The following is a 288,358-nucleotide window of genomic DNA, read 5'->3' as shown; positions in this document are numbered from 1 at the left end:
GAGATAAGGCTCTGTCAATGTGTCTGTCAACAGTCAGTTTTCTTTATGAGAGATCGACGTGGGCCTTTTTTGGCGCGTTTTCTCTCTAGTGCAGGGGTGGTCATGTGACTGGGTGTGGCCTCTTTAACTTCCTCTTTCTTGACCGGCTGTTGTAGGAGACGAAGCGGTTTCTCTGTGGTCCGGGTCATAGGAGGTGGTGAGTGCCCCGGCCATTGATGTATAAAGGTGCCAGTTTAATTTCTATCTAGTCCGAAATAAAGGTGCAAGCTATGGAGGACTCTGAGATGTTGGAGGGTACTCTCTCTTTAATAAAACCTAATAACTGTGTCTACTGTGAGGAGGTTCCGGTTGATCCGCCTGCTCAACTCTGTTCCACATGCTTTGATAAAATTGCAATATCTAAAAAGAATAAGATATTTAGTACAACTGAGCTGTCCACCTCTGAGGGTTCTCTGTCCCGCGAGGTGCGTTCCCTACATTCATCTCCAATTGCACATGCAGCTCCCCAGGGTACTATTTTGCTGATCAGTTACAAACGGCAGTTTCTGCGGCCTTCAGTGCCTTGCCACGACCTGCTAAGCGCAAGCGAAAGGTGAAACATAGCTATCCGTCCCTGGGGTCGTCTACTCCGTTGGATGTCTCTGACATATTATCCGCTGATGAGGGCGACTCCAACTCTTGGGAGGACGCTTTTTCTGGGTCGGAATCCGCGACATCTAGACCTCTGACTGCGGAGGAGCCAGACTTTAAATTTAAGATGGAGCATTTGCGCTTTCTGCTAAAAGAGGTGCTTGCTACGTTAGAGGTTCCTGAACCGGAACTACCGGAGGAACCTTCGATCCCTAAGCTAGATAGGGTATACGAGGACAGGGGGGTGCCTCAGACCTTCCCGGTACCCGTTAAGATGGCTAATATAATTAAGAACGAATGGGAGAAACTTGGCTTATACTTTTCCCCTTTTACTTCTTTTAAAAAAACTGTTCCCCATTCCGGAGCTTGAGCTGTGGGGGGCCATTCCTAAGGTGGATGGTGCTATCTCCACGCTCGCTAAGCGAACAACTATCCCGCTCGAGGATAGCTCTTTGTTCAAGGAGCCCATGGATAAAAAATTGGAGTCCATGTTGAGAAAGATGTTTCAGCTTACGGGGTTCATTTTTCAACCGGCAGCGGCAGTCGCTGCGGTGACTGGAGCTGCTACCTACTGGTGTGATGCTCTGTCAGCTATTGTCGAGGAGGAGACTCCTCTCGAGGAAATACAGGATCGAATTAAGGCCTTAAGGATAGCTAATTCATTCATCTGTGATGCAAATATGCAGAATATTCACCTGAATGCCAAGACATCATTTTTTTCTGTTCTAGCCCGTAGCGCTCTGTGGTTAAAGTCGTGGTCTGCTGACATGACTTCCAAGTCTAGATTGCTATCCCTCCCGTTTCAAGGGAAGGTTCTTTTTGTTCCAGGCCTAGACTCTATCATATCCACGGTCACAGGGGGCAAGGGTGCTTTCCTACCACAGGATAAGAAGAATAAGCCTAAGGGGTCTACTTTTCATCCCTTTCGTTCAGACAACTTCCAACGTCAGCAGCCTGCCGCAAAAACAGAGCAGTCCAAGGGATCTTGGAAGCCAGGCAAATCTTGGAACAAGGCCAAGCAGAGCAAGAAGCCCACCGAGACAGAATCGGCATGAAGGGTGGCCCCAGATCCGTCTCTGGATCTTTTCGCGGAGGCTTGGATAAGAGACGTTCAGGACCCTTGGGTTCTGGTGGTCATTGCCCAGGGTTACAGGATAGGATTCAAGTATCATCCGCCCAGAGGCAGATTCCTCCTGTCAAACCTATCATCAAGACCAGAGAAGAGAGACGCCTTTCTAAAGTCTGTGAGGGATCTCTCCTCTCTCTGAGCAATCGTTCCAGTCCCTCTAGCAGAACGAGGTCTGGAGTATTATTCAAACCTTTTCGTGGTTCCAAAGAAGGAGTGCACGTTTCGCCCGATTCTAGACCTAAAGTGCCTAAACAAGTTTCTGTCAGTCCCATTGTTCAAGATGGAGACGATCAGCTCGATTCTGCCCCTAGTTCAAGAGGGACAGTTTATGACTACAATATATTTGATGGATGCTTACCTTCACGTTCCAATCCACAAGGATCACTTCAGTTTCCTAAGTTTTGCATTTCTGGACCAACACTTCCAGTTTGTGGCCCTACCATTCAGTCTGGCGACTGCCCTAAGCGTCTTTATGAAGGTTCTAAGAGCAGTTCTCGCGGTGACGAGAGCCAGAAGTGTTGCAGTGGCTCCTTATCTGTATGACATCCTGGTCCAGGCTCCGTCCTGCAGTTTTGCGGACGACTATTTGAGGGCTCTTCTTCTCCTTTGATCTTATGGATGGAAGATAAACGAAGGAAAGATTTCTCTGGTTCCCAGCAACAGAGTGGAATTCCTGGGTACGATAATAGATTCCATATCCATGAAGATATTCCTGACAGATCAGAGACGTTGCAAGATTGCGTCCAGCTAACTTGCCCTTCAGACCTCCTCAAGGCCCTCTGTGGCCAGGTGAATGGAGGTGATTGGGCTCTTGGTATCCAGCATAGATGTCATTCTATACGCCAGGTTGCATCTCGGACCTCTTCAGTTGTGCATGTTGAGTCAATGGAACGGCAATCATTTGGATCTCTCTGGGCATCCGAGTGATGGAATCCCTCTCTTGGTGGATCCGTCCGGGACAACTGTCCCAGGGGACATCCTTCTTGAGACCATTCTGGGAGATTGTGACCACGGATGCAAGTCAGGATGGGAAGCTGTTTGGGGTGCCAGGAAGGCACAGGGAAGGTGGACTTGAGAGGAGTCGATTCTACCGATCATTATTCTTGAACTTCAAGCGATATTCAACACTCTGAGGGCTTGCCCCCCCTGGGATCGTCCAGATTCATCAGATTCCAGTCGGACAACATTACCTCGGTGGCTTACATCAACCATCAGGAGGGAACGAGAAGCTCCCTAGCCATGAGGGAAGTAGCTTGGATTCTGGAATGGGCGGAGACCCACAACTGTTCGCTATCAGCGATCCACATTCTGGGTGTGGACAACTGGGAAGCAGATTTTCTCAGCAGACAATCGTTTCATCCAGGGGAATGGTTTCTCCATCCCGAGGTGTTCGCGGAGATCTGCAACAGATGGGGGACACCGGAGATAGATCTCATGACGTCCAGACAGATACGGGTCGTGGTCCAGGGTTCCCCAGGCAGAGCTGATAGATGCCTTAGCGGTGCCTTGGGAGTTCAACCTGATTTACATTTTTCCACCATTGCCACTTCTACCTTGAGTAGTGGCCCACATCAAGCAGAAGCAAGCTTCGGCTATTCTGATTGCTCCGTTGTTGCCGCAGAGGACGGATGTCATAGTCTCCTCCATGTAGGTTACCCTGTCGCAGAGATCTGCTGGTTCAGGGTCCCTTTCTACACCAAAATCTCGGTGCTCTGAGGCTGACTGCCTGGAGATTGAACGCCTAGTCCTAGCCAAGAGAGGATTTTCTGAGAGAGTGATTGATACTCTCATTAAAGCCATGAAACCGGTCACTCGTCGTATCTATCATAAGGTGTGTAGGACCTACTTGTCCTGGTGTGAGGAACGTGGATATCCCTGGCATAAGGTAAGGGTATCCAGGATTCTGTCCTTTCTCCAGGATGGGTTGGATAAGGGTCTTGTCGCCAGTTCCTTAAAGGGACAGATTTCGGCTTTATCTGTACTGTTACACAAGGAGCTTGCAGAGCTTCCTGATATTCAGTCCTTTGTTCAGGCTCTGTCTAGGATCAGGCCTGTCTTTAGAAATTCTGCTCCACCTTGGAGCTTAAACTTGGTACTTAAGATTTTGCAGAGGGCTTCTTATGAGCCTATACATTCGCTTGACATTAAAATTCTTTCCTGGATGGTTCTATTCCTTCTGCCTCCTTCCTGGTTTTTCACACCGATAAGGCTGTTCTTCGCACTGGATTGTGATTTCTTCCTAAGGTTGTGTCGAATCGTAACATCAATCAGGAAATAGTAGTACCTTCCTTGTGTCCTTCTTCTTCAAAGGAAAGGTTGCTTCATAATTTGGATGTGTTTCGGGCATTTGAAGTTTTATCTTCAGGCCACGAAAGAATTCAGTTAGGTTTTGTCTGTATTTGTTGTGTATTCAGGGAAGCGGAGGGACAGAGGGCCTCTTCCACTTCTCATCTTTTTGGTTGAGAAGGATTATCCAATTGGCCTATGAGACAGCGGGACATAAGCCTCCTCAGAGGGTTACGGCTCACTCAACTAGGGCTGTGGCATCTTCTTGGGCCTTTAAGAATGAGGCTTTTATGGAGCAGATTTGTAAGGCGGCTACTTGGTCTTCCTTACATACTTTTGCAAAATTTTACAAATTTGATGTTTTTGCTTCGGCAGAAGCAGCTTTGGGAGAAAGGCTTTGCAGGCTGTGGTGCCCTCAGTTTAGGGTTCGCCTTCGTTTACCCTCCCGTTTTTTTCATTCAGTGTCCTCTAGAGCTTGGGTATTTGTTTCCCACAAGTAACGAATGAAGCCGTGGACTCTCCTCCCATTAAGATGGAAAACATAAATGATGCTTACCTGATAATTTTATTTCTTTCATGTAATTGGCAAGAGTCCATGAGCTAGTGACGTATGGGATATACAATCCTACCAGGAGGGGCAAAGTTTCTCAGAATGCCTGTAAATACACCCCTCACCACACCCACAATTCGGTTTTACAAACTTTGCCTCCTATGAAGGTGGTGAAGTAAGTTTGTGCTTGATTTTTATGATTTCTTCTGTGATAAGTGCTTCTAAGCATTCTGAAGCCCAATTCCTCTCAGAGTACAGTGTTTGTCAGAGGGATGTGAAGAGAGTATTGCCTATTTGATTTTATGGTTTCCCTCGCGGGAAACCTTTTCAGATCGACGATATACTCTTATATACCATTACCTCTGCTGATAGCTTTCAGTACTGGTTTGGCTATCTGCTATATGTGGATGGGTGTCTTTCGGTAAGTATGTATCATTATTTAAGACACTCTCAGATATGGTTTGGCGCTTTATAAAGTTTTAAATATATCTATTTTACCCATATTTGCCATGAGTCAGGTCTATGTGTATTTCCCTTTGCAGTCTGGCAGTTTCGTTATGGGAATCATGTTTTAGGAAGTTTGTCTTACCTGGGGTATAGTCTTTTTTTCAATTTGACTTGTTTTTACTTTGAAAAACTTGCGGGCAAATTAGGCTTGCGAGGGCGCAAAATGCTGTTATTTATTATGTCATTCTTGGCACGATAATTTTTTTGCCGCGAATATGCGTCTGTAATGATGCAAGTTCGTCATTTCCTGCGTCTTAGTTGACGCTAGGTTGTTTGGTGCAAAATTATGTTTGTTATGATTTCTCAATTTCCTTTTGCGTTGTGCGTCATTCTTGGAGCCAAAAAAATTAGTTTTATTTTACCTCACTTCCTATATGCTCCTTGCCTTCTTTATGCTCAGAGGGCTATGCTATTTGATTTTTTTTGCCAATTTTAGCATTTGCATTTTTCCCCATTCCTGAAACTGCTATATGTGGAAATAAGATATTTCTGTTTAAATGTTATTTTTTCTTTTTTACATTTTACAAGCTGTCTCAATCTGATCCTGTTTTAAAAGCTGTTGTAGGAGCCATGCTGCCTGAACACAGTTATACCAAAGCTAAGTGTATCTGTTGTAAGCTAGTGGAGATTATATCTCCAGCTGTAGTGTATAACAATTGTCATGATAAGATTTGCATGCAGAAAATGTTTCTATTAGTGCTAGTACAGTATCTGTTGTTCCTTCAACATCTAAAGTACATGATATCCTTGTTGATATGAAAAATTATATTGCTGATATGATACAGAAGGCTATGGCTGCTATACCGCCTTCAAATAAACGTAATAGGTCTTTTATCATAATATTGATGAAATTTGTAATGACCAACAACATACTGATATATCCACCTCTGATGAGGATCTCTCTGTCTCAGAAGATCCTACTTCAGACATTGACACTGATAAATTATCTTATCTATTTAAGATTGAGTATATTCGTTCTTTGTTAAAAGTGTTGATAACTTTGGATATTGAGGAGTCTGGTCCTCTTGATAATAAATCCAGTAAACATTTAAATTCTGTCTATAAACCTCCTGTGACTACTCCTGAGGTTTTTCCTGTTCCTGATGCTATTTCTGATGCGATTGCTAAAGAATGGTCTAAGCCTGGTACTTCTTTTGTTCCTTCTTCAAGGTTTGTATCCTTTGCCAGTGGCTAAATTAGAGTTTTGGGAAAAAGTCCCTAAGGTTGATGGGGCTATTTCTACTCTTGCTAAACATACTACTATTCATATGGAAGATAGTACTTCTTTTAAGGATCCTTTAGATAGGAAGACTGAATCTTATCTAAGGAAAGCTTATTTGCATTCCGGCTATATTCTCAGACCTGCCATTTCTATGGTTGATGTTGCGGCTGCATCAACTTTTTGGTTGGATAGCTTAGCACAACGGGATAAAGACTCTGATTTGCATAGCATTGTTCGTTTGCTTCAACATGCTAATCATTTTATCTGTGATGCTATTTTAGATATCATCAAGATTAATATTAAATCTATGTCTTTGGCTATTTTAGCTAGAAGAGCTTTATGGCTCAAATCATGGAATGCTGACATGGTATCTAAATCTAGGTTACTATCTCTATCATTTCAGGGTAATAATTTGTTGGGTTCCCAGTTGGATTCTATTATTTCCACTATTTCTGGGGGGAAGGGAGTTTTTTTGCCTCAAGATAAAAAGTCTAAGAGCAAATCTAAAGCATCTAATCAGTTTTGTTCCTTTCGTCAGAATAGAGAAAAGAAAACCACTCCTTCCCCTAAAGACTCTGGCTCCAATTGGAAGCCTTCTTCGAGTTGGAATAAATCCAAGCCTTATAAGAAACCAAAGCCAGCCCCCAAGACTGCATGAAGGTGCGGCCCTCGATCCAGTTCTGCTGGTGGGGGGCAAATTGAAATTATTTCAAGACGTTTAGGCAGGTTCTATTCAGAATTAATGGATTCAGAATATTGTCTCTAAGGGATATCGAATAGGTTTCAGAATAAGACCTCCTGTGAGAAGATTTTTTCTCTCTCACGTTCCAACAAATCCTGTGAAAGCTCAGGTTTTTCTGAGGTGTGTTTCAGATTTAGAGCTTTCAGGAGTAATTGTACCAGTTCCAATTCTGGAACAGGGTCTGGGTTTTTATTTAGATCTATTCATTGTCCAGAAGAAAGAAAATTCTTTCAGACCAGTTCTGGATGTGAAGTTTTTGAACCAATTTGTAAGGGTCCCAACTTTCAAGATGGTGACTATAAGGACTATTCTGCCTTTTGTTCAGCAAGGTCATTACATGTCCTCAATAGACTTACAGGATGCGTATCTTCACATTCAGATTCATCCAGACCATCCAGATATACTTAAATCCCAACATTCAACTCTCTCTGTCCTGGTGGTTGGCCTCTTTTGTTCATCCTGCCTGGACTGTGATTTCCACAGATGCAAGTCTCAAAGGTTGAGGAGCTGTTTGGGGGTCTCTGACAGCACAAGGAGTTTGGAATCCTCAAGAGGCAAGGTTACCAATCAATATTTTAGAACTCTGTGCTATTTTCAGGGCTCTTCAGGCTTGGCCTCTATTAAAGAGAGAATCATTCATTCATTTTCAGACAGAGAATATCACAACTGTGGCATATGTTAATCATCAAGGGGGGACTCGTATTCCTTTAGCGATGAAAGCAGTATCTCGGATACTTTCTTGGGCGGAATCCAACTCCTGTCTAATTTCTGCGATACATATCCCAGGTGTAGACAACTGGGAAGCGGATTATCTCAGTCGTCAGTCTTTACATCCAGGGGAGTGGTCTCTCCATCCAGATGTATTTTGTCAGATTGTACAGATGTGGGGGTCTCCCCGAAATAGATCTGATGGCTTCCCATCTAAACAAGAAGCTTCCCAGGTACCTTTCCAGGTCCAGGGATCCTCAGGCAGAGATGGTGGATGCATTAACAGTTCCTTGGTTTTACCAACCTGCTTACATTTTTCCGTCTCTAGTTCTACTTCCAAGGGAGATCTCCAAGATCATATTGGAACAATCGCATGTATTTCTGATAGCACCAGCATGGCCTCACAGGTTTTGGTATGCGGATCTTGTCCGGATGTCCAGTTGCCAACCTTGGCCACTTCCTTTAAGACAAGACCTTCTGTTTCCAGGGCTGTTTTTCCATCAGGATCTTAAATCGCTAAATTTGAAGGTATGGAAATTGAACGCTTAGTGCTTAGTTATAGAGGTTTCTCTGACTCAATGATTAATACTATGCTACATGCTCGTAAGTCTGTTTCAAGGAAGATTTATTATCGGGTTTGGAAAACCTATATTTCATGGTGTTTTTCTCATAAATTCTCTTGGCATTCTTTTAGGATTCCTAAAATGTTGCAGTTTCTTCAGGATGGTTTGGATAAAGGTTTGTCTGCAAGTACATTGAAGGGACAAATCTCTGCTCTTTCTGTTTTATTTCATAGAAAGATTGCTAAACTTCCTGATATTCACTCTTTTGTTCAGGCTTTGGTTAGTATCAAGCCTGTTGTTAAATCAATCTCTCCTCCTTGGAGTCTTAATTTGGTTTTGAAGACTTTGCAGGCTTCTCCTTTTGAGCCTATGCATTCTTTGGATATTAAACTACTTTCTTGGAAAGTGTTGTTTATTTTGGCCATCTCTTCAGCTAGAAGCGTTTCTGAATTGTCTGCTCTCTTTTGCGGACTTCGTTTAAATTTCTTCCTAAGGTTGTGAATTCTAACAACATTAGTAGGAAAATTGTTGTTCCTTCCTTGTGTCCTAATCCCAAGAATACTCTTGAAAGATCTTTACATTCTTTGGATGTTGTAAGAGCTTTGAAATATTATGTCGAAGCTGCTAAAGATATCAGGAAGACTTCTGGTCTATTTGTTGTTTTTTTCTGGTCCTAGGAAAGGTCAAAAAGCCTCTGCCATTTCTTTGGCATCTTGGTTAAAGCTTTTGATTCACAAGGCTTATTTGGAGGCGGGTCAGTCTCCGCCTCAGAGAATTACAGCTCATTCTACTAGATCAGTCGCCACTTCTTGGGCTTTTAAGAATGAAGCTTCGGTTGATCTTATTTGCAAAGCAGCAACTTGGTCTTCTTTGCATACATTTACTATGTTTTACCATTTTGATGTATTTGCTTCTTCCGAAGCAGTCTTTGGTAGAAAGGTTCTTCAGACAGCTGTCTCAGTTTGATTCTTCTGCTTATGATTTAATTTTTTTTCTTGAAATTTATGAGAGAGACTTATTTTTTTGTGGATTTCATTTTTCAGCTAAAATAGCTGTTTTTATTTAATCCCTTCCTTTCTAGTGACTCTTCTGTGGTCTCCCACATCTTGGGTATTTCTATCCCATACATCACTAGCTCATGGACTCTTGCCAATTACATGAAAGAAAACATAATTTATGTAAGAACTTACCTGATAAATTCATTTCTTTCATATTGGCAAGAGTCCATGAGGCCCACCATTTTTATGGTGGTTATGATTTTTGTATAAAAAGCACAATTTTATTTCCAGTTCCTCTTTTTGTATGCTTTTTTACTCCTTATTTTTTCACCCCACTACTTGGCTATTCATTAAACTGAATTGTGGGTGTGGTGAGGGGTGTATTTATAGGCATTTTGAGGTTTGTGAAACTTTGCCCCTCCTGGTAGGATTGTATATCCCATACGTCACTAGCTCATGGACTCTTGCCAATATGAAAGAAATGAATTTATCTGGTTAGTTCTTACATAAATTATGTTTTCCATCTGTGGAAGGAGAATCCACTGCTCCCGCCCGTTTCTCCGGTGGGCGGACCTAAATGTATTTTTATTCTTCTGGCACCTTTTATACCCTGATATTCCTCCTACTGTTTCTTGTTCCCTTGGAAGAATGACTGGGGGATGAGGCGAGTGGGGAAGGTATTTAAGCCTTTAGCTGGAGTGTCTTTGCCTCCTCCTGGTGGCCATGTTCTAAATTCCCACAAGTAATGAATGAAGCCGTGGACTCTTCTCCCACAGATGGAAATGAAATTATCAGGTAAGCATAATTTATGTTTTTCTGCAGTGTAGGATCCCCACTTACCACCCAACCTCCCTGAGCCCCCCCAAACAGCTCTCTAACCCTCCCCCCTCACTATTTGCTAAAATTTTTGGTACTGGCAGCTGTCTGCCAGTACCCACTTTTCAATAAAATTTGCGAAGTGTAATTTATATAAAAAAAGGCAAATTTTTATATAAATTACACTTTTTCTGTAGTGTAGCTGCCCCCCCTCAGTACCCTACCCCCTCCCAGATCCATTCCCTATATTATTCCCCCCACCCTCTCCTTCCTCTCCCACTACTTCTTCTTAAGTGGTCGCACGCGCACATATGCGCTCCCGCAAGTAAAATCCACCAACGGCCAGAAGTTCCCAGTGATGGGCCGCCCACTCACTTCCTTGCAATAGCCTCCCACAGAGTGGCTCTCTCTGCATCAGATGCTTAAGAAAGGGTATTGCAGGATGCCTCAGTATCGAGGCCTCACTGCAATACCCTAAAAACGTCTGGAAGCGATCACGATCGCTTCCACCGCTTGAAACCCCTGAGGACGTACAGGGTACATTCTTGGTCATTAACTGACACTTTTTGTAGGACATACCATGTACACCCTTGGTCCTTAAGGGGTTAAGTGTTTCTTATAGGCTGTTTGTAGTATTTTACGTAAATACACTGATTATTTAAAACTTTGGAATATATATTTATTTCCAAATACTTGCAATTTTGTTATTATTTTGAGTCATGTCTGTACCCCCACCTGACCCATTAGAAGAGACCACTAGAATAGGCTTTACTGTTGGTTTGTTTTTGTTTTTGTTTTTGGTAGTGGGTTTTTTTGTTTTTTTTTGGTGGTGTGTATTTTTATTTTTTGTAACTTAGGGGGTGATAGGTTAGGGTTTTTTGGGGGTTAGCTGTTAGGGAGTTAAGTGGTTTAGGATTAGTTTGCGATGGGGAGTTATGGCAGTTTAGGGGGTTTATAGCAATGGGGGGTTGTTAATAGGTTAGGGGGGATTAAGTTAATAGGTTATGGCAGATTAGGACTTAATGGTGTAGCGGCATTTTAATATTCATTTTCTAAATATAATTATGTTATCAAAGTCAGTAGCCACAACTTTTACATTTTTACATAACGGCATTTGTTAAACTTTGCAAAGTTAAAGATTATGCAGTTATGTAACACTATAATGCTGAGGATACTGTTTTATAATATAATTATATTTATAAAAATAAATATTTCTTTCCAATGGCCTGGAGAGTCTACGATTCCATTCAATTACTGTTGGGAATTCAACTCCTGGCCACCAGGAGGAGGCAGACACCCCAGCAAAAGCTTACAAAGAGAGCTCCATACTGCACACAAAAGCAGCATTGTTTTGACGTGCTCGTGCACGCTTTCCCAAATAGACATCAATGGGGAGAACTGGCAAAAAAAAGTCAAACACCTGCGATTGCGGAAAGAAAAGCTCTGTAACGCAGCCCCATCGAAGTCTATGGGGAAAAAGAAACTACCGTTTAAACCTAACATAAATCCCACGTCTAAACACCCCTAATCTGCTGCCCCCGACATCGGCGACGGCTGCCTACAGTTATTAACCACTAATCTGCCGCTCCTGATATCGCTGCCACCTAAATAAAGGTTTTAACACCTAATCTGCCGCTCCCGATATCGCCGCCACTTTACTAAAGTTATTAACCCCTATTCTGCCGCTCCCCAACATCGCCACAACTAAATAAAGTTATTAACCCCTAAAACCTCTGGCCTCCCACATCACTACCACTAAATAAACCTATTAACCCCTAAACCGCCAGCCCCCCACATCGCAACAACCTAAGTTAAACTATTAACCCCTAACCCTACCCCTAAACCTTACCCTAACACCCTTTAACTTTAACATAATTAAAATAGATCTAAATTAAATTTACAATTAATAACTAAATAATTCCTATTTAAAACTAAATACTTACCTGTGAAATAAAACCTAAGGTAGCTACAATATACTAATACTAATAGTTACATTGTAGCTAGCTTAGGTTTTATTTTTATTTCACAGGTAAATTTTTATTTATTTTAACTAGGTAGACTATTTAGTAAATAGTTATTAACTATTTACTAACTACCTAGTTAAAATAAATACAAACTTACCTGTCAAATAAATCCTAACCTGCCTTACATTAAAACCTACCATTACAAAAAACTAAATTATCCAAAAAAATAAACATTATTCTTATTCTAATACTTTTTTTAAAAAAAAACACCCCAAAATAAAAAAGCCTAATCTAGAATAAACTACCATGGAGGGCCCTTTTGTAGGGCATTGTCCTGAGATAAACAGCTCTTTTGCTCCAAAAAAAGAATACAAACCCCCCTAACACTATACAAACCCCCACCCCCCAAACTACCAAGGGCCCTTAAAAGGGCCTTTTGGGGGTTCCTTAATATGGCCTTTTGTAGGGCATTACCCTAAGTTAAACAGCTCTTTTGCTAAAAAGAAAAACACCCCCTAAAAATATACATTACACAAAATAACAAACAAATGATCAAAAATAAAAAAAAATATTCCTATTCTAATACCCATAAAAAAAAAAAACACCCCAAAATAAAAAACCTAATCTAGAATAAAATACCAATGGCCCTTAAAAGGGCCTTTTGTAGGGCATTGCCCTAAAGATATCAGCTCTTTTAGTGAAAAAAAATTACAAAGACCCACTAACATTACAAACCCCCACCCCAAACCCACAAAATAAAAAAACTATCTAAAAAACCTAAGCTATTTATTGCCATGAAAAGGGCATGCCCTTAAAAGGGTGTTTAGCTCTTTTACTGCCCAGACCCTAAACTAAACAAAAACCCACCCAAATAAACCCTTTAAAAAGACTAACACTAACCCCAAGACGCGATCCAAGATGGCGTCCCTTGCATTCCTATTGGCTGATTAAAAATTTTCAGCCAATAGGAATGCAAGGGACACCATCTTGGATCATTCCCTTGCATTGAAGATTCAGTGTACGGCGTCGACCGTATGAAGAGGATGCTCCGCGCCGGATGTCTTCAGGATGGACCCGCTCCGCGCCTCCGAGATCAAGATAGAAGATGCTGCCTGGATGAAGATTTAAGAGGCCGCCTGGATGACGACTTCTCGTCTCTTGGATCAGGACTTTGCTGCCAGGATGAAGATTGAAAAGGCCGCCTGGATGAAGACTTCTCGCCTCCTGGATCAGCACTTCAACTCTGGGATGAAGATCGTTCAAGCGGGACTTAAAAAACTGTAAGTGGACCGTCTTGGGGGTCCTTTTAAGGGCAATGCCCATACAAATGCCCTTTTCAGGGCAATGGGTAGCTTAGGTTTTTTTATTTTGGGGGGTTGGTTGGGTGGTGGATTTTACTGTTGGGGGGTCTTTGTGTTTTTTTTTACAGGTAAAAGAGCTGATATCTTTGGGGCAATGCCCCACAAAGGCCCTTTTAAGGGCCATTTGTAGTTTAATGTAAGCTAGGTTTTTTTTATTTTGGGTCGGCTTTTTTATTTTGATAGGGCTATTAGATTAGGTGTAATTCTTTTTTTATTTTGGATAATTTTGTTTGTTATTTTCCATAATTTAGTGTTTGTTATTTTTTGTAACTTAGTATTTTTTTATTTTTTTATTTAGATACTTTTTCATTTTTAGAGTAGTGTTAGGATTTTTTTTAATGTGTAGTTTAATTTAATTTAATTGGTAGTTAGTTTAATTTTAGTTGAATAATTATATCAGTTTAATTTGACAGGCAAGTTTTAATTTAAGCTAGGTAAATTGTAATTTTAATATAAAGTTAGGGGGTTGTTAGGTTTAGGGGTAAATAGTTTAATTTAGTTTATTTCAATGTGGGGGGCTTTCGGTTTAGGGGGGGCTTTCGGTTTAGGGGTTAATAGTTTAGTTTAGTATATTTCGTTGTGGGGGGGGTTGCAGTTTAGGGGTTAATAGGTTTAGTATAGTGGCGGCGGTGTAGGGCTTAATAACTTTAGTATAGTGGGGGTGATGTAGGCAAACGGCAGATTAGGGGTTAATAATATTTAAATAGTGTTTGCGATGCGGGAGAGTGGCGGTTTAGGGTTTAATACGTTTATTATAGTCGTGAGGATGTCAGGGAGCGGCGAAATAGTGGTTAATATTTTTTTAAAGTGGTGGCGATACCGGGAGCGGCAGATTAGGGGTTAATACATTTAATATAGTGTTTGCGTTAATAGATAGTTTATGGGTGTTAGGGTACTTTTTAACACTTTAGTTATGAGTTTTATGCTACTGCTTTGTAGCGTAAAAATCATAACTACTGACTTTAGATGGCGATACAGATCTTGTCATTTTAGGCTGTAACACTCGCTTTTTAAAGTCTCCCTATGGGTGATGGGGGAAACCAGACGTGGACTCCTTGCCCAGTGTGCTTAGAGGAATGTGGCTGCACCTCACTGACGAGGCCCATAGGAGGCCGAAACGATCGTCTGGGGTTGTCATGTTCCTTGTTCAGAGGAGAATTGCCTGGTATTTCGGGGCTGGACTGACCTTACTTGGCGGGATCAGACTGATATACTTCAGGAAAGTTTTCTTCTGTGAAAAGCACACTGGTCTAAAAGAGGCTGCTTCCGGGTGGTAAATCGCCATAGAACAAGCCACTGAGCTGTTGTTCGTTCCTGGTAGAGCGCTTCTCTCTTTGTATGCAAATTATTATGACCCTGGGGAAGTCTCCCTATGGGTGATGGGGGAAACCAGACGTGGACTCCTTGCCCAGTGTGCTTAGAGGAATGTGGCTGCACCTCACTGACGAGGCCCATAGGAGGCCGAAACGATCGTCTGGGGTTGTCATGTTCCTTGTTCAGAGGAGAATTGCCTGGTATTTCGGGGCTGGACTGACCTTACTTGGCGGGATCAGACTGATATACTTCAGGAAAGTTTTCTTCTGTGAAAAGCACACTGGTCTAAAAGAGGCTGCTTCCGGGTGGTAAATCGCCATAGAACAAGCTACTGAGCTGTTGTTCGTTCCTGGTAGAGCGCTTCTCTCTTTGTATGCAAATTATTATGACACTCGCTTTTTAGCCAGAATGCAAAACTCGTAATATAGGCACTATGGGAATACCATTAAAAAACGTAATTTTTAGGAGTGCTGTTCTGACAGGCTAAAATGATGCGTTATGGGCCACAACGCTGCTATTTGACTCATAACGCAAAACTCATAATCTAGGAGATTTACAGCTGTTTTATTTGTATTATGTTATGTAGTATACATATTTATTTTAGTGATTCTGGGATCACTAATATGATTCAATTCATACTTATATTTTCCACGCTGACTGTTGGAACATCTATTTTTAATATGTTAAATACATACACCTAGATTTAGAGTTTTGCGGCCAAAGGGGTGCGTTAGCTACGTGTCTTTTTTTTTTCTAGCGCTGCTTCTAAACAACGCTGGTATTGAGAGTTCTCTGAAGGGCTGCGTTAGGCTCCAAAAAGGGAGCGTTGAGACGAATTTACCGCCACTTCAACCCTCAATACCAGCATTGCTTACGGTAGCGGCTAGCTGGAAAAACTTGCTCGTGCACGATTCCCCCATAGGAAACAATGGGGCAGTTTGGGCTGAAAAAAAACCTAACACCTGCAAAAAAGCAGCGTTCAGCTCCTAACGCAGCCCCATTGTTACCTATGGGGAAACACTTTCTAAGTCTGCACCTAACACCCTAACATGAACCCCGAGTCTAAACACCCCTAACCTTACACTTATTAACCCCTAATCTGCCGCCCCCGCTATCGCTGACACCTGCATTACACAATTAACCCCTAATCTGCTGCTCTGTACACCGCCGCAGCCTACATTATACCTATGTACCCCTAATCTGCTGCCCCTAACATCGCCGACACCTATATTATATTAACCCCTAATCTGCCCCCCCCCAACGTCGCCGCTACTTTACCTACACTTATTAACCCCTAATCTGCTGACCGGACCTCGCCGCTACTATAATAAATGTATTAACCCCTAAAGCTAAGTCTAACCCTAACACCCCCCTAAATTAAATATAATTTTAATCTAACGAAATAAATTAACTCTTATTAACTAAAGTCTTCCTATTTAAAACTAAATACTTACTTGTAAAATAAACCCTAACATAGGTACAATATAACGAATAATTATATTGTATCTATTTTAGGATTTATATTTATTTTACAGGCAATTTTGTATTTATTTTAACTAGGTACAATAGCTATTAAATAGTTATTAACTATTTAATAGCTACCTAGTTAAAATAATAACCAAATTACCTGTAAAATAAATCCTAACCTAAGTTACAATTAAACACTACACTATCAATAAATTAATTAACTACAAGTACCTACAATTACCTACAATTAAATAAACTAAACTAAATTACAAAAAAAACAAACACTAAATTACAAAATATAAAAAAAGATTACAAGAATTTTAAGCTAATTACACCTACTCTAAGCCCCCTAATAAAATAACAAAGCCTCCCAAAATAAAAAAATTTCCCTACCCTAATCTAAATTAAAAAAGTTAACAGCTCTATTACCAGCCCTTAAAAGGGCTTTTTATGCCCCAAAGAAATCAGCTCTTTTGGCTGTAAAAAAACACAATACCACCCCCCAACATTACAACTCACCACCCACATACCCCTACTCTAACCCAAACCCCCCTTAAATAAACCTAACACTACCCCCCTGAAGATCTCCCTACCTTGAGTCGTGTTCACCCAGCCGGGCACCGATGGACCAAAAGAGGACATCCGGAGCGGCAGAAGTCTTCATCCTATCCAGGCAGAAGAGGACATCCGGACCGGCAGACATCTTCATCCAAGCGGCATCTTCTATCTTCATCCATCCGGAGCGGAGCCATCTTCTTCCAGCCGACGCGGATCCATCCTACTCGCCGAATGAAGGTTCCTTTAAATTACGTCATCCAAGATGGCGTCCCTCGAATTCCGATTGGCTGATAGGATTCTCTCAGCCAATCGGAATTAAGGTAGCAAAAATCTGATTGGCTGATTGAATCAGCCAATCAGATTCAAGTTCAATCGGATTGGCTGATCCAATCAGCCAATCAGATTCAGCTCGCATTCTATTGGCTGATCGGAACAGCCAATTACCTACAATTAAATAAACGCTACGTAAAAATAGGTACAATAATATAATTCTTCTCATTGTGAGGAGATTGCCTACTCATGACTGTTGCAACTTATGTTGTCCTGTGTAGAATACAAATTTTTCTTGGTATTTCTAAGGACCCTAATTATTTTGTTTAGACACAGACAGAGCAAACTGGTCTCTGAACCTGGAGTCCCAGGTTCAATACCAGACAGGGCCCAGCCAGGTGGGGTCACCAGCGGCGTCCATGCCGTGTGGTTTGCATTTTAGCTGTGAACTTTATTTTCACTGGCTTTTAGTTCAGGTTTGTTTTCCTGTTCTTTATGTGTTATTACTGACTTATGGGGGGATATTTATCAAAGCCTCAACCGCAAATATGCCGGAATTCCGCAGCGTAATTGTTGAAAAGCCTACAGACCGGTAAATGTTGATAATTTGTGACGTAACATACAATTGGCCAGTCTCAATCCGACGCAGATCGATGCTTACATCATTACAGATGTTCCAAATACACATTTGGCTCTATTTGACACTTTTTCCCAGTTATCAAACTTTTAACAGGTACACTCGCGGCTATTCCGGCCCAGCGTACCTGGTTTTCAATCCGCCATCCTGGAGGCTGCGGATGTAATAGAAATCAATGGGAGTCTGAAAGCTTATGTTCGATGCTGCCAGATATCCCATTGATTTCTATGGTTGAAAACAAGTTATGTGTACACCTAACACCCTAACATAAACCGAGTCTAAAAACCCCTAATCTGCCGCCTCAACATCGCTGCAACCTAAATAAAGTTATTAACACCTATTCAGTAGCTCCCTGACACCGCCGACACTAAATAAACGTATTAACCCCTAAACATCTGGCCTCCCACATCACTACCACTAACTAAACTTATTAACCCCTAAACCGTCAGCCCCCCACATTGCCAAAAAATAAATTAAGCTATTAACCCCTAAACCTAACAACCCGCTAACTTTAAATTAAAATTACAACATCCCTATCTTCAAATAAATTTAAACTTACCTGTAGAATTAAAATAATCTATATTAAACTATTAATTAACCTACCCTAACTATTATCCTACAATTAAATTAAACTACCAATTAAAATTACATATTATAAAACCTAACCCTACTCAAATTAATAAAATATAATATTAAACATTATTAAAAGTACTAAATTACAGAAAAAAACAAACACTAAGTTACAAAAACAAACAAACACTAAATTACGACAAATAAAAAACCACATTATCAAAAATAAAAAAGAATTACATCTAATCTAATCCCCCTATCAAAATAAAAAAGCCCCCCCAAAATAAAAAAAAACCCTAGCCTACAATAAACTACCAATGGCCCTTAAAGGGGCCTTTTGTGTGGCATTGCCCTAAAGAAATCAGCTCTTTTACTTGTAAAAAAAAAATACAATCACCCCCCAACAGTAAAACCCACCACCCATACAACCAAACCCCCCAAATTAAAACCCTATCTAAAATAACCTAAGCTCCCCATTGCCCTGAAAAGGGCATTTGTATGGGCATTGCCCTTAAAAGGGCATTTAGCTCTTTTACTTCCCAGACCCTACTCTTAAAATAAAACCCGCCCAAAAAAACCTTAAATAAACCTAACACTAACCCCCGACAAACCACTTACAGTTATTGAAGTCCCGCTTGAAGGATCCATCCAGCCGGCAAGAAGTCTTCATCCAGGCGGCCTCTTCGATCTTCATCCAGCCGGCGAAGTCCTCAACCAGGCGGCAAGAAGTCTTCATTCAGACGGCATCTTCTATCTTCATCCATCCATTTCAATCAGCCAACAGGATTTGAGCATCTCTCATTCTATTGGCTGTTCCAATCAGCCAATAGGATGAGAGCTCAATCCTATTGGCTGTCGGCATTTACCCATGCTCAAGCAGTTCTGGTTCTGCTTCTTAACTCCTGTTTCCGGCAAACAAGGACATTCAGGGCCATTCAGCCCTTAATAAATCGGCCCCAATGTATGTGCTGTGTAAGAACACGTCATATACAGCCCCCCTCCGCTGATATCGCAGACAAGTGGACTGACTTTTGCTAAAGTTGCAATCCATATCCACTTGTCGGCACTGCATGGGTCAGCCCCCTTTTTTATCGTCAGAACGACGGACTGCAAGAATGGCAAACCCAAGCAGGCATTTTCTCGACGGTCTGTCAATGTTTTCAATATCGGGGCCTCAGACAGTTTGCTATTTGTCTTTCTCCCTCCACTACTCTATCATCATCAGTCTTTAGTCCTCCTATCCCTCCCCCTAGTTTTTCTCTTTTCACTGATATATCCAAAGAAGGTTTTGTCTCCATTTTTACGGATTGTGCTGTTCTCTCTTCTATATCCTTTCTGATTAACTGCTTTGTCATTTTTTGTTGGGTTCTCCATTTTCTCTATACTCTTCTGAGCCAGTGTGTTTGAATTCTGTATAGACTTTTTTTGTCTTAACTGCATGTGCTACTTTTCTTGAAAACCATATTGGTTATTCTCATGAAGACCTCCTGATTTCAGGCGCAAAAGGTTAATATTTTATATAGGATCATTTAGGTATTTGTCCATGTAAGATAAATTAGCCGTTCTAAAGCCTCAAACTTTTGTTTTATTATTTCTGCACAGTACCTGCCTGAATATTAAACGATACAGAATGATGATCACTAGAGCCTGAGGGGCCGATTTATCAAGGGCCAAATGGTCCCTGATGCCCCTAAGGCTCGCCGGAAACAGCAGTTAAGAAGCAGCGGTCTTCAGACCGCTGCTCCTTAACTCGTCCGCCTGCTCTGAGGCTGTGGACATCAATCCGCCCGATCGCATATGATATGGTTAATTGACACCCCCTACTAGCGGCTGATTATCTGCAGGGGGCAGCATTGCACAAGCAGTTCACCAGGACTGCTTGTACAATGTTAAATGCCGACAGCTTATGCTGTCTGCATTCAGCGATGTCTGTCGGACATGATCCGCTGAGCGGATCATGTCGGAAAGGCAGCTGATAAATTGGCCCCTAAGTTCTCACCCACAGACACTTCAGATACTATATCACTGTTTGTAAGTACTAAATCTAATATAGTTCCTTTACATGTTGCTTCTTTTACCAGTTGTTCAGGAGATTCCCCTTGTAAAGAGTCCAGAATATACTTACTTCTAGTTGATTTAGCAACTGGTACCTCCCAGTCTACATCAGTTATATTAAAGGGACAGTAAAGTCATAATTAGACAGTCATGATTTAGGCAGAACATACAATTTTAAACAACTTTCCAATTTAATTTAGTATTATTTAATTTGCTTACTTCTTTTGTTATCCTATGCTGAAAGGTTTATCTTGGATAGCTCAGGAGCAGCAAATAACCTAGGTTCTAGCTGCTGATTGGTGGCTGCATATACAGTATATACCAATTGTCATTAGCTCAGTTAGAAATCAGTAGTGCATTGCTGCTCCTTTAACAAATGATACTAAGAGAATGAAGCAAATTCATTATAGAAGTAAACTGGAAAGTTGAATAAAATGGTATGTTCTACCTAAATCATGAAAGAAAAATTGTGGTTTTCATGTCCCTTTAAGTCCCCCACTACTATAACTTTACCATTCAATGTAATTTTGGCAATTTAATCAGTTAATAGTTGATCCAATATTTCATCCTGTAATGGAGACCCCATTCTAAAAAGCTGGTTCCCTCCAGTTTCTATAGTTGCCCAAACACTTTCTACATTGACATTGGGTTCTACAATTTCGGTTACTTAAATATTTTCTTTCACATACAGTTTTCCTACTCTACCAAATCTAACTTGATCATTAAAGGCACAAGTTTATTGTTTAAAAAGATAGATAATCCCTTTATTACCCATTCCACAATTTTGCATAACCACCACGGTTATAATTAATATACTTTTTACCTCTGTGATTACTTTGTATCCAAGTCTCTGCAGACTGCCCCTTTATCGCAGTACTTTTGACAGACTTGCATTTTAGCCAATCAGTGCTGACGCTTAAATAACGCTACGGGAGTGAGCACAATGTTATCTATATGACACATAACCTATCAGTGTCTAACTGTCAAAAACTGTCAAAATGTACTGAGGTAAGATGCGGTTCAACGGCTTAGAAATCATTTCTCCAACATTGGTGTGTCCGGTCCACGGCGTCATCCTTACTTGTGGGATATTCTCTTCCCCAACAGGAAATGGCAAAGAGTCCCAGCAAAGCTGGCCATATAGTCCCTCCTAGGCTCCACCCACCCCAGTCATTCTCTTTGCCGTTGCACAGGCAACATCTCCACGGAGATGGTTAAGAGTTTTTGGTGTTTTAATGTAGTTTTTATTCTTCTATCAAGTGTTTGTTATTTTAAAATAGTGCTGGTATGTACTATTTACTCTGAAACAGAAAAGGATGAAGATTTCTGTTTGTAAGAGGAAGATGATTTTAGCAGACAGTAACTAAAATCGATTGCTGTTTCCACACAGGACTGTTGAGATGAAGTAACTTCAGTTGGGGGAAACAGTTAGCAGACTTTTCTGCTTAAGGTATGACTAGCCATATTTCTAACAAGACTGAGTAATGCTGGAAGGCTGTCATTTCCCCTCATGGGGACCGGTAAGCCATTTTCTTAGTCAAACATAAAAGAATAAAGGGCTTAAAAAGGGCTAAAAAACTGGTAGACATTTTTATGGGCTAATTCGATTGCTTTATTGGGGCATATTATTCAGATTCTAGCTAACAATTGGCATTATAATCTTGGGGAACGTTTAAAAAACGGCAGGCACTGTGTTGGACACCTTTTTTAGTCAGGGGGCCTTTCTAGTTATAGACTGAGCCTCATTTTCGCGCCATTACTGCGCAGTTGTTTTTGGAGAGCAGGGCATGCAGATGCATGTGTGAGGATCTAAGAATCACTAAAAAAGCTTCTAGAAGGCGTCATTTGGTATCGTATTCCCCTCTGGGCTTGGTTGGGTCTCAGCAAAGACTATAGCTGGGACTGTATAGGGGTTAAATTTAAAAACGGCTCCGGTTCCGTTATTTTAAGGGTTAAAGCTCTGAAATTTGGTGTGCAATAGTTTTAATGCTTTAAGACACTGTGGTGAAATTTTGGTAATTCTTGAACAATTCCTTCATACTTTTTCACATATTCAGTAATAAAGTGTTTTCAGTTTGAAATTTAAAGAGACAGTAACGGTTTTATTTTAAAACGTTTTTTGTGCTTTGTTGACAAGTTTAAGCCTGTTTAACATGTCTGTACCTTCAGATAAGCTATGTTCTATATGTATGAAAGCCAATGTGTCTCCCCATTTAAATTTATGTGATAATTGTGCCATAGCGTCCAAACAAAGTAAGGACAGTAATGCCACAGATAATGATATTGCCCAAGATGATTCCTCAAATGAGGGGAGTAAACATGATACTACATCATCCCCTACTGTGTCTACACCAGTTTTGCCCATACAGGAGGCCCCTAGTACATCTAGTGCGCCAATACTTATTACCATGCAACAATTAACGGCTGTAATGGATAACTCCATAGCAAATCTTTTATCCAAAATGCCTACTTATCAGAGAAAGCGCGATTGCTCTGTTCTACAATTTCGGTTACTTAAATATTTTCTTTCACATACAGTTTTCCTACTCTACCAAATCTAACTTGATCATTAAAGGCACAAGTTTATTGTTTAAAAAGATAGATAATCCCTTTATTACCCATTCCACAATTTTGCATAACCACCACGGTTATAATTAATATACTTTTTACCTCTGTGATTACTTTGTATCCAAGTCTCTGCAGACTGCCCCTTTATCGCAGTACTTTTGACAGACTTGCATTTTAGCCAATCAGTGCTGACGCTTAAATAACGCTACGGGAGTGAGCACAATGTTATCTATATGACACATAACCTATCAGTGTCTAACTGTCAAAAACTGTCAAAATGTACTGAGGTAAGATGCGGTTCAACGGCTTAGAAATCATTTCTCCAACATTGGTGTGTCCGGTCCACGGCGTCATCCTTACTTGTGGGATATTCTCTTCCCCAACAGGAAATGGCAAAGAGTCCCAGCAAAGCTGGCCATATAGTCCCTCCTAGGCTCCACCCACCCCAGTCATTCTCTTTGCCGTTGCACAGGCAACATCTCCACGGAGATGGTTAAGAGTTTTTGGTGTTTTAATGTAGTTTTTATTCTTCTATCAAGTGTTTGTTATTTTAAAATAGTGCTGGTATGTACTATTTACTCTGAAACAGAAAAGGATGAAGATTTCTGTTTGTAAGAGGAAGATGATTTTAGCAGACAGTAACTAAAATCGATTGCTGTTTCCACACAGGACTGTTGAGATGAAGTAACTTCAGTTGGGGGAAACAGTTAGCAGACTTTTCTGCTTAAGGTATGACTAGCCATATTTCTAACAAGACTGAGTAATGCTGGAAGGCTGTCATTTCCCCTCATGGGGACCGGTAAGCCATTTTCTTAGTCAAACATAAAAGAATAAAGGGCTTAAAAAGGGCTAAAAAACTGGTAGACATTTCTCCAACATAGGTGTGTCCGGTCCACGGCGTCATCCTTACTTGTGGGATATTCTCTTCCCCAACAGGAAATGGCAAAGAGCCCAGCAAAGCTGGTCACATGATCCCTCCTAGGCTCCGCCTACCCCAGTCATTCTCTTTGCCGTTGTACAGGCAACATCTCCACGGAGATGGCTTAGAGTTTTTTAGTGTTTAACTGTAGTTTTTATTATTCAATCAAGAGTTTGTTATTTTAAAATAGTGCTGGTATGTACTATTTACTCTGAAACAGAAAAGAGATGAAGATTTCTGTTTGTAAGAGGAAAATGATTTTAGCAACCGTTACTAAAATCCATGGCTGTTCCACACAGGACTGTTGAGAGGAATTAACTTCAGTTGGGGGAACAGTGAGCAGTCTTTTGCTGCTTGAGGTATGACACATTCTAACAAGACGATGTAATGCTGGAAGCTGTCATTTTCCCTATGGGATCCGGTAAGCCATGTTTATTAAGATAGTAAATAAGGGCTTCACAAGGGCTTATTAAGACTGTAGACTTTTTCTGGGCTAAATCGATTCATATATTATACATATTTAGCCTTGAGGAATCATTTAATCTGGGTATTTTGGTAAAATTATATCGGCAGGCACTGTTTTAGACACCTTATTCTTTAGGGGCTTTCCCTAATCATAGGCAGAGCCTCATTTTCGCGCCGGTATTGCGCACTTGTTTTTGAGAGGCATGACATGCAGTCGCATGTGTGAGGAGCTCTGATACATAGAAAAGACTTTCTGAAGGCTTCATTTGGTATCGTATTCCCCTTTGGGCTTGGTTGGGTCTCAGCAAAGCAGATACCAGGGACTGTAAAGGGGTTAAAGTTAAAAACGGCTCCGGTTCCGTTATTTTAAGGGTTAAAGCTTCCAAATTTGGTGTGCAATACTTTTAAGGCTTTAAGACACTGTGGTGAAATTTTGGTGAATTTTGAACAATTCCTTCATACTTTTTCGCAATTGCAGTAATAAAGTGTGTTCAGTTTAAAATTTAAAGTGACAGTAACGGTTTTATTTTAAAACGTTTTTTGTACTTTGTTATCAAGTTTATGCCTGTTTAACATGTCTGAACTACCAGATAGACTGTGTTCTGAATGTGGGGAAGCCAGGGTTCCTTCTCATTTAAATAAATGTGATTTATGTGACAATGAAAATGATGCCCAAGATGATTCCTCAAGTGAGGGGAGTAAGCATGGTACTGCATCATTCCCTCCTTCGTCTACACGAGTCTTGCCCACTCAGGAGGCCCCTAGTACATCTAGCGCGCCAATACTCCTTACTATGCAACAATTAACGGCTGTAATGGATAATTCTATCAAAAACATTTTAGCCAAAATGCCCACTTATCAGCGTAAGCGCGACTGCTCTGTTTTAGATACTGAAGAGCATGATGACGCTGATGATAATGGTTCTGAAATGCCCCTACACCAGTCTGATGGGGCCAGGGAGGTTTTGTCTGAGGGAGAAATTTCAGATTCAGGGAAAATTTCTCAACAAGCTGAACCCGATGTGATTACATTTAAATTTAAGTTGGAACATCTCCGCGCTCTGCTTAAGGAGGTATTATCCACTCTGGATGATTGTGAGAATTTGATCATCCCAGAGAAACTATGTAAAATGGACAAGTTCCTAGAGGTTCCGGGGCTCCCAGAAGCTTTTCCTATACCCAAGCGGGTGGCGGACATTGTAAATAAAGAATGGGAAAGGCCCGGTATACCTTTCGTCCCTCCCCCCATATTTAAAAAATTGTTTCCTATGGTCGACCCCAGAAAGGACTTATGGCAGACAGTCCCCAAGGTCGAGGGAGCGGTTTCTACTTTAAACAAACGCACCACTATACCCATAGAAGATAGTTGTGCTTTCAAAGATCCTATGGATAAAAAATTAGAAGGTTTACTTAAAAAGATGTTTGTTCAGCAGGGTTACCTTCTACAACCAATTTCATGCATTGTCCCTGTCACTACAGCCGCGTGTTTCTGGTTCGATGAGCTAGTAAAGGCGGTCGATAGTGATTCTCCTCCTTATGAGGAGATTATGGACAGAATCCGTGCTCTCAAATTGGCTAATTCTTTCACCCTAGACGCCACTTTGCAATTGGCTAGGTTAGCGGCTAAGAATTCTGGGTTTGCTATTGTGGCGCGCAGAGCGCTTTGGTTGAAATCTTGGTCAGCTGATGCGTCTTCCAAGAACAAACTACTTAACATTCCTTTCAAGGGGAAAACGCTGTTTGGCCCTGACTTGAAAGAGATTATCTCTGATATCACTGGGGGTAAGGGCCACGCCCTTCCTCAGGATCGGTCTTTCAAGGCCAAAAATAAACCTAATTTTCGTCCCTTTCGTAGAAACGGACCAGCCCAAAGTGCTACGTCCTCTAAGCAAGAGGGTAATACTTCTCAAGCCAAGCCAGCCTGGAGACCAATGCAAGGCTGGAACAAGGGAAAGCAGGCCAAGAAACCTGCCACTGCTACCAAGACAGCATGAAATGTTGGCCCCCGATCCGGGACCGGATCTGGTGGGGGGCAGACTCTCTCTCTTCGCTCAGGCTTGGGCAAGAGATGTTCTGGATCCTTGGGCACTAGAAATAGTCTCCCAAGGTTATCTTCTGGAATTCAAGGGGCTTCCCCCAAGGGGGAGGTTCCACAGGTCTCAGTTGTCTTCAGACCACATAAAAAGACAGGCATTCTTACATTGTGTAGAAGACCTGTTAAAAATGGGAGTGATTCATCCTGTTCCATTAGGAGAACAAGGGATGGGGTTCTACTCCAATCTGTTCATAGTTCCCAAAAAAGAGGGAACGTTCAGACCAATCTTAGATCTCAAGATCTTAAACAAGTTTCTCAAGGTTCCATCGTTCAAAATGGAAACCATTCGAACAATTCTTCCTTCCATCCAGGAAGGTCAATTCATGACCACGGTGGATTTAAAGGATGCGTATCTACATATTCCTATCCACAAGGAACATCATCGGTTCCTAAGGTTCGCATTCCTGGACAAGCATTACCAGTTCGTGGCGCTTCCTTTCGGATTAGCCACTGCTCCAAGGATTTTCACAAAGGTACTAGGGTCCCTTCTAGCGGTGCTAAGACCAAGGGGCATTGCAGTAGTACCTTACTTGGACGACATTCTGATTCAAGCGTCGTCCCTTCCTCTAGCAAAGGCTCACACGGACATAGTCCTGGCCTTTCTCAGATCTCACGGATGGAAAGTGAACGTGGAAAAGAGTTCTCTATCTCCGTCGACAAGGGTTCCCTTCTTGGGAACAATAATAGACTCCTTAGAAATGAGGATTTTTCTGACAGAGGCCAGAAAAACAAAACTTCTAAACTCTTGTCGGATACTTCATTCCGTTCCTCTTCCTTCCATAGCGCAGTGCATGGAAGTGATAGGTTTGATGGTAGCGGCAATGGACATAGTTCCTTTTGCGCGCATTCATCTAAGACCATTACAACTGTGTATGCTCAGTCAGTGGAATGGGGACTATACAGACTTGTCTCCGAAGATACAAGTAAATCAGAGGACCAGAGACTCACTCCGTTGGTGGCTGTCCCTGGACAACCTGTCACAAGGGATGACCTTCCGCAGACCAGAGTGGGTCATTGTCACGACCGACGCCAGTCTGATGGGCTGGGGCGCGGTCTGGGGATCCCTGAAAGCTCAGGGTCTTTGGTCTCGGGAAGAATCTCTTCTACCGATAAATATTCTGGAACTGAGAGCGATATTCAATGCTCTCAAGGCTTGGCCTCAGCTAGCGAGGGCCAAGTTCATACGGTTTCAATCAGACAACATGACGACTGTTGCGTACATCAACCATCAGGGGGGAACAAGGAGTTCCCTGGCGATGGAAGAAGTGACCAAAATCATTCAATGGGCGGAGACTCACTCCTGCCACCTGTCTGCAATCCACATCCCAGGAGTAGAAAATTGGGAAGCGGATTTTCTGAGTCGTCAGACATTGCATCCGGGGGAGTGGGAACTCCATCCGGAAATCTTTGCCCAAATCACTCAACTGTGGGGCATTCCAGACATGGATCTGATGGCCTCTCGTCAGAACTTCAAGGTTCCTTGCTACGGGTCCAGATCCAGGGATCCCAAGGCGACTCTAGTAGATGCACTAGTAGCACCTTGGACCTTCAAACTAGCTTATGTATTCCCGCCGTTTCCTCTCATCCCCAGGCTGGTAGCCAGGATCAATCAGGAGAGGGCGTCGGTGATCTTGATAGCTCCTGCGTGGCCACGCAGGACTTGGTATGCAGATCTGGTGAATATGTCATCGGCTCCACCATGGAAGCTACCTTTGAGACGAGACCTTTTTGTTCAAGGTCCGTTCGAACATCCGAATCTGGTCTCACTCCAGCTGACTGCTTGGAGATTGAACGCTTGATCTTATCAAAGCGAGGGTTCTCAGATTCTGTTATTGATACTCTTGTTCAGGCCAGAAAGCCTGTAACTAGAAAAATTTACCACAAAATTTGGAAAAAATATATCTGTTGGTGTGAATCTAAAGGATTCCCTTGGGACAAGGTTAAGATTCCTAAGATTCTATCCTTCCTTCAAGAAGGATTGGAAAAAGGATTATCTGCAAGTTCCTTGAAGGGACAGATTTCTGCCTTGTCTGTGTTACTTCACAAAAAGCTGGCAGCTGTGCCAGATGTTCAAGCCTTTGTTCAGGCTCTGGTTAGAATCAAGCCTGTTTACAAACCTTTGACTCCTCCTTGGAGTCTCAACTTAGTTCTTTCAGTTCTTCAGGGGGTTCCGTTTGAACCCTTACATTCCGTTGATATTAAGTTATTATCTTGGAAAGTTTTGTTTTTGGTTGCAATTTCTTCTGCTAGAAGAGTTTCAGAATTATCTGCTCTGCAGTGTTCTCCTCCTTATCCGGTGTTCCATGCAGATAAGGTGGTTTTATGTACTAAACCTGGTTTTCTTCCAAAAGTTGTTTCTAACAAAAACATTAACCAGGAGATAGTCGTGCCTTCTCTGTGTCCGAAACCAGTTTCGAAGAAGGAACGTTTGTTGCACAATTTGGATGTTGTTCGCGCTCTAAAATTCTATTTAGATGCTACAAAGGATTTTAGACAAACATCTTCCTTGTTTGTTGTTTATTCTGGTAAAAGGAGAGGTCAAAAAGCAACTTCTACCTCTCTCTCTTTTTGGATTAAAAGCATCATCAGATTGGCTTACGAGACTGCCGGACGGCAGCCTCCTGAAAGAATCACAGCTCATTCCACTAGGGCTGTGGCTTCCACATGGGCCTTCAAGAACGAGGCTTCTGTTGATCAGATATGTAGGGCAGCGACTTGGTCTTCACTGCACACTTTTACCAAATTTTACAAGTTTGATACTTTTGCTTCTTCTGAGGCTGTTTTTGGGAGAAAGGTTTTGCAAGCCGTGGTGCCTTCCATTTAGGTGACCTGATTTGCTCCCTCCCTTCATCCGTGTCCTAAAGCTTTGGTATTGGTTCCCACAAGTAAGGATGACGCCGTGGACCGGACACACCTATGTTGGAGAAAACAGAATTTATGTTTACCTGATAAATTACTTTCTCCAACGGTGTGTCCGGTCCACGGCCCGCCCTGGTTTTTTAATCAGGTCTGATAATTTATTTTCTTTAACTACAGTCACCACGGTATCATATGGTTTCTCCTATGCAAATATTCCTCCTTAACGTCGGTCGAATGACTGGGGTAGGCGGAGCCTAGGAGGGATCATGTGACCAGCTTTGCTGGGCTCTTTGCCATTTCCTGTTGGGGAAGAGAATATCCCACAAGTAAGGATGACGCCGTGGACCGGACACACCGTTGGAGAAAGTAATTTATCAGGTAAACATAAATTCTGTTTTTTATGGGCTAATTCGATTGCTTTATTGGGGCATATTATTCAGATTCTAGCTAACAATTGGCATTATAATCTTGGGGAACGTTTAAAAAACGGCAGGCACTGTGTTGGACACCTTTTTTAGTCAGGGGGCCTTTCTAGTTATAGACTGAGCCTCATTTTCGCGCCATTACTGCGCAGTTGTTTTTGGAGAGCAGGGCATGCAGATGCATGTGTGAGGATCTAAGAATCACTAAAAAAGCTTCTAGAAGGCGTCATTTGGTATCGTATTCCCCTCTGGGCTTGGTTGGGTCTCAGCAAAGACTATAGCTGGGACTGTATAGGGGTTAAATTTAAAAACGGCTCCGGTTCCGTTATTTTAAGGGTTAAAGCTCTGAAATTTGGTGTGCAATAGTTTTAATGCTTTAAGACACTGTGGTGAAATTTTGGTAATTTTTGAACAATTCCTTCATACTTTTTCACATATTCAGTAATAAAGTGTTTTCAGTTTGAAATTTAAAGAGACAGTAACGGTTTTATTTTAAAACGTTTTTTGTGCTTTGTTGACAAGTTTAAGCCTGTTTAACATGTCTGTACCTTCAGATAAGCTATGTTCTATATGTATGAAAGCCAATGTGTCTCCCCATTTAAATTTATGTGATAATTGTGCCATAGCGTCCAAACAAAGTAAGGACAGTAATGCCACAGATAATGATATTGCCCAAGATGATTCCTCAAATGAGGGGAGTAAACATGATACTACATCATCCCCTACTGTGTCTACACCAGTTTTGCCCATACAGGAGGCCCCTAGTACATCTAGTGCGCCAATACTTATTACCATGCAACAATTAACGGCTGTAATGGATAACTCCATAGCAAATCTTTTATCCAAAATGCCTACTTATCAGAGAAAGCGCGATTGCTCTGTTTTAAACACTGAAGAGCAAGAGGGCGCTGATGATAATAGTTCTGACATACCCTCACACCAATCTCAAGGGGCCATGAGGGAGGTTTTGTCTGATGGAGAAATCTCAGATTCAGGAAAAATTTCTCATCAAGCTGAACCTGATGTTGTGACTTTTAAATTTAAATTAGAACATCTCCGCGCACTGCTTAAGGAGGTGTTATCTACTCTGGATGATTGTGACAATTTGGTCATTCCAGAGAAATTATGTAAGATGGACAAGTTCCTAGAGGTTCCGGTGCCCCCCAACGCTTTTCCTATACCCAAGCGGGTGGCGGACATAGCAAATAAAGAGTGGGAAAAGCCCGGCATACCTTTTGTCCCCCCCCCTATATTTAAGAAATTATTTCCTATAGTCGACCCCAGAAAGGACTTATGGCAGACAGTCCCCAAGGTCGAGGGGGCGGTTTCTACTCTAAACAAACGCACTACTATTCCTATCGAAGATAGTTGTGCTTTTAAAGATCCTATGGATAAAAAATTAGAAGGTTTGCTTAAAAAGATTTTTGTACAGCAAGGTTACCTTCTATAACCAATTTCATGCATTGTTCCTGTCACTACGGCAGCGTGTTTCTGGTTCGAGGAACTAGAAAAGTCGCTCAGTAGAGAAACTCCATATGAGGAGGTTATGGACAGAGTTCACGCACTTAAATTGGCTAACTCTTTTGTTTTAGATGCCGCTTTGCAATTAGCTAGATTAGCGGCGAAAAATTCAGGGTTTGCTATCGTGGCGCGCATAGCGCTTTGGCTAAAGTCTTGGTCAGCGGATGTGTCTTCCAAGACAAAATTGCTTAACATCCCTTTCAAAGGTAAAACATTATTTGGACCAGAATTGAAAGAGATTATTTCAGACATCACTGGGGGAAAGGGCCACGCCCTCCCACAGGATAGGTCTTTTAAGGCTAAAAATAAGCCTAATTTTCGTCCCTTTCGCAGAAACGGACCAGCCTCTAATTCTGCATCCTCTAAGCAAGAGGGTAATGCCTCACAGCCCAAACCAGCCTGGAAACCAATGCAAGGCTGGAACAAGGGTAAGCAGGCCAAGAAGCCTACCACTGCTACCAAAACAGCATGAAGGGATAGCCCCCGATCCGGGACCGGATCTAGTGGGGGGCAGACTCTCTCTCTTTGCTCAGGCTTGGGGAAGAGATGTTCAGGATCCTTGGGCGCTAGAAATAGTCTCTCAAGGTTATCTCCTGGAATTCAAGGAACTACCCCCAAGGGGAAGGTTCCACAGGTCTCACTTATCCTCAAACCAAATAAAGAGACAGGCATTCTTACATTGTGTAGAAGACCTGTTAAAGATGGGAGTGATACATCCAGTTCCAATAAGAGAACAAGGAATGGGATTTTATTCCAATCTGTTTGTAGTTCCCAAAAAAGAGGGAACATTCAGACCAATTTTGGATTTGAAGATCTTAAACAAATTTTTCAGGGTACCATCGTTCAAAATGGAAACTATTGGAACGATCCTACCCACCATCCAGGAAAGTCAATTTATGACTACCGTGGATTTAAAGGATGCGTACCTACATATTCCTATCCACAAGGAACATCATCAGTTCCTAAGGTTCGCTTTTCTGGACAAGCATTACCAGTTTGTGGCACTTCCATTCGGATTAGCCACTGCTCCAAGGATTTTCACAAAGGTACTAGGGTCCCTTCTAGCGGTTCTAAGACCAAGGGGCATTGCAGTAGTACCTTACTTGGACGACATCCTAATACAAGCGTCGTCCCTGTCAAAAGCAAAGGCTCATACGGACATCGTCCTAGCCTTTCTCAGATCTCACGGATGGAAGGTGAACAAAGAAAAAAGTTCTCTGTCCCCGTCGACAAGAGTTCCCTTCTTGGGAACAATAATAGATTCCTTAGAAATGAGGATTTTTCTGACAGAGGTCAGAAAATCAAAACTTCTAAGCTCTTGTCAAGTACTTCATTCTGTTCCTCGTCCTTCCATAGCGCAGTGCATGGAAGTAATAGGATTGATGGTTGCAACAATGGACATAGTTCCTTTTGCACGAATTCATCTAAGACCATTACAACTGTGCATGCTCAAACAGTGGAATGGGGATTATACAGACTTGTCTCCGATGATTCAAGTAGATCAAAAGACCAGAGATTCACTCCGTTGGTGGCTGACCCTGGACAATCTGTCCCAGGGAATGAGCTTCCGCAGACCAGAGTGGGTCATTGTCACGACCGACGCCAGTCTAGTGGGCTGGGGCGCGGTCTGGGAATCCCTGAAAGCTCAGGGTCTATGGTCTCGGGAAGAGTCTCTTCTCCCGATAAACATTCTGGAACTGAGAGCGATATTCAATGCTCTCAGAGCTTGGCCTCAACTAGCAAAGGCCAAATTCATAAGGTTCCAATCAGACAACATGACGACCGTTGCATATATCAATCATCAGGGGGGAACAAGGAGTTCCCTGGCGATGAAAGAAGTGACCAAAATAATTCAATGGGCGGAGGATCATTCCTGCCACTTGTCTGCGATCCACATCCCAGGAGTGGAAAATTGGGAAGCGGATTTTCTGAGTCGTCAGACATTCCATCCAGGGGAGTGGGAACTCCATCCGGAAATCTTTGCCCAAATAACTCAATTATGGGGCATTCCAGACATGGATCTGATGGCGTCTCGTCAGAACTTCAAGGTTCCTTGCTACGGGTCCAGATCCAGGGATCCCAAGGCGACCCTAGTAGATGCACTAGTAGCACCTTGGACCTTCAACCTAGCTTATGTATTCCCACCGTTTCCTCTCATTCCCAGGCTGGTAGCCAGGATCAATCAGGAGAGGGCCTCTGTGATCTTGATAGCTCCTGCGTGGCCACGCAGGACTTGGTATGCAGACCTGGTGAATATGTCATCGGCTCCACCATGGAAGCTACCTTTGAGACAGGACCTTCTTGTTCAGGGTCCATTCGAACATCCGAATCTGGTTTCCCTCCAACTGACGGCTTGGAGATTGAACGCTTGATTTTATCAAAGCGTGGGTTTTCAGATTCTGTAATAGATACTCTGATTCAGGCTAGAAAGCCTGTAACTAGAAAAATTTACCATAAAATATGGAAAAAATATATCTGTTGGTGTGAATCCAAAGGATTTCCATGGAACAAGATAAAAATTCGTAAGATTCTATCCTTTCTACAAGAAGGTTTGGAGAAAGGATTATCTGCAAGTTCTCTAAAGGGACAGATCCCTGCTTTATCTGTTTTACTGCACAAAAGACTGGCAGCTGTGCCAGATGTTCAAGCATTTGTTCAGGCTCTGGTTAGGATCAAGCCTGTTTACAGACCTCTGACTCCTCCCTGGAGTCTAAATCTAGTTCTTTCAGTTCTTCAAGGGGTTCCGTTTGAACCTTTACATTCCATAGATATTAAGTTACTATCTTGGAAAGTTTTGTTTTTGGTTGCTATTTCTTCTGCTAGAAGAGTTTCAGAGTTATCTGCTCTGCAGTGTTCTCCGCCCTATCTGGTGTTCCATGCAGATAAGGTGGTTTTGCGTACTAAGCCTGGTTTTCTTCCTAAAGTTGTTTCTAACAAAAATATTAACCAGGAGATAGTTGTACCTTCTTTGTGTCCGAATCCAGTTTCAAAGAAGGAACGTTTGTTACACAATTTGGACGTAGTCCGTGCTCTAAAATTCTATTTAGAGGCTACTAAAGATTTCAGACAAACATCTTCCTTGTTTGTTGTTTATTCTGGTAAAAGGAGAGGTCAAAAAGCGACTTCTACCTCTCTTTCCTTTTGGATTAAAAGCATCATCCGATTGGCTTATGAGACTGCCGGACGGCAGCCTCCTGAAAGAATCACAGCTCACTCCACTAGGGCTGTGGCTTCCACATGGGCCTTCAAGAACGAGGCTTCTGTTGACCAGATATGTAAGGCAGCGACTTGGTCTTCACTGCACACTTTTGCCAAATTTTACAAATTTGATACTTTTGCTTCTTCGGAGGCTATTTTTGGGAGAAAGGTTTTGCAAGCCGTGGTGCCTTCCGTTTAGGTAACCTGATTTGCTCCCTCCCTTCATCCGTGTCCTAAAGCTTTGGTATTGGTTCCCACAAGTAAGGATGACGCCGTGGACCGGACACACCAATGTTGGAGAAAACAGAATTTATGCTTACCTGATAAATTACTTTCTCCAACGGTGTGTCCGGTCCACGGCCCGCCCTGGTTTTTTAATCAGGTCTGATGAATTATTTTCTCTAACTACAGTCACCACGGTACCATATGGTTTCTCCTATATATATTTCCTCCTGTCCGTCGGTCGAATGACTAAGGTGGGCGGAGCCTAGGAGGGACTATATGGCCAGCTTTGCTGGGACTCTTTGCCATTTCCTGTTGGGGAAGAGAATATCCTACAAGTAAGGATGACGCCGTGGACCGGACACACCGTTGGAGAAAGTAATTTATCAGGTAAGCATAAATTCTGTTTTTACGTGCCTACCTAGGTTTAGCTTTTTTAACAAGGAATACCAAGAGAACAAAGCAAATTTGATGATAAAAAGTAAATTGGAAAGTTGTTTAAAATCACATGCCCTATCTGAATCATGAAAGTTTAATTTTGACTGTCCCTTTAAATACACTAGAATGTAAACTTTGGTTAAAGGGACGAAAAACCAAAACATTTTCTTTCATGATTCAGACAGAGCGGCAATTTTAAGCAACTTCTAATTTACTCCTATTGTACATTTTTCTTCGTTCTCTTTCTATCTTTATTTAAAAAGCAATAATGTAAAGCTTAGGGGCCGGACAATTTTTGGTTCAGGACCTGGGTAGCTCTTGCTGATTGGTGGCTACATTTAGCTACCAATCAGCAGGTGCTACCCAGGTGCTGAACAAAAAATGGGCCGGCTCCTATGCTTACATTCCTGCTTTTTCAATTAAAGATAGCAAGAGAACAAAGAAAAATTGATAATAGAAGTCAATTAGACAGTTGCCTAAAGAAAACAGTGGGGTTTAGTATCCCTTTAAAATTGCATGCTCTATCCTAATCATAAAATAAAAAAATGGGTTTTGTGTCCCTTTAACAGTTTTGTCATTTTCTGAGAGACAGTTGGGTTTACTAACACTGCCCCCCTAATCAAGATTAAATTGCCACTAAGGACGTCTTTAAAGGGACAGTCAAGCCAAAAAACTTTTTTTTTAAATAGGGAATATAATTTTAAACAACTTCCCAATTTACTTTTATCACCAATTTTGCTTTGTTCTCTTGGTATTCTTAGTTGAAAGCTAAACCTAGGAGGTTTATATGCTAATTTATTAGACCTTGAAGACAGCCTATAATCTGAATGAATTTTGACCACTAGAGGGCATCAGTTCATGTGTTTCATATAGATAACATTGAGCTCATGCACGTGAAGTGACTTAGGAGTGAGAACTGAAATAAAGGGGCAGTCTGCAGAGGCTTAGATACAAGGTAATCACAGAGGTAAAAAGTGTATTAATATAATTGTGTTGGTTATGCAAAACTGGGGAATGGGTAATAAAGGGTTTATCTTTTAAACAACAAAACTTCTGGTGTTGACTGTCCCTTTAAATTAATGACTCATATGTTCCTGCTCTTATTCTTCTAAACACAATTTTATATTAGAGATGTTTATGTGAATTTAATCCTCAACACTTATATAAAGGTAAGATCTTTGAATAATAAAAAAAAAAATTTTGTTTGATTAGATCATTAAAGGGACACTGAACCCAAATATTTTCTTTCATGATTCAGATAGAGCAGGAATTTTAAGCAACTTTTTAATGTACTCCTATAATCTATTTTTCTTCATTATCGTGCTATCTTTATTTGAAAAACAAGAATGTAAGTTTAGAAGACGGCCCATTTTTGGTTCACAACCCGGGTTGTGCTTGCTGATTGGTGGCTAAATGCACCCACCAATAAACAATTGCTGTCCAGGGTTCTGAACCAAACATTGGCTGGTTCCTTAGCTTAGATGCCTTCTTTCTTCTGTTAAGTGTGATCAGTCCACGGGTCATCATTACTTCTGGGATATTACTCCTCCCCAACAGGAAGTGCAAGAGGATTCACCCAGCAGAGCTGCATATAGCTCCTCCCCTCTACGTCACTCCCAGTCATTCTCTTGCACCCAACGACTAGATAGGATGTGTGAGAGGACTATGGTGATTATACTTAGTTTTATATCTTCAATCAAAAGTTTGTTATTTTAAAATAGCACCGGAGTGTGTTATTATCTCTCTGGCAGAGTTTGAAGAAGAATCTACCAGAGTTTTTGTTATGATTTTAGCCGGAGTAGTTAAGATCATATTGCTGTTTCTCGGCCATCTGAGGAGAGGTAAACTTCAGATCAGGGGACAGCGGGCAGATGAATCTGCATAGAGGTATGTAGCAGTTTTTATTTTCTGACAATGGAATTGATGAGAAAATCCTGCCATACCGATATAATGTCATGTATGTATACTTTACACTTCAGTATTCTGGGGAATGGTACTTCACTAGAATTACACTGTAAGAAATACATAAAGCTGTTTAATAACTAGAGATTATGTTTAACGTTTTTGCTGGAATGTAAAATCGTTTTCATTTACTGAGGTACTGAGTGAATAAATGTTTGGGCACTATTTTTCCACTTGGCAGTTGCTTAATCTGTTTTTCTGACAGTTTCTGTTCTCCCTCACTGCTGTGTGTGAGGGGGAGGGGCCGTTTTTTTGGCGCTTTTACTGCATCAAATATTTCAGTCAGCAACTCATTGTATTCCCTGCATGATCCGGTTCATCTCTACAGAGCTCAGGGGTCTTCAAAACTTATTTTGAGGGAGGTAATTTCTCTCAGCAGAGCTGTGAGAATTATAGTTTGACTGAGATAAAAAAAAAAAAAAAAAAAAAAAAAAACGTTTATTCTGTAATTTGTTTCCTGCTTTCAGAATTTGTTATCTTTGCTAATGGGATTAAACCTTTGCTAAAGTTGTGTTGTTTACAAGGATTGAGGCTATAACTGTTTCAATTTATTAATTTTCAACTGTCATAGATCTTCTGTGCTTCTTAAAGGCACAGTACGTTTTAATATTATTCTAATTGAATTGTATTTCCAAGTTGCAAGTTTATTTGCTAGTGTGTTAAACATGTCTGATTCAGAGGATGATACCTGTGTCATTTGTTGCAATGCCAAAGTGGAGCCCAATAGAAATTTATGTACTAACTGTATTGATGCTACTTTAAATAAAAGTCAATCTGTACAAATTGAACAAATTTCACCAAACAACGAGGGGAGAGTTATGCCGACTAACTCGCCTCACGTGTCAGTACCTACATCTCCCGCTCAGAGGGAGGTGCGTGATATTGTAGCGCCGAGTACATCTGGGCGGCCATTACAAATCACATTACAGGATATGGCTACTGTTATGACTGAGGTTTTGGCTAAATTACCAGAACTAAGAGGTAAGCGTGATCACTCTGGGGTGAGAACAGAGTGCGCTGATAATATTAGGGCCATGTCAGACACTGCGTCACAGGTGGCAGAACATGAGGACGGAGAACTTCATTCTGTGGGTGACGGTTCTGATCCAAACAGACTGGATTCAGATATTTCAAATTTTAAATTTAAACTGGAAAACCTCCGTGTATTACTAGGGGAGGTGTTAGCGGCTCTGAATGATTGTAACACAGTTGCAATACCAGAGAAAATGTGTAGGTTGGATAAATATTTTGCGGTACCGACGAGTACTGAGGTTTTTCCTATACCTAAGAGACTTACTGAAATTGTTACTAAGGAGTGGGATAGACCCGGTGTGCCGTTCTCACCCCCTCCGATATTTAGAAAAATGTTTCCAATAGACGCCACCACAAGGGACTTATGGCAAACGGTCCCTAAGGTGGAGGGAGCAGTTTCTACCTTAGCTAAGCGTACCACTATCCCGGTGGAGGATAGCTGTGCTTTTTCAGATCCAATGGATAAAAAGTTAGAGGGTTACCTTAAGAAAATGTTTGTTCAACAAGGTTTTATATTGCAACCCCTTGCATGCATTGCGCCGATCACGGCTGCAGCGGCATTCTGGATTGAGTCTCTGGAAGAGAACATTGGTTCAGCTACTCTGGACGACATTACGGACAGGCTTAGAGTCCTTAAACTAGCTAATTCATTCATTTCGGAGGCCGTAGTACATCTTACTAAACTTACGGCGAAGAATTCAGGATTCGCCATTCAGGCACGCAGGGCGCTGTGGCTAAAATCCTGGTCAGCTGAGGTTACTTCTAAGTCTAAATTGCTTAATATACCTTTCAAAGGGCAGACCTTATTCGGGCCCGGGTTGAAAGAGATTATCGCTGACATTACAGGAGGTAAAGGCCATGCCCTGCCTCAGGACAAAGCCAAGACTAGACAGTCTAATTTTCGTTCCTTTCGTAATTTCAAAGCTGGAGCAGCATCAACTTCCTCTGCACCAAAACAGGAAGGAGCTGTTGCTCGCTACAGACAAGGCTGGAAACCTAACCAGTCCTGGAACAAGGGCAAGCAGACTAGGAAACCTGCTGCTGCCCCTAAGACAGCATGAATTGAGGGCCCCCAATCCGGGATCGGATCTAGTGGGGGGCAGACTTTCTCTCTTCGCCCAGGCTTGGGCAAGAGATGTTCAGGATCCCTGGGCGCTAGAGATAATATCTCAGGGATACCTTCTGGACTTCAAATACTCTCCTCCAAGAGAGAGATTTCATCTGTCAAGATTGTCAACAATCCAGACAAAGAAAGAGGCGTTTCTACGCTGCGTACAAGAGCTCTTGTTAATGGGAGTAATCCATCCAGTTCGACGATCGGAACAGGGACAGGGGTTTTACTCAAATCTGTTTGTGGTTCCCAAAAAAGAGGGAACTTTCAGACCAATCCTGGACTTAAAGATCCTAAACAAATTCCTAAGAGTTCCATCGTTCAAGATGGAGACTATTCGGACAATTTTACCTATGATCCAAGAGGGTCAGTACATGACCACTGTAGATTTAAAAGATACTTACCTTCACATACCGATTCACAAAGATCATTATCGGTACCTAAGGTTTGCCTTCCTAGACAGGCATTACCAGTTTGTGGCTCTTCCATTCGGATTGGCTACAGCTCCAAGAATCTTCACAAAGGTTCTGGGTGCTCTTCTGGCGGTACTAAGACCGCAGGGAATCTCGGTAGCTCCATACCTAGACGACATTCTGATACAAGCTTCAAGCTTTCAAACTGCCAAGTCTCATACAGAGTTAGTGCTGGCATTTCTAAGTTCACATGGATGGAAGGTGAACGAAAAGAAAAGTTCACTCGTTCCACTCACAAGAGTTCCCTTCCTGGGGACTCTTATAGATTCTGTAGAAATGAAGATTTACCTGACAGAGGACAGGCTAACAAGAGTTCAAAGTGCTTGCCGCACCCTTCATTCCATTCAACACCCGTCAGTGGCTCAATGCATGGAGGGAATCGGCTTAATGGTAGCGGCAATGGACATAGTACCCTTTGCACGCTTACACCTCAGACCACTGCAACTGTGCATGCTCAGTCAGTGGAATGGGGATTACTCAGACTTATCCCCTTCTCTGAATCTGGATCAAGAGACCAGAAATTCTCTTCTATGGTGGCTTTCTCGGCCACATCTGTCCAGGGGGATGCCATTCAGCAGACCAGACTGGACAATTGTAACAACAGACGCCAGCCTTCTAGGTTGGGGTGCCGTCTGGAATTCTCTGAAGGCTCAGGGACAATGGAGTCAGGAGGAGAGTCTCCTGCCAATAAACATTCTGGAATTGAGAGCAGTTCTCAATGCCCTCCTGGCTTGGCCCCAGTTGACAACTCGGGGGTTCATCAGGTTTCAGTCGGACAACATCACGACTGTAGCTTACATCAACCATCAGGGAGGGACAAGAAGCTCCCTAGCTATGATGGAAGTATCAAGATAATTCTCTGGGCAGAGTCTCACTCTTGCCACCTGTCAGCAATCCACATCCCGGGAGTGGAGAACTGGGAGGCGGATTTCTTAAGTCGTCAGACTTTTCATCCGGGGGAGTGGGAACTTCATCCGGAGGTCTTTGCCCAAATACTTCGACGTTGGGGCAAACCAGAGATAGATCTCATGGCGTCTCGACAGAACGCCAAGCTTCCTCGTTACGGGTCCAGATCCAGGGATCCAGGAGCAGTCCTGATAGATGCTCTGACAGCACCTTGGGACTTCAGGATGGCTTACGTGTTTCCACCCTTCCCGTTGCTTCCGCGATTGATTGCCAGAATCAAACAAGAGAGAGCATCAGTGATTCTAATAGCACCTGCGTGGCCACGCAGGACTTGGTATGCAGACCTGGTGGACATGTCATCCTGTCCACCTTGGTCTCTACCTCTGAAACAGGACCTTCTGATACAGGGTCCCTTCAAACATCAAAATCTAACTTCTCTGAAGCTGACTGCTTGGAAATTGAACGCTTGATTTTATCAAGACGTGGGTTTTCTGAGTCAGTTATTGATACCTTAATACAGGCTAGGAAACCTGTTACCAGAAAGATTTACCATAAGATATGGCGTAAATACCTATATTGGTGTGAATCCAAAGGTTACTCTTGGAGTAAGGTTAGGATTCCTAGGATATTGTCTTTTCTACAAGAAGGTTTAGAAAAGGGTTTATCTGCTAGTTCATTAAAGGGACAGATCTCAGCTCTGTCCATTCTGTTACACAAACGTCTGTCAGAAGTTCCTGACGTCCAGGCTTTTTGTCAGGCTTTGACCAGGATTAAGCCTGTGTTTAAAACTGTTGCTCCACCATGGAGTTTAAACCTTGTTCTTAATGTTTTTCAGGGCATTCCGTTTGAACCCCTTCATTCCATTGATATAAAGTTGTTATCTTGGAAAGTTCTATTTTTAATGGCTATTTCCTCGGCTCGAAGAGTCTCTGAATTATCAGCCTTACATTGTGATTCTCCTTATTTGATTTTTCATTCGGATAAGGTAGTCCTGCGTACTAAACCTGGGTTCTTACCTAAGGTAGTTACTAACAGGAATATCAATCAAGAGATTGTTGTTCCTTCTTTATGCCCAAATCATTCTTCAAAGAAGGAACGTCTACTGCACAACCTGGATGTAGTCCGTGCTCTAAAATTTTACTTACAGGCAACTAAGGAATTTCGACAAACGTCTTCTCTGTTTGTCATTTACTCTGGGCAGAGGAGAGGTCAAAAAGCTTCTGCTACCTCTCTTTCTTTTTGGCTTCGTAGCATAATTCGTTTAGCTTATGAGACTGCTGGACAGCAGCCTCCTGAAAGAATTACAGCTCATTCTACTAGAGCTGTGGCTTCCACTTGGGCCTTCAAGAATGAGGCCTCTGTTGAACAGATTTGCAAGGCTGCAACTTGGTCTTCGCTTCATACTTTTTCCAAATTTTACAAATTTGACACTTTTGCTTCATCGGAGGCTATTTTTGGGAGAAAGGTTCTTCAGGCAGTGGTTCCTTCTGTATAAAGAGCCTGCCTATCCCTCCCGTCATCCGTGTACTTTTGCTTTGGTATTGGTATCCCAGAAGTAATGATGACCCGTGGACTGATCACACTTAACAGAAGAAAACATAATTTATGCTTACCTGATAAATTCCTTTCTTCTGTAGTGTGATCAGTCCACGGCCCGCCCTGTTTTTAAGGCAGGTAAATATTTTTTAATTTATACTCCAGTCACCACTTCACCCTTGGCTTTTCCTTTCTCGTTGGTCCTTGGTCGAATGACTGGGAGTGACGTAGAGGGGAGGAGCTATATGCAGCTCTGCTGGGTGAATCCTCTTGCACTTCCTGTTGGGGAGGAGTAATATCCCAGAAGTAATGATGACCCGTGGACTGATCACACTACAGAAGAAAGGAATTTATCAGGTAAGCATAAATTATGTTTTTTAAAATAAAGATAGCAAGTGAATGAAATTTGGGTTTAGTTTACTTTTTATACTTTTTACTATCACCATTATTAATACAGATTGATGTTTCAGGTGATATCTGAGTAGCATTATCAGTAACTGTACCATGATTACATAATTTGATTGCACAAAAACCACAAAAATCTCACTATTTATAGCTAGCCTGTGTATTTGTGATTTGCCATTTTTATATAAATAAGTATAGTAAAATATTCTGTTCCTAGATATCTAAAAATAAATATCCAAACCATTGACATATTGAGTTCGAATTATTAATGTGCGGGCGGACATGATCTGCTGTAGCGATCATGTCCGCGGCACATCGATAAATGCCGACAGCGTACACTGTCGGCATTTATCATTGCACAAGCATTTTGCTAGAAATTCGCAGCCAATCGGCCGCTAGCAGGGGGTGTCAATCAACCCAATAGTATTCGATCGGGTTGATTTCTGTCCGTGGCCTCAGAGCAGGCAGACAAGTTATGGAGCAGCGGTTTTATGACTGCTGCTTCTTAATTCATGTTTCCGAAATTAAGAGATGCATTGGCTCCGATTGACACTTTGATAAATCGGCCCCCTTGTGCAGTTTTACTGGTACCTAATAGGACTGGTGGTGATGATGATTTCATCAGTCTGGGGAAGGGGGTATGGGGACAGTCCACTGGGGGACTCTGCCTTAACATATTAGATTATTTTCTTTTTGAACTTTTAGGACCCTTTAATATCATTGTATGACGTGCAAATAATCAGTGCAAATCATTTTGAGTAATATTATAACAATGAAAAAAAGCATTAGGAACAGAAGATATGCCACTTAAAGGGACAGTCGAGTCCAGAAAAAACTTTCATGTTTCAAATAGGGCATGTAATTTTAAACAACTTTCCAATTTACTTTTATCACCAATTTTGCTTTGTTCTCTTGGTATTCTTAGCTGAAAGCTAAACCTAGGAGGTTCATATGCTAATTTCTTAGACTTTGAAGGCCGCCTCTAATCTAAATGCATTTTGATAGTTTTTCACCACTGGAGGGTATTAGTTCACGTGTTTCATATAGATAACATTGAGCTCATGCACATGAATTTACCATGGAGACAGCTCTGATTGGCTTGTGTTTACTGTCCCTTTAAAACTCATGTTAAAGATTAGTGTAATATAAAATGTTAAAAAAATATTTTGAGATCTGCTATAAAATAGTTTCCTGATGAATTGGAGTACCCATGTTAATTTTTCCCCATTTAAAGAGGCAATATTATTATGCTACAAATGCACTTGGAACTCTTTTAATTAATGGGTTATTGCGCAGATTTCAAAATTGAATTCTTTTGAATTTGAAAAGCCTAAGAAGCACCAGAATCTGAAAGAACTTGTTAGGTCTTGGTTTTCATCTCTTTACCCTCTCAGTGGTTATCACTTCCGTCCAAAGCCTTTGCTTCATTTATCCTATCACTATCTCCTTCCCCTATGCAAATGCTTTTTCATAATATTTGATATAAATACACTATACTGTACAATGCAGTTCTTTAAAAAATAGACAAACGTCCTTTCAACCCCAACATCTCTGGGGTGCTCTTCCTGAATTTAGCCGTTTCTAGTTCCTGTGAAATAATTACATTTACATTAGTAAGTGGGAAGCTGTTTAGCTTTGAAAACTTCCAAGACTCATAGACATAAAATACATTTTATTTCTTTCATAAAATGATGACAGTCCACATGACTCCATAACATATGGGATATATTCCCCGCCACTAGGAGGAGATCAAGAACCCATATCAGAGCTAAAAAAAAATCCTCCCACCTCCAATCTCTCTCTTAGTTTTGTTCTTGGCCTCGTTGGAGATGGTTGAGAATAGAGGTTGTTCCAGGTACTTACTTATGGATTATAAATTGGGAGCTCAAACCTATGTGAGACCCAGAGTCCCTAGGGAGTATCATTTGCAAAGAAAATAGAAGATAAACTTCACGGAACCTGAATGATATAGGGACACAGGAATACCCTGTTATGTGCACATCATTTCCCTAACGGACTTCAGCCATAACTACCCTCAGGGGTCGCGGGGACTCGTCCCTAGCCTACTCAATACCTGCATTGGATGGGCTCTCTAGTGGATACTGCTGCAGCTGCATTGAAATGCCTGGTAATGCAGTGGAGGGGTGCGGCATAAAGTAAGTGACTTTACACAGCACACATACAGCCCAGAAGCTATTTGTAGCTACTCTGACACATGTACAGCATAGCCAGGGGACTTAACCTGCTCTCCTCATGACACAATTATTTCTCCCTATCAGGTCCTTAAAGGTTCTATCATCATTGGTAACTCTAGCAGGGAAGCCTCTGCCCCTTTACTGCACTCTGCCAGCTCCTAGGACAATTTTGGGGGCACTTTTAAAATGTAGGTGTATGGCCCTTTAAGAATAGCATTTGCTTAGAGAAATATTCAGTTTGATAGAGTAGGCTCCGGTCAGGCTCGGGAACAGTGTTTTATAGTTTTTATGGGGTTTTATACTTGGTGCTGTATCTTTTTTTTTAAAACAGGACCAAAAGTGTTTTACCTTTTTAACATGGCCACCAGCTTTGCTCCCGGTTGTAGCTCGTTCCAGGGGCTATATTATATATATATATATATATATATATATATATATATATATATATATATATATATATATATATATATATATATATATATATATATATATATATAGGGGCTGTAGTAGTTTCTACACTGAGAGATAATTAAAGTGTCAGAGAGAGTGTAAAAATAATGTAGAAGGCTCTCTACCAGGTATTGGGGCCTATTTATTATGGTGCGAGCAGACATGATCCGATATAGCGGATCATGTCCGCTGCACATCTTGTGAACTGCTGGTGCAATGCCGCCCCCTTTAGATTTGCGGCCGCTAGAAGGGGGTGTCAATCAACCTGATCGTATTTGATTGGGTTAAATTCTGTAGATTTCTGCCCGCCGCCTCAGAGCAGGCGGAGAGGTTATGAAGCAGCGGTCTTTAGACTTCTGCCCCATTGTTTCTACTGATACTTATATATCGTGTATTTGCATACTTTATTATAAGTAAAATCTGGAACAAAATGCCTCTGTCCCCACAGATATCTCTGAGGAATCCGTTTTCTGATATCCCTCTATCTTCATATATATGTTTATTTTACAAATATGTTCCAGTATACCAGGTCACTCAAATCCTATACCTCTGTATACCTCATATTTTGCATTCATATCAGCCACAACAGTCCCTTTTCCTGAAGGAATTTGCCCTGTACTTGTCACTCAGGAAGAAACTACTGTTTTTTACTCCTGAAGCTAAAAATAATATATACAAAATAGTGACAGTTTATTTAGCGGCTGTCTCCAAAATAAGTACGCGTAAGCATAAATCTTGGGAGTTAACTTAGTTTCCTGAGGTAAATGTGTGAAATATTTCTTATTCTGATAACCTATAGGTTCAGATTTGATCACATCCTATATGTAGGTCTATTTTGCAAGGACCTTAGGCAGCTGTACACCACAGCACATTCTTATGTGATCTACAGTGTACCAAACTTACTATAACTTGAGCAATTTTATATTGTACTGAACATAATGACATGTGGTGCTACTACCATTTATTATAACTATTTGTGCTATTAATAAGTAAATTAAGTGCTGTACTCTTACTATTGCCAGGGGATGTAAACAGAGTTTTATTTATGGCAGTGTGCATTTTATATACTGTTCTGCATTTTATATACTTTTGTATATGCTTTGGAATATTATTTGCAGTATGTACATTATGCAAGTTTTTTGTACACTATTGGGATATACAGATTGCTATTGTCATATTCCTTCCGCTTCCACCACCTCTGCTCCTAAGACCGTTGCCATGGCTGCCTAGGGTTTTTGGCGAGCGGTGGTGACGTCATTACCGCAAGTGCCACTCTGAATTCACCTGTGCATCATCCTTGGTGCAAATCTGGGCCTATGTAAGTACATCCTTTCATTTCTTTTGTGCCCAAGTAAAGGTTGTGCTTTGTGTAATACTGGGTGCTCTATTTTCTATTATAACAAAGATTGTCTGCCTGCTGTTGAACCCTGCTCTGCCTAGTGACTACTCTATTGCGTAACCCATTGCTCCTCTGAAAGATTAGACTGACTACCTGTTGCTAACCGTGCTCTGCCTAAGCGTCCAACTACACCCTGTTCCAAATTATTATGCAAATTCTATTTCAGTGTCACAAAGATTAAATACATTTTTTTTTCAGTTTAACTCATGGATGGCATTGTGTCTCAGGGCTCTTTTGATCACTGAAAAAAAAATCAGACACCTGTGATAATTAGATTGCCAGGTGAGCCCAATTAAAGGAAAAACTACTAAAGGAGGGTGTTCCACATTATTAAGCAGAGCACCATTTTCAAGCAATATTGGGAAGAAAAAGGATCTCTCTGCTGCCGAAAAGAGTGAAATAGTTCAATGCCTTGGACGAGGTATGAAAACATGAGATATTTCACGAAAACTTAAGCGTGATCATCGCACTATTAAGAGATTTGTGGCTGATTCAGAGCACAGACGGGTTCGTGCAGATAAAGGCACATTGAGGAAGATTTCTGATAGATCCATGCATCGGATCAAGAGAGCAGCTGCTAAAATACCACTACATAGCAGCAAACAGATATTTGAAGCTGCTGGTGCCTCTGGAGTCCTCCAGAGTCTTGCAACTGTGCATAAACCTTCCATTCGGCCACCACTAACCAATGCTCACAAGCAGAAACGGCTGCATTGGGCAGAAAAATACATGAAGACTAATTTTCAAACAGTCCTGTTCACTGATGAGTGCCATGCAACCCTGGATGGTCCAGATGGATGGAGTAGTGGATGGTTGGTGGATGGCCACCCTGTTCCAACATGGCTGCGACGGCAGCAAGGCGGTGGTGGAGTCATGTTTTGGGCTGGAATCATGTGAAGAGAGCTGGTCGGCCCCTTTAGGGGCCCCTAAAGTGTAAAGATGACCTCTGCAAAGTATGTGGAGTTCCTGACTGACCAATTCCTTCCCTGGTACAGAATAAAATCATCTTCATGCATGACAATGCACCATCTTATGCTGCAAAGAATACCTCAGCATCAATGGCTGCTATGGGGATAAAAGGAGAGAAAGTCATGGTGTGGCCTCCATCCTCCCCTGACCTCAATCCTATTGAGATCCTTTGGAGCATCCTCAAGCAAAAGATCTATGAGGGTGGGAGGCAGTTTACATCCAAACAGCAGCTCTGGGATGCTATTCTGACATCTTGCAAACAAATTCAAGCAGAAACTGTCCAAAAACTCACAAGTTCAATGGATGCAAGACTTGTGAAGCTGCAATCAAATAAGGGGTCCTATGTTAAAATGTAACGTGACCTGTTAACATGTTTAAAAAGTTAAAATGTTGTTCAAAGTTTGATTGAAATAGCTTTTGATTTCAGTTAATATGCTGCAAACATAACAAATGACAATTTTCAGTTCTTTACAACCTATAAAGTGTTTTGAAACTTACTGTGCGTAATAATTTGGAACAGTGCATTGTAAGTTTTTTATTTTGAAAAAAAAATACTGTTATCATTAGGAGGTTTGTTCAATAAAATTTGAATTGTACTCTTAATAGTTGATAACATGAGAATTATGCTGACTGTTGTTTACATCAATTATTTAGGTAAATGAGAAAGATATCATTGGCATAATAATTTGGAACAGGGTGTATATTGCTTTTTACGTTGGTATTGTCTTCTTGTTGATGTATCCTCCTTGCCCTGTATCCTATTATTTATCCTTTGGTATATACAGTGATTGGAATTCCTGCCTGATACAGTCTCCTGCTTAGCCATGTGGTCTACACGCCACATAGTTCTCAGAAGTCTAGGTTACCTACTTGCTGCTGTACCTGTTCTACCTCATTCCTGCTAACTGTTAAATTTAGTTCTGGGATTTTTCCCTATCTTTCTACTTGACATCGGGATAAGAAGACTACTGGCCAGGATTGTTCTGATTGAGAAATATCCCACGAACATTACAACTATGAGCTGTCTACATGCATTGCACGTCCAGGAGCACAAATACATTTCTCCAACATTGGTGTGTCCGGTCCACGGCGTCATCCATAACTTGTGGGAATATTCTCCTCCCCAACAGGAAATGGCAAAGAGCACAGCAAAAGCTGTCCATATAGTCCCTCCCAGGCTCCGCCCCCCCAGTCATTCTCTTTGCCGCTCTGAACAAGTATCAGCTCCACGGAGATGGTGAAGAGTTTGTGGTGTTTAGTTGTAGTTTTTATTCTACTATCAAGAGTTTGTTATTTTAAAATAGTGCTGGTATGTACTATTTACTCTGAAACAGAAAGAGATGAAGAGTTCTGTTTATGAGAGGAGTATGATTTTAGCAGTAGTAACTAAAATCGATTGCTGTTCCCACACAGGACTGTTGAGCTGAGAGAACTTCAGTTGGGGGGAACAGTTTGCAGACTTTTCTGCTTAAGGTATGACTAGCCATTTTTCTAACAAGACTGTGTAATGCTGGAAGGCTGTCATTTTTCCCCTCATGGGGATCGGTAAGCCATTTTCTTAGTCTCAAACAGAATAAAGGGCTTAATATGGGCTATAAACTGGTAGACACTTTTATGGGCTAAATCAATTTATTTATTTAGGTATTTTATACAGTTTGAAGTTGAATTTCACACTTTTATAACTTTCAGGAACGTTTTTTACGTCAGGCACTTGTTTAGACACCTTCCCAGTCAGGAAGGGCCTTTCTCTGTAGTAGACAGAGCCTCATTTTCGCGCCATTACTGCGCAGTTACTTTTGAGATCAGTACATGCAGCTGCATGTGTGTGGGTCTGGAATTCATTGAAAAGGTTCCTAGAAGGCTTCATTTGGTATCGTATACCCCCCTGGGTTTGGTGAAGTCGCAGCAAAGGCTGGGACTGGGACTGTAAGGGGGTTAAAATTGTAAACGTCTCCGGTTTCCACATTTTAAGGGTTAACAGCCTGAAATTTGGGGTGCAATGCTTTGAATGCTTTAAGACACTGTGGTGAATAATTCCTTCATAGTTTTTCACATATTCAGTAATAAAGTGTGCCCTGTTTAAAATTTAAAGAGACAGTAACAGTTTTGTTTTAAAACGTTTTTTGTACTTTATTAACAAGTTTAAGCCTGTTTAACATGTCTGTGTCTTCAGATAGATCATGTTCTGTATGTATGGAAGCCAATGTGTCTCCCCCTTCTAAAATGTGTGATAATTATGCCATAGCGTCCAAACAAAGTAAGGACAGTACTGTCACAGATAGTAAAGTTGCCCAAGATGATTCCTCAGATGAAGGGAGTAGACATAGTTCTACATCATCTCCTTCTGTGTCTACACCAGTTTTGCCCACGCAGGAGACCCCTAGTACTTCTAGCGCGCCAATGCTTGTTACTATGCAACAATTGACGGCAGTAATGGATAACTCCATAGCAAATATTTTATCCAAAATGCCTGCATTTCAGAGAAAGTGCGATTGCTCTGTTTTAAACACTGTAGAGCAGGAAGGCGCTGATGAAAATTTTTCTGTCATACCCTCACACCAATCTGAAGTGGCAATGAGGGAGGTTTTGTCAGATGGGGAAATTTCTGATTCGGGAAGAATTTCTCAGCAGGCAAAACCTGATGTTGTGACATTTAAATTTAAATTAGAGCATCTCCGCGCACTGCTTAAGGAGGTGCTATCTACTCTGTATGATTGTGACAATCTGGTCATCCCAGAAAAATTGTGCAAGATGGACAAGTTCCTAGAGGTCCCGGTGCACCCTGACGCTTTTCCAATACCCAAGCGGGTGGCGGACATAGTGAATAAGGAGTGGGAGAAGCCAGGCATACCTTTTGTCCCTCCTCCTATATTTAAGAAATTATTTCCCATGGTCGACCCCAGAAAGGACTTATGGCAAACAGTTCCTAAGGTCGAGGGGGCGGTTTCTACACTAGCCAAACGTACGACCATTCCTATTGAGGACAATTGTGCTTTCAAAGATCCTATGGATAAAAAATTGGAGGGTTTGCTTAAAAAGATTTTTGTACAGCAAGGTTACCTCCTTCAACCTATTTCGTGTATTATTCCTGTCACTACAGCAGCGTGGTTCTGGTTCGAAGAACTAGAAAAATCGCTCAGTAGAGAGACTCCGTATGAGGAAGTTATGGACAGAATTCACGCACTTAAGTTAGCTAATTCCTTTATTTTAGATGCCGCTTTGCAGTTAGCGAGATTAGCGGCGAAAAATTCAGGGTTTGCAATTGTGGCGCGCAGAGCGCTCTGGCTAAAGTCTTGGTCGGCGGATGTATCTTCCAAGACAAAATTGCTTAATATCCCTTTCAAAGGTAAGACCCTCTTTGGACCAGAATTGAAAGAAATTATTTCAGACATCACTGGGGGTAAGGGCCATGCCCTCCCACAAGATAGGCCTTTCAAGGCTAAGAATAAGTCCAATTTTCGTTCCTTTCGCAATTTCAGGAACGGACCGGTCTCCAACTCTGCAGCCTCTAGACAAGAGGGTAATGCTTCCCAGACTAAACCAGCTTGGAAACCGATGCAAGGCTGGAACAAGGGTAAGCAGGCCAAGAAACCTGCTGCTTCTACCAAAACAGCATGAAGGGGTAGCCCCCGATCCGGGACCGGATCTAGTAGGGGGCAGACTCTCTCTCTTTGCTCAGGCTTGGGCAAGAGATGTTCAGGATCCCTGGGCACTAGAAATAGTCTCTCAGGGTTATCTTCTAGAATTCAAGGAACTACCCCCAAGGGGAAGGTTCCACATGTCTCGCTTATCTTCAAACCAAATAAAGAGACAGGCATTCTTACATTGTGTAGAAAACCTGTTAAAAATGGGAGTGATACACCCAGTTCCAACTGTGGAACAAGGTCTGGGGTTTTACTCAAATCTGTTTGTAGTTCCCAAAAAAGAGGGAACTTTCAGACCAATTCTGGATTTAAAAATTCTAAACAAATTTCTCAGAGTGCCATCGTTCAAAATGGAAACTATTCGAACGATTTTACCTACAATCCAGGAGGGTCAATTTATGACTACCGTGGATCTAAAGGATGCGTATCTACATATTCCTATCCACAAAGATCATCATCAGTTCCTAAGGTTCGCCTTTCTGGACAAACATTACCAGTTCGTGGCTCTCCCATTCGGACTAGCCACTGCTCCAAGGATTTTCACAAAGGTGCTCGGGTCCCTTCTAGCGGTTCTAAGACCAAGGGGCATTGCAGTGGCACCTTACTTGGACGACATCCTAATTCAAGCGTCGTCTCTTTCAAAAGCAAAGGCTCACACAGACATTGTTCTAGCCTTTCTCAGATCTCACGGGTGGAAGGTGAACATAGAAAAAAGTTCCCTGTCTCCGTCGACAAGAGTCCCTTTCTTGGGGACAATAATAGATTCTTTAGAAATGAAGATTTTCCTGACAGATGTCAGAAAGTCAAAGCTTCTAAACGCTTGTCAAGTTCTTCACTCTGTTCTACGACCTTCCATAGCTCAGTGCATGGAAGTAGTAGGGTTGATGGTTGCAGCAATAGACATAGTTCCTTTTGCGCGAATTCATCTAAGACCATTACAACTGTGCATGCTCAAACAGTGGAATGGGGACTATACAAACTTGTCTCCAATGATTCAAGTAGATCAGAAGACCAGAGACTCACTCCGTTGGTGGCTGACCCAGGATCACCTGTCCCAGGGAATGAGCTTCCGCAGACCAGAGTGGGTCATCATCACGACCGACGCCAGTCTATTAGGCTGGGGCGCGGTCTGGGATTCCCTGAAAGCTCAGGGTCTATGGTCCCGGGAAGAGTCTCTTCTCCCGATAAACATTCTGGAACTGAGAGCGATATTCAATGCGCTCCGGGCTTGGCCTCAACTAGCAAAGGCCAGATTCATAAGATTCCAATCGGACAACATGACGACTGTTGCTTACATCAACCATCAGGGGGGGAACAAGGAGTTCTCTGGCGATGAGAGAGGTGACCAAAATCATCAAATGGGCGGAGAATCACTCCTGCCACCTATCTGCGATCCACATCCCAGGAGTAGACAACTGGGAGGCGGATTATCTGAGTCGTCAGACTTTCCATCCGGGGGAGTGGGAACTCCACCCGGAGGTATTTGCCCAGTTGACCCAATTATGGGGCATTCCAGACATGGATCTGATGGCGTCTCGTCAGAACTTCAAGGTTCCTTGCTACGGGTCCAGATCCAGGGATCCCAAGGCGACTCTAGTGGATGCATTGGTGGCGCCTTGGGCCTTCAACCTAGCTTATGCGTTTCCACCGTTCCCTCTCATTCCCAGGGTGGTAGCCAGGATCAAACAGGAGAAGGCCTCAGTGATTTTGATAGCTCCTGCGTGGCCACGCAGGACTTGGTATGCAGACCTGGTGAATATGTCATCGGCTCCACCATGGAAGCTACCTTTGAGACAGGATCTTCTAGTACAAGGTCCATTCGAACATCCAAATCTAGTTTCTCTCCAGCTGACTGCTTGGAAATTGAACGCTTGATTTTATCTAAGCGTGGGTTTTCGGATTCTGTGATAGATACTCTGGTACAAGCCAGAAAACCTGTGACTAGAAAGATTTACCATAAAATATGGAAAAGATATATCTGTTGGTGTGAATCCAAGGGATTCTCATGGAGTAAGATTAAAATTCCTAGGATCCTTTCCTTTCTCCAAGAAGGTTTGGATAAGGGATTGTCAGCGAGTTCTCTAAAAGGACAGATTTCTGCTTTATCTGTCTTATTACACAAACGACTGGCAGCTGTGCCAGATGTTCAAGCTTTTGTTCAGGCTTTGGTCAGGATCAAGCCTGTTTACAGACCTTTGACTCCTCCCTGGAGTCTAAATTTAGTTCTTTCAGTTCTTCAAGGGGTTCCGTTTGAACCCTTACATTCCATAGATATCAAGTTGCTATCTTGGAAAGTTCTGTTTTTGGTTGCTATTTCTTCTGCTAGAAGAGTTTCTGAATTATCTGCTCTGCAGTGTAATCCGCCCTATCTGGTGTTCCATTCAGATAAGGTTGTTTTGCGTACTAAACCTGGTTTCCTTCCAAAAGTTGTTTCCAACAAGAATATTAACCAGGAAATAGTTGTGCCTTCTTTGTGCCCGAATCCAGTTTCAAAAAAGGAACGTTTGTTACACAATTTAGATGTAGTCCGTGCTTTAAAGTTCTATTTAGAAGCAACAAAGGATTTCAGACAAACGTCTTCTCTGTTTGTCGTTTATTCTGGCAAGAGGAGAGGTCAAAAAGCTACTGCTACCTCTCTTTCCTTTTGGCTGAAAAGCATCATCCGATTGGCTTACGAGACTGCCGGACGGCAGCCTCCCGAACGAATTACAGCTCACTCTACTAGGGCTGTGGCTTCCACTTGGGCCTTCAAGAACGAGGCTTCTGTTGATCAGATATGTAAGGCAGCGACTTGGTCTTCTCTGCACACTTTTGCCAAATTCTACAAATTTGATACTTTTGCTTCTTCAGAGGCTATTTTTGGGAGAAAGGTTTTGCAAGCCGTGGTGCCTTCTGTTTAGGTAACCTGATTTGCTCCCTCCCTTCATCCGTGTCCTAAAGCTTTGGTATTGGTTCCCACAAGTTATGGATGACGCTGTGGACAGGACACACCAATGTTGGAGAAAACAGAATTTATGCTTACCTGATAAATTACTTTCTCCAACGGTGTGTCTGGTCCACGGCCCGCCCTGGTTTTTTAATCAGGTTTGATAAATTTCTTTCTTTAACTACAGTCACCACTGCACCCTATAGTTTCTCCTTTTTTTCTCCTGTTCGTCGGTCGAATGACTGGGGGGCGGAGCCTGGGAGGGACTATATGGACAGCTTTTGCTGTGCTCTTTGCCATTTCCTGTTGGGGAGGAGAATATTCCCACAAGTTATGGATGACGCCGTGGACCGGACACACCGTTGGAGAAAGTAATTTATCAGGTAAGCATAAATTCTGTTTTTCATAGAACTCTTGTCTCTGTAGATATGCAAGGCATTACATATCTTATACTATTAGTGTACTTAATTATATAGTATATACCCTTTATGGATATACCTTCCATGCATTGTACTGTGCAGATTTATTTCTTATTGCAGTATTGCAGGAGATGGAGATCCTTTGGAGATAAGATCTACTGGTACCTTATTTCTATCTATATTGTGTGTCATTTATATCTATGCACAAAGGTTCTATCATGCAGATATTGAACATTGATCATGAATATTTTCATTTATAGTGGAGATCCTTTAGAGATAATGTCTATTGGTATCTCTTTTATACCTATGGTATGGGTAATGTATATGTATGCACATTTGTATATCATGCAGACACTGAGCATTGATCATGAATATTTTCATGGATCTCAGTGGTCTATCGGTCTATTCAAGAGAGTGGTCTCTCCATTAGGACATTTTCACTCAGAGATCACAATGGGCTTACAGGACATAGCTCTGATGACCTTTCATTTAAATCACACACTTCCAAGCTATTGTGTGAGATCAAAAGATCTAAAGGCTCTCCTAATAGAAGCCCCATGGGACCTTCATCTAGCATTCCCGTTTCCAAGAATCATACTTGAACCAAGACCGCTGCTACTTAACTCATTTGCTTGCTCTGAGGTGGCGGACAGCAATCCGCCCGATCACATACGTTTGGGTTGATTGACACCCCCTGCTAGCTGCCGATTGGCCGCGAATCTGCAGGGGGCGGCATTGCACAAGCAGTTCACCAGAACTGCTTGTGCAATGATAAATGCCAACAATGTATGCTGTCGGCATTTATCGATGTGCGGCAAACATGATTGATACAGCGGGTCATGTCCGTCCACACTTTCATAAATCGGCCCCATAGAGTTTTCTCAGATTCCGTTATTCAATCTTTGATGCAGGCCAGAAAGCCTGTAACACAAATAATTTATTACTAAATTTGGAAGGCATTTTTAAATAATGATCTTCCAGAAGGTTTTCTGAATATTCCCTTAGGACTTCTAGACTCCTTTAATTTTTCTCAGGATGGCTTTGACAAGGTTTTATCCGCTATTCTCTAAAAGATAACATTTCTGCTTTATCTGTCTTTTTCGTAGCAAGTTGGGCTAAACATCCTGAGGATCAGACTTTTGTCCAGGTGTTCGTTAGAATTAGGGCAATTGTGATTCCTATTTCTCCACCCTGGAATCTGAATCTTCTTTTCTCTGCATGACAATGTTTTTGTTTGATCCTAAGCATTCATTGATAGCTACTTTTACATTGGAAAGTACTTTTACTATTAGCAATCTCTTTAGCAAGGAGAGTTTCTGAGTTGTTAACCCCTTAATGACCACAATGTACCCTGTATGTCACTGGTCGTTAAGGTTTTTTTCAGGACATAATAGCACAAATCTAGCAAGAACACGCTATTAATGCGCTCCCTCCAGCAGGCTTTGTGGAATAGAGCAGTCTCAACGCTGGTGGCAAGACCGCGCTATAAAACAATCAAGTCCCAAAAAAAGGCCAGTGACATACAGGGTACGTCGCTGGTCCTTAAGGGGTTAACCTTCTCTTGTGATCTCCATTTCTAATTATTCACTAGGAGAAGTCTATACTTTGTACTAAATATGATTTTCCTCCTAAGGTAGTTTCAAAAGAAAACACAATGCAAGAAATGGTTGTTCCTTCATTGTGTTCAGGTTCTGCTAACTCTGAGTAGCGGCTCTTACATAATCTTGAGGTAGCCCACGCTTTGAAGTTCTATCTCCAAGCTAATTAAGATTTCAGACAAACTGCTGGTTTGTTTTTTACTACTCTGGAACTTGTAAGGAGCAGAATGCTACTAAGGTAGCATTGGCTTCTTGGCTCGAATAAGTGATTCAGAAAGCTTACTTGAAGGCAGGAAAGTCGCCTCCTAGTGTATATTTAGCTCTTCTACAAAAGCAGTTGCAACATCGTGGGTTTTTAAAAATTTCCATTTCAATGTTTGGGCGACCGTTCTAATGACACCTCTACAGACCCTGCTTTGTCTTTCCTACCTATATGTTTCCTATTCTCTACACGGTTATACGTTAAACTATGGAGAGATGGGTGGTGGGAGGAATTTTAAGCTCTGATATGGGTTCTTGACCTCCTCCTAGTGGCAGGAAATATATCCTATATGTTATGGAGGCCTGTGGACCATCATCATTCCGAAAGAAAATAATTTATCAGGTAAGCATACATTTTGTTTTTATCCCAGTTGAAGCTCTCTGCTAATCTAGTTGTTCATAACAGGCACAAATCCTATCCCACACCATGAAAACATACAAAGAGAACATACATATAAGAACATACAAAACCTATGTGTCAGAAAAGTCTTTACTGGTTGTAAAATAGTCACAAAATACAAACAAATAAAAAAACATAGCATGTACATATATAAAAAAGAGCCATAGTTTATCAGGAGTAATTTCTTTCAATATAAATTGTACGTACAGTGGTGTCTCTTTTATCTTACAAATTACAGGTTAAATATGAAAGACATTTTTTAATTTCCGACCACATATCTTCATAGGGATATCCATCCCATTAGGATGGGTCATAGACATCTCAGGCAGGTAAGTGGTAGGACAATATATGAAAATGAGTGTCCTCCGTGTATCGAGACAAGTTGGAACATTATGTGTCCAAATGCCGTTTCATGTAAGGCACTAGACTCCTGGCTTGGCCAATAAAATACACACATATATATGGTACTGTGAGCACAAATACATTAATAATATACAGTAGTTGCAGCTAAAAAAAATAAATGTCTTTTTATTCCAACCCATTGCAGGTCTCCTCTGATCAATGCTTTGTTTTGTTGATCCCAAGGAAATTAAATTCTTAATACTGGATATCCTGATGGGAATATAAAATGTCCATGATAGTATTATTTGGTGTATAGAAATAATGACTACATAACTCTTTCACTTCATTAAAAATAGTATCTATCCCACTAAAGATTGGCCAATGAACACATCCATGACCTTCCTTCTCCAGAAAGAGCTTCCCATTGTCTGTCCCTTGACAGGTCCACAGGGGTTGGTGTAAGCTCCTCACATTTTTATGTACCATACTTTATATCACTAAACTAGCAGGGTTTAAATAGGTGTATGGATAAGAAGAGAGCTAGATCCTTGCAGGGATCCCACAGCAGATGATTTATAGGTTTGGGAGGTTTGGAAATCTTGGTAGATATCTAGATAAATGCTACAGGGACATTCACTCTCGTCTTTGAACTGCAAATCTCATCTTCTAATTTACTAAGGTTTTCTGTATTTATTTATTTATTTATTTAATTTAACAAAACATTCTTATCAAACTGAATACCTCAAGTCTACTAACTTCATAAGCAGGTTTGTGGATTTCAACAACAAGCTACTTCACTGATTCAGTTAGTGAGAAACAATGTGGGCTTCTGATAGTGGAAGTTACAAGTAAGCTCTCATTAGATTGCCATGTTCTCCTGCCAGCAGTTTACAGTATTTCCATTTCCGGCTTTGGATTTAGCTGAGCAGAAAGGCTACACCAAGCCAAATGTCATTGTGACACATTTCCTTTTCAATAAATGCTTTCCCCATAAAACAATATAGTAATTCTTTATGCTTTTGAAACATTTATTCCTCTGCAAACATAAGTCTCAAATTCATCATCACTGTGTGCACAGCAAAGTTTGCACTGAACTGCCCTAAACTCACCCCCTCCCCAGATATAACTTACATGCCCCTTGAGCTACCGCCAAATATCCTTCACAAACATATCTTAACAGCCTAGCATGTAAAGCAAAGTTTACTCTGATATCACCTAAACACCCCCAGACATAACGTTTAAGCCCCAAACCCTAACATCCCAAGCACAGTGATCTGCCCAAAACAGCATTTACAGACATAACTTACAAGCCTCACATCTCAGTATGCCACGTGACATCTTAATCCTCCCCCTAGACATAACTTACAAGCCCCATATCCCAGTGTGCCATGCAAAGCTTAATCTGACCTTCCAAATGCCCCTAGACATGACTTACAAACCTCATATCCAGCGTGCCAAGCAAAGCTTAATGAGAACCCCCATATACCCCAAGACATAACTTAAAAGCTCAACGTGCCAAACAAAATGTACACCCATTTTAGCATATTAAGCAAAGCTCCTTTTACAAACCTACCACATATATTGTTCCCACTTCACACATCTCATCAAGCAATGCAAAGCTCCTCACTATCATTCAATTTTTCATGTAAACACACATACAAAAAACAAACATATACTCCTAAATCACCCTCACAAACTGCATTCAAGCTTTCAATCCCCAATTGTATCCATACCTGGAAATGACCTTCAGGTGTAAGCTTTTTATTAGAATATCCCTACTAAATGCAGCTTATGATTTCCCAGCTATTCGTGAAGTTTTACTCTGTGTTCTCTTTACCAGAATTAAGACTTGTTTGAGATATTTTCTGGGCCATTATTCTAGAATTCAGACTTGTGTTATGTGGTTTAGATATTTGAAAATTGTTCTTTTGGATGTAGACTAGATTCAGAAAATTTTTTATAACCTATGTCCATGCTCATTACCTACAGCCATGGTTATTGTATACAAAATGAATCAAGTAACTTGCTGGGCACTACTGTGAGTGAGCTACCCAAAGCGACTACCTAATGTAAAAAAAAAACAACCTTTGGTATCAAGTGTAAGATAATCTGTTTACATTTTCTTAACAAAGACTTGTCATAACTTCTAATTTAGAACAATGAGTTCTTATTGAGTATTAGCAGAGGTTTTGCCTAGTTGTAATTGGTCGGTAACTGAATCACAGCTTCTAATTTAAGGAATATGTTAGCTCCACTCCTCACCATCAATCTACAATTCAGTTCTATTGAGATAAAGAATAGCTCCTCTAGTAGGTTATAGCAATGAGAAATTTTGGCCAAATAGTAAACAATGTTCTTCTGGCTGAATCAGGAGGAAAACGGATGAAACTTCTGTACCTGAGAAGCAAGAAATTGGTTCTTAATGATGGTGTTAATATTTAGGGCACTGATGCCATTTCTCATTAGTGGAATGCCATTGGTGAAGAGATTTATTATAAAATATAAGTGCAACTTTAAAGCACCACCAGATTAAGAAGTCCTGTCTGGGACATTAACGGTGGTGGTTCCATCTTAATATATATTTAAAAAAAAGTTCAAAACAGTCCTTCATGAATACAAGAAAAGTGCAAACTGGCAAATTGTTATTTCTAGTTAGAATGTTCTTTTTCAATTATTTGATTGATCCCTTTGTCACATCCTATAGTTTAGATGCTTTCAAAATTAGTTCTGTTCAACAAAGTCTCCTGACCTTACAGAACATGGGAAGCATCTTTCTGTGTGTTCATGACATGTATAACAACATGAATCTAGTTATTTAAGACATCATGATTTTGGAGATGGGTCTAAGATGTTACCATTAATGTTGATTTTTCTTATGGTCTGTGATTCTGGAACCTGGAGTAAGGGATGTGTGAGGCTAACCTGTGCATTGCTAAACGAGGATATTCTACCACTGCCCCCAATTTGTATGTTCACAGTGGTGGAATAACTGGTCTTGTGGGTGGCTTTATCTCTTGCATCAGATAATTCTGCAGTGACTCCTTGTAGAGTAGTTTTAGGTAGTTCCATTACCAACAGGTGTGAAGCAGCTGTATCCAGAGAACCTGCCCTTTTTATATATCTGCTTGGTGGTTCATCCATAGACTTGGATGTTCTCAACAAGGTTGCAGACCTCAGATCAGTTTTCTTCTGATTACTAGTGGTCTCATGAGCCTTTAGTGGTCCATACTTTGAGCGTAGTTCACTTACATCTGGCCAGTGGATGCTAGTTAACTCGTGTGAACCAAGGCTTCCCGTGGGAGACTGAACATCAGGGCTCAGACAAGGAGAGGGTCCATTTGCGTACCAAAATCTAGTCTCTTCATCCCCGGACCCTAATGGAGATCTCAGTGTACTTCTAGGACTATTTGCTCTATCTACTCCACTAGCAAAGCCAGTTTTTGTGGACCTTTTGGTGTGGAGTGAGAAACCCTGCAGACCAAGATGAGGGTTTAGTGGACAGGGCAGAGCCGGGGGACTGGTGCAGGTTGGTGTGGAATTTGAAGATGATGAAGATGACTTCTCAAGCTGGCTAAAGGATAGGGGTGTAAAGGAACAAGCTCTGGAGCCAGTGAAAGAAGAAATCCTTGGAGATCTGGGACTGTGACTTGGGGGAGGAGAGCAAACCCGAGTGTGCAAAGGCAGAGGGGATTGGACCCTGGAGTTTGGTTCAGATGCTGTATACTTAGGGGCTGATTTTATAGATGGAGGACATGGAAATGCAATGACAACAGCAGAGCCTGGGGACACACAAACAGGCTCATCTAAAAGTTTAGTCTCCTTATCTGCTATGCACATTTCTTGATTAGATGAAGAAAGACAAACAGGGCTTTGTGATCTCTGAATGAGTGGTTGTGGTGGTGTTATCTTGGAGCCTAATATATTATATTCATTTTTCATACACACATCCTTTGCTAGTGTATTGTTTATAATTATAGGCTTTTGACTATTTAGTGGCTCTGTGGGGGAGGATACATTGCTTTGAGGTAAAGGAGCAACTTTGGGCCTTACACATACAGGTGCAGGACAGGTGGTTTTCTTAAATATTTCTTGTTTTGTTTGAGTTTTTGGGTCTACATCATAGCTCCTGGACTTTGCTAGAGTGCTCCTCTGTACTGCTTTGTTTGCCGACAGATATTTTGAAAGTGCTGCTGCACTTGATAATTTCCTCTGCAGTGTTACATGGGATGGAAGGGTTAGAGGTGTAGTAGACTCTATTTTCTGCTGTTTATTAAGTTGTGGTGTTGGCCGGAGCATACCCTGGAACTCTCTGGCTGTTTCAGTTTTGCTCTTGAAGGAGGAAGAGCGAGTTGCCAAGCTCAGTTTCTTTTCGCCATCCACATTTCCATTTGAAGGTATAGTAAATGTAGAATCTAGCTGAAGTCGCTGCATGACATCCAGCACTGATGGAGAGATGCCTCTAGTTCTTGAGACATGGTTGCTTCTGGAGTGATTATCTGATGAGACATCAAACAAAGTCTTGCACTGTTCTTCATAGTGTGCATTTTGACTGTTCTCTGTAACTTCAGCAGTTAAGGTGGAAGCTATGCTTTTCTTTTCTGCCAGCAATGAGGAATTTGCAGAGGAAGTTTCATATCCTGAAGAGTATGTTGGAATAACATCATTAGAATTTAGCTTATCTTTTAAAGATGAGTCTTTAGATTCCACCGACATTTTGCTGATCTCTTGTGCTATATTTGAAACATCGTTTTCACCATAAATCTTTTTTAAATCACTAACTGGACTTGATATGGGGCCACTGGAATTCAAGATTGTTTTATTTGGATATTCTTCGTGGTTGAGTTCATTCAAGGGCTGCACACTGGATACCATTTTATCAGCTTTATGTTCTGTAGAATCTTCAGAATTCACACTTTCTAAACATGGGTTCTTGATCTTTGTGCAGTATTCAGCCATTTCATTGACAAAATTAGTCTCTTGTTTGATATCCTGGGTATCCACAATAAGATTACATATATCTCCCTCTTGTGAATTATCTTTATTGGTTGGAAGTTCAGCACAATCATGAAGTCTATCTATGTCTGTAACATTTTTAGGTAAAAAGTTTGCAGGTTTAAGTAGTTCATCGTTGCATATAATATTGGTGATTGCTGGTGGACACTCTGGGTTGGTGGCATTTTCTAGTGGAATACTATCAGTAATGACCAATGTCAGCAAATGTCCAGGATCAGAACAAGAATTCTCAGAGGATTTTTGTGACTCTTGTACTGTAGTATTCTGAACAAAGATATCCTCTTTTTCATCTTTAGAACTAGACAATCTCACTAACTCATCAAGAGATGGTTCCTTTGGCATAAAAAGCTCATGCTCATCCCCTGGTGGCTCAGTCGGAAGTATTTGTATCTGTGTGAGGGGTTGAATGGCTGATTCTGATTCTTTTTCATTTCTGTGCAGATCAGTAGAGTTGTTAGGGGCTGCAGAGAGCAGAAAACTGTTTTCCTGAATGCGGTTAATGTGCAGAAGAGTTTCACGGACCAAGACATGACCATACAGTTGCGGTTCTGTGAGAAGAAGTGTGGCACACTATTAACACAATACATCTACAGAATACAAAACTCTACTAGTCATCTGTGATTCTGACACGCCATTTCATGGTATGTTTAAGGCATACAGACAATTATATTGCAACATAAATTAATAGAAAAAGTGTTAAATATAACATGGCTACTGCTAAAAGGTATTTTGTTTCAAAAACATTATATTGCTTTAATTTGATTTTTACTCATATCGCAACTAATCAATTTTGAACTTCTTTTCATGAATACAAATTTGTGTATTCATGCAATGCTACTAATGTGTTTTACCCCTGAGCTGTTAAACTCATAATTAGTTTGAATCAGTAATGTCCCTTTAAGATAATAAATATCCCCTTCTTACAATGCAGTTTTTCTGGGGGCTTCATTTTATTACATTTTAAGGTAATTCCTGTTGTGCTCCAAAGCATACTTGCTTTAAATGTGTTTCCTAAAATGTACCTGGAAAAAAACTTTCAGTGGAGACGACTCTAGAAAACACACTCTAATAACTATAGTAGAATGATAGTCCCCAATTAAGGTTAAGTTTAACATACAGAGATTTAATTAAATTTGTGATACACAGGTTCAAACTAATGTGATAGCGCTGTCACCTCCAATGTTTTTGACCACTCACCTGTAACACTTCTATCTCTTGGCTTCTCCTCAATGACCTGAGGTAGGTTCCTCATTGATGCTTTATTTGTAAGAGGTGGTCTCCTGGTGTCCCCACTCTTTCTCTGTGTCTTCATCCTGCCTATCTTCTCACTGTACATTTTTGCTAGAAGCTGCACCTTGTTGATGATTTTTTCAGAGTTCTCTATCAAACAGCTATCCTCGGCTTCATACAGATCCAGACCAGAAGAACAGAAGGCCACTTTGCCCTCAGCATTGTCACCAGCCAAGCTGCGGACCTCCATGCTGAGGTGACAGCCATGTTTGTTTACCCTTTCCTCAGTGGTGCATTTTTTCTGCTCCTTTCTTGGTTCCCCTTTAACAGGATTTTCTTTTGACATATGATTAACAACATCTACATCAGACTCCTCCATAATGACTAAGTTATTTTCTTGACCTTCCATACTTTTTCTCCACAGCTGCCCTCTCCTTAGAGCTCCATTATTTTCTGGCATGTGTGGTTTCTCCTTTTCCTTCCAGGCCTTTCTGATCTCAGCAGAGGACTTATATTCTGACTCTTGTTCTAATGAAGTTTTTGTGGAGCTCATGTTGTTTTGACACTCTTCCGGCTGATTTTGCTCCCTCTCTAGGCACATTTTTTTAGCAGAATTAACCCGCAAGCCCTCTGTTGCACTTCCATTACTCCCAAACAAGATTCTCTCTCTATCCTTTTTGACCTCTTGTTGCAGAATGTAGTTGAACCTCAAGATTGAGTCCTTAACAACCCCAGTTGGAATGTAGGAGATGCTTTCCTCTTTGCTCAGGTATGAACCTCCTGCCTCAGCGGTTTCATAGTAATTTCTGATCTTCTCAATAAGCAGTCTGTCATTGTGTGTCAAGGTTGAGTCTCTCTTAGTTTTTGGGCTCTTCTCTACTGTTGTATCTGATTTTACTGTTTCTGTTATCCCTTCACTCTCCTCATGAAGGGACGTTTTTATTGCAATGTTTGGTAATTCACCAGGAGATGCAATCTCATTACTGTTTGCAAGCCCTGGTTCCTCCTCTTTTTCCTCCTCCTGCCCTAGTTCTTCCAACTTAGGGAGAGGAGATATCCTGTTGTTTTGGTTCTGCTCGTCTTCCAGTAAAGATTTGCTGTTGGTAGAAGGTGGACTGGTGGAAGGTTCTACACAAACACACCCTGGGGTTGTATTCCCTTCTGTATCTGGGCAGTTATAAAGACAACTATCCTTATCTGTGTCTTGGTTTTGTGAAAGCTTTTTTTCCTCCTCATCCTGAGATGCATCCTGCTTTAAATTATTGTTTATCTGCACATAAGAAAAAAACAAATACAAATTACACTAATAGGAATATGAGGCATATAATTTTGAGAAGTGAAACAGCACAATACAGCAATCTAGTTTGCACTTTTATCAATGGACAAGGATGATAAACAGCATCGCAAGACTCTAATGTGGGGAATCTTTGCCTAGGTGTGCAAAAACTCACCCAAGACTCACCACAACAAAGAGTTGGCATTCCTAGTAAAAGTATTATTTGGACTGCCAGTTCATTTTCCCCTTAAGTTTAGAACAAATTAAATAATCAATACAGTCATCACCAACATATTTTGGAAATTTGGACTCTTTCCTTTCTGTGGTAAATCTAATAAACGTCTCTATTCCACAGTAATGTTCTCCCCAGAAACCTTTTTAATTGGCGCACCACGTGCCTAACTTTACTGACCACCCCTTTAAAATGTAAGCCAATATTTATCTAAAATTAGCAATTTTTTTTTTATATATTTATTACATAAATTATCATTAAATACATTTATATTAAAGCATAACATTAATTTGTGCTTTGTATAGAAGCAAATGTCATAATATTACACTGCCTCCACCCGACTACTTGATAATGCTGATAATAACTTGATAATGTTTGCAACATTTTCTGTGGAGGTAAATCAAAGCAAATTAATAGTTGGCATTGCGGCACACTATGAAGCCACCATGTTAGTGGGTTGCTTCTCACATTGGGTCATAAAGTCAAGTCGTAATTTTGGAGTAACCTGAATATACTGTTTGTCTCTGTATACCTGTTACTGACCTGACTTTTTCTTTTTTGACCATTCTTCTCATTCTTCCCTGAGATAGACCTTGGTTGACTGTATCTGACCCTTCAGCTGTCTAGCCCTTTTGAATGTTTGGACTGCTCATCTGGCATCTGACCCTGCAACAGCCTAATTTTTTAGTGTATATTGTATGCAGCCATGAATAGTAGAGTTTTTAAGGAATGCTTGAAACTATGTAAACTAGGGGAAAGTCTTGTGTAGCGAGGCAGAGAGTTCCACAAAATAGAAGCCATTCTAGATAAGTCCGGTAGACAGGAATAAGAGGAAGTAACGAGAGGAGGAGAAGGAGGGCATGAGCAGAGCGAAGGTGACGGGAGAGAGCTTATCTAGATAGGAGGTCTGAGATGTAGAGGAGAGAAAGTGCACACCTGCGGCCAATCCACAGTCCATAATGGTGTAAATTCATGGGGGAACATATTCACAGTGCAGTGGAAAGAGCACCCGGAGGCAGCAATGCCTTTGATACTCTCCAAAGAAGAAAGCAAATAAACTTTATACGCCTTATTCATTCTTCATTTGCATGGGGCTAATGCAGATTAAAGGGTCATTAAATGTAGTAGAATTGCATAATTAACAAGTGCATAATAAAAAGACTATGCAATATCATTTACTCTGAATTTCAAATAAGCAGTAGATTTGTTTCTGACAAATGTAATTTTCCCCCATTTGCTGGCCCCCTGTATAATGTGTCAGCCATCAGCCAATCACCGACTAAGTATACGTATACACTGTGAACACATTTTGATAATGGAAGTAATTTGGAAAGTCTCTTAAAATTGCCTACTCTCTAAATCACCAGTTGTAATTTCTTTGGCCTAGATTTAGAGTTTGGCGGTAGCCGTCAAAACCAGCGTTAGAGGCTCCTAACGCTGGTTTTAGGCTACCTCCGGTATTTGGAGTCAGTCAAAAAAGGGTCTAACGCTCACTTTTCAGCCGCGACTTTTCCATACCGCAGATCCCCTTACGTCAATTGCGTATCCTATCTTTTCAATGGGATCTTTCTAACTCCGGTATTTAGAGTCGTGGCTGAAGTGAGCGTTAGAAATCTAACGACAAAACTCCAGCCGCAGAGAAAAGCCAGGAGTTAAGAGCTTTCTGGGCTAACGCCGGTTCATAAAGCTCTTAACTACTGTGCTCTAAAGTACACTAACACCCATAAACTACCTATGTACCCCTAAACCGAGGCCCCCCCACATCGCCGCCACTCGATTAAATTTTTTAACCCCTAATCTGGCGACCGCCACCTACGTTATACTTATGTACCCCTAATCTGCTGCCCCTAACACCGCCGACCCCTATATTATATTTATTAACCCCTAACCTGCCCCCCACAACGTCGCAGCCAGCTATCTACAATAATTAACCCCTAATCTTCCGACCGCAAAGAGCCGCCACCTACGTTATCCTTATGTACCCCTAATCTGCTGCCCCTAACACCGCCGACCCCTATATTATATTTATTAACCCCTAATCTGCCCCCCACAACGTCGCCTCCACCTGCCTACACTTATTAACCCCTAATCTGCCGACCGGACTACACCGCTACTATAATAAAGTTATTAACCCCTAATCCGCCTCACTAACCCTATAATAAATAGTATTAACCCCTAATCTGCCCTCTCTAACATCGCCGACACCTAACTTCAATTATTAACCCCTAATCTGCCGACTGGAGCTCACCGCTATTCTAATAAATGTATTAACCCCTAAAGCTAAGTCTAACACTAACACCCCCCTAAATTAAATATAATTTAAATCTAACAAAATTAATTAACTCTTATTAAATAAATTATTCCTATTTAAAGCTAAATACTTACCTGTAAAATAAATCCTAATATAGCTACAATATAAATTATAATGATATTATAGCTATTTTAGGATTAATATTTATTTTACAGGTAACTTTGTATTTATTTTAACCAGGTACAATAGCTATTAAATAGTTAAGAACTATTTAATAGCTAAAATAGTTAAAATAATTACAAATTTACCTGTAAAATAAATCCTAACCTAAGTTGCAATTAAACCTAACACTACACTATCAATAAATTAATTAAATAAAATACCTATAATTATCTACAATTAAACCTAACACTACACTATCAATAAATAAATTAAATACAATTCCTACAAATAAATACAATGAAATAAACTAACTAAAGTACAAAAAATAAAAAAGAACTAAGTTACAAAAAATAAAAAAATATTTACAAACATTAGAAATATATTACAACAATTTTAAACTAATTACACCTACTCTAAGCCCCCTAGTAAAATAACAAAGCCCCCCAAAATAAAAAATGCCCTACCCTATTCTAAATTACTACAGTTCAAATCTCTTTTACCTTACCAGCCCTGAAAAGGGCCCTTTGCGGGGCATGCCCCAAGAAGTTCAGCTCTTTTGCCTGTAAAAAAAAACATACAATACCCCCCCCCAACATTACAACCCACCACCCACATACCCCTAATCTAACCCAAAGCCCCTTAAATAAACCTAACACTAAGCCCCTGAAGATCTCCCTACCTTGAGTCGTCTTCACCCAGCCAAGCCAAATTCTTCATCCAAGCGGAGCAAGAAGAGGTCCTCCATCCGGTAGAAGTCTTCATCCAAGCGGGGCAGAAGAGGTCTTCCATCCGATTGAAGTCTTCATCCAAGAGGCATCTTCTATCGTCATCCATCCGGAGCGGAGCAGCAGCATCCTGAAGACCTCCGACGCGGAACATCCATCCTGGCCGACGACTGAACGACGAATGACAGTTCCTTTAAATGACGTCATCCAAGATGGCGTCCCTCGAATTCCGATTGGCTGATAGGATTCTATCAGCCAATCGGAATTAAGGTAGGAATATTCTGATTGGCTGATTGAATCAGCCAATCAGATTGAGCTTGCATTCTATTGGCTGATCGGAACAGCCAATAGAATGCGAGCTCAATCTGATTGGCTGATTGGATCAGCCAATCGGATTGAACTTGATTCTGATTGGCTGATTCCATCAGCCAATCAGAATATTCCTACCTTAATTCCGATTGGCTGATAGAATCCTATCAGCCAATCGGAATTCGAGGGACGCCATCTTGGATGACGTCATTTAAAGGAACCGTCATTCGTCGTTCAGTCGTCGGCCAGGATGGATGTTCCGCGTCGGAGGTCTTCAGGATGCTGCCGCTCCGGATGGATGACGATAGAAGATGCCTCTTGGATGAAGACTTCAATCGGATGGAAGACCTCTTCTGCCCCGCTTGGATGAAGACTTCTACCGGATGGAGGACCTCTTCTTGCTCCGCTTGGATGAAGAATTTGGCTCGGCTGGGTGAAGACGACTCAAGGTAGGGAGATCTTCAGGGGCTTAGCGTTAGGTTTATTTAAGGGGGGTTTGGTTTAGATTAGGGGTATGTGGGTTGTAATGTTGGGGGGGGTATTGTATTTTTTTTTTTACAGGCAAAAGAGCTGAACTTCTTGGGGCATGCCCCGCAAAGGGCCCTGTTCAGGGCTGGTAAGGTAAAAGAGCTTTGAACTTTAGTAATTTAGAATAGGGTAGGGCATTTTTTTATTTTGGGGGGCTTTGTTGTTTTATTAGGGGGCTTAGAGTAGGTGTAATTAGTTTAAAATTGTTGTAATATATTTCTAATGTTTGTAAATATTTTTTTATTTTTTGTAACTTAGTTCTTTTTTATTTTTTGTACTTTAGTTAGTTTATTTCATTGTATTTATTTGTAGGAATTGTATTTAATTTATTTATTGATAGTGTAGTGTTAGGTTTAATTGTAGATAATTATAGGTATTTTATTTAATTAATTTATTGATAGTGTAGTGTTAGGTTTAATTGTAACTTAGGTTAGGATTTATTTTACAGGTAAATTTGTAATTATTTTAACTATTTTAGATATTAAATAGTTCTTAACTATTTAATAGCTATTGTACCTGGTTAAAATAAATACAAAGTTACCTGTAAAATAAATATTAATCCTAAAATAGCTATAATATAAATATAATTTATATTGTAGCTATATTAGGATTTATTTTACAGGTAAGTATTTAGCTTTAAATAGGAATAATTTATTTAATAAGAGTTAATTTATTTTGTTAGATTAAAATTATATTTAATTTAGGGGGGTGTTAGTGTTAGGGTTAGACTTAGCTTTAGGGGTTAATAATTGAAGTTAGGTGTCGGCGATGTTAGGGAGGGCAGATTAGGGGTTAATACTATTTATTATAGGGTTAGTGAGGCGGATTAGGGGTTAATAACTTTATTATAGTAGCGCTCAGGTCCGCTCGGCAGATTAGGGGTTAATAAGTGTAGGCAGGTGGAGGCGACGTTGTGGGGGGCAGATTAGGGGTTAATAAATATAATATAGGGGTCGGCGTTGTTAGGGGCAGCAGATTAGGGGTACATAGGGATAATGTAAGTAGCGACGGTTTACGGAGCGGCAGATTAGGGGTTAATAATAATATGCAGGGGTCAGCGATGGCGGGGGCGGCAGATTAGGGGTTAATAAGTGTAAGGCTAGGGGTGTTTAGACTCGGGGTACATGTTAGAGTGTTAGGTGCAGACGTAGGAAGTGTTTCCCCATAGCAAACAATGGGGCTGCGTTAGGAGCTGAACGCGGCTTTTTTGCAGGTGTTAGGTTTTTTTTCAGCTCAAACAGCCCCATTGTTTCCTATGGGGGAATCGTGCACGAGCACGTTTTTGAGGCTGGCCGCGTCCGTAAGCAACTCTGGTATCGAGAGTTGCAGTGGTGTTAAATATGCTCTACGCTCCTTTTTTGGAGCCTAACGCAGCCATTCTGTGGACTCTCAATACCAGAGTTATTTAAAAGGTGCGGCCAGAAAAAAGCCAGCGTTAGCTACGCGGGTCGTTACCGACAAAACTCTAAATCTAGCCGTTAATTTTTTACTTTGGGATGTAATGGAAATAATTTGATTGTTTGTTTTGGAATAGCCCTACTTAGGCATTCTTGAATTATTATACCATATTTTTACCTCCTACTAATCAATGTACTCTTTCTTCTGTATGGAACTATTCCATAAAATACCTCTAAATTGCCCACTTGTAGTAGTGGAGCATCATTGCCCACAAACATAGGGATAATGTTCACTGTTCACATCACTGTACAGTTACCTGCTCTTCTTCAGTTCCCTGTGTTGTCTCTGTCTCTCCTCCAAGTACCTTGTTTTCCTCCACTTTCCTTGGCTCAGCATTAAGACCTCGTTGACTAAGCAACTCCAGAATTTCTTCAGTGATGGACAAGCTGCCAGACAGTGCGTCTTCAGGCAGACAGAATGATGATTCCTCGGGACCTTCATCACACTCTTCATCAGTGGCTTCTAGAATACTGGATTCCAAAGTGCACACACTATCTGAAGACTTGAGGGAGTTTGAGATTGGGAAGAGTTCTCCCTCACTGCCTGCATGCTGATGAGAGAAAGATATGACTATTGCAGACTCTGTCATATGAGAAAAACAAGCTATGACCTTTTATTTTATATTGAGGATTATTCTTTAAACCTATACATTGTGTTTTTTATATCTAAAAGCAGTTTTTGAAACCGCTTGAGCGTTAACTGCGCTAGAAATAAGCTTTTGGCGCACATCTGGTTGCTCTCATATTACAAGTTGAAAGTAAACAGTTTTCGTTGGCGCACTAACCAGACGTGAGTAAAAAGACAAAACTTGGAATATTGTATGTGCGATTACCTATTACCCCATAGAAGTCAATTGAGCAAAAAAAGTATAAAAAACACCCCACTCGCGCGCAAACACGCATATTCTCAAGTGCACTAACCCAACATGAAAATATGAATATTTCACATGCAATTATTCTTCACATAATGGGCCGGATAAAACAAGCAGCGGATGCTGCTGTCTCCACCCGAAGTTTCTGGCTCGCCGGAAACTAAAGTTAAGAAGCGGAGTTAAAAGGTGGCGGTCTGCAATCATGATTAATAACCCCTGCTAGCGGCCGATTGGCCAGGAATGTGCAGGGGGCGGCATTGCACAAGAATTTCACAAGAAATGCTTGTGGAATGTTAAATGCCATCAGTGTATGCTACAGCGAATCATTTCCGTCCGGCATATAATAAATCTACCCCAATGTATTCCCTCATGGACTTCAATGGAGTGGGAAAAGTGTAGAAAAGTCTGGCAAACCCGATCTCGTTTCTCAAGTTTGCTAACCCGACCTGAAAATTATGAATATTTCACATTCCAATGTTCTTCATGTAGAAGAATATCTTCTATTTATTCACAAATACATATTTCTACATATATCTGATGGTATTTTTGGTACAATATATATCTATATATACATAATCATATATAGGTATAGATAAATACATATATATATATATATATATATATATATATATATATATATATATATATATATATATATATATAGGAAAATCTATTTATAAATACAAAGAACATATTCTGCTATGTGCAGAACATTGGAATGTGAAATATTTACAGTAAATACGTAGTTAAACACTTTATTAAATATGGATATTGCATAAATATGCCTTTTCATGTTTTTCATCTACTTGACTGCTCCAATGCACTTTTATATATATATATATATATATATATATATATATGTGTACAAATGTATTTATGTTTATATGTGTATATATGTCTATAAATACATATATACACAAATAAATACTTATATACACATATATATGCATACATATCCATCTTTAGACATATATATTTATGTATCTCTATGTTAAAGCCCTTTGCCTACTTTTTTTCTAACACCTGAGATCTCATATCTTTGAGCCCTTATAACTTTTTTTGTGCAATATTTTTTAAATATTTTTTATTAGATGGTGTTATTATGAGTGTAACTACTTTGTAATGTATTTTTGATGTGTTTTGTAGCAATCTTTGTTAACCAGAGCTCTGAGGTCGCACTAACCTAACGCATGTTAACTTAAATTGCGCTCAAGAATTTACTTTCAACTTGTAATACGAGCAAAAAAATGGACACGTTCAAACAGCTGCGATAAACCCCTTATCGCTTGCGTGTAACCATTAACGTGCCTTCATAATCTAGCCCTAAATCGTCTATATGATTAGGATTGGCTATGGAAAAAAGGTAAGTGACAGCAATGTGGGCAACCCAATCATAGGATACTATAGCGGCTCCCATACAAAGTAATAGCCATAGCTATCACATGAGAGCTATCATATTTTATCAAAAGTGCATCAATAATTTTGTTTTAATATAGAAAATGCATGTTTAATGCATTGGATTTGATGCAGTAATGTTTCATAAATTCCAAAATGTTGCATTTGGAATTAATGCAATAACTTCAAGTTGTTAAGATTAAGCAAATGTCTATGCAAGGAGAACTCGTTTGTCAATAATAGATATATAAAATAATAGATGTATGCACCTTTATATCTAGTACCCCTCAAAAAAAAAATTTTTGTAAAAAAAAAAAATTCTAATGAGATATTTCTATGAGGCTCTGTTTCATTATAGGATACTATAGCTCAGTTTAGCTAGGGACATTTTATATATATATTTTAAAAAGATTTTTTTTAGATTTCAAATCGATATATATTATATGTACATAAAAGGAGGACAATGAATCCCAAATCATTCTGGCATATATATAACCCAAATGCTTCCACCTATATATATATATATATATATATACATATATATATTTTTATATATATATATATATAACCTTTGTATTCTTTGATTTTTTTAAGGATTTTATATTCGTGGCCACAACACATCTGTTTAAATGATCTGATGTTTAGATTATGATATACATATAATCTGTGTTTGTATTATTAAATATATATTTCTTATATCTGTACTAATAGTGATTTTTTTAATTCCTTATCTTACTTGGATATACACTATTCCAATTACTCTAGAATTAAATTGTTATGTTTTTCCTCGGCTGAACTAGCGCCACTCTACCATCTTTTGTTTACACTGCACAATACCTAACCGTGTTTGAGAGGCCACGGTCTAACCTTAGAGTTGGCAAAGAGGACAGATATAATAGGAATAGGGTCCAGATATAATTTTGATTTATATCGTTTGTCAATAATGTAACAGTAAAAAAAACTAGTTTAAAAAAGCATAATAAAAAAAATTGGCAATAGATTATTCTACTTGGTTTGTGACTATCACATGTGTTTGGAAAACTCACGACATCCAAGACCAAAAATACAATGAAAACTAACCTTGATATGCGCCAATCCTGGAAGAAAACAATAAAAAGAAGAATTACAATGAGGAATGAAGATATAGAAAATCTATAATTGCAACTACAGTTTATATAACAACAGGCTATGAAAGAAGTTCCGCTTGTAATGTGAGGTTCTATCTTAGATTTTCCTCTGATACCAACACAACCTGAATCTGTAATATGAAGTCCTATATCAGGGCTCTAATGCTAACACAAGCTTGGTCTTTAAGCAAAGCCTTATGATATCCTAGCTCCGTTCCTTCTCTGATACCAACACTAGCTCAGTTTGTAACGCAAAGTCCTATCTCAGGTCCTCCTCTGATACTAACACAAGCTCAGTCTGTGACATACAGCCCTATCTTATGTCCTCCTCTGACACTAACACGAGCTCAGTCTGTGACATGCAGCCCTATCTCAGGTCCTCCTCTGACACTATCACAAGCTCAGTCTGTGACATGCAGCCCTATCTCAGGTCCTCCACAAGCTCAGTCTGTGACATGCAGCTCTATCTCATTATGTCCTCCTATGATACTAACACAAGCTCAGTCTGTGACATGCAGCCCTATCTCATGATGTCCTCCTCTGATACTAACACAAGCTTAGTCTGTGCCATGCAGCCCTATCTCATGTCCTCCTCTGACACTATCACAAGCTCAGTCTGTGACATGCAGCCCTATCCCATGATGTCCTCCTCTGATACTAACACAAGCTCAGTCTGTGACATGCAGCCCTATCTCATGATGTCCTCCTCTGATACTAACACAAGCTCAGTCTCTGACATGCAGCCCTATCTCATGATGTCCTCCTCTGATACTAACACAAGCTCAGTCTGTGACATGCAGCCCTATCTCATGATGTCCTCCTCTGATACTAACACAAGCTCAGTCTGTGACATGCAGCCCTATCTCAGGTCCTCCTCTGATACTAACACAAGCTCAGTCTGTGACATGCAGCCCTATCTCATGATGTCCTCCTCTGATACTAACACAAGCTCAGTCTGTGACATGCAGCCCTATCTCATGTCCTCCTCTGACACTATCACAAGCTCAGTCTGTGACATGCAGCCCTATCTCATGTCCTCCTCTGACACTATCACAAGCTCAGTCTGTGACATGCAGCCCTATCTCAGGTCCTCCTCTGAAACTATCACAAGCACAGTCTGTGACATGCAGCCCTATCTTATGTCCTTCTCTGACACCAACACAAGCTCAGTCTGTGACATGCAGCCCTATCTCATGTCCTCCTATGATACTAACACAAGCTCAGTCTGTGACATGCAGCCCTATCTCAGGTCCTCCTCTGACACCAACACAAGCTCAGTCTGTGACATGCAGCCCTATCTCATGATGTCCTCCTATGATACTAACATAAGCTCAGTCTGTGACATGCGGCCCTATCTCAGGTCCTCCTCTGACACTAACACAAGCTCAGTCTGTGACATGCAGCTCTATCTCAGGTCCTCCTCTGACACTAACACACGCTCTGTCTGTGACATGCAGCCCTATCTCATGATGTCCTCCTATGATACTATCACAAGCTCAGTCTGTGACATGCAGCCCTATCTCATGTCCTTCTCTGACACCAACACAAGCTCAGTCTGTGACATGCAGCCCTATCTCAGGTCCTCCTCTGACACTATCACAAGCTCAGTCTGTGACATGCAGCCCTATCTCATGTCCTCCTCTGACACTATCACAAGCTCAGTCTGTGACATGCAGCCCTATCTCATGATGTCCTCCTCTGACACTAACACAAGCTCAGTCTATGACATGCAGCCCTATCTCATGATGTCCTCCTCTGATACTAACACAAGCTCAGTCTGTGACATGCAGCCCTATCTCATGTCCTCCTCTGACACTAACACAAGCTCAGTCTGTGACATGCAGCCCTATCTCATGTCCTCCTCTGACACTATCACAAGCTCAGTCTGTGACATACAGCCCTATCTCAGGTCCTAATCTGACACTATCACAAACTCAGTCTGTGACATGCAGCCCTATCTCAGGTCCTCCTCTGACACTAACACAAGCTCAGTCTGTGGCATGCAGCTCTATCTCAGGTCCTCCTCTGACCCCAACACAAGCTCAGTCTATAACATGCAGCCCTATCTCATGATGTCCTCCTCTGACACTAACACAAGCTCAGTCTATGACATGCAGCCCTATCTCATGATGTCCTCCTCTGATACTAACACAAGCTCAGTCTGTGACATGCAGCCCTATCTCATGTCCTCCTCTGACACTAACACAAGCTCAGTCTGTGACATGCAGCCCTATCTCATGTCCTCCTCTGACACTAACACAAGCTCAGTCTGTGACATGCAGCCCTATCTCATGATGTCCTCCTCTGACACTAACACAAGCTCAGTCTGTGACATGCAGCCCTACCTCATGATGTCCTCCTATGATACTAACACAAGCTCAGTATGTGACATGCAGACCTATCTCATGATGTCCTCCTATGATACTAACACAAGCTCAGTATATGACATGCAGACCTATCTCAGGTCCTCCTCTGACACTATCACAAGCTCAGTCTGTGACATGCAGCCCTATCTCAGGTCCTCCTCTGACACTATCACAAGCTCAGTCTGTGACATGCAGCCCTATCTCATGATGTCCTCCTATGATACTAACACAAGCTCAGTCTGTGGCATGCAGCTCTATCTCAGGTCCACCTCTGACACTAACACAAGCTCAGTCTGTGACATGCAGCTCTATCTCAGGTCCTCCTCTGACACTAACACACGCTCTGTCTGTGACATGCAGCCCTATCTCATGATGTCCTCCTCTGACACTAACACAAGCTCAGTATGTGACATGCAGACCTATCTCAGGTCCTCCTCTGACACTAACACAAGCTCAATCTGTGACATGCAGCCCTATCTCAGGTCCTCCTCTGACACTAACACAAGCTCAGTATGTGACATGCAGACCTATCTCAGGTCCTCCTCTGACACTAACACAAGCTCAATCTGTGACATGCAGCCCTATCTCAGGTCCTCCTCTGATACTATCACAAGCTTAGTCTGTGACATGCAGCCCTATCTCAGGTCCTCCTCTGATACTAACACAAGCTCAGTCTGTGACATGCAGCCCTATCTCATGATGTCCTCCTATGATACTAACACAAGCTCAGTCTGTGGCATGCAGCTCTATCTCAGGTCCTCCTCTGACACTAACACAAGCTCAGTCTGTGACATGCAGCTCTATCTCAGGTCCTCCTCTGACACTAACACAAGCTCAGTCTGTGACATGCAGCCCTATCTCATGTCCTTCTCTGACACCAACACAAGCTCAGTCTGTGACATGCAGCCCTGTGACAGACCCCTCTGTCAACCTCCCTATGGATTATGGATTCAGGCATTATGTTAAGTCACCCTGTGCCCATTATAGGTACAGGGTACAAATCCAACAGTACTGGAGGGGTTAACTTCAGTTTTGAGTAACTGTTGTTGGAGGGGTTAACTTCAGTTTTGAGTAACTGTTTTGTCTAAGACAGTTGGAGTTGTTTTTGAACAAGAAGTAAGCAGGAGAAGGACTATAGTCAAGTATCTGATCAAAAGGACCTGATTTTAAAGAAAACACAGAGCTCTGAGAGTTGAAGGAGAGTGCCAACCAGGTGGGAGACCTGCATAAATCCCAGGCATATAGCCCTCAATAAAGTAGATTCTGTTTTACCCTCAAGACGGAGCTTGGTCTCGTGTTTGTGGGGAAATTAACTGGATTTGTGTGTTGCTGATCCCGTATTCAGGGCATCTTTCATCTGGTATTAACCCTCGATAACAGGTTTATACCATAACAAGCCCTATCTCAGGTCATCCTCTGACACTATCACAAGCTCAGTCTGTGACATGCAGCCCCATCTCAGGTCCTCCTCTGACACTATCACAAGCTCAGTCTGTGACATGCAACACAATCTAATGTCCTCCTCTGACACTAACACAAGCTCAGTCCTTAATTTGATGTGCTATTTCTCAGGCCTTGAACTAATTCTAGGCTGGATTACCAAAAACTATCAAACACAATTTTTTTTTTAAACATATTGTAGTTTTCAGTCTCTCCTTTAGATCTAGAACCTTTAAAAAAGGAACGACAGTCATAGCTCTGGTCTACCCAGTGCTCGTGGAACGGGGCCATTTTTAACCCTAGCTTGCAATTTGAAAATAAGTACTTCACAGCACCGGTCAGTTCTTGTTTCACCTGAATGCTAGTCTGTCTATTTATTTGGTTGGGGATTGCTATACTCACTTTCTTAGCTACATAGCTGCCTGTTGTCAGGAACAGGAGCTACCTAGTTGGGGTAGCCGGTATCCATCAGAGGTGGGCTACAATCACTATGTGGCTACACAGCTGCAGTTGTCAGGGAGGATGCATGACCCTTTTTGGCGGAGGTACCCAGTCGGGGTAGCCGGGGTTCCGTCACATTGTACTTCTTGTTTTCACCTGAATGCTAGTCTGTCTAGTTATTTGGGTGATAATTGCTAAAATCACTTTGCTCTGCTACATAGCGGCTGGTTCCAGGTACAGGAAGGATCTTTTGGCGAAGCTACCCAGTTGGGGTAGCCGGGTTCCGTCACAATCGTCCTTTTTTTTATTAAATCCTTCGTGGAACAACAAACCGGTGCTGTGGAGTACATACTTTGAATTTTCAGGTTTTAGAACCCCTCTTAGCATGATAAAGGGCTATCAAGTTTAATTTTGTCTTTCTACAATTTTTTGAGGTACCTTGCAGTGCTGATGGGACTTCTTAGATAATTTCCCAAGACTAAGTGAGCTTTCGAAAAGTTGGCCTCTGGCAAAAGCTCAGTCTTTAATATGAAGTCCTATCTCATGTCCTCCTCTGATACTAACAAAAGCTCAGTCTGTAAAGTTAATTCCTATGTTAGGTTGTCCTACTAGAATTGTGCTGGCATCTGGTACAGAAAATTACACTTTCAGGGCTTCATTTGCCTTCTGAGTTATTTGTACCAATTTGCACACTCTGCCTAATTATTCTATGTTACCGTTAAATGGTGTTTTCGTGCTATCTTCTCTCTTGCGCATTTCCCTTGATTGCTAATCACCTCACTGTCATATAAATGATGACCTCCCATGATCCCTTCAACACATTGAAAAGGTTGTGTAGAACACATGAAATGACTTACCACTCTGGTCAAATGCTGCCTGAATTTCTTTTGCAGGCTCTGTAATAAATAATAAAATAATGTGAAGACAAATTTAGTAATGTGGAGTTACTTTTTCTGTGTACATTTGCAGTTTTTCCTTATCACTCACCAGATAGCCTACGACCACGGCGGTGCTGGGATCCGCTGTCCATGCCCAAAAGCGTAAATGATTTCTTGCTTCTTTCAGGGCTATACATGAATTTAGGTGGATCTGGAATGCAGACATGGAAAGCTTGGAGCAAACACAGTAGATTTGCATAATCAACAAATGCAAGATAACAAGACAATACAATAGCATTTACTCTGAATTTCAAATGAGTAGTAGATTTTTTTTCTAACAAATTTCAAAGTTATGTATATTTCGTCTCCCCCTGTACCATGTGATAGCCATCAGCCAATCACAAATGCATATACAGGTACGTATAGTCTGTGATATCTTGCATATGCTCAGTAGGAGCTGGTGACTGAATCATGAAAATTTAATTTGACCTGAGTGCCCCTTTAACTCCTGTTTCAATTCAGGGCCATTCTGCCCTTGTGAAATCGGCCCCTAAGAATGGGATTGCTAAATGTCATTTTTAAATGTGGTAGTGATTCCCCCCCCCCCCCCCCCCCCACCGTGTTTCCTACTTTAGCTGTACAAGATATCACGTATGTGTCTTTTAAACACATATACATATATGTGAATTTCTATCCTACCCACTACTGATAGATTATGTAATGGTGATGAATATAGGTTTAATGAATCTAGAATATATATACTGTGTATATATATATATATATATATATATATATATATATATATATATATATATATATATATATATACACATATTGTAAGTTCCTACTGGAATAATCTTGAAAAACTCACTACCATGTTGAGAAGGCAAGTTTTGCAGTGCTCCTTTTGGCTGTTGAATTTGGTGTCCATTTTGTTGTCAATATTTAAAGGGATAGGAAAGGCAAAATTAAACTTGCATGATTCAGATAGAGCAGGTAATTTTCAGGCACTTTTAAATTCACCTATATTTTCAAATGTGCTTTGTTCTCTTGGTATCCCTTGTTGAAAAAGAATACTCACATATCCTACACTAGTGGGAGCTAGCTGGTGATTGGTGCCTGCAGAGATTTGTCTCTTGGCTAACTAGATGTGTTCAGCTCGCTGCCAGTAGGGCAATGCTGTTACTTCAACAAAAGATATAAAGAGAATGAAGCAAATTTGATAATAGTAGTAAATTGGAGAGTTGTTTAAAATTGTATGCTCTATCCAAATGATGAAAGAAAATGTTGGGGTTTCCTGTTCCTTTAATTGATAACTTGTAATCAAGTGGATTGTGAGTGCCAATGTTGATTGGGCAAATTTTCTAATAAATTATCCGATATTTTAAAAATTGTGTTATTGTTTGGATTGTCCATAAAGACAATAAACAAGATTGGAATAAACTCCTATGTGTTAACCCCTGCAAAGCCCCATTAATGGTTTTGGGCTTGTCAAATGGGCTCAAATTTCTTAGTTTTAAAATTCCCTTTATGACTAATATTTCAAAATCTGGAACAAATTTAAAAAAACACAAATTGAATAAAATAATTTGAATAGTTAAGACTTTTGTTTACACATAAAAGGTACTTCTAAAAATGAATATTTATTTTATATATTAAATATGGAAACCTTGTGCAGGAAATTAATCATTTATAATTATATAAATGTATTATATAAAGCCATAATGAAAAAAATGTCTACTAAACCTCTGACCGGGGTATAAATTAGTTTTGTACATATTTAAAAATGTATTCACACAAACCGTGAACCAACTCACAAGAGGGCGCTATATCTACACAAACATGACATACATTTCACAGTATACACCGTAGGTATATAAAAATGTAGAGCATATGTAATGGATGATAAACTCTCATTAAATGTATGATAACATAACAAAAAACATATCCATTCACCAGTCTCTGCAAAAGTTAGTTCAGATGTTGAGCGATGTGCTCAGGATCCCCACACTAGGATTTCAAAACAACTTTTGGCACCTCTCTGTGTTTGGAATTGTTTAAAAATGTATTGCAGCTGAGTCGATCACAGGTGAATGCAACATACACTAATTTCCCTCTAATGCTGAACATTGCTTTAAAATTAAAGGAATATAAAACGTAATTGTGATTCAGACAGAGCAGACCATTTGAAAAAAGTTTCCAATTTACTTCTATTATCAAATTTGCTTTGTTCTCATGATATTCTGTGTTGAAGAGACACCTAGATAGCATCTGAGCACTACATGACAGGAAATAGTGCTGCCATCTAATGCTCTTGCAAATGGATAACATTCTTGCAAAACTGCCGCCATATAGTGCTCCAGAAATGGGCTGGCTTCTAAGCGTCCCTACTTTTCAACAAAAAGATACCAAGAGAACAAATACAAATTCATAATAGAACAGTTTTTTAAAATCACATGCTCTATCTGAATCATGAAAGATAAAATTGGGGTTTCATGTCCCTTTAAGGCATGAGGCTTTCATGTCCCTTTAAGGCATTTTTTTTTTTTTTTTTAAATTTGTTAAAGTTAAACAAGGAAATCTATAAAGTTGGTAAAAAGAAGCTAATAATTTAGGCTTAGATTGCAAGTAGAGCTCTACTGATAGCTCTGGGTGCGATTTCAAGATCAGAAATCGCAAAGATTAGCACGCAATCTGGTATCATCACAAGCCCATGGTAAAACAGTATAAACCCAGTATGTTTAGTGCGGCCGACATCCCTTTAGTCTTATCTCTATATATAGACAATGTGTATGTAGGTCAAGCGCCAAGGTGTGGCCTCAAGCTAGTATACAAAAGACCTCCTAGCTGGTCAAAACAGGGGGAAAGTATACAGCGCCTAAAGATTAGGCTTGAGGCTAAATATTAAATGGAGAATTGATCTGGATATGGTATAAAAAAGATTTATTACAGAGGAGATAGCATATATATAAATGACAGTTTCTACACTTTCATAAAAAATACATAGAAATACATAAAAATACAAAAATTAAAAATACAAATACAAATTTCTATCACTGACTGACTAAAGATCAGTATATCAGCATTCAAGCCCCAAAGGAGATTCAACAATGCTGATAGATCAGGTATTAAATCAATCAGTTAGAAACAATAGCATAAACAATGTTTAAACATTTTAGAACCATGTAATCAAACATCAGGCATCAGTATAGTCATCACTGTCTTGAAAAAGGCCTCTATGTAGGCCGAAACGCGTCGACATTGACATTGGTGAGCATAATTTCAATAGAAGTAGGACTTTCTTATACAATCTACACTATGGTTTGTTTATTTGTTTTCTTTTAGGATTTTTTTCATCTTCTGTTTTTCATCTTCCTTTTTGTGGGATTTTTTAAATGGTCAAATTTGAAACTGTGACTTGCTGCTTATACATATTTTTACATATATATATTTTTAACATTTTTAATTTTTGGGTTTTCACCTTTATTTTCCACTACCTGTGTTTCATCAAAGAGCCGGATCGATAATGGACCCTGCTGGAGGACTCCCCCCCCCCCCCCCCCTTCACAGATAGACTCCTTCACCTCATTTTTTCTCAATTTTTTTCTCACATAATTTTATATATTTTGTATAAATTTTTTTCACCACTGGTCCATTTAGACAAACATTACATTGCACTGTTATAAGGATTTTTCTAATTATTTTTGTTGTACTACGCTTCACTGCAACTGTTTGTTGTATTATACTTCACTTTATTGGATTTCACATACACTCTTTGGGTGAAACATCCCTCAGGAGATCCTTGGTTTATACCACACTGATGACTATACTGATGCCTGATGTTTGATTACACGGTTCTAAAATGTTTAAAGGGCCATAATACCCAAATGTTTAAACACTTGAAAGTGATGCAGCATAGCTGTAAAAAGCTGATTAGAAAATATCACCTGAACATCTCTATGTAAAAAAGAAAGATATTTTACCTCAAAAGTTCCTCAGTAGCCACCTCCCATTGTAAAGGATTTCTAAGCAGCATTTTAGTGTGTCTGTCCTAGGACATCTGAAGGGACTAGCATCGTGCACTCTCATATTATTTCACCAATCAGGTAAAGGAAGCTTACTATGAAATCTCATGAGAGTTAAGTGAAATCTCATGAGATCACAGTAAGAGTTCATGACCTCAGCACTGCTGATGCTGATTGGCTGCTGTTCATTTTTTCATTTTTTATTTTTTTTTACCTGCAGCTGGGCAGCAGCTGAGTATAACTTTTTACACAGAACTTACTCTGCTGAGCTGAGGAAATTGTGAGGTAAAATATCTTCCTTTTTTACATAGAGATGCTCAGGTGATATTTTCCTGTTAGCTTTTTACAGTTATACTGCATCAGTTTCAAGTGATTTAGCATATGAGTATTATGTCCCTTTAAACATTGTTTATGCTATTGTTTCTAACTGATTGATTTAATACCTGATCTATCAGCATTGTTGAATCTCCTTTGGGGCTTGAATGCTGATATACTGATCTTTAGTCAGTCAGTGATAGAGATTTGTATTTGTATTTTTAATTTTTGTATTTCTATGTATTTTTTATGAAAGTGTAGAAACTGTCATTTATATATATGCTATCTCCTCTGTAATAAATCTTTTTTATACCATATCCAGATCAATTCTCCATTTAATATTTAGCCTCAAGCCTAATCTTTAGGTGCTGTATACTTTCCCATTGTTATCTCTCTATATACTCAAATGCCTCCTTATCTGATCTCACTCTATATAATATACACACAACGGCCAAAGTTTAGATACTGACATTTTGTTTCAATAATTTGTATACATTTGGATAGCAACATTTTTAAATGGAAAACACTTAAAGGGACAGCCAACACCAGAATTTTTATTGTTTCAAAAGATAGATGATCCCTTTATTCCCCTTTCCCCAGTTTTGCATAACCAACACGGTTATATTAACCCCTTGAGTGCTAACGACGGCTCTGAGCCATCGCAGCGTTTCCCACTCTGATGCTAACGACGGCTCAGAGCCGTCGCTAGCACTCTCCCACCTTGAGGGAGATTTGGGGGCTCCCACCCGCTCCTTCCCCGGCGATCGGGCCTGCATAGTGACAGGCATCGCCGGGGCTTTACGTTATGCGCAGTGACGTCACGCGCAATGACGTGATGACGTCACGCGCAATGACGTGATGACGTCACCGCACAACTTTATTTATACTTAACTATGTTAAGTATAGGAGCAGGGGGCATGCTGCTTAGAAGCCTGTATCTAAGGCATCAAAGCAGCTACAGAGGCCCAAGACCCACCATTGGAAAGGTAATCGCCTAACCTTTCCAACAGTGTAAATCTTGGGGATCTGGAAAAAAACAAAAACTTTCATTCCCCCCCCCCCCCCAAAAAAAAAAACTTAAAAAAGCTTAGCACCTAGGTGGGAAAGTGCTTAGCCCTCAAAGGGTTAATACACATTTTTACCTCTCTCATTATCTTGTATCTAAGCCTCTGCAGACTGCCCCCTTATTTCAGTTCTTTTGACAGACTTGCATTTTAGCCAATCAGTGCTGGCTCCCAGGTAACTCCACGTGCATGAGCCCAATGTTATCTATCAGACACACATGAACTAATGCCCTCTAGTGATGAAAAAATGTCATAATGCATTTAGATAAGTGGCGGCCTTCAAAGTCTAATAAATTAGCATATGAGCCTACCTAGGTTTAGCTTTCAACTAAGAATAACAAGAGAACAAAGCAAAGTTGATGATAAAAGTAAATTGTAAAGTTGTTTAAAATTACATGCCCTATCTAACTGAATCATGAAAGTTTATTTTTGACTAGACTGTCCCTTTAATGGATTAGAATGGGAGTTATACAGTCTTCCCCTTAAAGGATGATGGTGTCACAGATACTGTCATCAGAAACCCTGAAATAACTCTTTTCTGATTCACATGAAAATACTGACTGTGATTGGAGCGTACACATGTATGCCTTGCTCTTAAATGGCTCGCCAGCTGTACCCTCATCTGGAGCAACAAAATAGTGCACGTTTGACTATATAGTTAATCCCTTTACAGGAATTAATTAGATAGTAGAAGAAATAAACTATTTTAAAGGGACAGTCTGCTCTAGAATTGTTATTGTTTATTAACCATTCCCCAGTTTTGCATAACCAAACCAATTATATTAATGCACTTTTTACCTCTGTAATTACCTTGTATCTAAGCCTCTGCAGACTGACCCCTTATTTCGATTCTTTTGACAGACGCATTTTAGCCAATCAGTGCTGACTCCTGCAACATTATCTGATTGGTTCTTTTTCCTGTCCCTAACAGACACTAGGACGAATCAGGTAATGCAAAAATGGTTGAGGGGAGATACGCTCCAGAGCGCTCTGTTCTAATCAGAGCCTCGGGCGCCGCAACCGCCTCTGGGAACCTAACCATGGGTCCCATCCCCCACTACTGTGCTTTTGCAGGTTCTCGGATAGAATGCGGGTAAAAGCACGTCGTGGGGGGATGGGACCATGGTTGTGGCGCCCGAAACTTTGATTAGAACAGAGCGCTCTGATTATTATCTGATTGGTCCGTATGTCCGTGAGGGACAGGAAGCAGAACCAATCAGATAATGTTGCAAGTGTATTGCCTAGTCATTTTTTACCCTTGTATTTCAAAAGCCTGGGAAGATCAATTGAAGGTAGATGACAGAGTATATAAAAGGCTGCTGACAAAATCCTTACCTGACTGCCTACGGTTGCGGGGGAACGTCCATGAATCATCCATCCGTGGAGATTTCAGGGGCTCTGGACTTACAGGGAAGTCCTGGGAATCTGTCAAAGACAACATGAAAATCAGATGAAAACACTGAAAAATACCAACAGTTGCGTCATCACCAATGTTATGCTCATAATGAATTCCTGATTTCTCTTTTTAACTGGATATCATTGAGTTAAAAGTGGTACTTTGTGAAGCCATTACAGAGGCGAATATATGGAATATAACTAAGGTGACCATATTGCCGTTTTAAAAAGGGACACATATGAAAAATACAAATGTCAGGGCTGTTTTCAGGAATGAAATGTTTTGTATAAGAACCCTGACATATGTATTTTTCATATGTGTCCCTTCTTAAAGCGGCAATATGGTCAGCCTAAATATAACCTTCTAGAATATGTAATACAGTGTAATAAGGTTCAGCCATATGGCTACATTTAACAAGCAGTGAATGGTGCTTCGGAGGCCCCCATCGTTTCCGGCACGCCAGACACTAAGGTTAAGAAGCAGCAGTCATAAGACTGCTGCTCCTTAAAGGGACAGTGAAGTCATAATTAGGCATTTGTGATTTAGACAGAACATACAATTTTAAACAACTTTCCAATTTACTTCTATTATTTAATTTGCTTCCTTCTCTTGTTATCCTTTGCTGAAATGTTTATCTAGGTAATCTCAGGAGCAGCAAAGAACCTAGGTTCTAGCTGTTGATTGGTGGCTGCATATATATATACCGATTGTGATTGGCTCACCCATGTGTTCAGTTAGAAACCAGTAGTGCATTGCCGCTCCCTCAACAAATGATACCAAGAGAATGAAGCAAATTTGATAATAAAAGTAAACTAGAAAGTTGTTTAAGATTATATGTTCTACCCAAATCATGAAAGAAAATTTTTGGGTTTCATATCCCGTTAACCCCTTAAGGACCACAGCACGTTTCCATTTTCTGTCCTTTTGGGACCAGGGCTATTTTTAAATTTTCTGCGGTATTTGTGTTTAGCTGTAATTTTCCTATTACTCATTTACTGTACCCACACATATTATATACCGTTTTTCTCGTTATTAAATTGACTTTCTAAAGATACCATTATTTTCATCATATCTTATAATTTACTATAATAAAATTTATAAAATATGAGGAAAAAATGGAAAAAAACACACTTTTTTATCTTTGACCCCCAAAATCTGTTACACATCTACAACCACCAAAAAACACCCATGCTAAATAGTTTCTAAATATTGTCCTGAGTTTAGAAATACCCAATGTTTACATGTTCTTTGCTTTTTTTGCAAGTTATAGGGCCATAAATATAAGTAGCACTTGGCTATTTCCAAACCACTTTTTTTTCAAAATTAGCGCTAGTTACATTGGAACCCTGATATCTGTCAGGAATACCTGAATATCCCTTGACATGTATATATATTTTTTTAGAAAACAACCCAAAGTATTTATCTAGGCCCATTTTGGTATATTTCATGCCACCATTTCACCGCCAAATGCGATCAAATAAAAAAAAATCGTTCACTTTTTCACAAACTTTTTCACAAATTTTAGGTTTCTCACTGAAATTAATTACAAACAGCTTGTGCAATTATGGCACAAATGGTTGTAAATGCTTCTCTGGGATCCCCTTTGTTCAGCAATAGCAGACATATATGGCTTTGGCGTTGCTTTTTTGGTAATTAGAAGGCCGCTAAATGCTGCTGCGCATCACACGTGTATTATGTCTAGCAGTGAAGGGGTTAATTAGGTAGCTTGTAGGGAGCTTGCAGGGTTAATTTTACCTTAAGTGTAGAGATCAGCCTCCCACCTGACACATCACACCCCCTGATCCCTCCCAAACCGCTCTCTTCCCTCCCCCACCCCACAATTGTCCCCGCTATCTTAAGTACTGGCAAAAAGTCTGCTAGTTCTAAAATAAAAGTGTTGCTGATTTCTTTGGGGCAATGCTAGCATTCCCTACCTTATGGTTTCATTGTTTTATCTATATTTTGATTTTTAATACATTTTATTTTAATAATTTTATTTTTATATTGGAACCTTGTCTTACTTACCTACCAATAACCTATCACTCTCCCGGCGGAGTCTCTGGTTGCATTTATTGTAGCACAGCTACAGAATTTTTTTACACCCCAGAGTTCCAGGGCCCCTGTGTTCCAGTGTTCCGGTTACCAGTCTGTTCAGTGAGATGGGTTGCTGTTAAACATCCAGTCTGCCTCTGATAGCACTATCTGAGTGCTCTTCACAAATGTGAGTACCCTGATTAGGGTTTTATATTGACACCATCTTGTTATATTACTGGTACACACAGGCGCTTTGTCTGTTGCTTTTTCTCCAGATTTGATGTTACCTGGTTCCTGCACTCGGGCTAATCAGTGAGCTGGGTTGCTGTCAAATATCCAGCCTGTGCCTAATAGCACTGTCTGAGTGCTCTTCACAAATGTGAGTACCCTGACTAGGGTTCATTGATAGTGATTATTTTGTTTTATTATTGGTACACACAGGCGCCTCTCTTGTTTTCCAATTTTTCATATTTTTATTTAGGTGGCGGCGATGTTAAGGGCGGCAGATTAGGAGTTAATAACATTATGTAGGGGCGGCAGATTAGGGGTGTTTAGACATGTTTTTTTTTTGTTTTGTTTAAATATATTTTTATTGAAACAATTTTCAGTTAACATTTACAAGCATATGAATAACAAAATTCAATAAAATCTTACCGTTTACAAATAGTATTGTTATATTATGTTAGTCATTTCTGTGGAAGAGCTTAGGGGGAGAGGGGTATGGAGGAAGAAAGATGGAAAGTGAATATCAAGGGGGAGAGAGAGAAAAGACTAGAGAAGAGAGGATGTGAGAAGTTAAGGGTAGTATGGCTTGTAGTTCACTATATTAGTGGAAGTTTGCTAGTCTGGTGGAGGCTTTTAGGCAAGCTGGGCATTTGCTCGTTGATATAGTGTAGTGAGAGTACATGAGACACAGAGAAAGGAGGAATGGGAGAGGGAAAGGGAGAGGGAGGGGGAGAGGATCGGAAGGATATGGTATATTATATGTAAACTGTTAGACATCCTATCATCAATGCAAGGCAGATTATGACACATATTGTCTTACTCTAGTACATGGGTGATTCAAGGCAGATTTAGAATACAAAACAGTCTTAAAACATTCAAAAGCTGAGTTATCATAATCTAACTCCATAACTTATCAGGTCTAAGTATTGATTCAATTCTTTGTTGGGGCTCAAGGTGCTAGTATCTCTATATGGCCTTTTGTTATTTACAGATAATGGGATATATCAATTGCTGAGGTTGGGGCTGGGGGGGCCAAATCTACAATTTTACCTAAGGCAACATCTTTTGGGCAGCCTAGATGATAATCCAATCATGCATACAAAAGTTATTATAATGCTTAGAGCAGCCCTAGTTACTAATCTTATCTATCTTTGTGTAATTGTGCAAGTATATAGAATTATAACAATTAGGTGAGGTATAACATAAACTAAATGCAACAAAACATTGTGAGTAACAGAGATCATCTCCTTCAGAGATCAAAAGAGAATTTTTAAATAATTATTACTCAGCATATCAACACTTATGAAAACATAGTAGATAACCGTAGGCAGTTCTTTTTTGAGTCTGGTATGGGGTAAACAATCAACCCATTTGCATTGTATAATGAACATATAGTTACGTGACTCCTTCAGGGTGGTTGAACTTTAACGGCAATGTTATTGGTTTGTCGTCTTTTAGACAGTGGGGTTGCATTATCCATCCATGGTCTCCTTTGTGATTTGATGGCTTCTAGCTTGCTCGGTAGTGAAGGTTGCATAGCTGGATCTTGTTGCATAGCTGGATCTTGTAATTCAGGTGGCGGAATCCCCAATTGTTGACAGAATTGTTCTGCATCTGGTGGGAAGGGGCATTCAAATTTTTTCCCGTTTTTAACAGCTACAACAGAAGTTGGAAACCCCCATCTGTACGAATCTGCAGAGCATGGAGATGAGTGGTTAAAAAAAGAAAAATCTTTTCTTTTTTGGAGCGTTCTTGCTGATAAGTCCTGGTATATTTGTATCCGGTGACCTTGAAATTGAATAGATGGTTGTTTTCTTGCATAGTTATAAATAGTTTCTCTGTGTTGAAAATTTTGGAAATGTACAATAATGTCACGAGGAGGTGAATTATCCAGTGGCTTAGAGCGTAAAGATCTGTGGGCTCTATCCAGAGTGATATCTGATAAAGTGCCAGAATTTATCTTTATAAGATCTGCAAAGAGGGATTGTAAGTAGTCCCAGTCAAGGAGGGTGCCGGCAGTGAGTGAAGTCAGTCGCAAGTGCAACGTGACCCGGCCGGCTGGCCTCCAACCCTGCAGTGCACAAAGTTCAACTACTGCTTATAAGACAGTGACTGCGGCGGCTGGATGGTTCAGATTGTAAGTTCTTAGCTGCACAGTCAGTGCACAGTGACCACGGGACCGGGATTTAAATCTAAAATGAGGGAGCACCAGCCTCCATCCTGCGTGCACTTACCGATGCGGTCACTGTACCCTGGCTGCTGAAGCGGCCGCCTCCCCCCCCAGATGGATCATGGATCTGATCCATAATGAGTGATTTACACAGACTCACTGTTTCAGATTTACCCACCTCAGAGACCTCCTCATCGTACTCAAAGACATGACAGTCATGGACTTCCGAGTTGTCCAGCGCCGCTGCCCGCACTCACGCAGAGGCAGTAAACCAGCCGCACCAGGCTAAAATTATTATGTGTGGTTGGCGGGCAGCGGCATAGATGATCTGCAAAAGCAGGGCACCCAAGGGTGTCTGGGGGGCTTCAAGCCAGGGCACCAGGGCTAAATCTTAAGGCGCAAGTGGCATCCTGCATTACTGCGTTTTTGCTAAAGGAGCTAGAGTGTAACCTCCATTCAGCTACAGACTAGAGAGTGTGTAAGAGTGCCGCCCCAAAAAATTTGCCACCCTAGGCACAGGCCTTGTTGGCCTAGGCCAAAATAGGCCCCTGGATTAAGGCTTTGGGCAATTGTAAAAGAGCTGAATGCCCTTTTGAGGGCAATGCCCATACAAATGTCCCTTTAGGGGCAATGGGTAGCTTAGATTTTTTTTAGAGTTAGGTTTTTTATTTTGGGGGTTTGGTTGGGTGGTGGGTTTTACTGTTAGGGGGACTTTGTTTTTTTTTACAGGTAAGTTAAGGGGTGTTTTTATTTTGGGGGGCTTTTTTATTTTTTTAGGGCTATTAGATTAGGTGTAATTGTTTTTATTTTTGATAATTTCGTTTATTATTTTTGTAATCTTAGTGTTTTTTATTTTTCGTAATTTAGAGTTTATTATTTTTTTTTGTAATTTTAGATTTTTTCCATTTTTTTCATAGTGTTAGTTTTTTTTTAAAATTTGTAATTTAGATTTTTTAATTGGTAGTTTTTTATTTTATTAGAATAGTTATGTTAGGTTAATTTATAGTTTAAACTTAGGTTTATTTTTATTTCACAGGTAAGTTTTTATTTAAATATAGTTATATTGTAATTTTAATTTAAAGTTAGTGTTAAGGGGTTAATAGTTTAATTTAGTGTTTTGCGATGTAGGGGGGTTGGCGGTTTAGGGGTTAATAGGTTTATTTAGTGGCGTCGATGTGGGAGGCCAGAGGTTTAGGGGTTAATCATTTTATTTAGTGGTGGCGATGTCGGGGAATGGCGGATTAGGGGTTAATAGCTAGTTTATGTTAGGGTGTTAGGTTTAAACGTTACTTTTTATTCCCCCATAGACATCAATGGGGTTGCGTTACAGAGGTTTTCATTCCGCACTTCAGGTGTTAGTTTTTTTTCTAACACTCTCTCCCCATTGATGTCTATGGGGGAAGCGTGCACGAGCACGTCAATTCAGCCCTTGGCTTTTGTGCGGTATGGAGCTTAATGCCACCATATCGCACGCACAAGGAGGCTTTTCAGTAAATCGTAATGAAAGCGCTACGGAGAGTGAAATAACACAACTTTTTTGTCGTTAGTTTCACACCCTGTTTAGCGCAAAACTCGTAATCTAGGCGAATGTATAGAAACCTCTCAAAGGTGATCTAGAGAAATGGGACATCTGAGCAGAATTTCACGTCTCATAGCAAAGGGTCTGAATACTTATGTCAATGTGAAATTTAAATTTTTTCTTTTTAATAAATTTGCAAAGTTATACAAAATCTGGTTTCTGCTGTGTCATTATGGGGTATGGAGTGTAGGTTTATGGGGGAAAAATGTACACCATTTTAGCCTAACGCTGCAACATAACAATACTTTCTGAATCTACTATAGGTGGCATCAGAAGTGATATCGGTGGGCACTCCTGCCTCTTGGTGCCCTTGTGCTTGCATGTCCTATTGTTTTGCCAATGACTATGGCGCTTGATGCCCCTATTTCCGCGTGAGTCTTCAGACATGCCAGAAACATAAGTTATAAAGCTGCTCCATAACCTGTCCGCCTGCTCTGAGGCGGTGGACAGACATCGCCGGAAATCAACCCGATCCAATAGCTAGCGGCCGATTGGCTGCAAATCTGCAGAATGTGATATTGCACCAGCAGTTCACAAGAGCTGCTGGTGCAATGCTAAATGCTGAGAGCGTATACTGTCGGCATTTATCAATGTGTAGCGGACATGATCCGCCATATCGGATCATGTCCGCTCATACCTTCTTAAATAGGCCCCTATGTATGAAACCACTATTTATGATAGCATAATGGGCCTCTAAGTCCTCTAATGCTTTTATATCTTGTGTGATATCAGTATTGCCCCTATTACTAAAGGAATTTATGATAATTTGATTTGTTTATACTTTTGTATTCCTTCCCTTTCACTCTGACAGCGTAATTTGCTACTTTATTTTAATTGTTTTTATAACAGTATCTATAGGATCATTTGTAGTGGCTCTCATTAAAAGTTATGTTTGAGATTTACGGTTCCCCTTTGTTTGCCATGCTATAAAGTGTGTGCCAAGTAGGTTTATCCTTTCCCTTTTTCTTTTTATGTTTATGTATGAAACCATAAAATGGTCTCATTATGATAAAGAAATACATTGCAATGCGTCCTTAGTTTGATCGTGTATTGAGATTCTCGTGTCTAAGGAAACTGCTCAGTTACTTACACTGAAAACTGTTTTCAAGTAGAACTTGCTTAGCCTGTAAAATAAATTGGATTTTAAGAGTTAGTGAACAGATCATCAGTTCCATACTGTACAATATATGTTCCTTTCTAGGGATGGATGATGGGTTGGGTTATAAAGAAATTGCTGCTATCTTATGAAGGACAGAGGCTAGATAATGCTATATAGATAACAGATAACTCCTTAGGGATATAGGCTAGGCAGTGTTGTTTACAGACACTTTCTAAGGGACAGAAGATGGGTGGTACGCATAGAACTCTCATATGTTCTGAGCAATGGACTATGGTTGTGTCACATATTGAACCCTAGAATCAAGTGTGGCCTTATATGTTGAGCTCTGAAACATTATGAATAATGCCTGCTTGTCATTTATGTTTATTGAAGTGATACCTTCTGAGGGATTGATGCTGGATGGTTTTCCACAATTAGTCTCTTTATATAATGGATCCAGTGTCTTTTCTCATCCTGATTTCTGGCCTGAAAAATTAAGGAGATAAGCCATGTCAACCAGGAAGTAAAAATATGGAAAATGGAGATACTGACTAAGAGAGGTGTGTGTTCTAGGTTGATTAAAATTATTTACCCGGATATGTTTGTAAATTAGTTTATTTTACTTTTCTCCCTCAGGCATACTATAAATCATCATCTATTCCCCTTATCCCCAAAGCTAAGCATTAATCATTTATCCATCCCCTCCCCCTACCTCAATATAAATCATTACCAACCATGTAGGCCTCTGCAATGACTTACCTGGATGACTTGCTGCTGTTTGGGGATTGTCAAATCAGACACTCGGAAACTCAATGGGTCCTTCAGATGTTCCGTGAGAGCCAAATTACAGCACTGAAACACAGAGATTCAATGCATTGTCCTGAATAATCTTAAATGTTTGTTGCATCAGTAGTTAGCATTTTAACCCTATAGCCTTATATTAATGTTCCCAAAAATCAGGCATCCTTTAATCTGTTCCCCATGACATAACCTTCCATGTAAGTCCTATCCTCATCTACCTTATCAATACAAATCTAGTAACTACAACTCTCAACCAGCATCAAAAAATCTCTGCTCTATCACGTAATAAAAAGAAAAAACATAGTCACTTGCAAACTCTGGATCAAGTGCAGGGTCATAGATTTTATATAATTTGATGTCTATTGGTTATTCCAAAACTAAACAAACAAAATCTAATCTGTTGTTTTTCTACAAACACTTATATTTATTAGACCAATCAGACAAATGTTGTTAATCTTTTATCCCCAAACTACTCATCCTTATTATCCATTAACTATTAATCTATAAGGTGGTTAGTTTAAAAACTACAGAGAAGGATATGACTCACAAAAATGTGCATCTTGTAAATGAAGAGGTCTCCTCTTTTCTTGGCGATTAGAAGCATCTTTGTAAACAAGAAAAATGCTCGTTCTTTCTTTACACGCTGCAAGCGGAATGTCCCCTCTAGGACCAATTCACCAAAACCACACAGATCAGGCCCCTTCCAGTTCACAAGCTGACTTTGAATTTCCTGAGGGATTTAGGGGAGATAAATAGACAAATCAGAAGTGCAAAGAAAATCGAGGTGGGAACAGATAGGGAGTGACCATAGAGATGATGCAACTTGGTCATGTTTTTTAGATATAAAAAGTTGCAAAAAAAAGTGCATGGAGATCTAATGGGTTGTGAGTTTGAGATCAAAAGTGGTTTCAGGGAGAGGGATATGGTGTAATATATATAGAGAAACACTGTGGACAGGGTGGCTAGAAATGTGGTGGGACAATTGGGGGTATGAAAAAATGGTGGAAGGATGTCTTTGAAAAGGTCATAGGTGTAAGTTATTAAGGAAAATAATTACTTGAAAGTTAGAGAATAAGGCTATGAAAATGACGCCGGAAGGCCTTGGTGAGGCAGGTAAAGAGGAAGGCTATAGAAATAGTGAAGACCATAGTGGGACAACAATGATGTATTTAGAACTGACAAATAAAGACCATAGACATTGCATTGGTTAGAGATGAAGACAATGGCCCTAAAAGACCTCTGTGGAATTTTTAAAGAGGGAAACAATATAAATTGTGCAAGAAGACTATGGTTGGACAGAAAGGGAAGAAATGGAGGACATTGATATCCACAAATTCGTTAATTGTATTCCTGTGCAAAATGCTGTAGTGACACAAATAAAGGCTATCTAGAGGATATCTCCTTTCCTCTCTCTCTCGCCCTCTGCGTTCACACCTGCAATCTGACGGCATGTTCCTGCTTTCTTTTCATGTCATTGATGTACCAAGCCACAGCTGTCATTGTGATGATAGCTTCCTCTACAACCTCATAGCCAGGGGCATTCTTATCAAAGTGCTTTGCCAACTCCTGTGAAAGACAAGCGGTAAGTGGGAAGTTATAAATGTAACCTAAGAGTATTAGGTAGTAGGGCAATGGGAATGATAGTTTTACAGGTAGGCAGTGTGCAAAGGGGGGATATGGTCTGGGTAAGGAGCCATTCTCTAAGGCAAATAGTGTAGGGATTTCAGATGGATTGTAAAGCATGCAGGTAGAGTTTAGAAGCTAGGGGGAAGGTGAACAAGATAACACAAGCAGGCAGGAATATAGAGATAGGAGGGCATATAGGTAACAGAAGCAGGCAAGACTCCAGGAGGCAAGAGGATAGCCAATAGCACAAACAAGCTACATTCCAAGTGGCAGGAGTAAAGGAATAATACAAACAAAATGACATGCGGTATCTCAACAGGCAAAATTCTGGAAGTCAGGAGATCAGAGTCCAGAACAGAAGCATAATACAGGCAAGTCAGACAGCCCTCACCTGCAGCAGAAGATGATATTTCATTATCCTCTGCACAGGTTTTAGGAGATATGTCTCCAATGGTAGAGAGTGACATAATGTGGTCTGACGCTCTCTGAAGAATTTCACCAGGGCTTCACACTTCATACATTCTCGCAGAACAGACACCGAGCTGTTTAGGGTGTACAACATCAGTCAAGGGAAGGATTGGGGGAAATCATAGGAAAGAAAAGAAGGCTGAGGACCAAGATCAAATTGTTGAAAAATAAATAAATATGAGAAGGTTTGAGAGTTAGAGATGGTGAGAAAGGGAGATCATGGAATGGGAGATGGGAAGGGGCAATCGGCATGGAGAGGTCAGGAATAAGAGACATTTATAGATACAGAGCAGAGGGAGTAAGCAGGAGGGGGTGTTATGGGTATAAAAGTGTAGGAGGACAAAAATATAGTAATGGTGCATTGTAACAACAATATTTAGAGTAAAATAGTATTATTCAGTTGCATTTATTTACAACATGACCTTTAAATGTTGGTACACAATCAAAATAATAATAATGCACCTAAACCTTAAAACATTTGCTAGAAATTGCATTACCCATTATTTTCTATAGGAAGCACTAAAGGTTATTTAGCACAACAATTGATTGAAACCTGTAGATATGCCCCCACAATCCTCTTTTCCATTATGCTTGCCTTGGTATGGTGCTTTAGCTATACTTGCCTCAACAAATATAAAATAATTTGAAATGATCTATCATATTGAGCTAATACTGGTACCTGTATTACATAGGTATCACACATAGGTAAATAAAACAGGAGGCGCCACATAACGTAATTCTGCCAGATAAAAGTGGTATAAAAAGATCCAAAGGATTACACAGTTTTGAGAGGGCGCTAATGATAAGTGCAAGATAAACAGGTTGGTATTAACAGCTACCAGCAAACCAGACTCTGGTTTCGTTAATCCTCTTTTTCGATTGGTGAGCGCGCACCAGAAGCATGCACCAACTTTTGTTAAACCAGAATAAGTTATTAGAATATCATATAAGAACCTGCAAAGTGCTTCTAAGCTCTGTTTTGGCTGTTTCATTAGGCATAACTGCTATCCATTATCAGTGCTTTTTATACGCTGCCTATAGCGCTGCAAAGAAACGTCTTCTGGGGGACTGTGGTTTCTGTTTTTTCATATTGAATAGATTTTATATTGGTTTTATATATATAAAAAAATGTATGTTACTGATTTTAGATTAACTTTTTTTTATATATTAACATATGGTGATAATTTAACCATATTTTCAATCTTACTTGACAGCAGTGCACCCCTAATGTTGCTTATTTAGTGGTACAGTAATATCACAGGTGCTCTCCCTACTTATTGATGGTTTTTATGATATGCCGGACTTCTAATGTAATTAAACCTACTTACCCCCACTCCTGTTAACCTTAAACTCTCCATACACACATCCAGCAATAAAATTCTATTTACCCTAACTTCAGCCATCCCAACATTATGAACCCTAATCTTTACAAACCCCCACCACAATTAAACCTATGAGTGGCCACCAGATGTGGTATTTTATTACTAATCTATATCATATATTTATCCTAATATATTTTTTAGGGCTATGGAGGTCAAAGTTTGACGATTCATCTAGATCAGTGTATTTCAACTCCATTCCTCAGGACCCTTAGGCCAGATTTTCATTATATCTTAACTAGAGCACAGGTGAAATAATCAGCTAATGGGTGAGAGCAGGTTAGTAACCATGGTTACTGATCAGCTGATTATTTCACCTGTGCTCTAGTTAAGATATAATGAATATCTGGCCTGTTAATGGTCCTGAGGACTGGAGTTGAGAAACACTGATCTAGAGCATTCTTTTTTTTTTTTTTTAAACGCTCTAGTTAGCTTATATTAACAAATTCACTTTTTGTATATTTTGTTGAAAAGCAGCTGCAATGTTTTATATATATATATATATATCAATCAAGACATAGAGGCCCATTTATCAAGCTCCATATGGAGCTTGTGGGCCCGTGTTTCTGGCGAGTCTTCATACTCGCCGGAAACACCAGTCATGGAGCAGCTGCTCCATAACCCTGTCCGCCTGCTCTGATGAGGCGGACAGGAATCGCCACAATTCAACCCGATCGAGTACGATCGGGTTGATTGACACCTCCCTGCTGGTGGCCCATTGGCCGCGAGTCTGCAGGGGGGTGGCGTTGCACCAGCAGCTCTTGTGAGCTGCTGGTGCAATGCTGAATACGGAGAGCGTACTGCTCTCCGCATTCAGCGATGTCTGTCGGACCTGATCCGGACTGTCGGATCAGGTCCGACAGACATTTGATAATTCGGCCTCATGGGCTTGCTCCTGAACCTATCTAGCTAAAGGTAAAGAGGTAAGTTTCAACAAAGAATAAAGAGAGAAAGAGAGAAATTTGATAATAGAAGTAAATTATATATTTTTTGCTCTTTCTGAACCATGAAAGGTCAGATATATGCAAGAAACAGTGCAAAAATAATATATAGATATATGTGAACATTTTTTCAGCAAATGGCGTAAAAAAACAATATACTACAATTATGACCAACAACCCTTATGCATTGACACCAATACAACCCTCTACTAGATAACCTCAGACTCCCATTACTATAAATCCTACATAGGGCCCCCCAAGGGACCACATATAATGCTCCCATCGCCCAAGGGATCCTTTTACCTTTAATGGTTACTACAACCTTAAATAATTACATTACCTATAAAAGAAACCAACTAACTGTGGGGGGAAAAGTCCTTTGAGATTTAATTTTTAAACCGATGATTAACCCATCAACAATTTTCAAATTTCCTATCAATTAAAAGCTTTTTTACCCTACTTTCTCACTTGATGCAAAGGAGTGGATTGATTTGAATTGTATAGTTCTTGAAATAAGATACTAGGCAGCACTTCTCCATTCATAGGCACGGACAGGGCAAACCAATCCCTAGTCATATATGTAGTGAAGCAAGTCCAGCCTTAGGGGCCCATTTATCAAGCTCCGAACGGAGCTTGTGGGCCCGTGTTTCTGGCGAGTCCTCAGACTCGCCAGAAACACCAGTTATGAAGCAGCGGTCTAAAGACCGCTCCTCCATAACCCTGTCCGCCTGCTCTGATGAGGCGGACAGGAATCGTCGGAAATCAACCCGATCGAGTACGATCGGGTTGATTGACACCTCCCTGCTGGCGGCCGATTGGCCGCGAGTCAGCAGGGGGCGGCGTTGCACCAGCAGCTCTTGTGAGCTGCTGGTGCAATGTTAAATTGCAATACGCTCTCTGCATTCAGCGAGGTCTTGCGGACCTGATCCGCACTGTCGGATCAGGTCCGCAAGAACTTTAATAAATAGGCCCCTTAGAAGTTAAATAAGAGCCTTTATTTTATCATTAGCTCATGATTAAGGGCCTTTAGGCTTGAAACATCTGTTTTTGTACCTGGACCTAATGAGAAACTAAAGTCTGAAGCTGGACTTGCTTCACTACATATAGCATTGTAAAGTTCTGTCTGCTAGTATTTTGGAGACCTGAATAGATATGTAACTGGAACATGGTGAAGATGTTGCAGAGACATTATTTTTATTGATGGACCAAAGACAGTGGCTGCGGAAGAAACTTAATGCGACTGGACAGGACTTGGCAGTCTAAAAGTTTGGTATGGACAGGGATGAGGAAGGACTGGATAAGCAACTTGGAAACAGGATGGAACTTTGTCAGAAACAGGGACAACTGCAGATTAAGACTAAACCATGGTGACTTAAAGCAAAGACAACTTTTAAATAAAGTATTTTTCACATTACAGGTGACATCATACGTCGCTATTTGGCATCACTGCACCTTTAAATATAGCACTATATGGGCAGCACAACAAGGTCCTAGAACTCCAGAGACAAAGACTGCAGAAGTCAGGAAGGGGAAGAGGATCAGTCAGGTAAATAAGCTAAAATGCCATCGACAGATGGGCTTCGTTTTACAGTTCTTCTGTGATGGATGAAACTGAAGGTAGACATTTAAATCAAGGGGGAAAAAAGTATTGCTAGATTGTGGATTAAAGCACTTGTTGGAAGGGCCTTTGTATTTGGTAGTTCATAGAGGAGGGTACCTTAGATGCTATTTGGCCCTTAAGTGCTGGGGGATTTGTGGTAGGGGGTTCCATTGGGTCCTGAAGGAATTAGAGTTCCTGGCATCCAATATGTCAGCCCATTCGCAAATCTATTGTTACATTCAAAGAGTTTTGGGGTTGCTGGGTAATAAATTGAAAAGTGAAGTCTGGGGTTTATTAAGAACCTTTTAGTTGTTAAATTTTATAAGTGAAAAAACGGCCTTGTAAATATGTCGTTCAGTAACGAGAATTTAAGTTGTGATCAGAAAAACAGGACTGGAACATGTTAAAGGACCACTAAAGTCAAAATTAAACTTTCATGATTCAGATAGAACACACAATTTTAAAGGGACAGTAAAGTAAAAAAAATATCTTTCATGATTTAAATAGGTCATGTAATTTTAAACAACTTTCCAATTTACTTTTATTACCAATTTTGCTTTGTTCTCTTGGTATTCTTAGTTGAAAGCTAAATCTAGGAGGTTCATGTGCTAATTTCTTAGACCTTGAAGAGTGCCTCTAATCGGAAAGCATTTTGACAGTTTTTCACCACTAGAGGGCGTTAGTTCATGTGTTTCAAATAGATAACATTGAGCTCCGGCACGTGAAGCTCCTAAGAGCAAGCACTGATTGGCTAAAAATGCATGTCTGTCAAAAGAACTGAAATAAGGGGGCAGTTTGCAGAGGCTTAGATACAAGGTAATCACAGAGGTAAAAAGTGTATTATTATAACTGTGTTGGTTATGCAAAATTGGGGAATGGGTAATAAAGGGATTATCTACCTTTTTAAACAACAAAAACTCTGGTGTTTACTGTCCCTTTAAACAACTTTGCAATTCACATCCATTATCTAAATATGCACCATCTTTTTATATGTACAATAGCTCCTACTGAGCATGCGCAGGATTCACAGAATATATGTTTATACAATTTGTGATTGGCTGATGGCTGTCACATGATGTAGTGGGAAGGAAAATAAAACTAACTTTGAAATTTGTCATAAAAAAAAAAATCTACTACTCGTGAAATTCAAAGTGCTTTTGCATTGTCTATGTATTAGGTATTTATTGATTATGCTATTGTACTCTGTTTAGTGGTCCTTTAAAGGGACAGTCTATTTCAGAATTGTTATTGTTTAAAAAAAAAAAAAATCCCTTTATTACCTATTCCCCAGTTTTGCATAACCAATGCTGTTATATTAAAATATTTTTTTATCTCTGTGGTTACCTTGTATCTAATCCTCTGCAGACTGCCCCCCTTATTTCAGTTCTTTTGACAGACTTGCATTTTAGCCTATCGGTGCCCTCCTATACATAACTCCATGTGCGTGAGCACAATGTTATCTATATGGCACACATGAACTAGCGCTGTCTAACTGTGAAAGCTGTTACAATACACTTAAATAAGAGGCGGCCTTCAAGGGCTTAGAAATTAGCATATTAGCCTTTCAACAAAAAATACCAAGAGATGCTTCCTTCTCTTGTTATCCTTTGCTGAAAGGTTTATCTAGGCAAGCTCAGGAGCAGCAAAGAGCCTAGGTTCTAGCTGCTGATTGGTGGCTGCATATATATATATATTGACTTTGATTGGCTCACCCATGTGTTCAGTTAGAAACCATTAGTGCGATGCTGCTCCTTCAACAAATGATACCAAGAGAATGAAACAGATTAGATACTAGAAGTAAATTAGAAAGTAGTTTAAAATTGTATTCTCTCTCTGAATCATGAAAGAAACATTTTGGGTTTCATGTCAGTAATTCAGTGTTACTTTAGAGCAGGGCCCGGGGTATCAAGCTCATTGTATCTGGGGGCCAATGGTCAAGTGTGCTTCTCTGATGTGGGCCTCTTGAACAGAGTGAGTGCTCTGGAATTGGATACACTAGGAACTGGAAGTGACATTTACCCAAGTAGTAGTGTATGGTGGGCGTTGTAGCTCACAATAAACATACACAGTTATGTAGATTTATCTTGTGAGTGCCAAGTGAAGTGATTATTCTGGAACTGTATAACTGTGTAAAAAGTAACATTTATCCAACCAGTGCATTGTGGGAGTCTACAATGAACAATGTATGTTTGTCTTAATATTTATCTAGTGAGTGACTGCATAGAACATCTTAGAACCCTAAATAAAAAAAAGATGGGGCTCAAATTAATGATTGACCTAATAAACAAGGGAGGGCCAGATCAAACTATCTTTAGGGCTGCATAAGGCCCATGGGCCGGTACTTTGAGACCACTGCTCTAGAGCCTTATCCAAAATATTGCTGTAAAAGCACTTTTTAAGACCTGATGTAAACCATTATTATTAATAGTATAGCACTTAATTACATGAAGAATTTCACTACTTACACAGACCTCTGCTTAGCACACCATCAGCTTAGTGCTCAAACAATATCTGACATGAATTTCACTGCCCCCACAGAAATCCTTTTCCTGCCATGTAGTGCTCCAGATCTGAATCACAAAAATATTTTTTTATGTCTCAGAACTACATTACCCATGATGCTTAGGCACTCGGAAGTCCAGTTGAGTATCATGGGAAATGTAGTTCTGAAACATCTGGACGGCCACGGTTCCCCATCCCTGCTTTAAGCCATAAAAATTAACATAGGACTTAATATGAGTGCAATAAATAGAAGCACCATTGATTGTACCCAAGTGGTAATGAATAACAGCACTCACTTGAAATCTAGGTCATAAAGAGTTATGCACGCTCCTGAGCCTACCTCAGTATAAAGATAAGTTTTAACAAACAAAACCAAGATAAAGAGGTACATTTGATAATAGAACTCAGTTAGATAGTTTGTTAATGGTCTGCTCTGTCCTTTGAATAAATGGATGAAATTGGACAAAGCTATTGTTCTTCCCAGGCACCAACCTTGCAACATTTTATTAGACATGGGGAGGTAGACAACCAGCCAGACAGGAAGATTGGGAAGCAGATGAACAGATAGACAGGAAGAGGGACAAACAGACAGGCTCTCAGATTAACAAACAAATTCATGGGTAGACAGTCAAGCAGACAGACAAGCATAAGGATGGACAGACAGAGAGATAAAAAGACAGATAGGAAGATAGACAGGAAGATGAGTTTATAGATAGATGGAAAATTTGAATAGAAATATAGATTGAGATATAGAGATAGACAAACAGACGGTCGTATAAACAAATGGATGGACAGACTTACCTGGGATAGTTCATGCAGTACACCGTATAGATATCAAACTCTTCACTCTATAATAATGAATGCATAGCAGCAATGAACTATAACAGAAATATAAACATACACCTCCAGTTCAGCCAAAATCTGAGACAGAGAATCTATGGCAGCTATGTGACTTAATATGGCACCAAAGATGCTCTGATATTTATAGGAAGGGTATTTAAAGGGACAGTAAACACCTTCCTGATGACAAATCAGACACATCTAAACATTTTGTAAAACAAATTACTACTTTGTTGGCTGCAACTGTTTTTTTTTTTCAATAGCTAAACTCCACCCACTACTTGCCCTACTTGGAGGAGCCAATCAGTGTTTGCTTCTACAGAAGACAAGTCTATCCATGGTCATGATGTTAGTATTATCTGCCTTGTTTCCCAGTTCTTTTCTGCTATAGCCAGTTAGGGTCAGATATGTAGCAAGTTTTGCAGTGAGAAATCTGCAGTGTGCATTTCTAGCTCTGAGTATTGGAAATTACATGTAAAGGCCAGGGATGTAACTAGACCTCACTGGGCGCCAGGCTGTGATGGGACCCCCAATTTGCCTTTTATGGCTGTTTCCATGAGCTGGCAGCTACATATGTTCTCTGTGAGTAATCCACCTTGGTTAGTCTGCACCAGAGGATGTCCATTTGGGTTTTTCTGTACAGCAACACTTTGTCAGCCATCTTGCAAACCCTATCACCATATTTGTAAAGACAAATCTAATCACATTTCATACACTATGAGCACTGTTTTTAAGCCCCCCCCACCACCACGTATCAATGCCAATACTCACTGCACGGTCAGATGGCCCCGTTGATGTGCGGGCCTGACCTCTGAGACCCCTTGTAGTAATGCCCCTTGTAAAAGGGCAAAATAAATAATGAAATTATACTGCACAGTTGTTGTACACATGTTATATTAAAATCTCAAGGTGTTTACTGCCCTTAGGAAAAAAAGTTTTTAACACCCCCCCTCATCCCAGAGGTCTTACCCTCATGACAAAGCACTCAGCGATTCCATGGGCAGAGTTACAACTTTCCAAGTCTTCCAGAAGCTCACTGCAAAACAAGAAACCATCTGAGCATTAGACAGAAGTCAATAGAGAGATTGGAAGATAAGTTATGGACCTATAACAATTTCAGAGTGGGGTCACTGGGGCTCAGAGGCACCATGAACTGGGGGAATTGCACATTAGGAATGATTATGTAAATTCTCCATCATGGAGTGAAATATGCTATACTGCTCATATGATTGGCTGTGAGTATAGCACATGGTGGTTGTCTTTCAAGTACGGGAGTGGAGGAGCCGTAAATGTAACTGGTATACACTCTAGGATTAGCGGATTGACATGGGCGGATCTGAATGAGGGTCGGATCAGGAACAGCTCATATAAGCAGTGGGGAAGACTGCAAATCAGTGTAATCAGTATATAAGCATATACATATATATTTATTGGAAACACACAGTTCCCATAGACCGCAATGTAAAGGCACTTTACCCCCAAAATACTGCCTAGTACAGTTATTTCATTAAAAAATAAAAATGCCCGTTTGCGGGTGTGCGATAAATTAGCGCTCCACTTGTAATCTAGCCCTAAAGGAGAGAAAGTTTTTGGGTAAACTGTCCCTTTAAAGTGATAGTAATCCCTCCCCTTTGGATAAACTGATCCTGATATTTTAGATGGAGTTTAACTCATCAGTTTTAATGAAGATGCGCTAGAACTTTTGAATGTAGATATGAAATTCAAATGCTCATCGCTCCGGCTGCCCACTTCAAAACTAATCTTTTTTTTTGTGAGCTAACAGTTTGAACTGTTCTCCAATTAGCGCTCTAGCTGCAACAAAAGTGCCATATGGCTAGAGCACTGATTGGAAAACAGTTCAAACCGTTAGATCACAAAAAGATTAGTCTTGAAGTGGGCAGCATCTTCATTACATCTAATGAATAAACTCCATCTAAAATATCAATAACATTCCGGTTCTGTTTATCCAAAGGGGAGAGTTTACCATCACTTTAAACACTTTTTTATGCACCTCTCTCTAATTGTGGGGGTGGCACAATTTTGAAACCTAGGTTACACTGCAAGGTTCTGAAGCAGAATTCAGCATTGGAATTCAGTAAAAGCTAGATTTCAATATGGCACCCATGACTACAGGGAGGCAGGAAATAACCAATCTCCCAATATTTGTTGTTAGGTATTAGGGACTTGGGAGGTGGAGGGGGTCATTTTGTGGGTAAGGCCATGTTGGAAGGGGTGAGGTCATGGGTAGATAGTAGGCGGGATTATTGGCAAGTTAGTGGGTGTGTCTGGCTGGTTTGTGGGCTATCTGGGCGGTCTATGGGCAGGTCTAAGGAAAATTCTGCAAACAAGGACATATGGCTGTCTTAGAAGGAGAGCTCAGAATTAACGACTGATACTTACAAATAGGGACAGTTTGGATGTCTGAAATGACCTCAGTACTGTGCTTCTAAAATGCATTTTGTGTTTAATGCTCCCTTAAATTTTTGCGCAGCGATGCTACAGCACAAGTGCCGACTGCGGGTGGACAGGTTCTTTGCTTGAGAGCTTTTCTGTCTGCAGCTTGAAACTTTTTCCTCATACATTGTACAATTGGATAATCAGCAAATACATGATAAAAAGACAATGTAATGGTGCTTACTTTGAATGTCAAATAAGTAGTAATTTTTTTCAGGCAAATTTCAAAATGAATTACATTTTTCCTCCCCTTGTACTGTGAGACAGCCATCAGCCAATCGCATATACAGATATACTGTGCACAAACTCAATATAGGGTTGGCACCTGTCCCGAAGTGACCTGGATAGTTCGGGTTTCCATTTGTGTGTCCAGGATTGAAGCGGAGTCAGGCCCCGGCAAGCAAATGTGTGGCAAAAAGCCAAATTCATAAAGGTGAGACTATGGGACCTATTTATGAAATGTCTGTCCGACATGATCCGATCAGCGGATCATGTTCGACAGACATCGCTGAATGCGAAGACCAATACGCTCTCCGCATTCAGCATTGCACCAGCAGCTCTCGTGAAATGCTGGTGCAACGCCGCCCCCTGCAGATTGGTGTCAATCAGCCCAATCATATTCGATCGGGTTGATTTCACGCGATCTCTGTCCGCCTCCTCAGAGCAGGCGGACAGGTTATGGAGCAGCGGTCTTTAGACCGCTGCTTCATAACTGGTGTTTCTGGCGAGTCTGAAGGCTCGCCAGAAACACAGCCCTTCAAGCTCCATACGGAGCTTGATAAATGGGCCCCTATGCGTTTGCAACATACTGCACATGCCTATAGTTATTTCTCTCTTACTATTAATATGGTTTTTAATGCATACTTTTAGTGCAATTTATAATCAGGGACGGAACTACCATCCATTTGTAAGTATATACTCAAAATCATTATACAGAGCAGCATGCATATTATTACTATTGCTTACTACTGAGTTACCATTGGAGGCCCCAAAAGGGTTTTACACGAGGGCCCTCTGTTGAGTAGGTGTGCTACTGTTTCTAAAGCATACTATTAAAACTATTTTTAAATGGCATTATTAATGGGTTTTCTAGTTCATACTATTGATAAAAATGTAATACGTACTATTAATGGTTTTTAATGACTACTGTTAACTTGATTTTTTAAAGCATACTATTAATACGATTAGTAATGTGTACTATTAATACGATTTTCAAAGCATACTTTAAATACTATTATTAATTTATTATTAATACCATTTTTAATACGTACTTTAACTACCGTTTTTACTTTATCGATCACCATATTGTAATTTATGCATTGCTCATTCACATACATATATTGAGGGTACACCTCTAAGCAAGATGCACAGCTCTTGCCTTACTAGAATCCTGTGAAAGACCTTGTAGCACTGATGTGTCTTTCTTAGATAATCTTGACTATGTGGAGAGCGTTAGCGAATCAGGATCTTTGTGCTTCTTAGGGCTAGATTTATCAATGCTGAGGCATACAGGGGCGCGTATACGTGCGTATCGCCTGTGGCGGGGCGAAATTACCCGCAGGTAATTATCATTGCACACAAGCGCAATTTTGCGCTCGCGTGCAATCCCGCCCCCTGCCTGTGCACAGCCAATCACGCGCGGGCAGGAGCTGTCAATCTCCTCGGTCGGACTCGACCAAGGAGATTTCATTTTGCCACAATAGAGGTGGCGAAGATGTTAGGGAAGCAGCGGTCTGGTGACCGCTGCTTGATAAATCGCGGCGAGCAAGGGCTTGATAAATCTAGCCATAATCACACCATAATAATCAGCCAATCTTTTTGTCAACAGGGCTTGTGGATAAACTCATTACTACTCATTACAAAACTACTCCAGGTCCAGATGGAAAACACCCAAGGGTTTTATGGGAGCTTAGCACTGTTATAGCCAAACCTCCACTCTTAATTGTAAAAAGACTCATTATCCTCAGGCATAGTACCCCAGGACTGGTGTAAAGCTAATGTGGTGCTACTTTTTAAAAAGGAGAGCAGGGCTGATCCAGGAAGCTGTAGACCACTTAGTCTGACATGAATAGTGGGGGAGATACTCAAAGGGATTATAATGTATTATATTGATGAGTATATTAGTGTAAACAAGATTATGATTTCAAATCAGCATGGTTTTAATGAGAAATAGATCATGTCAAACTAATCTAATTAGATTCTACGAAGAAGTAAGTAAAAATATAGATAAAGGGGAATCAGTTGATGTGATATACTTAGATTTTGCAAAGGCGTTTGATACAGTGCCACATGAGAGATTAATGCACAAAAGTAAGGGTCTGGGAATAGCTGAAAATGTTAGTTCATGGATAAATAACTGGATAAAAGACAGGAAGCAACGAGTAGAAGTGAATGGATCACACTCAGATTGGACAAAGGTAATCAGTGGAGTCCCCCAGGGATCAGTACTGGGCCCTGTTCTTTTTTATATTTTTATAAATGACTTGGAGCAAGGATTTAACAGCAACATCTCTATTTTCGCAGATGATACAAAGTTGTGTAAGGTCATTAGGTCAGAGCAGGATGAACTTTTGTTACAAGGGGATCTACAAAAATTAGAAATATGGGCAGGTAAATGGAAAATGAGATTTAATACTGGAAAATGGAAGGTTCTTGGTTCTACATTTTGGCAGTAAAATGAAGCAGGCACTCTATTACTTAAATGGAATTAGACTTAGCTAAACAGAGGAGGAAAGAGATTTGTGAGTAGTAATAGATAACAAGCTAAAGATGGGCGCACGATGCAGGGCATCGGCTTCTAAGGCTAATAAGATACTTACATGTAGTAAAAGAGCCATTGATTCAAGGTAGGAAAGCATAACTCTGTCACTATATAAATCACCTTGAGTATGGAGTGCAAAAAAAAAAAAAAGTTCAGAGAAGGGCCACAAGGCTAATAAGCGGATTGGAGAATTTAAGCTATGAGGAGAGGTTAGCCAAACTGGGTCTGTTTTCTCTAGAAAAAATGCGCTTGAGAGGTGACAGGATTACTTTTTGTAAATATATTCAAGGCCCATATACAAATATGGCAGAAGCTCTGTTTATTCCAAGAAAATTGTTTGTGACAAGAGGTCACAATTTAGGGCTGGAGTAAAGGAGATTTAATCTCCTGCAACGGAAACATTTTTTCACTGTAAGAGCAATAAAATTGTGGAACTCATTACCTGAGGAGATAGTGAATGCCAATATCCTAGATACATTTAAAAATGGTTTAGATACATTTCTGACAAGAAACAGAATTCAGGGATTTGATTTTTTGTGTTAAATGGGTCACCTTTTACTGGGATTAATTAATTAAAGGGACAGTGAACACCAGAATTGTGTTGTTTCAAAAGATAGATAATCCCTTTATTACCCATTCCCCAGTTTTGCATAACCAACACAGTTATAATAATATACTTTTTACCTCTGTGATCACCTTGTATCTAAGCATCTGCAGACTGCCCCCTTATTTCAGTTCTTTTGACAGACTTGCATTTTAGCCAATCAGTGGTGCTCACTCCTCGGTAAATTCATGTGCATAAGTTCAATGTTATCTATATGAAACACATGAACTAACGCCCTCTAGTGGTGAAAAACTGTCAAAATGCTAGGTTTAGCTTTCAACTAAGAATACCAATAGAACAAAGCAAAATTGGTAAAAAAAAAAAAGTAAATTGGAAAGTTGTTTAAAATGACATGCCCTATTAAAATCATGAAAGTTTTTTTTGGACCTGACTGTCCCTTTAAGCGCACCAAGTACAGGATGATGAGCAGCGGACTGTTGTTAACTAACAGTCATCGATCTCGCTGCTCTTCGGCTTTTTTACAGCTTTCTTGCTATACTGTCACTAAGCACCCACACTATACTAAACTGTTTACCCCCTAAACCGCCGCTCCTGGAGCCCCCCGCAACTAAATAAAGTTATTAACCCCTAAACCGCCGCTCCCGGACCCGCCGCACCTACACAAAGTTATTAACCCCTAAACCGCCGCTCCCAGAGCCCACCGCCACCTACATTATACATAATAACCCCTATACTGCCGCCACCTACATAAAGTTATTAACCCCTATCCTGCCGCTCCCGGACCCCGCCGCAACTAAATAAAATGTTTAACCCCTAAACTGCCGCTCCCGGAGCCCACCACCACCTACATTACATTTATTAACCCCTAATCTGCCCCCCCTTCACCACCACCACCACTATATTAAATGAATTAACCCTTTAACCTAAGTCTAACCTTAACACCCCCTAACTTAAATATTATTTAAATAAATCTAAATAAATTTACTATTATTAACTGTAAAATAAATCCTAAGCAAGCTACAATATAACTAATAGTTACATTGTAGCTATTTCAGGGTTTATTTTTATTTTACTTTGTATTTATTTTAACTAGGTACAATAGTTATTAAATAGTTATTAACTATTTAATAGCTACCTAGCTAAAATAAATACAAAATTACCTGTAAAATAAATCCTAACCTAAGTTACAATTACATCTAACACTACACTACAATTAAATAAATTAAATTAATTAACTACCATCACCTACAATTCAATACAATTAAATAAAATTAACTAAAGTACAAAAAACCCCCCCACTAAATTACAAAAAAAATAAAAATAATTACAAGAATTTTAAACTAATTACACCTAATCTAACCCCCCTAATAAAATAAAAAAGCCCCCCAAAATAATAAAAATCCCTACCCTATACTAAATTACAAATATCCCTTAAAAGGACTTTTTGCATCTTCTATCTTCTTCCATCCGACGGGGAGCGGCTCCATCTTAAAGACATCCGACGCGGAGCATCCATCCAGACCGATGACTACCCGACGAATGACGGTTCCTTTAAATGACGTCATTCAAGATGGCGTTCCTTTGAATTCCGATTGGCTGATAGAATTCTATCAGCCAATCGGAATTAAGGTAGGAAAAATCCTATTGGCTGATGCAATCAGCCAATAGGATTGACCTCGCATTCTATTGGCTGTTCCAATCAGCCAATAGAATGCAAGGTCAATCCAATTGGCTGATTGCATCAGCCTATAGGATTTTTCCTACCTTAATTCCGATTGGCTGATAGAATTCTATCAGCCAATCGGAATTCAAGGGACGCCATCTTGGATGACATCATTTAAACGAAACGTCATTCGTCGGGTAGTCGTCGGTATGGATGCTCCGTGTCAGATGTCTTCAAGATGGAGCCGCTCCTCGTCGGATGGAAGAAGATAGAAGATGCCGCCTGGATGAAGACTTCTGCTCGTCTGGAGGACCTCTTCTGCCCGGATTCGATGAAGACTTTGGACCGTCTGGAGGACCTCTTCTGCCTGGTTGGGTGAAGATGGCTCAAGGTAGGATGATCTTCAGGGGGTTAGTGTAAGGTTTTTTTAAGGGGGGTTTGGGTGGGTTTTAGAGTAAGGTTGGGTGTGTGGGTGGTGGGTTTTAATGTTGGGGGGGTTGTATTTCTTTTTTTACAGGTAAAAGAGCTGATTACTTTGGGGCAATGCCCCACAAAAAGCCCCTTTAACCCCTTAATGACCACAGCACTTTTCCATTTTCTGTCCGTTTGGGACCAAGGCTATTTTTACATTTTTGAGATGTTTGTGTTTAGCTGTAATTTTCCTCTTACTCATTTACTGTACCCACACATATTATATACCGTTTTTCTCGCCATTAAATGGACTTTCTAAAGATACCATTATTTTCATCATATATTATAATTTACTATAAAAATAATTATAAAATATGAGGAAAAAATGGAAAAAAACACACTTTTTCTAACTTTGACCCCCAAAATCTGTTACACATCTACAACCACCAAAAAACACCCATGCTAAATAGTTTCTAAATTTTGTCCTGATTTTAGAAATACCCAATGTTTACATGTTTTTTGCTTTTTTTGTAAACTATAGGGCCATAAATTCAAGTAGCACTTTGCTATTTTCAAACCATTTCTTTTCAAAATTAGCGCTAGTTACATTAGAACACTGATATCTTTCAGGAATCTCTGAATATCCATTGACATGTATATATTTTTTTTTAGTAGACAACCCAAAGTATTGATCTAGGCCCATTTTGGTATATTTCATGCCACCATTTCACCGCCAAATGCAATCAAATACAAAAAATCGTTCACTTTTCACAAATTTTTTCACAAACTTTTGGTTTCTCACTGAAATTATTTACAAACAGCTTGTGCAATTATGGCATAAATGGTTGTAAATTCTTCTCTGGGATCCCCTTTGTTCAGAAATAGCAGACATATATGACTTTGGCGTTGCTTTTTGGTAATTAGAAGGCAGCTAAATGCCACTGCGCACCACACGTGTATTATGCCCAGCAGTGAAGGGGTTAATTAGGGAGCATGTAGGGAGCTTTTTGGGGTAGTTTTAGCTTTAGTGTAGTGTAGTAGACAACCCCAAGTATTGATCTAGGCCAATTTTGGTATATTTCATGCCACCATTTCACCGCCAAATGCGATCAAATTAAAAAAAAACGTTAAATTTGTCTCAATTTTAGGTTTCTCACTGAAATTATTTACAAACAGCTTGTGCAATTATGGCACAAATGGTTGTAAATGCTTCTCTGGGATCCCCTTTGTTCAGAAATAGCAGACATATATGGCTTTGGCATTGCTTTTTGGTAATTAGAAGGCCTCTAAATGCTGCTGCGCATCACACGTGTATTATGGCTAGCAGTGAAGGGGTTAATTATGTAGCTTGTAGGGAGCTTGCAGGGTTAATTTTATCTTTAGTGTAGAGCTCAGCCTCCCACCTGAAACATCAGACCCCCTGATCCCTCCCAAACAGCTCTCTTCCCTCCCCCACCCCACAATTGTCCCCGCCATCTTAAGTACTGGCAGAAACTCTGCCAGTACTAAAATAAAAGGTATTTGGCCCTTTTTTTAAAAAAAAAAAAAAGAAGCATATTTACATATGCTAATGTGTAGGATCCCCCCTTAGACCCCAACCTCACTGATCCCCCACCAAACAGCTCTCTAACCCTTCCCCTCTGCCTTAATGGGCGCCATCTTGGGTACTGGCAGCTGTCTGCCAGTACCCAGTTTTGTACAAAATGTGGCTTTTTTTAAAAAAAAATCCCTTTTCTGTAGTGTAGCTTTCCCCCCCACCAAGACCAACCCCCAACCCCTTCCAGATCCCTTAGATTAAATTTATAATGATGAAAATGTATTTTTTTTTTTTTTACTTTGAACTTTTTTTTTCTGTAGTGTAGCGGTTCCCACCCGCTCCCGCCCGTGCACGTGCCCGCCCCCCCCCCCCGTGCACGCGCACGCTCCCGCGCGCGCCCCCGTAGGTCCCGCCCCCAATCCCGCCCCCCTCCACTCCACACACAGCATCGATGGCCGCCCACCCGCCTCCCACGTAAGCTCCCACCCGCCAACGATACCGGCCACCGATGTCCGGTGCAGAGAGGGCCATGGAGTGGCTCTCTCTGCATCGGATGGCCAAGGGGGGTTATTGCAGGATGCCTCCATATCGAGGCATCACTGCAATAACCGGAAAGCAGCTGGAAGCGAGCAGGATCGCTTCCAGCTGCTTTCCAGACCAAGGACGTACGCCACACGTCCTCGGTCATTAACTGTATTTTTTTTGAGGACGTGTGGCGTACGTCCTTGGTCGTTAAGGGGTTAAGGGCTATTTGTAATTTAGTATAGGGTAGGAATTTTTTATTATTTTGAGGGTCTTTTTTATTTTATTAGGGGGCTTAGATTAGGTGTGATTAGCTTAAAATTCTTGTAATTATTTTTTTATTTTCTGTAATTTAGTGGGGGGGGGTTTGTACTTTAGTTAAATTTATTTAATTGTATTTAATTGTAGGTAATTTAGTTAATTAATTTAATTTATTTAATTGTAGTGTAGTGTTAGGTGTAATTGTAACTTAGGTTAGGATTTATTTTACAGGTAATTTTGTATTTATTTTAGCTAGGTAGTTAGTAAATAGTTAATAACTATTTAGTAACTATTGTACCTAGTTAAAATAAGTAAAAACTTGCTTGTAAAATAAAAATAAATCCTAAAATAGCTACAATGTAATTATTAATTATATTGTAGCTATCTTAGGGTTTATTTTACAGGTAAGTATTTAGTTTTAAATAGGAATAATTTTATTATAGGAATATTTATTTAGATTAATTAAAATAATATTTAAGTTAGGGGGGGTGTTAGGGTTAGACTTAGGTTTAGGGGTTAATAAAATTAATATAGTGGCGCCGGTGTAGGGGGGGGGCAGATTAGGGGTTAATAAATATAATGTAGGTGGCGGTGGGCTCCGGGAGCGGTGGTTTAAAGGTTAAACACTTTATTTAGTTGCGGCGGGGTCCAGGAGCGGCGGTTTAGGGGTTAAACACTTTATTTAGTTGCGGCAGGATCCGGGAGTGGTGGTTTAGGGGTTAATAAGTATAATGTAGGTGGCGGCGGTGTGAGGGCGGCAGATTAGGGGTTAATAAGTATAATGTAGATGGCGGCGGTGTAGGGGGGGCAGATTAGGGGTTTTTAGACTCGGGGTACATGTTAGGCATACTTTAAATACTATTATTAATTTATTATTAATACCATTTTTAATACGTACTTTAACTACCGTTTTTACTTTATCGATCACCATATTGTAATTTATGCATTGCTCATTCACATACATATATTGAGGGTACACCTCTAAGCAAGATGCACAGCTCTTGCCTTACTAGAATCCTGTGAAAGACCTTGTAGCACTGATGTGTCTTTCTTAGATAATCTTGACTATGTGGAGAGCGTTAGCGAATCAGGATCTTTGTGCTTCTTAGGGCTAGATTTATCAATGCTGAGGCATACAGGGGCGCGTATACGCGCCCCTGTACGCCTCAGCTCGCCTGTGGCGGGGCGAAATTACCCGCAGGTAATTATCATTGCACACAAGCGCAATTTTGCGCTCGCGTGCAATCCCGCCCCCTGCCTGTGCACAGCCAATCACGCGCGGGCAGGAGCTGTCAATCTCCTCGGTCGGACTCGACCAAGGAGATTTCATTTTGCCACAATAGAGGTGGCGAAGATGTTAGGGAAGCAGCGGTCTGGTGACCGCTGCTTGATAAATCGCGGCGAGCAAGGGCTTGATAAATCTAGCCATAATCACACCATAATAATCAGCCAATCTTTTTGTCAACAGGGCTTGTGGATAAACTCATTACTACTCATTACAAAACTACTCCAGGTCCAGATGGAAAACACCCAAGGGTTTTATGGGAGCTTAGCACTGTTATAGCCAAACCTCCACTCTTAATTGTAAAAAGACTCATTATCCTCAGGCATAGTACCCCAGGACTGGTGTAAAGCTAATGTGGTGCTACTTTTTAAAAAGGAGAGCAGGGCTGATCCAGGAAGCTGTAGACCACTTAGTCTGACATGAATAGTGGGGGAGATACTCAAAGGGATTATAATGTATTATATTGATGAGTATATTAGTGTAAACAAGATTATGATTTCAAATCAGCATGGTTTTAATGAGAAATAGATCATGTCAAACTAATCTAATTAGATTCTACGAAGAAGTAAGTAAAAATATAGATAAAGGGGAATCAGTTGATGTGATATACTTAGATTTTGCAAAGGCGTTTGATACAGTGCCACATGAGAGATTAATGCACAAAAGTAAGGGTCTGGGAATAGCTGAAAATGTTAGTTCATGGATAAATAACTGGATAAAAGACAGGAAGCAACGAGTAGAAGTGAATGGATCACACTCAGATTGGACAAAGGTAATCAGTGGAGTCCCCCAGGGATCAGTACTGGGCCCTGTTCTTTTTTATATTTTTATAAATGACTTGGAGCAAGGATTTAACAGCAACATCTCTATTTTCGCAGATGATACAAAGTTGTGTAAGGTCATTAGGTCAGAGCAGGATGAACTTTTGTTACAAGGGGATCTACAAAAATTAGAAATATGGGCAGGTAAATGGAAAATGAGATTTAATACTGGAAAATGGAAGGTTCTTGGTTCTACATTTTGGCAGTAAAATGAAGCAGGCACTCTATTACTTAAATGGAATTAGACTTAGCTAAACAGAGGAGGAAAGAGATTTGTGAGTAGTAATAGATAACAAGCTAAAGATGGGCGCACGATGCAGGGCATCGGCTTCTAAGGCTAATAAGATACTTACATGTAGTAAAAGAGCCATTGATTCAAGGTAGGAAAGCATAACTCTGTCACTATATAAATCACCTTGAGTATGGAGTGCAAAAAAAAAAAAAAGTTCAGAGAAGGGCCACAAGGCTAATAAGCGGATTGGAGAATTTAAGCTATGAGGAGAGGTTAGCCAAACTGGGTCTGTTTTCTCTAGAAAAAATGCGCTTGAGAGGTGACAGGATTACTTTTTGTAAATATATTCAAGGCCCATATACAAATATGGCAGAAGCTCTGTTTATTCCAAGAAAATTGTTTGTGACAAGAGGTCACAATTTAGGGCTGGAGTAAAGGAGATTTAATCTCCTGCAACGGAAACATTTTTTCACTGTAAGAGCAATAAAATTGTGGAACTCATTACCTGAGGAGATAGTGAATGCCAATATCCTAGATACATTTAAAAATGGTTTAGATACATTTCTGACAAGAAACAGAATTCAGGGATTTGATTGTTTGTGTTAAATGGGTCACCTTTTACTGGGATTAATTAATTAAAGGGACAGTGAACACCAGAATTGTGTTGTTTCAAAAGATAGATAATCCCTTTATTACCCATTCCCCAGTTTTGCATAACCAACACAGTTATAATAATATACTTTTTACCTCTGTGATCACCTTGTATCTAAGCATCTGCAGACTGCCCCCTTATTTCAGTTCTTTTGACAGACTTGCATTTTAGCCAATCAGTGGTGCTCACTCCTCGGTAAATTCATGTGCATAAGTTCAATGTTATCTATATGAAACACATGAACTAACGCCCTCTAGTGGTGAAAAACTGTCAAAATGCTAGGTTTAGCTTTCAACTAAGAATACCAATAGAACAAAGCAAAATTGGTAAAAAAAAAAAAAGTAAATTGGAAAGTTGTTTAAAATGACATGCCCTATTAAAATCATGAAAGTTTTTTTTGGACCTGACTGTCCCTTTAAGCGCACCAAGTACAGGATGATGAGCAGCGGACTGTTGTTAACTAACAGTCATCGATCTCGCTGCTCTTCGGCTTTTTTACAGCTTTCTTGCTATACTGTCACTAAGCACCCACACTATACTAAACTGTTTACCCCCTAAACCGCCGCTCCTGGAGCCCCCCGCAACTAAATAAAGTTATTAACCCCTAAACCGCCGCTCCCGGACCCGCCGCACCTACACAAAGTTATTAACCCCTAAACCGCCGCTCCCAGAGCCCACCGCCACCTACATTATACATAATAACCCCTATACTGCCGCCACCTACATAAAGTTATTAACCCCTATCCTGCCGCTCCCGGACCCCGCCGCAACTAAATAAAATGTTTAACCCCTAAACTGCCGCTCCCGGAGCCCACCACCACCTACATTACATTTATTAACCCCTAATCTGCCCCCCCTTCACCACCACCACCACTATATTAAATGAATTAACCCTTTAACCTAAGTCTAACCTTAACACCCCCTAACTTAAATATTATTTAAATAAATCTAAATAAATTTACTATTATTAACTGTAAAATAAATCCTAAGCAAGCTACAATATAACTAATAGTTACATTGTAGCTATTTCAGGGTTTATTTTTATTTTACTTTGTATTTATTTTAACTAGGTACAATAGTTATTAAATAGTTATTAACTATTTAATAGCTACCTAGCTAAAATAAATACAAAATTACCTGTAAAATAAATCCTAACCTAAGTTACAATTACATCTAACACTACACTACAATTAAATAAATTAAATTAATTAACTACCATCACCTACAATTCAATACAATTAAATAAAATTAACTAAAGTACAAAAAAAACCCCCACTAAATTACAAAAAAAATAAAAATAATTACAAGAATTTTAAACTAATTACACCTAATCTAACCCCCCTAATAAAATAAAAAAGCCCCCCAAAATAATAAAAATCCCTACCCTATACTAAATTACAAATATCCCTTAAAAGGACTTTTTGCATCTTCTATCTTCTTCCATCCGACGGGGAGCGGCTCCATCTTAAAGACATCCGACGCGGAGCATCCATCCAGACCGATGACGGTTCCTTTAAATGACGTCATTCAAGATGGCGTTCCTTTGAATTCCGATTGGCTGATAGAATTCTATCAGCCAATCGGAATTAAGGTCGGAAAAATCCTATTGGCTGATGCAATCAGCCAATAGGATTGACCTCGCATTCTATTGGCTGTTCCAATCAGCCAATAGAATGCAAGGTCAATCCAATTGGCTGATTGCATCAGCCTATAGGATTTTTCCTACCTTAATTCCGATTGGCTGATAGAATTCTATCAGCCAATCGGAATTCAAGGGACGCCATCTTGGATGACATCATTTAAATGAAACGTCATTCGTCGGGTAGTCGTCGGTATGGATGCTCCGTGTCAGATGTCTTCAAGATGGAGCCGCTCCTCGTCGGATGGAAGAAGATAGAAGATGCCGCCTGGATGAAGACTTCTGCTCGTCTGGAGGACCTCTTCTGCCCGGATTCGATGAAGACTTTGGACCGTCTGGAGGACCTCTTCTGCCTGGTTGGGTGAAGATGGCTCAAGGTAGGATGATCTTCAGGGGGTTAGTGTAAGGTTTTTTTAAGGGGGGTTTGGGTGGGTTTTAGAGTAAGGTTGGGTGTGTGGGTGGTGGGTTTTAATGTTGGGGGGGTTGTATTTCTTTTTTTACAGGTAAAAGAGCTGATTACTTTGGGGCAATGCCCCACAAAAAGCCCCTTTAACCCCTTAATGACCACAGCACTTTTCCATTTTCTGTCCGTTTGGGACCAAGGCTATTTTTACATTTTTGAGATGTTTGTGTTTAGCTGTAATTTTCCTCTTACTCATTTACTGTACCCACACATATTATATACCGTTTTTCTCGCCATTAAATGGACTTTCTAAAGATACCATTATTTTCATCATATATTATAATTTACTATAAAAATAATTATAAAATATGAGGAAAAAATGGAAAAAAACACACTTTTTCTAACTTTGACCCCCAAAATCTGTTACACATCTACAACCACCAAAAAACACCCATGCTAAATAGTTTCTAAATTTTGTCCTGATTTTAGAAATACCCAATGTTTACATGTTTTTTGCTTTTTTTGTAAACTATAGGGCCATAAATTCAAGTAGCACTTTGCTATTTTCAAACCATTTCTTTTCAAAATTAGCGCTAGTTACATTAGAACACTGATATCTTTCAGGAATCTCTGAATATCCATTGACATGTATATATTTTTTTTTAGTAGACAACCCAAAGTATTGATCTAGGCCCATTTTGGTATATTTCATGCCACCATTTCACCGCCAAATGCAATCAAATACAAAAAATCGTTCACTTTTCACAAATTTTTTCACAAACTTTTGGTTTCTCACTGAAATTATTTACAAACAGCTTGTGCAATTATGGCATAAATGGTTGTAAATTCTTCTCTGGGATCCCCTTTGTTCAGAAATAGCAGACATATATGACTTTGGCGTTGCTTTTTGGTAATTAGAAGGCAGCTAAATGCCACTGCGCACCACACGTGTATTATGCCCAGCAGTGAAGGGGTTAATTAGGGAGCATGTAGGGAGCTTTTTGGGGTAGTTTTAGCTTTAGTGTAGTGTAGTAGACAACCCCAAGTATTGATCTAGGCCAATTTTGGTATATTTCATGCCACCATTTCACCGCCAAATGCGATCAAATTAAAAAAAAAACGTTAAATTTGTCTCAATTTTAGGTTTCTCACTGAAATTATTTACAAACAGCTTGTGCAATTATGGCACAAATGGTTGTAAATGCTTCTCTGGGATCCCCTTTGTTCAGAAATAGCAGACATATATGGCTTTGGCATTGCTTTTTGGTAATTAGAAGGCCTCTAAATGCTGCTGCGCATCACACGTGTATTATGGCTAGCAGTGAAGGGGTTAATTATGTAGCTTGTAGGGAGCTTGCAGGGTTAATTTTATCTTTAGTGTAGAGCTCAGCCTCCCACCTGAAACATCAGACCCCCTGATCCCTCCCAAACAGCTCTCTTCCCTCCCCCACCCCACAATTGTCCCCGCCATCTTAAGTACTGGCAGAGTTTCTGCCAGTACTAAAATAAAAGGTATTTGGCCCTTTTTTTAAAAAAAAAAAAAAGAAGCATATTTACATATGCTAATGTGTAGGATCCCCCCTTAGACCCCAACCTCACTGATCCCCCACCAAACCGCGCGCGAACCCTTCCCCTCTGCCTTAATGGGCGCCATCTTGGGTACTGGCAGCTGTCTGCCAGTACCCAGTTTTGTACAAAATGTGGCTTTTTTTAAAAAAAAATCCCTTTTCTGTAGTGTAGCTTTCCCCCCCACCAAGACCAACCCCCAACCCCTTCCAGATCCCTTAGATTAAATTTATAATGATGAAAATGTATTTTTTTTTTTTTTACTTTGAACTTTTTTTTTCTGTAGTGTAGCGGTTCCCACCCGCTCCCGCCCGTGCACGTGCCCGCCCCCCCCCCGTGCACGCGCACGCTCCCGCGCGCGCCCCCGTAGGTCCCGCCCCCAATCCCGCCCCCCTCCACTCCACACACAGCATCGATGGCCGCCCACCCGCCTCCCACGTAAGCTCCCACCCGCCAACGATACCGGCCACCGATGTCCGGTGCAGAGAGGGCCATGGAGTGGCTCTCTCTGCATCGGATGGCCAAGGGGGGTTATTGCAGGATGCCTCCATATCGAGGCATCACTGCAATAACCGGAAAGCAGCTGGAAGCGAGCAGGATCGCTTCCAGCTGCTTTCCAGACCAAGGACGTACGCCACACGTCCTCGGTCATTAACTGTATTTTTTTTGAGGACGTGTGGCGTACGTCCTTGGTCGTTAAGGGGTTAAGGGCTATTTGTAATTTAGTATAGGGTAGGAATTTTTTATTATTTTGAGGGTCTTTTTTATTTTATTAGGGGGCTTAGATTAGGTGTGATTAGCTTAAAATTCTTGTAATTATTTTTTTATTTTCTGTAATTTAGTGGGGGGGGGGTTTGTACTTTAGTTAAATTTATTTAATTGTATTTAATTGTAGGTAATTTAGTTAATTAATTTAATTTATTTAATTGTAGTGTAGTGTTAGGTGTAATTGTAACTTAGGTTAGGATTTATTTTACAGGTAATTTTGTATTTATTTTAGCTAGGTAGTTAGTAAATAGTTAATAACTATTTAGTAACTATTGTACCTAGTTAAAATAAGTAAAAACTTGCTTGTAAAATAAAAATAAATCCTAAAATAGCTACAATGTAATTATTAATTATATTGTAGCTATCTTAGGGTTTATTTTACAGGTAAGTATTTAGTTTTAAATAGGAATAATTTTATTATAGGAATATTTATTTAGATTAATTAAAATAATATTTAAGTTAGGGGGGGTGTTAGGGTTAGACTTAGGTTTAGGGGTTAATAAAATTAATATAGTGGCGCCGGTGTAGGGGGGGGGCAGATTAGGGGTTAATAAATATAATGTAGGTGGCGGTGGGCTCCGGGAGCGGTGGTTTAAAGGTTAAACACTTTATTTAGTTGCGGCGGGGTCCAGGAGCGGCGGTTTAGGGGTTAAACACTTTATTTAGTTGCGGCAGGATCCGGGAGTGGTGGTTTAGGGGTTAATAAGTATAATGTAGGTGGCGGCGGTGTGAGGGCGGCAGATTAGGGGTTAATAAGTATAATGTAGATGGCGGCGGTGTAGGGGGGGCAGATTAGGGTTTTTTAGACTCGGGGTACATGTTAGGGTGTTAGGTGTAGACATTTCCCATAGGAATCAATTGGATATCGGGCAGCAGCGAACATGAGCTTTCGCTGCTGTTAGACTCCCGTTGATTCCTATGGCATCCGCAGCTTCCAGGGTGGCGGATTGAAAACCAGGTACGCTGGGCCGGAAAAGTGGCGAGTGTACCTACTAGTTCTTTGATAACTAGCATAAGTAGTCAGATTGTGCCGAAATTTGCGTTCTGAACATCTGGAGTGACGTAAGCATCGATCTGTGTCGGACTGAGTCTGGCGGATCGTATGTTACGTCACTAAACTCTACTTTTGCCAGTCTCTAGCCTTTGATAACTAAGGCGAATCAGCCTCGCCACAAATACGCTGCGGAATTCCAGCGTATTTGCGGTTGACAGCTTGATAAATAGAGGCCTCAGTATCACTCTATAATAATACTCCCTGCTCATTCTATATCTAGTGCTTGTGTAGATACTCAGTATAACTCAATAATAATACTCCCTGCTCATTCTATGTCTAGTGCTTGTGTAGATACTCAGTATCACTCAATAATAATACTCCCTGCTCATTCTATATCTAGTGCTTGTGTAGATACTCAGTATAACTCAATAATAATACTCCCTGCTCATTCTATGTCTAGTGCTTGTGTAGATACTCAGTATCACTCAATAATAATACTCCCTGCTCATTCTATGTCTAGTGCTTGTGTAGATACTCAGTATCACTCAATAATAATACTCCCTGCTCATTCTATGTCTAGTGCTTGTGTAGATACTCAGTATCACTCAATAATAATACTCCCTGCTCATTCTATGTCTAGTGCTTGTGTAGATACTCAGTATCACTATATAATAATACTCCCTACTCATTCTATGTCTAGTGCTTGTGTAGATACTCAGTATCACTCTATAATAATGCTCCCTGCTCATTCTATGTCTAGTGCTTGTGTAGATACTCTGTATCACTCTATAATAATACTCCCTACTCATTCTATGTCTAGTGCTTGTGTAGATACTCAGTATCACTCAATAATAATACTCCCTGCTCATTCTATGTCTAGTGCTTGTGTAGATACTCAGGATCACTCAATAATACTACTCCCTGCTCATTCTATGTCTAGTGCTTGTGTAGATACTCAGTATCACTCAATAATAATACTCCCTGCTCATTCAATGTCTAGTGCTTGTGTAGATACTCAGTATCAATCAATAATACTACTCCCTGCTCATTCTATGTCTAGTGCTTGTGTAGATACTCAATATCACTCAATAATAATACTCCCTATTCATTCTATGTCTAGTGCTTGTGTAGATACTCAGTATCACTCAATAATACTACTCCCTGCTCATTCTATGTCTAGTGCTTGTGTAGATACTCAGTATCACTCAATAATAATACTCCCTATTCATTCTATCTCTAGTGCTTGTGTAGATACTCAGTATCGCTCTATAATAATACTCCCTACTCATTCTATGTCTAGTGCTTGTGTAGATACTCAGTATCACTCAATAATAATACTCTGCTCATTCTATGTCTAGTGCTTGTGTAGATACTCAGTATCACTCTATAATAATGCTCCCTGTTCATTCTATGTCTATTGCTTGTGTAGATACTCAGTATCACTCAATAATAATACTCCCTGCTCATTCTATGACTAGTGCTTGTGTAGATACACAGTATCACTATATAATAATACTCCCTACTCATTCTATGTCTAGTGCTTGTGTAGATACTCAGTATCACTCAATAATAATACTCCCTGCTCATTCTATGTCTAGTGCTTGTGTAGATACTCAGTATCACTCAATAATAATACTCCCTGCTCATTCTATGTCTAGTGCTTGTGTAGATACTCAGTATCACTCAATAATAATACTCCCTGCTCATTCTATGTCTAGTGCTTGTGTAGATACTCAGTATCACTATATAATAATACTCCCTACTCATTCTATGTCTAGTGCTTGTGCAGATACTCAGTATCACTCAATAATAATACTCTGCTCATTCTATGTCTAGTGCTTGTGTAGATACTCAGTATCACTCTATAATAATGCTCCCTGTTCATTCTATGTCTATTGCTTGTGTAGATACTCAGTATCACTCAATAATAATACTCCCTGCTCATTCTATGACTAGTGCTTGTGTAGATACACAGTATCACTATATAATAATACTCCCTACTCATTCTATGTCTAGTGCTTGTGTAGATACTCAGTATCACTCAATAATAATACTCCCTGCTCATTCTATGTCTAGTTCTTGTGTAGATACTCAGTATCACTCAATAATAATACTCCCTGCTCATTCTATGTCTAGTGCTTGTGTAGATACTCAGTATCACTCTATAATAATGCTCCCTGTTCATTCTATGTCTAGTTCTTGTGTAGATACTCAGTATCACTCAATAATAATACTCCCTGCTCATTCTATGTCTAGTGCTTGTGTAGATACTCAGTATCACTCTATAATAATACTCCCTACTCATTCTATGTCTAGTGCTTGTGCAGATACTCAATATTACTCTATAATAATGCTCCCTGCTCATTCTATGTCTAGTGCTTGTGTAGATACTCAGTATAATTATATATTAATACTCCCTACTCATTCTATGTCTAGTGTGGTGTGGATACTCAGTATCACTCTATATTAACGCTCCCCTACTCATTTCACTATTACTCTGTAACAATGCAACCCCCCATGCATAGCTTGTACATGAGGCATTAATACTCTATATATTCACACACTATACATTTTTGCAATGTTGTAAGTTTACAGCCTATTAATGTACATACTTGGCACCACTATATATTATTCCTGGAGGGCAGATACTCAGTATCACTACATGTTCTCATGGGGACCATATCATGTGTTTTAAAGGTATATCCCTGAACATTATTATCCTGTCTGCTCTTTCCCTACTTCCGGAATCTAATAACTTGCATATGGAGTTTACATCTTGGCTCTCCGTGCAGGAAATGCCAGGTCTCATAGCCGCCTCCATAAAGCAGTACTCCCCCCTTTCACTCTCCATGTATACAACATGCCTCCTTCTTCTCCTCCTTCCCCAGCACTCGGCTGCCTCACTCACTCCGTGGACACACACAGATAGCAAAACACCAAGGAGAAGGCAGCAGGGACCAGAATCAGCGCTTTATGTGGTGCTGTGGGAACCTCTGCTTGTAAAGCTGATAAAACTGATTCCAGATGTGCTCAAACAGCCAGAGACATCCTGAGTTATTTATAAACCCCCCAGCCCCCTAAGTAATCTGTATGTGAAACCAGAGCCGAAGAGAGGGGGGTCTGCCTTGACAAGAACACGCCCAGGACCCTCAGAGGTCACACATCCCAGTCTTGTGTGCAACTTCTAGAGAAATGTAAAGAAGCCCAAACTCACCTGTTAAACTCATAGATATCCTCCACATTGCAGAATAGAGTGCTGACTTGCTCTGGCTTCAAGGGAAGGTGCCCACAGTCAATAATACAGCCAAGATAATCCTGACAAAAAGAGGAAACAGGTTATCAGTTCACAGATACAATGTTATAATACAGCCGAGATACAATGCATGGTGTGATACAGTGTATAATACAGCCCAGATATCAGGGCACAGATACAGTATGACATGGTGTGATACAGTGTATAATACAGCCCAGATATCAGGGCACAGATACAGTATGACATGGTGTGATACAGTGTATAATACAGCACAGATATCAGGGCACTTATACAGTATGACATTGTGTGATACAGTGTATAATACAGCACAGATATCAGGGCACAGATACAGTATGACATGGTGTGATACAGTGTATAATACAGCACAGATATCAGGGCACTTATACAGTATGACATGGTGTGATACAGTGTATAATACAGCCCAGATATCAGGGCACTTATACAGTATGACATGGTGTGATACAGTGTATAATACAGCACAGATATCAGGGCACTTATACAGTATGACATGGTGTGATACAGTGTATAATACAGCCCAGATATCAGGGCACTTATACAGTATGACATGGTGTGATACAGTGTATAATACAGCACAGATATCAGGGCACTTATACAGTATGACATGGTGTGATACAGTGTATAATACAGCCCAGATATCAGGGCACAGATACAGTATGACATGGTGTGATACAGTGTATAATACAGCTCAGATATCAGGGCACAGATACAGTATGACATGGTGTGATACAGTGTATAATACAGCCCAGATATCAGGGCACTTATACAGTATGACATGGTGTGATACAGTGTATAATACAGCACAGATATCAGGGCACAGATACAGTATGACATGGTGTGATACAGTGTATAATACAGCACAGATATCAGGGCACAGATACAGTATGACATGGTGTGATACAGTGTATAATACAGCCCAGATATCAGGGCACTTATACAGTATGACATGGTGTGATACAGTGTATAATACAGCACATATATCAGGGCACAGATACAGTATGACATGGTGTGATACAGTGTATAATACAGCACATATATCAGGGCACAGATACAGTATGACATGGTGTGATACAGTGTATAATACAGCACATATATCAGGGCACAGATACAGTATGACATGGTGTGATACAGTGTATAATACAGCACATATATCAGGGCACAGATACAGTATGACATGGTGTGATACAGTGTATAATACAGCTCAGATATCAGGGCACTTATACAGTATGACATGGTGTGATACAGTGTATAATACAGCCCAGATATCAGGGCACAGATACAGTATGACATGGTGTGATACAGTGTATAATACAGCTCAGATATCAGGGCACAGATACAGTATGACATGGTGTGATACAGTGTATAATACAGCCCAGATATCAGGGCACTTATACAGTATGACATGGTGTGATATAGTGTATAATACAGCTCAGATATCAGGGCACAGATACAGTATGACATGGTGTGATACAGTGTATAATACAGCACAGATATCAGGGCACTTATACAGTATGACATGATGTGATACAGTGTATAATACAGCACAGATATCAGGGCACTTATACAGTATGACATGGTGTGATACAGTGTATAATACAGCCCAGATATCAGGGCACAGATACAGTATGACATGATGTGATATAGTGTATAATACAGCACAGATATCAGGGCACTTATACAGTATGACATGGTGTGATACAGTGTATAATACAGCCCAGATATCAGGGCACAGATACAGTATGACATGGTGTGATACAGTGTATAATACAGCTCAGATATCAGGGCACAGATACAGTATGACATGGTGTGATACAGTGTATAATACAGCACAGATATCAGGGCACTTATACAGTATGACATGATGTGATACAGTGTATAATACAGCTCAGATATCAGTGCACATATACAGTATGACATGGTGTGATTCAGTGTATATTACAGCACAGATATCAGGGCACTTATACAGTCTGACATGGTGTGATACAGTGTATAATACAGCCCAGATATCAGGGCACATATACAGTATGACATGGTGTGATACAGTGTATGATACAGCACAGATATCAGGGCACTTATACAGTATGACATGGTGTGATACAGTGTATAATACAGCACAGATATCAGGGCAAAGATACAGTATGACATTGTGTGATACAGTGTATAATAAAGCACAGATATCAGGGCACTTATACAGTCTGACATGGTGTGATACAGTGTATAATACAGCCCAGATATCAGGGCACATATACAGTATGACATGATGTGATACAGTGTATAATACAGCCCAGATATCAGGGCACAGATACAGTATAACATGGTGTGATACAGTGTATAATACAGCCGAGATATCAGGGCACAGATACAGTATGACATGGTGTGATTCAGTGTATAATACAGCACAGATATCAGGGCACTTATACAGTATGACATGATGTGATACAGTGTATAATGCAGCACAGATATCAGGGCACAGATACAGTATGACATGGTGTGATACAGTGTATAATACAGCACAGATATCAGGGCACAGATACAGTATGACATGATGTGATACAGTGTATAATACAGCACAGATATCAGGGCACATATACAGTATGACATGATGTGATACAGTGTATAATGCAGCACAGATATCAGGACACAGATACAGTATGACATGGTGTGATACAGTGTATAATACAGCACAGATATCAGGGCACAGATACAGTATGACATGATGTGATACAGTGTATAATACAGCACAGATATCAGGGCACATATACAGTATGACATGATGTGATACAGTGTATAATGCAGCACAGATATCAGGACACAGATACAGTATGACATGGTGTGATACAGTGTATAATACAGCACAGATATCAGGGCACAGATACAGTATGACATGGTGTGATACAGTGTATAATACAGCACAGATATCAGGGCACAGATACAGTATGACATGGTGTGATACAGTGTATAATACAGCACAGATATCAGGGCACTTATACAGTATGACATGGTGTGATACAGTGTATAATACAGCACAGATATCAGGGCACATATACAGTATGACATGATGTGATACAGTGTATAATGCAGCACAGATATCAGGGCACAGATACAGTATGATATGGTGTGATACAGTGTATAATACAGCACATATATCAGGGCACAGATACAGTATGACATGGTGTGATACAGTGTATAATACAGCACAGATATCAGGGCACAGATACAGTATGACATGGTGTGATACAGTGTACAATACAGCCGAGATATCAGGGCACAGATACAGTATGACATGGTGTGATACAGTGTATAATACAGCACAGATATCAGGGCACTTATACAGTATGACATGGTGTGATACAGTGTACAATACAGCCGAGATATCAGGGCACAGATACAATGCTACATGATGTGATACAGGGTGTATTACAGCACATATGTCAGGGCAGGGATACAGTGAGACATGATATAATACAGAGTATAATACATCCCAGATATCAGGGTACAGATAAAGTATGATGGTGTGATACAGTGTATAATAAACCCGAGATATCAGGGCACATATACAGTATGACATTGTGTGATTCAGTGTATAATACAGCACAGATATCAGGGCACAGATACAGTATGACATTGTGTGATACAGTGTATAATACAGCACAGATATCAGGGCACTTATACAGTATGACATGGTGTGATACAGTGTATAATACAGCACAGATATCAGGGCACAAATACAGTATGACATGGTGTGATACAGTGTATAATACAGCACAGATATCAGGGCACTTATACAGTCTGACATGGTGTGATACAGTGTATAATACAGCACAGATATCAGGGCACATATACAGTATGACATGGTGTGATACAGTGTATAATACAGCACAGATATCAGGGCACATATACAGTATGACATGGTGTGATACAGTGTATAATACAGCACAGATATCAGTGCACAGATACAGTATGACATGGTGTGATACAGTGTATAATACAGCACAGATATCAGGGCACTTATACAGTATGACATGGTGTGATACAGTGTATAATACAGCACAGATATCAAGGCACTTATACAGTATGACATGATGTGATACAGTGTAAAATACAGCTCAGATATCAGGGCACTTATACAGTATGACATGGTGTGATACAGTGTATAATACAGCCCAGATATCAGGGCACTTATACAGTATGACATGGTGTGATACAGTGTATAATACAGCCCAGATATCAGGGCACTTATACAGTCTGACATGGTGTGATACAGTGTATAATACAGCACAGATATCAGGGCACTTATACAGTATGACATGGTGTGATACAGTGTATAATACAGCCCAGATATCAGGGCACTTATACAGTATGACATGGTGTGATACAGTGTATAATACAGCACAGATATCAGGGCACTTATACAGTATGACATGGTGTAATACAGTGTATAATACAGCACAGATATCAGGGCACTTATACAGTATGACATGGTGTGATACAGTGTATAATACAGCCCATATATCAGGGCACAGATACAATGCTACATGGTGTGATACAGGGTGTATTACAGCACATATGTCAGGGCACAGATACAGTGAGACATGATATAATACAGAGTATAATACATCCCAGACATCAGGGTACAGATAAAGTATGATGGTGTGATACAGTGTATAATAAACCCGAGATATCAGGGCACATATACAGTATGACATTGTGTGATACAGTGTATAATACAGCACAGATATCAGGGCACAGATACAGTATGACATTGTGTGATACAGTGTATAATAAACCCGAGATATCAGGGCACATATACAGTATGACATTGTGTGATACAGTGTATAATATAGCACAGATATCAGGGCACAGATACAGTATGACATTGTGTGATACAGTGTATAATACAGCACAGATATCAGGGCACAAATACAGTATGACATGATGTGATACAGTGTATAATACAGCTCAAATATCAGTGCACATATACAGTATGACATGGTGTGATACAGTGTATAATACAGCACAGATATCAGGGCACAGATACAGTATGACATGATGTGATACAGTGTATAATACAGCACAGATATCAGGGCACAGATACAGTATGACATGGTGGGATACAGTATATAATACAGCACAGATATCAGGGCACAGATACAGTATGACATGATGTGATACAGTGTATAGTACAGCACAGATATCAGGGCACATATACAGTATGACATGATGTGATACAGTGTATAATACAGCTCAGATATCAGTGCACATATACAGTATGACATGATGTGATACAGTGTATAATACAGCACAGATATCAGGGCACATATACAGTATGACATGGTGTGATACAGTGTATAATACAGCACAGATATCAGGGCACAGATACAGTATAACATGGTGTGATACAGTGTATAATACAGCACAGATATCAGGGCACATATACAGTATGACATGATGTGATACAGTGTATAATACAGCTCAGATATCAGTGCACATATACAGTATGACATGATGTGATACAGTGTATAATACAGCACAGATATCAGGGCACATATACAGTATGACATGGTGTGATACAGTGTATAATACAGCACAGATATCAGGGCACAGATACAGTATGACATGGTGTGATACAGTGTATAATACAGCACAGATATCAGGGCACAAATACAGTATGACATGATGTGATACAGTGTATAATACAGCACAGATATCAGGGCACAGATACAGTATGACATGGTGTGATACAGTGTATAATACAGCACATATATCAGGGCACAGATACAGTATGACATGGTGTGATACAGTGTATAATACTGCACAGATATCAGGGCACTTATACAGTATGACATGGTGTGATACAGTGTATAATACAGCACAGATATCAGGGAACATATACAGTATGACATGATGTGATACAGTGTATAATACAGCACAGATATCAGGGCACAGATACAGTATGACATGGTGTGATACAGTGTATAATACAGCACAGATATCAGGGCACAGATACAGTATGACATGATGTGATACAGTGTATAATACAGCACAGATATCAGGGCACAGATACAGTATGATATGGTGTGATACAGTGTATAATACAGCACATATATCAGGGCACAGATACAGTATGACATGATGTGATACAGCGTATAATACAGCACAGATATCAGGGCACAGATACAGTATGACACGGTGTGATACAGTGTATAATACAGCACAGATATCAGGGCACTTATACAGTATGACATGGTGTGATACAGTGTACAATACAGCCGAGATATCAGGGCACAGATACAGTATGACATGGTGTGATACAGTGTATAATACAGCACAGATATCAGGGCACTTATACAGTATGACATGGTGTGATACAGTGTACAATACAGCCGAGATATCAGGGCACAGATACAATGCTACATGATGTGATACAGGGTGTATTACAGCACATATGTCAGGGCAGGGATACAGTGAGACATGATATAATACAGAGTATAATACATCCCAGATATCAGGGTACAGATAAAGTATGATGGTGTGATACAGTGTATAATAAACCCGAGATATCAGGGCACATATACAGTATGACATTGTGTGATTCAGTGTATAATACAGCACAGATATCAGGGCACAGATACAGTATGACATTGTGTGATACAGTGTATAATACAGCACAGATATCAGGGCACTTATTCAGTATGACATGGTGTGATACAGTGTATAATACAGCACAGATATCAGGGCACAAATACAGTATGACATGGTGTGATACAGTGTATAATACAGCACAGATATCAGGGCACTTATACAGTCTGACATGGTGTGATACAGTGTATAATACAGCACAGATATCAGGGCACATATACAGTATGACATGGTGTGATACAGTGTATAATACAGCACAGATATCAGTGCACAGATACAGTATGACATGGTGTGATACAGTGTATAATACAGCACAGATATCAGGGCACTTATACAGTATGACATGGTGTGATACAGTGTATAATACAGTACAGATATCAAGGCACTTATACAGTATGACATGATGTGATACAGTGTATAATACAGCTCAGATATCAGGGCACTTATACAGTATGACATGGTGTGATACAGTGTATAATACAGCCCAGATATCAGGGCACTTATACAGTATGACATGGTGTGATACAGTGTATAATACAGCCCAGATATCAGGGCACTTATACAGTCTGACATGGTGTGATACAGTGTATAATACAGCACAGATATCAGGGCACTTATACAGTATGACATGGTGTGATACAGTGTATAATACAGCCCAGATATCAGGGCACTTATACAGTATGACATGGTGTGATACAGTGTATAATACAGCACAGATATCAGGGCACTTATACAGTATGACATGGTGTAATACAGTGTATAATACAGCACAGATATCAGGGCACTTATACAGTATGACATTGTGTGATACAGTGTATAATACAGCACAGATATCAGGCCACAGATACAGTATGACATGGTGTGATACAGTGTATAATACAGCCCAGATATCAGGGCACAGATACAATGCTACATGGTGTGATACAGGGTGTATTACAGCACATATGTCAGGGCACAGATACAGTGAGACATGATATAATACAGAGTATAATACATCCCAGATATCAGGGTACAGATAAAGTATGATGGTGTGATACAGTGTATAATAAACCCGAGATATCAGGGCACATATACAGTATGACATTGTGTGATACAGTGTATAATACAGCACAGATATCAGGGCACAGATACAGTATGCCATTGTGTGATACAGTGTATAATACAGCACAGATATCAGGGCACAAATACAGTATGACATGATGTGATACAGTGTATAATACAGCACAGATATCAGGGCACTTATACAGTATGACATGGTGTGATTCAGTGTATAATACAGCTCAGATATCAGTGCACATATACAGTATGACATGATGTGATACAGTGTATAGTACAGCACAGATATCAGGGCACATATACAGTATGACATGATGTGATACAGTGTATAATACAGCTCAGATATCAGTGCACATATACAGTATGACATGATGTGATACAGTGTATAATACAGCACAGATATCAGGGCACATATACAGTATGACATGGTGTGATACAGTGTATAATACAGCACAGATATCAGGGCACAGATACAGTATAACATGGTGTGATACAGTGTATAATACAGCACAGATATCAGGGCACATATACAGTATGACATGATGTGATACAGTGTATAATACAGCTCAGATATCAGTGCACATATACAGTATGACATGATGTGATACAGTGTATAATACAGCACAGATATCAGGGCACATATACAGTATGACATGGTGTGATACAGTGTATAATACAGCACAGATATCAGGGCACAGATACAGTATGACATGGTGTGATACAGTGTATAATACAGCACACATATCAGTGCACAGATACAGTATGACATGATGTGATATAGTGTATAATACAGCACAGATATCAGTGCACAGATACAGTATGACATGGTGTGATACAGTGTATAATACAGCACAGATATCAGGGCACAGATACAGTATGACATGGTGTGATACAGTGTATAATACAGCACATATATCAGGGCACAGATACAGTATGACATGGTGTGATACAGTGTATAATACAGCACAGATATCAGGGCACATATACAGTATGACATGGTGTGATACAGTGTATAATACAGCACAGATATCAGGGCACAGATACAGTATGACATGGTGTGATACAGTGTATAATACAGCACAGATATCAGGGCACAGATACAGTATGACATGGTGTGATACAGTGTATAATACAGCACAGATATCAGTGCACTTATACAGTATGACATGGTGTGATACAGTGTATAATAGATCACAGATATCAGTGCACATATACTGCATGACATGATGTGATACAGTGTATAATACAGCACAGATATCAGGGCACAAATACAGTATGACATGATGTGATACAGTGTATAATACAGCACAGATATCAGGGCACAAATACAGTATGACATGATGTGATACAGTGTATAATACAGCACAGATATCAGGGCACAGATACAGTATGACATGGTGTGATACAGTGTATAATACAGCACATATATCAGGGCACAGATACAGTATGACATGGTGTGATACAGTGTATAATACAGCACATATATCAGGGCACAGATACAGTATGACATGGTGTGATACAGTGTATAATACAGCACAGATATCAGGGCACCGATACAGTATGACATGGTGTGATTCAGTGTATAATACAGCTCAGATATCAGTGCACATATACTGCATGACATGGTGTGATACAGTGTATAATACAGCTCAGATATCAGTGCACATATACAGTATGACAGTATGACATGGTGTGTGATACAGTGTATAATACAGCACAGATATCAGGGCACAGATACAGTATGACATGGTGTGATACAGTGTATAATACAGATCAGATATCAGGGCACTTATACAGTATGACATGGTGTGATACCATGTATAATACAGCACAGATATCAGGGCACAGATACAGTATGACATGGTGTGATACAGTGTATAATACAGCTGAGATATCAGGGCACATATACAGAAAGACATGGTGTGATATAGTGTATAATACAGGATAGATATCAGTACACAGATACAGTATGACATAGTTTGATACAGTGTATAATACACCAGAGATATCAGGGAAGATACAGTATGACATGGTGTGATACAGTGTATAATACAGACCAGATATCAAGGCACAGATACAGTATGACATGATGTGATACAGTGTATAATACAGCACAGATATCAGGGCACTTATACAGTATGACATGGTGTGATACAGTGTATAATACAGCACATATATCAGGGCACAGATACAGTATGACATGGTGTGATACAGTGTATAATACAGCACAGATATCAGGGCACCGATACAGTATGACATGGTGTGATACAGTGTATAATACAGCTTAGATATCAGGGCACAGATACAGTATGACATGGTGTGATACAGTGTATAATACAGCACATATATCAAGGCACATATACAGTATGACATGATGTGATACAGTGTATAATACAGCTCAGATATCAGGGCACAGATACAGTATGACATGATGTGATACAATGTATAATACAGATCAGATATCAGGGCACAGATACAGTATGACATGATGTGATACAGTGTATAATACAGCACAGATATCAGGCCACAGATACAGTATGACATGGTGTGATACAGTGTATAATACAGCTCAGATATCAGGGCACAGATACAGTATGACATGGTGTGATACAGTGTATATTACAGCTTAGATATCAGTGCACATATACTGCATGACATGGTGTGATACAGTGTATAATACAGCACAGATATCAGGGCACATATACAGTATGACATGATGTGATACAGTGTATAATACAGCACAGATATCAGGGCACAAATACAGTATGACATGATGTGATACAGTGTATAATACAGCACAGATATCAGGGCACATATACAGTATGACATGGTGTGATACAGTGTATAATACAGCACAGATATCAGGGCACAGATACAGTATGACATGGTGTGATACAGTGTATAATACAGCACAGATATCAGGGCAAAGATACAGTATGACATGGTGTGATACAGTGTATAATACAGCACAGATATCAGGGCACAGATACAGTATGACATGGTGTGATACAGTGTATAATACAGCACAGATATCAGGGCAAAGATACAGTATGACATGGTGTGATACAGTGTATAATACAGCACAGATATCAGGGCACAGATACAGTATGACATGGTGTGATACAGTGTATAATACAGCACATATATCAAGGCACAGATACAGTATGACATGGTGTGATACAGTGTATAATACAGCACAGATATCAGGGCACAGATACAGTATGACATGGTGTGATTCAGTGTATATTACAGCTTAGATATCAGTGCACATATACAGTATGACATGATGTGATACAGTGTATAATACAGCACATATATCAGGGCACATATACAGTATGACATGGTGTGATACAGTGTATAATACAGCACAGATATCAGGGCACAGATACAGTATGACATGGTGTGATTCAGTGTATATTACAGCTTAGATATCAGTGCACATATACTGCATGACATGGTGTGATACAGTGTATAATAGAGCACAGATATCAGGGCACATATACAGTATGACATGGTGTGATACAGTGTATAATACAGGACAGATATCAGGGCACAGATACAGTATGACATGGTGTAATACAGTGTATAATACAGCTTAGATATCAGTGTACAGATACAGTATGACATGGTGTGATACAGTGTATAATACAGCACAGATATCAGGGCACAGATACAGTATGACATGGTGTAATACAGTGTATAATACAGCTTAGATATCAGTGTACAGATACAGTATGACATGATGTAATACAGTGTATAATAGAGCACAGATATCAGGGCACAGATACAGTATGACACGGTGTGATACAGTGTATAATACAGCACAGATATCATGGCACAGCTAAAATGTAACACTGTATGATACAGCAAATAATACACAGCAGATGCCATGGCACAGATACAACATCACATAGTGGGATATAGTGTAATACAGCCTGAATGTTATTGCACAGATACAACATGAGACAGAGTGATGCAGTATGTAATGCAGGCTGCTAATCCTCCAGTATACAGAGCAGGGCATTGGTGTCTGGATAGAGAATTTAGATGAGTTACTGAGGCACATATAAAGTGGTGTGCATGTAGGGTTGCCATATTGCCGCTTTAAGGTGGAACACATGAAACACACATATGCTAGGTTTCTTATAATGGAACATCATTCAAAACAGAGCCTGACATGTATTTTTCATAAGTGTCCCCCCTAAAGCTGCAATATGGCAACCCGTCCCTATGTATGAAGTACAGTGAAAATTACAGTCTTGTTAATAATCAAAGATAAAAACAGAGTATTGGGGCCTGGATACATGATGGATACACAGATACACAACAGTTGGGGTACCAAAACACAGTATAACACAATAGAGCAAATCCTTAAAGGGAAAGCTATTTCTCCTTTTATTTGTTACCAATGCTGGAGTGTATTAAATTATTTACAAATAGATCATTAGCTTTATATTGGCATTTAAAATAGCTGATTTAGCCTGTAGTATCCCTACCTATACTGAAAGTTTCTATACCTAGGTATAGGCTATTGACAAACTATCGGCTAGATTTAGAGTTTTGTCGGTAACGACCCGCGTAGCTAACGCTGGCTTTTTTCTGGCCGCACCTTTAAAATAACTCTGGTATTGAGAGTCCACAGAATGGCTGCGTTAGGCTCCAAAAAAGGAGCGTACAGCATATTTAACGTAACTTCAACTCTCGATACCAGAGTTGCTTACGGACGCGGCCAGCCTCAAAAACGTGCTCATGCACGATTCCCCCATAGGAAACAATTGGGCTGTTTGAGCTGAAAAAAAAACTAACACCTGCAAAAAAGCCTCGTTCAGCTCCTAACGCAGCCCCATTGTTGTCTATGGGGAAACACTTCCTACGTCTGCACCTAACACTCTAACATGTACCCCGAGTCTAAACACCCCTAACCTTACACTTATTAACCCCTAATCTGCCGACCCCGCTATCGCTGACCCCTGTATATTATTTTTAACCCCTAATCTGCCGCTCCGTAAACCGCCGCTACTTACATTATCCCTATGTACCCCTAATCTGCTGCCCCTAACACCGCCGACCCCTATATTATATTTATTAACCCCTAATCTGCCCCCCACAACGTCGCCTCCACCTGCCTACACTTATTAACCCCTAATCTGCTGAGCGGACCGCACCGCTATTATTATAAAGTTATTAACCCCTAATCCGCCTCACTAACCCTATAATAAATAGTATTAACCCCTAATCTGCCCTCCATAACATCGCCGACACCTAACTTCAAACATTAACCCCTAATCTGCCGACTGGAGCTCACCGCTATTCTAATAAATGTATTAACCCCTAAAGCTAAGTCTAGCCCTAACACTAACACCCCCCTAAATTAAATATAATTTACATCTAACGAAATTAATTAACTCTTATTAAATAAATTATTCCTATTTAAAGCTAAATACTTACCTGTAAAATAAATGCTAATATAGCTACAATATAAATTATATTTATATTATAGCTATTTTAGGATTAATATTTATTTTACAGGTAACTTTGTATTTATTTTAACCAGGTACAATAGCTATTAAATAGTTAATAACTATTTAATAGCTAAAATAGTTAAAATAATTACAAATTTACCTGTAAAATAAATCCTAACCTAAGTTACAATTAAACCTAACACTACACTATCAATAAATAAATTAAATAAAATACCTATAAGTATCTACAATTAAACCTAACACTACACTATCAATAAATAAATTAAATACAATTCCTACAAATAAATACAATGAAATAAACTAACTAAAGTACAAAAAATAAAAAAGAACTAAGTTACAAAAAATAAAAAAATATTTACAAACATTAGAAAAAAATTACAACAATTTTAAACTAATTACACCTACTCTAAGCCCCCTAATAAAATAGCAAAGACCCCTAAAATAAAAAAATGCCCTACCCTATTCTAAATTACTAAAGTTCAAAGCTCTTTTACCTTACCAGCCCTGAACAGGGCCCTTTGCGGGGCATGCCCCAAGAAATTCAGCTCTTTTGCCTGTAAAAAAAAAAATACAATCCCCCCGCCCAACATTACAACCCACCACCCACATACCCCTAATCTAACCCAAACCCCCCTTAAATAAACCTAACACTAAGCCCCTGAAGATCTTCCTACCTTATCTTCACCATACCAGGTTCACCGATCGATCCAGAAGAGCTCCTCCGATGTCCTGATCCAAGCCCAAGCGGGGGGCTGAAGAGGTCCATGATCCGGCTGAAGTCATCATCCAAGCGGGAGCTGAAGAGGTCCATGATCCGGCTGAAGTCTTCATCCGAGCGGGAGCTGAAGAGGTCCATGATCCGGCTGAAGTCTTCTATCAACGGCATCTTCAATCTTCTTTCTTCGGGAGCCATCATCTTCCATCCGACGCGGAACATCCTCTTCTCCCGACGCCTACTAGCTGAATGACGGTTCCTTTAAATGACGTCATCCAAGATGGCGTCCCTCGAATTCCAATTGGCTGATAGGATTCTATCAGCCAATCGGAATTAAGGTAGGAATATTCTGATTGGCTGATGGAATCAGCCAATCAGAATCAAGTTCAATCCGATTGGCTGATCCAATCAGCCAATCAGATTGAGCTCGCATTCTATTGGCTGATCGGAACAGCCAATAGAATGCAAGCTCAATCTGATTGGCTGATTGGATCAGCCAATCGTATTGAACTTGATTCTGATTGGCTGATTCCATCAGCCAATCAGAATATTCCTACCTTAATTCCGATTGGCTGATAGAATCCTATCAGCCAATCGGAATTCGAGGGACGCCATCTTGGATGACGTCATTTAAAGGAACCGTCATTTGGCTAGTAGGCGTCGGGAGAAGAGGATGTTCCGCGTCGGATGGAAGATGATGGCTCCCGAAGAAAGAAGATTGAAGATGCCGTTGATAGAAGACTTCAGCCGGATCATGGACCTCTTCAGCTCCCGCTTGGATGAAGACTTCAGCCGGATCATGGACCTCTTCAGCTCCCGCTTGGATGATGACTTCAGCCGGAACAGCCAATAGAATGCAAGCTCAATCTAATTGGCTGATTGGATCAGCCAATCGGATTGAACTTGATTCTGATTGGCTGATTCCATCAGCCAATCAGAATATTCCTACCTTAATTCCGATTGGCTGATAGAATCCTATCTGCCAATCGGAATTCGAGGGACGCCATCTTGGATGACGTCATTTAAAGGAACCGTCATTCGGCTAGTAGGCGTCGGGAGAAGAGGATGTTCTGCGTCGGATGGAAGATGATGGCTCCCGAAGAAAGAAGATTGAAGATGCCGTTGATAGAAGACTTCAGCCGGATCATGGACCTCTTCAGCTCCCGCTTGGATGAAGACTTCAGCCGGATCATGGACCTCTTCAGCCCCCCGCTTGGGCTTGGATCAGGACATCGGAGGAGCTCTTCTGGATCGATCGGTGAACCTGGTATGGTGAAGATAAGGTAGGAAGATCTTCAGGGGCTTAGTGTTAGGTTTTATTTAAGGGGGGTTTGGGTTAGATTAGGGGTATGTGGGTGGTGGGTTGTAATGTTGGGGGGGGGGTATTGTATTTTTTTTTTTACAGGCAAAAGAGCTGAATTTCTTGGGGCATGCCCCGCAAAGGGCCCTGTTCAGGGCTGGTAAGGTAAAAGAGCTTTGAACTTTAGTAATTTAGAATAGGGTAGGGCATTTTTTTTATTTTGGGGGTCTTTGTTATTTTATTAGGGGGCTTAGAGTAGGTGTAATTAGTTTAAAATTGTTGTAATATTTTTCTAATGTTTGTAAATATTTTTTTATTTTTTGTAACTTAGTTCTTTTTTATTTTTTGTACTTTAGTTAGTTTATTTCATTGTATTTATTTGTAGGAATTGTATTTAATTTATTTATTGATAGTGTAGTGTTAGGTTTAATTGTAACTTAGGTTAGGATTTATTTTACAGGTAAATTTGCAATTATTTGAACTATTTTAGCTATTAAATAGTTATTAACTATTTAATAGCTATTGTACCTGGTTAAAATAAATACAAAGTTACCTGTAAAATAAATATTACGGTAATCCTAAAATAGCTATAATATAAATATAATTTATATTGTAGCTATATTAGGATTTATTTTACAGGTAAGGATTTAGCTTTAAATAGGAATAATTTATTTAAGAAGAGTTAATTAATTTCGTTAGATTAAAATTATATTTAATTTAGGGGGGTGTTAGTGTTAGGGTTAGACTTAGCTTTAGGGGTTAATACATTTATTAGAATAGTGGTGAGCTCCAGTCGGCAGATTAGGGGTTAATAATTGAAGTTAGGTTTCGGCGATGTTAGGGAGGGCAGATTAGGGGTTAATACTATTTATTATAGGGTTAGTGAGGTGGATTAGGGGTTAATAACTTTATTATAGTAGCGGTGAGATCCGCTCGGCAGATTAGGGGTTAATAAGTGTAGGCAGGTGGAGGCGACGTTGAGGGGGGCAGATTAGGGGTTAATAAATATAATATAGGGGTTGGCGGTGTTAGGGGCAGCAGATTAGGGGTACATAAGTATAACGTAGGTGGCGGTCGGCAGATTAGGGGTTAATTATTGTAGGTAGCTGGCGGCGACGTTGTGGGGGGCAGGTTAGGGGTTAATAAATATAATATAGGGGTCGGCGGTGTTAGGGGCAGCAGATTAGGAGTACATAAGTATAACGTAGGTGGCGGTCGGCAGATTAGGGGTTAAAAAAAATTAATCGAGTGGCGGCGATGTGGGGGGGCTCGGTTTAGGGGTACATAGGTAGTTTATGGGTGTTAGTGTACTTTAGAGCACAGTAGTTAAGAGCTTTATGAACCGGCGTTAGCCCAGAAAGCTCTTAACTACTGACTTTTTTCTGCGGCTGGAGTTTTGTCGTTAGAATTCTAACGCTCACTTCAGCCATTGAAAAGATAGGATACGCAATTGACGTAAGGGGATCTGCGGTATGGAAAAGTCGCGGCTGAAAAGTGAGCGTTAGACCCTTTTTTGAATGACTCCAAATACCGGCGGTAGCCTAAAACCAGCGTTAGGAGCCTCTAACGCTGGTTTTCACGGCTACCGCCAAACTCCAAATCTAAGCCTATGTAAACACAGCCAGCAGAATAAATCACATTGGGAGGTGGAAGAGCTAAAGCTCTAAAGTATTCATTTTTAACTGTTCTTTCTAAGTACCTGATGGCACAATACACTTTATAACATAGGTGGGATTTCAGGGTATTTGGGGTATGGCACAACCTAGGTATCACCTGCAGAAGAGAGCAGCCTATCATGTTACAGATACACAGTGATAAGCCACAAAGTGCATTATACAGTGGGGTATCAGGGCTCAGATACATAATGATACAACAGGAGACTATAATAAAGTTGTACAATACAGTTAGGATATCAGGGCATGGGGTATAATACAGTCTGGGTAATACTGCAGAGTATCATGGCACAGGTACAGAGTATTACAGTAGGACACAGTGTATGCTACAGCTGTGGTATCAGGATATTGACGTATTATACAGCATGTATAATACTGTAGAGTAGCAGAGCACAGTATTACAGTAGGACACAGTGTATGATACAGCTGTGGTATCAGGATATTGGGTATAATCAGCCTGGGTAATACTGCACAGTATCAGGGCACAGTATTACAGTAGGACACAGTGTATATTACAGCTGTGGTGTCAGGACCATATTGCCGCTTTAAAAAGGGACACATGAAAAATACATATGTCAGGGCTGTTTTCAGGGCTATTTAAAGAAATGGTTTTGTATAAGAACCCTCACATATGTATTTTTCATATGTGTTCCTTCTTAAAGCGGCAATATGGTCAGCCTAGGTAATACTGCAGAGTATCAGGGCACAGTATTACAGTAGGACACAGTGTATATTACAGCTGTGGTGTCAGGATATTGGGTATAATACATACAGCCCGGGTAATAAAGCAGATTATCAGGGCACAGTATTACAGTAGGACACAGTGTATATTATAGCTGTGGTGTCATGGATATGGGGTATTATACAGCGTGGGTAATACAGCAGAGTATCAGGGCACAGTATTACAGTAGGACACAGTGTATGATACAGCTGTGGTATCAGGATATTGGGTATAATACAGTCTGGGTAATACTGCAGAGTATTAGGGCACAGTATTACAGTAGGGCACAGTGTATATTACAGCTGTGGTATCAGGATATTGGGTATAATACAGTCTGGGTAATACTGCAGAGTATCAGGGCACAGTATTACAGTAGGGCACAGTGTATATTACAGCTGTGGTATCAGGATATTGGGTATAATACAGCCTGGGTAATACTGCAGAGTATCAGGGCACAGTATTACAGTAGGACACAGTGTATGATACAGCTGTGGTATCAGGATATTGGGTATAATACAGTCTGGGTAATACTGCAGAGTATCAGGGCACAGTATTACAGTAGGACACAGTGTATATTACAGCTGTGGTGTCAGGATATTAGCCCGGGTAATACTGCAGAGTATCAGGGCACAGTATTACAGTAGGACACAGTGTATATTACAGCTGTGGTATCAGGATATTGGGTATAATACAGCGTGGGTAATACTGCAGACTATCAGGGCACAGTATTACAGTAGGACACAGTGTATGATACAGCTGTGGTATCAGGATATTGGGTATAATACAGCCTGGGTAATACTGCAGAGTATCAGGGCACAGTATTACAGTAGGGCACAGTGTATATTACAGCTGTGGTATCAGGATATTGGGTATAATACAGCGTGGGTAATACTGCAGACTATCAGGGCACAGTATTACAGTAGGACACAGTGTATGATACAGCTGTGGTATCAGGATATTGGGTATAATACAGCATGGGTACTACTGCAGAGTATCAGGGCACAGTATTACAGTAGGGCACAGTGTATATTACAGCTGTGGTATCAGGATATTGGGTATAATGCTGCAGGAGCGTGAATAGGGTATGTGAGTGCGTCATGTAACTTTACATGTTATTTATAAATGGTCGCCACATGCTCACAGCTGGAGGGACCTCTGGGGGTTTATAGCTTTACTTGTTTATTTAAAGGTCATTGCTGACAAACCGGATGAGAGGTCAGAAACTGTACACTGGAATGTCAGCAGGGGCCTTCCCATTGAGACGGGGAGTCACAGCCAGAGAATGGAGAAAGAGCAAATAATGGTATACTTTTCACTTTCTAGTAAACTAAAAAACATTTAAATTAATAATATGTGAAGTGAGCACCACAAAACGTCCATAAGCCATATAAACAGCCGAGAAAAAACACTCAGCACAAGCAAAAATGGATTTTTAAGAGGTAAACTCTTAAATTTGTCCAAAAATCTGCTGGAAACTTATTTCAGATTATGATTAATAAAAAATCTTACTTTTGATCTGTCACCATGTTAATTTGAACAGTTTAAAGGGGCATTAAGATTAACATTTCATTCCCCATAAAGACCCAGATTACAAGTGGCGCACAAACACCGTTAGAAGTAAACTTGTAACGTGCGGGTTAGCGGGTGTGTTTAGGGTTGCCAGGTGTCCAGTATTTTAGCAGGCTGTCCAGTAAAATCTGTACAAAAATACTGGACACTTAAATGTCCAGTATTTTTAAAGGCCCCTGTCAGCTAAATGTTAAGGGCCTTCTAGGCATTTATGCATTCAAAATATGGCTCAAAAAGAAGTTACACTGTGCATTTTCTATTTTATGCGTTACAGGCAAGTATGGGGGTGTTCAATTATTGCTGGGTGTGTACCTCTAGCAGCCAAGGGGGTCACATCACTGCTCTGTACATGTGTTACTGGCAATCAAGGGGATAAAATGACTGCTTAGTTGGAAAAAATATATGTGGTGGGATCAATGTTGGGGCCTAAGGTTGAGCTTTTGTGGAGACATTGAGGCCAATTTAACAAAGGTCTTGCGGACCTGATCCGACAGTGCGGATCAGGTCCGCAAGACCTCACTGAATGCAGAGAGCTGCTTGTGCAACGCCGCCCCCTGCAGACTCGCAGCTAATGGGCCGCCAGCAGGGAGGTGTCAATCAACCCGATCGTACTCGATCGGGATGAATTGCGGCAATTCCTGTCCGCCTCATCAGAGCCGGCGGACAGGGTTTTGCTTCATAACTGCTGTTTCTGGCGAGTCTGAAGACTTGCCAGAAACACGGCCCTTCAAGCTCCATTTGGAGCTTGATAGATAGGCTTCATTGTGTGAACCCAGTAACCAATCACCTTTAGGTTGTCCGGTATTTATATGAAGCACAGCTGGCAACTCTAGGTGTGTTACAAGTTGAAAGTAAAATGTTTGCGCACGAGTGAAAGCTGATGCAACCATGATAGTTTCTTCTCTGCAAAGACTTCAGTGTAGGACGCAAATTAAAAAAACAGATAAAAAAATGTCACCTATCTACCTAATATACACATATTAACACATAAATATATATATATATATATATACATACATAAAAGCATATACATCTATATTAACAGTATAAACACAGTCCCTATTCACCTCAATGTAATGTATGTATATATTTATATATACATATAAATACACATGTATACATATATTTAGACATGTATATATAAATGATAGCCCTTTCCATTCAAATACCTTGTTATATACCATATACCTTTTAACCCTTATAAATTCTTAGTTTTAATATTTCTGTGAATAATTTTTATTAGTGTATATACGAGTGTAACACTTTATTTATACTGCTACATATAAGCCAGCAGCACAAAATATTGTGTTTTTTTTATTTTTATGTTTAAATGATTTTTATTAAAGAGTTTTGTAGTTATTGGCATACAAAAAAGGTAAAGGTAAACAAACAAAGTCATCATAAACAAGGAGGTTTCTGGGTTTTTTTTTATTTTTAAATGGGGTTAGGACTGGTCAAGAACAAAAGTGAAGCTCACATACTTATTAGGACATTGCTAAATCATTATTAAATAGTGTACATTCTAACCTTTGTAAGCATTTCCCCGTCTGCAGAAAAACTTTTCATGCCTTTAGAGTAATGGTTTTAACCACACAAACAAATCAGATTCACTTTTTTCTCGTCTGCGTTCAGTTTGTTTTTTCTTTAAAGTGTCATTCACTTATTATTTTCAGACTCGTAAAAAATATGGAAAAATGTGTTCTTTTACATTCGCCTGAAAACTATGCATATGTCTAAGGCATACGTGAGAAAGAAAAACAGACTTCAAGGTCACGTTAATATAAATGTTTTGGGGTTTTCAAACTGATTACAATTCTTTTGAATTTGAAAACCCTATCGTATTACTTGAAAGACCCATTACTCAGTGACCACAGTCACTACCAGAGACCCTAGTGTCACATTCCATAAGGTCTTCATTCTCCAGAGACCTCCAACATGCAGGTCTCAAAGTCACTGAGAGTTCCAGCACCTATATATGTAGTTGACCTATATGGCACTGATAAGTAGTGTATTTAAAAGGACCTAAAACCCAAAATATTTTATGATTTGGATAGAACATGTAATTTTAATTTTCTTGCCATCCTTTGTTTTAAAGCATACCTAGGTATGCTCAAGAGAGCAGCAAAACACTACTGGAAGCTAGCTACTCACATATGCCTGTTGTCATAGGCTCACGTTACAGTATGTATTCAGGTAGCTTCCAGTATTTATATTGCTGCTAGTTCAACAGAGGATACCAAGAGAATAAAGCACATTTGACAATAACAGTAAATTGGAAAGTTGTTTAAAATCATATATTCTATTTGAATCATGAAAGAACAATTTGCGGTTTTATATCCCTTTAAATGTACTGCCCTAGGTACCAGTAAATATGCTGGGCCTGAGTTCCTTACATCCAACATTTTCATCTCATATTTGACATATATATTTCTCTGTACTGGAGACCAGGGGAGCATGGGAGGGTCAAATTAATGAATAAAACCTTTGGAGAGCATAGGAGATTGAAAGAATCATGTCATAGAATTATTCCTCGTCCCTATATATCCTGGTGCCCTAGGCACAGGCCTAGTTGGCCTTGTCCAAAATATTAAAGTGACCAGATTTCCCAGACGCACATTCAGGACACCTCATAAATGTTGAGGAGGTGGTAAAAAAAAACGTTATATTGATTTATTATTAGACTAGTCTTAAAGCCCGTGTACACGGGCCAAACTATGTAAGGCCAGGTATGTTTCCCTCTCCCTCACCCCCCCTCCCGATCTTATTTCCCTCATCCCCCCTCCCTGCTGCTGTGAACATTTTTTTTTTCTGTAACGTAGCGGTCCCTCCCGCTCCCGCCCCCTTCCAGCGATGGGTCTCCTAACCCTGCCATGCCACCAGCGATCGGCACCACCGCTGCACGATACAGTACATCTGCAAGACTATTTCTGCCCTGCCCCACTCGTGGGGCATGCAGAAATAGCGCAATCTCACTACTTTTAGCAGAGAGAGGCAGTCTCTACTGCGCATGCGCATTGTCTCGTGCGCTGTCGGCGGTCACTGATCCTTACGGCCAGGTATGTTTGTCTCGCGCTGCCTTCTCTACTGCGCACGACTGCATCGGACAAAAAACATGCCTGGCCTTTTATAATATAGGATGTGAGCAGAAATGATTATTTGCTAGTATGAAAACAACAGCAGCAATGCACAGCATACACAGAGTAATGCAGCTGACAGACATTCCAACATACCACAGCAAACTGTATAACCAAACTAACCGCTGACTTACACAATAAAATGACATTAAGGTTCACTCACTCTCTGCTGGGACATTACAGTCTGCATGAGACCGCAAGATGTCCCATAATAAGCTGTACATGACCAAAAATGAGCGCTACTGAGAGAGAAATCAGTGTTCCCTAAATAAGTAGTGGTCATTTTGTGCCACGTTGCGCTAAATAAGTAGCACAACACTCTGCAAGGCAAGTTCGGGACAATCAGGGACATGTGAAAAATTAGGAACAGACTTCTCAAATTCGGGACTGTCCCGAAAAAAATTGGGATTTGTATGGTCACCTTAAGAATATACCCCTAGGACTGAACCTTTAACCCTTTCAATACATAACTGTGTTTAGTTTACTTTACTTTTAGGTGAAATTGACTCCTTCACCAACTAAAAATGTCACTGACATTTGATAATTGACCTTTAACCCATTTCACACATCACTTGGCTTCTCCAAATAAGGGAAAGTGGTGAACGTAGTTTGACCATTGAAAAATGATTGCAGCAAACTATGTGTTAATCTATTCTAGACTTGTACAGCAGCGAAACAAATTCGGCTTGTCTGAATCTTTCAGGACGAAAATTCTGAAAAGTAAGTTTCTCACAATATTTGTCTGCTGCACTGTTCAGTGTTTAAAAAAGAAACAAACCTGAATATCCGTGGAACATTTATGTATAAATTTTTGTTAAACAAATGTAATTGTTCCTTTGCTACATGAGAACAAGTTCACCTGTAACGTTATATACTTACTTCTAGCTCACTTTAAAGGGACACTGAACCCAAATTTTTTTATTTTGTGATTCAAATAGAGCATGCAATTTTAAGCAACTTTCTAATTAACGCCTATTATCAAATTTTCTTCATTCTCTTGGTATGTTTATTTGAAAAGCAAGAATGTAAGTTTAGATGCCGGCCCATTTTTGGTGAACAACCTGGGTTGTCCTTGCTGATTGGACAGCACCAATAAACAAGTGCTGTCCATTGTTCTGAACCAAACATTTGCTGGCTCCTTAGCTTAGATGCCTTCTTTTTCAAATAAAGATAGAAAGAGAACGAAGAAAAATTGATAATAGAAGTAAATTAGAAAGTTGCTTAAAATTGCATGCTCTATCTGAATCATGAAATAAAACATTTGGGTTCAGTATCCCTTTAAGGGACACTCAAGTCAAAATTAAACTTTCATGAGTCAGATAGAGCAGTCATTTTCCAATTTACTTCCATTAACAAAATGTGCTCAGTCTTTTTATATTTACACTTTTTGAGTCACCAGCTCCTATTGAGCATGTGCAAGAATTCACAGAATATACTTATATGCATTTGTGATTGGCTGATGGCTGTCACATGGTATAAGGGGAGTGGAAATCAACATAACTTTGAAATTTGTCAGAAAGAAATCTACTACTCATTTGAAGTTAAGACTTCGGGGCCTATTTATTATTGTGCGAGCCGACATAACCTGATATTGCGGATCATGTCCGCTGCACATAGATAAATGCCGACAAGTGCTATTGTATTGTTTTGTTATCATGTATTTGTTGTTTATTCAAATCTACTGTGTTTCCTTGTCCTTTAAGAGCCACACTAATCTTGATCCTTCACAGGGCCTTGAGCTGTGCTAATATGAAGCTTAGCGTGGCGGATCTCAGGGCCTGCGCTAAAGGGCCTTCTCCTTTAACGCTGGCTCTAAGATCCGCAGCACCAACTCTCCTCTCAGTGAAGAACTGTCGTGATTAGAGCGGCCCTCCAGCAAGCTAGAGGTAAGTATTTAACCCCTAAAGGTAATTTAAAGGCAAGCAATCAATATCGACAAACTTTATTTTCCTTTAAATTTAGTTGGTGTATTGTTTCGGCTATTCGTTTCATAAAAAAAAGACGAATATCCGTATTCTTATTCACATTCGTACCAAAACAAATGCACAAACCTAATCTATTCTAATAACGTTCAGACTGATTTAGGTAAAACATACAATTTTAAACAACTTTCTACTTTACTTCTATTAACAAATTTCCTTCATTCTTGGTATTATTTGTTAAATGCAACAGCAATGCACTACTGGTTTCTAACTGAACACATGGGTTAGCCAAAGAAAGTCAGTATATATATATATATATATATATATATATATATATATATATATATATATATATATATATATATATATATATATATATATATATATATATATATATGCAGCCACCAATCAGCAGCTAGAACCTAGGTTATTTGCTGCAACTGAGCTTTCCTAGATACACCTTTCAGCAAAGGATAACAAGAGAAGGAAGCAAATTAAATAATACAAGTAAATTGGAAAGTTAAAATTGTAAGTTCTGACTAAATCATGAATGTCTAATTATTACTTTACTGTCCCTTTAAGAAGACTGCACAAATGTGTAATTACAAATTGTATGCACTTCCTTCAAACATATTACTGGGTAATTTGTCCTCTACAAAGAAAGGGACATAGTTGCCAACTGTCCCGTTTTTCCGGGACAGTCCAGTTTTTTGGCTTCCTGTCCCTACCTTCTTGTTCCTTGTTCAATTCAGTCTGTATACAGTTTATGGATATTGTGTGCAGTTCAGTACTCCCACCACAGAGGTCGCTGTGGCATTAGTCTCATTGCTAACAGTATGTTTTTTTTCTGTAGTTTTCTTTATGGTCTTCTGTTACACTGAAGTTTAGCAGTGTGAGGTCAGGTGTCAGGTAAGATGAAGCTATGATATGTGATATATAATACCAGGGAGCAAGGGGTGATGAAACAAGGCATCTCAATAGTGTTATTTAAAGTCCCCTATGTATATACTGTGGCTTTTCTTAGCAGGGGCTTAACACATCAGGCTTTCAGACTTGCATTTCAGGCAATTAGTGCTGACTCTTAAATAACTTCACATGCATGAGCACAGTGTTATCTATATGGCACACATGAATTAACACCCTCTAGCTGTGAAAACGATCAAATGCATCCAAATTAGAGGCGGCCTTAAAGGACTTAGAAATTAGCATATGAGCCTACCTAGGTTTAGCTTTCAACTAAGAATAACAAGTGAACAAAGCAAATTTGATGGTAAAAGTAAATTAGAAAGTTGTTTAAAATTACATGCCCTATCTGAATCATGAAAATGTAAATTGGACTTTACTATCCCTTGAAGAAGACTGAGCAAATGTGTAATTACAAATTGTATGCGCTCCCTTCAAACAGATTACTGGGTAATGTGTCCTCTACAAAGAAAGGGACAGTTATCCCTTAGTTGCCAACTGTCCTGTTTTTCCTGGGACAGGCCAGCTTTTTTGGCTTCCTGTCCCTACCTTCTTGTTCCTTGTTCAGTTCAGTCTGTATACAGTTTATGGATATTGTGTGCAGTTCAGTACTCCCACCACAGTGGTCGCTGTGGTATTAGTCTCATTGCTAACAGTATGTATTTTTCTGTAATTTTCTTTATGGTCTTCTGTTATACTGAAGTTTAGCAGTGTGAGGTCAGGTGTCAGGTAAGGAGAAGCTATAATATGTGATATATAATACCAGGGAGCAAGGGGTGATGAAACAAGGCATCTCAATAGTGTTATTTAAAGTCTCCCATTTATATACTGAAGCTCTTCTTAGCAGGGGCTTAACACATCAGGGGGTCGATCCGATATAAAGCGTCGCCCGCAAAAGCCGGCGACGCCAATAATTGCGCGGATTTGGTATCCTATATACGGCGTAAGCTAGAAGTTACGCCCGTATATTTCTGCCGTCGCCCGCAGTTTTTTGGGCCATACGCAGGTATACCAAACCCGCGCAGTTTGGTATCCAATATGCAGCGTAAGGACTTACGTGGCGAGAATGGAGAAAACTTACTCCATTTTCACCTCGCCACAAAAAGCAGCCGTAAGAAGCCTTACGCTGACTATTGGAGCCCCGTAACTCCCTAAACTAGCTGCTAAAATAAACCTAACACCTAACGCATGCGCAATGTCTATCTCCCTGTCAACCGCGATCTTCTAAAATAAACCTAACACCTAACGCATGCGCAATGTCTATCTCCCTGTCAACCGCGATCCCCCCCCCCGAAATCCCTAATAAAGTTATTACCCCCTAAAACGCCGCTCCCCGACCCCGCCGCCATCTACATAAACTAACCCCCTACTGTGAGCCCCTAAAACCGCCGCCATCTACCTTATCTATCCCGTAATCTGACCCCTTACACCGCCGCCACCTATATAAAAATTATTAACCCCTAATTTAATCTACCTACCCCGCCGCCAGCTATGTTATCTATATTAACCCTAAGTATATTATAGTTAATATAGTTATTACATTATATATATTAACTATATTAACCCTAATTATATTAGGGTTAATATAGTTACTATAGTATTTATATTAACTATATTAACTCTATCTAACCCTAACACCCCTAACTATATTTATATTAAATTAATCTAATTAATTTATAAACTAAAATATTCCTATTTAAATCTAAATACTTACCTATAAAATAAACCCTAAGATAGCTACAATATAATTAATAATTACATTATAGCTATGTTAGGGTTAATATTTATTTTACAGGTAAATAGTTAATTATTTTAACTAGGTATAATAGATATTAAATAGTTATTAACTATTTAATATCTACCTAGTTAAAATAATTACCCAATTACCTGTAAAATAAATACACCTACACTATCAATAAATGTAATAAACTACAAACATCTATCTAAAAATACAATTAAATTAACTAAACTAAATTACAAAAAAAAAACAAACACTAAATTACAAAAAATAAAAAAAAGATTAAAAGATTTTTAAGCTAATTACACCTATTCTAAGCCCCCTAATAAAATAATAAACCCCCAAAATAACAAAACTTCCCTGCCCTATTCTAAATTAAACAAATTTCAAAGCTCTTTACCTTACCAGCCCTTAAAAGGGCCTTTTGTGGGGCATGCCCCAAAGAATTCAGCTCTTTTGCATTCAATAAATACAACCCCCCCCATTACAACCCACCACCCACATACCCCTATTCTAAACCCACCCAAACCCCCCTTAAAAAATCCTAACACTACCCCCCTGAAGATCTCCCTACCTTGTCTTCACCACACCGGGCCGAACTCCTGATCCGATCCGGGCGATGTCGTCCTCCAAGCGGCAAAGAAGAAATCTTCCTCCGGCGATGTCATCCTCCAAGCGGCAAAGAAGAATTCTTCCTCCGGCGACGTCTTCCTCCAAGCGGCAGCAAAGTCTTCATTCTTCCGGCGGCATCTTCAATCTTCTTTCTTCGCTCCGCCGCCGCGGAGCATCCATCCCGGCCGATTGCTAAACTTGGAATGAGGTACCTTTAAATGACGTCATCCAAGATGGCGTCCGCCGAATTCCGATTGGCTGATAGGATTCTATCAGCCAATCGGAATTAAGTTAAAAAAATCTGATTGGCTGATTGAATCAGCCAATCAGATTGAGCTCGCATTCTATTGGCTGATCGGAACAGCCAATAGAATGCGAGCTCAATCTGATTGGCTGATTGGATCAGCCAATCGGATTCAACTTGAATCTGATTGGCTGATTCAATCAGCCAATCAGATTTTTTTAACTTAATTCCGATTGGCTGATAGAATCCTATCAGCCAATCGGAATTCGGCGGACGCCATCTTGGATGACGTCATTTAAAGGTACCTCATTCCAAGTTTAGCAATCGGCCGGGATGGATGCTCCGCGGCGGCGGAGCGAAGAAAGAAGATTGAAGATGCCGCCGGAAGAATGAAGACTTTGCTGCCGCTTGGAGGAAGACGTCGCCGGAGGAAGAATTCTTCTTTGCCGCTTGGAGGATGACATCGCCGGAGGAAGATTTCTTCTTTGCCGCTTGGAGGACGACATCGCCCGGATCGGATCAGGAGTTCGGCCCGGTGTGGTGAAGACAAGGTAGGGAGATCTTCAGGGGGGTAGTGTTAGGATTTTTTAAGGGGGGTTTGGGTGGGTTTAGAATAGGGGTATGTGGGTGGTGGGTTGTAATGGGGGGGGGGGGTTGTATTTATTGAATGCAAAAGAGCTGAATTCTTTGGGGCATGCCCCACAAAAGGCCCTTTTAAGGGCTGGTAAGGTAAAGAGCTTTGAAATTTGTTTAATTTAGAATAGGGCAGGGAAGTTTTGTTATTTTGGGGGTTTATTATTTTATTAGGGGGCTTAGAATAGGTGTAATTAGCTTAAAAATCTTTTAATCTTTTTTTTATTTTTTGTAATTTAGTGTTTGTTTGTTTTTGTAATTTAGTTTAGTTAATTTAATTGTATTTTTAGATAGATGTTTGTAGTTTATTACATTTATTGATAGTGTAGGTGTATTTGTAACTTAGGTTAGGATTTATTTTACAGGTAATTGGGTAATTATTTTAACTAGGTAGATATTAAATAGTTAATAACTATTTAATATCTATTATACCTAGTTAAAATAATTAACTATTTACCTGTAAAATAAATATTAACCCTAACATAGCTATAATGTAATTATTAATTATATTGTAGCTATCTTAGGGTTTATTTTATAGGTAAGTATTTAGATTTAAATAGGAATATTTAAGTTTATAAATTAATTAGATTAATTTAATATAAATATAGTTAGGGGTGTTAGGGTTAGATAGAGTTAATATAGTTAATATAAATACTATAGTAACTATATTAACTATATTAACCCTAATATAATTAGGGTTAATATAGTTAATATATATAATGTAATAACTATATTAACTATAATATACTTAGGGTTAATATAGATAATATAGCTGGCGGCGGGGTAGGTAGATTAAATTAGGGGTTAATCATTTTAATAGAGATGGCGGCGGTGTAAGGGGCTTACATTAGGGGTTAATAATTTTAATATAGATGGCGGCGGTGTTAGGGGCTCACTTTAGGGGGTTATAGATATAATATAGCTGGCGGCGGGGTACGGGAGCGGCGGTTTAGGGGTTAATAACTTTATTTGGTTGCGGCGGGGTAAAAGAGCGGCGGTTTAGGGGTTAATAGCTTTTTTATTGTTAGGCTAGTGAGAGGGGATAGCGGATAGAGGGTTAGACAGTGCGGGCTATGTTAGGGAGGCGTGTTAGACAGTGCGGGCTATGTTAGGGAGGCGTGTTAGACAGTGCGGGTGTTTTAGACTTTAGTCAGGTTTTATAGGCGCCGGCAGATTCTAACGTGCCGCAAGTCACTGGCGACGCCAGAAATTTGTACTTGCGCAGATTTCTGGACATCGCTGGTTTGTGAGACTTACGGCACGTTAGCATCTGACGGCGACTTATATGGGATGGCTCGAGTTGCGAGCTGAAACTGCGGGCGACGCCGGTCTCCTCGCTTGCGCCGCAAACTGCGATCTATATCGGATCGCGCCCCAGACCTTTTCATGTGTTGGGACTTATTGTGATTATTTTGGTATTTGCTGTAAAGTTATTCTTCCTATGTCAGTTATGTGCTTGATAATAAGGGAGATGATGAGAAGCTTGATGCTTTAACCTGCATTGAAGGACTATAACATTGCATAAAGAAAAGGCTCTAATATGTTAGAGAAATTGTATTGCTTTCATATAACCATGTGTTTAACCCCTGCAAAGTTATTAGACACATACGTAAAGTCAGTTCCAGAGCAGCAATGTACTGGGAGCTAGCTAAACACATCAGGTGACTGGTGAGCCATCGGTAAAAGACAAATGTGTGTAGCCACCAATCAACAGTTAGCTCCCAATTGTGAAGTGCTGCTGCTAAAAATATTTACATATCCTTTTTTTAACAAAGGTACCACAGAGAACAAAATAGATGTTAATTTAAAAATAATATGCTCTATTAGAATAATGAAAGTTTAATTTAAAATGTCCTATCCCTTTAAGCAATCAATATGGCTAAATTATACTACTAGAATTTTATGTGCTTGTTTTGGGATGGATTGGAGTGGGCGGAGTTATGAAAACCTTAGATGGGCATGGCTTTGCTGCAAAGTGTCCCTGGGATTTTTTTTTTTTTCAAATGTTGGCAACTATTCTATTATTGTTTCATTGCTGTACTTCTACATGAGACAGACCCATTAAACCATAGGCCTCTCATAAGGATAGAATTAACCTTGTAACCCATTAAACATATCAATGTCATTCATTCACATGAAGCTAAACCTTTAATGCATTTAATATGTCACTGTGTATCTTTGTCAATACCAAGACATGACCAATTAACCCATAAAATATATCACTGCAATTTGCTCATTTAGCTCTTATATGGGACTGACCCTTTTGTACCAATAATATATTCCTCTCATTGGGTCACCCCCATAGATATGATATATTAACCCATTATACATGTCACTGTCAATAGAACATTCTACTCCCCAGTGCAAAGAACTCTCTACCCATTAAACACTGCTGACGTTAGGTCACTTTATTCCATAACACAGATGTATAGAAAGCAGAGAATGTAGTATGTAGAATATTTCCATATGGGGCCCGGACTAGCGCACAGGATGACCTCTCTGCAGTGGGAATGTGCCAAAGGATGTTAGGAAGAGACACATTGTCTGTCTATGCAATTTGAGAAATCCTGGAATTACTAACAAGCCTCAGATATCCAGCTCAATGTAAATAGTGGCTGAAACCAGTGAAGAACAAATACATTTGGTCATCAGACCACCACCCTCCCTAATATCTTGAATCTTAATCACAAGCGCTCTGCTTTAATATGATTATGTATATATGACAATATACGTGATATGCAACTGTGCATTTTACCCACAAAATAAACAAGGAATTTATATAACATTGTGGGCCAGATTACAAGTGGAGCCCTAAATATCCATTTTGTGAAAGCGATATTTGTGCTCCACTGAGTAATACTGGCGCACAAGAGCACGCTTCCATAGGCTCTAATGGGAGACTAGTTCTGATGCCGTGAGACATGGCATGAGAACTAGCACAGCAAAGGGTGTAAGTAGTGCAGCGATGGGCAAAAGATCTTAAATATACATGTATATGACTATTTACCGTAATGTAGCGTGCTCCCATGCTGGACAAAGCAGCTGAAAGCTTTATGCAACACAGTGGCATGCTACATTAAGATGAATGCTGTGACGGCCATCTTGGAAACCTTGCCACTATATTAAGGTCGAATCCATACAGTCTCTAGAAATTACAACACAGGGTTAATGCACAGTTTTGGGTATTCAGCACTATAACACTGGGAGGAACTAGATAAATAGAGATGACACTGAACATCAGGCAATGCTCAACTAACACATGATTCACCTTTTAACTGCAATACTCCTCTGGCAGCGCAGCATGCTGAGACTTGTAGTACCCAGAAACAGCCTATTAGAGATGTAGTAGACTGCATACTTCCATTGCCATCCACTAAACTCATGTGGTAGGCAGTCTGCATCAGGCAGTATGGTGGTAGCCTTATGGCTCACATATCCAGGATCAGACCCAGTTTTTAGGGTGTAATGGGTGTTTTGGTACATGAGTACATGAGTTCTGAATTATGCGTTGTAAAAAAAAAAAACATTAAAAACTTCTGCAATCTACTTTAATTATTTTGCCAGCTCTTACTGCTACAAATTGTGTTTTCTTTCTTAAGATATGGTGAGTCCACAGTTTCATCAATTACTGTTGGGAATATCACTCCTGCCCAGCAGGAGGAGACAAAGAGCACCACAGCAAAGCTGTTAAGTATCACTTCCCTACCCACAACCCCCGTCATTCTCTTTGCCTCTGTTCATGGAGGAGGTGAAGTTTTTTGTGTCTGAAGAAGATTGGATTATTTCACTTCAATCAAGATTTTATTATTTTGAAAGCCAGAGTAGGTTTGCTCAGATCTTTCCTCTCAAGATTGGGTCTAGCTGTACTCCACGTTAGTCTCTTCAGTAGAGCAGTGGTGGCTTTAAAGCAGTTAGTAACTTGTGAGGTTGTGTTGGCCTCACTGCATTTTTCTAACATGTTGCAGCCCTTGTATAGAAAGCCTGAGTAGGTTTACTCTGATCTTTCTTTTTGTCACAGGTCTCTGTAAGGAGTGGCATCCTTCTATACCACGTGAGCTGTCCTCCTGCCGGACAGCTAGAATTGTTCTCTGAGTCTCATGTCTCCCAGGATGATACTGTTCAGGCTATTCCACAGTTTCTCCTTAACGTCCCAAGCCTATATGGCATCACATGCAGTGCCCTGTGGTTCCTCTAAATCTCCTGGAGGAGTGTATTTGCCTGCAGAGTGTATCCTCTACGGTGTCTGCGGCTTTATCTGCCTTTCCTATCTTTCCGGGACAACTCAAGAGGACATTTACAAGATTTTTCCTTCTAGAGTATCGGCAATCCAGGTATGATGAGAGACATTCCTTGAACTAGGTTCAGGACCTTTCTCTCTAGGAGTGATAGTTCCAGTTTCAGTCTGGGAACAGAGGTTTTTACCTCAAGTTTATCAGGTTCTGACCTTCAAAGTAGTATCCATTCTCCTTTGGTTCAAGAGGGCCTGTTCATAATGAACATAGACCTGAAGGATGAGTATTATTGTTCCCATGATTTGGAATCTTCTCAAGTTTCTAGTTTTCGTCATCCTAGAAAGACTTTTAGGTCTTGGGGTATTGCAAGGGGGCTTTCCTGGGCAATATATGGTTCAGGTGTCATCCTTCCTTCGAGCAAACTCTCTTTCAAGAGATCTTGTCTATCTACTTTTCCATAGATGGGAAATGAATCTGGAGAAGAGTTCCCTTGTTCCATCTTCAAGGGTGTTTTTTTTAGGGGGGACCTTAATAGATTCTCTATCTAGGTGGTCAGATAATAAAGGATTTATTCCCTTTCCTCTCTCTGCATTCTACTGTCTGGCCAACAGCAAGCTCTAGTGGTCTGGTTGATAGCTTAGCCATTTTGCAACCAGAAGGTTGGGAGTTTGGATCTAGCTGCATTTGGTTTTCCTTTCACAGTGATTCAATGTGTGGAGGGAATTGGTCTGATGGTTTTTTGGACATCATTCCCTTTACTATTCTCCATAATATGGAGAATGTTTGATCTGTCTCAAGAGGATAGATCTAGATCAGTCGACAAGAGACTCTCTCCCGTGGTGTTTTTTTTCAGGAAGATCTATCTCAGGGCGCGTGCTTCTGTAGACATTCCTGGGTGATGTGACCACGGTCGCCAAACCGCTGGGCTGGGAAGTAGTCTGGGACCCGTTTGAGGCACAGAAGTGTCTGCTCTCCTCTTTAACATCTTGGGGTTGAGAGCGATTTACATTGCTCTGATAGCTTGGCCTCAGTCGTCCTTAACTTGGTTCCAGTCGGACAAGATCACCTCAATGACTTACTTCAACCACCAGGAAGGAACTCTTAAGTTCCTTAGCCATTGATGAGGTGACTTGGATTGTTCAGTGGGCGGAAGCTCTCAATTGCTGTCTATCTTTCATCGACAGTGGTTAACTGGGAAGCGGATTTCCTGAGCAGACAGACTTTTCATCCCGGGGAGTGGGAACTCCATCCAGAGGTGTTCTCCAGCTTTACCCTCAAATGGGGGGTGGGGAGTTGGATCTGATGGTGTATCAGCAGAATGCCAAGCTTCCAAGGTATGATTCAAGTTCAAGGGATCCACAGGCCGCTCTGATAAGATGCTCTGGCGGTCCCTTGGGATTTCAGGCTGGCATACCTGTTTCCTCCGCTTTGCTCTCCTTCCACAAGTCTTTGCTCGTATCAAAAAGGAGAGAGCATCAGTGTTTCTAATAGCCCCTGCGTGGCTCGCAGGATCTGGTATGCAGACCTAGTGGAGATGTTGTCTCCCCACCTTGGAGACTGCCTCTGAGGAAGGACCTTCTGATTCAGGGTTCCTTCCTTCATCCAAATCTTGTTTCCCTGAAGCTGACTGTTCCGAGATTGAACGCTTAGTTCTGTCTGAGCGTGGTTTTTTTGAGTTGGTCATTGAGACCATGTTTCAGGCTCGCAAACCTGTTACTAGAAAGATTTACCATAACATATGGCATACATTTCTTTTCAAGGGCTACTTGAGTCAGGATTCCTAGGATTTTGTCCTTTCTCCAGGAAGGTCTGGAGAATGGCTTGTCAGTCAGTACCCTGAAGGGTCAGATTTCTGCATTATCTATTTTGCTACCTAAGCGTCTGGCGGAGGTGCCAGATGTGAAATCTTTTTGTCAGTCCTTGGTCAGAATCAGGCCTGTGTTTAAGTCTATTGCTCCTCCTTGGAGCCTTAACCTTGTTCTTAAAGTTTAACAGCAGGCTCCGTTTGAGCCTTTGAATTCCATAGATATTAAGTGGCTATCTTTGAAGGTTTTGTTTCTTATTGCTATCTCTTCTGCTCGGAGAGTCTTGGAACTCTCAGCTTTGCAGTGTGAGTCGCCTTATCTTATTTTTCATGTCGCTAAGGCGGTTCTTTGTACTTAGTTAGGTTTCCTTCCTAATCCTTCTTCTCAACAGGAACGTTTGTTGCACAAATTGGATGTTGTGCGTGCTCTTAAATTCTATCTACAGGCGACTAAGGATTTTCTTGTTTGTTTCTCTGGTAAACGTAAAGGTCAGAAAGCTAATGCTACTTCTCTTTGGTTGAGAAGTATAATTTGTTTGGTTTTTGAGACTGCTGGACAGCAGCCTCCTGAGAGCTGTTTCCTCTTCTTGGGCTTTCAACAATGAAGCTTCTGTGGGACAAATTTGCAGGGCTGCAACTTGGTCTTCTCTGCATACTTTCCCCAAATTTTATAAAATTGATTCTTTTGCCTTGACTGAGGCCTCTTTTGGAAGAAAGGTTCTTCAAGCAGTGGTGCCTTCTGTTTAGGTCTGCCTGTCTTGTCCCTCCCTAATCATCTGTGTCCTCTAGCTTGGGTATTGGTTCCCAACAGTAATTGATTAAGCCGTGGACTCACCATATCTTAGTAAAGAAAACAAAATTTATGCTTACCGGATAAATTTTCTTTCTTTCCGGATATGGTGAGTCCACGGCCCCGCCCTTTATTTTAAGACAGTCATTTTTTTACTAAAACCTCAGGCACCTCTACACCTTGTGTTGCTTCTTTTCTCCATTTACCTTCGGTCGAATGACTGGGGGTTGTGGGTAGGGAAGTGATACTTAACAGCTTTGCTGTGGTGCTCTTTGCCTCCTCTTGCTGGTCAGGAGTGATGTTCTCAACAGTAATTGATGAAGCCGTGGACTCACCATATCCGGAAAGAAAGAAATTTATCAGGTAAGCATACATTTTGTTTTTCCCCAGCATCCAGAGAAGCAGGATTCTGAGCTCTGATCCTGCAGCATTCCACACAGTGATTGCTTGATCAGTACAGGAGCTCATTTGTATCCTCTTTAACTGGCCAAAACAAAGAAGATTGCATATAACTACTCATCAAATTTTCCTAGCAAAATGGAAGCTTTAAAGGGATATACAAATGTTAAAATAAAGGTCTTTATTATTGCACTATTGCTAGCACATATTTGTTTAATCCTCACATTGTGTCTTCTCAATGGCTCACTAGATGAGTTCCTCTAGGTCCAAATTGTGCATTGGTCCTCTAGAGCTTAAAGGGACACTGAACCCAATTTTTTTCTTTCGTGATTCAGATAGAGCAGCAATTTTAAGCAACTTTCTAATTTACTCCTATTATCAAATTTTCTTCGTTCTCTTGCTATCTTTATTTGAAAAAGAAGGCATCTAAGCTAAGGAGCCAGACAATTTTTGGTTTAGACCCTGGACTGCACTTGTTTATTGGTGGGTGAATTTATCCACCAATCAGCACAAACAACCCAGGTTGTTCACCAAAAAAGGTCCGGCATCTAAACTTACATTCTTGCTTTTCAAATAAAGATACCAAGAGAATGAAGAAAATGTAATAATAGGAAGTAAATTACATTAAAATTGCTGCTCTATCTGAATCACGAAAGAAAAAAAAATTGGGTTCAGTGTCCCTTTAAAGGGATATGAAACCTAACAAATTTGTTCTGTGATTCAGACAGAACATACAATTTCTAAAAAAAAAGTTTCCAATTTACTTTTATTATCAAATTTGCTTTGTTCCTACGTTGTTATTTGTTGAAGAGATTCCTAGGTAGGTGTCTGGAGTGCTGCCATCTAGTGTTTTTTCAAATGTATAACTTTTTTTTGCAAAACTGCTGCCAAATGTGTAGACATATGCACGCTCCTAAGAATACATCCCTGTTTTTTTTTTTTTTCAACAAAAGATACTGAGAATGTAGCCACCAATTAGCAAGCGCTTCCCAGGGTGCTGAACCTAAAAATGGGCAAGATCCTAAACTTACATTATTGCTTTTTCAAATAAAGATACCAAAAATGGATCATAGGAGTAAATTAGAAAGTTGCTTACAATTAAATGTTCTATCTGAATCATGAAAGAAGAAAAAAATGTGTTGCATATCCCTTTAATTGCTGATATATACTATGCATATATAAAACATTTCTTTAATGCCCCTTTAATGGAATAATGTCAGACAAATCATTTAGTACAAACTAGGGTTGTCAGCTCCATAAAAATAGAGGACAACCTATAAGCAGCGGTGGGATTGAGCCGGTTCTCACCAGTTCTTGCAAACCTGTTCCTAAAATTTCCCAGTTTCTCAAGAACCGATGGTTGGGTGATGCCATATTCCTTAAAGGGACAGTAAACTGTAAAATACGTTTTTTTTGTGTTATACCAACAGCAGAGTGCACAATGCATGAGAAATTGCTCCTTTAGGTTTATTTTGATGAAGGCAACTTACAGTTTTATAATTTGATATAGATAACTTTTTTAAAGGGATATATAACCCAATTTTTTTTCTTTCGTGATTCATATAGAACAGCATGTATAATTTACTTCTATTATCAAATTTTCTTCATTCCTTGGTATCTTTTGTTGATGTAGATGTATGCTTAGGAACTCTGGAACAGTTGGGAAAAAATGTTATGTATTTTCAAGAGCACTAGAGGGCAGCACTATTTCCAGCCATGCAGTGCTCCAGAAATGCTACCTAGGTATCTCTTCAACATAGAATATCATGAGAACAAAGTACATTTGATAATAGAAGTATTTTTTTTTATTTAAATGGCATTCTGTGTCTGAATCACAAGAGTGAATTTTGTGTTAGGTGGGGTCATACAATGTCCCCCCAAAAGTTCAATCTTGGGCCTTACCTTTGATCCCACCATACATATTTCTTTAACCCTTTGGCTGCTAAGCTATTTCCCACCTGGGTGCTAATCTGTTTTTTTGTTTTTTTTTAAATATATATTTTTTTAACTTAAAGGGACATTGAACCCAATTTTTTTTCTTTCGGGATTCATATAGAGCATGCCATTTTAAACAACTTTCTAATTTACTCCTATTATCAATTTTTCTTCGTTCTCTTGCTTTCTTTATTTGAAAAAGAAGGCATCTAAGCTATTTTTTGGTTCAGAACCATGGAAAGCACTTGTTTATTGGTAGGTGAATTTATCCACCAATCAGCAAGAACAACACAGTGTGTTCACCAAAAAATGGGCCGGCATCTAAACTTAAATTCTTGCATTTCAAATAAAGATACCAAGAGAATGAAAATAATTTGATAATAGGAGTAAATTAGAAAGTTGCTTAAAATTGCATGCTCTATCTGAATCACAATAGAAAAAATTGGGGTTCAGTGCCCCTTTAACTGAGGGTCTCTAGCTGTTTAGGTGCCTGAGATACAGGCTTCTAAGCAACATGCCCCCATCTCCCTATACTTGTCATTGTTAATTTTAAATAAAGTTGCGCGGTGGGAGCCCCCAGATTGCCCTCAAGGTGGTTGAGTGCTAGCGACGGCTCTGAGCTGTCGCCAGCACCTGACTGGGACAATTTGCGACGGCTCAGAGCCTTCGTTAGCACTCAAGGGGTTAAAAATGAGCAGTCATTTTATCCCCTTGGCTGCCAGTAACACACATACACAGTAGTGAACCGGCCCCCTTGACTGACAGGATCACACACACAGTAATAATTTAACACTCCGGTAACTGCCTGTAACACATATAACAGAAAATGCACTGTGTTACTTTTTAGGACAATATTTGTAATACATAGAAGCATAGGAGATGTTAATATAAAGTTATATAACTGTATATATAAAAAAAAAACTCTGCAATATACTTTCATTATTGATTTTGTCCCCTTTTCTCCAACATAGGTGTGTCCGGTCCACGGCGTCATCCTTACTTGTGGGATATTCTCTTCCCCAACAGGAAATGGCAAAGAGCCCAGCAAAGCTGGTCACATGATCCCTCCTAGGCTCCGCCTACCTCAGTCATTCTCTTTGCCGTTGCACAGGCAACATCTCCACGGAGATGGCTAAGAGTTTTTTTGGTGTTTAAATGTAGTTTTATTCTTCAATCAAGAGTTTGTTATTTTAAAATAGTGCTGGTATGTACTATTTACTCTGAAACAGAAAAGAGATGAAGATTTCTGTTTGTAAGAGGAAAATGATTTTAGCAACCGTTACTAAAATCGATGGCTGTTTCCACACAGGACTGTTGAGATGAATTAACTTCAGTTGGGGGAAACAGTGAGCAGACTTTTGCTGCTTGAGGTATGACACATTTCTAACAAGACTTGGTAATGCTGGAAGCTGTCATTTTCCCTATGGGAACCGGTAAGCCATTTTCTTAGTTTAGTATAAGAATAAAGGGCTTCACAAGGGCTTTAAAGACTGGTAGACATTTTTCTGGGCTAAAACGATTACTTTATAAGTATATTTAATGGATGTTAACTATAAATAGTTCTTTTAATCTTGGGGATGTATTAAAAAAACGGCAGGCACTGTATTGGACACCTTTTTCACTGGGGGCCTTTTCTAGTCATAGGCAGAGCCTCATTTTCGCGCCACTAATGCGCAGTTGTTTTTGGAAAGCAAGGCATGCAGATGCATGTGTGAGGAGCTAAGAACCACTGAAAAAGCTTATTGGAGGCGTCATTTGGTATCGTATTCCCCTCTGGGCTTGGTTGGGTCTCAGCAAAGCAGATACCAGGGACTGTATAGGGGTTAAATGTAAAAACGGCTCCGGTTCCGTTATTTTAAGAGTTAAAGCTTTCAAATTTGGTGTGCAATACTTTTAATGCTTTAAGACACTGTGGTGAAATTTTGGTGAATTTTGAACAATTCCTTCATACTTTTTCACATATTCAGTAATAAAGTGTGTTCAGTTTAAAATTTAAAGTGACAGTAACGGTTTTATTTTAAAACGTTTTTTGTGCTTTTGTTATCAAGTTTATGCCTGTTAACATATCTGAACCATCAGATAGACGATGTTCTGTATGTTTGGAAGCCAAGGTTCCTCCCCATTTAAATATATGTGATGAATGTGACTTAGTGTCCAGACAAAGTAGGGACAATGATGCCACTGATGATGTTGCCCAAAATGATTCCTCAAGCGAGGGGAGTAAGCATGGTACTGCATCATCCCCTTCTGTGTCTACACCAGTCTTGCCCACACAAGAGGCCCCTAGTACATCTAGTGCGCCAATCCTTCTTACTATGCAACAATTAACGGCTGTAATGGATAATTCTATTAAAAACATTTTGTCCAAAATGCCTACTTATCAGAGAAAGCGCGATTGCTCTGTTTTAGATACTGAAGAGCATGAGGACGCTGATGATAATGGTTCTGACGTACCCTCACGCCAATCTGAAGGGGCCAGCAGGGAGGTTTTGTCTGAGGGAGAAATTTCAGATTCAGGAAAAATTTCTCAACAAGCTGAACCTGATGTTATTATTTTTAAATTTAAATTGGAACATCTCCGCGCTCTGCTTAAGGAGGTGTTATCTACTCTGGATGATTGTGACAATTTGGTCATTCCAGAAAAATTATGTAAGATGGACAAGTTCCTAGAGGTCCCGGTGCCCCCCGATGCTTTTCCTATACCCAAGCGGGTGGCGGACATTGTAAATAAGGAATGGGAAAGGCCCGGCATACCTTTTGTTCCTCCCCCTATATTTAAAAAGTTATTTCCTATGGTCGACCCCAGAAAGGACTTATGGCAGACAGTCCCCAAGGTCGAGGGGGCGGTTTCTACTCTAAACAAACGCACTACTATCCCTATAGAAGATAGTTGTGCTTTCAAAGATCCTATGGATAAAAAATTAGAGGGTTTGCTTAAAAAGATGTTTGTTCAGCAAGGTTACCTTCTACAACCAATTTCATGCATTGTTCCTGTCACTACAGCAGCGTGTTTCTGGTTCGAAGAACTAGAAAAGTCGCTCAATAAAGACTCTTCATATGAGGAGGTTATGGACAGAGTTCAAGCACTTAAATTGGCTAACTCTTTTATCTTAGACACCACTTTGCAATTAGCTAGATTAGCGGCGAAAAATTCAGGTTTTGCAATTGTGGCGCGCAGAGCGCTTTGGCTAAAGTCTTGGTCAGCGGATGTGTCCTCCAAGAACAAGTTGCTTAACATCCCTTTCAAAGGTAAAACGCTATTTGGCCCTGACTTGAAAGAGATTATTTCAGACATCACTGGGGGAAAGGGCCACGCCCTTCCTCAGGATAGGTCTTTTAAGGCTAAAAATAAACCAAATTTTCGTCCCTTTCGCAGAAACGGACCAGCCTCAAATTCTACACCCTCTAAGCAAGAGGGTAATAGTTCTCAAACCAAACCAGCCTGGAGACCGATGCAGGGCTGGAACAAGGGTAAGCAGGCCATTAAACCTGTCACTGCTACTAAAACAGCATGAAGTGTTGGCCCCCGATCCGGGACCGGATCTGGTGGGGGGCAGACTCTCTCTCTTTGCTCAGGCTTGGGCAAGAGATGTTCAGGATCCTTGGGCGCTAGAAATAGTTTCTCAAGGTTATCTCCTGGAATTCAAGGAACTACCCCCAAGGGGGAGGTTCCACAGGTCTCAATTGTCTTCAAACCAAATAAAAAGACAGGCATTCTTACATTGTGTAGAAGACCTGTTAAGAATGGGAGTGATTCATCCTGTTCCATTAGGAGAACAAGGGATGGGGTTTTACTCCAATCTGTTCATAGTTCCCAAAAAAGAAGGAACATTCAGACCAATTTTAGATCTCAAGATTCTAAACAAATTTCTCAGGGTTCCATCGTTCAAGATGGAAACCATTCGAACAATTCTTCCTACCATCCAGGAAGGTCAATTCATGACCACGGTGGATTTAAAGGATGCGTATCTACATATTCCCATCCACAAGGAACATCATCGGTTCCTAAGGTTCGCCTTTCTGGACAAGCATTACCAGTTTGTGGCACTTCCATTCGGATTAGCCACTGCTCCAAGGATTTTCACAAAGGTACTAGGGTCCCTTCTAGCGGTGCTAAGACCAAGGGGCATTGCAGTAGTACCTTACTTGGACGACATACTGATTCAAGCGTCGTCTCTGTCAAAAGCAAAGGCTCATACGGACATTGTCCTAGCCTTTCTCAGATCTCACGGGTGGAAAGTGAACATAGAAAAAAGTTCTCTGTCCCCGTCAACAAGAGTTCCCTTCTTGGGAACAATAATAGACTCCTTAGAAATGAAGATTTTCCTGACAGAGGCCAGAAAATCAAAACTTCTAAGCTCTTGTCAAGTGCTTCATTCTGTTCTTCTTCCTTCCATAGCGCAGTGCATGGAAGTAATAGGTTTGATGGTTGCGGCAATGGACATAGTTCCTTTTGAACGAATTCATCTAAGACCATTACAACTGTGCATGCTCAGACAGTGGAATGGGGATTATACAGACTTGTCTCCGACGATCCAAGTGGATCAGAGAACCAGAGATTCACTCCGTTGGTGGCTGAACCTGGACAACCTGTCACAGGGAATGAGCTTCCGCAGACCAGAGTGGGTCATTGTCACGACCGACGCCAGTCTGGTGGGCTGGGGCGCGGTCTGGGAACCCCTGAAAGCTCAGGGGCTATGGTCCCGGGAAGAATCTCTTCTTCCGATAAACATTATGGAACTGCGAGCGATATTCAATGCTCTCAAAGCTTGGCCTCAACTAGCAAAGGCCAAATTCATAAGGTTTCAATCAGACAACATGACGACTGTTGCATATATCAACCATCAAGGGGGAACAAGGAGTTCCCTGGCGATGGAGGAAGTAACCAAGATAATTCAATGGGCGGAGAATCACTCCTGCCACTTGTCTGCAATCCACATCCCAGGAGTGGAAAATTGGGAAGCGGATTTTCTGAGTCGTCAGACTTTCCATCCGGGGGAGTGGGAACTCCATCCGGAAATCTTTGCCCAAATAACGCGATTATGGGGCATTCCAGACATGGATCTGATGGCCTCTCGTCAGAACTTCAAGGTTCCTTGTTACGGGTCCAGATCCAGGGATCCCAAGGCGACTCTAGTAGATGCACTAGTAGCACCTTGGACCTTCAACCTAGCTTATGTATTCCCACCGTTTCCTCTCATTCCCAGGCTGGTAGCCAGGATCAATCAGGAGAGGGCTTCGGTGATCTTGATAGCTCCTGCGTGGCCACGCAGGACTTGGTATGCAGACCTGGTGAAGATGTCATCGGCTCCACCATGGAAGCTACCTTTGAGACAGGACCTTCTTGTTCAAGATCCATTCGAACATCCGAATCTGGTTTCCCTCCAACTGACTGCTTGGAGATTGAACGCTTGATTTTATCAAAGCGTGGGTTTTCAGATTCTGTAATAGATACTTTGATTCAGGCTAGAAAGCCTGTAACTAGAAAAATTTACCATAAGATATGGAAAAAATATATCTGTTGGTGTGAATCTAAAGGATTCCCCTGGAACAAGATAAAAATTCCTAAGATTCTATCCTTTCTACAAGAAGGTTTGGAGAAAGGATTATCTGCAAGTTCTCTGAAGGGACAGATCTCTGCGTTATCTGTTTTACTTCACAAAAGGCTGGCAGCTGTGCCAGACGTTCAAGCGTTTGTTCAGGCTCTGGTTAGAATCAAGCCTGTTTACAGACCTTTGACTCCTCCCTGGAGTCTTAATCTAGTTCTTTCAGTTCTTCAAGGGGTTCCGTTTGAACCCTTACATTCCGTAGATATTAAGTTATTATCTTGGAAAGTTTTGTTTTTGGTTGCAATTTCTTCTGCTAGAAGAGTTTCTGAGTTATCTGCTCTGCAGTGTTCTCCGCCCTATCTGGTGTTCCATGCAGATTAGGTGGTTTTGCGTACTAAGCCTGGTTTTCTTCCGAAAGTTGTTTCCAACAAGAATATTAACCAGGAGATAGTTGTACCTTCTTTGTGTCCGAATCCAGTTTCAAAGAAGGAACGTTTGTTACACAATTTGGACGTGGTCCGTGCTCTAAAATTCTATTTAGAGGCCACTAAAGATTTCAGACAAACATCTTCTTTGTTTGTTGTTTATTCTGGTAAAAGGAGAGGTCAAAAGGCAACTTCTACCTCTCTTTCTTTTTGGCTTAAAAGCATTATCCGATTGGCTTATGAGACTGCCGGACGGCAGCCTCCTGAAAGAATCACAGCTCACTCCACTAGGGCTGTGGCTTCCACATGGGCCTTCAAGAACGAGGCTTCTGTTGATCAGATGTGTAAGGCAGCGACTTGGTCTTCACTGCACACTTTTACCAAATTTTACAAATTTGATACTTTTGCTTCTTCTGAGGCTATTTTTGGGAGAAAGGTTTTGCAAGCCGTGGTGCCTTCCATCTAGGTGACCTGATTTGCTCCCTCCCATCATCCGTGTCCTAAAGCTTTGGTATTGGTTCCCACAAGTAAGGATGACGCCGTGGACCGGACACACCTATGTTGGAGAAAACAGAATTTATGCTTACCTGATAAATTACTTTCTCCAACGGTGTGTCCGGTCCACGGCCCGCCCTGGTTTTTTTAATCAGGTCTGATGAATTATTTTCTCTAACTACAGTCACCACGGTATCATATGATTTCTCCTATGCATATTCCTCCTTTACGTCGGTCGAATGACTGGGGTAGGCGGAGCCTAGGAGGGATCATGTGACCAGCTTTGCTGGGCTCTTTGCCATTTCCTGTTGGGGAAGAGAATATCCCACAAGTAAGGATGACGCCGTGGACCGGACACACCGTTGGAGAAAGTAATTTATCAGGTAAGCATAAATTCTGTTTTCCTGTCATTTCATTCTGAGATTGTGAGTTTTCAGTTCCTGTTAGAAACGGAAGTGCAGAACACTGTTATATTCCACACGGCCATTGGCTCTACACTCTAGTGATCTATTTATTACTGTCCCTAATTGGCCACAGAGGATAAGGTAACCTAAGTTACAACATGGCAGCTCCCATTGTTTTATAGACACTAAAACGTTACACTTATTTTGTCAATATTTAAACAGCTAATGAAACGCTAAAATACATCTACATGTTATTCTCAGACTAATCTTTTCTTTGAATGCATCATTCTATATAGCATTTATTAAGTGTTTAATGTCCCTTTAAGTGTCCAGTATTTTTGCATAGATTTTACTGGACAGCCAGCTAAAATACTGGACTGTCCAGTTGAATACTGGACACCTAGGAAACTTAGTACAAGTACATATATCAAACCATAACTAACACATTAGCGCCAATAAACAGCACATCTGATACCAACCCTGTGAATCTACCCAATTTACCACCATATTGTTCATCGGATATGACATTTGCGTTGTTCGCAGCAGGCAAGCAAATCTTTTGGGGATCAGCAGAATTTTATGACTATTTCTCAACATGAGAGGAACAAATTAAACTTCACAAAGCAATATGTGCGTGCATCACCCATCCTTCAAAGAAAAAGAAAATGCTAATGATGACCAAAACGAGCGGCACAGCTGCAGTAAAAGACAAAACTTGGGGCCTAAAAATATCTCTCCTTCGAGGGGACAGCTGCACTGATCCCGTTTCCTTTCATATTTCGCCACATTGTAAAGGAACAACTGGAAATAATTCCTCAGTCCATTCTGATCACATGCCACTGAAAAGCATAAAACGCAAATGTGCAGTTTATAAACCCCAAGTGAAAGGGACATTCGTTCTTTTTTTGTTGTAAGTGAAAAGTGGTTCAATGCATAACATGTCAGTCCTATTATCCTAATTGCAATCAAAATTTAAATAATTATAGACATATTGGGCTAGATTACAAGTGGTTATTTATCACGCAAAGCGTGATAAATAACCAGCCATTGCAAGGAGGGTAAAGTTGATGCTGTAGGGTGTTAGAAAACAGGCGGCACTGAAAAGTGCCTTTACATTGTGGTCTATGGGGGTCTGTGTTATTCCTATAAATATATATACAGTATGATTATGCTTATATACATATATATTTATGTTTTTATGTATATATTCACATATTAACACATAAATATATATGTATATAGTCATATAATTATATTTACTGCCCTTCGCTGCGTTAGTTCTCATGCTATGTCTCACGGCATGAGAACGAGCCTGGAGCCTATGGAAGCGCGCTCTCATGAGCGCAATGCTTCCCAGCAATGCAAACGCGCATTGATGGGCCCATTTTAGCACAGCTAAAGGGACTTGATAAACCCGCAGAAAATACTTTTTCACTTATTACCGGGTACCGCAAATTGTTTTTTGATGTCACATTGGTTTTCTATATATATAAAAAAATACACTGACATCACGTTACTAAACAGATACAATCACTACCTGCTCAATCACTTAAAGGTAAAAAAAAATCAATAAAAAGAACATTCAAAATACTTGATTTTGAATCATAATTAAAGGGACAATCAACCAAAATTGTTATGGTTTAAAAAGATAAACAACACCTTTACTACCCATTCCCCTGCTTTTCACAACCAACATTGTTATATTAATAAACTTTATAACCTTTAAATCTCTAAATTCCTGTCTGTTTCTAAGCCACTACAGACAGCCTCTTATCACATGCTTTTTATTAGCTTTTTACAACAGGAGACTGCTAGTTCATGTGTGCCATATAGATAAAGTTGCGCTCTCTCTCGTGGGTTGTGCAGGATACAGCACTGATTGGCTAAAATGCAAGTCAATAGATAATAAATAAATAGCCATGTGATCAGGGGGGGCTGTCAGATACAAGGGGGCATATTTATCAAGCTCCATACAGAGCTTGATGTCCCGTGTTTCTGGCGAGCCTTCAGGCTCGCCGGAAACAGAAGTTATAAAGCAGTGGTCTAAAGACCGCTGCTCCATAACCTATCCGCCTGCTCTGAGGCCGCGGACAGAAATCGGCAGAAATCAACCCGATCGAATACGATCGGGTTGATTGGCACCCCCTGCTAGCGGCAGATTATCCGCGAATCTGCAGGGGGCGGCATTGCACCAGCAGTTCACGCAGTGTTTGTCATGCAAAACTGGGGAATGGGCAATAAAGGGATTATCTATCTTTTTAAATAATAAAAAAAAAATAATAATTTGACCGTCCCTTTAACAATTATTGCATGATCAGTGTGGATTGTTTGTTTATTATCTGTCCCTGACTGCAAAAGAGATACGGTAAATATATTTAAAAGGCATTTTAAAGGTTATGTACCTGGAATGCAAAAGAACGCAAATTTTGCTAACAAAATGAATGGTTATTCCATTTTTAACCATTTATCTTGTATACAAACCCCATGTGAATATACTGTATATTACACATATATAAAATAGCTTTAATGTCCATTTAAAGGACCACTAAATAACTGACAAATACACAATAAAAGACAATGCCATAGAGCGGTAGAGTATTTTCTGGCAAATTTCCAACTTAAAGGGATATGAAACCCAATTTTCTTCAGATAGAGCAGGCGATTTTAAACAACTTTCTAATTTACTTCTATTATCATTTTTTTGCTTTGCAGGGACATACGTTTAGGAGCTGACCCATTTCTGGAGCACTATTCGGCAGCAGTTTTGCAAGAGTTATCTCTTTGCAAGAGCACTAAATGGCAGCACTGTTTCCTGCTATGTAGTGTTCCAGATGCTACCTAGGTGTCTCTTCAGCACAGAATATCATGGGAACGAAGCAAATTTGATAATAGAAGTAAATTGGAAGCTTTTTTTTTAATGGTGTGCTCTGTCTGAATCACAAAAGAAAAAAATTGGGTTTCATATCCCTTTAAAATGTTTTCCCTCCACCTGTATCATATGACAGCCATGAGCCAATCACAAAATGCATAGACGTATATACTGTGCACTTTTGCACATGCTCAGTAGGACCTGGAGCCTCAGAAAGTGTGCATATAAAAAGTGCGAGCACACTTTTATAATGGACGTATATTGGGAAAAATAAAATTGCTGCTTTATCTTAATCATGGTACTTTAATTGTAACTTTAGTGACACTTTTTGGTTTGTTGCTCATTGATAAGAGATACAGGTAATTGATGAGATGCACAAACTAATTAGAAAGCTTAAGGGGGCGGTCTACTCCAACATTTTTATTGTTTATAAAAGTTAGATAATCCCTTAAATACTCATTCCCCAGTTTTGCACAATCAACACTGTTACTTTAATATACATTTTACCTCTGTGATTGCCTTGTATCTATGCCTCTGCAGACTGTGTTTTTATTCCATGACTATTTATTATCTAGTGACTTGCACTTTAGCCAATTAGTGCTGGTTCATGCACAACTCCATGGGAGTGTGCACAATGTTATCTATATGGCAAACATGAATTAGCAGATGTGAAACGCTAATAAAAAAGTATGAGATCACAGAACAGCAATGTATGACCACAACACTGGCTATTGTGTCCCCCCCCCCCCAACTTTACATCAGCTGAAGTATAACTGTTTACACAGCACTTACTCTGGTGAGCTGATGAAATTGTGAGGTAAAATATCTTCACTTTTTTACATAGAGATGTTCAGCTTTTTACAGTTAGCTGCATCACTTTCAAATGATTTAGCATATGGGTAATATGTCCCTTTAAATAAGCATTCAGCAACCCTTATTCTCAACAATATGTCTGTGTTTTAGGATCTAAGTTACAGACTTTCAAAATGTTTTTTTGGCAAAATTCTGGTTTGAAATGAAAGAAATCTGCCAAGAGTCATTTTTCAAAACCGCAAACCCAGAAAAAAAAGGGCAGAGCAATGTCTGCTGGCTACACAAATACAGAGTGATGGAGAGAGCGTGTATGATGAGGAGTGTACACAGCAAGTTGGAGTTTTTGGAGTGTTGTCTTGAATTAAATGTAGAATTAAGAAAAAAGGAGATAATGCAGAGAGACAGCTGTGGTGTAACAATAAAGAAGACCACGTTGGAACAAAATGGAGGATATACATTGATTGGGGAATGGAAGAGATTACAAAAAAACAAAGCATTTAAAGGGATGGTGTATTGTAACAATGTATTTCCAATAACTTGTTATACCAGCTGCAGAGTTTAAAATGTATGGGAAATTGATCGTATAGGTGTTTATTTTGTGTATGAAATAGCTGTTTCTGCTAATTGAAATCTCAAGCCACTCAAATGGACTAAGTTTGAAGGGAGATTGGGCTTTATTATCTTATCAATGCACTACTGGGAGCTAGCTGAATACATCTAGGGAACCAATAAGAAGAGACATTTGTAAGTGCATCCGCCAATCAGTAGCCAGCTCTCATTAATGTATTGTTTCTCCTTTTTCTCAATTCAAATTTTAATAGATGTTAAAAATGTGAGGAGGAAAACGTAGATGGATGGAAGGTGGATACATTGGTGAATAAAAAACATTATTGAGTAAGCTTATGGAAAATGAATACAATTGATGAGGGCTAAAGGAAATTGATGGGTTGAAAAGCATCTTGAGAAGGTGATTGAAGGGCCGACTTGGTAGTGTGCAGATGGATAAGAGTATGAATAGGTGAATATAAAAATAGATGGACAAGAGAATAGATGAAAATTGACAAAGTTAAATACACATGGATCAGACTGAGAACAGATAACACAGAAGTTACTTTACCTCTACAATACTCCTCAGGTCCCTCACGTAGGCTTGCTCAGTTTCCAGTATCTCAAGAACTACTCTGTCCACATGGGACAGCTTCGTTTTTGTATCCTTGGCTTTGCGTAGCAAAGGAGACCACGTGTAATCAAGACACAATCTTTCAGTGGTAATTCCCTCTGATTCGCCCTCCAATTGTGCCACAGGGGTAAGATCCAAGCTGATGTCACTCCCATTCTGTTGGACGTAGGATGGGACACTATATTGGGAAGAACCCAGAGTTCCAATGCTTCCAAAAGAGCCATGACTGTCCTGCAGAGAGGCCGACGAGGCCGAAGAGCTCAGGCTGATAGGCCGGTCACTGTCTGAGCAAACCGTATTAACAGAATTACAACTGCCAGACATCCCGGCTACTATTCCACTGAGAGAGCTGACAGACGATGGTCTGGGGGCTGCTGGGAAAACAAAGAAGAAGGCAGTGAAATGTACCTCGCTCTTGCAAAAATAGTATTTATTCATGTAACTGTGAGTTTGGCACATCTATCAATTGGTATATTTAACTATATATGAGTATATATATGTGTGTGCATTGGTAAGTATATTTTTTATGTACACATTTGTGTATACGTATCTGTATGTGTGTGTGTTTATACAGGAGTGTACAAAACCAAATATATATCAAGAGATAATTTAAAGTGATTATACATTTTAATGAATTTAATATCTAAAAATACAGGGGCACTTTAATTCATAAAAATTTTGAAAGACGCTTCATTTTAAAAATATTTACCATTAAGTGCTGGTAAATATTGCGCTGTTCCTCCGCCCGCATCTCCTAACTTCTTTAGCATATTGATGACAAATCCGGCTTCCTCTAATCATTGCATGCCCCATCTGGCGTCCAACTCGTAGGACACGCAATGATTGGAGGAAGCCCGATTTGTTATTGAAAGTAGGAGATGTGGGTGGAGGAACAGAGCGGTATGTTTAATATCACTCAATGGTAAATATTTTAAAATTGAAGCGTGTTTCAAAATTTTTATGATTTAAAGTGCCCATGTTTTTAATATTATGTTTAGATACTGGGCAGTAATTCATTCAAATTTACAATCACTTTAAAGAATTACTCTGAAAGGAAAACCTATGCATATGAGAATAACAGAGATTTTAAGGTACAGTGCACTTAAAAACGTAATATGATTTGTATTAGGCTTAATATTAAAGTTTAAACATACGCCGGGATCTCCCTGTGTACGTCACTCTCTCAACTTTTAGATATCAGAGAGCTCTCTTTATTTCTATAGAAGACAGCTTGCCACTCGCAGCGACAGCCCCTTTTTTTTAGAATTCCATGAGCGCTGCCCTTGCGAGTGTCTGTCTGGAAAACAACTCTATGGGGCCTATTTATGATGGTGCGAGCGGATATGATCCCATATAGCGGATCATGTCCGCTACTCATCGATAAATGCCGACAGCATACGCTCTCGGCATTTATCATTGCACCAGCAGTTATTGTGAACTGCTGGTGTAATACCGCCCCCTGCAGCTTTGCGGCCAATCGGATTTTTAGAATCGACCCCAATATGCGGTGCTTATAGGCGCGTCCTGTGTAGTTATAGTGATTTTTCAGATAACACTTCTGATGGAAAGCAGCTTCATGCATCTACTTCCATATATGAAATGCCTTTTAATATAACATCTTGTGTGACTCGGACCTCAGACTTATTTTGGTGTTTCCTTCAACTGCCAAGTAATTCTATATAATAATTACCTGATTTTTTACTCCTGCCCCGTAGGACTCCTTCCGGCATGTTGACCTAATAGGGTATCCCGAGCTGTAGGAGAAAGAGAGACAGAAAGATAAATAAATGTCTGCCTGATAGGGTATCTTTATACTATAGCCTTATTACTTATTGTTTAGGTACATACTGTATGTCAGGGGAAGTCTTATCTCTGTTTTGTAGCATTGTTACTTATGATTTGAAGTAAATATAGTGCCCCATTTGATGGAGTACCTCTGTCTTCTAACATTATTATTATTATTTTTTTTTAATTATAATTTTTTTTAAAAAATGTCTCACTTGATGTATTTTTTATGAGTAGTAGCAGTGTTACTCATTTTTTTTTGGCCTGGAGGCCACAGGAGCACTTATTTTATTCTTACTGTGTACAATTAGCCCATTCACTAAGTGCTTGTATATAACTTTTAATTTACCTAACTATTTATGTTATTAGAATATTTTCCACGCTGCGCTGCTGTTTTGCCCCTTTACTGCCTCATTCGCGCATTGACTATCACAATGCTGCCGACATTGCACGCTTCATAATGTGTGGCGTGCTTGGAGGATTTTAGGCATGTGCATAATTAATTACTAATTTGTGCATATAATTAATTGCTCGCAACTGATTGGATAGGGGGTGGGCTAGGAAAGCGCTGTTGCCCAACCCTTTCAACCGGGCGTTTCCGGGAGCATTGAGGACACAGTGTAACTAAGAAAATGCAAAAGGTAAAAAATAAATTTCTACATACGTATACATTATAAGTTTGTAGTACTACAAATCATCGGTTTACATTGTGTTATTGCTTCACGCTTATTTAACTAACTTGAGTAAACTGCTCCTTTAAAGGGATACTAAACCCAATGTTTTTCTTGCATGATTCAGATAGAGCATGCTTTTTAAACAACTTTCTAATTTATTCCTGTTATCATTTTTTCTTTGTTCTCTTGCTATCTTTATTTGAAAAAGCAGGAATATAAGGTTCAGAGCCGGCCCATTTTTGGTTCAGTACCTGGGTAAAGCTTGCTGATTGGTTTGCTACATTTAGCCACCAATCAGCAAGCTCCACCCAGTTGCTGAACAAAAATTGGGCTGGCTTTTTAGCTTAGATTCCTGCTTTTTCAAATAAAGATATCATGAGAATAAAGAAAAATTGATAATAGGAGTAAATTAGAAAGAAAAAACTTGGGGTTAGTATCCCTTTAATATAACATCATATTGTAACCAATTTGTAGCAAGCCCTGCAGATATAGAGACCCTCAGAGACATTTTAAGTTGAGGGCAGATATATAGAGATGTTTCTAAGGCTTACTATATCTGCCCTCAACACCCAGTTGTGTGGGGACAAATATAGAGATATAGAGACCCTCAGGGACAACTGGTGTTGGGGGGGGGGCAGCTACAGAAACCCTAAGATCCATCTGGTGTGGGGACAAATATAGAGACTCTCAGGGTCATCTGATATTGGGGGCAGATATAGAGACCCTAAAAGCTATCTGGAGTTGAGGGCAGATATTGAAACTCTTAGAGACATCTGGTGTTAGGGGAAGATATAGAGAACCTTAGAGACATCTTGTGTGGGGACAAGTATAGAGAACCTAATGGACATCTAGTGTTAGAGGCAGATATAGAGACCCTAAGAGCCATCTGGTTTTGGGGGCAGATATAAAGACCCTTAGAGACATATAGTGTAACAGGCAGTTATAGAGACTTTCAGAGACATCTGGTATTGAGGCAGATAAAGAGACCCTCACAGACAGATGTGGAGACCCTTAGCCATCTGGTGTGTGAACAGTATAGACACTATCCACTGACCAAAAATACATACAGAGGCATTTGGCACCAATAATTAACATATAAACTCCTGGTTATTGTTGAGACTGTCTCTCCCTCTGCTCTTGTCCTCACTAGTATATTTGGGTTAAGGGTCACACAGGTAGCACTGTTATTATAAGGTTTGGTCAAATATTTAGTATTTCCTTTTGTGAACAGATTAGCTTGAAAGTCTTCCAATATGTAGCTTAAATATTTTGTTCCTCAGGTAATGTTTCCTATATTTGCTCTTCCTTTGTTTCTAGATGTCATCAGCCAGATGGATAAATAAATCTGAATGTAGCCGAGAAACAAAATCTCATCAACCTAGCCAAATATTCATCCAAGGTTTTGAATGACCTAATTTGAGCTATAATAAGGAACATTTAAAGGCAGTCAGTTTATATTTCTTTCTTTGCCTAAACAGTGTCAAACAAATTACACAGACATCCAACCCTATGTACAAGGACACAAAAGGCACACATACCACATATCACACACATGTACAACACTTATCACACATACACACTACTTATCACAAACACAATGTATATTACGCTCACATGTTCACCACTTATCACAAACACAATGTATATCACATATACACCACTTATCACAAACACAATGTATATCACATATACACCACTTATCATGCACACTTACTCCCACATGTTACACACATATCCACCACTTATCACAAACACAATGTGTATCACATATACACCACTTACCATGCACACTTACTCTATAGTAAATACAACCAGTGATGGGAGTGTAACTTCTATAGTAACTACAACCAGTGATGGGAGCGTAACGCCTGTAGTAAGTTACTACAACCATTGATAGTAAAGTAACTCCTGTAGTAAATACAACCAGTGATGGGAGTGTAACTCCTGTAGTTAATACAACCAGTGATGGGAGTGTAACTCCTGTAGTAAAAACAACCAGTGATTGGAGTGTAACTCCTGTAGTAACTACAACCAGTGATAGTAGCGTAACCCCATAGTAACTACAACCAGCGATTAAAGATTAACTCCTGTAGTAACTACCACCAGTGTTGGTAGTGTAACTCCTGTAATAACTACAACCAGTGATAGTAGCATAACCCTGTAGTAACTACAACCAGTGATTAAAGCTTAACTCCTGTAGTAACTACAACCAGTGTTGGTAGTGTAACTCCTGTAGTAACTACAACCAGTGATGGTAACGTAACTCCTGTAGAAACTACAACCAGTGATGGTAGTGTAACTCTTGTAGTAACTACAACCAGTGATGGTAGTGTAACTCCTGTTATAACTACAACCAGTGATGATAGTGTAACTCCTGTAGTAACTACATCCAATGATAGGAGCGTAACGCCTGTAGTAACTACAACCAGTGATGGGAACGTAACTCTTGTAGTAACTACAACCAGTGATAGGAGTGTAACTCCTGCAGTAACTACAACCAGCGATGGTAACATAACTCCTGTAATAACTACAACCAGTGATGGTAACTTAAATTCTGTAGTAACTACAACCAGTGATGAGAGTGTAACTCCTGTAGTAACTACAACCAGGGATGGGAGTGTAACATCTTTAGTAAATTTCAACCAGTGATGGTAACGTAACATAATAGAAGCCAATGGGAGCGTGACGTCACCACCCACATCGCTCGTCTGCATTTTTGCTGTGGCTGGGGGGGCCCTATTTGAAGTGTGTCTACAGACAGTGCGCTCACTGAAACTAAAAATAGTTTCAGTGTAGGCACACTTCAAATACTGCCTGCAGGATCTAACTTTTACTACACCTATTCTACTTACCTCAAGCGATGTAGTCTTGACAGCTGATAGCTGGCGAGACAAACATGGCCGCTACCCTCCTCGCAAACTGCACTTCGCTGATTCAAACATATTGATCTTGCATTGATGTGTTCGAATCAAAGCGCAGGCTACTCCCACTAACATGACCCGCTAACTCGTCCTGAACACCTATAACTACGTCATGCCTAAGCTACACTCCCCTGCCCCGCCTCGCTACCCTCCACCGTCCGCCTACACCTACGTCAGAGCTAACCTACACTCCCTGACCAACTACACCTCTGTCACACCTAACCTACACGCTGCTGGAACGCCCTAGCAAACTTCCACATACTGCCTACAATCAAAAAATAACTCACTATAATATACTATACTAAATAGTAAACCTTCCCATTATAACTTTAAAGCTAAAGTTATCATCAATGTTTAAGTAATGTGTCACAAAGATGTGCTAAAACGCTGGAAGCCAACCGCCAGAGGGCCTAGCCAAGCTCCTGGAATTCAGCATCAAAACAGAATTGAGCCCCGGTTTGCCGTTTCTTAAAAGGGGCACTAATTGAGCAGGATTTTGTAATTGTTTTTTTATTGAAAAAGAGCTGAAATATCTTTAGGGCAGTGCCCTACAAAAGGCCCTTTTTTATGGGCTATTTTAATTTATTTTAGGGTTAGGGTTTAGGGCTTTCTTGTTTTGGGTGGGCTTTTATTTTATGAGGCATGTAGATTAGTGTTAGGTATAATGGTGGATTTTTTATTTTGGATGCTGTAGTTTAATATTTTTTGTAACTTTTTTTTATTGTAATTTAGATTTTTTTTTATTGTAATTTAGATTTTTTTTTAGGGGGTTTCGTTTAGGGGTTGTGGCGGATTAGGTGTAAAAATATTTTTTGTAGCTTGATTTTTTTTTAAAGTAACTTATGGGGTTTAGTTTAGGGGGGGAGTATATGTGTCAGGTAGAGTAGGTTTGGTTAGTTTGCGTTTGGGGTATGTGGTGGTATAGAGGTTAATAGTTTAGATACTTGTGGTGGGTATGTGGTGGTATAGGGGTTAATAGGATAGTACTTGCTGTTGGCTAGTGGCGGTATAGGGGTTAATAGTTTAGACACTTGCAGTGGGTATGTGACGGTATAGGGGTAAAAGTTTAGATACCTGCGGTGGGTATGTGGCAGTATAAGGGTTAATAGTTAGCGACTTGTGGTGGGTATGTGGCGGTTTAGATCTCTATTAGTGTAGTGTTAGTTTGCGATCGTGGGGTACTTCGGTTTAGAGGTATTAGGATTAGTTGTTAGGCACGGTAGTTCTATTTCAAAGGATCCTTTACTATACATCGCCAACATGGGCGGCGATGCCGAGTGTTATCTATAACCAGCATCGCCAACCGATGGCATGTATAGTAAACACCTTTGTCGGTAGCTTGGAATATTTCACAGGCTTGTAGCACTTTCAGTCATCAGGGCCTATATCTGAGGATCTCTAAATATGACCCATGGAAAAGACTACAATATCCAGATTCCCCCCCCCAGCATTGCCCTCTGATGTTCTAGTCCCAGTTAACAATATGGGGATATTTGGAATCATACCTAACACCCTCTTACTGCTGTAAGCTCACACACACAAAAATTGGGCTTGTTCTCTTCTTACCCTCCCAAACTCTGTAACATTAAGACCAAAAAAAAAAATTGTAACGCTTCCAATTTTTCTTCTGGATCAGATATCATAAAAGCTCTCAAACAAAAACTTCTGCAGCCTGAGAAAAAGCCTCAGTGAATCAGACCGTGACAAACACACGTACATATACTCTAACTTACACATGCACATACATACACTGTCCCACATGCATTACATTTTATTTATCCTGTGATCTCTGGGACACAGAATAACTACAAGGTCCCTAGCAAAACAGAAAAAAGAGTTTATTTAAAGGGACCCAAATGTTTCTTTCATGATTCAGATAGAGAATACAATTTTAAACAACATTCCATTTTACTTCTATTATTTAATTTGATTTGTTTTCCTGTTATCCTTTGTTAAAAAGCAGGTAAGTTCGTTCAGGAGCGTACACGTGTCTGTAGAACTATATAGCAGCAGTTTTGCAACAAAGTTATACATTAGCAAGAGCACTAGATGGCAGCGCTATTTAATTTCATGTAGTGCCCCAGAAATGTGCACGCTACCTATCTAGGTATCTCTTCAACAAAGAATAACAACAGAACAAAGCAAATTTGATAATAAAAGTAAATTGGAAAAAAATTGAAAATTGTTTTTTATCTGAATCATGAAAGAAAAATTTGGGGTTTTATGTCCCTTTAAGGGCCATTGTAATCGAAAAAATGACATGCTTTAATTTGTTAAAGCATTTAATTTTTCACTAGCAACCTTTCAATATGATGTGTTTAACCCTCGCAAAGGAGTTAAATTCATAGTAGAAATACTGCTCTGGACCCACAGAGCACTGCTGGTCCTGAGCGGAAACTGACACTGTGACACCAGCGCTAGTTACACAGTTTTTCTACTATGTTTTAAACCCCTTTGTACGTTAAACAGATAGAATTAAAGGGTCGCTCGTTGTAAAAATACATGCTCTAATGACTTAGACTAGAGAATGCCATTTTCTTTAAAGGAATATTAAACACTAAATAAATGCTAGAGAGAATGATGCATTCAAATAAAAGATTAGTCTGAGAATAGCATGTAGATGTATTTTTTTTAACGTTTCATTAGCTGTTTAAATATTGACAAAATAAGTGTAAAGTTTTAGTGTCTATAAAACAATGGGAGCTGTCATGTTGTAACTTAGGTTACCTTCTCTGCTGTGGCCAATTAGGGTCAGTTATAAATAGGTCACTAGAGTGTGCAGCCAATGGCTGTGTTGAACATAACAGTGTTCTGCACTTCCATTTCTAACACGAACTGAAAAGCTCTCAATTTCAGAATGGAATTACAGGAAAAGGGGACAAAATAAATAATGAAAGTATATTTCAGAGTTATTTTTATATATACAATGCATCATTTTACATTATTATATTATTATTCTTTATTTATAAAGCGCCAACAGATTACACAGCGCTGCCCATGGGTACAAGGATAACAGTACAATGGAGAAACAATACGATAAAAGACATAATTTTACAGACAAATACAGGGGGGATTGAGGGCCCTATTCCCGTGGGAACTTACAATCTAGATAGGTAAGAGGATGGCAAACAGGAGGTGGGGACTGCAAAGGTGAGAATGATATTAGTGAGGAGATAGAGGGCAACTGTTAGTTAAGTGAAGTTAGTTTGTTAATAAGTCAGGTGATAAGCTTCCCTGAACAGAAAGGTCTTTAGGGAACGTTTAAAGGAGAAGAGGTTATGGGCAAGTCTACCATCTCTAAGTGTTTAATGTCCCTTTAACTATAAGTATGAGATCAAATGTTTTTCCCTTTAAACTTATTAAATTGTATTTTGCATTTAACAGTGCATTTAGAATACAATTAGTCTATTTATTTTCTATTGCTGTTAATGTAGAATGAATCTCACAGTGCTTACAGGAGGGCTGAACTGGGCGTTTTCTGCAGTTTTCTTGCAGCTGTTAGTGTATTCAGTGATTCTTTAACCTCTGCACTGATCTGTCTTTCAATTGCTGCGTATGTCAGATTGTCTTGATGCACGGCACAAGCTCTCTAATGTGTTAAAGGGACATCAAACCTAAAAAAATTATTTCATGATTCAGATAGAACATACAATTTCAAACAACGTTTCAATTAACTGCTATTATCTCATTTTCTCTGTTTTCTCTGTATCCTTTTTTGAAAAGCATACTTAGGTAGGCTCAGGAGCTAGGTGCTGATTGGTGGCTACACATATGTGCCTCTTGTGATTGACTTACATGTGTTCAACAGGCTACCAAATTAGATAGTTCACTTCTAGAAGCTGCCTCACACAGGGCCCCCATTACTTTCTAAAGAAAGCAGATCCTCTCTTGGTTGGTTCCTGCATAGACAGAGGTGCTTGTTTTATTCTTTGGGGCATAAAGTTTAAAAACAACGTTGCAAAATAACTTTAGTATTTATTTTGCTACCTTTTATGTGACACCTTTAATCTATTGAAACAGGAGAACTGATTTGTAAAGAGTTGCAGGAACAGGATGAAATACAATAACATGGTAAATAGTTACTGTTCTTATGTAGTTGTGCACAGCAGTTTAATGTCCCTTTAATGGAGTCAGGATTGGCCAATAACTTGCACGTTCATTGGCTGACACAGGAGTCATCTGATTTTAATGGATTGTTATTGAATAGTATAAATTTGAAGCCTTTTCCGATCTGTAGAAAAAGTATTTCCTGTATCTAGAATAACTGTTTTTTAAAGTGATGGTAAACCCAAGCGTATAACAAACGCTAAGATTTACCATCACTAAAAAGAAACATGAGTTTCTCTCATTGTTTCGTATACAAAACAGCGTTACGCTCACCTTATCTGTGTTGCAAGTATATCGTTAACTCAGCTCCTCCGGCCGCCCACGGCACAGCACTTTCTTTAATGAGGTGACGTTTCCACCTCTAAACCAATAGCTGTGCGTGTCAACTGACATCCTAGCATGGCTATTGGTCTAGAGGTGGAAACATCACCTCATTGGAGAAGAGCAATGTGCTGTGGGCGGCCAGGGGCGCTGTTAGCCATCTACTTGCCTTACAGATAGGGTGAGTTTAACGTCAGTTTTTAGGAAACGATGACAGAAAAACTAATGTTTATTTTTAGTGTTGATAAATCCTAGCTTTTGTTATACGCTTGGGTTTACCATCACTTTAACTGCAGGAAGATATCAACATTTTTTTTGTTGTTGCATACATTCATTCATTTATTTGTTTAAGGGATGTTTAATATATTTCTGACAAATAGAAACAATGGTGAAAATGTGTTAATTTTAGCATTCGTCCCCAAATGTACATGTCTAGGAATGATAATATATTAAATAAATAAAGAGTAATACCATGATATATGCCACCCCTAGTTAGCTATTACCAAGTCTAACCACACATTGTTTCTTTACTGACACCTGTGCGCTAACATACCTGGTAAGAGCTTGGGACAGATCCAGCCATGTGATCTGGGGACAAAGCTACAGGCATATCTCTTTCATGGGAAAGGAAATGACATAACAAGAAATAAATTAAAAGAAAGTATTGGGCGACTTTTTGCCATACAACTGTGGACACCCAGGGTACATATAATTTATTTCTGCATGGTTTCATGGTGACGCAGACTGTGAGAAGGTTAGGAGCTGGGTATGCGTCACAGAAGAAAAAAAGGGTCATGTTCGTCTTCAACAGGCCCAGGAAGTGTCTGGCCAGATGCCAAGCAGAAGAAAGGTCAGAGGCCTCATATTTACTCAGTCCCCAGACTTTGTATTACCTTCCAACATTTCTCTGAGACTATCCAGTATGGGGAGGCTGGGGCCTTAGTCATGGAGATCTAGGATGGCTTCACAGTAACCAGGTGTACAGTCATGTCAAGGGAGTGGGCGGAGGCGGACCTGTACCAGGAGTTGGATATAATTGTGTACGGATTGGGTGAATTGGGGGTGTGACTATGTAGTGTGCAGCAAATCAGGCCCTAAGGAGACGCAGGAGTGACAGTGGACTGATTTCCAAACTATGACAATCCCACAAAATTCAGGAGTCTCATTCATTGTGAAAGGAGTGCTACTTTTTACTGTAAGATATGTAACTAATCGTGAGTGGAGTGTCACTTATTATGAGGGACTGTCACTAACAGTATAGAACAGGCAATAAAGGAGAGTTTACCAATAAGGATATGTGTAATATGAGATTGTAAAAGTCATTATCTTACAGGGTTTCCTCATAGCCTTGTTTGCAACTCTCTTTTATTACCTGGATTATATCTGTTTTTATGGTTCTCGGACAGAATGCCGACAGACAGAATGTCGAAGCATGTTCTGCGTTCGGCTGAGGGCAAATACGCTCCAGAGTGCTCTGTTCTAATCGGAGCATGGGGCACCGCAACCCCCTTTGGGAACCTAACCATGGGTCCCCTCCCGCACGTCTTGTGGTTCTATGTCTGGGTAATACTCTAACTATCTATCGAATCTATCTATCGAATCTATCTATCGAATCTATCTATAGAATCTATTTATCGAATCTATCTATCGAATCTATATTATCGAATCTATCTCGTGGCCGGACTGTTATCCGACTTGTCTGTCGAAATATTATCCGTCGGACATATGTCCTTCGGATAACAGTCCGGCCATGGTTTTTATTTGTCCACAGCAGAGGAGGTAGATGAGAGGAAAACTTAGATTCCAACAAACAAGTTCATATTGCTATGTAGAAAAAAACTAGAATTCAGAAAACTAATTATTGTAGGAAAATATATTGCAAAGTTTTTTTACTACACTCAGATATCTTATTATATTTTTAAATATCTCTTAAACTTAAATTGTCATGATAATATTCCCCTTTTCCATCTAAAAAGGAGTATTTCAAAATGTATTATACTCATTTATATATTTATGGATATTCCAAACCGTAGCAAAGTGGCAATGCGCTACTGGTTTGGAGAACAGCACTGTCAATCAGGGGTGGCATACGTGCGTAGCAGCTATTCATCAGTCATGTTCAGCTCTGAACCAGTAGAGCATTTGTAGAAAGGCTAAAGTGTTTATCCTGCAGACGTCAGAATATTTACTCTGCAACATGCTTGAGCAGTGCAGGGGGTCATAAACTATCACAGACAAAATAACAGACATGTTAAAGAGATATTTCAAGGAGTGTGCCCCTGGCCTGCAAAACAACTTTCCTAACAAAATGATAGTTTAAATGCTTCCAAAAGTGATTAAATGCTTATTTTCAAAAAGTAACTACTGGGATCAGATTAGTTAAAGGGACAGTCTACTCCAGAATTTGTATTGTTTGAAAACATAGATAATCCCTTTATTACACATTCCCCAGTTTTGCACAACCAACACAGTTATAATAATACACGTTTTACCTCCGTGATTACCTTGTATCTAAGCCTCTGAAGACTCCCCCTTATTTCAGTGCTTTTGACAGACTTGCATTTTAGCCAATCAGTGCTGACTAATAAATAACTCCACGGGAGCAAGCACAATGTTGTCCATATGACACACGTGAACTAGCGCTGTCTAGCTGTGAAAATTGTCAAAATGCACTGAGATAAGAGGCAGCTTTAAGGGCTTTGAAATTAGCATATGAAATTTACCTTTCAACAAAGAATACCAAGAGAACAAAGCAAATTTGATAATAAAAGTAAATTGGAAAGTTGAGAAAAGAGAGGGGGAGAGAAAGAGAGAGAGCAAAAGAGAGGTGACCGAGAGAGCAAAAGAGAGGCGAGAGAGAGAGCAAAAGAGAGGGGAGAGAGAGAGAGAGCAAAAGAGAGGGGGGGAGAGATTAAAAGAGAAGGGGGGAGAGATTAAAAGAGAAGGGGGAGAGAGCGCAAAAAAATTGCATGCCCTATCTGAATAATGCAAGTTCAATTTTGACACTCGGAGGGGCTGTCTTCAGGGAATTCTCTAAAAAAGCGGTTGTCCCTGCAAGTTGCGAGATGTCTCCCATAGAAAATAATAATATTCACTTCAAAGAGAAACTACGCTGGGGGGGGGGGGGGGAAAGCGAAGTTAGCAGGGAGTATGGGGCTCACTTAAAAACTTAAATACAGCCAATATAAATCAGATAATCCTGTTTTTTACAGTTCCCTTTATTTTCATATTCATGTGTTTCTCTTTGAGGGTAATTGGTGTTCTGTGTATTTTGACTCAATCTCACCCCCTTTTAGTTTAGAGAAAAACAGTGAAATCTGTTGAGGGAAATGTTTAGAGAATATATAGCAGACCTGGCAGAGAAATTTCAGGTGCTTCCATGGAAAGTATAGAAAAACTGGCTGCGCATCAGGGAACAATTAAAAAACAAATACTTTATTATTGCTCATTTAAAAATATATACACAGGAATGGAGTAATGAGTAGGCTAACGCGTTTCGTGCCACATAGTTTTTTTTCTATACTTTGCTGTGGTGAAGCAGTTTGGTTCTTTGCTCTTTTCAGCTAGCATCCTGCCTGTGTGAACCGAGGGCTGGTTGCCGCCATGGAAGTTTTTACTGGAGTGCTTCCATGGAAAGCTTTTGCCCCTGTTTAGTTTACTAGCAGAGGTGTGGAAACTCATTTTACAATTAGATAGGGTATACAGTCAGGTAGAACATGCAATTTTAAACAACTTTTCTTCTATTTTCTATATTGCTTTGATCTATTGGTATCCTTTGTTGAAAAGAATACCTAGGTAGGGTCAGGAGCAAGATGCTGATTGGTGGTTGCATCTATATGCCTCTTGTCATTGGCTCACCAATCATGTGTTTAGCTTGTTCCCACTAGCGCATTGCTGCTCCTTCAACAAAAAAATATCAAGAGAATGAAGCAAATTTGAAAATAGGCGTAAATTGGAAAGTTGTTGTATTAAACGCAAAATGTGATCCCCCATAAATGATTTAATTATGTTCACACACAAAAAATAAAAATCTTTGGAATATATTTTGCCAGTTTTCTTTAACTCTGAGAATTGTGCCCCAAAGAGAAAGGGGTGCATCGTTCAAATGACAGGACACTGACCCTGCAACATGCTACAGAGCACTTGCTTGATCATTGCAGGAGCTCATTTATATCTGTCCCAAACTGGACACAGAAGAGGAGAAAAATATAAATATTTCATGTATTTTTATGTCCGTGAACTAAAAAACTAAATAAAACAGTGCTTTTAAAACATTTATTTTGGGTACAGATCTTTTGCACTACAGAGCTTACGTTTCAATCAGCAATGTATATAGAAAAAAATGACATTAGTGCCCTCTAATTATGTAAAAAGGCGTCATTTCTTATTCAAGCCCTACATATCCAGGTTGGATATAAACGAATGAATAGGCTTGAACCTTTTCATTATGTCATTAACCAGTATATGTCTCAGTCACCTTTGAGAAAGCTATGGCGAAATGCGTCAGTTAATGCGCTCCCAGTTTTAACACTACTTATTATGCCTTGGATTTATGTGCATTGTATAAGACAACAGCATTTACTAAGTAAAGTATATAGGACATGCAATTTATAGCTGGTCATAATTACGCAGGTCTGATTTAAATATCTTAGTTGGTTTATGTCTCAGAAACTCCAGCTGTTATATATGTGTATTTATATGAAAGGAATTCTGTTACTTCAGCACCTATCGTCACCCGCATTTTGTTCATGGCACAATGCAAATGGCATTACCCAGCTATGCAGCTACAGCTGCTGACTGGACGAGCATCCATGTCTGCTCGGGAGCTCCCACGCAGTACTTTAACTATGAGTTTAACCCCTTTGGAAAAGTAAAAAGCAAAACATTGCATGGTCGTTAGTGTTAAAATTACATGCTCTTAATGAGTTAAAGAGCATGTCCTTTTTCCACTATAACTGGCCTTTAATTGGGCAGATCTCATAATTGGTACTTGTAAGGTTGAATCATTTATATGTATATATTTCTAATTCTTTGAAGCCTTTTTAAAATCTAATAATACAGAATTCATATGACCTGTAATTGTTCTCATGTGATCTGTGTAGTGGATGATTTTCTATGAGGGCCGGCAATATCACAGTACTTTGAAAATAGTAGCAAAAAATGATTCAGGGGAGTACAAGTATACTTGACCTAGGGGGGGGGGGGGGGAGTGACTGATCTTGGGGACTGAGAGGAAGGCACTTATCTGTGGGACAAAGGACTGATATGAATGGAATGGACTGATCTGGGGGACAAATGACTGATATGAATAGAAGGGAAGGAACTAACTTGGGGAACTTATAGGGCTGATCTAACAAGAATGGACTGATTGGGGGAGTATGCAAAACTGAACTGAACGGAAGGGGCTGATCTGGGACATACAGGACTTATCTGAGGTAAAGGGGTTTACCTGGGGAATATTCGGGACTGATTTGAGAGAAATACAAGACTGATCTGAAGGGACTTATCTGAGGACATATAGGACTGATCTGAGGGGACTGATCTGGGGACACACAGGACAGATCTGAGTAAAAGGGACTTATCTGAGGACATGCAGGACTTATCTGAGGAGACTGATCTGGGGACACACAGGACAGATCTGAGGAAAAGGGACTTATCTGAGGACATGCAGGACTGATCTGAGGGGACTGATCTGGGGACACACAGGACAGATCTGAGTAAAAGGGACTTATCCGAGGACATGCAGGACTGCTCTGAAGGGAGGGGACTAATCTGGGGATATACAGGACTGATCTGAGGGGAGAGCACTGATTAGGGGGATATGCAGGACTGATCTGAGGGGAGAGCACTGATTAGGGGGATATGCAGGACTGATCTGAAGAGAAGAAATTGATCTGGGGGCATGCAGAATTGATTTGAGGGGGAGGGTAGAAATTGATCTGGGGGACACGCAGAACAGATCTGAAGGGAAGAAATTGATCTTGGGGCATGCAGAATTGATTTGAGGGGAGGGTCTAATCTGGGGGGCACAGTACTTTACGGAAGAGACTGATCTGAAGAGAAGGGTCTGATTTGAGGGATGTGCAGAACTGATCTAAAGGAAGATGGGAATGGACAGAGTTGGGGGACATGCAAAACTTCCTACTGAGCAGGTTCCTGTAATTCTTCTATTTTAGTCTGTGTTCCTTTTTTTTATTGTACTGCTTGTATAGGTTGGGGGGGGGGGGATCTGTGCATTACAAATAATGATTGCAGGACTAATCTGGCATCATGTAGGATCAGGGCTTAACTTTTCTGGGAATATGGAGGACTGATCTAGGACATACACAGGACTTTTTCTGGGGGACAAACTAGTTTGATCTGTGAATATGTAGGACTGATCTAGAACATTCAGACTAATTTTTGGGGATATGTAGGACTGAACAGGAGGACAAACAGGTACAATCTAGGGGGCAGCCAGGGCAAACATGGGGAGACAGACAGTGCAGATCTATGGAGATATGCAGGACTAATCTGAGGGGAAAAAGGCAGAACTTCAGGGCTGATGTTGGCTGACAGAAAGGGCTAATCTGTGGAAAAGATCTAGGGTTATACGCAGGACTAGTCTTAGGGGGGAAAAAAGGCAGAACTGATTTGGGAAACATGCAGGACTAATGTGGGCAGACAGATAAAACTGATCTGGGGGGCAAAGGCAAAACTGATTGGGGGGACATGCAGGACTGATCTAGGGGGATAGGCAAGACTAATCTGGGGAGCAAAACAGGACTGATCAGGGGGCCATGCGGAACTTTCCTGGGGGACTTGCAGGGCATATCTGGGGACAAAGAAATCAGAATCAGAAATGATCTAAAGTAGCTGATAGGGGGAGAATAACAGGACTGATCTTTGGAACAAGCAAGATGGATGCTGGGTATCAGTTATATCTGGAGTTACAGACAGAATTGATCTGGGGGAGGGGAAGAGAATGATCTGAGTGAACAGACATGACTCATCTGGAGGACAGGCTGGACCTATCTTGGGAGACAGACATATCTGATTGGAAGATCATGGGAGTGATAAGAGGTGACAGACTAATATCCAGGAGTTACCTGTGTGCTATAGACATACCAGATCTAAGGGGTCTTACTCACTGGCCTGGCAGTCTCACTTATTAATAGGTCATCTCACTCATTGTGTTTTATATGTTAAGAGGTGGTTTCACTTGTTGGTTACACAGCCTCCCAAATTGGTTCAGCAGTCTCACTCATTGGTTCAGCAGTCTCACTCATTGGTTCAGCAGTCTCACTCATTGGTTCAGCAGTCTCACTCATTGGCTTAACAGTCTCACTTGTTGACAGGTCATAGCATGAATTGTTTTAACACTCTCACTCATTGGTTCAGCAGTCTCACTCATTGGCTTAACAGTCTCACTTGTTGACAGGTCATAGCATGAATTGTTTTAACACTCTCACTCATTGGTTCAGCAGTCTCACTCATTGGCTTAACAGTCTCACTTGTTGACAGGTCATAGCATGAATTGTTTTAACACTCTCACTCATTGGTTCAGCAGTCTCACTTGTTGTGAAACAACTTCAATTATTGGTTTAGCCATCAGCCTCATATGTAGACCAGTCTTGCTGATTGACAGGGTGTCCCAGTCATGTGAATTAAGTCTCATTCATTAGTTCTGCACTCACTCATTGGTTTTGCAGTCTCACTCACTTTAACAAGCTCACTCATTAGCAGTCTCGCTTATTAAGAGACCGTCCCATGGCTTTAGCTATATTAATCACTGGTTCCTGTCTCATATTTTCAGGGGTATTCTCAATCAATGGACTATCAATCTCCTTTAGGGTCACTATCATTAATTAGGTAGGCAGCCTAAATCAGGGGGATGTGTCTCACAGGGGGGAGGTGGCTGTCTCGCTAGTTCCCACGGAGTTGCCAGGCCATGAGCATTACAGACTCCACGGCCAATTGTACCTAAACATGCCCAGTGCAAAAACATTATTGCTCAGATCAAGACCCAATAATAATAAAAAAAAACATTATTTAGTGTAAGGCAGACACATGACATCAGTTATACAAGGTTTAATGAGAGATACAGCTACTAGTCTGAAGAGCTTACAATCTAATGTGCACCACAGTATAGTATATATTACAACATACAAGGTACCTAGAGGATTGGTACCTGTGACTGTCACCTGATTCTTAACGAAAGTTATAGATCTTTATGTTATATTATTATTTATTTATTATCATATTGCATGACGGCTTCTCACACTGTATAAAACCTTAGATGTCAATCATGGACTTACCTGACCTCTGCAGTTTTCTGTAGGTTGGATGATGTCCCAGTCAGAGGAAAGCCATCTGGTACCCAAAATATCCCTTCCTCAGCCACATGTAAAGACCACAAGCATGGACCCCCTCCCTGAGCTAGGGGATTCCAGACCCTCTCCTCAAAGCCACACTCCAAGACAAAGACAGGCTCATCTAGCCGGCTCTCCTCAGATTCCCAGACAAAGAGGAGTACACTCACTAGAGTTAACCACAGGGGCACTGCGCTTACTTCTGTGCTAGGGGAGTTAGGGGAATCTAGGACTGAGAAATCAGGCTGGGAGGGGAAAAGGAGAGAGGGAGAGAAAGAGCAGAGGCGCAGGGAGGGAGAGAGGGAGGGAGGAGGGAGGCACAGCTGAGAGGGCCCAGACTGGGCTGGAGCAAGAGGGAAACTCAACTCTCAAATTGGAAAGTTTCCTGCTGCTATTAACCCCTGTGCTGCTGGACAAGCTCCAGTACTGGGCAGAATGGGCAGAGTGCAACCAACAGCTACACTGTATTGTGTGTGTTTGTCTATCTATTATTATTATTATTGTTTGTTTATACAGTGCCAACATATTACGCAGCACTGTATCTATCTATCTATCTATCTATCTATCTATCTATCTATCTATCTATCTATCTATGTGTGTGTATATGTGTGCGTGTGTTTATTTGTGTATTGGCCTATATTTGTATATGTCTATGTGTATAGATATATAGATACCTATATGTGTGTGTATTAAGCATTATACATAGACAACTGGACTGTATCATGCATGTCTTCATGTTTGTATGTATGTCTCTATTACACTTATACACATTTATACATGTTACACACGTAAACACGCACACAAATATATACCTGTATATGTATGTGTGTATATATATATTTATATACACACATACATATATATATATATATATATATACACACATATACATATATATATATACACACATACATATATATATATACACACATACATATATATATATACACACACACACACACGCATATATGTATGTAAATAGATTTGATTGTCTCTATATTTGTATAAAACGTAGAAATCTCAACTATATTGTCTGAGTGTACATGTTTGTATCTATATCTCTCTAAAACATTTATACATATTATAAACATACGCAGCAACCCCCCACCCCCACACACACATATATATTTATATTTATTTATCCAGCAAAACAGCTTGCACACACTGGAATTGTTTTAAGTGTTTATTCAAAAAGAATGACGTTTCGGGGTCTTCACCCCTTCCTCAGACCCAAGCTATTTTGCTGGATATCATTGTCCCTGCTAACTAAGTGAGAGTGCACTTCTACTTCATATATATATATTGCTAACACTAATAGTAGTGTGTGTGTGTATATATCTCAGACTGGGATCCCTACATGATCCTTGTACTAATAACGAGGCAGGAAAGAGTGAGGTGTCTCTATGAAATCCCATGTCTAATGTTGTCCTGGTTATATACGGGATCACATCTAGAATCCTACAAACTGCTTTATTAATGCAATGGATATAGCACAACAAACTGCGCCAGTAACATAAACATGCCCGGCAACCGCACAAAACACGGGGCTTTCCTGAGACTGGAGAGAGGGGGAGAGAGGGAAGAATAGGGACACAATACTGGGAGGAGGGGAAGAGAAAGGGAGTAAAGAAAAATACAAAGAAACAGGAAGAAGTAAAAGTGCAAGAGAGAGAGCGCAGGAAAAAGGGAGATGTAGAGAGACAGAGGGAGACAGGAGCTGAGTCAGCTACAGAGGAGAGAGAGGTTTACAAACAAAAAGAGAGAGGGGGAAAAGAGAGACAGAGAGAGTATAGGGAGAAAGATACTTACAAAGAGAAATATAGGGAGTGAGAGAGGATAGATAGATAGATAGATAGATAGATAGATAGATATGGGTAGGTCAATAATAGATAGATAGATAGATAGATAGATATGTGATAGATAGATAGATAGATAGATAATGGATAGATAGATAGATAGATAGATATGAGATAAATAGATAATAGATAGATAGATGCATAGATAGATAGATAGATAGATAAGAGATATATAAATAGATATTAGATAGATAGATAAGAGATATAGAGATAGATAAGAGATATATAGATAGATAATGGATAGCTAGATAGATAATGGATATATAAATATTGGATAGATAGATGCATAAATAGATAGATAAGAGATATATAGATAGATATGAGATAGATAGCTACGGAATTTGGCGGCGCTTTACAAATAAATGATAATAATAATAGATAGATAAAGATATAAAGATAGATAAGAGAACGATAGATAATGGATAGATAGATACGGGATAGATAGATAGATAGATAGATAGATAATGGATAGATAAATAATAGGATAGATAGATGCATAGATAGATAGATAGATAAATAACCTTTAAAGTGATACTAAACACATTGTCATTACATTGATTTTTCTGTTGTCTTGCTATAAAATTACATATCAGCCAAGTACAAACATTTTTAAAACAAATTAACATCTTATTTCCTGCAATTGTTTTTCAATTGCCAAGCTCCGCCCATCACATTACTCATTTGGAGGAGCCAATGCGAGCGTGAGTCTGGAGAAGACTTGGTTAGACAAATTAATTATATTAGTAAGTAAAGATTGAGCTGTATTGCAGTGTATTTCTACCGAAGCCAGTGGGGGGCAGATATGTAGAAGTGTTAGCTTAGACCAGTGGTTTTCAAACCTGTCCTCGGGCCTCCCTAACACATTTTGAGGATATCTGAACTGGAGCACAGGTGAAATAATCAGCTGTTTAATAAACATGGTTATTTTACCTGCTTTCATCAAGGTAATCCTCAAAATCTTGCCTGTTGGGGGGCGTGAGGACATTTTTGAAAACCAGTGGCTTTCCAGTTCTGAGAATTAGAAACTCATCCATTTTCAGAACTATTCTATGGCAGAAGTTGCAAACACTTCTGCCCTAGACTACTTAAGTTTACTCTTTAATAGCAGATACCAAAAGAACAAGGCAAAAATGTGTTTAAAATAACATTATCTAAATCATGAACATTGAATTTTGACTTTACTGTCCCTTTAATTGTTAGAGAGTGAGATAGAATGGAAATAAAAACACAATCAAGAGTATATTTTCAGAAATCACATGGTCCGTTAAGGTGAGCAATAAATAGACTGTGTTTTTTTTTATTGGTTAAAAAGGGCTGCACTTGAATGTTTTTCATTGTATTTAATGCCGCAGCTCAGGAATTCTCTACAGCACCAGGAATAGCTCAACCACACATGGAGATGAAACTGTTAGTATACTCTAATGACCTGCTCCTCCTCTCTGAAAATGAAGGTCTTTCACAAGGGGCCGACAATACTAGAAATAACGCAGCTGCATATGTGCACTGCTTGTGTATCTCAAGAAAAAAAATATTGTTTTCCAGAGAAGGCCCATAGAGGAAATGTCAAACTGAAATTGTCTTCACTGGAAGCAGTAGATATTTATACATACCTCAGTCTAGCCCTAAGCGTTTCAGGAAGGAACTAACCAATCAGATAATGATAAGATAACAATTATATCATATTAAGTCACCAGTAAGATGGTGGATAAAAATCTGTGACAGACTCATGGCACGCAAATGGTGGGACCCCATCTCTTAGTGACAGATATAATGAAGCAGCACAACCATTGGCATCTGGAGGGGGGGGCAAGAGGGGACAAATGCCGCTTCCTGGAATTTGTTCATTAAAAATAAACATAATTACCCATTTCTCCAACATTGGTGTGTCCGGTCCACGGCGTCATCCTTACTTGTGGGAATATCTCTTCCCCAACAGGAAATGGCAAAGAGTCCCAGCAAAGCTGGCCATATAGTCCCTCCTAGGCTCCGCCCACCCCAGTCATTCTCTTTGCCGCTGAACAAGCAGCATTTCCACGGAGATGGTTAAGAGTATGTGGTGTTTAGTTGTAGTTTTTTATTCTACTATCAAGAGTTTGTTATTTTAAAATAGTGCTGGTATGTACTATTTACTCTGAAACAGAAAAAGATGAAGAATTCTGTTTGTGAGAGGAAGATGATTTTAGCAGACAGTAACTAAAATCCTTTGCTGTTTCCACATAGGACTGTTGAGATGAAGTAACTTCAGTTGGGGGAAACAGTTAGCAGACTTTTCTGCTTAAGGTATGACTAGCCATATTTCTAACAAGACTGTGTAATGCTGGAAGGCTGTCATTTCCCCTCATGGGGACCGGTAAGCCATTTTCTTAGTCTCAAGCAGAATAAAGGGCTTAATATGGGCTATAAAACTGGTAGACACTTTTATGGGCAAAATCGATTGCTTTATTTGGGCATTTTATACATGTTTATGCTGGTTTTTCACATTTATAAACTTGGGGAACGTTTTTTAACGTCAGGCACTATGTTAGACACCTTTTCCAGTCAGGAAGGGCCTTCCCAGTTGTAGGCTGAGCCTCATTTTCGCGCCATTACTGCGCAGTTGTTTTTGAGAGCAAGACATGCAGATGCATGTGTGAGGACCTGAAAATAGTTGGAAAAGTTCCTAGAAGGCGTCATTTGGTATCGTATTCCCCTCTGGGCTTGGTAGAGTCGCAGCAAAGGCTGTAGCTGGGACTGTAGAGGGGTTAAAACTGTAACCGGCTCCGGTTTCGTTATTTTAAGGGTTAAAGCTCTGAAAATTGGTGTGCAATACTTTTAATGCTTTAAGACACTGTGGTGAAATTTTGGTAAATTTTGAACAATTCCTTCATATTTTTTCACATATCCAGTAATAAAGTGTGCTCTGTTTAAAATTTAAAGAGACAGTAACGGTTTTGTTTTAAAACGGTTTTTGTGTTTTACTGACAAGTTTAAGCCTGTTTAACATGTCTGTGCCTTCAGATAAGCTATGTTCTATATGTATGAAAGTCAATGTGTCTCCCCCTTCTAAATTATGTGATAATTGTGCCAAAGCGTCCAAACAAAGTAAGGACAGTACTGTCACAGATAATGAAGTTGCCCAAGATGATTCTTCAGAAGGCAAAGGCTCACTCAGACATCGTTCTGGCCTTTCTCAGATCTCACGGATGGAAGGTGAACATAGAAAAAAGTTCCCTGTCTCCGTCGACAAGAGTTCCCTTCTTGGGAACAATAATAGATTCCATAGAAATGAGGATTTTCTTGACAGAAGTCAGAAACTCAAAACTTCTAAACGCTTGTCAAGTTCTTCATTCTATTCCTCGTCCTTCCATAGCTCAGTGCATGGAAGTAGTAGGTTTGATGGTTGCGGCAATGGACATAGTTCCTTTTGCGCGAATTCATCTAAGACCATTACAACTGTGCATGCTGAAACAGTGGAATGGGGACTATACAGACTTGTCTCCAGTGATTCAAGTAGATCAGAAGACCAGAGACTCACTCCGTTGGTGGCTAACCCAGGATCACCTATCCCAGGGAATGAGCTTCCGCAGTCCAGAGTGGGTCATTGTCACGACCGACGCCAGCCTTGTGGGCTGGGGCGCGGTCTGGGAATCCCTGAAAGCTCAGGGACTGTGGTCTCGGGAAGAGTCTCTTCTCCCGATAAACATTCTGGAACTAAGAGCGATATTCAATGCTCTCAGGGCTTGGCCTCAGCTAGCAAAGGCCAGATTCATAAGATTCCAGTCAGACAACATGACGACTGTTGCGTATCTCAATCATCAGGGGGGAACAAGGAGTTCCCTGGCGATGAAAGAAGTGACCAAAATAATACAATGGGCGGAGAATCACTCCTGCCACCTATCTGCGATCCACATTCCAGGTGCGGAAAACTGGGAAGCGGATTATTTGAGTCGTCAGACATTCCATCCGGGGGAGTGGGAACTCCACCCGGAGATCTTTGCCCAGTTGACGCAACTATGGGGCATTCCAGATATGGATCTGATGGCGTCTCGTCAGAACTTCAAGGTTCCTTGCTACGGGTCCAGATCCAGGGATCCCAAGGCGACTCTAGTGAATGCACTAGTAGCGCCTTGGACCTTCAACCTAGCTTATGTGTTTCCACCGTTTCCTCTCATTCCCAGGCTGGTAGCCAGGATCAAACAGGAGAGGGCCTCGGTGATCTTGATAGCTCCTGCGTGGCCACGCAGGACTTGGTATGCAGACCTGGTGAATATGTCATCGGTTCCACCATGGAAGCTACCTTTGAGACAGGACCTTCTTGTTCAGGGTCCATTCGAACATCCAAATCTGGTCTCCCTCCAGCTGACGGCTTGGAGATTGAATGCTTGATTCTATCAAAGCGTGGGTTTTCAGATTCCGTGATAGATACTCTGGTTCAAGCCAGAAAACCGGTAACTAGAAAGATTTACCATAAAATATGGAAGATATATCTGCTGGTGTGAATCCAAGGGATTCCCATGGAATAAGATAAAGATTCCTAGGATTCTTTCCTTTCTACAAGAAGGTTTGGATAAAGGATTATCTGCGAGTTCTCTAAAGGGACAGATTTCTGCTTTATCTGTCCTACTACACAAACGACTGGCAGTTGTGCCAGATGTTCAAGCATTTGTTAAGGCTCTGGTTAGGATCAAGCCTGTTTACAGACCTTTGACTCCTCCCTGGAGTTTAAATCTAGTTCTTTCAGTTCTTCAAGGGGTTCCGTTTGAACCTTTACATTCCATAGATATTAAGTTGTTATCTTGGAAAGTTTTGTTTTTGGTTGCTATTTCTTCTGCTAGAAGAGTTTCTGAGTTATCTGCTCTACAGTGTACTCCACCCTATCTGGTGTTCCATTCAGATAAGGTTGTTCTGCGTACTAAGCCTGGTTTTCTACCAAAGGTTGTTTCCAACAAAAATATTAATCAGGAGATAGTTGTACCTTCTTTGTGTCCGAATCCAGTTTCAAAGAAGGAACGTTTGCTACCCAATTTAGATGTAGTCCGTGCTCTAAAGTTCTACTTAGAAGCTACAAAGGAGTTCAGACAAACTTCTTCTCTGTTTGTCTTCTATTCTGGTAAAAGGAGAGGTCAAAAAGCAACTTCTACCTCTCTTTCCTTTTGGCTTAAAAGCATCATCCGATTGGCTTATGAGACTGCCGGACGGCAGCCTCCTGAAAGAATCACAGCTCACTCCACTAGGGCTGTAGCTTCCACATGGGCCTTCAAGAACGAGGCTTCTGTTGATCAGATATGTAAGGCAGCGACTTGGTCTTCACTGCACACTTTTGCCAAATTTTACAAATTTGATACTTTTGCTTCTTCGGAGGCTATTTTTGGGAGAAAGGTTTTGCAAGCCGTGGTGCCTTCCGTTTAGGTGACCTGATTTGCTCCCTCCCTTCATCCGTGTCCTAAAGCTTTGGTATTGGTTCCCACAAGTAAGGATGACGCCGTGGACCGGACACACCAATGTTGGAGAAAACAGAATTTATGCTTACCTGATAAATTACTTTCTCCAACGGTGTGTCCGGTCCACGGCCCGCCCTGGTTTTTTAATCAGGTCCGATGAATTATTTTCTTTAACTACAGTCACCACGACACCCTATGGTTTCTCCTATTTTTTCCTCCTGTCCGTCGGTCGAATGACTGGGGTGGGCGGAGCCTAGGAGGGACTATATGGCCAGCTTTGCTGGGACTCTTTGCCATTTCCTGTTGGGGAAGAGATATTCCCACAAGTAAGGATGACGCCGTGGACCGGACACACCGTTGGAGAAAGTAATTTATCAGGTAAGCATAAATTCTGTTTTCAATTTGTTTGTTGATGACCGTAAGCCACCATGTTTTAGTGCAGTCCATGTGTACAACAAGCAGTTCTCTATTGCATACAGAAAGAGAAGCACTTTACCAGGAACGAACAACGGCTCAGTAGCTTGCTCTATGGCAAGTTACCACCCAGGAGCAGCCGAAATACCAGGCAATCCTCTTCTGATCAAGGCACATGACAACCCCAGATGATGGTTTCGGGCTTCATTGGGTGCAGCCACGTTCCTCTAAGCACATTGGACAAGGAGTCCATGTATAGTTTCCCCCATTACCCTTAGGGAGACTTCCCGAGGATCATAATGCACACAGAAAGAGAAGCACTCTACCAGGAACGAACAACAGCTCAGTAGCTTGTTCTATGGCAAGTTACCACCCAGGAGCAGCCGAAATACAAGGCAATCCTCTTCTGATCAAGGCACATGACAACCCCAGATGATGGTTTCAGCCTTCATTGGGTGCAGCCACGTTCCTCTAAGCACATTGGACAAGGAGTCCATGTATGGCTTCCCCTATTACCCTTAGGGAGACTTCCCGAGGGTCATAATGCATACAGAAAGAGAAACACTCTACCAGGAACAAACAACGGTTTAGTAGCTTGTTCTATGGCAAGTTACCACCCAGGAGCAGCCAAAATACCAGACAATCCTCTTCTGATCAAGGCACATGACAACCCCAAACAATCTTTTCGGCCTTTATTGGGTCTCGTCAGTGAGGTGCAGCCCCATTCCTCTAAGCACATTGGACAAGGAGTCCATGTATGGTTTCCCTTAGGGAGACTTCCTGAGGGTCATATTGCAAATGCATATAGAAAGAGAAGCGCTATACCAGGAACGAACAACAGCTCAGTAGCTTGTTCTATGGTGATTTACCACCCAGGAACAGCCTCTTTTAGCCAAATTGTGCTTTTTACACAGTAGAACTTTCCTGAAGTATATCAGTCTGATCCCGCTTAGTAAGGTCAGTCCAGTGCCAAAATACCAGACAATTCTCTTCTGAACAAGGAACATGACAACCCCAGATGATTGTTTCGGCTTTCATAAAATTCTAAATAAAGTAATATATTAATATATTTTAATACTCTTAGGCAGCAAATCAAACACATGCTCAAACCACTGGTATAGCTATGTGAGCTCTGTATTTAATTTGCATAGACAGTGCTAAATATTTTTATCTTAATTGGACATTTAATTATAAATTCTTTAAAACTGCTCTCTGCATTCTCCATTAATATTAAAAAAAAATGCACAGTAACAGAAGCTAAACATATACATGTACACACACTCAAATACACAGAAACACACACTGCATAGCATACACTTACACATGCAGATACATTTACACACTATATAGCATACACTTATACATAAAGATACACACACTACATAGCTTACACTTACACATGCAGATACACACACACTACATAGCATACACTTCCACATACAGATACACACACACACTACATAGCATACACTTACACATGCAGATACACACACACTACATAGCATACACTTACACATGCAGATACACACACACTACATAGCGCACACTTACACATGCAGATACACACACACTACATAGCATACATTTACACATGCAGATATTCACACACTACATAGCATACACTTACACATGCAGATACACACACACTACATAGCATACATTTACACATGCAGATACACACACACTACATAGCATACACTTACACATGCAGATACACACACACTACATAGCATACACTTACACATGCAGATACACACACACACACTACATAGCATACACTTACACATGCAGATACACATACTACATAGCATACATTTACACATGCAGATACACACACACTACATAGCATACACTTACACATGCAGATACACACACTACATAGCATACATTTACACATGCAGATACACACACACTACATAGCATACACTTACACATGCAGATACACACACACACACACACTACCTAGCATACACTTACACATGCAGATACATACACACACTACATAGCATACACTTACACATGCAGATACACACACTACATAGCATACATTTACACATACAGATACACACACACTACATAGCATACACTTACACATGCAGATACACACACACTACCTTGCATACACTTATACATGCAGATACACACACACACACACTACATAGCATACACTTACACATGCAGATACACACACTACATAGCATACATTTACACATGCAGATACACACACACTACATAGCATACACTTATACATGCAGATACACACACACACACTGCATAGCATACACTTACACATGCAGATACACAGACACTACCTAGCATACACTTATACATGCAGATACACACACACACACTACATAGCATACACTTACACATGCAGATACACACACTACATAGCATACATTTACACATACAGATATACACACACACTACATAGCATAGACTTACACATGCAGATACACACACACTACCTAGCATACACTTATACATGCAGATACACACACACACACTACATAGCATACACTTACACATGCAGATACACACACTACATAGCATACATTTACACATACAGATACACACACACTACATAGCATACACTTATACATGCAGATACACACACACACTACATAGCATACACTTACACATGCAGATACACACACTACATAGCATACACTTACACATGCAGATACACACACACTACATATCATACACTTATACATGCAGATACACACACACTGCATAGCATACACTTACACATGCAGATACACACACTGCATAGCATACACTTACACATGCAGATACACACACACTACATAGCATACACTTACACATGCAGATACACACACACACACACACACACACTACATAGCATACACTTACACATGCAGATACACACAATACATAGCATACACTTACACATGCAGATGCACACACTACATATCATACACTTACACATGCAGATACACACACACTACACATCATACACTTACACATGCAGATACACACACACACACTACATGTCATACACTTATACATGCAGACACACACACACTACATAGCATACACTTATACATGCAGATACACACACTGCATAGCATACACTTACACATGCAGATACACACACTACATTGCATACACTTAAACGTGCAGATTCACACACTGCATAGCATACACTTACACATGCAGATACACACACACACACTACATATCATACACTTATACATGCAGATACACACACACTACATAGCATACTCTTACACATGCAGATGCACACACACACTACATAGCATACACTTACACATGCAGATGCACACACACACTACATAGCATACACTTACACATGCAGATACACACACACACTACATATCATACACTTACACATGCAGAAGCACACACACACTACATAGCATACACTTACTGTATACATGCAGATACACACACACTACATAGTATACACTTACACATGTAGATACACACACAAATTAACTGACACCACTCTATTATTCTTTTTTCTGCTTTCATTGATACCATCTGGAGGTATCGAAGAGTGGTTAACAGTGTAATCGGGGAAACAGGACACTGCATGATGGAGGCTACAATACATGAAATTTCTACCAGGTCCAGTAGAGACTTTTTTTTTCTTTGATGCCTGCTACAGCAAGAAGCAACAACATGTCTGAATATAAACAGATTTTCTCTGATGATAAAGGTATTCTGTCCTTGAGCACCCTATTTGAGACTATGTAATCCCTACTTTTAAAAGAGTGTAAAACACAATGGGATGTCTGGGCCTTTAATAAATACATGGAGGAAAAAATTGTTCCAAGGGGCCTTAGGGTATACAAATTTCCACCTTTTATGTGAACTCAAGTGATAAGGACTTTATCAATAATTGGAATAGCATTTTGTCTGAAGGCTCATCCAGGCTTATGTTGATGCTAAGAGACTATAAGATAAAACAGCTAAATGTTATTAATAAAGAGATTACAGATTTACAATTAGAGATGGATAAACGTATAGGTGTACCCCAATTTGAAAAGTTGGATTCTATTTTAAGGGGTATGGTAGCGAGAGGAAAAAGTCTGGTCATGGAACATAAACATTCTAAATTCTTAAAGGAAAGGTCTGATTATTAGACAAATTTCGTTTATATTTGGAACTGCAAGCAGCGGGGTGAATTTAGGCGTTATCAATTCCCAGGTAATCAAAGGAGAGGCAACCACAGAGGCCGCAGATCAACGTTTTTTTTTTTTTTTCATTTTCTGAGAGCGATGTAGAATGCTCTTCAGATGAAGGAAGTGGGTCCACTGCCTCTGCGTCTGCCCCTGTACACTTCCCCACATTACTATTGGTATCCCACAATCTGACCTCAAACAGGTTTTTCCACAGGCCCAAGATCAGGGAGACAGTGGGAAGAAAACACAGAACACCCAGGGGAGGTACCAACTTTGAGGCAATCGTCCTCAAACGAAATACAAATAATAAAAAATATTGTGATTAATCTCTCCTCTGGAAAACTTTCAGTGCAGCAATATGATATTTTCACCCACTACCAACTTCAATGTATTCCAAACACCTTTAGACGTAAATCGTCTAATTAGAAATTTAACCATGCAAAAGCATTTTGGGGTAAATGACACTAGACTGGAGGCTTTAGCCACACAATCCCTGACTGCATTAAACAGTTTTCAAAGTTTTGATGAAATGTGTGATATAGTTGCACTACAGACCCTTGAAAATGAGTCTATAATCACATTGGGTACAGTGAACAGGGGTAAGTCTTTCAAAAGCAAATCCAGATTTTATCCGATACACAGCAGGGGAAGTGCGTTGGAAACTTTCCAACAGAAAATAGAAGCTGATCTAGTCCAATTAGAGAAAAGTGCTCACACAACCAGCAATAATCTTTCAGTTAAACAGAGAAGGGCTCTGGATGAATTGAAAAATAATCATCAATTGGTGATACGGACTGCCGATAAAGGAGGTGCGGTTGTTGTCATGAACAAAAGTGACTATGTGACCGAAGCACATCGCCAATTGCAAAATACAAATGATTATGCAGTTCTTGACAGGGACCAAACAAATAGGTTCAGGTTTGAACTTAGACAGATGGTAGGGAGCAGGGGTTTCTGGATGACCAGACGGTGGAATATTTAGATGTGAAATTTCCTAGGACCCCCTGATTCCACCATCTTTTAAAAGTTCCAAAAAAATTGGTTAATGTTCAGGGAAGACCCATTGTAAGTCGGATTCACTCCTTATTGGAGCATCTCTCTCAGTGGGTCGACTTTATCCTGCAACCAATGGTACTGACGCTTCAAGATGTTGTGAGGATTGTTTGCTTTCTCCTTACACATATTTTTTTCAAGTTCGAGAGAGATTTCTCTATCTCCAGAGGTGCGGTACAGCAATGGGAGCTAAGTTCGCCCCATCATACGCCTACCTATATTTAGGTTGGTGGTAGCTGGACCGCATCTTTGGAGATGGGAATCCCTTTAAGAGTAACATCAGGCTGTTCAAAAGGTACATTGATGATCTCTTGTTCGCGCGGACAGGGGACCACAATGATATCTTGAAATTTCATGAATATTTGAATAGCAATAACATGGACTTGCGTTTTACATTTGAGTTGAATTAATTGAATTAATTTCTTGCATTTGACCCTTAAAGGGAATAATGGAAAAAAAGTATCTACATTTGTTTATCGCAAGCCCATAACAGGGAATACTCTGTTCCATGGTGACAGCTGTCATCCTAAACAGATCAGATTCGCTGTAGTGAAGGGACAGTTCACAAGATTAAAACAGAACTGTTCCAATCCCTCGGATTTTAAAAGGGAAGCGAATGATCTCACGGTTAAACTGAGAGAGAGAAGGTATCCTAAGTATGACATACTAAGAGCTAAAAATGTAGTTGCCTACCCCTAGAGAAATACTTTTTCAGGAAAAAGCTAAAATTGCACATCAGACAGTTTCAAAGGGGTCCATTTTGTCACAGAGTTTAGTGCCCAGTACCATCAGATTTGCAGGATAGTAAAGAAGCACTTTTCCCTCCTTGCAGCAGATAATCACTTAGTGAACACTGTTGATAGGGGTATCAAGTGTTCATACAGGAAGGACAAAACATTGGGGAGCATTTTGGCACCAACATAGCTCAAAAACTTACCTAATACTACCCGTTCCTGGCTTAGACATGTTGGAACGTACAAATGTGGCAGTAGCCAATGTAGACCTTGTGAATTTGTACATATTACCAAAAGTTTTGTTTCTACTACAAATGGCAAAAGTTTTGATATTCAATCATGCCTCAAATGTACTACTAACTATGTAATCTATTTGTATGGAATTATGGAGTATTCCTATTCTGTGTGAAACCCACACTCTGCCTCCTTAAAAAACAAATTATCCCAAATCTAATTTGTTAATGCTAATATTCCAAATATCCTGATTGGGATATTACCAATACCCACTCCAGCATTTATGCGTCATTCCTTTACACCACTTGGTATATGTAATCTATTTGATTACTTGCTCTTCATGTAAACTGCAATACGTGGGTCTCACGTCTAGGGACATGAGGTCCAGAATCAGGGAACACTTGTCCACAATTAACATAGGCAAAGCATCCACTCCATTAGTACAGCATTTTGTTAAAATACATGGAGGGAGCTTAATCACATTCAAATGGTGTGCCATTGAAAAAGTGATGTCACAAAGAGGAGGTAATCTAGACCAGCTTCTGGCCAAAAGGGAAATCTACTGGATATTTAGGTTAGACACCAGAGTGCCCAAAGGACTTAACTCCAGATATGATATGATCAACTATTGGTAGTAGTCCGGATTCTGAGGTCTTGGGCACAATGGTGTCACCCTATATTACATATCTATGTAGATTAGTTCCAACTATATTTCCTTTACCTACACCTTATTAGGTGTTTGTTGTTCCTTATTAGGTGTTTGTTGTTCCTAGTGTCATTTTCTACATTATATGCTTTTACTGAGCTATATTGCCTAAACCAGAGGTAACCATAGTATCTAATAGGCAGTTTTATTGTCTTGCATTTTACCCTTGGCTCACATAAGGGTTCCTGTTGTATAATGTTGTATATTTTCTTTATGCTCTTGATTGCATTTATTCTTGCAATACTGATAGTGCATTATACATATAGGGACATTAGTTCCCATTGCATAGATTATGTACTTTTGAAAAAAGTATATGCTCAGTATTTAAATTATTATTTATTTCTTTTATAAGTAATGGTATATATGTATGCATTATTATATTCACTTAAGACCTTTACATATTGTACGGCAACTTGGGCACTTTGCATTTTCCAGCTTATCAGTGCCTATTCCATCTTATTGCATGTAAAACAACTGTTTTTAATGTAAAATTGTCCTCACTCTTGCTTTATACCTGTGTATATATATATATATATATATATATATATATATATATATATATATATATATATTCCTTATTGCCAGATTATTCCTGTGCATCCAACATGTGTAATCTAGACATTTTCCATTCATGTAAAAGTAATTTTGTTTTGTTTTGTATTTCAGAGTTTATTCAACTAAAAAAATATCACATTTGCAACAAATAATATACACAAAGTCTGGTGACAGATAAGAGAGATAAACGTCATACTGACACAAGAAAATACGGAGAAAGGGATAGTCTAGTGAAAATTAAACTTTGATGATTCAGATAGGGCATGCAATTTTAAACAACTTTCAATTCAAATCTATCATCAAAATTGCTTTGTTCTCTTGGTATTCTAAGTAACATCGAGTTCAACCTATACAAAAAAAATACTTACAAAAAGCTCCAGTTAAGCTTAAATAATACCACTAAAAGGGGACCCATTTAATACTAGCAATCATATCCATGAATTTTGTTTCTAGACAAAAGTGTATCCAAACAAGTTTTAAATGTATCTAGGGTATTGGCATTCACTACCTCCTTTGGTAATGAGTTCCACAATTTTATTGCTCTTACAGTGAAAAAACGTTTCCGTTGCAGGAGAATAAATCTCCTTTTCTCCAACCTTAAATTGTGACCTCCTGTCAGAAACGCAGCATACACTTATACATACAGTATGCTATGCTAGAATCCTGTACCCAAGTCTCCTACTTGTTTTAAAGTTGTTTGAATAAAGTTTCACTTTTAATTAACTTGAAGGAGGGAATTGTTGCTTTGCTTTTCCGATACATACACACATGCGCACACACACTACATAGCATACACTTACACATGCAGATACACACACTACATAGCTTACACTTATACATGCAGATACACACACACTGCATAGCATACACTTATACATGCAGAAACACACACACTATACAGCATACACTTATACATACAGATACACACACACAATACATAGCTTACACTTATACATGCAGATACACACACACACACTTATACATGCAGATACACATACACACTACATAGCTTACATTTATACATGCATTTACACACACACACTACATGGCATACACTTATACATGCAGATACACACACAGACTTTTACATGCAGATACACACATAATTATACATGCAGATATACACATACACTACATAGCTTACATTTATACATACATATTCACACACACTACACAGCATACACTTATACATACAGATACACACACACACTACATAGCTTACACTTATACATGCAGATACACACACACACACACTTATACATGCAGATACACACACACACACACTACATAGCTTACATTTATACATGCATTTACACACACACACACTACATGGCATACACTTATACATGCAGATTTACACACACACTTATACATACAGATACACACACTACATAGCTTACACTTATACATGCAGATACACACACACTACACAGCATACTCTTATACATGCAGATACACACACACTAAATAGCTTACACTTATACATGCAGATACACACACACTACATAGCATACACTTATACATGCAGATTTACACACACACTTATACATACAGATACACACACACTACATAGCTTATACATGCAGATACACACACTACATAGCATACACTTATACATGCAGATACACACACACTTATACATACAGATACACATACACTACATCATATTTGGGTATCTGTAATTCATGGTATGGGGTCCTGGGGTTGGCAAGAACATTAGCTGGCAGTCTGAGGCAGCCACTGTTTGTTACCCTGGTGTTAGCACTGCTCATCGTATAAAACTTAAAGCATGCTATTATTATCACCAGGGGTTAGACGTCATCACTACCAGAGGTTAGAGGTCACCATTACCTGAGGTTAGAGGGTGTACAGCCTTCCTACTCCTATTTAACCCACAAACCATTCCTTTTCCACAGGTAATCTAACAGGTATCTAACCCTGGGAGAGAAAAGCCACCTGCTTCTGATTATAGGCCCAATAGAATAAAAAAAATAAAACATTTTTTAAATGCATGGGGCAATGCGGGACAGATGGCAAGCAACCTGGGGCAGCGGGACAAACCCCTAAAATTGGGAATGTCCTGCGAAAATCGGCACAGTTGGGGGGTAGGACTGTGTGTATGCGTGTGTGTGCGTATATGCATGTGTATACGTGTGTATGCGTGTGTATACATGTGTATACGTGTGATTATGTGTGTATGTGTGTGTATACGTGTGTATTTGTGTGTATATGTGTGTATACATGTGTATACGAGTGTATGTGTGTGTATGCATGTGTATATTCGTGTGTATGCATGTGTATACGTGTGTATACATGTGTATATGTGTGTATGTGTATACATGTGATTATGTGTGTATGCGTGTGTATGTGTGTGTATGCGTGTGTATACGTGTGTATGTGTGTGTGTATGCATGTGTATACGTGTGTATTTGTGTGTGTATGCGTGTGTATGTGTATACATGTGTATGTATACACACGCATACACACACATACATACACACAAACGTATACACACACATACACACATATACACAAACGTATACACACACATACACACGCATACACACACATACACACGTATACACATGTGTGTATACGTGTGTATGCATGTGTATATTCATGTGTATGCATGTGTATACGTGTGTATTTGAGTGTATACGTGTGTATACGTGTGTATGCGTGTGTATGCATGTGTATACGTGTGTATGTGTGTGTATGCATGTGTATACATGTGTATGTGTGTATGTATGTGTATGCGTGTATACGTGTGTATGTGTGTGTATACATGTGTGTGTGTATGCATGTGTATGTTTGTGTATGTGTGTGTATGTGTGTATACGAGTGTATGCGTGTGTATTCGTGTGCATGTGTGTGTGTATTTGTGTGTATGTGTGTGTATGCGTGTGTATATGTGTGTGTATACATGTGTGTGTATGCGTGTGCATGTGTGTGTGTTTTTGTATGCGTGTGTAGGCATGTGTATACGTGTGTATGTTTGTGTATGCGTGTGTATATGTGTGTATGTGTGTGTATGTGTGTGTATACGTGTGTATGTTTGTGTATGCGTGTGTATATGTGTGTATGTTTGTGTATGTGTGTGTATACGTGTGTATATGCGTGTATGTGTGTGTATGTTTGTGTATGCGTGTGTATGTGTGTGTATGCATGTGTATGTTTGTGTGTATGCATGTGTATACATGTGTATGCACATGTATGCGTGTGTATATGTGTGTATGTGCGTGTATGCGTGTGTATGTGTGTGAATGTGTGTGTGTGTTTATGTTTGTGTATGCATGTGTATGTTTGTGTATGTGTGTGAATGCATGTGTATGTGTGTTTATGTTTGTGTATGCGTGTGTATGTATGTGTATGCGTGTGTATGTTTGTGTGTGTATGTTTGTGTCTGTGTGTATGTTTGTGTATGCGTATGTATTCACGTTTATTTGCACCCATTTGTATTGGCCGGTTTGGGCAAGTAATCTCTTAATTCTTTTATGTTTACAAATACTCAGGAAATCTAAATCATTCCCACAATTAATAAATAACCTCCTGTATCAAGTTTCCTGCTTTGTATGGAATTGTTAAAATCTGTGGGCAATTAATAATTGTTACCAAAAATCTAAATAACCAATTAACATCAATTAACTTCAGCTGTACCCAGATGTTTGTTTTTTATTAGAGCGTAGCTAAATATTCCTCATTGCCAGATTATTCCTGTGCATCCAACATGTGTAATCTAGACATTTTCCATTCATGTAAAAGTAATTTTGTTTTCTTTTGTATTTCAGCGTTTATTCAACTAAAAAAAAAAAAAAATCACATTTGCAACAAATAATATACACAAAGTCTGGTGACAGATAAGAGAGATAAACGTCATACTGACACAAGAAAATACTCTTAAAGGGACAGTCTAGTCAAAATTAAACTTTGATGATTCAGATAGGGCATTCAATTTTAAACAACTTTCCAATTTAAATTTATCATCAAATTTGCTTTGTTCTCTTGGTATCCTAAGTAACATAGTAACATAGTAGATGAGGTTGAAAAAAGACTGAAGTCCATCGAGTTCAACCTATACAAAAAAAAATACTTACAAAAATCTCCAGTTAATCTTAAATAATCCCTTTAAAAGGTGACCCATTTAATACTAACAATCATATCCGTGAATTTTGTTTATAGACAGAAATGTATGCAGACATTTTTTTAATTGTATCTAGGGTATTGGCATTCACTACCTCCTTTGGTAATGAGTTCCACAATTTTATTGCTCTTACAGTGAAAAAAACGTTTCCGTTGCAAAAGATTATATCTGCTTTCCTCCAACCTCAAATTGTGACCTCTTGTCACAAACAATTTTTTTGGAATAAACAGAGCTTCTGCCATCTCTGAATATGGGCCTTGAATATATTTATATAAAGTAATCATGTCACCTCTCAAGCGCCTTTTTTCTAAAGAAAACAGACATAGTTTGGCTAGCCTATCCTCATAGCTTAAATTCTCCATTCCCCTTATTAGCTTTGTGGCCCTTCTCTGAACTTTTTCTAGTTCTGCAATATCCGTCCCCAGAACTGCACTCCATACTCAAGGTTTGGTCTTACCAGGGATTTATATAGTGACAGAATTATGCTTTCCTCCCTTGAATCAATGCCTCTTTTAATACATGCTAGTATCTTATTAGCCTTTGTAGCCACTGCCCTACATTGTGCACCCATCTTTAGCTTGTTATCTATTACTACTCCCAAATCCCTTTCCTCCTTGTTTGGCTTAAGTCTTGTCTCATTTAAATAATATGTTGCCTGCTTATTTTTACTTCCAAAATGTAGAACCTTGCATTTTTCCGTATTAAATCTAATTTTCAATTTACTTACCCATACTTCTAATTTTTGCAGATCCCTTTGTAACGAAAGTTCATCCTGCTCTGACCTAATGATTAGATTAGTTTGACATGCTCTATTTCTCCTAAAACCATGCTGATTAGAACTCATAATCTTGTTTACACAAATATGATCATCAGTATAATCCTTTATAATCCCTTAAAATATCTTCCCCACTATTGATGTCAGACTAACTGGGCTATAGCTTCCTGGATCATCCCTGCTTCCCTTTTTGAAGTTTTAAGTTGAAAGCTAAACCTAGGTAGGCTCATTTGCTGATTTCTAAAACCTTTAAGACCACCTCTTATCTCAGTTCATTTTGACAGTTTTTCACAGCTAGACAGCGCTGGTACACGTGTGTCATATAGATAACATTATGCTCCTTCCCGTCAGCACTGATTGGCTAATATGCAAATCTGTCAAAAGAACTGAGATAGTGGGACAGTCAGCAGAGACTTAGCTACAAGGTAATCACAGAGGTAAAAAGTGTATTAATATAACAGTGTTGGTTATGCAAAACTGGGGTATTGATAATAAAGGGATTATCTATCTTTTTAAACAATACAAATTCTGGAGTAGACTGTCCCTTTAAGGTGGCATGTTAGCCAAGACTGTGCCCATCATCTTTCTGTGATGGCCAAAGCCTTGGCTAACATAATGTGTTTGCTGGTGGGGTTCCATAGTGATCTCTTCTGTGTTCTAAGCACTGTACTACAAATGTATTCATAACACTAACCAAGCCTCTGTTATTGCCCTATTGACCCAGGGTACGAGACAAAGTCATTTACCAGGGCAGAGAGCAATATTTCTGTGCTTTAGTAAACTCTTATACTCCTTAGAACTGAGTTATTATTTTACATATCCCTCCTGGCAGGGGAGTGTGTGTGTGTGTGTGGGGGGGGGGGGGTTAAAGGGATGGTAGAAGTCAACATTAAACTTTAAATTATTCAGATAGAACAACTTTCCAATTTAATTGTATTATTTTCTTTTTTTAAATTATCTTGGTAGCCTTTGTTAAAGAGAACAACCAGGTAGGCTGCACACATATGCCTCTTGTCTTTGACTCACCCGATGTGTTCAGATAGCTCCCAATAATGCATTGCTACTCCTGAGACTACCTAGGCATTCTCTTCAAAAAAGGCTTTTGAGATAACAAAATAAATTTAATTATAGAAGTAAATTGGAAAGTTGTTTAAAATGGTATGCCCTATCTGAAAGATAAAAGTTGAATTTTGACTTTACTGTCCCTTTAATATCTTTTTTGTTGGGGAATTCCCTGACACGCTGATTCAGTCCATGCCACTTATTTGTCCTCTCATTTATGAGTGGTACCTTTAGATACTACTCACTTATGCTGCCAACCAGACTACCAGAAGGGGTTAACACATAGACAGCTGTCCTAGCTGGCATGTTGTATGGAAAATCTCTTAGAAACAGCCTGTTCTGTCAGCTCTGAGAACTTAGAGGAAATCATTGAAGCCAGATATAAACTCATATTTTTTGTTCCCAGGGAGCATCTCAACCCTCTCTACAACCTTTTTGAAATTGGCATCTGAATCCTGTCAAGAGTGACATCTCAGATACTTACAACAAAGCTTATCAACTTCATCAGACTGCAATTGTAGATTAATCCAATAAGGGAGTTTTCACCATTTCTAGAGTTTATCTCAACCTTCTCCAAGTGGGCTACTTTTGACCTTAAAGGGGTCTCTCAACTGTCTCTAAGGTGCATCCCAGCCTACTGAGAAGGGACATCTCACAACCCTAAAGGGAGTGTCTAATCTTCAGTTTCAGCTCTCTCAAAAGTATCTAGTGATCCTAAATAAGTTAGCTTACTTAAAAGGGGCATCTAATGACCCTAAAAATCATCTGAACCATGTGAATGTCAAGCCTCTCAAAAGTGATATCTCATTATCAAACATGAGACCATCTCAGTCATGTCTAATGTGCATCTGAGCCTCGTCAAGAAGGAATCCCAAGATTCTAAAGGAAGAATCTTAGCCATCTTTAAAGTCCATCTGAGCCTTGTCAAGAAGGAATCTCAAGATCCTAAAGGAAGAATCTTAGCCATCTTTAAAGTGCATCTCAGCCCTCTCAAATCGGGCAACTCATGGCTCTATAGAAAGCATCTTAGTTATCTTTAATGGGCATCTTGGTACTTTACAAGCAATCTCTGAACACCTGAAGCCTTTCTTAAAGTATCATCTCAGTCATTTCAAGTCAGTTGGTTATCAGTCATCTGCAGTCAATTAAATCTTTCACCCATCCAAGGTTGATCAACTGAATACCATAAAGGTGCTTAAAGGGATATAAAATTATTTCATGATTACCACAGAGCACACAATTTTAAACAACTTTCTAATTTACTTATCAGATTTGCTTTGTGCGCTTGGTATCCTTTGTCAAAGGTGCAGCAAAGCACTACTGGGAGCTATCTGAACACATTGAGTGAGCCAAAGAAATACATGCAGCCACCAATCAGCTGCTAGCTCCCAGTAGTGCAATGCTGCTCCTAAGTCTACCTAGGTATGCTCCACCTGAAATATGAATGAAAAATGTTTCATGTCACTTTAATAACTATAACATCCTTTAATAATTAATTGAAAATGAATTGCCTGTGCAATGAATATTGATTCCCCTTTTGTTATAAAAAAAAAAGAATTTATAAAGATTTGATCTCCTTATTTCTCCAACATTGGTGTGTCCGGTCCACGGCGTCATCCATAACTTGTGGGAATATTCTCTTCCCCAACAGGAAATGGCAAAGAGCACAGCAAAAGCTGTCCATATAGTCCCTCCTAGGCTCCGCCCACCCCAGTCATTCTCTTTGCCGCTGAACAAGCAGCATCTCCACGGAGATGGTGAAGAGTATGTGGTGTTATTTTAAAATAGTGCTGGTATGTACTATTTACTCTGAAACAGAAAAAGATGAAGAGTTCTGTTTGTGAGAGGAATATGATTTTAGCAGCAGTAACTAAAATCGTTTGCTGTTTCCACATAGGACTGTTGAGATAAGATAACTTCAGTTGGGGGAAACAGTTGGCAGACTTTTCTGCTTAAGGTATGACTAGCCATATTTCTAACAAGACTGAGTAATGCTGGAAGGCTGTCATTTTCCCCATCATGGGGACCGGTAAGCCATTTTCTTAGTCTCAAACAGAATAAAGGGCTTAATATGGGCTATAAAACTGGTAGACACTTTTATGGGCTAGATCGATTGCTTTATTTGGGCATTTTATACAGCTTGATGTTGAAATTCACACTTTATAACTTTGGGGAACGTTTTTTTTTACGTCAGGCACTGGTTTAGACACCTTCCCAGTCAGGAAGGGCCTTCTATGTAGTAGGCAGAGCCTCATTTTCGCGCCATTACTGTGCAGTTACTTTTGAGAGCAGGACATGCAGCTGCATGTGTGTGGGTCTGGAAGTAGTTGAAAAGGTTCCTAGAAGGCTTCATTTGGTATCGTATACCCCCCTGGGTTTGGTAAAGTCGCAGCAAAGGCTGTAGCTGGGACTGTAGAGGGGTTAAAACTGTAAACGGCTCCGGTTTCGTCATTTTAAGGGTTAAAGGTCTGAAATTTGGGGTGCAATGCTTTGAATGCTTTAAGACACTGTGGTGAAAATTTGGTTAAAATTGAACAATTCCTTCTTAGTTTTTCACATATTCAGTAAAAAAGTGTGCCCTGTTTAAAATTTAAAGAGACAGTAACGGTTTTGTTTTAAAACGGTTTTTGTATTTTATTGACAAGTTTAAGCCTGTCTTACATGTCTGTGCCTTCAGATAAACTATGTTCTGTATGTATGGAAGCCAATGTGTCTCCCCCTTCAAAATTGTGTGATAATTGTGCCATAGCGTCCAAACAAAGTAAGGACAGTACTGCCACAGATAGTAAAGTTGCCCAAGATGATTCATCAGATGAAGGGAGTAGACATAGTTCTACATCATCTCCTTCTGTGTCTACACCAGTTTTGCCCACGCAGGAGACCCCTAGTACTTCTAGCGCGCCAATGCTTGTTACTATGCAACAATTGACGGCAGTAATGGATAACTCCATAGCAAATATTTTATCCAAAATGCCTGCATTTCAGAGAAAGCGCAATTGTTCTGTTTTAAACACTGTAGGAGCAGGAGGGCGCTGATGATAATTGCTCTGTCATACCCTCACACCAATCTGAAGTGGCCATGAGGGAGGTTTTGTCAGATGGGGAAATTTCTGATTCAGGTAGAATTTCTCAACAGGCAGAACCTGATGTTGTGACATTTAAATTTAAATTAGAGCATCTCCGCGCACTGCTTAAGGAGGTGCTATCTACTCTGGATGATTGTGACAACCTGGTCATTCCAGAAAAATTGTGCAAGATGGACGAGTTCCTAGAGGTTCCGGTGCACCCCGACGCTTTTCCTATACCCAAGCGGGTGGCGGACATAGTGAATAAGGAGTGGGAGAAGCCCGGCATACCTTTTCACCCCCCTCCTATATTTAAGAAATTATTTCCTATGGTTGACCCCAGAAAGGACTTATGGCAGACAGTCCCTAAGGTCGAGGGGGCAGTTTCTACATTAGCTAAGCGCACTACTATTCCTATCGAGGATAATTGTGCTTTCAAAGATCCTATGGATAAAAAATTGGAGGGTTTGCTTAAAAAGATTTTTGTACAGCAAGGTTACCTCCTGCAACCTATTTCGTGCATTATTCCTGTCACTACAGCAGCGTGGTTCTGGTTCGAGGAACTAGAAAAGTCGCTCAGTATGAGGAGGTTATGGACAGAATTCACGCACTTAAGTTAGCTAATTCCTTTATTTTAGATGCCGCTTTGCAGTTAGCTAGATTAGCGGCGAAAAATTCAGGGTTTGCAATAGCGGCGTGCAGAGCGCTCTGGCTAAAGTCTTGGTCAGCGGATGTATCTTCCAAGACAAAATTGCTTAATATCCCTTTCAAGGGTAAAACCCTTTTTGGGCCAGAATTGAAAGAGATTATCTCAGACATCACTGTGGGTAAGGGCCACGCCCTCCCACAAGATAGGCCTTTCAAGGCCAAGAATAAGTCTAATTTTCGTTCCTTTCGCAATTTCAGGAACGGACCGGCCTCCAACTCTGCAGCCTCTAGACAAGAGGGTAATGCTTCGCAAACCAAACCAGCTTGGAAACCGATGCAAGGCTGGAACAAGGGTAAGCAGGCCAAGAAGCCTGCTGCTGCTACCAAAACAGCATGAAGGAGTAGCCCCCGATCCGGGACCGGATCTAGTAGGGGCAGACTCTCTCTCTTCGCTCAGGCTTGGGCAAGAGATGTTCAGGATCCCTGGGCACTAGAAATAGTTTCTCAGGGTTATCTTCTGGAATTCAAGGAACTACCCCCAAGGGGAAGGTTCCACATGTCTCACTTATCTTCAAACCAAATAAAGAGACAGGCATTCTTACATTGTGTAGAAGACCTGTTAAAAATGGGAGTGATACACCCAGTTCCAACTGTGGAACAAGGAATGGGGTTTTACTCAAATCTGTTTGTAGTTCCCAAAAAAGAGGGAACTTTCAGACCAATTCTGGATTTAAAGATTCTAAACAAATTTCTCAGAGTGCCATCGTTCAAAATGGAAACTATTCTAACGATTTTACCTTCAATCCAGGAGGGTCAATTTATGACTACCGGGGATTTAAAGGATGCGTATCTACATATTCCTATCCACAAAGATCATCATCAGTTCCTAAGGTTCGCCTTTCTGGACAAACATTACCAGTTTGTGGCTCTCCCATTCGGGCTAGCCACTGCTCCAAGGATTTTCACAAAGGTACTCAGGTCCCTTCTAGCGGTTCTAAGACCAAGGGGCATTGCAGTGGCACCTTACTTGGACGACATTCTGATACAAGCGTTGTCTCTTTCAAAGGCAAAGGCTCACACAGACATCGTTCTGGCCTTTCTCAGATCTCACGGGTGGAAGGTGAACATAGAAAAGAGTTCCCTGTCTCCGTCGACAAGAGTTCCTTTCTTGGGGACAATAATAGATTCTTTAGAAATTAAGATTTTCCTGACAGATGTCAGAAAGTCAAAACTTCTAAACGCTTGTCAAGTTCTTCACTCTCTTCCACGACCTTCCATAGCTCAGTGCATGGAAGTAGTAGGGTTGATGGTTGCAGCAATGGACATAGTTCCTTTTGCGCGAATTCATCTGAGATCATTACAACTGTGCATGCTGAAACAGTGGAATGGGGACTATACAGACTTGTCTCCAGTGATTCAAGTAGATCAGAAGACCAGAGACTCACTCCGTTGGTGGCTAACCCAGGATCACCTGTCCCAGGGAATGAGCTTCCGCAGACCAGAGTGGGTCATCGTTACGACCGACGCCAGTCTAGTGGGCTGGGGCGCGGTCTGGGACTCCCTGAAAGCTCAGGGTCTATGGTCTCGGGAAGAGTCTCTTCTCCCGATAAACATTCTGGAACTGACAGCGATATTCAATACTCTCAGGGCTTGGCCTCAACTAGCAAAGGCCAGATTCATAAGATTCCAATCAGACAACATGACGACTGTTGCTTACATCAACCATCAGGGGGGAACAAGGAGTTCCCTGGCGATGAGAGAAGTGACCAAAATCATAAAATGGGCGGAGGATCACTCCTGCCACCTATCTGCGATCCACATCCCAGGAGTGGAAAACTGGGAAGCGGATTGTCTGAGTCGTCAGACATTCCATCCGGGGGAGTGGGAACTCCACCCGGAGATATTTGCCCAGTTGACTCAATTATGGGGCATTCCAGACATGGATCTGATGGCGTCTCGTCAGAACTTCAAGGTTCCTTGCTACGGGTCCAGATCCAGGGATCCCAAGGCGACTCTAGTGGATGCATTAGTAGCGTCTTGGGCCTTCAACCTAGCTTATGTGTTTCCACCGTTTCCTCTCATTCCCAGGCTGGTAGCCAGGATCAAACAGGAGAGGGCCTCGGTGATCTTGATAGCTCCTGCGTGGCCACGCAGGACTTGGTATGCAGACCTGGTGAATATGTCATCGGCTCCACCATGGAAGCTACCTTTGAGACAGGATCTTCTAGTACAGGGTCCATTCGAACATCCAAATCTAGTTTCCCTCCAGCTGACGGCTTGGAAATTGAACGCTTGATTTTATCTAAGCGTGGGTTTTCGGATTCTGTGATAGATACTCTGGTACAAGCCAGAAAACCTGTTACTAGAAAAATTTACCATAAAATATGGAAAAGATATATCTGTTGGTGTGAATCCAAGGGATTCTCATGGAGTAAGATCAAAATTCCTAGGATCCTTTCTTTTCTTCAAGAAGGTTTGGATAAGGGATTATCAGCGAGTTCTCTAAAGGGACAGATTTCTGCTTTATCTGTCTTGTTACACAAACGAAGCTTTTGTTCAGGCTTTGGTCAGGATCAAGCCTGTTTACAGACCTTTGACTCCCCCCTGGAGTCTGAATTTAGTTCTTTCAGTTCTTCAAGGGGTTCCGTTTGAACCTCTACATTCCATAGATATCAAGATGTTATCTTGGAAAGTTCTGTTTTTGGTTGCTATTTCTTCTGCTAGAAGAGTTTCTGAGTTATCTGCTCTGCAGTGTAATCCGCCCTATCTGATGTTCCATTCAGATAAGGTTGTTTTGCGTACTAAACCTGGTTTCCTTCCAAAGGTTGTTTCCAACAAGAATATTAACCAGGAAATAGTTGTGCCTTCTTTGTGTCCGAATCCAGTTTCAAAGAAGGAACGTTTGTTACACAATTTAGATGTAGTTCGTGCTTTAAAGTTCTATTTAGAAGCAACAAAGGATTTCAGACAAACGTCTTCTCTGTTTGTCGTTTATTCTGGCAAGAGGAGAGGTCAAAAAGCTACTGCTACCTCTCTTTCCTTTTGGCTGAAAAGCATCATCCGATTGGCTTATGAGACTGCCGGACGGCAGCCTCCCGAACGCATCACAGCTCACTCTACTAGGGCTGTGGCTTCCACATGGGCCTTCAAGAACGAGGCTTCTGTTTATCAGATATGTAAGGCAGCGACTTGGTCTTCCCTGCACACTTTTGCCAAATTCTACAAATTTGATACTTTTGCTTCTTCGGAGGCTATTTTTGGGAGAAAGGTTTTGCAAGCCGTGGTGCCTTCCGTTTAGGTAACCTGATTGGCTCCCTCCCTTCATCCGTGTCCTAAAGCTTTGGTATTGGTTCCCACAAGTTATGGATGACGCCGTGGACCGGACACACCAATGTTGGAGAAAACAGAATTTATGCTTACCTGATAAATTACTTTCTCCAACGGTGTGTCCGGTCCACGGCCCGCTCTGGTTTTTTAATCAGGTTTGATTAATTTCTTTCTTTAACTACAGTCACCACGGCACCCTATGGTTTCTCCTGTTTTTCTCCTGTCCGTCGGTCGAATGACTGGGGTGGGCGGAGCCTAGGAGGGACTATATGGACAGCTTTTGCTGTGCTCTTTGCCATTTCCTGTTGGGGAAGAGAATATTCCCACAAGTTATGGATGACGTCGTGGACCGGACACACCGTTGGAGAAAGTAATTTATCAGGTAAGCATAAATTCTGTTTTTTTATGACTGTCTCAGTGGGATCTAATTGTGCTTGCAAAAAAGGAAATCTAAGGGGCCGATTTATCAAGCCGGAAACAGAAGTTAAACACATTTATCAAGCTGCTCCATAACTTATCCGCCTGCTCTGAGGCGGCGGACAGTAATCAACCCAATCGAATACGATTGGGTTGATTGACACCCCCTGCAGGGGGCGGCATTGCACCAGCAGTTCAGAAGAACTGCTGGTGCAATGATAAATGCCGACAGCAACGATACGCTACATCGTATCATGTCCGCTCGCACTATGATAAATCTACCCCTAAGTGTATAACAAGCGTGCAGTATTATTGAATTTATCTATCACTGAATCACAGTTTATTACATATAATACATAGGGATGCAAATTGTAGCAATTGGATCACAATGTGCAACTTGCCAATGATTATAGGTACATAACGCTTCACTAGTAAAATGGTGCAATGCTTGGGTAATGTTAAATGCGGACAGAGGTAGCGAATCACGTTGTCCTGGCCAATAGTAAATGGAGCCCTATGGCTGAGTATTTGTACATAGCGACCAATCAAATCACCCACAGTATTTAGCTCAGGATTTGCAGTGCCTTTGCAGGATTGAGGTTAAGGTTATCAACAATGGGGGGGGAGGTATCTGAATGGTTATCATATAAATCATATACAGATCAGAACTTAGAGATCTATGGGTAGATCTACTGGTATGCACATCTTATATAACTAATAAAGGGCCAGATTACAAGTTGAGTGTAAAATATCGCTTTTGCGAAAGCGATATTTGCGCTCAACTTAGTAATACCAGTGCATGCAAATGTGCGCTGTTATTACAGGGGAGGTGCAATGCGAACATGACCTTGCATTCACATTACACGGAAGCATTGCGCTCACAAGAGCGCACGTCCATAGGCTCCAATGGCAACCTCGTTCTCATGCCGTCAAACACGGCACGAGAACTAGCGCAGTGATGGTGGTAAGTAGCGCAGCGATAGGCAGCAAATATATATGTATATGCTTATATACATATATATTTATGTGTTAATATGAGTATATATACATATAAAAACATAAATATATATGTATATAATAATATACACATATATTTACAGGGAACACACAGTTCCCATAGACCACAATGTAAAGGCACTTTTTTTCTAACGCTTTTTTTTAAAAATGCAACAATTTTTTATTTTTAAAAAGGAACCTTACATTTTTTTAGGGGGGCACTTGGGGCACTTTTAAAATATTAACCAGAAGTCTGACCTCTGGTTAATTTTCGGAGCGCTAATTGCTACCGCGAGCTTATGGAAGCAATAACCAGCTACTTGTAATGCAAATTTTCCCATTCAGGGGCGCGCGATAAATTAGCGCTCCACTTGTAATCTAGCTCTATATTGTAATCTCTTCTAATATTTTTTTATAAAATTTAAAAGGGCATAAAGCACTAACTTTTTATTTCATGATTCAGATAGAGCATACAATTTTAAACCACTTCACAATTTACTTAAATTATCAAATTTGCTTTATTCTCTTTAAAACCTTTGTTGAAGGAGCAGTTATGAACTACTGAGAGCTAGCTGAGCACATTGGGTGAGCCAATGAAAAGAAAAAAAAAAGAAAAGCAAATTTTACCCTGATAGCTGTGTATCTCAATAAGGGGCATAACCTTCATACAGTATATTATTTCTCAGATAGAGCATTTCAAAAGAATATTGAATTTACACAAAAACTTATATTACTAATACACAGTCACCTAGATTACAAGTTTTGCGTTCTTGTTTTAATGCTGAAAAAAATTTGATTTGAATAGCCAATAGAATTTCATTAGCTCTCATCCTATTGGTTGATTTGAATTTCAAAAATCAAATCAGCCAATAGGAATGTAAGGGACGCCATTTTGAAAAGGCTCCCTTGCATTGAAGATTCAGTATACGGCAGCAACTGAATGAAGAGGACGCACCGCGCCACCGGGATGAAGATACCGCCTGGATGAAGATAGAAGAGGCCGTCTGGATGGATGAAGACTTCTCGCCGCCTGGATGAGGATGGATGTCCGGACTTCAAAAAATGTAAGTGAATCGTCTGGGTTAGTGTTAGGTTTTTCTCATTTTTTTTTTCTTTTTTTTTCTTTAGATTAGGGTTTGGGCTTGTCTTAGAAGAGCTAAATGCCCATTTAATGGCAAGAAAAAGAACTAAATGCCCTTTTAAGGTCAATGCCCATACAAATGACATTTTCATGGCAATGGGTAGCTTAGGTTTTTTTTAGAGTTAGGTTTTTTATTTTGGGGGGTTGGTTAGGTAGTAAGGTTTTACTGTTGGGGGGGTCTGTATTTTTTTCAGGGAAAAGAGCTGATTTCTTTAGGGCAATGCCCTACAAAAGGCCCTTTTAAGGGCTATTGGTAGTTTATTGTAGGCTACGGTTCTTTTTTTTATTTTGGTAGGGCTTTTAGATTAGGTGCAATTGTTTTTTTTTTATAATTTCGTTTATTTTTCGTAATTTAGTATTTTTTTATTTTTTGTAATTTAGTATTTTTAAATTTTTTTGTAATTTAGTATTTTTAATTTTTTATAACTGTAGATTTAATTTTTTTAGTAGTGTTAGGTTTTCCATCTTAATGGGAGGAGAGTGCACTGCTTCATTCATTACTTGTGGGAAATAAGAACCTGGCCACCAGGAGGAGGCAAAGACACCCCAGCCAAAGGCTTAAATACCTCCCCCCACTCCCCTCATCCCCCAGTCATTCTTTGCCTTTTGTCACAGGAGGTTGGCAGAGAAGTGTTGGAAGATTGCAGTAGTCTCTTATGGAGGGTAGTACTCTTCGAAATGGGACTGGAGTTTTAAGTAGTCCTGTCAGCCTCTCAGTGAGAGCATTGGTGAAAGAGTCCGAAGATGCAAGGGGAGTTCTTCTGGGAAACCATCCCGATTCATGATTAACAGCTCCGCTGCCTGCTTTATTCTCTCAAGTCCATGTCAGGAGCGATGCTATTAACCGGTCACACTTGAAGGGCCGTATTCCTGTTCCACGGCATAGATTCTGGTAAGATTGTTTCATTTTATACACATATGATAACGCAAGAAGACAGGGTCACAGTGTGTCTCCTTTTATCTGTATAGAATCATGGGTTAGCGCTGCAGAATCTGTTGGCACTCTACAAATAACCGATAATAATAATAATAATGGGTTAATATTCCTGGAAAGGGGATTATTAAACAGGGGGGGATTTTTTACATAATATTTTATTGTGTTTGATGCTATGTCATGTGTGAGATGAGGCTCTAGCAATGTGTGAACAGTCAGGATTGGCGCGGCCTTCTTTTGGCACGTTTTTTCTATAGTACAGGGGCGGTTCTGCATGGCACTCCATGTGACCGTGTGTGGACTCTTCCACTTCCTCTTTCCTGATCGGCAATTGCAGGAGATGTAACGGTTTCTCTGTGAACGGGTCATAGGAGGTGGTGAGTGCCCCGGCCATTGGTGTATAAAGGTGCCAGTTCATCTATCTAGTCTATATTAAAGGCGTAAGCTATGGAGGACTCTAATATGTTAGAGGACACTCCCTCTCTAATTAAATTTAATACCTGTGTTTATTGTGAAGGGGTACAGGTTGAACCGCCTGCTCAACTGTGTTCCACATGCTTTGATAAGATTGCAATATCTAAAAAGAATAAGATATTTAGTACTACTGAGCCGTCCACCTCTGAGGGTTCTTCATCCCGCGAGGTGCGTTTCCAACATTCATCTCCGATTACACATGTAGCTCCCCTAGGCCCTACTGATCCTCCAGCGGGAGGGGCCTCATGGCCACCAGATTTCGCTGCTCAGTTGTAAGAAGTGGTTTCTGCGGCCTTCCATGCCCTACCACACCCTGCGAAGCGAAGGGAAAGACATAGCCTTCCATCCCAGGGGTCATCTACGCCTTTGGATGTCTCTCAGCCTGAGAGATTATCTGATGAGGACGCCTCTGACTCGTCGGAGAGTGCCCTTTCTGGGACGGAATCAGTGCCTTCGAAGCCTCCGACTTCAGAGGAGCCAGATTTTAAGTTTAAAATGGAGTATTTGCGCTTTTTACTGAAAGAAGTGCTTGCTACGTTGGAGGTCCCGGAACCGAAACTTACGGAAGAACCTTTGATCCCTAAACTAGATAGGGTTTACGAGGACAGGGTGGTGCCTCAGACCTTCCCAGTGCCCGTGAAGATGGCTTCTATTATTAAGAAGGAGTGGGAGAAACTGGGCTTATCCTTTTCTCCTTCTACATCTTTTAAGAAGTTGTTCCCCGTTCCGGACTCTCGGCTCAAGCTGTGGGGGGGCCATTCCTAAAGTGGATGGAGCTATTTCTTCTACTAAATACGACGAGTCCACAGATTCATCCTTACTTGTGGGATATTATCCTCCTGCTAACAGGAAGTGGCAAAGAGCACCACAGCAGAGCTGTCTATATAGCTCCTCCCTTGACTCCACCCCCCAGTCATTCTCTTTGCCTATACTAGTAATAGGAAGAGGTAAAGTGAAAGAGGTGTTAAAATGATGGTTTTTATTTTCTTCAAGCAAGACTTTTTTATTTTAAATGGTACCGGTGAGTGCTATTTTTCCTCAGGCAGCAGATGGATGAAGATTTCTGCCTGGAGGCTGATGATCTTAGCAGTTGTCACTAAGATCCAGAGAAGTTCCCACAGAATGGCTGAGGAGTACTTGAGAAGCTTCAGTGTGGGGAACGTTTTTCATGCTACAAGCATTGAGGTATGTTCAGTCATTTTTTTCTGGAGAGACTGTGGTATTTCAGAACTGGCTGACATAGTTCCCATAAGGGAAGGGGTAAGCAGTAATCCTACATGTAATAGAAGGGGTATTACTGGAACCTGTATATTATGGGCTAAAAATTTGGTTGACACTGGTAACATAATGTTTTGATGGCAAAACGATTTTATGCTTAGGGGCAACATAACGTTTTTATATGCAAACGTTTTTATGGCTGATGGTAATGGAGAGTTTCACATGGCTTACAATATAGATGGGGAATATGAAAAACCCACATGGCTAGTTTTCTAGACCGCTTTACAGCGTTTTTTTACTAGGCAGAGAGACATCGATATAGATGGGCGGGGCCTAATTTTGCGCCTCAGATGCGCAGTTGAAATGCTTATGAAGGCAGCAAGCTCCAGCTCCGGCGGGCCTAAGCTGAAGATTTAGCCTAAACGAAGGAGATAGTGTGAATTACAGACCCCTGAGGGCAGGTAGGCGCCACAGCAGAGCTGTGGCGAGGTGCAGGGGGTTGCTATATTATTTTTCATAACGTTTTTGAGTAACGTTTTTTCCATAAAGGGTTAAGTATACCTTACTTGTGGTGCAATCTTAGCTGGCAAGATAAAACACATAGATGCTAAAATTGTGATATTTATTACATTTTAAGGCAGTTTTGGAAAAATTGTATGCTTTTTTACTCTTAAAGGCACAGTACCGTTTTTTCAGATTGTTGTTTTTTTCACTAAATGAAGTGTTTTCAAGACTTTTTTGTGGTTATTACTAGCCTGTTCAACATGTCTGACATTGAGGAAAGTCAATGCTCTATGTGTTTAGAAGCCATTGTGGAACCCCCACTTAAAATGTGTCCCTCATGTACTGAAAGGGCCTTACAAAGAACATATTTTAGGTGATAAAAGTATGTCTAGGGATGATTCTCAGTCTGAAGAGAATCAGGTTATGCCATCCAATTCTCCCCAAGTGTCACAACCTTTAACGCCCACTCAAGCGACGCCAAGTACTTCTAGTGCGTCTCATTGTTTTACCCTGCAAGATATGGCTGCAGTTATGTCTACTACCCTTACAGAGGTATTATCTAAACTGCCAGGTTTACAGGGTAAGCGCAGTAGGTCTGGTATTAGAGTAAATGCTGAGCCCTCTGATGCTTTATTGGCCATCTCCGATGTACCCTCACAGTGTTCTGAGCTGGGGGTAGGGAAATTGCTGTCTGAGGGAGAATTTTCAGACTCAGGAAATGTGTTCCCTCAAACAGACTCGGACGTGACGGCCTTTAAATTTAAGCCTGAACACCTCCGTCTGTTACTCCGGGGGGGTTTTAGTGACTCTGGATGATTGTGACCCTATTGTAATACCACCAGAGAAATTGTGTAAAATGGATAAATATCTAGAGGTCCCTACTTACACTAATGTTTTTCCAGTCCCTTAAAGGATTTCAGACATTGTTACTAAGGAATGGGATAGACCAGGCATTCCGTTCTCTCCCCCTCCTACTTTTAAGAAAATGTTTCCCATATCTGACAATATTCAGGATTCCTGGCAGACGGTCCCTAAGGTGGAGGGTGGTATTTCTACCCTGGCTAAGCGTACAACTATACCTATTGAGGACAGTTGTGCTTTCAAAGATCCTATGGATAAAAAATTAGAGGGTCTTTTAAAGAAATTGTTTATTCATCAGGGTTTTCTTCTACAACCTATAGCGTGCATTGTTTCAGTTACTACTGAAGCAGCTTTTTGGTTTGAGCCCCTAGAGGAGTCTCTTAAGGTTGAGACCCCATTAGATGATATTTTGGATAGAATTAAGGCTCTCAAGCTAGCTAATTCTTTTATTACCAATGCCGCTTTTCAAATGGCTAAATTAGCGGCAAAAAATGCAGGCTTTGCCATTCTAGCGCGTAGAGCGTTATGGCTTAAGTCTTGGTCTGCTGATGTGTCATTAAAATCTAAACTTTTAGCTATTGCTTTTAAAGGTAAGACCCTATTTGGGCCTGAACTAAAGGAAACAATTTCCGACATTACTGGAGGTACAGGTCATGCCCTTCCTCAGGACAAGACTGTTAAAATGAGGTATAAACAAAATAATTTTTGTTCCTTTCGAAACTTTAAAGGTGGACCCTCTATTTCCTTCTCCGTCACAAAGCAGGAGGGGAATTTTGCACAATCCAAGTCAGTCTTGAGACCTAACCAGACCTGGAATAAAGGTAAACAGGCCAAGAAGCCCGCTGCTGCTACCAAGACAGCATGAAGGGGCAGCCCCCGATCCGGGACCGGATCTAGTAGGGGTCAGACTTTCTCTCTTTGCTCAGGCTTGGGCAAGGGACGTTCAGGATCCCTGGGCATTAGAAATCGTGACCCAGGGGTATCGACTAGAATTCAAGGATTTTCTCCCAAGAGGGAGATTTCATCTTTCACGTTTGTCTGTAGACCAGACAAAAAGAGAGGCATTCTTACGCTGTGTAGAAGACCTATATACCATGGGTGTAATCTGCCCAGTTCCAAAACTAGAACAGGGGCAGAGGTTTTACTCAGATCTATTCGTAGTTCCCAAAAAAGAGGGAACCTTCAGACCGATTTTAGATCTCAAATACCTAAACAAATTTCTCAGAGTCCCATTGTTCAAGATGGAGACCATACAAACAATTTTACCAATAATCCAGGAGGGTCAATATATGACCACCGTGGATTTGAAGGATGCATATCTTCACATTCCTATCCACAAAGATCATCACCAGTTTCTCAGGTTCGCCTTCCTGGACAAACACTACCAGTTTGTGGCCCTCCCTTTCGGGTTGGCCACAGCTCCCAGAATCTTCACAAAGGTGCTAGGGTTCACTAGTTCCACTGACAAGAGTTCCATTTCTAGGAACTCTGATAGACTCGGTAGACATGAAAAATTTTCTGACGGAGGTCAGAAAGTCAAAGATCCTAACTACTTGCCGAGCACTTCATTCCATTCCTCGGCCATCAGTGGCGCAGTGTATGGAGGTCATTGGGTTAATGGTAGCAGCAATGGACATAGTTCCGTTTGCTCGCTTACATCTCAGACCACTGCAGCTGTGCATGCTCAGACAGTAGAATGCGGATTATGCGGATTTATCTCCTCAGATAAATCTGGATCTAGAGACCAGATACTCTCTTCTTTGGTGGTTGTCACAGGATCATCTGTCCCAGGGAATGTGCTTCCACAGGCCAGCATGGGTCATAGTGACGACGGACGCCAGCCTCTTGGGCTGGGGTGCAGTCTGAAATTCCCTGAAGGCTCAGGGTGTTTGGACTCAGGAGGAGTCCCTACTACCAATAAATATTCTGGAACTGAGAGCAATATTCAACGCGCTTCAAGCGTGGCCTCAGTTGGCTTTGGCCAAATTCATAAGATTCCAGTCAGACTTTTCACCCGGGGGAGTGGGAGCTCCATCCGGAGGTGTTTGCGGCATTGATCCGTCAATGGGGCACACCGGAATTGGATCTGATGGCATCTCGTCAGAATGCCAAGCTTCCTTGTTACGGGTCCAGATCAAGAGATCCCCAAGCAGTACTGATAGATGCTCTAGCAGTACCTTGGTCGTTCAACCTGGCTTATGTGTTTCCTCCTTTTCCTCTCCTACCTCGTATATCCTATCCCAGAATCAAACAGGAGAGGGCTTCGGTAATCCTGATAGCGCCTGCGTGGCCACGCAGGACTTGGTATGCAGATCTAGTGGAAATGTCATCTCTGCCACCGTGGAAACTGCCACTGAGACAGGACCTTCTAATCCAAGGTCCGTTCCAGCATCCAAATCTAAATTCTCTGCAGCTGACTGCCTGGAGATTGAACGCTTGATTTTATCTAAGCGTGGATTCTCGGAGCCGGTCATTGATACCTTGATTCAGGCTCGCAATCCTGTCACTAGGAAAATTTACCATAAGATATGGCGTAAATATCTTTATTGGTGCGAATCCAAGGGCTACTCATGGAGTAGGGTTAGGATTTCTAGGATTTTGTCCTTTCTCCAAGAAGGATCGGAGAAGGGATTATCAGCTAGTTGCTTAAAGGGACACATTTCTGCTTTGTCAATTTTACTACACAAACGTCTGGCGGATGTCCCAGATGTTCAGTCTTTTTATCAGGCTTTAGTCAGAATCAAGCCTGTGTTTAAACCTGTTGCTCCGCCATGGAGTTTGAATTTAGTTCTCAATGTTCTTCAAGGGGTTCCGTTTGAACCCATGCATTCAATAGATATTAAGCTTTTATCTTGGAAAGTTTTGTTTTTAGTTACTATCTCTTCTGCTCGAAGAGTTTCTGAGCTTTCTGCGTTACAATGTGACTCGCCTTATCTTATATTCCATTCTGATAAGGTGGTTTTGCGTACTAAACCTGGATACCTTCCTAAGGTTGTTTCAAATAAGAATATTAATCAGGAAATTGTTGTTCCTTCTTTGTGTCCTAATCCTTCTTCTAAGAAGGAGCGTCTGTTACATAACTTGGACGTGGTTCTTGCCTTGAAGTTTTACTTACAGGCGACTAAGGATTTCCGTCAAACATCTTCTCTATTTGTTGTCTATTCTGGAAAGCGTAGGGGTCAAAAAGCTATGGCTACCTCTCTTTCTTTTTGGCTGAAAAGCATCATCTGTTTGGCATACGAGACTGCTGGACAGCAGCCTCCTGAAAAAATTACAGCTCATTCTACTAGAGCGGTGGCTTCCACATGGGCTTTCAAAAACGATGATTCTGTTGAACAGATTTGTAAGGCTGCGACTTGGTCCTCCCTTCATACCTTTTCCAAATTTTACAAATTTGATACTTTTGCTTCTTCTGAGGATATTTTTGGGAGAAAAGTTCTTCAAGCACTGGTGCCTTCCATTTAGGTATATCTTGTCCCTCCCGTTCATCCTTGTCCTGTTGCTTTGGTATTGTATCCCATAAGTAAGGATGAATCCATGGACTTGTCGTATCTAGTAGAAGAAAAGGAAATTTATGCTTACCTGATAAATTGATATCTTCTACGATACGACGAGTCCAAGGCCCTCCCTGTCATTTTAGACAGATTATATTTTTGTTTTCAAACTTCAGTCACCTCTGCTCCTTTTTAAGTTTCTCCTTTTTCTTCCTATACCTTTGATCGAATGACTGGGGGGTGGAGTCAAGGGAGGAGCTATATAGACAGCTCTGCTGTGGTGCTCTTTGCCACTTCCTGTTAGCAGGAGGATAATATCCCACAAGTAAGGATGAATCCGTGGACTCGTCGTATCGTAGAAGAAATCAATTTATCAGGTAAGCATAAATTTCCTTTTCCACGCTCGCTAAGCGTACAACTGTTCCCCTAGAGGATAGTTTGTCGTTCAAGGAGCCCATGGATAAAAAGTTAGAGTCCATGTTGAGAAAGATGTTTCAACTTACTGGTTTGATTTTCCAACCTGCAGCGGCAGTCGCTGTGGTGGCGGGAGCGGCTACCTACTGGTGTGACACACTATCCGCTATGGTCGAGGTGGAGACTCCCCTCGAGGAGATACAGGAAAAGATAAAGGCCTTAAGGGTAGCTAATTCTTTTATCTGTGATGCAAACATGCAGGTCATTCGCCTGAATGCCAAGACATCAGGTTTCTCTGTTCTAGCTCGTAGGGCGCTGTGGTTAAAGTCGTGGTCGGCTGACATGACTTCCAAGTCGAGATTACTATCCCTCTCGTTTCAAGGGAAAGTTCTCTTTGGTCCAGGCCTGGACTCTATAATATCCACGGTTACGGGAGGCAAGGGTGCTTTCCTTCCGCAGGATAAGAAGAATAAGCCTAAGGGCTCTACTTTTCGTCCCTTTCATTCGGACAAGTCTCAGCGCCAGCAGCCTGCTGCGAAGGCCAAACAGTCCAAGGGATCTTGGAAGCTGGCTCAATCTTGGAAGTCCAAGCAGAGCAAGAAGCCTGCCGAGACAAAGTCGGCATGAAGGGGCGGCCCCCGATCCGTCGCTGAATCGTGCATTGGCAGACTATCTCTGTTCGCATAGGCTTGGATAAGAGACGTACAGGATCCTTGGATTCTGGAGGTTATCACCCAGGGTTACAGGATAGTGTTCAAGACTCATCCGCCCAGGGGCAGATTCCTCCTGTCAAACCTATCCTCAAGACCAGAGAATAGAGACGCCTTTCTAGAGTGTGTGAGGGATCTCTCATCTCTCAGAGTAATCGTTCCAATACCTCTAGCAGAAAGGGGTCTAGGGTACTATTCAAACCTTTTCGTGGTCCCAAAGAAGGGCACGTTCCAGCCAATTCTGGACCTAAAGTGCCTAAACAAGTTTCTGTCAGTCCCATCGTTCAAAATGGAGATGGTCAGATCGATTCTGCCCCTAGCTCAAGAGGGGCAATTTATGACGACAATAGACTTGAAGGATGCCTACCTTCACGTGCCAATCCACAAGTACCATGTCAGGTTCCAAAGATTCGTGTTTTTGGACCAACACTTTCAGTTTGTGGCCCTACCGTTCGGTCTGGCGACTGCCCCAAGAGTCTTTACGAAGGTTCTGGGGACGCTGCTCCCGGTAGCGAGAGCCAAAGGTATTGCGGTGGCTCCTTATCTGGACGATATTCTGGTTCAGGCTCTGTCCTGCAGTCTCGCGGAGAACCACTCGAGGGCTCTTCTTCTTCTCCTTCGATCCTATAGATAGAAGGTAAACAAAGGAAAGAGTTCTCTGGTTCCCAGCAACAAGGTGGAGTTTCTGGGTACGATAATAGATTCCATATCAATGAAAATATTCTTGACAAATCAGAGACGTTCCAAGATTGCGTCCAGCTGTCTTACCCCTCAGACTTCCTCAAGGCCATCTGTGGCCAGGTGTATGGAGGTGATTGGGCTCATGGTATCCAGCATAGATGTAATTCCATCCGCCAGGTTCCATCTCAGACCTCTTCAGTTATGCATGTTAAGACAATGGAACGGCGATCACTCAGATCTATCCCAACAGAACTCTCTGGATAACCGAGTGAGGGAATACCTCTCTTGGTGGATCCGTCCGGGACAGCTGGCCCAGGGGACATCCTTCTTGAGGCCATCCTGGGAGATTGTGACCAGGAGTCGACTCTACCAATAAATATTCTGGAACTTCGAGCGATATTCAACGCTCTGAGGGCTTGGCCCCACCTGGGGTCATCCCGATTCATCAGAGTCGGACAACATTACCTCGGTGGCTTACATAAACCATCAGGGGGGAACGAGAAGCTCCCTTGCCATGAGGGAATTATCTCGAATTCTGGAATGTGCAGAGACTTACAACTGTTCGCTCTCAGCGATCCACATTCCCGGGTGTGGACAACTGGGAAGTGGATTTTCTCGAGAGACAATCGTTTCATCCGGGGGAATGGTCTATCTATCCCGAAGGTGTTTGCAGAGATCTGCATCAGATGGGGGACACCAGAGATAGACCTCATGGCATCCAGACTCAACTTCAAGCTACCCAGATACAGGTGGTAGTCCAGGGATCCACAGGCAGAGCTGGTAGATGCCATAGCGGGGCCTTGGGAGTTAAACCTAATTTACATTTTTTAACCGTTGCCACTTCTTCCTCGAGTGGTGGCCCGCATCAAACAGGAGCAAGCTTCGACCACTCTGATTGCTCCATTGTGGTCGTGGTTTGCAGGTCTGGTGGGGATGTCATCGTCTCCTCCTTGGAGGTTGCCATGTCGCAGAAATCTCCTGGTTCAGGGTCCCTTTCTACACCAAAATCTTGATTCTCTGAGGCTGACTTCGTAGACATTGAAGCCTAGTCTTGGCCAAGAGAGGTTTTTCCGAGAGAGTAATTGATACTCTCATCTAGGCCAAGAAGCCTAGATATCCCTTGCACAAGGTTAGGGTATCCAGGATTCTGACTTTTCTCCAGGATGGACTGGATAAGGGTCTGAGTTATTGATGCTGTTACACAAGAAGCTAGCGGAGCTTCCTGATGTTCAGTCCTTTGTTCAGGCTCTGTCTAGGATCAGACCTGTCTTTAGAAATTCTGCTCCTCCTTGGAGCTTAAACTTGGTTCTTAAGGTTTTGCAGAGGGCTCTGTTTGAGCCTATGCATGCGCTTGACATTAAGATTCTTTCCTGGAAGGTTCTATTTCTTCTGGCTATTGCATCAGCTCGCAGAGTCTCTACGTTAGCGGCCTTGCAATTTGAGCCCCTTACCTGGTTTTTCACGCTGATAAGGCTGTGCTTCCCAAGGTGGTGTCAGATCGTAACATCACTCAGGAGATAGTAGTTCCTTTGTTGTGGTGTATTCAGGATAGAGGGCCTCTTCCACTTCTCTATCTTTTTGGTTGAGGAGCATTATCTGTTTGGCCTATGAGACAGCGGGACATAAGTCTCCTCAGAGGATTACGGCTCACTCAACTAGAGCTGTGGCTTCTTCTTGGGCCTTTAAGAACGAGGCCTCTGTGGATCCGATTTGTAAGGCGGCTACTTGCTCCTCCTTACATACTTTTACAAAGTTTTACAAATATGATGTTTTTGCTTCAGCGGAAGCTGTTTTTGGGAGAAAGGTTTTGCAGGCTGTGGTGCCCTCAGTTTAGGGTCCGCCTTCATTCAGCGTCCTCTAGAGCTTGGGTATTTGTTCCCACAAGTAATGAATAAAGCAGTGGACTCTCCTCCCATTAAGATAGAAAACATAAATTCTGCTTACCTGATCATTTCCTTTCTATCTGTGGGAAGAGAGTCCACTGCTCCCGCCCGTTTGCACCGGTGGGCGGGCCTAAATGTAATATTATTCTTCTGGCACCATTTATACCCGGATATTTCTTCTACTGTTCCTTGTTCCCTTGGCAGAATGACTGGGGGATGAGGGGTATGGGAGAGGTATTTAAGCCTTTGGCTGGGTTGTCTTTGCCTCCTCCTGGTGGCGAGGTTCTTATTTCCCACAAGTAATGAATGAAGCAGTGGACTCTCCTCCCACAGATGGAAATGAAATTATCAGGTAAGCATAATTTATGTTTTTTTTAATGAGTAATTTAATTTCTTTAATTGATAGTTATTTTAATTTTAGTATAATAGTAATGTTAGTTTCATTTATAGTTTAAACTTAGTTTTTTTTTAATTTCCCTGGTAAGTTTTTATTTATTTTAAGATAGGGATCCTGTAATTTTAATATAAAGTTAGGGGGTTGTTAGGTTTAGGGGTTAATAGTTTAATTTAGTTTTTTGCGATGTGGGGGGCTGGCGGTTTAGGGGTTAATATGTTTATTTAGTGGTAGTGATGTGAAAGGGCAGAGATTTAGGGGTTAATAACTTTATTTAGTGGCGGCGATGTCGGGGAGCGGGTTAATATCTTTGTTATAGTGTAGGCGATGTTGGGGTGCGGGGGAATAGAGGTTAATAACTTTATTATAGTGGCAGCGATATTGGGAGCTGCAGATTAGGGGTTAATAGATTTATTTTGGTGGCGGTGATGTCGGGGACGGCAGATTAGGGGTTAATAAGTTATGTAGGTGTCGGCAATGACGGGGGCAGCGATTAGGGGTGTTTAGACTTGGGGTTTATGTTAGGGTGTTAGGTTTAAACTTAACTTTTTTTCCCCCATAGACATCAATGAGGTTGCGTTATGGAGCTTATTATTCCGCAATCGCAGGTGTTAGGTTTTTTCTAACACACTCTCTCCATTGATGTCTATGGGGAAAGCGTGCACAAGCACGTCAAAGCAGCGCTTGGATTTTGTGCGGTATGGAGCTCATTGCCACCATATCGCACGCACAAGCGGCTTTTTCAAAACTCGTAATGGCATCGCTATGGAGGGCACCCTATCAAATGTTCTTTGTTCTCTTGCTATCTTTATTTGAATGTAACGCTTAAGAGCCGGCCAGTTTTTGGTTCAGCACCTGCGTAGCGCTTGCTGATTGGTGGCTACATGTAGCCACCAATCAGCAAGCACTAGCCAGGTGCTGAACCAAAAATGGCCCGGCTCCTAAACTTTACATTCCTGCTTTTTCAAATAAAGATAGCAAGAGAACGAAGAACAATTGATAATAGGCGTAAATTAGAAAGTTGCTTCAAATTGCTGCTCTATCTGAATCATGCAAGTTTAATTGTGACTAGACTATCCCTTTAAAGGGACATTCCAGCACAAACTATTCTCGGGTTTGAGTGCACATGGTGTGTATGCATCCATCGGAAGCCTGAAATGCTCTGCGATCGGCAACCAACTCAAGCACATACCAATCTATGAGTTAAAAAAAAGACTGAAGACTACCAGAATAGTTTGCAGTGGAATGTCCCTTTCAGGTCAGAGTTTGCTATCTTTAGAATGTTTGCACAAACACAGGTTATAGTGAGCAACAGAGGCAATTGGCACTCTCCATAGCACTGCCGTTACAAGTTACTGAAAAACCTTCTTGTGTTGTGCGATATGGTGCGTTAAGCTCCATACCGCACAAAACCCAAGGCCAGAATTGACGTGTTCGTGCACATTTTCAATGGATAGAAAGTGTTAGAAAAAAAACTAACACCTGCGATCGCTGTAACGCAATCACCATTGATGTCTATGGGGAAAAGAAAGTTAAGATTTGAACAGCAAATAGAATTTAAGAAGCTCTCATCATATTGGCTGATTTTAATTTTTAAGCCAATAGGAATGCAATTAAGCTTCAGTGTGCAGCGGTGATCGCGTGAAGAGGAGGCTCCACACTGAATGTCGTTGTCGCCACCGGTCCTGTGTGCTCCGCCCACCGAGATGAAGATAGAAGATGCCCCTGCCATGGAGGAAGATGTCGCCGCCTGGATGAAAACTTCTCGCCGCCTGGATGAAGATGGATGTCTGGACTTCAGGAACTATGAGTAGATTTTCTGGGGTTAGTGTTAGGTCTTTTTTTTATTTTAAATGGGCACAAAAGAGCTGATTGCCCTATTAAGGGCAATGTCCATACAAATGCCCCTTATGGGGAATGGGTAGCTTAGGTTTATTTTAGACAGGTTTTTTTAATTTTGGGGGGTTGGTTGGGTGGGGGGGTTACTTTTAGGGGGGACTTTGTAATTTGATTATGTAAATGAGCTGTTTAACTTAGGGCAGTGACCTACAAAAGACCCTTTTTAAGGGCTATTTGGTAGTTTATTGATAGATTAGGGGGTGTTTTTATTTTGGGTGGCTTTTTTATATAGGGCTATTAGATAAGGTTTCATTTTTATTATTTTAGATAATTTATTATTTTTTGTAATCAGTGTTTTTTTATTTTTTTGTAATTTTAGTGTTTTTTGTAATGTTAGAGTATTTTTAATTTTCGTAATTCAGTGTTAGTTTTTTTGTAATGTTAGTTTTGTTTCTTTTTTGTAGTGTTAGTAGTTTTTAATATTGTAATTTAGTTTTTTATAATTTTAGTTTATTAATTTTTTTTTAAATAGTAATTTTAGGTTAATTTATAGTTTAATCTTATTTTTTTAAATTTCACAGGTAAGTTTTTATTTATCTTAAGGTAGTTATGTTGTAATTTTAATTTAAAGTTGGGGGAGTTTAGGGGTTAATAGTTTAATTTAGTGTTTTGCAATGTTTAGGGGTTAAACGTTTTAGTTAAGTATTATTGATGTGGGGGGCCAGCGGTTTAGGGGTTAATAGTTTTTTTTTAGTATTATCGATGTGGGGGGCCTGCAGTTTAGGGGTTAATAGATTTATTTTAGTAGTAGCGATGTGGGGGCTGGCGATTTAGGGGTTAATAGTTTTTTTATAGTATTAGCGATGTGGGAGGCTGGCGGTTTAGGGGTTAATACGTTTATTTAGTGTTGGAGATGTGGGGGGTTGGCGGTTTAGGGGTTAATATGTTTATTTAGTGTTGGCTATGTGGGTGTGCGGTGGATTAGGGGTTAACACATTTTATATAGAATTTGCGATGCGGGGGATGGCGGTTTAGGGGTTAATAGTGTAGTTTATGGGTGTTAGTGTACTTTGTAACATTTTTGTTATGAGTTTTGTGAAACATTTTTGTTTTGCAAAATCCATTGCTACTGGTCCTAGATAGCGGAATGGATTGTGGCGGTATAAGCTATAACGCTAGCGTAATAGCCGGACCGCACAACCTGTAATATAGGTGCAATGAAAATCCCACACTCAAAAGCCATTTTTTGAGAGCGGAATGGAGAGTTGCATAAAGGCTTTTTGGAGCAGTAGGAGGAGTTATAGGGAAGGGTTATAGGGAAGGGTTATATTTAGTTAATATATAGAACTATAGTGAGAAGGAAAAAGCAGGAGTAATATGGAGCAATAGGAATTATAGGGGGTTATATAGAGCAGTAGGAGGCATTGTAAGGAGGTGTTATGTGGCACAGTAGTAGCAGTTATAGGGAGAGTTATATGGAGCAGTAGGAGGAGTTTTAGGGAGGCTTATATAGAGCAATAGGAGGAGTTATAGGGAGGGTTATATGGAGCAATATGAGGAGTTATAGGGAGGGTTATATGGTGCAATAAGAGGAGTTATAAGGAGGGTTATATGGAGCAATAGGAGGAGTTACATGGAGGGTTATGTGGAACAATAGAATGAGTTATAGGGAGGGTTATATGGAGGAGTAAGTATAGGGAGGGTTATATGGAGCAATAGGAGGAGTTATAGGGAGAGTTATATGGAGCAATAGGAGAAGTTATAAGGAGGGTTATATGGAGCAATAGGATGGGTTATATGGAGGGTTATATGGAGCAATAGGAGGAGCTATAGGGAGGGTTATATGGAGCAATAGGAAGAGTTATTGGGAGGATTATATGGAGCTATAGGAGTGATAATGGAGAGAGTTTTATGGAATAATAGGAGAAGTTATAGGGAGGGTTATATGAAGCAATATGAGGAGTTATAGGGAGGGTTATATGGAGCAATAGGAGGAGTTATAGGGAGGGTTATATGGTGCAATAAGAGGAGTTATAAGGAGGGTTATATGGAGCAATAGGAGGAGTTATAGGGAGGGTTATATGGTGCAATAAGAGGAGTTATAAGGAGGGTTATATGGAGCAATAGGAGGAGTTATAGGGAGGGTTATGTGGAGCAATAAGAGGAGTTATAGGGAGGGTTATATGGAGCAATAGGGGGAGATATAGGGAGGGTTATATTGAGCAATAGGAGAAGTTATAGGGAGGGTTATATGAAGCAATAGGAGGAGTTATAGGGAGGGTTATATGGTGCAATAAGAGGAGTTATAAGGAGGGTTATATGGAGCAATAGGAGGAGTTATAGGGAGGGTTATGTGGAGCAATAGGAGGAGTTATAGGGAGGGTTATGTGGAGCAATAGGAGGGATTATAGGGAGGGTTATTTGGAGCAATAGGAGGAGTTATAGGGAGGGTTATATGGAGCAATAGGAGGAGTTATAGGGAGGGTTATATGGAGCAATAGGAGGAGTTATAGGGAGGGTTATGTGGAGCAATAGGAGGGATTATAGGGAGGGTTATTTGGAGCAGTAGAATGAGTTATAGGGAGGGTTATATTTAGTTAATATGGAGAGTTATAGGGAGAAGGAAAAGGCAGAAGTAATATGGAACAATAGGAGTTATAGGGGGTTATATGGAAATGTAGGGAGGTGTTTTATTGAGCAATAGGATGAGTTATAGGGAGAGGTAATATGGAGCAATGTGAGATATGATCTGAGTTATATGGGACAGTAGTAGGAGATATAGGTAGAAGGTATAGATATGAGGTATCTTGGACAGTAGTAGGAGATATAGGTAGAAGATATAGATATGAGTTATGTGGGACAGTAGTAAGAGATATAGGTAAAAGGTATAGATATGAGTTATGTGGGACAGTAGTAGGAGATATAGGTAGAAGATATAGATATGAGTTATATGGGACAGTAGTAGGAGATTTAGGTAGAAGGTAGAGATTTGAGTTATGTGGGACAGTAGTAGGAGATTTAGGTAGAAGGTATAGATATGAGTTATGTGGGACAGTAGTAGGAGATTTAGGCAGAAGGTATAGATATGAGTTATGTGGGACAGTAGTAGGAGATTTAGGTAGAAGGTATAGATATGAGTTATGTGGGACAGTAGTAGGAGATTTAGGCAGAAGGTATAGATATGAGTTATGTGGGACAGTAGTAGGAGATTTAGGTAGAAGGTATAGATATGAGTTATGTGGGACAGTAGTAGGAGATTTAGGTAGAAGGTATAGATATGAGTTATGTGGGACAGTAGGAGATATAGGTAGAAGGTATAGATTTGAGTTATGTGGAGCAGTAGTAGGAGATATAGGTAGAAGATATAGATATGAGTTATGTGGGACAGTAGTAGGAGATATAGCTGGAAGGTATAGATATGAGTTATGTGGGACAGTAGTAGGAGATATAGCTGGAAGGTATAGATATGAGTTATGTGGGACAGTAGTAGGAGATATAGGTAGAAGGTATAGATTTTAGTTATGTGGAGCAGTAGTAGGAGATATAGGTAGAAGATATAGATATGAGTTATGTGGGACAGTAGTAGGAGATATAGGTAGAAGATATAGATATGAGTTATGTGGGACAGTAGTAGGAGATATAGGTAGAAGGTATAGATTTGAGTTATGTGGAGCAGTAGTAGGAGATTTAGGTAGAAGGTATAGATATGAGTTATGTGGGACAGTAGTAGGAGATATAGGTAGAAGGTATATATATGAGTTATGTGGGACAGTAATAGGATATATAGGTAGATGGTATATATATGAGTTATGTGGGACAGTAGTAGGAGATATAGGTAGAAGGTATAGATATGAGTTATGTGGGACAGTAGTAGGAGATATAGGTAGAAGGTATAGATATGAGTTATGTGGGACAGTAGTAGGAGATATAGGTAGAAGGTATAGATATGAGTTATGTGGGACAGTAGTAGGAGATATAGTTAGAAGGTATAGATATGAGGTATATGGGACAGCAGTAGGAGATATAGGTAGAAGGTATAGATATGAGGTATATGGGTCAGCAGTAGGGGATATAAGGCATACAGACTAACTGATGATATCACATTAGGGATTGCTATATTTGGATTTCTTATAGCATCACAATATTATAGTATTGTCATGACAATACACATCCGCTCTCCTCCCCTTCATCTTGAACCTTACTGTGCAGTGTCCTCATCACATCACACAGTAGTGGAGGAAGGGGAGCGTTAGAGCCCCACTGACCGCTGGAGTCCTGAGCTCACAAGCTTGGAATGTCAGACACTCAGCGATCTCTCTGAAACAAAACACGTGTTCCCTGAGTATTGTGGTTAACAAGAAGGCTCCTCCACTGACTCATCCTCACCTATATAAGGTCATATACAGCCAAAACACACAGACTACAGATGTACAATGTAGTATTATTCTACTTTATTTTATTTTGTTGCTTGAAATCAGTCTTGTTGCAATCTGTCAATTATTAAAATCATTCTAATTCATTCCTGTGTAATATAAATCAGTTGTTTATGTGGTTTTCTTGACTCTTATAATTGTATCAGTTTGTGAGTATAGTAATGTGATGATATTGGTTGCTATAAATAGAATATTCAGATAAAGCACACAGAGGGGAAGTCTAAAAAGTTATATTCACATATTAGGATATTCACTCCCATTATAAATGTACAAGTTGGAATTGAATGACACTGAAATTGGAACAAAGACAGTTTAGGTACAAATTTCATTGAAATTTGGCTGTTTTGTTGTCACCCTTAGTGACTGGAAACAATGAAAATGTATTTTTTCTTTAAGTGTTGAAATAAAGGTACTACTGTAGCACAACACATAAACACTAAACACAAACACTACCAAAACACACCCAACAACATTAACTATTACTCACTTACACAAGTTCTACACACACAGCATGCAAACATTACAGACACTCCACAAAAACTGCAAACACACCAAACAAACACACTATGCACAAACACCACACAAATAATGCACACGCCAAACACTCACACACTGCACACAAACACACAGTATACAAACACCACACACATATACACAAACACCACACAAATACTACACACATATATACAAACACCACACACATATACACAAACACTACACACAAATACACAAACACTACACACAAATACACAAACACCACACACATATACACAAACACCACACAAACACTACACACAAATACACAAACACCACACAAATACTGCACACACACACCAAACACACTACACATAAACACACAATACACAAACACTACACACATAAACACAAACACCATACAAATACTACACACACACCAAACACACTACACACACACACAGTACACAAACACTATACACATACACAAACACCACACAAACACTACACACATACACAAACACCACACAAATATTGCACACACACAAAACAAACATACAAAAAACACACAGTATACAAACACTATACACATACAACACAAACATTAAACACATATACACAAACACCACACAAATAATGCACACACCAAACACACACACTGCACACAAACACACAGTACACAAACACCACACACATATACACAAACACCACACAAATACTACACACATATATACAAACACTACACACAAATACACAAACACCACACACATATACACAAACACCACACAAATACACAAACAGCACACAGATACTGCACACACACACCAAACACACTACACATAAACACACAGTACACAAACACTACACACATATACACAAACACCACACAAATACTGCACACACACCAAACACACTACACACACACAGTACACAAACACTATACACATACACAAACACCACACAAACACTACACACATACACAAACACCACACAAATACTGCACACACACAAAACAAACATACAAAAAAAACACAGTATACAAACACTATACACATACAACACAAACATTAAACACATATACACAAACACCACACACATACTGCACACAGTACACAAACACTATACACATACAATACAAACATTAAACACATATACACAAACACCACATACACCTATACACAATCACCACACAAATACTGCACACACAAAAGAAACACAGTACGCATACACTATACACATACAAAACAAACATTTAACACATATACACAAACACCACACACATATACACAAACACCATACAAATGCTGCACACACACACACAAAAGAAACACAAAAACACAGTACACAAACACTATACACATACCACACAAACATTACACACATATACACAAACACTACACACATATACACAAACACCACACAAATACTGCACACACACAAAACAAACATACAAATAAACACACAGTATACAAAGACTATACACATACAACACAAACATTAAACACATATACACAAATATCACACAAATACTGCACACAGTACACTAACACTATACACATACAATACAAACAGTAAACACATATACAGAAACACCACACACACACCATACACACACCACACAAATACTGCACACACACAAAAGAAACACAAACACACAGTACACAAACACTATACACATACAAAACAAACATTAAACACATATACACAAACACCACACACACCTATACACAAATACCACACAAATACTGCACACACACAAAAGAAACACAAATACACAGTACACAAACACTATACACATACCACACAAACATTACACACATATATACAAACATACTCACAACATAAACACTACACACAAACATAGACTTACAACACAAACACTGGCAAAACGCATACAACATTAACAATTACACACATTGCAACAAATACTACACACACAACATACAAACATTACAGACACTCCACAAATAGCGCTGCAGAATCTGTTGGTGCTCTACAAATAACCAATAATAATAATAATAAATTACTGTACACACACCAAACACACTACACACAGACACACAGTACACATACACACTATACACATACAACACAAACACCACACACATATACACAAACACTGCAAACACTACACAAACATATACTCACAAGATAAACACTACACATAAACACACTTACAACACAAACACTACCAAAAGGCATAAAACAACATTAACCATTACTCAAATACACAACAAATACCACACACACACAACATACAAACATTACAGACACTCCACAAATACTGCACACACCAAACACACTACACACAGACACACAGTACACACACACTATACACATACAACACAAACACAACACACACTACACAGACACTACACACATATACACAGACACTACACACATATACACAGACACCACACAAATACTGCACTCACACCAAACACACTACACATAGTACACAAACACTATACACATATACACAAACACCACACAAATACTGCACACACCAAACAAACACAGTACACACAGTACGCAAACACTACACACATATACACAGACGCTACACAAATACTACACACAGCCCAAACACACTACACACAGTACGCAAACACTATACACATATACACAAACACCACACAAATACTACACACACCAAACACACTACACACAAACACACAGTACACAAACACTACACACATATACACAGACAGTATACACAAACACCACACAAATACTGCACACACACACCAAACACACTACACACTACACAAACACTACACACATATACACAGACACTACACACATATACACAGACACCACACAAATACTGCACACACACCAAACACACTACACACAGTACACAAACACTATACACATATACACAAACACCACACAAATACTGCACACACCAAACACACTACACACAAACACACAGTACACAAACACTACACACATCTACACAGACACTACACACATATACACAAACACCACACAAATACTGCACACATCAAACGAACACAAACACACAGTACACAAACACTACACACTCATAAACAAACACTACACACATATAAACGAACACTGCACACACACAAAACAAAAACACAAACACACAGAACACAAACACTACACACACTACACAAACAATACTGCACACACCAAACACACTACACACAAACACACAGTACACAAACACTACACACATCTACACAGACACTACACACATATACACAAACACCACACAAATACTGCACACATCAAACGAACACAAACACACAGTACACAAACACTACACACTCATAAACAAACACTACACACATATAAACAAACACTGCACACACACAAAACAAAAACACAAACACACAGAACACAAACACTACACACACTACACAAACATACACTTACAATATAAACACTACATACTGCAAATGCACATAATGCACACACACACATTGTTGTACAATAAAAATCTAGGAAATTCAATAAAAACATTTAGATAAATGTGTTAAAGAGACATTAAACTTGAGATTATCATATATTTGTAAATATATTAATGTACCTGTGTAGTGTGCATGCTTCGAAATAAAGGTAACCAGTTTATACAAACTCCCCCCATTTGTTTCTATCTATGAAAGTGGCAAACTCAGCTTTGTATTCAGTAGAACACAGTTTCAAGCCATCATGAGGGTGCGCATGCGCAGTAAAGTGTTGTGACATCACGCGTGATGTAACAGTCCTCCGCAGTTGTTTGTGCATGTGCCATATTCACTAGATTTGTTACACTCACTGGGAAATATCGCCACTAAAAAGCAGGAGAGACTCATATGACTAAAAAGAGAAAGCTAAGATGGAGGACAGGGCTTTGAATATTAAAAACCCACGGTAATGTTTCCCCATTAAAATACAGGTTACTCTCATGGAATGCCCAATAAACTCCCACGGAACACCTATATATTTGTCACATCTGTGATCGACTTTGTTAATAAAGACAAGAAAAAATTAACTTCCTATTAAAACTATAGGAGCTGGGATTGTATAGTATAATGTTAGAACATGTATGTAAACTGTAAGTGTGATTGTACTAATCTTTTATTGTGTCCTTAGGCGTGCTTATTTTAGGATTGCTATTGTGCGTACTCAATATTCATATTTTCATTATATTGAGAACACGCAATCGCAACATTAATTTTTCACGATGCTGTGTTTGCAATGTTCATATTTCACAGTGTTGTGATCGTGATTGCGCAATCGTGTTTTACTTATAATACAGCGATTGCACTCTATGGGGTAGATTTATCATAGTGCGAGCGGACATGATACAGTGTAGCGTATCATGTCCGCTGCACATTGATAAATGCCGCCCCCTGCAGATTCACGGCCAATTGGCCATTAGCAGGGGTTGTCAATCAACCCGATCGTATTCGATTGGGTTGATTTCTGTCCGCGGCCTCAGAGCAGACGAACAAGTTATAATGCAGCAGTCTTTAGACCGCTGCTTCATAACTTCTGTTTCCGGCGAGCCTAAAGGTTTTGCACGGAAACAGGGGCTTCAAGATCCATATGGAGCTTGATAAAACGGCCCCTATTAATATATATCTCTGTAGATAGATATAGATATATATTTTCTTCTTAAATGGAAAGAGTCCACAGCTGCATTCATTACTTTTGGGAAATAAGAACCTGGCCACCAGGAGGAGGCAAAGACAACCCAGCCAAATGCTTAAATACTCCTCCCACTCCCCTCATCCCCCAGTCATTCATTGCCTTTCGTCCCAGGAGGATGGCAGAGAAGTGACAGAATTTTTAATTTTTGTTTTTGTCTTTTATGGAGGTTAGTACTCTTCGGCATGGGACAGGAGTTTTAAGTAGTCCTGTCAGTCTCTCATTGAGGGCTTGGATGAAAGTTAGAGTCCGGAGATGCAGGGAGTTTCTTTCTGTGAAACCATCCCGACTCATATTAACAGCTCCTCAAGGAATTGGCGTTGTTGAACTTCGCTTCGCTGCCTGCTTTCTTCTCTCAAGTCCGTGGCTGAGGCGATGCTACTATACGTCACACTTGAAGGGCCGTGTTCCTGATCGTTTCATTTTACTTTATTTGCAATATATTGTAATGTGAATGTTTCCCGAGAGGCTACCACCTTGCATGTCTAACTATACATAAGGGTCTCAGTGAGTCTCTTTTAGTATCTTGGAATCGAGGGTTAATATCTCCTGAGGGGGGTTATTGAACAGGGGGGGTTTCTAATCATGTTTGTTATGTGATTCAACCTGCTTATGTGCGATGTTTACTGGGCTCTTGGTTGGAACATTGAGGCTTTTGGAAGTGACGCAGCCTTTTGGTTGGGCGCGTTTGTTTGGACTGTACGGTTCACCTTGTGTTCAGGCGTGGCTACATTCCGTTGTTCCATTTCCGCATTCCCGACTGTGTGGCAAAGAAAGTTTTCTAATCCACAGGGGTCTGGTCATAGGAGGTGGTGAGTGCCCCAGCCATTGGGGGTGTCCGGTGCCGTTTTAGTTTTCACTACTTTAGTCCATATTTAAATATCCTCTATCCAGTTATGGAGGATTCTGATGCTGAGACTGTGTTAATTTCAGATTCAGTTACAGAGGATTCTGATACTGAGACTATTTTGATTTCAGAGTCAGATTCTGTGTCCGGTGATGAATCCGGAGGGGCCTCGTTGGCGTATGTCAACCAGTTTTGTTCCGTATGCCATTTCAGAGCGCCTGATTCCTCAGGGGAATCAAGGGACTGCTGAGCCATCCGCCTCTGGGGGTCCTGTCCTCCGAGAGGCGAGTTCCCTACCAAATCATACTTCTGCACATGCGGGTAGCCCAGTTTATGGTTCCTCCGTGCGGGGTGGCGTGTTTCCCCCAGAGGTTGCAGCACGTTTTTCTCTTGTAAGGTGTATCCAGTCCACGGATCATCCATTACTTGTGGGATATTCTCATTCCCAACAGGAAGTTGCAGGAGGACACCCACAGCAGTGCTGTCTATATAGCTCCTCCCCTCACTACCATACCCAGTCATTCTCTTGCAACTCTCAACAAGCATGGAGGTAGTAAGAGAAAAGTGGTGAAATGTAGCTGTTATTTTGCTTCAATCAAGAGTTTATTATTTTTAAATAGTACCGGAGTTGTGCTATTTTGTTCCAGGCAGAAAAAAAGAAGAATCTGCCTGTGATTTCTATGATCTTAGCAGGTTGTAACTAAGATCCATTGCTGTTCTCACACATGACTGAAGAGAGAGATAACTTCAGCGGGGGAATGGCGTGCAGGTTATCCTGCTATGAGGTATGTGCAGTTAATATTTTTCTAGAAGATGTGAATGCTAGAAAATGCTGCTGATGCCAAATTTATGTAAGGTAAGCCTGAATACAGTGATTTAATAGCGACTGGTATCATGCTTACTTTCTGAGGTAATACTCTTTTATATTTACAATATAAAACGTTTGCTGGCATGTTTAAACGTTTTTATACATACAAGCGTCTGGCGGATGTCCCAGACGTTCAGGCATTTTGTCAGGCTTTAGTTAGAATCAAGCCTGTGTTTAAACCTGTTGCTCCACCTTCGAGCTTAAATTTGGTTCTTAAAGTTCTTCAGGGGGTTCTGGCCAGCAGCCTCCTGAAAGTATTACAGCTCATTCTACTAGAGCTGTGGCTTCCACATGGGCCTTTAAGAATGAGGCTTCTGTTGAACAGATTTGCAAGGCGGCGACTTGGTCTTCGCTTCATACTTTTTCAAAATTCTACAAATTTGATATTTTTGCTTCTTCGGAGGCTATTTTTGGGAGAAAGGTTTTACAGGCAGTGGTACCTTCCGTTTAAGTACCTGCCTTGTCCCTCCCTTCATCCGTGTACTTTAGCTTTGGTATTGGTATCCCACAAGTAATGGATGATCCGTGGACTGGATACACCTTACAAGAGAAAACATAATTTATGCTTACCTGATAAATTTATTTCTCTTGTGGTGTATTCAGTCCACGGCCCGCCCTGTCATTTTAAGGCAGGTATTTTTTAATTTTAAACTACAGTCACCACTGCACCCTATGGTTTCTCCTTTCTCTGCTTGTTTTCGGTCGAATGACTGGATATGGTAGTGAGGGGAGGAGCTATATAGACAGCTCTGCTGTGGGTGTCTTCTTGCAACTTCCTGTTGGGAATGAGAATATCCCACAAGTAATGGATGATCCGTGGACTGGATACACCACAAGAGAAATAAATTTATCAGGTAAGCATAAATTATATTTTCGTGCTTGTGCCTTATTGTCCCGGGCCTTCTGCCTTGGGGAGGGCCTCTACAGTTCCCCGTGGGGGTATCTGTCCCTGAGTGTTGTGCCTTACGTTACAGGATTGCACACCTTTGCGTGTTGCTCAGACATGTTTTTCAGTTATTGAATGACCCTATCGTTACCAGCTACAGGGAATTTCAGTCTGATAATTCGAATGGTGCACCTCATTAGACATGTCGGGATGAAGTAATCTCCTGATTGTCATTTGCTTGAGATCTTTACCAGTTTTGTGTGATAGGCTCCGTTTGGCTGGTCCTGCGGGTAGGCCTGTGCCTTTTGGGCGTTAACCTCCGGGTTGCCTTATATTTTATTTATATCCAATGGGATGTCTTTTATTTGTTTTTGTTTCCTTCGGATCCTTCTGGGATACTCTTTATTACTTCTTCGGAAGTTGTTGGACATGTTAGTCCTCTATTGAAAATATCTGCTTTCTGTTTTTTCCCTACAAGGGAGAATTTACGCAGCTGGCCAGTTGGGACCCTAGGTGCAGGCTGGTCCTGTCGGGTTCGTTCGGTTTTGTGGCTGTTCAGACACGTGGCGCTGTTCTGCTTGGCTGGTTTGGTAGAAGCGCCAAGTGCTCAGGTTATTATTGTTTTTCATGTTCAACTTAGCATTCAAGAAGACATATGGGTCCGTGAGGTGGGAAGGAGTGTTTCAATCCTTATAGCCTTCAGTCATAGATGACCGGGCAGGGGAGTTTTTCCACTGTGTCACTCTAGCTGACATCTGATTTCATTAGACCTTAGAGTTTCCTCCCCCATGTGGTGGAGGGTGGGAGGGCTTAATGCCCCTTGCCACTATGGAGCGGTTTGGCCTTCATTTTTTAGGCCTCTGTATTGTCCTTTTGGCTTGATCCAACAGCTTGTACAGGATAGCTGTCTAGCATGCAGAAGGTTTGCAGTTTGAAACCTGTTGCAGCTCTTAACACCTTGCAGGTGTCAGCGTAAGCTGTTTTCTAGTATATCTTGATGCAGCTCTTACTCTTGACTGAGTTATAAGAGGCCTTTGGGTCTTCTTCCATTGCCTCCAGGTGAGTGGATTTCCTTTTAGGGATCTGTGTTTCCGGGTGATGGTTCTTTCCTGCGGGGACTTTGGACCGGTGAGGTAGCTCAGTTGGTAAAATGCCATGACTACAAAAGCCTGTTCAAAGATCCAAAGGTCACAGGCTTTAGCTCAGAGTTTTCCGGAGCTTGGTAGGCTTCGTGCCTTCTCTTCCTTGTGTCCTCTGCTTGTGCGGAGGTGTTAGGGAAACTAGTCCTGCTAGTGGGATTTTTTTACCTCAAGGTATCCCTTGGTTGTCCTGAGGCTCTGAGAAGTATTTTCATACGACTTCTAGCCTTGCTCCTTGGAGCGTTGGACTTTAGCTAGGGGTGGTTCCTTCCTTTGGTCGGAGCTTTCGAGTTCTTCTCACTATCCGGATTCTCTAGATATGCATCCATGCCCTTGTGTCTGGCTTTTTGGCCGGTTGGGTTGTTTAGTTCTAGGGTAAGGTTTGCCTGAACTATTAGGTGCCCAGACCTGTTTTTCTCCCTGAGACTTCCGGTTGCTGAAGCTTCACTTGGCCTTTTTCCTGACCCAGTCTAGGGTGGTTTTGGAATCTTGGATCTCAGGGCTGGTCGGGATGTTCCATGGTAGTTGGAACTTGGGCTATGTCCTTGCTCCATTTACCTAACCTGGTCATGGTTGGCCAGGTTTTCAGAGTATTTTTTACTCTTTGCCACAGAGTGGCCCATGTCCTCTGGTGGTTAGCCGTGTGGCTTGAGCCTCAAGGGTGGTTGGTTCATACCCAGCTGCTGGTATGGGATGTCCAATTTCTGGTGCACCTTAGGGTTGCAATCCCCTGGTCAGTTTGCCATTGTTCCCGTGGATTCCCTGCTCGGCAGGTGAATGGGTTGGCTGTGCCTCTGCTTGGCAAGCTATTTGTCAGGGGGTCCTTTCTAGGACTTCTGTGTTGGGAATTTCTCTTCCCATTAGCTGGTGGCTTCGGGCCTTGAGGGCAGTTGTTGCCTTTCCAGCATAGTCCCTTAGGGGATATTCTCCTCCCTATCGAGATGGAGTCCTTGCTTGGGGCTTCTCCTGGATGGGAGGCGGAAAGGTGGGATTGGTTTCCCCTGGGGTCTTGCTGGCTCCATGCAGACTTGTTGGGCTTTTATTTTGATAGATCCTTAGGTCTATGGCCTTGTTATCGGTTTTCAGAGTCGGGTTGTACTTGTACTCTGTGGGGATGGCTGTGCTATCCTTACGCTCGTTCCTGCACCTGTTTCGGGATTCTTTTGTTCAATTGTTTTGGATCCCTGAGGCTGGGTTAGTCCAGCTGGCTGTGGGTCTGCAGGTCAGGATGGCCGAGCGGTCTATGGGGCTGCGTTCGGTCGCGGTCTCCTCTGGATGTATGAGCTTTGTTGAGTCTATCCTGTTAGCTTAGTCTGGGTATAGATTTTCCTTTCAACTGGCTCCATTGATTTCAGAAGAGAGTTTAGTCTTCCTTCGGGTTCTGAGGGTATACTCTTCTCTTTGGGGGGGCCTCGATTGAGGTTTTGTGTTCCCCTTTTTAGGGACCTGTGTGTAGGTCCGGTGACTTAGGTTGCCTGGAGCATGCCCTCTGTATGGGGGTTGCTTTTGCGGTCTGTTTCTTACTTAACTGCTTCTTCTTCCTCGCAAGTATCCTCTGTGTCATCCTGTTATGGACTCTGTGTTCTCAAACTTAAGGTTTTTCACCTGGGTGTATTACACACTTTTTCATGGTCGAATGCCTTGGTATTCTTGACACTGGGAGGACTTTGCCTCTTCAGTTGCAATCCGTGCTTGCAGGATGTTGGAGAGACGTCTGTTCTGTCTCTGTGCCCGGTCTTATCCTGGGTTTCGCTTGGTATAGACGTGGCCTCCTTTCCCTGTTGGGCCCCTTTGGGTCTCTGTGAGCTGGCCTCACTCATGGAGGTGTTCTTTTTTGTATTAGGGGACCTTTCGGTTTCCTCGGTTCTCCTTTGCCTTGTTCCCTTGGGGGTTTTGGCTGGTGTCATTTGTGGAGATGAGTGGTGGACGACTGTTTGTTGGGCGACGGTGTCTCCTGGAGGACTGTTGGCTCAGTCGAGTGTGTTTGCGGTCTCTAGTTTGGTTTCTGGACTAACTGCGAGTCAGTGTCATTGGGGCTTTTCCTCTTAAAATTTTCTCGGCTTCGGACGAAGCGTTTTTTTTTCTCGGGTAAAGGTTCAGGCTTGGTGCCTTCAGTGTAGGCCGCCTATTGTACCCTCCCGTCTTGGCATTCAGTGTCCTCTATAGCTTGGGTATTGTTTTCCCAAAAGTAATGAATGCAGCTGTGGACTCCATTCCATTTAAGATGAAAAATATAAATTATGCTTACCTGAAAAAAGTCCACAGCTCCCCACCCGTAATTTTATGTGGGGCGTCCTTATTATTTTTCTGGCACCTTTCACCCTGATATTTCTTCTACTGTTCCTTGTTCCTCGGCAGAATGACTGGGGGATGAGGGGAGTGGGAGGAGTATTTAAGCCTTTGGCTGGGGTGTCTTTGTCTCCTCCTGGTGGCCAGGTTCTTATTTCCCAAAAGTAATGAATGCAGCTGTGGACTCTTTTCATCAGAAGAAAAGGAAATTATCAGGTAAGCATAATTTATGTTATTAATACAGAATACGTTTGCCACAATTTGATCACAATATTATAAATAAAACACTATCGCAATATATGAGTATTGCTAATGCAACATTGTGATCACAATATTGTGAAATATGAATGTTGCGATTGTGCGCTTGCAATATAATAGAAATATGAATATTAAGAATGAGCGATTGCAATCTTAAAATAAATAAGAATACACGCCTAAGGACACAATAGAAGATTAGTACAATCACGTCTACAGTTAACATAAATATTCTAACACTACTATACAATATATATATATCATATACCCACAATCCCCTAGCTCCTATAGGTGTATTATTGATATTGTTTTACTCACTATTGTATTGTACGAACAGGAATTTCTGCTGACACATGTAACTTGTATTGTCATACAGCACTGTGTAAAGGGATCATTTACATTACACCTTCGATGTAGGTGTCGATGCTGCTTTGAATATATCGCCGGTATCAGAGAAGCATCACCACCCACTGAAATGTATGGTAAAATGTCTCTCGGCAATGCTGCCTTTAAACAGTACTGTCAGTCATTTGAATATTTCTCTGGCTTTCTCAACATCGTGACGGATCCCTTTTCAATATCTTGCCGCCTCGTGGCACTTTTTTTTTTTTTTTATCAAAGTGATTACAGTCTTACAACCAAACACAGCCAAGATTGATAACTGCCACTAGTTTTGATTTCTCTTAACCAACAATAGGTACCCTTAATAAACAATAATGGCTGTCAAACAACAAACACCAGGACCGATTGAACACCAAATAAAATAACTGCAAAAATCCAACATCACATCCCCAATGACTCCACAACCAATCACAAACACAAACAAAATGACCTCAACACAAGTAAAAACGCCTCTATCAATAAGTGATTCCTTTTGATTGTGGGTTTTAGGATTAATGAAGTTCTTGGATTTCTTTAGAATTAAATAAAATAAAAAAATCACGTTTAAAGGCTCATGAAACCCAAATTTTTTCTTTCATGATTTTGGTAAGACATACAATCTTAAAGGGACACTGAACCCAAATTTTTTCTTTCATGATTTTGGTAAGACATACAATCTTAAAGGGACACTGAACCCAAATTTTTTCTTTCATGATTTTGGTAAGACATACAATCTTAAAGGGACACTGAACCCAAATTTTTTCTTTCATGATTTTGGTAAGACATACAATCTTAAAGGGACACTGAACCCAAATTTTTTCTTTCATGATTCAGATAGAGCAGCAATGTTAAGCAACTTTGTAATTTACTCCTATTATCAAATTTTCTTCATTCTCTTGGTATGTTTATTTGAAAAGCAAGAATATAAGTTTAGATGCCGGCCCATTTTTGGTGAACAACCTAGGTTGTCCTTGCTGATTGGACAGCACCAATAAACAAGTGCTGTCCATGGTGCTGAACCAAAAATTGCTGGCTCCTTAGCTTAGATGCCTTCTTTTTTAAATAAAGATAGCAAGAGAACGAAGAAAAATTGATAACAGGAGTAAATTAGAAAGTTGCTTAAAATTGCATGCTCTATCTGAATCATGAAAGAAAAAATTTGGGTTCAGTGTCCCTTTAAACAACTTTTCATTTTGCTTCTATTATCACATTTGCTTCATTCTCTTGGTATAATTTGTTGAAGGAGCAGCAATGCACTACTGGTGTCTAACTGAACACATGGGTGAGCCAATGACAATCCGTATATGCAGCCACAAATCAGTAGCTAGAACCTAGGTCATTTGCTGCTCCTGAGCTTACCTAGATAAAACTTTCAGCAAAGGATAACAAGAGAAGGAAGCAAATGAAATAATAGAAGTAAATTGGATAATTGTTTAATATTGAATGCTCTGTCTAAATCATGAATGTCTCATTATGACTTTACTGTCCCCTTAACGACTGACAACGTGTAGGGTACGTCCTCCAAAAAAATACAGTTTAAGACCGAGGACGTACCCTGCATGTCGTCGGTCTTGAAAAGCGGTGGAAGCGATCCTGATCGCTTCCAGACGCTTTCCGGTTATTGCAGTGATGCCTTGATATCGAGGCATCCTGCAATAACCATACTTGGCCATCCGATGCAAAGAGAGCCACTCTGTGGCCCTCTCTGCATCGGACATCGATAGCCGCAATCGTTGGTGGGTGGGGACCAATCTGGGAGGTGGGTGGCCATCGATGGCTTTTAGGCTGAAGAAGGGGGCGGGATCGTGGACGGGGTAGCCGGGGGGTGCGCACGGACTCGCTCGTGCATTGGGTGGGAGTGGGTGGGAACCGCTACACTACAGAATTTTTTTTTGAGAAAAGTGGGAAAGAGGGGGGAGGGAATGGATATAAAAAGGATCTAAGGGATCTGGGAAGGGGTGGGGGGTTGGTCTTTGGGGGGGGGGAAGCTACACTACAGAAAATAATAATAATTTTTTTTTTGTAAACTGGGTACTGGCAGACAGCTGCCAGTACCCAATATGGCTCCCAATAAGGTAGAGGGGGAGGGTTAGAGAGCTGTTTGGGGGGATCCTACACAGCAGCATATGTAAATATGCTAAAAAATAAAATAAGATATACCTTTTATTTTACTACTGGCAGACTTTCTGCCAGTACTTAAGATGGCGGGGACAATTGTGCGGTGCGGTAGGAAAGAGAGCTGTTTGGGAGGGATCAGGGGGTGGGATGTGTCAGGTGGGAGGCTGATTTCTACACTAAATCTAAAATTAACCCTGCAAGTTCCCTACAAGCTACCTAATTAACCCCTTCACTGCTGGGCATAATATGAGTGTGATGCGCAGCGGCATTTAGCGGCCTTCTAATTACTAAAAAGCAACGCCAAAGCCATATATGTCTGCTATTTCTGAACAAAGAGGATCCCAGAGAAGCATTTACAACCATGTGTGCCATAATTGCACAAGCTGTTTGTAAATAATTTCAATAAGAAACATAAAATTGTGAAAAATTTAACATGATCACATTTGGCGGTGAAATGGTGGCATGAAATATACCAAAATGGGCCTAGATCAATACTTGGGGTTGTCTACTACACTACACTTAAGCTAAAATTAACTTTCTTGTTTACTCCTATTATCTGTTTTTCTTTGTTCTAGGTATCTTTATTTTAATGTAAGCTTAGGAGCCGGCCCATTTTTGGTTCAGTTCCTGGGTAGCGATTGCTGATTGGTGGCTACATCCAGACACCAATCAGAAGGTACTACCCAGGTTCTGAACCAAAAATGGGCCGGCTCTTTTGCTAACATTCTTGCTTTTTCATATAAAGATACCAAGAGAACAAAGAAAAATTGATAATAGGAGTAAATTAGAAAGTTGCTTAAAATGGTATGCTCTATCTGAATCATAAAAGTTTAATTTTGACTAGACTATCCCTTTAATGCATCATATGGGTGAATTTATTAAAGGGACACTATACACAAACATTTTCTTTCATGATTAAGGTAGAGAATGCAACTTTAAACAATATTCCAATTTACTTCTATTACCTAATTTGCTTCATTCTTTAGATATACTTTAATGAAGAAATAGCAATGCACAAGGTGAACCAATCACAGGAGGCATCTATGTGCAGCTACCAATCAGCAGCTCTGCTCAGATATTTTTCCAATATGGAAATAGTTTTATCTTTTGCATTGTGGTTCCAGAAAAAGACATATCATGAGCCAACAAACTAGTCTCTGTAGTGAGTGGCAGCTAAAAATTACACTGCTTCCTTGACTATTTAGTTTAGGCAACCAAAGATAACTATAGGGAACAAAAAGCAATGCATATTAGGAAGAATTTTTTTATAAAGCAGGCAGAGCAGTGAATGCTGGGAATCCTTTCTCTATAGGGTGCGCAGAGTATGTTGGATAGACAGTCTAAAATGTTACATAGTGCAGTGCCTGATGGGAAGGCCCAATGCAGGACAGAGCTGTGCATGCTGGGAATCCTTTTTCTATAGGGTGCGCAGAGTATGTTGGATAGACAGTCTAAAATGTTACATAGTGCAGTGCCTGATAGGAAGGCCCAATGCAGGACAGAGCTGTGCATGCTGGGAATCCTTTCTCTATAGGGTACGCAGAGTATGTTGGATAGACAGTCTAAAATGTTACATAGTGCAGTGCCTGATGGGAAGGCCCAATGCAGGACAGAGCTGTGCATGCTGGGAATCCTTTCTCTATAGGGTACGCAGAGTATGTTGGATAGACAGTCTAAAATGTTACATAGTGCAGTGCCTGATGGGAAGGCCCAATGCAGGACTTAGCTGTGCATGCTGGGAATCCTTTCTCTATAGGGTACGCAGAGTATGTTGGATAGACAGTCTAAAATGTTACATAGTGCAGTGCCTGATGGGAAGGCCCAATGCAGGACAGAGCTGTGCATGCTAGTAAGTTGTCCTCTTTTGGCATGCACAACAGTGCCTGCTGGGTGGGTTCTTATTAGGAAGGTAGCTTCTGAAGGGCCAAACAGAACACTTCTGAGAACCCTCTTCTGCTAGATTTCTGATTCTGCTCCATCCAGACTACACCGAATATAAACCTGTCTCGTTTATTTTTATCTGCAATTCTATTCCTAGTACGGAAATAAAAACAACATTTTTTTATCATGATGAATTTATTTCACAGAAGCCAGAAGAAAATTCCCAGGGTGCAAGCAAATGAAACAAGAAAGAGAGTAAAACATATTCAGGACAGAGAGAGGGCAGATGAAATAATGGACGGACAGACAGACAAACAAGGAAGCTAAACAAAATCAGAGAAAAATTAAAGCATCATTGAAAGACAGAATCAGAGGAAAGAGCAGATAAAAACAAGGGTAGAGAGACAGATAGAGAAGAGAGGCAGACAGAAAGGAAAATGTAGATTGAGTATTTGAGCATGAACTGACTGAGAAATAAGAGAGAGAAAAAATAATCAGGGCAGATGGAAGCATATGGAGCGTATACTGTCGGCATTTATCGATGTGCAGCGGACATGATCCTCTATATATCGGATCATGTCCGCTCGCACAATGATATATTGGCCCCAGAGAGTCACATGAGAGGGGCAGATGGAAGCATGGACAGATAGGCATTCAAGAGAGACAGAGAGTCACAGGAGATGGGCAGATGGAAGCATGGACAGATAGACATTCAAGTCACAGGAGAGGAGCAGACGGAAGCATGGACAGACAGACATTCAGGAGAGACAGAGAGTCACAGGAGAGGGGCAGATGGAAGCATGGACAGATAGACATTCAAGTCACAGGAGAGGAGCAGATGGAAGCATGAACAGACAGACATTCAGGAGAGACAGAGAGTCACAGGAGAGGGGCAGATGGAAGCATAGACATACAGACATTCAGGAGAGACAGAGGGGCATATTTATCAAGCTCCGTATGGAGCTTGATGCCCCGTATTTCTGGCGAGCCTTTAGGCTTGCCGGAAACACAAGTTATGAAGCAGTGGTCTAAAGACCGCTGCTCCATAACTTGTCCAACAAATTTTCAAAAGGACCAGGCGAAACCTCCAGGCAATATGATAAATCATCCGTTAGCTTTATTGGAATCCATAGTGAACAATATTAAAACAAAAGTGCAATCATAAGATCAAATAGCTGGATTGACTTACGCGTTTCGGCTGCTTGTGAGCCTTACTCATAGACATACTCTGTGGGTATAGACACAGTGCTTAAATAGCCTAGCGTCCGTAGTAATCACAGAGCTCCAGCTAAATTTATTAAAGTGAAAAACATACAATCATACCTCAAATAGTGTAACTACACAGACAGTCGTATGATACAGTAGTGACATATCCTGGTTACTGTTCAGAATGTACAGTTTAGCTAGCATATAGGGGAGGCTATGAGGGAACAAATTTGTATATAATTATGATTTACCAGAGTGCAATAATATACGCTGGATAGATATGACATAATATGTGTATCTGTTATTCTAAAATAGAACTGCATAAACTTATAACGGAGTAATACAATCAGTACTATTTAGTTAGTTGTATTTCCGCTCGACAGTACAAAACAAGCTAATTGAGGTATAATTTAAAATGTACCATAAAGGGCATACAAAATTGAAAGTTAAGTACATGGGTAAAGCTGTTGGATCAATGATGTCCAAATAGAAATAAATAAATGTTTATTTGTGTTATGTGATAGAATTTAATATATATGTTTCTCTAAATGGAAATGTTTTTATTCCATCTAATCCTTTCTTTGATAGCATGTAGAAACTTTGTTGCCTATTTACGTTGCCAGAAATTAATAACATCACCAATAATATTGAACCCTTCTGGGTTTCTGGTTCTTAATTGGAAAATCCAATAGGCTTCCTGGTAAAGGAGTTTACTGTGATATCCCCACCTCTTTTAGGAATTCTAATTTGTTCTATCACTTGCCAGCAAAAGCTATTAACATTTTTACCATGTTTATGGATAAAGTGCCTGGCTAAGTCTGAGCACTCAATTCCATTGCCTATATTGTTTAAATGTTCACGTATTCGTGTACGGGCTTCCCTAGAGGAACACCCCTCTGTGCAGGTGACCAAATAGACAATGTTTTGTGTACGGCAGTTGGTACAACTGTTGAGTAAATATACCTTATTAGTGACCACTGACTGGAATTTTTTTGTAACTTTAGTGTGACCACAAGCAATGCATTTGTTAAAATGACATTTATAATGTCCTTTGACTTGTAACCAGCTGCTCACACCTGGTTTTTGTCTGAGCATGCTTGGTGACAGTATGTTACCAAGGGTACATCCTCTTTTGGCCACAAAGTTACATCCAGATTGTACAAACTCTTTTAGACTGTCTTCAGCCATTAATATTGGGAGATGTTTGTCTATAATTCCACATATTTCCCTGTACTGTGAGCTATAGGTTGTTATAAAGAGAGGTTTACTTTTGTCAAAAGTCCTATCTTTTGATGGCTTACTATTATCAAGTAGCATTTGTGACCTATTCATGCGTTTCACTTCTAGCGAGGCTCTGTTGATAGTTTTTTTTAGAATACCCTCTTTCCAAAAGCTGAGCTTTAAGAATTTCACTGTTCTTTTCGTAATCAATATCATCTGTACAATTGCGCTTCATGCGTATAAATTGCCCCTTAGCTATCCCAAACCCAGTGATAAACTCCGTTATAAGTTTATGCAGTTCTATTTTTGAATAACGGATACACATATTATGACATATCTATCCAGCGTATATTATTGCACTCTGGTAAATCAGAATTATTTACAAATTTGTTCCCTCATAGCCTCCCCTATATGCTAGCTAAACTGTACATTCTGAACAGTAACCAGGATATGTCACTACTGTATCATACGACTGTCTGTGTAGTTACACTATTTGAGGTATGATTGTATGTTTTTCACTTTAATAAAGTTCAGCTGGAGCTCTGTGATTACTATGGACGCTAGGCTATTTAAGCACTCTGTCTATACCCACAGAGTATGTCTATGAGTAAGGCTCACAAGCAGCCGAAACGCGTAAGACAATCCAGCTATTTGATCTTATGATTGCACTTTTGTTTTAATATTGTTTACTATGGATTCCAATAAAGCTAACGGATGTTTTATCATATTGCCTGGAGGTTTCGCCTGGTCCTTTTGAAAATTTGTTGCTGTATTATCTTACTGGGCTTGAGAACTCAGCAAACAGGTGTCAAAGTGGTGAATTGGAGCTACGGAGACGTAGGAGGGATTCCGATTGGAGGAGAAGGAACCGCGTCATAGACCGGAAGAGCAGAGGAGAAGCGTGCAGCAGTTAGCGTTGCCGAGTGAATAGGAGTGGCACGAACGCCAAAGACAGCCGCGATTCAGGCTGTCAAGGTCCGGTAAGAAGCCAAAGAGGAGTCGGACGAAACGCCAAGAAGCGTGGATGGTGAGTTGTTAATCTCCCAACTGTTTGCCGACACTTGCCTCAATCTAACATACCGTAGACCTTGTAATTATATCCTGCAGCGCACACAGCCTCTGAACCAGATACACAAGAGTCCCGTCTTGGATATTAAGATTTACATCACCTTTGACAGGACTATTTTTACATATCCCTCCCCATACACCACACACCTAGAGCCGCATTGAGGAGAGTTTCCTTGCATTACTTATTCCATAACTTGTCCGTCTGCTCTGACACGGCGGACAGACATCGCCAGAAATCAAATACGATCAGGTTGATTAACACCCCCTGCTAGCGGCCTATTGGCCGCAAATCTGCAGGGGGCGGCATTGCACAAGCAGGTCACAAGAACTGCTGGTGCAATGATAAATGCCGAGAATGTGTGCTGTCTGCATTTATCGATGTGCATCACAATGATATATCGGCCCCAGAGAGTCACAGGAGAGGGGCAGATGGAAGCATGGACAGACAGACATTCAAGAGAGACAGAGAGTCACATGGGAGGGGTAGATGGAAGCATAGAGAGATAGACATTAAGGAGAGATAAAGTCACAAGAGAGGGGCAGATGGAAGCATGGACAGATAGACATTTAGGAGAGACAGAGAGTCACAGAAGAGGAGCAGATGGAAGCATAGACAAATCGACATTCAGGGGTGACAGAGTCACAGGAGAGGGGCAGATGGAAGCATGGACAGATAGACATTCAGGAGAGACAGAGTCACAGGAGAGGAGCAGATGGAAGCATAGATAGTTAAACATTCAAGAGAGACAGAGAGTCACAGGAGAGGAGCAAATGGAAGCATGGACAGACAGACATTCAGGAGAGACATAGAGTCAAAGGAGAGGGGCAGATGAAAGCATGGACAGACAGACATTCAGGAGAGACAGAGAGTCACAGGAGAGGGGCAGATGGAAGCATAGAGAGATAGACATTAAGGAGAGATAAAGTCACAAGAGAGGGGCAGATGGAAGCATGGGCAGATAGACATTCAGGAGAGACAGAGAGTCACAGAAGAGGAGCAGATGGAAGCATAGATAGTTAAACATTCAAGAGAGACAGAGAGTCACAGGAGAGGAGCAAATGGAAGCATGGACAGACAGACATTCAGGAGAGACATAGAGTCACAGGAGAGGGGCAGATGAAAGCATGGACAGACAGACATTCAGGAGAGACAGAGAGTCACAGGAGAGGGGCAGATGGAAGCATAGAGAGATAGACATTAAGGAGAGATAAAGTCACAAGAGAGGGGCAGATGGAAGCATGGGCAGATAAACATTCAGGAGAGACAGAGAGTCACAGAAGAGGAGCAGATGGAAGCATAGACAAATCGATATTCAGGGTGACAGAGTCACAGGAGAGGGGCAGATGGAAGCATGGACAGATCGACATTCAGTAGAGACAGAGAGTCACAAGAGTGGGGCAGATGGAAGCATGGACAGACAGACATTAAGGAGAGACAGAGAGTCACAGGAGAGGGGAAGATGAAAGCATGGACAGACAGACATTCAGGAGAAACAGAGAGTCACATGAGAAGGGCAGATGGAAGCATAGAGAGATAGACATTAAGGAGAGATAAATGGGTAAATTTATTAATGTGCGAGCGGACATGATACGATGTAGTGTATCATGTCCGCCGCACATCGATAAATGCCAACAGTATACGCTGTCAGCATTTATCATTGCACCAGCAGTTCTCCGGATCAAGCTTGAGGGCCCCTGCAGGCTCGCCAGAAACAGCAGTTATGAAGCTGCTTCATAACCTGTCCGCCTGCTCTGAGCAGGTGGACTGGACAGACATCATTGCAATTCAACCCGATCAAGTACGATCGGGTTGATTGACACCCCCCTGCTGGCGGCCAATTGTCCAGGAATCTGCAGGGGGCAGCGCTGCACCAGCAGCTCACAAGAGCTGCTGGTGCAATGCTGAATACGGAGAACATATTGCTCTCCGTATTCAGCGAGGTCTGGCGGACTTGATCTGCACTGTCGGATCAGGTCCGCCAGACCTTTGATAAATATCCCCCAAAGAGTCACAGGAGAGGAACAGATGGAAGCATAGACAGATAGACATTCAGGAGAGATATAGAGTCACAGGAGAGGGGGCAGAAGGAAACATGGAAAAGAGACACTTCACTCTATGTGCCCGATGATCAAAACTTTGTGGAACTAGAGGTGAAAAACATTACCAACACACGGGGGCTGCCCTCAGGAAATTATCTAAAAAAGAGTCTGTCTCTGCGAGTTCTGAGATGTCATCCATAGAAAATGATGAAGCTCAATGGAAAGGGAAACTTTGCAGAGGAGAGTGAAGTTAGCAGGGACGCACATTAGAAAGCGTTTAGTAATTTACAATCGCCTGTATGTTTAAATGCAAGTGTTTTTCTATTAGAGCAAGTGTTTTGTGTATTTTGACACAATCTCACCACCTTACATTTTGTGAGCTAAAACAGTGAGATTTGCAGGGGGAAATGTTTAGACAATACGCCAGATCTGGGAGTTAAATGTCAGCTCACTGGCAGAGGTGGGGAAACTGATTTTACAATAAGGAAAACAATACTCTTTGGGATGGATTACAAGTGGCGCCCCAATGTTTGCGCACGAGTGATATAGGAATATTGCATCCGTGCAAATAATATATATATATATATATATATATATATAAAACTTGGTAAATAAAGACCTGCACTGCAATCCTCAAATATAAAGATATACAAAACAGTCACTTAGTAAGATAGCACTCACTGGGTTAAAAGTAAAACTTAGCTTTTATTGTAGAATTTTCAAAGATTAAAATTATCCCATTAAAAAGATTGTTTTAATCTTTGAAAATTCTACAATAAAAGCTAAGTTTTACTTTTAACCCAGGGAGTGCTATCTTACTAAGTGACTGTTTATATATATATATATATATATATATATATATATATATATATATATATATATATATATATATATATATATATATATACCGTATTGTTCCGCATTTAGGCCGCACTTTTTTCCCTTGATTTGTATCTTTATATTTGTGGTGCGGCCTATATGCGGGGTGCGGCCTATAATCGGTATATCTCTGTTTTAATACCGGTATTGCCTAGTACGGTAAATTAGGAATGTAAGATGAATCTTAAACTCTAACTTACAATAGGCAAGAGTAAGAAATACAAAATAGGGCTATACCTTCTTATTGATAGTGATACCTGAGCGAGTATCATTCTGGAGGAACGCTTCTTGGAAACAGGTGACCGAACTTGCAGGAGGAAGACCGAGCTCCTATTAGAGCTCCACCTGCGACTGAGCAGTAACAGTCTGCAAGAAGTGGACAGAAGACGCTATTAACTGCTTCTTTCACAGGCAAGGAATCAGCGCTGTGGTCTGCGGGGACGGAGCGGCAGATGCGGCCCTAGCTGATGATGTCAGCACAGGAGGAACTGTGTGCTGAACGGAGAGTTACCACAGGAACTAGGAAGCTGGTAAAGTATGCGGAATCCATTATTACCGTATGTTATCCGTAATGGAACAGTTGGTACAACTGCTTAGGTTCCCAGAGGATGGTTATAGGAAGGTAGACAATGGATCGGATTCACAGAAAGGCAGTATCAAGGTAAATGCTAGTTACAGAAAATCACTAAGCAAGGTACTGTATGTTAGGAAGGAGGGCCTTATAAGGAGATTGCAATGTAAGGTAATTGGCCAGAACATTTAAAGGAACAAAAACATAGCAAATGCTGACAAAAGCTGGAAAATAAACCTATTCTTTAAAAATTAAATTTCTTAAAAATGGCACCAAACTTTAAGGGTGCGGCCTATATTCAGATGCGGCCTATATGCGGCACAATACGGTATATATATATATATATATATATATATATATGAGAAGATAGATCCGCACTCACTGGACTATTCAAAATCAGGTGCCAATTTATTGTGACGTTTCGGAGATCAAACCATCCCCTTCATCAGATCAGTTTGCGGCTCTATCTTCTCATCTATAATACTTTTGTACCTGACACCCTGGCTGTTGATTGAAAGTGAGAGTGCTTATCCTCCTGTTCCGTTTGATTGATATATATATATATATATATATATATATGTGTTATTGTTATTATTATCATCGGTTATTTGTGTGTGTGTGAGTTATACATTTATAGACATATATATTTATATATATATATGTGTGTGTGTGCGCATTGGAGCCCTTTGTAGCCAAGTAGCTGAAAACATCTTTATGCAATATTTATTAAGGTTTTATACTGTGTTTTTATTTCAAATTCAAATGTTCTTCACATAGGGGAATATGTTATAAGTATTTCTATATATATATATATATATATATATATATATATATATATATATATATATATATATACTAGTCCTAAAGCCCGTTCACACGGGCCATTTTTTGCAGTACAGCGGTCCCACCCCTTGCGCTCTCTCCCTCCCCCTCTCTTTTGCTCTCTCTCCCCCCTCTCTTTTGCTCTCTATCTCCCCCTCTCTTTTGAGCTTTCTCTCTCCCCCCTCTCTTTTGAACTCTCTCTCTCCCCTCTCTTTTACGCTATCTCTCTCCCCCCTCTCTTTTGCACTCTCTCTCTCCCCCCTCTCTTTTGCGCTCTCTTTCCCCCCTCTCTTTTGCTCTCTCTCTCCCCCTCTCTTTTGAGCTCTCTCTCTCCCCCCTCTCTTTTGAGCTCTCTCCCCCCTCTCTTTTGAGCTCACTCTCTCCCCCCCTCTCTTTTGCGCTCTCTCTCTCCCCCTCTCTTTTGCGCTCTCTCTCTCCCCCTCTCTTTTGTGCTCTCTCTCCCCCCTCTCTTTTGTGCTCTCTCTCCCCCTCTCTTTTGCGCTCTCTCTCCCCCCCTCTCTTTTGCACTCTCCCCCCTCTCTTTTGCACTCTCTCTCGCCTCTCTCTTTTGCTCTCTCTCTCCCCTCTCTTTTGAGCTCTCTCTCTCCCCCCTCTCTTTTGCGCTCTCTCTCCCCTCTCTTTTGCGCTCTCTCCCCTCTCTTTTGCGCTCTCTCCCCCCTCTCTTTTGCGCTCTCTCTCTCCCCCTCTCTTTTGTGCTCTCTCTCCCCCCTCTCTTTTGTGCTCTCTCTCCCCCCTCTCTTTTGCGCTCTCTCTTCCCCTCTCTTTTGCGCTCTCTCTCCCCCCCTCTCTTTTGCGCTATCTCTCTACCCCTCTCTTTTGCGCTATCTCTCTACCCCTCTCTTTTGCTCTCTCTCTCCACCCCTCTCTGTTGCGCTCTCTCCACCCTCTCTGTTGCGCTCTCTCTCCCCCCTCTCTTTTGCGCTCTTCCCCTCTTCTCTTTTGCGCTCTCTCCCCCTCTTTTGTGCTCTCTCTTCCCCCTTGTCTTTTGCACTCTCTCTCCCCCTCTCTTTTGCACTCTCTCTCCCCCCTCTCTTTTGCTGTCTCTCTCCCCCTCTCTCTTTTTCTGTCTCTCTCCCCCTCTCTTTTGCTCTCTCTCTCCCCCTCTCTTTTGCTCTCTCTCTCCCCCTCTCTTTTGCTCTCTCTCTCCCCCTCTCTTTTGTGCTCTCTCTCCCCCCTCTCTTTTGTGCTCTCTCTCCCCCTCTCTTTTGCGCTCTCTCTCCCCCCTCTCTTTTGCACTCTCCCCCCTCTCTTTTGCGCTCTCTCTCCCCTCTCTCTTTTGCTCTCTCTCTTCCCCCTCTTTTGCGCTCTCTCTCCCCCTCTCTTTTGTGCTCGCTCTCTCCCCTCTCTTTTGTGCTCGCTCTCTCCCCTCTCTTTTGCGCTCTCTCTCCCCTCTCTTTTGCGCTCTCTCTCTCCCCCTCTCTTTTGCGCTCTCAATCCCCCATCTCTTTTGCTCTCTCTCTCTCTCTTTCCCCCATCTCTTTTGCGCTCTCCCCCCCCTCTCTTTTGCGCTCTCTCTCTCCCCCTCTCTTTTGTGCTCTCTCTCCCCCCTCTCTTTTGTGCTCTCTCTCCCCCCTCTCTTTTGCGCTCTCTCTCCCCCTCTCTTTTGCGCTCTCTCTCCCCCCTCTCTTTTGCGCGCTCTCTCCCCCTCTCTTTTGCGCTATCTCTCTACCCCTCTCTTTTGCTCTCTCTCTCCACCCCTCTCTTTTGCGCTCTCTCCCCCTCTCTGTTGCGCTCTCTCTCCCCCCTCTCTTTTGCGCTCTTCCCCTCTTCTCTTTTGCGCTCTCTCCCCCTCTTTTGTGCTCTCTCTTCCCCCCTGTCTTTTGCACTCTCTCTCTCCCCCCCTCTCTTTTGCTGTCTCTCTCCCCATCTCTCTTTTGCTGTCTCTCTCCCCCTCTCTCTTTTGCTGTCTCTCTCCCCCTCTCTCTTTTGCTGTCTCTCTCCCCCTCTCTCTTTTGCTGTCTCTCTCCCCCTCTCTTTTGCTGTCTCTCTCCCCCTCTCTTTTGCTGTCTCTCTCCCCCTCTCTTTTGCTGTCTCTCTCCCCCTCTCTCTTTTGCTGTCTCTCTCCCCCTCTCTCTTTTGTTGTCTCTCTCCCCCCTCTCTTTTGCTGTCTCTCTCCCCCCTCTCTTTTGCTGTCTCTCTCCCCTTCTCTCTTTTGCTGTCTCTCTCCCCCCTCTCTTTTGCTGTCTCTCCCCCTCTCTCTCTCCCCCCTCTCTCTCCCCCCTCTCAATCTCTCTCCCCTCTATCGCGCGACCGCGCCCGGCCACGGCCCTTTCACGACCGACCACGCCCCTTTCACAGCCATTCATGCATGGCCATGCCCCTTCATGCAGACCACGCCTCCTGCTCACGCCCGGCCACGCCCACTTCTGCCCGCGGCTGCAGATCAGCTAGGGACTCAAAGGCCAGGTGTGTTTGTCCTCGTGCTGTCTCTACTGCTCATGACAGCTTCGGACAAACACACTTGGCCTTTTATTATATAGGATATACCTATACACACATATATATATATATATATATATATATATACATATATATATAGGTGGCCCTCGGTTTACGCCGGTTCAATTTGCGCCGTTTCAGAATAACAACCTTTTTTTTCAGTCATGTGAAAGCTTTTGGAAAGCAATGCACTAATTAAAATAGCCAAGAGGTGGAGCTGTCCGCTTGTTTTGCAGCAAAGTTATGCAACTTAACAGCCTTAAATTGATCTGTGTACACAGATCAGACCAGATCTATTGACCAAATTTAGCAGGCACTTCCCTATTATCTTCCTGTCCAGCAGCTTCAGGTGAGGGTGCCTAACTGCTTATTAATCACTGCAGATTGAAATGCATAGATTAGGTGCAGACCCAATATTATCTAACATGCTAACAATGTAGAGAACTGATTGCAGAAAAATGCAAGTAAAAAAACGTTTTTGTTCATTAAACTTAGTTTGATGATGATGCAGTCTGTGGTGTAATTATTTTATTAGGTGATGTTTAGCAAATGTTTTTGTTCATTAAACTTAGTTTCATGATGATACAATCTATATTATTAGGTTTAGAGATATATATAGAAATATGTATTTTAGAATAAATAGAACATATTCTGCTATGTGGGGAACATTGGAATATTTCATGTCAGGTTAGCGCACTTGAGAAAACGCGATCGGGTTTGCACAACTTTTCACTCTCCATTTAACTCTATGGGGCAATATGTTAACACAGTCGAGAGATATTTGTAGATAGATAGACAGACAGAAAGAAAGAGAGAGAGACAGAGAGAAAGACATACAGAGAGATAGATGATAGATAGATAGATAGATAGATATACTAATAGATATACTAATAGAGAGATAGATAGATATGCTAGTAGATAAATAGATAGCTAGATGTCAGAAAAGAGAGATATTTGTAGATAGAAAGGTAGACAAATAGATATATAGATAGATATACTGTTAGATAGATTAATATATGTCAGATAATAGACAATAGATTGTCAGATAGATATAGAGAGTCAGACATACATAGATAAATGTCCAATAATAGAGTGTTAGTAGAGTCAGAAAAGTATGGATAGGTAGATAATAGGGCATTAATAAAGAGTCAGATAGATAGATAGATAGATATAGATACATAGATAGATGATAGATTATTGATAGATAAACAGCTAGATAGACAGAGAGTTAGACAGATATGGGTAAATGTCAGATATATATGGATAGGTAGAAAGACAGATAGATAGATGTCAGATAAGAGAGTGTTGCTAGAGAGTCATATATATAGACAGTTAGATAGGTAGACAGATGTAATATACAAGAGAGAGAGAGAAAGAAAGAGATAGATAGACAGATATGAGATAGATAGATAGATAGATAGATAGATAGATAGATATAATGGTAGAAAGATATAGATATAATGATAGATACATAGATAAGTTGGTAGATAGACAGATAAAATGGCAAATAGATAGAGTAGACAGAGAAAGATTGGTAGATAGATAGATAAATAGATAGGATGGTAGATAGATATGAGATAGATAGGATGGTAGATAGATATATATTTGATAGATAGATATGAGATAGATAGCTATATAATAGGATGGTATATAGACAGATATGAGATAGATAGATCAATAGATAGATAGATAGATAGATAGATAGATAGATATGAGATAGATAGATAGGATGGTAAATAGATAGATATGAAATAGATAGATAGATAGATAGATAGATAGATAGATAGGATGATAGATAGATATGAGATAGATAGATATGATATAGATAGATAGATAGATAGATAGATAGATAGATAGGATGGTGGATAGATAGATATGAGATAGATAGGATGGTAGATAGATATATATTTGATAGATAGATATGAGATAGATAGATAGATAGATAGATAGCTATATAGATAGGATGGTATATAGACAGATATGAGATAGATAGATCAATAGATAGATAGATAGATATGAGATAGATAGGATGGTAAATAGATAGATATGAAATAGATAGATGGATAGATAGATAGATAGATAGATAGATAGATAGGATGATAGATAGATATGAGATAGATAGATAGGTAGATAGATAGGATGGTGGATAGATATGAGATAGATAGATATGAGATAGATAGATAGATATGAGATAGATAGATAGATATATAGATAGGATGGTGGATAGATATATATTTGATAGATAGATAGATATGAGATAGATAGATAGATAGATATGAGATAGATAGATAGATAGATAGATAGATAGATAGATAGATAGATAGATAGATAGATAGATAGATAGGATGGTAAATAGATAGATATGAAATAGATAGATAGATAGATAGATAGGATGATAGATAGATAGATAGGATGATAGATAGATATGAGATAGATAGATATGAGATAGATAGATAGATAGATATATAGATAGGATGGTGGATAGATAGATATGAGATAGATAGGATGGTAGATAGATATATATTTGATAGATAGATAGATATGAGATAGATAGATAGATAGATATATAGATAGGATGGTGGATAGATAGATATGAGATAGATAGGATGGTAGATAGATATATATTTGATAGATAGATAGATAGATATGAGATAGATAGGATGGTAAATAGATAGATATGAAATAGATAGATAGATAGATAGGATGATAGATAGATATGAGATAAATAGATATGAGATAGATAGATAAATAGATAGATAGATAGGATGGTGGATAGATAGATATGAGATAGACAGATAGATAGATAGATAGATAGATAGATAGATAGATAGGATGGTAGCTAGGTTGGTAGATATATAAATAGGTTGATAGATAGATACATGATAGATAGATAGATAGATAGATAGATATAATGGTATATAGATATAATGCTAGATAAATAGATAGGTTGGTAGATAGATAGATAGATTGGTAGACAGATAACAGTGACATGAATATATATTGTACGCTTCCTTCTCCTTTTATAGTCAGCTCTGGGGCTCAACAGATCACTATTACTCAGTCTGGACATTAATGTCATGGGAACCATCAGTCAGACAGGACCCTGCGTCCCCCTCACACCCTCCCCCTCCTCCCCCACCCCCTCCTACACCAACAAACGTACAACTGCTTTTAATTACACTAAGCTTATTCCTACAAGTCAGGCCCAGAATGCAGCAGAACCCTACACTGCATGTAAACCACAGCCAGCGAGATACAATTAGATAAAATACATAAACATCTAACTGTGAAGCTATGAGATGCATCACTTTATATTATGGCCGTAGCTTTGCCATTGTAGAACGTTTCAATAAAGCAATAGATTTGTTTTCTAACCCATATTCCTGTTATCTTCAAACCCATAAAAACTTATGGAAACCATTTCACTATTCTAAGTTGTTAAAATGCAAAAGAAACGTTTTCCACTTTTTCTGTAATTTAAAACAGCTCCAGCAAATTCTCCTACATTCATTTACATGTAATTTGCTAGAGAGAGAGTAGCTTTATTATGTAGAACCTCATAAACTTGTTAAAGGCATGTAAAGGTAAAACTTGAAATGTGCATGGGTGTATTTCTGTGTGAAATAGAAGTATTTTTTCCCATATAGCCAAATGCTTTTGTGGCAATACACAAATAAATGATAATAATACTGTTTTTCAGGGCATATGCACATATGCTGTGAGTGCCTTGCACAATATTCAAACACAGGCACTCACAGCATATGTGCATAAGCCCTGAAAAATAGTGTATTATTATTATTTGTAGAGCGCCAACAGGTTCTGCAGTTATAACATTTACTCAAAGCATTTTTGCTAATGTAAGTATATTGTAAAAATGCTTCTATTTAATTTGAACATGTACATTTTGATTTTGTTCTTTATATATATATACAGTATATATATATATATATATATATATATATATATATATATATATATATATATATATATATATATATATATATATATATTTATATATAGAATAACCTAGGAATTTATGAATCTGCAGAGATTGGAGGCTCCTTGGAGCTGAGTTTTTATGTTTAGTAAGAAGCTTGCATGTAAGGTTCCCAGCAAGGGATCCTGTCCTTTCGAGGTTTGGGGAGAGTGAAGTGGGATTTTACACCTCCTGCTATCATTGCACAAGAATTGTATCTGCGCTTCATTAGTTGCTCTGCATATTTGGTGCTATGTTCTCTCAAATCACAGTTTTACAAGTCAAGTATAAAGCTGGATTTTTTCCCCCAGGTATCATAGTAGACCATACATAGGGGTAGACTTATTAAAAGTCGAGCGGACTTAACTAAATGTGGTCAGCATTTAACATTGCACAAGCATTATGGCGGCCAATCGACTGCTAGCAGGGGCTGTCAATCATCCTGATCAGATCGGGAGGATTTCTATCTGCCACCTAAAAGGCGGTGGACAAGTTAAGGAGCATCGGTCTTATGGGGCTCTGAAGCAGCATCCGCTGCTTAATAAATGAAGCCAATAGTATTTACTATAGAGTGTGTTTCAATTTCTGAACTGTTTTATATAAATTGACATTTGCCTAAACTAGACCATGTTTCCTTCCTAAGATAGGGAGAGGCCACGGCTTCATTCCTTACTGTTTGAAAATACAACACCTGGCCACCAGGAGGAGGCAAAGAAACCCCAGCCAAAGGCTTAAATATCTCTCCCGCTTCCTCATTACCCCAGTCATTCTTTGACTTTCGTCATGTTAGGAGGAGGCAGAGAAGTGTCAGAAGATTTGGAGAGTCCTGAAAAAGGGTATCTGCCCTTTGAGATAGGGCTGGAGTTTTAAGTAGTCATGTCAACCTCTCAGTGAGAGTATTGATGTAAGTTAGAGTCTGGAGATGCAGGGAAAGTTTTTCTGCGAAACCATCGGCTCCTAAGCAATCAGTCTTGACGAGTTTCACTGCCTGCTTTCTCTCACTCAAGTCCATGTCAGGAGCGCTGCTATAAGACTGTCACAGTTGAGAGGCTGTGTTCTGTTCCACAGCATGGATCCTGGAGGTAAGATCATTTCAATTTTTACACATAAAACGCTATTATTATTATCATCATTTATTTGTATAGCGCCACCAAATTCAGTAGCACTGGGTACAATGATAGGGGTATACAATGACAAAGATTTGTGATAAAATACAAAACATAACAAGACTAAACAAATCTAGCACAGGAGGAAGAGGGCCCTGCTCCGGAGAGCTCACAGTCTATAGGTTTAGGGTGCAGAGACATAAGGTTGGGGTAGCTTGTTACATCGGTTGTATTTGCAGCAGTGAGTCAGGCAGTTCATGTACATGTATTAGCTTGGTTCGGATGCGGGATGGAGGAGAGATGGTAAGCCTCTCTGAATAGGTGGGTTTTCAAGGATCGCCTGAAGCTATACAAGGTTGGAGACAGTCTGATGGAGCGGGGTAGAGAGTTCCAGAGGACAGGAGCAGCACGTGCGAAGTCTTGGAGGCGGGAGTGGGATGTAGAGATAACAGGAGTGTAGAGACGTAGGTCAGAGGTTGATCGAAGAGGATGGGATGGGGAGTATTTCATGATGAGAGAGGAAATATAGTTGGGAGTTAGACTGTTGAGTGCTTTGTAGGTTAGGGCTAATACTTAAAATTGTATTCTGGAGTGTATGGGGAGCCAGTGTAGAGACTGGCGGAGCAGCTGATGTAGATCGTCGACTTAGGTGGATGAGTCTAGCAGAAGCATTCATAATAGATTGGAGGGAGGAGAGGCGGTGTTTTGGAAGGCCATTTAAGAGTAGATTGCAATAATCAATGCGTGACAGAATGAGGGAATGAATAAGTATTTTTGTAGTTTTTTGAGTAAGGAAGGGACGAATTCTGGAAATGCTGCGTAGGTGTGAACGGCAGGATTTGGTAAGCGTTTGTATATGTGGGTTGAATGTGAGTTCTGAGTCTAGTGTGACCCCAAGGCAGCGGACCTGGGGTGAGGTGTTGAGAATAGAGTCTCCAATCATCAGAGAAATGTCAGGTGTTGGATGTCTCGAAGAGGGGGGGATAAGAAGCAGCTCAGTTTTGGACAGATTGAGTTGGAGGTAGTGTGAAGACATCCAAGAGAAAATTGCAGAGAGGCAGTCAGAAATCTGGTTGAGTAAAGAGGGAGAGATATCAGGAGAGGAAAGATAGATTTGGGTATCATCAGCATATAGGTGGTACTGGAATCCAAATGAGGCTATATGTTTTCAAAGGCAGGATGTATAAAGAGAGAAAAGCAAGGGACCCAAGACAGAGCCTTGTGGTACTCCAACTGAGAGAGGCATAGGATCATAAGATATGTTGTTAAAGGAAACTGAAAAAGAACGGTTTGAAAGATATGATGCAAACCAGGAGAGGGCTGTGTCTCGGATGCCAAATGAATGTAGTATTTTTAGGAGGAGAGGATGGTCAACTGTGTCAAAAGCTGCGGACAGGTCAAGAAGAATTAGTAAGGAGTAATGGCCTTTTGCTTTAGCTGATAACAGGTCATTTGTTACTTTAGCAAGAGCGGTTTCTGTTGAGTGTTTAGGGCGGAAACCAGATTGTATTGGATCAAGTAAGGAGTTAGTTGTGAGAAATTTTGAAGCAAAGGGAAGTAAGGAGACCGGTCGATAGTTAGAAGGCGTGGAGGGGTCAAGCAAGGGCTTTTTTAGGATTGGTATGATTGACGCATGCTTGAATGTGTCAGGAAATGTGCCAGCAGTGAGAGATTGGTTAAAGAGATGAGTTAGGGTAGGGGTTAGTGAAGCAGAGAGACAGGGAATAAGTCGTGAAGGAATAGGGTCAAGTGGGCAGGTTGTGAGATGAGCCAAGGATAGGAGTGCAGAGACTTCTTCCTCTGTTACAGGAGGGAAATAGCATAGATTTTTGTTAATAGAAGGGGTGGGTAGGATCGCTGGGTTTGCGGGGTGCGAGGTGCAGATCTCTTTTCTATTGGTGTCAATTTTATTTTTGAAGTGATCATCAATAATTTGAGCAGTGAGGTTGGTAGTGGGCGGGGGGGGGGGTTAAAGGTTGAGAACAGTTTTTTGGGGTTGGATGCGTGAGATGACACAAGGGAGGAGAAATAGACTTGTTTGGCCAGGCTGAGCACAGAGTTGTAGGACTTAAAGGGACACTCAATCAAAATTAAACTTTCATTATTCAGATAGAACATGCCATTTTAAACAACTTTACAATTTAATTCCATTAACTAAATGTGCACAGTCTTTTATATTTAAACTTTGTGAGTCAACAGCTCCAACTGAGCATGGGCAAGAATAAGTGTGTATGCATTTATGAATGGCTGATGGCTGTCACATGGTACGTGTATGCATTTTTGAATGGCTAATGGTTGTCATATGGTACAGGGGGAGTGGAAAAAGACATAACGTTTAAAATTGTCAAAAAAAAATCTGCTACTCATTTGGAGTTCAGACTAAGTGCTATTGCATTGTCTTGTTATCTTGCATTTGTTGATTATGCAAATATACTGTGTTGACTGGTCCTTTAAGGGTGAATTTATAACGTTGGAAATCAGCAAAGGTGCGTGATTTCCTCCACTGCCGTTCAGCGGCCCGTGAGCATCGCTGAAGATATCTGGTCTGTTTAGTGTGCCACGGTTGCCGTTGAGTGATTGATGTACATCGAAGAGTGGAGGGTGCAGTTTTGTCAAGTGTTGATTTTAGTGCCGAATTATACTGTAGAGTCACGAGGTTTGGACTAGAGAGGGATGAAATGTCAGAGAGCAGAGGACTCAGTTGAGTGGAAAAGTCTGTGAGATCCAAGTCATTTAAATTCCTGTGAGGTAGCAGTTTTTTGGGGGCTTGCAATAACAGGGTCACAGTGTGGCTCCTTTATACCTTGATAGGATCCAGGGTTAATATCCTCCGAAGGGGGTTTATTAAACAGTTGCGGTTATTTAATCAGTTTGTTAATTATTTACATGCTGCTTTGTGTGATTTTTTCCTGGGTTGATAGACTGGGGCATATTTATCAAGCTCCGAATGGAGCTTGATGCCCCGTGTTTCTGGCGAGCCTGCAGGCTCGCCAGAAACAGCAGTTATGAAGCAGCGGTCACAAAGACCGCTGCTCCATAACCTGTCCATCTGCTCTGAGCAGGTGGACAGACATCGCCGGAAATCAACCCGATCGAGTACGATCGGGTTGATTGACACCCCCCTGCTGGCGGCCTATTGGCCGTGAGTCTGCAGTGGGCAGCGTTGCACCAGCAGCTCTTGTGAGCAGCTGGTGCAATGCTGAATACGGCGAGCGTATTGCTCACCGTATTCAGCGAGGTCTGTCGGACCTGATCCACAAGGTCCGACAGACCTTGATAAATAGAGTCCACTGTGTGTTTTTGGCTGGAACAAACAGGTTTCACTTTTAAGTTTCACTTTCATTTTTTAAAGTGTTGCACAGCGCCTATTATTTGCTGTACTTGTAATAACAGGGGAACTACTGTCTTGCACTTCATGTGACCGGGTGTGGTCTATGTTCATTTCCTCCATTCTGGCTGAGACTTGAACCTGAGGAGAGCGTTTAATCTGTTAACTGTCTGGGTCTAGGGGGTGGTGAATGCCCCAGCCATTGCGAGTATAAAGGTGCAGTTTTCTATAATAAAAAACGTTTTTATTTGTGTCCTTCTGTGGGTATAACCTGAGCTAGTGAGGACTCTGACATGTTAGAAGGTACTCCTTCTGTACTAAATCATACTTGTTTATATTGTGAGGCCGTGTTTTTCCACCCACTTAATTATGTTCCACTTGCCTTAACACCATCATAAAGTCTAAGAAGGGAGACAAGCCTGCTAAGGCTCTTAGGGCTCGATTTATCAAGCCCCTGCGGCTGCAATTTCTCACAAGAACTTGCTCGCCGTGATTTATCAAGCAGCGGTCACCAAACCGCTGCTTCCCTAAGCTCTTCGCCACCTCTAAGGTGGCGTAATTCAATCTCCTCGGTCGAGTCCGACCGAGGAGATTGACAGCTCCTGCCCACGTGAGCAGGGGGCATCCCGTGAAATTACTACCCTTGCTACATTATCCACTCCACATGCAGTTCCCCGTAGCACATCTAATCCTCCATCCAGAGGGGGCCTTCTTCCTGCGGACTTTGCCGCGCAGTTACAAACGGTGGTGTCTGCGGCCCTCAGTGCATTACCTCGCTCTAAAAAACGCAAGAGAAAGATTAAACATTGCTCTCCTGACCTGGAGTCATCTAAATATTTATCAGATTTAACTATTATGTTCCAGTTATCCGATGATGAGTTAACCTCTGTAGCTTCAGAGGGTGAACTTCCTTGGTCGGAGTCCTTAGCGTTTAAGCCTCCTGCTTTGGAGGAACTGTCCTTTAGATTTAAAATTGAGCACTTGCGTTTTTTATTAAAGGAGGTTCTGTCTACGTTAGAGGTTTCAGAGGCCGCTCTACATGAAGAACCTATGATACCTAAATTAGACAGAGTTTATGAAGACAGGAAAGTTCCTTTGACTTTTCCTGTGCCGGATAAGATGGCGAATATTATTAAGAATGAATGGGAAAAAATTGGTTCTTCCTTTTCCCCCTCGTCTACTTTTAAAAAGTTGTTCACGGTCCTGAACTCTCAACTGGATTTGTGGCGCTCCATTCCTAAGGTGGATGGTGCTATCTCTACGCTTGCTAAACATACTACTATACCTCTTGAGGATAGTTCTTCGTTCAGAGAGCTGATGGATAAGAAAATGGAAACCTTTCTGAGAAAGATGTTTCAACATACAGGATTTTGTTTCAACCGACGGCTGCAGTTGCCGCGGTTGCCGGAGTGGCTACCTACTGGTGCAACGCTTTGTCGGAACTCATTGAGGTGGAGTCTCCCCTCAAGGATATTCAAGACAGAATTAAAGCCATGAGAATTGCTAATTCTTTTATCTGTGATGCAAACATGCAAATAATTTGCCTAAATGCAAAGGCCTCTGGCTTTGCTGTCCTAGCCTGCCGGACACTCTGGTTGAAGTCTTGGTCTGCGGATATGACTTCTAAGTCCAGACTCCTTTCTCTTCCCTTCAAAGGAAAGATTTTATTTGGTCCATTATTTCTACGGTTACCGGAGGCAAGGGTGCCTTCCTACCGCAAGATAAGAAGAACAAGTCTAAGAGACGACAATCTTCTAATTTTCGTTCTGACAAATCCCAATGACAACAATCCTCCTCCAAGCCTGAGCAACCCAAGAGTACTTGGAAGCCAGCTCAGTCCTGGAATAAATCCAAGCAGAATAAGAAGCCAGCCGAAAACAAATTGTCATGAATGGGAGGCCCCCAATCCAGGATCGAATCGTGTAGGTGGCAGACTGCCTCTTTTTTCAGACGCCTGGTTCAAGGACGTACAGGATCCATGGGTCCTGCAGGTGGTATCTCAGGGATACAAGATAGGCTTCAAATCTCATCCGCCAAGGGGCAGATTCCTTCTCTCTAATCTGTCTACCAGACCAGAAAAGAGGGATGCCTTTCTAAGTGCGTTTGGGATCTATCATCCTTAGGAGTTGTTGTTCCGGTGCCTATCAAAGAAAGAGGTTTGGGGTTTTATTCAAACCTTTTTGTGGTCCCAAAGAAGGAGGGAACTTTCCGCCCAATTCTGGACCTAAAGTGTTTAAACAAATTTCTCAGTGTCCCTTCCTTCAAGATGGAGACGATAAGGTCTATCCTTCCATTAATCCAGGAAGGCCAGTTTATAACCACTATAGATCTGAAGGACGCTTACCTTCATATTCCAATCCACAGGGAACACTTTCAGTTCCTGAGGATTGCATTCCTGGACCAGCACTCCCAGTTCATTGCCCTTCCGATTGGCCTAGCTGCTGCTCCAAGAATCTTTACGAAGGTTCTGGGGGCTCTTCTGCAATCACCATCCTTTTGTCTTGCGGAAGAATTCTCGGAGTCCCTTCTCAGTCTTCTTCGATCACATGGATGGAAGATAAACTTGGAAAAGAGTTCTCTTATCCTAAGTACCAGGGTGGAATTCCTGGGTACTATAATAGACTCCATATCCATGAGGATATTTCTAACAGACCAGAGACGTTGCAAGCTCAGTGTATGGCGGTGATTGGTTTAATGGTGTCCTGCATGGACATAATTCATTTTGCAAGGTTCCGTCTCAGACCTGTACAACTGTGCATGCTGAGGCAGTGGAACGGCGATCATTCAGATCTCTCTCAACAGATTGTATTAGACAGCCAGTCGAGAGAATCGCTCTCTTGGTGGCTCTGTCCAGATCATCTGAGGGACATGCTTCTTAAGACCATCCTGGGAGATTGTGACTACGGATGGAGAGCTGTTTGAGGTGCCAGGAAGGCACAGGGGTTGTGGACTCAGGAGGAGTTCTCACTCCCGATAAATATTTTGGAACTACGGGCAATTTTCAAGGCCTTGAAGGTTTGTCCCAGTTTATCAGATTCCAATCAGACAATATAACCTTGGTGGCATACTTCAACCATCAGGGGGGAACGAGAAGTTCCTTGGCGATGAAGGAAGTATCTCAGATTCTGTAGTAGGTGGAGGTCCACAGCTGTTCGCTGTCAGCTATCCACATTCCAGGTGTGGACAACTGGGAGGCGGATTATGTGTGTGTATGTAGGTGTGTATGTGTGTGTATGTAGGTGAGTATTTGTGTGTGTGTAGGTGAGTATTTGTGTATGTGTAGGTGGGTATTTGTGTGTGTAGATGAATATTTGTGTGTATGTAGGTGAGTATTTGTGTGTATGTAAGAGGGTAGTTGTGTGTATGTAGGTGAGTATTTGTGTGTATGTAGGTGGGTATTCGTGTGTATGTAGGTGGGTATTTGTGTGTATGTGTGTAGGTGAGTATTTGTGTTTATGTAGGTGGGTATTTGTGTGTGTAGGTGAGTATTTGTGTGTGTGGTGTAGGTGGGTATTTGTGTGTGTGTAGGTGAATATTTGTGTGTGTGTAGGTGAGTATTTGTGTGTATGTAGGAGAGTATTTGTGTGTATGTAGGTGGGTATTTGTGTGTGTGTAGGTGGGTATTTGTGTGTAAGTGGGTGTTTGTGTGTGTGTGTGTGTAGGTGGGTATTTGTGTGTGTGTAGGTGGGTATTTGTGTGTGTAGGTGCGTATATATATATGTATGTAGGTGGGTGTTTGTGTATGTAGGTGAGTATTTGTGTGTATGTAGGTGGGTGTTTGTGTATGTAGGTGCGTATGTGTGTGTATGTAGGTGAGCATTTGTGTCAATGTAGGTGGGTATTTGTGTGTATGTAGGTGGTTATTTGTGTGTATGTGTGTAGGTGAATATTTGTGTGTATGTAGGTAAGTATTTGTGTGTATGTAGGTGAGTATTTGTGTGTGTGTAGGTGGGTATTTGTGTGTAGGTGAGTATTTGTGTGTGTGTAGGTGGGTATTTGTTTGTGTGTGTGTAGGTGGGTATTTGTGTGTGTAGGTGGGTATTTATGTGTGTAGGTGGGTATTTGTGTGTGTGTAGGTGGGTAATTGTGTGTGTGTAGGTGGGTATTTGTGTGTATGTAGGTGGGTATTTGTGTGTGTGTGTAGGCGGGTATTTGTGTGTAGGTGGGTATTTGTGTGTGTGGGTGGGTGGGTATTAGTCTATGTAGGTGGGTATATGTGTGTGTGTAGGTGGATATTTGTGTGTGTAGGTGGATATTTGTGTGTGTAGGTGGATATATGTGTGTGTAGGTGGATATTTGTGTGTGTAGGTGGATATATTTGTGTGTAGGTGGATATTTGTGTGTGTAGGTGAATATTTGTATGTGTAGGTGGATATATGTGTGTGTGTAGGTTGGTATTTGTGTGTGTAGGTGGGTATTTGTGTGTGTGTAGGTGGATATATGTGTGTGTGCAGGTTGGTCTTTGTGTGTGTGTAGGTGGGTATTTGTGTGTGTGTAGGTGGGTATTTGTGTGTGTGTAGGTTGGTATTTGTGTGTGTGTAGGTGGGTATTTGTGTGTGTGTAGGTGGGAATTTTTGTGCACTGGCGAAAAGGTTCTCAATAGCACTACAATTTGATAAACACCTTGCTCTATAATCACTATCTAGCTTATTAAATATCTGTAAATATCTCATTTGGGGAAGGTGATATGGACTAAGTACAATATTAACTTTACAAAGTTCAGAACAGAATTTGAAGAAGCAAAGTAAACAAATATAAGCAGTCCTATCAAATTGTACTCCCACGGGCTGAAGAATTATCTAAAGCATAACTTTGATTAGTGTAATGCTTGAAGGGACAGTAAAGTCAACATTAAACTTCCATGAGTCAGATAGAACACCAGTTCCTGTTAGAAATGGAAGTGCTGTTATATCACACACAGCCATTGACTGCACAGTCTAGTGACCTATTTATAACTGTTCCTAATTGGCCACAGTAGAGAAGGTAACCTAAGTTACAACATGGCAGCTCCCATTGTTTTATAGACACAAAGGCCTCTATTTATCAAGCTGTCAACCGCAAATACGCTGGAATTCCGCAGCATATTTGTGGCGAGCATGATTCGCCTTAGTTATCAAACCCTACAAACCAGCAAAAGTAGAATTTAGTAATGTAACATATGATCCGCCGGACTCAGTCCGACACAGATTGATGCTTACGTCACTCCAGATGTTCCAAATGCAAGTTCGGCACTATCTGACTACTTTTGCTAGTTATCAAATAACTAGCAGGTACGCTCGGCACTTTTCCGGCCCAACGTACCTGGTTTTCAATCCGCCACCCTGGAGGCGGCGGATGCCATAGGGATCAATGGGAGTTTGAAAGCAGCGAAAGCTTATGTTCGCTGCTGCCCGATATCCCATTGATTCCTATGGTAATGTCTACACCTAACACCCTAACATGTACCCCGAGTCTAAACACCCCTAATCTGCCCCCCCTACACTGCCGCCACCTACATTATACTTATTAACCCCTAAATCGCTGCTTCCGGAGCCCACCGCCACTCTAATAAACTTATTAACCCCTAAACCACCGCTCACAGACCCCGCCGCAACTAAATAAAGTGTTTAACCCCTAAACCGCCGCTCACGGACCCCGCCGCCACATACATTATATTTATTAACCCCTAATCTGCCCCCCCTACACCGCCGCCACTATATTAAATTTATTAACCCCTAAACCTAAGTCTAACCCTAACACCCCCTAACTTAAATATAATTTAAATAAATCTAAATAAATTATTCCTATTTAAAACTAAATAATTACCTATAAAATAAACCCTAAGCTAGCTAAAATATAACTAATAGTTACATTGTAGCTAGCTTAGGGTTTATTTTTATTTTACAGGCAAGTTTGTATTTATTTTAACTAGCTACAATAGTTATTAAATAGTTATTAACTATTTAATAACTACCTAGCTAAAATAAATACAAAAGTACCTGTAAAATAAAACCTAACCTAAGTTACAATTACACCTAACATTACACTATAATTAAATTAATTACATAAATTAACTACAAATAACTACAATTAAATAAAATTAAATAAAGAACAAAAAGAAACTAACACTAAATTACAGAAAATAATAAAATAATTACAAGAATTTTAAACTAATTACACCTAATCTAATCCCCCTAATAAAATAAAAAGCCCCCCAAAATAAAAAAAGCCCTACCTTATACTAAATTACAAATAGCCCTTACAGGTAAATTTGTATTTATTTTAGCTAGGTAGTTATTAAATAGTTAATAACTATTTAATAACTATTCTACCTAGTTAAAATAAATACAAACTTGCCTGTAAAATAAAAATAAACCCTAAGCTAGTTACAATGTAATTATTAGTTATATTGTAGCTAGCTTAGGGTTTATTGTATAGGTATGTATTTAGTTTTAAATAGGAATAATTTATTTATATTTATTTAAATTATATTTACGTTAGGGGGTGTTAGGGTTAGACTTAGATTTAGGGGTTAATAACTTTAATATAGTGGCGGCGGTGTAGGGGGGCAGATTAGGGGTTAATAAATATAATGTAGGTGGCGGCGGTGTAGGGGGGCAGATTAGGGGTTAATAAATATAATGTAGGTGGCAGCAGTGTAGGGGGGGGCAGATTAGGGGTTAATAAATATAATGTAGGTGGCGGCAGTGTAGGGGGCAGCAGATTAGGGGTTAATAAATATAATGTAGGGGCGGAAGATTAGGGGTTAATAAGTATAATGTAGGTAGCGGTGGGCTCCGGGAGCGGCGGTTTAGGGGTTAAACACTTTATTTAGCTGCGGCAAGGTCCGGGAGCGGTGGTTTAGGGGTTAATAACTTTATTTAGTTGCGGCAGGGTCCGGGAGCGGCAGGATAGGGGTTAATAACTTTATGTAGGTGGCGGCGGTATAGGGGGCGGCAGATTAGGGGTTAATATGTATAATGTATGTGGAGGTGGGCTCCGGGAGCGGCGGTTTAGGGGTTAATACATTTATTTGAGTTGCGGTGGGCTCCAGGAGCAGCTGTTTAGGGGTTAATAACTTTATTTAGTTGGCGCGGGGTCCGTGAGCGGCGGTATAGGGGTAAAACAGTATAGTATAGTGTGGGTGTTTAGTGACAGGGTACCAAGAAAGCTGTGAAAAAGCCGAAGAGCAGCGAGATCGATGACTGTTAGTTAACAACAGTCCGCTGCTCATCACTCCGTACTTGGTGCGCGGCTTTTTGACATATTTTTTAAATAATTTTAGAGAACATATTCAGGTCCGCGGCAGCGATGTTAGGCGATCTTAGGCGAGCGTATTGGTGCCTGTCGAATGCAGGTAAGTTGACAGCTTGATAAATAGAGGCCTAAAACTTTACACTTATTTTGTCAATATTTAAACAACTAATGAAACTTTTAAAAAAATACATCTACATGTTATTCACAGACTAATCTTTTCTTTGAATGCATCGTTCTATCTAACATTTATTTACGCCTAGATTTAGAGTTTTGCGGCCAAAGGGGTGCGTTAGCTACGCGTGCTTTTTTCTGGCCGCACCTTTTAAATACCGCTGGTATTTAGAGTTCACAGAATGGCTGGGTTTTCAGTGCGTTAGGCTCCAAAAAGGGAGCGTAGAGCATAATTTAACGCCACTGCAACTCTCGATACCAGCGGTGCTTACGGACGCGGCCAGCTTAAAAAACGTGCTCGTGCACGATTCCCCCATAGAAAACAATGCGGCTGTTTGAGCTAAAAAAAAACCTAACACCTGCAAAAAAGAAGCGTTCAGCTCCTAACGCGGCCCCATTGTTTCCTATGGGGAAACACTTCCTACGTCTGCACCTAACACTCTAACATGTACCCCGAGTCTAAACACCCCTAACCTTACACTTATTAACCCCTAATCTGCCGCCCCCGCTATCGCTGACCCCTGCATATTATTTTTAACCCCTAATCTGCAGCTCCGTACACCCCCGCCACCTACATTATCCCTATGTACCCCTAATCTGCTGCCCTAACATCGCCGACCCCTATATTATATTTATTAACCCCTAATCTGCCGCCCCCAACGTCGCCTCCACCTAACTACACTTATTAACCCCTAATCTGCCGACCGGACCTGAGCGCTACTATAATAAATGTATTAACCCCTAATCCGCCTCACTCCCGCCTCAATAACCCTATAAGAAATAGTATTAACCCCTAATCTGCCCTCCCTAACATTGCCGACACCTAACTTCAAGTATTAACCCCTAATCTGCCGATCGGAGCTCACCGCTACTTTAATAAATTTTTTAACCTTTAAAGCTAATTCTAACAGCCAATCAGATTGAGCTCGCATTCTATTGGCTGATTGGAACAGCCAATAGAATGCAAGCTCAATCTGATTGGCTGATTGGATCAGCCAATCGGATTGAACTTGATTCTGATTGGCTGATTCCATCAGCCAATCAGAATTTTCCTACCTTAATTCCGATTGGCTGATAGAATCCTATCAGCCAATCGGAATTCGAGGGACGCCATCTTGGATGACGTCATTTAAAGGAACCATCATTCGGCTAGTAGGCGTCGCTTGAAGAGGTTGGATCCGCGTCGGCTGGGAAGAAGATGGCTCCGCTCCGCTCCGGAAGAAAGAAGATTGAAGATGCGGCTTGATAGAAGACTTCATCCCGATGATGGACATCCGACTTCATCCCGATGATGGATTTCTTCAGCCGCCGCTTGGATCCAGACTTCAGCCCGAGGATGGACGTCACTCTTCAGCCCCCCGCTTGGGCTTGTATCAAGACTTCGGACCCTCTTCTGGACCGATCGGTGAACCCGGCGAGGTGAAGACAAGGTAGGAATATCTTCAGGGGCTTAGTGTTAGGTTTATTTAAGGGGGGTTTGGGTTAGATTAGGGGTATGTGGGTGGTGGGTTGTAATGTTGGGGGGGTATTGTATGGTTTTTTTTTTACAGGCAAAAGAGCTGAATTCTTTGGGGCATGCCGCGCAAAGGGCCCTTTTAAGGGCTGGTAAGGTAAAAGAGCTTTGAACTTTTGTAATTTAGAATAGGGTAGGGCATTTTTTTATTTTGGGGGTCTTTATTTTATTAGGGGGCTTAGAGTAGGTGTAATTAGTTTAAAATTGTTGTAATTTTTTTCTAATGTTTGTAAATATTTTTTTATTTTTTTTAACTTAGTTCTTTTTTATTTTTTGTACTTTAGTTAGTTTATTTAATTGTATTTATTTGTAGGTATTGTATTTAATTAATTTATTGATAGTGTAGTGTTAGGTTTAATTGTAGATAATTGTAGGTAGTTTATTTAATTAATTTATTGATAGTGTAGTGTTAGGTTTAATTGTAGATAATTGTAGGTAGTTTATTTAATTAATTTATTGATAGTGTAGTGTTAGGTTTAATTGTAACTTAGGTTAGGATTTATTTTACAGGTAATTTTGTAATTATTTTAACTAGGTAACTATTAAATAGTTATTAATTATTTAATAGCTATTGTACCTGGTTAAAATAAATACAAAGTTGTCTGTAAAATAAATATTAATCCTAAAATAGCTACAATATAATTATAATTTATATTGTAGCTATATTAGGGTTTATTTTACAGGTAAGTATTTAGCTTTAAATAGGAATAAGTTATTTAATAAGAGTAAATTTATTTCGTTAGAATAAAATTATATTTAATTTAGGGGGGTGTTAGGGTTAGGGTTAGAATTAGCTTTAGGGGTTAAAAAATTTATTAGAGTAGCGGTGAGCTCCGATTGGCAGATTAGGGGTTAATACTTGAAGTTAGGTGTCGGCGATGTTAGGGAGGGCAGATTAGGGGTTAATACTATTTATTATAGGGTTATTGATGCGGGAGTGAGGCGGATTAGGGGTTAATAACTTTATTATAATAGTGGCGCGGTCCGGTCGGCAGATTAGGGGTTAATAAGTGTAGGTAGGTAGCGGCGACGTTGGGGGCGGCATATTAGGGGTTAATAAATATAATATAGGGGTCGGCGGTGTTAGGGGCAGCAGATTAGGGGTTCATAGGGATAATGTAGGTGTCAGCGGCGTGCGGTCGGCAGATTAGGGGTTAAAAAAATTTAATAGAGTGGCGACGATGTGGGGGGACCTCGGTTTAGGGGTACATAGGTAGTTTATGGGTGTTAGTGTACTTTAGAGCACAGTAGTTAAGAGCTTTATGAACCGGCGTTAGCCCAGAAAGCTCTTAACTACTGACTTTTTTCTGCGGCTGGAGTTTTGTCGTTAGATTTCTAACGCTCACTTCAGCCACGACTCTAAATACCGGCGTTAGAAAGATCACATTGAAAAGATAGGATACACAATTGACGTAAGGGGATCTGCGGTATGGAAAAGTCGCGGCTGGAAAGTGAGCGTTAGACCCTTTCCTGACTCTAAATACCGGCGGTAGCCCAAAACCAGCGTTAGGAGCCTCTAACGCTGGTTTTCACGGCTACCGCCCAACTCTAAATCTAGCCTTTAGTGTTTAATATCCCATTAAAGTGTGTGGGTGAAGTGATTATTATTTATTTCAAGAGTATTACAGGTAGAAAACCTTTTATTCAAACTGATCAGTACCGGAAAAGGTTTGGATTACACAATAGTTTGGATTTTGGAATATTTGCATCTGTAAAATGGGACAGTTTGGAAAGATTGGAGTTAAAGGGACAATCTAGTCAAAATTAAACTTTCATGATTCAGATAGGGCATGTAATTTCAAACCACTTTCCAATCTACTTTTATCATCAAATTTTCTTTGTTCTCTTGGTGGTATTTTTGAAAAGCTAAACCTAGGTAGGCTCAAACTGATTTGTAAATACATGTAACCTAAAGGTAGTTTTATATAAGCGTTAATACTTTTGTATACACAGTACCCTCAGAGGAATAGTACAATACTTTAATCAGAAAGGCAATATTTGGTGTTTTAAATAAATATAGACTATTATTTGCATTTAGAACACACAAAAAAACCAAAGACACCAGCAGAGGAGATTGTGACTTACGGGTAGGGGAAAATAGTAATTTTTATTTTTAAAAATATATTAATATAAAAAGTTTGGATTTTTTTAGAATATGTCTGGATTTTTGGGATTTTAGATTTGGGGATATGTACCTGTACTGTGTGAATATTTGTACAGATTCAGTCATTTAGACGCATTCAGACTGCATTGTTTAAAGGGATATGAAAGCCAAATTTATTTTTTCACGATTCAGATAGAGCAGCAATTTTAAGAAACTTTCTAATTTACTCCTATTATCAATTTCTCTTCGTTCTCTTGCTATCTTTATTTAAAAAGCAGGAATGCAAAGCTTAGGAGCCGGACGATTTTTGGTTCAGCACCTGGGTAACGCTACATTTAGACACCAATCAGCAAGCGCTACCCAGGTGCTGAACTAAAAATGGTCTGGCTCCTAGGATTTACATTCCTGCTTTTTAAATAAAGACACCAAGAGAACGAAGAAAAAATGATAATAGGAGTAATTTAGAAAGTTGCTTAAAATTGCTGCCCTATTATCATATAATAGTTGCGGATAACAGTAAAATTTGGGATGCGCTTTATAAACCTATTGTGTGGATTGGCGCAATGAAGCTTATTCCTGGGACGATTGCAACAAGTTATTCTGTGACAGTTTAGACACTCTCTGGGCATTTGGGAGTTCAGAAACCCGTGTTCATTTTAAACATTTATAACATATACGAGTATTGGATCGCATATCTTTTGTATGCATAAGAGGATAATGCATTTGCAGCAAAAAAACGAGGGGAGAAGGGGTGTGTTATGACGCTGCGTTAGCATCACTAACTAAGAACCTATAAGATGAATGATTCCAGTTCACACCCTTAGCATATCCTATCAGTGGACGATTACGAAGGGTGGGAGGGGCCGAAAGATGCCCCGTACTTGGATTGGCTGAGTGTGGTTAGTTAGATGTTTAAAAGGCTGGAATACCCACATTTTCGGCTTGTCAGTTTTTACTTAACATTGAGAAAGGCCAGTGCTACGGCCGAAACGCGTTTATTTTATAGTAAATTTTCATTGTGACACCTCTGGGACCTGAAGCCGACGTATCCAGTTATCGGCCAGGAAACAGCGTGGGGTGTTAGACGATTTCATTTATGGCGGTGGGTTGTGATAAGATAAGCAGCTATTCCAGCAGTTCTCAATGTGTGAATAATAAGTTTTAGCTCATTATACTATTATGTTTGAGGGTGAGTGCTATAAGCCCCTATCTTTTGTTGTCTCCTATCTGTGGGAGGGTTGTGATAAGATAAGCAGGTATTCCAGCAGTTCTATAATAAGTTTTAGCTCATTATACTATTATGTTTGAGGGTGAGTGCTATAAGCCCCTATCTTTTGTTCTCTCCTATCTGTGGGAGGGTTGTGGTGTCTATTACAGTGTGGTAGCACTCGACTCTATAGGTCCATTTCCTCAGTAATATACTTGTCATAGTGCCAGTTATCATTTCTTGTATCTTTATTTCAAAAGCAGGAATGTAAAGCTTAGGAGCTGGACCATTTTTGGTTCAGAACCTGGGTAGCGCTACATTTAGCCACCAATCAGCAAGCGCTACCCAGGTGCATTACAGCCAACTTTTTATACAACCAACAACAGTCTCTAAGGATTGTCCTGCTTTTTTTTTGGATGTGACTATCTATAAAAGAGGATACCCTGCTATATGTTGTACCACTAAAAGGGAACCAAGAGACACTGCCATATATACACCTCAACGGTGTTAAGTTGGAACAATTACAAATATCACTATCTATGTCCACTTAGGATATAGGAGCATTTCTACATTTTTTTTGCTATCCATATCCTCTGTAATCAACAGATCCTAAGAGAAACTGGATCTGGAACTCTTGTATGTGCACCCAGATTGGGTTTATAACCAATCTCAACTGTTATCACCTGAATTAGCCCTATATTCTGTTCTTATCTTATATTGCTTCTTTGGGTTTTGAACCAGAATTAATGGCTGCTAGCTTGCTGCATTAATCTAACAGACAGGTTGTATTTCTCGTTCTTTTGTTCTGTTTCTTTTCTACCCTTTAAAGGGCACAATACAGTGTTGTATACACATTCACAGCACACATCTCTCCTCTACACCACATTATTAAAGGGACACTGAACCCACATTTTTTCTTAGAGCATGAAATTTTAATCAACTTTCTAATTTTATCCTATTATCAAT

At 40.4% G+C, this 288,358-nt stretch overlaps 1 protein-coding gene across 2 annotated transcripts; it reads right to left on the bottom strand.

Moving 5' to 3' along the window:
* Positions 1–56,815: 56,815 nt before the first annotated feature.
* Positions 56,816–192,405, bottom strand: PLEKHG2 (pleckstrin homology and RhoGEF domain containing G2). Of its 2 annotated transcripts, none has more exons than XM_053721721.1 (19): positions 192,076–192,405; positions 175,661–175,724; positions 173,908–174,344; positions 124,596–124,696; positions 103,817–103,883; positions 102,809–102,855; positions 95,509–95,659; positions 94,926–95,057; positions 94,039–94,221; positions 93,450–93,542; positions 93,090–93,176; positions 92,682–92,715; positions 85,523–85,612; positions 78,893–79,015; positions 78,763–78,801; positions 73,612–73,628; positions 70,522–70,815; positions 63,292–64,594; positions 56,816–62,642 (listed from the first exon to the last, which is right to left on the bottom strand). In XM_053721721.1, the coding sequence occupies exons 2-19, from the start codon at positions 175,698–175,700 to the stop codon at positions 59,905–59,907; spliced, it is 5,976 nt and encodes a 1,991-aa protein (XP_053577696.1). In that variant the 5' UTR covers positions 175,701–175,724; positions 192,076–192,405; the 3' UTR covers positions 56,816–59,904. The 2 variants fall into 2 exon arrangements, with proteins under 2 accessions (XP_053577696.1, XP_053577697.1); XM_053721722.1 differs by having other exon boundaries at positions 78,893–78,994.
* Between the last annotated feature and the right edge of the window lie 95,953 nt (positions 192,406–288,358).

This window comes from Bombina bombina, chromosome 7 (assembly GCF_027579735.1).
Source record: "Bombina bombina isolate aBomBom1 chromosome 7, aBomBom1.pri, whole genome shotgun sequence".
Classification (NCBI taxonomy): Eukaryota; Metazoa; Chordata; class Amphibia; order Anura; family Bombinatoridae; genus Bombina; species Bombina bombina.
This window is presented reverse-complemented; position numbering and strand designations above follow the sequence as displayed.

Bases quoted from the DNA above. Each gene is read 5' to 3' on its own strand.
- PLEKHG2 (XM_053721721.1), bottom strand. From the start codon at position 175,700: ATGCCGGAAGGAGTCCTACGGGGCAGGAGTAAAAAATCAG. The intron at 93,543-94,038 runs GTGAGTCATATC...TCTGTGTTTCAG, and splicing joins TTTACAAGATGCACATTTTT to TGCTGTAATTTGGCTCTCAC. The intron at 92,716-93,089 runs GTATCACTTCAA...TTTATTTTACAG, and splicing joins CAGCATCAATCCCTCAGAAG to GCTAAGCAAGTTCTACTTGA.